Raw genomic sequence first — 244,236 nt, 5'->3', positions numbered from 1 at the left:
CCCACTTTGTTCAAAAGAACATACCCCTTTGAGGAACCTTCTTCCCCCTGTTGGGACAGAGGCCGGGAATGGATGTGGCAATTACTGAAGCGTCCTGGAGAACCTCTGTCCTTTAACGATATGGGGGCTTTGAGGGACACACTTGACAGAAAAGCTGACACCATTCTCTTGGCACTTGGGAGACATCGGCTGGTGCCTTGAAGCAGCAACATGCATGGCCAGATCATTGATGATTGGGCTGGAGAAGCTGGAATGCCAGCTGAAAGACAAGGTGGCAACAAAAGATGCCTTGTCCACCATTCCGCTGATGTAAGCCTTTTTGGCAGACTCTGAGATTGGCGGCAAGGTCTTTCTAATGCTGCCCGAAGTGTTGGCCAGGAGATAGTCAAAAAAAAAAAAAGGCAGATGCCGAAACGCACGTCGGGGTTCGGCACATCCCAGGGACGTTCATCCCATTCAGCAGGTAATACCAGGTGGCTTCTTTTTGACCTCTACTCCGATTTTTATTTTGTTTTTTTGGGCAATTTTTTTTTTTTGTTTGCTTGCCCGCTGGGTGCTTTATAGCTCACTGGTCACTATGACTATTATACTATATACCGGCCGGATTTAGCGCCAATAGATTGCACCAATATTTATTATCAGCATCTCTATTCGGTCTCCTTTTTGCCACCAATTAATTAAATTTGCACATGCACTTCATAATATTCATTTGGTAAATCTGCTTGCTATATATTCTATGGCTTATTGCCACAGGTATGCACATATGTTGTTATTACACTGGTTATATATTTAACTTATTTTTAGTGCTGCCATTTACATGTCCCTGGTGTTGTGCTTTTTATGGTATTTTTTTCCCACTGTTACACTATATTATATATATTTTAATAAATATTATAATTTATACTGCATTTTTGGACTTTGTTTCGTTTTTTTCTTCGTTTTTTCTATGTTTTCCCGATTTGTCCGATACACCTTCCATTGGTGCACATTGGTGGTTATATATATATATATATATTCTCTCCTCCCATGTACAATTGCTATGTGCACCGTGCCTTGAGAAATATTTATTTTGTTCATAATTGGTATAAAGACCTTGAGTATTCTAACTCGAGCCGAGCCAGATAAGAGACTCGAGGGTGTATCGTTATACAAGACTGAGGCATCTGTTAATATGTTTTTTATGCCAAAAAGACATGACCATATCTGTAGTTTCCATTTTTCCTGTATCCTCATGGGTTACGTTTTTCCTGCATTCTTATAGGTTAAGACCTGGGTGTGTGTTCTTATGCTGATTGGTTGAAGTATAATTTCTATGACTATGAAAAGTCATACACAATAAACGGGGGCCAGAGATCTGCTCGATCCCCCATACAGAGGCACGCGTCATAGTCTGGTCATTTTCAGTTGCCGGCAACGCCCTTTAGATTAATTTGGAAATCACTGAGTCAACCGTGAAGGATCAATTTAGATCCTCCCTCAACAGACTTACAGTCATGGCCAAAATTTTTGAGAATGACACCAAAATTCTATTTTCACATGATCTGCTGCCCTCTGGTTTTTATTAGTGTTTGTCTGATGTTTATATCACATACAGAAATATAATTGCAATCATATTATGAGCACCAATAGGTTATATTGACAGTTAGAATGAGTTAATGCAGCAAGTCAATATTTGCAGTGTTGACCCTTCTTCTTCAAGACCTCTGCAATTCTCCCTGGCATGCTCTCAATCAACTTCTGGACCAAATCCTGACTGATAGCAGTCCATTCTTGCATAATCAATGCTTGCATTTTGCCAGAATTTGTTGGTTTTTGTTTGTCCACCCGTCTCTTGATGATTGACCACAAGTTCTCAATGGGATTAAGATCTGGGGAGTTTCCAGGCCATGGACCCAAAATCTCTATGTTTTGTTCCATGAGCCATTTAGTTATCACCTTTGCTTTATGGCAAGGTGCTCCATCATGCTGGTGTTGAGGGAGTATCTAAAGTGATCCTTCACGGTTATCTCAGTGATTTCCAAATTAATCTACAGGGCGTTGCCGGCAACTGAAAATGACCAGACGGAGACGAATGTCTCTGTTTGGGAGGGATCAAGCAGATCTCTGGCCCCCGTTTATTGTGCATCAACTTCTATAATCATAGAAATTACACTTCAACCAATCAGCATAAGAACACGTTCACAGTTCTTAACCTATAAGAATGCAGGAACAGTCTGTACGTCAACGTCTCGTAGAACAATGCACCCTCAGTCTCATGTCCTGGCAGATTGCAACAATCAAGGTCTCATCAAGGTCTCATAACAGCTGTAAACTTTAGCTTAGTAACAAAATTTATATCAAAACAACAAAATGGAGTCGAAAAGCACAAAATGGAGAATCTTTCTTAATATGTTCCTTCACACTGGAAAAGGCATTGTTGGGCGCCAAACTGCTCTTGGACGGTTGGTAGAAGTTGCTCTTGGAGGACATTCTGGCACCATTCTTTATTCATGGCTGTGTTTTTAGGCCGATTCCCTTGGCTGAGAAGCAACCCCACACATGAATGGTTTCAGGATGCTTTACAGTTGGCATGAGACAAGACTGGTGGTAGCGCTCACCTCTTCTTCTCCGAATAAGCTGTTTTCCAGATGTCCCAAACAATCGAAAAGGGGATTCATCAGAGAAAATGACTTTGCCCCAGTCCTCAGCAGTCCACTCCCTGTACCTTTTGCAGAATATCAGTCGGTCCGTGATGTTTTTTCTGGAGAGAAGTGGCTTCTTTGCTGCCCTCCTTGAAACCAGGCCTGGCTCAAAGAGTCTCCGCAGTCTCACAGTGCGTGCAGAAGCACTCCCACCAGCCTGCTGCCATTCCTGAGCAAGCTCGGCACTGCTGGTAGTCCGATCCCGCAGCTGAAACAGTTTTAAGATACGGTCCTGGCGCTTGCTGGTCTTTCTTGGGCGCCCTGGAGCGTTTTTGACAACAATGGAAGCTCTCTCCTTGAAGTTCTTGATGATGCGATAGATTGTTGACTGAGGTGCAATCTTTGTAGCTGCGATACTCTTCCCTGTTAGGCCATTTTTGTGCAGTGCAATGATGGCTGCACGTGTTTCTTTAGAGATAACCATGGTTAACTGAAGAGAAACAATGATGCCAAGCACCAGCTTCCTTGTAAAGTGTCCAGTGATGTCATTCTTACTTAATCATGACTGATCGCCAGCCCTGTCCTCATCAACACCCACACCTGTGTTAATGGATCAATCACTAAAACCATGTTAGCTGCTCCTTTTAAGGCAGGACTGCAATGATGTTGAAATGTGTTTTGGGGGTTAAAGTTCATTTTCTGGGCAAATATTGACTTTGCAAGTACAGTAATTGGTGTTAAGCTGATCACTCTGACATTCAGGAGTATATGCAAATTGCCATTAGAAAAAATGAAGCAGTAGACTTTGGAAAAATTAATATTTGTCTCATTCTCAAAATTGTTGTCCATGACTGTAGTCCAGAAGGACGTCCTTGTAGAAGTCCCAGAGTCTGAAAGAGGGAGCGGTTATACTCGTCCCCACTCCCGATATCTGAACCAGATGGCTCCTTCAGGACTATTGTTAATTTAAGATCACACTGGTACTTGGGGTGGGGTGTTAATCCCAATCAATTGTATAGAGATTTTCAATGGAGAGGGGAGAGAGGATTGAGAAGCAGAAGTGGTGAATGAAAGATGAAAAAAATATTTTTTATATTTTTTTTCACCTTTCCGAACTTTTAAATTTTGCTAAGACGATATGTGATTTAATTTTTTTTTTAAATATTTTTGGAAAGGATTACAGGATTTACTGTGCAATTTTACAATTTATAATATGTCTTGTATGTTTATGTGTATATATATATATATATTATTATTATTATTTTTTTATATACCATTATACCGTTCTGATACACCAGGATTGGTTTAAGACCCACTTGGGGTGGGGTGTTGATCCAAATTAATTGAGGCACACCCCCGATATGTGTCAGGAGTCACCAGTCTATAAAGATAACTTTCTTTTACATTTTTTTTTAAGTACATATTATACCTGATGAAGGCCGTTGTCGGCTGAAACTTGGTGTTTTGTTCTTATCAAAGTGTCCTAATACATTTTTCTACTGAGCAAATCATCTCAACCTCTAAACTATCCTTGTCTTCCCGAAGCGCCAAGAAAGGATTATTTTTTTCACCATTCTCCTGACACCTGGAACTAAGTCTCCTCTCAGCTCCGAGTTCTCCCATCCCCGAGGCGGTGACATTCCTGTTCTTCGCAGATGTCGAGCCTCAGCCTGCTGCTGCTGTGAAAAAGGGAGAATCTGTAATAATAGGTTCCACAATTCACAGTAATTATAGATTATAATAAGTGTTTATAAATCACATGAATGTTATCACAAACAGAAATCAGTGAAATGCGTGACCCAGGGGCAAACTGACAGGTTCTGGGCACAATGTCAGGAAATAAAGTCCCTGAGTACAATATTAGGACATCTGATGACTGAGTAATGAATCCAGCAATCATTACATGAATAGATTATGGATCTCTCTGGTTCTGTCTCATTACAGCGACTGACAAGTAGCGACACTTGTGTCATGTGATGGAGAAATCAGAATCCGCCATCTGTGTACATTGTGGGGTCATCTCCACTGTGGATGATGGTGGTTCTTATACTATAGGGACCCCCATGTGCCTGAGATGATGGCAGTGGGGGCTGTTCATAAGTTCATGGTTCTTTGTCTTTTGGACTTTGTTCCCACATTGTGTATTTTCTCTGTGTCACAATCGCAGCGTCTCACAGTCCAGTAAAGTGAATGGAGTCATAGAAATCTTCTGTCCTCCGGGTTTATTCAGCATATTCTGACCCTTCACATCCGCAGCTCGTCACTTTCTCTTGTGGATACGCTGAGTTTTATGTGCAGATTTTTCCCATTGATTTGCATTAAATATGGAAAATTCACAGGAAAAAACACATTTAATCCGCACATGACTGTAGCAATAAAGTTTTGTCAAAGCCAAATACCAGGAGGCATCAAAAAGAAGCTTTATTTCAAGAAAAAGATAAAAACCAAAATATAAAAACCATGTAGTCAAAAACGCAATAAAAAAGCGTGCAAAGTTACCTTCTTTACATCATACGTGCAGAAATGTTTCAAAAAAATCTGCATCATTGAAAATTCAAGAAGAGTGTTTCTAGTTTTTTTTGGATAAAAAAAAATATAAGTTTATTACTACACAACAATACATACATTGAATTAAAATAATGCCTCAAAACCGAAAAGACAAATGATAACAGCAGAGATAGTTTAATACGGATCCAAGTGATAGCAGATGCGTGTCATAACACACTATGAACACCTCCTAGTTACTGATACTTGGTGATAGAGCATGCTGAGAAAATAACCCTATTAAATCTTCAAAGTGAAAGAACGGTCAAAATACCCTCTACCCAAAATAGCAATTTACATGTTTATACTCAGCTCCCTAATATCAGCCTACCAATATACAACAGTGCATCAAAGCCAAAAAAGGTTGATCTTTAATTAGTCACATTTATCCCCTCCACATGAAATCATCCATCCAATCCATTAGGAATATATTATTGGAATAAATAATGAAAACATCCATCAAAACAAAAATAACGTGCACCCTGATGTAAGTAAACCATGGTCACGGTGCTATAAGACAACAGCTAAATTAGCTTTGCACTTCCTCCTAAAAGGATTATAGCACCAATAATAATAATATGTGGTGAAAATCAATAACTACACCAGTATCGTATACGATCAAACACTGTGCAAACTTCCTGAGTAAGATATAAAGAACAGGGTATCATTTGCACGCAACAAAAACTGCTGCCTATATGAATGTAACCATGTAAATTCCCTATGGCTAAGAGACCTGTGCGGTCAGAGAACCTGCTCCCACCGCAACTGCATTGCATCCCCCAGGACCTCATACGGCCATATCAAGGGTGAAAATGTGAAACTCAAAGCAATGCGATGAAGGCCACAGCTAGATAGAATGCAGCCGGGTCACACGCAACTGGCTGAAAATCTGAATGCATACATATTACCTGGATAAGAGGTACATGTGGCACGCCGAACCCTGCCAACCCCGACGCGCGTTTCGCGACAGCTTCCTCTTGGGGGCGTGTCTATGGGGAGGCGTCATAGAGAATTTAACTACCCTTGATCCAATCAGATTGCAGAGAGGCGGAGTTTGCCGTCACTGTGTTACTAGGCAACACGCCGCACACTGTCGTTCACACTGATATACCGCCAAGTTATCTCCAAACTATTTGTAATCAAATGGCGATCACACGAATGACAAGCCATTTAACAATATGGACTCAGAGCGATATGTCCGTATCAATAGGAAAAACCTTGTGGAGTAGCCGATAAACAAACCTAACGAATAAACACATTTTCAATTACGTATAAGCATATAATACATATAAAGCCTAAGCTATCCTATGTAAAACAATATAGACACATAACCAAATTGAAAACTAATAATAACCTAATAGTGCACAGTTGTAATATATTATGCCTGTGCGAATGACAAAGAGTCATATGACTGTATGTGTCTTACATGAACACTCAGTCAGGATTGATAAAGTAATGAAAATAAATATAAATAAACTTATTTAAATTTAGTGCTTGCAGTGCAAAAGTCATCAATGACTATATAAATAGTGAAAAATGTATAGAACTATATGCAATTTCCTGCCAAATTAAGTACCAAAAGGAATGTGACAAGGAATGAAGAATTAATCCAAGCGCAAGGTGAGGAGCGACTGAAGCCTCCCCCTGCAGGTTGGGGCAAACAGTCCCAACCCCAACCTCCGCCTAGATAAAAGTGAAAGTGAAAGAAATAAGGAACAAAGAATAAAAAGTGACGTAAAACGTGATCCGACAAATATAGTGCACCATACCACGGACAACATTGTCCAAGTATAAGTATAGAAAAATTATGTGACAAAACATGAGTATTATAGCGGACAAAAAATACTAACAAATAACGACATAAGAATATGAAATCATACACAAAAAACCAACAAGGCTCCGCCGAGAGCTCACCTACAGGATGAGCACATTAAGTAAATGTCTACACATACAAAATAAGACATCTTTATAACAACTGTGGATTATAATCCTCCTGATACATTTATATGTCTATAAAGCACCTTACCTATCTTCTTTTATATAGGGTCAGATTAGTGGATAGTCGTCGTGGAGTGGGGGCGCCATTTGTGTTTTACTAGGGTGCCAACCCCCGCTGACAGGAAGGGAAAGTTCAGCTAGTCAAATAGGTCCATTGAGTCATTGCTGCTGACTCACCACCTCTTCCAGAGGGGCACTGTTTGTGTGATTCTTTTCTTTCCCCGTCCTAGCAGGGCCCATTAGGGGTAGCAGGGAGAGTCGACGAGGAGCAGGGGCGCCATTGCGCAGGACAAAAGGGTGCCAACCTCCGCTGGTAGGTAGGGCTGTTTAGTTTAGTGTAGGGATTGGCACCATCTTGGCCTTTCCTATAGTATGCTGCTATGTTGGTGATGGTGAAGTAGTGCACTTATATGGTTGTGTTTTTATTATATTATATCAATAAAGGTTAACTTTTAATTCTGGGTTTTTTTTTTCTGTGAGCTCTACAATATATCCCCAAGGTCATTTTTTTTTTTTTCTGTGAAATTTGTCCACTGCTAAGGACAGGCAACGAGCAGAGAGACTTGTTTGGGCTAAAGAACACAAGGAATGGACATTAGACCAGTGGAAATCTGTGCTTTAGTCTGATGAGTCCAAACTTGAGATCTTTGGTTCCAACCACCGTGTCTTTGTGCGAGGCAGAAAAGGTGAACGGATGGACTCTACATGCCTGGTTCCCACCGTGAAGCATGGAGGAGGAGGTGTGATGGTGTGGGGGGGCTGTGCTGGTGACACTGTTGGGGATTTATTCAGAATTGAAGGCATACTGAACCAGCATGGCTACCACAGCATCTTGCAGCGGCATGCTATTCCATCCGGTTTGCGTTTAGTTGGACCATCATTTATTTTTTAACAGGACAATGACCCCAAACACCTCCAGGCTGTGTAAGGGCTATTTGACCAAGAAGAAGAGTGATGGTGGGCTACACCAGATGACCTGGCCTCCACAGTCACCAGACCTGAACCCAATCGAGATGGTTTGGGGTGAGCTGGACCGCAGAGTGAAGGCAAAAGGGGCAACAAGTGCTAAGCATCTCTGGGAACTCCTTCAAGATTGTTGGAAGACCATTCCCGGTGACTACCTCTTGGAGCTCATGAAGAGAATGCCAAGAGTGTGCAAAGCAGTCATCAAAGCAAAAGGTGGCCACTTTGAAGAACCTAGAATATAAGACATATTTTCAGTTGTTTCACACTTTTTTGTTAAGTATATAATTCCACATGTGTTAATTCATAGTTTTGATGCCTTCAGTGTGAATGTACAATTTTCATAGTCATAAAAATACAGAAAAATCTTTAAATGAGAAGGTGTGTCCAAACTTTTGGTCTGTACTGTATGTCAGTGAGACACATATATATATATATATATATATATATATTAATATATCATACAGCGCTAGATAGCTTAAAAGCTGGTAATTCAATTACCGGCTTTTGCTTTCTCCTTCTCAAACCCGACATGATATGAGACCTGGTTACATACAGTAAACCATCTCATATCCCTTTTTTTTTTTTGCATATTCCACACTACTAATGTTAGTAGTGTGTATATGCAAAATTTGGGCGCTCTAGCTATTAAATTAAAGGGTTAAATCGCGGAAAAAATTGGCGTGGGCTCCCGCGCAATTTTCTCCGCCAAAGTGGTAAAGCCAGTGACTGAAGGCAGATATTAATAGCCTGGAGAGGGTCCATGGTTATTGCCCCCTCCCCAGCTAAAAACATCTGCCCCCAGCCACCCCAGAAAAGGCACATCTGGAAGATGCGCCTATTCTGGCACTTGGCCACTCTCTTCCCATTCCCGTGTAGCGGTGGGATATGGCGTAATGAAGGGTTAATGTCACCTTGCTATTGTAAGGTGACATTAAGCCAGATTAATAATGGAGAGACGTCAATTATGACACCTATCCATTATTAATCCAATAGTATGAAATGGTTAAAAAAAACACACACATTATTACAAAGTCTTTTAATGAAATAAATACACAGGTTGTTATAATATTTTATTATACTGGTAATCTACCTGAAGACTCTTGCTCTGTAAAAAAGGAAAAATAAAAAATCAACAATATGCTATACCTTCCGTCATTCTGTCACATCCCACGATGTAAATCCATCTGAAGGGGTTAACTAATTTTACAAGCAGAACCTGCTAATGCAGCTGTGCTCCTGCCTGTAAAACCCCGGGTAATGAATGAAATGTAGGTGAATGGGTTGGGATTAGTGTTAGGAGTGTGTTGGGGTTAGGGTTGGAGTTAGAATTGGGGGGTTTCTACTGTTTAGGTACATCAGGGGGTCTCCAAACGCGACAGCCAATTTTGCGCTCAAAAAGTCAAATGGTGCTCCCTTCCTTCTGAGCTCTGCCGTGCGCCCAAACAGTGGTTTACCCCCACATATGGGGCATCAGCGTACTCAGGACTAATTGGACAACAACTTTTGAAGTCCAGTTTCTCCTGTTACCCTTGCGAAAATAAAAAAAATTGGGAGCTAAAAAATCATTTTTGTGGGAAAATTTTTTTTTTATATTTACACTACTCTGCATTATAAACTTCTGTGAAGCACTTGGGAGTTCAAAGTACTCACCACACATCTTGATAAGTTCCTTTGGGGGTCTAGTTTCCAAAATGGGGTCACTTGTGGGGGGGTTCTACTGTTTAGGTACATCAGGGGCTCTGCAAACGCAAAATATCACCTGCAGACCACTCTATCAAAGTCTGCATTCCAAAACGGTGCTCCTTCCCTTCCGAGCTCTGCCATGCGCCCAAACAGAGGTCCCCCCACAAATGGGATATCAGGGTACTCAGGATAAATTGCACAATAAATTTTGTGGTCCAATTTCTCCTGTTACCCTTGTGAAAGTAAAAATTTTGGGGTGAAAAGATCATTTTTCTGGAAAAATATGATTTTTTATTGTCATGGCCCTATATTATAAACTTCTGTGAAGCAGTTGGGGGTTCATAGTGCTCACCACACATCTAGATAAGTTCTTTGGGGGGGGTCTAGTTTCCAAAATGGGGTCACTTGTGGGGGGTTCCTACTGTTTAGGTAGATCAAAAGCTCTGCAAATGCAACATGACGCCCGCAGACCATTCCATCAAAGTCTGCATTTTAAAACATCACTACTTCCCTTCCGAGCCCTCCCGTGTGCCCAAACAGTGGACCCCCAAACTGGACAACAAATTTGGGGGTCAAATTTCTCCGGTTACCCTTGAGAAACTAAAAAATTGCGGGAAAAAAAAAGGATTTTTTATTTTCATGGCTCTACGTTATACATTTCTGTGAAGCACTCGGGGGTTCAAAGTTCTCACCACACATCTAGATAAGTTCCTTAAGGGGTCTAGTTTCCAAAATGGTGTCACTTGTGGGGAGTTTCTACTGTTTATGCACATCAGGGGCTCTGCAAACGCGACATCGTGTCCGATCTCAATTCCAGTCTATTCTGCATTGAAAAAGTAAAACGGCACTCCTTCTCTTCTAAGCTCTGTCATGCGCCCAAACAGTGGTTTACCCTCACATATGGGGTATCGGCGTATTCAGGAGAAATTGCACAAAAAGTTTTGTGGTTCATTTTCTCTTTTTACACTTGTGAAAATAAAAACAATTGGTTCTGAATTAAAATGGTTAGCACAGCAGCCTTGCAGCGCTGGAGTCCTGGGTTCAAGCCCCACCAAGGACATCTGCAAAGAGTTTGTATGTTCTCTCCGTGTTTGCGTGGGTTTCCTCCGGGTTCTCCGGTTTCCTCCCACATTCCAAAGACATACTGATAGGGAATTTAGATTGTGAGCCCCAACGGGGACAGCGATGATAATGTGTGCAAACTGTAAAGCGCTGCGGAATATGTTAGCGCTATATAAAAATAATTATTTATTTATTTATTATTAAAATGTCTGCAAAAAAAAGTTAAATGTTCATTTTTTTCCTTCCCCATTGTTTCAGTTTCTGTGAAGCACGTAAAGGGTTAATAAACTTCTTGAATGTGGTTTTGAGAACCTTGAGGGGTGTAGTTTTTAGGGGTTGTTTCCACATGCGAGAAACACGTCCGTCTCTCGCATGTGGAAACGAAGTTCTGGCGCCGGCACTGCGGAGCAGAGTGTGCGGCCGCATAGGAACACATGCAGCCGCACGCTCCACTCTGGAGTGCCGGCGCCAGAACTTCGTTTCCACATGCGAGAGACGGACGTGTTTCTCACATGTGGAAACAACCCCTTAGAATGGTGTCAAGTTTGTGTATTTCCTGTCATGTACACCCCTCAAAGTGACTTTAAGGGTATGTGCACACGTCAGGATTTATTCCTGACATAATCCTGAGAATTCTGCCAGAAATCCGCATGCTTTTTTCGCGCGGATTTCTCGCGGAATTTGAGCATTTTTTTTTTTTCCCGGAATGTCCTTTTTGCTAGGAAATCTGCAAAAAATCCGCAAAAAGATAGAGCATGTCCATTTTTTTTGCGGAATGTGTTTTTTTTTTGCGGTAAAAAACGCTAACATCTGCACAAAAAATGCAGAATGCATTCTAAAAGATAGGATGCATAATGTTAGCGGTTTTTTACCAGATTTATAGCGTTTTTATAGCGAAATTCCGCAAAAAAAAACGCTAAAAATCCTGACGTGTGCACATACCCTAAATGTGAGGTGGTCGCTAAAAAAATGGTTTTGTGAATTTTGTTGTAAAAATGAGAAATCGCTGGTCAACTTTTAACCTTTATAACGTCCTAACGAAATAAAATTTTGTTTCCAAGATTGCGCTGATGTAAAGTAGACATGTGGGAAATGTTATTTATTAACTATATTGTGTGACATATCTCTATGATTTAAGGGCATAAAAATACAAAGTTTGAAAATTGCAAAATTTTAAAAATTTTCGCCATATTTCCGTTTTTTTCATAAATTATTGCCAATAATATCAAAGAAATGTTACCACTAACATGAAGTACAATATGTCACGAAAAAAACAATCTCAGAATCAGCGGGATCCGTTGAAGCGTTTCAGAGTTATAACCTCATAAAGTGACAGTGGTCAGAATTGTAAAAATTGGCCCGGTCATTAAGTACCAAATTGGCTCTGTCACTAAGGGGTTAAAGGATCAGTTTCAATTAACAACCTGGGAGACGATTCTGCCTTTTTGATGTATAAACCTTGGAATAGGTGATCAGTTATAGACCGGGGGGTCTCACACCGCGCACCCCCATCCATCAGCCGTTACCAGCTCCCGCGGAGTCCAGGTGTAAGCAGTGGACGGGGTAGAACCTCACAGCTCCACACACTGTAGTGGCCGCTCCCGGGTGCTGCAGATCAGCTCCAGTCATACTCGCCCACCACATCCCTGTAGATCTCATGACTTCTTTTTGTTTCGATGGTGACAGGTGACCGCTGCAGACAATTCCTGACAGAATCCGCAGCGATCAGACAGAGGCATTGACTTCATTGGGGTAAACAGAGCACAACACATCAATATTTGGCCTCAATTCTTTCTATCAGAGATCATCTTATCTGTCAGACACATCGTCAGTCTATTAGGAGGAACATGATGGGAAAAGTATAAAGTGAATAAATGTGATGTCACCATAAAGGTATTCAGGGTGGGGAGGACGTCTCCAGGCAGGTGATAATGAGGAGCTAGTTACATCTGGAGCCCCATTACAGGGATGATGCCTGAAGTTTGGCTCAGTACTTTAAAAACAAAACTACAAAACATCTGTGTTGAGCGCAGCAGTGGATCACATCGATTCCAGGAAGCAGAACCTGAGGTAGATCTGTTCCCGGCTGTGATCTGTCGTCTCTCAGTGAATCTTTGGGAAGACGACATGGCGATGGCTCTCAGGATCCTCGGGCTGACGGCCGTTTATTCCTCAGGTACCTCCATCTGTGCTCTCTATGTGCTGTGTGTACGGGGTCCTGTGTGGATCGTTTCCATCTGATCAGTAAATTACCGGCTGTGATAACGATCTACAGCATTAATAATTATCAGTGATCCGCTCTTTGGTTGGGGCAGATGATGCGGAATATCCAGCTTAACCCCTTCATGACCCGGCCTATTTTGACCTTAAAGACCTTGCCGTTTTTTGTAATTCTGACCAGTGTCCCTTTAAGAGGTAATAACTCAGGAACGCTTCAACGGATCCTAGCGGTTCTGAGATTGTTTTCTCGTGACATATTGGGCTTCATGTTAGTGGTAAATTTAGGTCGATCATTTTTGCGTTTATTTGTGAAAAAAATCAGAAATTTGGCTAAAATTTAGCAATTTTCAAATTTTGAATTTTTATTCTGTTAAACCAGAGAGATATGTGACACAAAATAGTTAATAAATAACATTTCCCACATGTTTACTTTACATCAGCACAATTTTGGAAACAAATTTTTTTTTTGCTAGGAAGTTATAAGGGTTAAAATTTGACCAGCGATTTCTCATTTTTACAACAAAATTTACAAAACCATTTTTTTAGGGACCACCTCACATTTGAAGTCAGATTGAGGGGTCTATATGGCTGAAAATACCCAAAAGTGACACCATTCTAAAAACTGCACCCCTCAAGGTGCACAAAACCACATTCAAGAAGTTTATTAACCCTTCAGGTACTTCACAGCAGCAGAAGCAACATGGAAGGAAAAAATGAACATTTAACTTTTTAGTCACAAAAATGAACTTTTAGCAACATTTTTTTATTTTCCCAATGGTAAAAGGAGAAACTGAACCACGAAAGTTGTTGTCCAATTTGTCCTGAGTACGCTGATACCTCATATGTGGGGGTAAACCACTGTTTGGGCGCACGGCAGGGCTTGGAAGGGAAGGAGCGCCATTTGATTTTTTGAATGGAAAAATTGGCTCCACTCTTTAGCGGACACCATGTCACGTTTGGAGAGCCCCCGTGTGCCTAAAAATTGGAGCTCCCCCACAAGTGACCCCATTTTGGAAACTAGACCCCCCAAGGAACTTGTCTATATGCATAGTGAGCACTTTAATTTCCCAGGTGCTTCACAAATTGATCTGTAAAAATTAAAAAGTACTTTTTTTTCACAAGGGGGTTTTTTCAAACAGGGGTGAACCACTGTTTGGGCACATGGCAGAGCTCAGAAGAGAAGGAGTTCCGTTTGACATTTTCAATGCAGAATAGGCTGGAATTGAGATCGGATGCCATGTCGCGTTTGGAGAGCCCCTGATGTGCCTAAACAGTAGAAAGCCCCCCACAAGTGACACCATTTTGGAAACTAGACACCTTAAGGAACTTATCTAGATGTGTGGTGAGCACTTTGAACCCCCAAGTGCTTCACAGAAATGTATAACGTAGAGCCATGAAAATAAAAAATCCTTTTTTTTCCCCACAATTTTTTATTTTCTCAATGGTAACAGGAGAAATTTGACCCCAAAATTTGTTGACCAGTTTGTCCTGAGTACACTGATACCTCATATGTGGGGGAAACCACTGTTTGGGCACATGACAGGGCTCGTAAGGGAAGGAGCACCATTTGATATTTTGAATGAAAAATTGGCTCCAATCTTTAGCGGACACCATGTCACGTTTGGAGAGCCCCTGTGTGCCTAAACATTGGAGCTCCCTCACAAGTGACCCCATTTTGGAAACTAGACCCCCATGGAACTTATCTAGATGCACAGTGAGCACTTTAAACCTCCAGGTGCTTCACAAATTGATCCGTAAAAATGAAAAAGTAAATTTTTTCACAAAAAAATTCTTTTAGCCTCAATTTTTTCATTTTCGCATGGACAACAGAATAAAATGAATCCTAAAATTTGTTGGGCAATTTCTCCTGAGTACATCGATACCTTATATGTGGGGGTAAACCACTGTTTGGGCGCACGGCGAGACTCGGAAAGGAAGGAGCGCCATTTGACTTTTTGAATGAAAAATTAGCTCTTTAGTGGACACCATGTTGCGTTTGGAGAGCACCTGTGTGCCTATACATTGGAGCTCCCCCACAAGTGACCCCATTTTGGAAACTAGACGTCCCAAGGAACTTATCTAGATGTGTGGTGAGCGCTTTGAACCCCCAAGTGCTTCACAGAAGTTTATTACGTAGAGCCGTGAAAATAAAAAAATTTTTTTTTCCTCAAAAATGATTTTTTAGTCTGCAATTTTTTATTTTCTCAAGGGTAACAGGAGAAATTGGACCCCAAAAGTTGTTGTCCAGTTTGTCCTGAGTACACTGGTACCCCATATGTGGGGGTAAACCACTGTTTGGGCACACGTCGGGGCTCAGAAGGGAAGAAGTGATGTTTTGAAATGCAGACTTTGATGGAATGGTCTGCGGGTGTCACGTTGCCTTTGCAGAGCCCCTGGTGTGCCTAAACAGTAGAAACCCACTACAAGTGACCCCATTTTGGAAACTAGACCCCCCCAAGGAACTTCACAAGATGTGTGGTGAGCACTTTGAACCCCCAAGTGCTTCACAGAAGTTTATAACGCAGAGCCGTGAAAATAAAAAATCTTTTTTTTTCTCAAAAATGATTTTTTAGTCCGCAATTTTTTATTTTCTCAAGGGTAACAGGAGAAATCGGACCCCAAAAGTTGTTGCACAGTTTGTCCTGAGTATGCTGGTGCACCATATGTGTGTGTAAACCACTATTTGGGCACATGTCTGGGCTCGGAAGGGAGGGAGCACCATTTGACTTTTTGAACGCAAGATTGGCTGGAATCAATGGTGGCGCCATGTCGCGTTTGGGACCCCTGATGTGCTGTAACAGTGGAAACCCCTCAATTCTAACTCAAACACTAACCCCCCCACACCTCTAACCCTAATCCCAACCCTAACCCTAACCATAACTCTAACCCCAACACTCCCCTAGCCCTAATCCCAATCCTAACCATAACCCTAACCATAACTCTAACCCCAACACTCCCCTAGCCCTAATCCCTATCCTAACCATAACCCTAACCACAAGCCTAACCCTAACCCCAACACACCGCTAACCCTAATCTTATCCCTAATTCCAACCCCAACCCTAACTCTAAGGCTATGTGCCCACATTGCGGATTTGTGTGTGGATTTTTCTGCACCGTTTTTGAAAAATCCGCAGGTAAAACGCACTGCATTTTACCTGCGGATTTACCGTGGATTTCCTGCGTTTTTTGTGCGGATTTCACCTGCAGTTTTACACCTGCGGATTCCTATTGAGGAACAGGTGTAAAACGCTGCGGAATCCGCACAAAGAATTGACATGCTGTGGAAAATACGACTCAGCGTTTCCACGTGGTATTTTCCGCACCATGGGCACAGCGGATTTGGTTTTCCATAGGCTTACATGGTACTGTGCACCGCATGGAAAACTGCTGCGAATCCGCAGCCAAATCCGCACCGTGTGCACATAGCCTAATTCCAATCCTAACCCTAATTCTAACTCTAATTCTAACCCTAATATTAATTCTAACCCTAAGCCCAACACTGGAATAAAGGACGGTTATAACCGCAGCTCGTGGTCAGTGCCACCATTCATTGTACCCTAAATACTATTCATATTGTTCAAAGAAAAAGAGATCACGGGTGGCACAGCTGGTCAACGGTACAGGATATCCACTAATATCGACTGCTAGTTAATCCGGCTCTGTGGAACACAGCTATCGCAATCCTGACTCGGGTGCTCCTCTCAATAAGAAAACAAATAGTCCCAGGGACCCGTAGAAGCGCAAGCACAGCGCGAAACGGCCGTCGTCCAAGTTCTCCCCTGCTCACACGAGCTGCGGCGCTGCAGGCTTTGGCCATGATTTTTATGTGAAGATTTATAATAAAAGTTTCGAATCCTGTGAAGACTGGTGAGTGCCCTCATTTCTTTCTTCTGGCATATAGACTATTCATATTGTTTCCTATGGTGAAGCGCCAACAAATATTGCTGCATTTGGATATTTGTTTCATACTCGAGGGCCATGTACACAGATGAGATATAGGACTGCGTACACAGATGAGATTATTATTATTTATATAGCACCATTAATTCCATGGTGCTGTACATGAGAAGTGGTTACATCAAAATACAAATATCACTTACAGTAAACTAACAATGACAGACTGATACAGAGGGGCGAGGACCCTGCCCTTGCGGGCTTACATTCTACAGGACTATGGGGAAGGAGACAGTAGGTCGGGGGTTGCAGCAGCTGCGATAGTGTTGAGGTGGCCGTGTGGTCATTACAGGCTGTAAGCTTTCGTAAAGAGATGAGTTTTCAGGTTTCTTTCGAAGGATCCAAATGTGGTTGATAGTCAGACGTGTTGAGGCACATAATTCCAGAGGATGGGGGATATTCGGGAGAAGTTTTGGAGGCGGTTGGGTGAGGAGAGAATAAGTGTGGAGGAGAGAAGGAGGTCTTGGGAGGACCGGAGATTACGTGAGGGAAGATATTGAGAGATTAGTATCGAAATATACGGAGGAGAAAGTTTGTGGACGGCTTTGTAGGTCAGTGTTAGTAATTTAAACTGGATACGCTGGGAAATTGGGAGCCAGTGAAGGGATTTGCAAAGAGGTGAAGCAGGAGTGTAGCGAGGAGAGAGATTAATTAGTCGGGCAGCAGAGTTAAGGACGGACTGGAGGGGTGCGAGAGTGTTAGAGGGTAGGCCACAGAGGAGGGTGCTGCAGTAGTCGAGGCGGGAGATGATTAGGGCATGCATGAGCATTTTGGTAGAGTGACGAATGAGGAAAGGCAGCCAGGGCTGTGGGGTACTCGGTACCGGGTCCGGCACTTAAAGGGGATGTCACGGTGGCTGCGACCCGATCCGTGGTCCTGAGCGCCTAATTAAAGGAAAAGTCTTTTAGGCGTTTTGGTAATAAAGTCTATTCGTGATGCCACCTTTGGTATTCGGTCAGTAGGGACCGACGCTGCTTAAAGGGGTCCTCTGGGGTGATGGTATGGCAGCTAGATGGTATAACTTCCCACAGGTGAAGTATGTCCCCAGGCCTCCCGGTGTGTAGGTGAAGATGGTGCAATAAGAAACGGAGGACACAATGTTGCAGTCTCTTTACCTGGCTTACTGAAGCTTCAGGCAACCGCAGTCCAGGACATCAGATCACAGGACAGGCAGGGTCCGGCCGGCTTGGAAGTGAATCCAGAGTCTCCTTACCAGGTGGAGATAAAAGCCTTCCTCCAAGCGCGGTGGTATTGTAGTCCCTCACTGCCTAAGGCTTCTAATAAGGTCCTCACAGCTTCTCTCTGTCCCCCATAAAGGTTAGGATACTACCCGTATGACAGGTGAACTGGGCCTTTTTACAGGGTCTCTATCATGACCCGGGCCCTATATTTATCACTTTGTCTCCTGGGTATCAAGGCGGACAGGTAATTTACAATCCAGCTGTCCTGCTGGTTTCAGCTATGCCACTTTAGAGTTCAGCACGGCCACGGTCTTCCGGCTACCGAAATGCGCTAGCCAGGGAGGCAGCCAATTCACTGCTCTGCTCCACTGGTGTCACTTCTCCTGTGCTTTCTCTCTTCTGCACTCTTTCTACCAGCTGTTTGTCCTTTCTGTTCTCTTCCTCCAGGAGCTGTAGTTCCTTGGACTACTAGGCCCCTTCAGACTTTCTGACACCCTGTCCGTCTGCTCTCTTCTGGTCTCCCTGGACCATCTGACTACTTTCCCTCCAAACCCAGAATATATCTAGGGGAGTTCACCCTGAATCCGGGTTCAAAGCTCCCCCTTCTGGCTTGGAATGTGAACGTGCTGTATGTAAGTGATTACCTGGTGAAAGATACCCTTCATCGCTTTCAAGCGTGACATCACTCTCCCCGTGGGGAAAGCAATGCCACTGTGACGACTAGGACCCTGGGGCGTCACACAAAGTGAGAGGAAAGTTCAGTGTGGACGTGGAAAGATATGGGGCGATAGCTGGACATAGCACTTGGGTCAAGTGATGGCTTTTTGAGGATAAGCGTGATTGTGGCATGTTTGAAAGCAGAGGGGAAGGTACCAGAAGTTAGTGATAGATTGGAAAGATGGGTTAGGGATGGGGCTAGTGTGGTGGTGAGGTTGGGGAGGAGGTGGGATGGGGTCAAGCGCACAAGTGGTGAGGTTTGATTTGGAGAGAAGATGAGCAAGCTCCCCTTCAGAGATTTTGGAGAGTGAAGTTATGGGGTTTGCGCATTGGTCTCTCATACAATGGGGTTGTGGTGTTTGACAACAAAGACTTGCCTTGTTTGGTCTATCTTACTTTTGAAGTGCATGGCAAAGGCAGCATGGTGGCTCAGTGGTTAGCACTGCAGCCTTGCAGCGCTGGAGTCCTGGGTTCTAATCCCACCTTGGACAACATCTGCAAGGAGTTTGTATGTTCTCCCCGTGTTTGCGTGGGTTTCCTCTGGGTTCTCTGATTTCCTCCCACATACCAAAGACATACTGATAGGGAATTTAGATTGTGAGCCCCATCGGGGACAGCAATGATAATGTGTGCAAACTGTAAAGCGCTGCGGAATATGTTAGCACTATATAAAAAATAAAGTTTATTTATTTATAAAGTCCTCGGCAATGATTAGGGAACTTGGAGGGGGCAGTGGTGGGCAGAGGAGGGAGTTAAAAGTGTTGAACCACCGTTTGGAGTTGTGGGATAAGGAAGATACGAGAGTTGTGAAGTAGACCTGTTTAGCAGAGGTGAGAGCTGATTTGAATGCGAGTGTTGCTTATTTGAGTGCAGTGAAATCATCTTACGAATGTATTTTCTTCCAACGCTGTTCTGCAATTCTGGATACTTGGCGAAGCTTTTTAGTGATGTTATTGTGCCAGGGTTGTCTATTGGTTCGTCGCACTCTGCTATGCGTGACAGGGGCGACCGAGTCAATAGCTGATGTAAGAGTGGCATTGTAGAAAGCAGTGTCTGTGTCGTAGAGTGAGGATATGGATGCCAGTGGTAGGATAGAGTCAGAGAGTGAGTGGGTGTGTAGGTGTGCGAGGTTCCTCCGTGGGTGTGCATGTTGCTGGGCATGGGTGACAGGTGAGGAGGACAGGGATGAGAAAGTGAGTAGATGGTGGTCAGATAGAGGGAGAGGGGAGATGGTGAAGTTAGAAACGGAGCAGAAACAGGTGAAGACCATGTCTAATATGTGTCCGTCTGTGTGGGTGGTTGAGGAGGACCACTGAGTAATTCCAATGGATGAAGTAAGGGACAGGAGTTTGGAGGCTGCTGACTGGTGGGTGTCAAGGGGGATGTTGAAGTCACCCATGATGATGGTGGGAATGTCAGCAGAGAGAAAGTGGAGAAGCCAGGTGGAGAATTGGTCAATAAAGGCAGTGGCCAGGCCCGGAGGTCGGTATATGACGGCCATTTGGAGGTTGTAGGGGGAATAGATACGGACAGAGTGGACTTCAAAAGAAGGGAGGATAAGGGAGGGTAGCAATGGGATTGGGTTAAAGGTACAGTTGGAAGAAAGGAGAAGGCACACTCCTCCACCCATGTTTGTTGCCAGGGCGAGGAGTGTGGGTGAAGTGGAGGCCACCGTAACATAGCGCAGCAGGGGAGGCTGAGTCAGAGGATATCATCCATGTTTCCATGATGCCCAGAAAGAAAAGATTACGAGCGGTAAAGAGGTCGTGAATCACGTGGAGTTTATTGCAGACAGAGTGGGCATTCTAGAGTGATCCAGAGATATGTCACCAGCAGTGAGGAGAAGCAGAGAGAGACAGAGCAGGTGTGAGGAGAGTGGGCGGCTTGTTTTGTGTTTTATTAGGAGAGATCTGAGGTTGAGGAGCAGGTCAGCAGAGGACAGGTGGGGAGGCAGGAGGGAAGGAGAGATTATTACTAGAGATGAGCGGTGTTCGAGTAAAATTGTTCGCCAATTTCAAATTCGAGTTTTTTGGGCGGTGCTCGAGTCGTTCGCCGAACTCAAACAATTTGCTTAAAATACGGCTGTTCGAGTTTCTGTTCGATAACTGTTCGTTCACCAAACGCCTAACTTGATTTTCACATCAAAACTGTTTATCAATGTTAATAGACTGTTTCAGTGTATAGTGGGCGGGGGGTTGGGGCGGGGGATAGATCTGTGCTGAAATGATGCCGATCTCCTTTTTTTTTTTTTCCCCGCATTTACAGTGGGGCGGTGCAGTCTCTCAGCCTATCAGCAGTGCACACACACACACAGTTGTCTGCATGTGATGCACACAAGCAAGGGCATGTGTCTTTGGCTGTGTATGTCACATGTCCTTGCCCTATAAGAACCAGCCATTTTCCCCATCGCCACCATTTCCTCACTGCTGCAGCTTAGTGTTAGACGGCACCGCTGCTGCTGTGGCATCTGTTGCTCAACCCATCTCTTCAACCTATCGCTATCTTCTGGTACCTTCCCCTCTGCCTTCAAACATGCCACCATCACACCCATCCTCAAAAAAACTAACCTTGACCCAACTGCTATGCCCAGCTACCGCCCCATATCACTGCTCCCGTTTGCTTCAAAACTCCTTGAGCAGCATGTCCATGGTTAACGTTCCTCCCACCTCTCATCTAACTCTCTCCTTGACAACCTCCAATCTGGCTTCCGCCCCCACCACTCCACCGAAACTGCCCTGACAAAAATTACTAATGACTTACTCACAGCCAAAGCTAACAGACAGTTCTCCATCCTCCTCCTTCTTGACCTGTCCTCTGCTTTCAACACAGTTGATCACTGCCTACTGTTACAGATTCTTTCTTCCCTTGGCATCAAAGGCCTTGCCCTGTCCTGGATTGCCTCATACCTTTTCAACCGCACATTTAGCGTTTCCCACCCCCACACCACCTCCTCATCCCGCCCTCTCTCTGTTGGAGTCCCTCAAGGCTCTGTCCTGGGGCCCCTACTTTTTTCCATCTATACCCTTGGCCTAGAACAGCTCATAAAGTCCCATGGCTTCCAGTACCACCTGTATGCGGACGACACTCAGATCTACCTCTCTGGCCCAGATGTCACCTCTCTGCTGTCCAGAATCCCGGAGTGTCTGTCAGCCATATCCTCCTTCTTCACCTCTCGCTTCCTAAAACTCAATGTAGACAAAACCGAACTCATCATCTTTCCCCCATCTCACGTATCCCCCCCTACCTGATCTATCTATTATGGTAAATGACATCACGCTCTCTCCCGCACATGAAATCCGCTGCCTCGGGGTAACTCTCGACTCTGCCCTGTTCGTCAAACCGCACGTCCAAACTCTTGCCACCTCCTGTCGCCTCCAACTCAAAAATATTGCCAGAATCCATCCCTTCCTCAGCCCACAATCTACTAAAACTCTTGTGCATGCCCTCATCATCTCCCGCCTCGACTACTGCAACACCTTCCTCTGTGGCCTCCCCGCTAACTCTCTTGCACCACTCCAGTCTGTCCTCAACTCTGCTGCCCGGCTAATCCACCTCTCTCCTCACTACTCCCCTGCTTCTCCCCTCTGCAAATCCCTCCACTGGCTCCCAATTCCCCAACGAATCCAGTTCAAACTACTAACACTGATCTACAAAACCATCCACAACCTGTCCCCTCCCTATATCTCTGAACTAATCTCCCAATATCTTCCCTCACGTAATCTCCAATCCCCCCAAGACCTCCTATGTTATGAAATGGTAATTCAGAACCACAATGGATGTTGAAGTTCAGAGCACAAATAGTGACCTGGCAATAACCCAAAAACATAGGACGAGCTCTGAGACGTGGGAACTCTGCTGACCGCAATCCCTATACTATCTTACCAGTCCACAACTAAAGGCAGCCGTGGATTGCGCCTAACGCTACCTATGCAACTCGGCACAGCCTGAGAAACTAGCTAGGCCTAAGAGGAAAACAAGCCTAACTTGCCTCAGAGAAATTCCCAAAAGGAAAAGGCAGCCCCCCACATATAATGACTGTGAGTGAGATGAAAAGACAAACGTAGAGATGAAACAGATTTAGCAAAGTGAGGCCCGACTTTCTGAATAGACCGAAGATAGGAAAGGTAACTTTGCGGTCAACACAAAACCCTACAAACAACCACACAGAGGGGGCAAAAAGACCCTCCGTACCGAACTAACGGCACGGAGGTACACCCTCTGCGTCCCAGAGCTTCCAGCAAGCAACAAAAACAAATAGAGCACGCTGGACAGAAAAAACAGCAAACAAAAAATAACACAAGCACAACTTAGCTTATGCAGAGCAGCAGGCCACAGGAACGATCCAGGAGGAAGCTAGACCCACACTAAAACATTGACTGAGGAAGGAGACTCAGAAGCCGCAGTACCACTTTCCTCCACCAACGGAAGCTCACCGAGAGAACCAGCCGAAGTACCACTTGTGGCCACAGGAGGGAGCTCTGCCACAGAATTCACAACAGTACCCCCCCCCCTTGAGGAGGGGTCACTGAACCCTCAACAGAGCTCCCAGGACGACCAGGATGAGCCACATGAAATGCACGAACCAGATCGGGAGCATGGACATCAGAAGCAAAAACCCAGGAATTATCTTCCTGAGCATAACCCTTCCACTTAACCAGATACTGGAGTTTCCGCCTTGAAACACGAGAATCCAAAATCTTCTCCACAATATACTCCAACTCCCCCTCCACCAAAACCGGGGCAGGAGGATCAACAGATGGAACCATAGGTGCCACGTATCTCCGCAACAACGACCTATGGAATACGTTATGTATGGAAAATGAATCTGGAAGGGTCAGACGAAAAGACACAGGATTAAGAACCTCAGAAATCCTATACGGACCAATAAAACGAGGTTTAAACTTAGAAGAGGAAACCTTCATAGGAATATGACGAGAAGACAACCAAACCAAGTCCCCAACCCGAAGTCGGGGACCCACACAGCGTCTGCGATTAGCGAAACGTTGAGCCTTCTCCTGGGACAAAGTCAGATTGTCCACTACATGAGTCCAAATCCGCTGCAACCTGTCCACCACAGTATCCACACCAGGACAGTCAGAAGACTCAACCTGTCCTGAAGAGAAACGAGGATGGAACCCAGAGTTGCTGAAGAACGGTGAAACCAAGGTAGCCGAGCTGGCCCGATTATTAAGGGCGAACTCAGCCAAAGGCAAAAAGGACACCCAGTCATCCTGATCAGCAGAAACAAAGCATCTCAGATATGTTTCCAAGGTCTGATTGGTTTGTTCGGTCTGGCCATTAGTCTGAGGATGGAAAGCCGAGGAAAAAGACAAATCAATGCCCATCCTACCACAAAAGGATCGCCAAAACCTCGAAACAAACTGGGAACCCCTATCAGAAACGATATTCTCTGGAATGCCATGTAAACGAACCACATGCTGGAAAAACAATGGCACCAAATCAGAGGAGGAAGGCAATTTAGGCAAGGGTACCAAATGGACCATCTAAGAGAAGCGATCACAGACCACCCAAATGACTGACATCTTTAGAGAAACGGGAAGATCTGAAATAAAATCCATAGAGATATGAGTCCAAGGCCTCTTCGGGACCGGCAAGGGCAAAAGCAACCCACTGGCATGAGAACAGCAGGGCTTAGCCCGAGCACAAATCCCACAGGATTGCACAAAAGTACGCACATCCCGCGACAGAGATGGCCACCAAAAGGATCTAGCCACTAACTCTCTGGTACCAAAGATTCCAGGATGACCAGCCAACACCGAACAATGAACCTCAGAGATAACTTTATTCGTCCACCTATCAGGGACAAACAGTTTCTCCGCTGGGTAACAATCAGGTTTATTAGCCTGAAATTTTTGCAGCACCCGCCGCAAATCAGGGGAGATGGCAGACACAATTACTCCCTCTTTGAGGATCCCCGCCGGCTCAGATACACCCGGAGAGTCGGGCACAAAACTCCTAGACAGGGCATCCGCCTTCACATTTTTAGAGCCCGGAAGGTATGAAATCACAAAGTCAAAACGGGCAAAAAACAACGACCAACGGGCTTGTCTAGGATTCAAGCGCTTGGCAGACTCGAGATAAGTCAAGTTCTTGTGATCAGTCAAGACCACCACGCGATGCTTAGCTCCTTCAAGCCAATGACGCCACTCCTCGAATGCCCACTTCATGGCCAGCAATTCACGATTGCCCACATCATAATTACGCTCAGCAGGCGAAAACTTCCTGGAAAAGAAGGCGCATGGTTTCATCACCGAGCAATCAGAACTTCTCTGCGACAAAACAGCCCCTGCTCCAATCTCAGAAGCATCAACCTTGACCTGGAACGGAAGCGAAACATCTGGTTGACACAACACAGGGGCAGAAGAAAAACGACGCTTCAACTCCTGAAAAGCTTCCACCGCAGCAGAAGACCAATTGACCAAATCAGCACCTTTCTTGGTCAAATCGGTGAATGGTTTAGCAATACTAGAAAAATTGCAGATGAAGCGACGATAAAAATTAGCAAAGCCCAGGAACTTTTGCAGACTTTTCATAGATGTCGGCTGAGTCCAATTATGGATAGCTTGGACCTTAACAGGATCCATCTCAATAGTAGAAGGGGAAAAGATGAACCCCAAAAATGAAACCTTCTGAACACCAAAGAGACACTTAGATCCCTTCACAAACAAAGAATTAGCACGCAGGACCTGAAACACCGTTCTGACCTGCTTCACATGAGACTCCCAATCATCCGATAAGATCAAAATGTCATCTAAGTACACAATCAGGAATTTATCCAGGTACTCTCGGAAGATGTCATGCATAAAGGACTGAAATACAGATGGAGCATTGGCAAGTCCGAATGGCATTACTAGATACTCAAAATTGCCCTCAGGCGTATTAAATGCAGTTTTCCACTCATCGCCTCGCTTAATACGCACAAGATTATACGCACCACGAAGATCTATCTTGGTGAACCAACTAGCCCCCTTAATCCGAGCAAATAAATCAGATAACAATGGGAAGGGGTACTGAAATTTAACCGTGATCTTATTAAGAAGGCGGTAATCTATACAAGGTCTCAGTGAACCATCCTTCTTGGCTACAAAAAAGAACCCTGCTCCCAATGGCGATGACGACGGGCGAATATGCCCCTTCTCCAAAGACTCCTTCACATAACTCCGCATAGCGGCGTGCTCAGGCACAGATAAATTAAACAGTCGACCTTTTGGGAATTTACCACCAGGAATCAAATTGATAGCACAATCACAATCCCTATGCGGAGGTAGGGCATCGGACTTGGGCTCATCAAATACATCCCGGTAATCAGACAAGAACTCAGGAACCTCAGAAGGGGTGGATGACGAAATAGTCAGAAATGGGACATCACCATGTACCCCCTGACAACCCCAGCTGGACACAGACATGGATTTCCAATCTAATACTGGATTATGGACTTGTAGCCATGGCAACCCCAACACGACCACATCATGCAGATTATGCAACACCAGAAAGCGAATAACCTCCTGATGTGCAGGAGCCATGCACATGGTCAGCTGGGCCCAGTACTGAGGCTTATTCTTGGCCAAAGGCGTAGCATCAATTCCTCTCAATGGAATAGGACACCGCAAAGGCTCCAAGAAAAACCCACAACGCCTAGCATACTCCAAGTCCATCAAATTCAGAGCAGCGCCTGAGTCCACAAATGTCATGACAGAATACGATGACAAAGAGCATATCAAGGTAACAGACAGAAGAAATTTAGACTGTACCATACCAATGGTGGCAGACCTAGCGAACCGCCTAGTGCGCTTAGGACAATCAGAGATAGCATGAGTGGAATCACCACAGTAGAAACACAGCCCATTCTGACGTCTGTGTTCTTGCCGTTCGACTCTAGTCAAAGTCCTATCGCACTGCATAGTCTCAGGTTTAAGCTCAGGTAATATCACCAAATGGTGCACAGATTTACGCTCGCGCAAGCGTCGACCGATCTGAATGGCCAAGGACATAGACTCATTCAGACCAGCAGGCATAGGAAATCCCACCATGACATCCTTAAGGGCCTCAGAGAGACCTTTTATGAAAATAGCTGCGAGCGCACCTTCATTCCACTGAGTGAGCACGGACCACTTTCTAAATTTCTGACAATATACCTCTATCTCATCCTGACCCTGACACAGAGCCAGCAAATTCTTCTCTGCCTGATCCATAGAATTAGGCTCATCGTACAGCAATCCGAGCGCCAGAAAAAATGCATCAATATTACTTAATGCAGGGTCCCCTGGCGCAAGGGAAAATGCCCAGTCCTGAGGATCGCCACGCAAAAATGAAATAACGATCCTAACTTGTTGAACTGGATCACCAGTTTCAAAGCGAGGTTTCAAAGCCAGAAATAGTTTGCAATTATTTTTGAAACTCAGAAATTTAGTTCTATCTCCAAAAAACAAATCAGAAATAGGAATTCTTGGTTCTAACATAGAATTCTGAGTCACAAAGTCCTGAATATTTTGTACTCTTGCAGTGAGCTGATCCACACATGAAAACAGAGCTTTAACGTCCATTGCTTCAGCTGTGTCCTGAACCACTCAAATGTCTAGGGGAAAAAAAAAGACTGAACACAGTGCAGAGAAAAAAAATTGGTCTCAGAACTTCTTTTTTCCCTCTATTGAGAATCATTAGTACTTTGGCTTCCAGTACTGTTATGAAATGGTAATTCAGAACCACAATGGATGTTGAAGTTCAGAGCACAAATAGTGACCTGGCAATAACCCAAAAACATAGGACGAGCTCTGAGACGTGGGAACTCTGCTGACCGCAATCCCTATACTATCTTACCAGTCCACAACTAAAGGCAGCCGTGGATTGCGCCTAACGCTACCTATGCAACTCGGCACAGCCTGAGAAACTAGCTAGGCCTAAGAGGAAAACAAGCCTAACTTGCCTCAGAGAAATTCCCAAAAGGAAAAGGCAGCCCCCCACATATAATGACTGTGAGTGAGATGAAAAGACAAACGTAGAGATGAAACAGATTTAGCAAAGTGAGGCCCGACTTTCTGAATAGACCGAAGATAGGAAAGGTAACTTTGCGGTCAACACAAAACCCTACAAACAACCACACAGAGGGGGCAAAAAGACCCTCCGTACCGAACTAACGGCACGGAGGTACACCCTCTGCGTCCCAGAGCTTCCAGCAAGCAACAAAAACAAATAGAGCACGCTGGACAGAAAAAACAGCAAACAAAAAATAACACAAGCACAACTTAGCTTATGCAGAGCAGCAGGCCACAGGAACGATCCAGGAGGAAGCTAGACCCACACTAGAACATTGACTGGAAGCCAGGATCAAAGCACCAGGTGGAGTTAAGTAGAGAACGCCTAACGACTTCCCCACATCACCTGAGGAAGGAGACTCAGAAGCCGCAGTACCACTTTCCTCCACCAACGGAAGCTCACCGAGAGAACCAGCTGAAGTACCACTTGTGGCCACAGGAGGGAGCTCTGCCACAGAATACACAACACTCCTACTCTCCTCCACACTTATTTGTTCCTCACACAACCGCCTCCAAGATTTCTCCCGAATATCCCCCATCCTCTGGAATTCCATGCCTCAACACGTCCGACTATCCACCACCCTCGGATCCTTCAGACGGAACCTGAAAACCCATCTCTTTAAGAAAGCCTACAGCCTGCAATAACCATTCTGCCGCCTCGCCATCGCCAGAGCCGCCGCCTCACCATCGCCAGAGCCGCCGCCTCACCATCGCCGCTGCCTCGCCCCTACCTTCTGCCTCTTCCCCACTATCCCATAGAATGTGAGTCCGCAAGGACAGGGTCCTCTCCCCTCTGTACCAGTCTGTCACTGTAAACATGTTTACTGTAAACGATATCTATAACTCTGTATGTAACCTGTTTCTCATGTACAGCACCATGGAATTAATGGTGCTATATAGATAAATAATAATAATTGAGCCTGCTGATCTTCAGGCTGGTCTTGAGTTGCATCTTTCTGGCACTACTAGCTGGGGAAAGTTCAAAACGGGCACGACAACGGCTTGGTTCACTCTTATCCAATTTGAAGGGACGTCGCCGAGTACGGTGCTGATCTTTTCCTCCACTTCTTCTACTGGCAGAGGAATGTCTTGATCTTCAATCCTTTCCTTTAGTTGGTCAGGGCATGGTTTTAGATGATCTCTCGACACTGACGCTGAGGTTTCTCCTCCATCTTTACTAAAAAGGCATACCTTGGTGTTATCAAAGTTTGAAGGCATGACGGTGTATGGTTCAGCATCCCACTGATTGTCTAGTTTGTGAATTCGTCTCTTCCTTTTGAGTACCTGTTCTCCAGGCGATAAAGGAACAGCAGGGGCGTGCTGATTATAATTTCTTTCCTGCCTCTGTCTTGTCTGGGACAAACTCTTCTCTACACATTCTTGCACTTGCGGTATTGCTGCTGCCGCTCTATATCCCAGTCTGCATCTGGTGAGGTCGTCTCAGGTGTTAGAACTCCCATGTCCAAGTCAATGGGTGACTTGCAAGGTTTCGCTCTCATCAGGTAGGCTGGAGTGCAGTTGGTGGAGTTTACCGGGATATGGTTGTATAGATCTACCAAATCTGGCAGCTTCTCTGGCCACTGGTTTTGCTCTTCCAGGGGCAAGGTCTTCAACAGGTCAATTACCACCTAGTTCATTTTTTCGCACATGCCATTTATCTGCGGATGGTAAGGTGTCGTCCTGATTTTTTTGCAGCCGTACAGGTTCCAGAACTCCTGGAACACTTCTGCCACAAAGGCTGGGCCTTGGTCGGTGAGCACTTGTTCAGGATAACCGTGCGGTCGACAAAAGTGTTCTTGAAACGCTTTGGCTGCTGTCTTCGCTGTTTGATCTTTGACAGATACGACTACCAGGAACCTTGAGTAATAGTCCACTATGGTCAGAGCGTAGGTGTAGCCAGTCCTACTCAGTCAACTTCATATGATCTAAAGCTACCAGTTCAGGCGGCTGCTTCGTGATGATTATCTGTAATGGGGCTTGCTGGCTATTACGGTCTTTCCTGCGCAGGTTGCATGGGCCACAATCCCGGCACCACTTCTCAATGGCTTTCCTCATGCCAACCCAGTAAAATCTCTCATGAAGTAGAACTTCCAACTTCTTCCACCCAAAGTGTCCTGCTCCATCGTGGTACGCCTCTAAGACCATTGGCACATCCCTCTTCGGGACTACCACCTGCCAGACCAGTTTGTGTGTGCGTGAGTTAATGATCCTTCGACACAGCTTACCCTCATAGATGAACAGCTTGCCCTTCTCCTTCCACAACTGTTGTGTTTCCTGTGGAGCATCTGGACCAGGGTGTGAGTCAGCTTGTGTCAGCAATTCCTTTACTAGGCGGACTGCCGTGTCGCTATCCTGCGTCTCTGCCCATCCATGGTGGGGCAATGGGATAAATGTGGTCTCTTGCACGACATAGCGCTTGTCCCTCACTCAATGGGAGCACTGGGCCGCTGTTATGATCAGGTGGCCTTGGAGCAGCATGAAAACCTTCTCTGGAGTAGGTGGAAACTTATACTGACCGCAAACCCTGATCCTATCACCGCAACTTGAAGTAGCCGTGGGGTGTACCTAACAAAACCTAGACACCTCGACACAGCCGGAGGACTAAATACCCCTAAAGATGGAAATAGGAAAACTATCTTGCCTCAGAGTAGACCCCCAAAGGATAGGCAGCCCCCCACAAATATTGACTGTGAGTTGGAGAGGAAAAGACACACGCAGGCAGAAAACAGGCTAGCAAAGGAGGCCACTTCTAGCTAAATAGAAAAGGACAGGACAGAGTTCTGTGCGGTCAGTAATAAAACCCTTCCAAAATATCCACAGCAGAAAATACAAAAACACCACCATCTAACTAAAGACGTGGAGAGTATAACCAACTCCAGAGAATCCAACCAGACTGAGAAAAACAGCTGACACAGTCTAAGCTGGACAAATAGAAACAAAAGATCAGCACTGAAAATAAGCACACAGCAAGTGTGCTTCAGAAAAAGAAACAGACACTTATCTTTGCTGAACTGGCAGCTAAGCAGGTGAGGCCAGGCAGAGATCCAATACTTCCAAAGAAACATTGACAACTGGCAAGGGCTAATGAATCCTGCACACTTAAATGTCCTAGTCAGAACAGCAATTAGCTGATACACCTGGCCAGTGCTGTGACTCAGAGACAGCTGCATTCCCACCTACAACCACTGAAGGGAACCCAAGAGCAGAATTCACAACAGTTCCCCCCCCTTGAGGAGGGGTCACCGAACCCTCACCAGGACCTCCAGGACGATCAGGATGAGCCAGATGAAAGGCACGGACCAAATCAGCAGCATGGACATCAGAGGCAAAAACCCAAGAATTATCCTCCTGGTCATAACCCTTCCATTTGACAAGGTACTGAAGCTTCCGCCTCGAAAAATGGGAATCCAAAATCTTCTCAACAACATATTCCAACTCCCCATCAACCAACACAGGGGCCGTAGGATCAATAGAGGGAACAACAGGCTTCACATATTTCCGCAACAAAGATCTATGGAAGACATTATGGATAGCAAAAGAGGCCGGAAGCTCCAGTCGAAAAGACACCGGATTAATAATCTCAGAAATCCTATAAGGACCAATAAACCGAGGCTTAAACTTAGGAGAAGAAACCTTCATAGGAACATGACGGGAAGACAACCAGACCAGATCCCCAACCCGAAGCCGGGAACCAACACACCGACGACGGTTAGCAAAGCGCTGAGCCTCTTCCTGAGACGACACCAAATTGTCCACCACATGAGCCCAAATCTGCTGCAACCTGTCAACCACAGAATCCACACCAGGACAGTCAGAAGGCTCAACCTGCCCAGAAGAAAAACGAGGATGAAAACCAAAATTACCAAAGAAAGGCGAAACCAAAGTAGCCGAACTAGCCCGATTATTAAGGGCAAACTCGGCCAATGGCAATAAAGCCACCCAATCATCCTGATCAGCAGACACAAAGCATCTCAAATAAGTCTCCAAAGTCTGATTAGTACGCTCGGTCTGGCAGTTTGTCTGAGGATGAAATGCAGAGGAAAAAGACAAATCAATGCCCAGCTTGGCACAAAAGGCCCGCCAAAACCTAGAAACAAACTGGGAACCTCTGTCGGACACAATATTTTCCGGAATACCATGCAAACGGACCACATGCTGAAAGAACAACGGAACCAAATCAGAAGAAGAAGGCAATTTAGGCAAAGGCACCAAATGAACCATCTTAGAGAATCGGTCACAAACAACCCAGATAACCGACATCCTCTGGGAAATAGGAAGATCGGAAATAAAATCCATAGAAATATGCGTCCAGGGCCTCTCAGGGACCGGCAATGGCAAAAGCAACCCACTAGCACGGGAGCAACAAGGCTTGGCCCGCGCACAAGTCCCACAGGACTGCACAAAAGAACGCACATCACACGACAATGAAGGCCACCAAAAGGACCTACCAACCAAATCTCTGGTACCAAAAATCCCAGGATGGCCAGCCAACACGGAACAGTGAACCTCAGAAATCACTCTACTAGTCCATCTGTCAGGAACAAACAGTTTCCCCACAGGACAGCGGTCAGGTTTGTCAGCCTGATATTCCTGAAGAACCCGTCGTAAATCGGGGGAAATGGCAGAAAGGACCACCCCCTCTTTCAGAATACCGACCGGCTCTAAGACCTCAGGAGAATCAGGCAAAAAACTCCTAGAGAGGGCATCAGCCTTAATATTCTTAGAACCCGGAAGGTACGAGACCATAAAATGAAAATGAGAAAAAAAACAAGGACCATCGAGCCTGTCTAGGATTCAACCGTTTGGCAGACTCGAGGTAAATCAGATTCTTATGATCGGTCAAGACCACAATACGGTGCTTAGCTCCCTCAAGCCAATGTCGCCACTCCTCAAACGCCCACTTCATAGCCAACAACTCCCGATTGCCGACATCATAATTGCGTTCAGCAAGCGAAAACTTACGGGAAAAGAAGGCACACGGTTTCATTAAGGAACCAACAGGATCCCTCTGAGAAAAAACGGCCCCTGCCCCAATCTCAGAAGCGTCCACCTCAACCTGAAACGGAAGAGAAACATCCGGTTGACGCAACACTGGAGCAGAAGTAAAACGACGTTTAAGTTCCTGAAAGGCAGAGACAGCCGCAGGGGACCAATTCGCCACATCAGCGCCCTTCTTCGTCAAATCAGTCAAGGGTTTAACCACGCTGGAAAAATTAGCAATGAAACGGCGATAAAAATTAGCAAAACCCAAAAATTTCTGAAGGCTCTTCACGGATGTGGGCTGAATCCAATCATGAATGGCCTGAACCTTAACCGGATCCATCTCTATAGACGAGGGAGAAAAAATAAAGCCCAAAAAGGAAACCTTCTGCACCCCAAAAAGACACTTAGACCCTTTCACAAACAAGGCATTGTCACGAAGGATCTGAAATACCATCCTGACCTGCTGCACATGAGACTCCCTCCCAATCATCGGAAAAAATCAAAATATCGTCCAAATATACAATCAAGAATTTATCAAGATAATCCCGGAAGATATCATGCATGAAGGACTGAAAAATAGATGGAGCATTAGTGAGCCCGAATGGCATCACAAGGTATTCAAAATGGCCTTCGGGCGTGTTAAACACAGTTTTCCATTAATCACCCTGTTTAATACGAACAAGATTATAAGCCCCCCGAAGGTCAATCTTAGTAAACCAACTAGCTCCCTTCATCCTAGCAAACAAATCGGAAAGCAAAGGTAAAGGATATTGAAACTTGACCATGATCTTATTCAAGTGGCGATAATCAATACAGGGTCTTAAGGAACCATCTTTTTTAGCAACAAAAAAAGAACCCCGCTCCCATCGGTGAAGAAGATGGCCGAATATGCCCTTTCTCCAAAGACTCCTTAATATAGCTCCGCATGGCGGCATGTTCAGGTACAGACAGGTTGAAAAGTCGACCCTTAGGAAACTTACAGCCTGGAATCAAGTCAATAGCACAATCGCAGCCCCTGTGCGGTGGAAGGAAACTGGACTTGGGCTCATCGAATACATCCTGAAAATCAGACAAAAACTCAGGAATTTCAGAAGAGGAAAAAGGGGCGATAGACATCAGAGGAACATCATTATGAACCCCCTGACAACCCCAACTAGTCACAGACATGGACTTCCAATCCAAAACAGGATTATGTACCTGTAACCAGGGAAAACCCAGCACGATAGCATCATGCAAATTATGCAACACCAGAAATCGACAATCTTCATGATGGGCTGGCGCCGTGCGCATGGTCACCTGTGTCCAAAACTGGGGCTTATTTTTAGCCAAGGGTGTAGCATCAATGCCCCTTAAAGGAATAGGGTTCTGCAAAGGCTGCAAGGGAAAACCACAACGCCTAGCAAAGTCAAAGTCCATTAAGTTCAAGGCAGCGCCTGAATCCACAAACGCCATGACAGAAAATGATGACAATGAACAGATCAAGGACACAGATAACAGAAATTTAGGTTGTACAGTACTGATGGTAGATGAACTGGCGATCCTCCTTGTCCGCTTAGGACAGACTGAAATGACATGGGAAGTGTCGCCACAATAATAACACAACCTATTGAGACATCTGAAACCTTGTCGTTCTGTTTTAGACAGAATCCTATCACACTGCATAGGCTCAGAACCGTTATAATAAATGAAATGTGGATTACATCCGCGCTGCTGCGACAAATAATAGATCCAGATATACTGTTAGGGTGTTCGGGTGGTTTATTCAACGCGTTTCGAAGCTCAAAGGCTTCTTCTTCAGGAAGTTTCCACACAAAGATATATCTTTGTGTGGAAACTTCCTGAAGAAGAAGCCTTTGAGCTTCGAAACGCGTTGAATAAACCACCCGAACACCCTAACAGTATATCTGGATCTATTATTTGTCGCAGCAGCGCGGATGTAATCCACATTTCATTTATTATAACGGTTCTGAGAGGTCGCAACGCCGACCTGTGGATCTGCAGCAGCTGACAACTACATGCTTGTACTGTGTACCACCAGGTGAGCAGTTCTCTCACAATTGATTAAGAACAATCCTGGGGATAAGACCCTATTTGCGCTTTTTTTGTCTCCTATCTTTCAAGACTACTGCATAGGCTCAGGAATTTGCTCTGAGGATAACGCCATAGCGCGCACAGTTCTGCGCTCCCGCAAGCGTCGGTCAATCTGAATGGCCCGAGACATAGAATCACTCAGATTGAAGGTTGTGGGAAACCCCACCATAACATCTTTAACGGATTTAGAAAGAAACTTTCTGAAAATTGCCGCCAAAGCATCATTATTCCATGTAGTCAACACAGACCATTTTCTGAATTTCTGACAATACAATTCAGCCGCCTCTTGCCCCTGAGACAGGGCCAACAAGGTCTTCTCAGCTTGATCCACCGAATTAGGTTCATCATACAGTAATCCTAATGCCTGAAAGAAGGAGTCTACATTAAGCAAAGCAGGATCCCCAGATTCCAGGGAAAATTCCCAATCCTGTGGATCACTACGCAGCAGGGAGATGATGATTTTAACTTGTTGAATGGAATCACCAGAGGATCGAAGTTTCAATGCAAAAAACAGTTTACAGTTGTTCTTAAAACTCAAAAATTTGGACCTGTCACCAAAAAACAAATCAGGAGTAGGAATCTTCGGTTCTAAAGCAGGAGTTTGAACAATATAATCAGAAATACCCTGTATCCTAGCAGCAAGCTGGTCTACACGAGAAGCTAATTCCTGAACATTCATGCTAGCACAAGGCTCTTCAGCCACCCAGAGATAAAGAGGGAGGAGAAGACAAAACAAACTGAAGAAAAAAAATGGCTCAAGACCTTTCCTCCATTCTTCTGAGATGCATTTAACTCATTGTTGGCCAGTTGTACTGTTATGATCAGGTGGCCTTGGAGCAGCATGAAAACCTTCTCTGGAGTAGGTGGTAACTTATACTGACCGCAAACCCTGATCCTATCACTGCAACTAGAAGTAGCCGTGGGGTGTACCTAACAAAACCTAGACACCTCGACACAGCCGGAGGACTAAATACCCCTAAAGATGGAAATAGGAAAACTATCTTGCCTGTTATGAAAGGCAATTCAGTGACACAATGTACATAGCGATCAGAGCACATACAGTGATCTGACAATAACCTAAAATAATAGAACGAGCTATGAGACGTGGGAACTCTGTAGACTGCAATACCTGATCCTCTCCAAACACAACTAAAGGCGGCCGTGGATTGCGCCTAACGCTACCTATGCAACTCGGCACAGCCTGAGAAACTAACTAGCCTGAAGATAGAAAAATCAGCCTTCCTTGCCTCAGAGAAATACCCCAAAGGAAAAGGCAGCCCCCCACATATAATGACTGTGAGTAAGATGAAAAGACAAAACGTAGGGATGAAATAGATCCAGCAAAGTGAGGCCCGATATTCTAGACAGAACGAGGATAGTAAAGATAACTTTGCAGTCTACATAAAACCCTAAAGAAAAACCACGCAAAGGGGGCAAAAAGACCCTCCGTGCCGAACTAACGGCACGGTGGTACACCCTTTGCGTCTCAGAGCTTCCAGCAAAACAAATAGACAAGCTGGACAGAAAAAATAGCAACAAATAGCAAAGAAGCACTTAGCTATACAGAGCAGCAGGCCACAGGAATGATCCAGAGAAGCACAGGTCCAACACTGGAACATTGACAGGAAGCCTAGATCAAAGCATCAGGTGGAGTTAAATAGAGAAGCAGCCAACAAGCTCACCAGAACACCTGAGGGAGGAAGCTCAGAAGCCGCAGTATCGCTTGTGACCACCGGAGTGAATTCTGCCACAGAATTCACAACAGTACCCCCCCCTTGAGGAGGGGTCACCGAACCCTCACCAGAGCCCCCAGGCCGACCAGGATGTGCCACATGAAAGGCACGAACAAGATCGGGGGCATGGACATCAGAGGCAAAAACCTAGGAATTATCTTCCTGAGCATAACCCTTCCATTTAACCAGATACTGGAGTTTTCGTCTAGAAAGACGAGAATCCAAAATCTTCTCCACAATATACTCCAATTCCCCCTCCACCAACACCGGGGCAGGAGGCTCAACAGATGGAACCATAGGTGCCACGTATCTCCGCAACAACGACCTATGGAATACATTATGTATGGAAAAAGAGTCTGGGAGGGTCAGACGAAAAGACACAGGATTAAGAACCTCAGAAATCCTATACGGACCAATAAAACGAGGCTTAAATTTAGGAGAGGAAACCTTCATAGGAATATGACGAGAAGATAACCAAACCAGATCCCCAACACGAAGTCGAGGACCCACACGGCGTCTGCGATTAGCGAAAAGTTGAGCCTTCTCCTGGGACAAGGTCAAATTGTCCACTACCTGAGTCCAAATCTGCTGCAACCTGTCCACCACAGTATCCACACCAGGACAGTCCGAAGACTCAACCTGTCCTGAAGAGAAACGAGGATGGAACCCAGAATTGCAGAAAAACGGAGAAACCAAGGTAGCCGAGCTGACCCGATTATTAAGGGCGAACTCAGCCAACGGTAAAAAGGACACCCAATCATCCTGATCAGCAGAAACAAAGCATCTCAGATATGTTTCCAAGGTCTGATTGGTTCGTTCGGTCTGGCCATTAGTCTGAGGATGGAAAGCCGAGGAAAAAGACAGGTCAATGCCCATCCTACCACAAAAGGCTCGCCAAAACCTCGAAACAAACTGGGAACTTCTGTCAGAAACAATATTCTCCGGAATGCCATGCAAACGAACCACATGCTGGAAGAACAAAGGCACCAAATCAGAGGAGGAAGGCAATTTAGCCAAGGGCACCAGATGGATCATCTTAGAAAAGCGATCACAGACCACCCAAATGACTGACATCTTTTGAGAAACGGGAAGGTCAGAAATAAAATCCATCGAGATATGTGTCCAAGGCCTCTTTGGGACCGGCAAGGGCAAAAGCAACCCACTGGCACGAGAACAGCAGGGCTTAGCCCTAGCACAAATCCCACAGGATTGCACAAAAGTACGCACATCCCGCGACAGAGATGGCCACCAAAAGGATCTAGCCACTAACTCTCTGGTACCAAAGATTCCAGGATGACCAGCCAACACCGAACAATGAAGTTCAGAGATAACTTTATTCGTCCACCTATCAGGGACGAACAGTTTCTCCGCTGGGCAACGATCAGGTTTATTAGCCTGAAATTTTTGCAGCACCCGCCGCAAATCAGGGGAGATGGCAGACATAATGACTCCTTCCTTGAGAATACCCGCCGGCTCAGATAACCCCGAAGAGTCGGGCACAAAACTCCTAGAGAGAGCATCCGCCTTCACATTTTTAGAGCCCGGAAGGTATGAAATCACAAAGTCAAAACGGGCAAAAAACAACGACCAACGGGCTTGTCTAGGATTCAAGCGCTTGGCAGACTCGAGATAAGTCAAGTTCTTATGATCAGTCAATACCACTACGCGATGCTTAGCTCCTTCAAGCCAATGACGCCACTCCTCGAATGCCCACTTCATGGCCAGCAACTCTCGGTTGCCCACATCATAATTACGCTCAGCAGGCGAAAACTTCCTGGAAAAGAAAGCGCATGGTTTCATCACTGAGCAACCAGAACCTCTCTGTGACAAAACCGCCCCTGCTCCAATCTCAGAAGCATCAACCTCGACCTGGAACGGAAGAGAAACATCTGGTTGACACAACACAGGGGCAGAACAAAAACTACGCTTCAACTCCTGAAAAGCTTCCACAGCAGCAGAAGACCAATTGACCAAATCAGCACCCTTCTTGGTCAAATCGGTCAATGGTTTGGCAATGCTAGAAAAATTACAGATGAAGCGACGATAAAAATTAGCAAAGCCCAGGAACTTTTGCAGACTTTTCAGAGATGTCGGCTGAGTCCAATCATGGATGGCTTGGACCTTAACCGGATCCATCTCGATAGTAGAAGGGGAAAAGATGAACCCCAAAAATGAAACTTTCTGCACACCAAAGAGACACTTTGATCCCTTCACAAATAAAGAATTAGCACGCAGGACCTGAAAAACCGTTCTGACCTGCTTCACATGAGACTCCCAATCATCCGAGAAGATCAAAATGTCATCCAAGTACACAATCAGGAATTTATCCAGGTACTCACGGAAGATGTCATGCATAAAGGATTGAAACACTGATGGAGCATTGGCAAGTCCGAACGGCATCACTAGATACTCAAAATGACCCTCGGGCGTATTAAATGCAGTTTTCCATTCATCTCCTTGCCTGATTCTCACCAGATTATACGCACCACGAAGATCTATCTTAGTGAACCAACTAGCCCCCTTAATCCGAGCAAACAAGTCAGATAACAATGGCAAGGGATACTGAAATTTAACAGTGATCTTGTTAAGAAGGTGGTAATCAATACATGGTCTCAGCGAACCATCCTTCTTGGCTACAAAGAAGAACCCTGCTCCCAGTGGTGATGACGATGGGCGAATATGTCCCTTCTCCAGGGATTCCTTCACATAACTGCGCATAGCGGTGTGTTCAGGCACAGATAAATTAAACAGTCGACCTTTTGGGAATTTACTACCAGGAATCAAATTGATAGCACAATCACAATCCCTATGCGGAGGTAGGGCATCGGACTTGGGCTCCTCAAATACATCCCGATAATCAGATAAGAACTCTGGGACCTCAGAAGGGGTGGATGACGAAATAGACAGAAATGGAACATCACCATGTACCCCCTGACAACCCCAGCTGGACACAGACATGGATTTCCAATCTAATACTGGATTATGGACTTGTAGCCATGGCAACCCCAACACGACCACATCATGCAGATTATGCAACACCAGAAAGCGAATAACCTCCTGATGTGCAGGAGCCATGCACATGGTCAGCTGGGTCCAGTACTGAGGCTTATTCTTGGCCAAAGGTGTAGCATCAATTCCTCTCAATGGAATAGGACACTGCAAGGGCTCCAAGAAAAACCCACAACGTTTAGCATAATCCAAGTCCATCAAATTCAGGGCAGCGCCTGAATCCACAAACGCCATGACAGAATATGACGACAAAGAGCATATCAAGGTAACGGACAGAAGGAATTTTGACTGTACCGTACCAATGGTGGCAGACCTAGCGAACCGCTTAGTGCGCTTAGGACAATCAAAGATAGCATGAGTGGAATCACCACAGTAGAAACACAGCCCACTCTGACGTCTGTGTTCCTGCCGTTCAACTCTGGTCATAGTCCTATCGCACTGCATAGGCTCAGGTTTAATCTCAGGTAATACCGCCAAATGGTGCACAGATTTACGCTCGCGCAAGCGTCGACCAATCTGAATGGCCAAAGACATAGACTCATTCAAACCAGCAGGCATAGGAAATCCCACCATGACATCCTTAAGAGCCTCAGAGAGACCCTTTCTGAACATAGCTGCCAGCGCAGATTCATTCCACTGAGTGAGTACTGACCACTTCCTAAATTTCTGACAATATACCTCTATCTCATCCCGACCCTGACAAAGAGCCAGCAAATTCTTTTCTGCCTGATCCACTGAATTAGGCTCATCGTACAGCAATCCGAGCGCCAGGAAAAACGCATTGATATTACTTAATGCAGGATCTCCTGGCGCAAGAGAAAATGCCCAGTCCTGAGGGTCGCCGCGCAAAAAAGAAATAATAATCAAAACCTGTTGAACTGGATCACCAGAGGAACGAGGTTTCAAGGCCAGAAATAGCTTACAATTATTTTTGAAACTCAGAAACTTAGTTCCAAAAAACAAATCAGGAATAGGAATTCTTGGTTCTAACATAGATTTCTGATCAATAGGGTCTTGAATCTTTTGTACTCTTGCCGAGAGCTGATCCACAAATGAAGACAGACTTCTAATGCCATGGTAACACCTGTGTCCTGAAGAACCCAAATGTCTAGGGGAAAAAAAAGACTGAACACAGAGCAGAGAAAAAAAAATGGTCTCAGAAGTTCTTTTTTCCCTCTATTGAGAATCATTAGTACTTTTGGCTTCCTGTACTGTTATGAAAGGCAATTCAGTGACACAATGTACATAGCGATCAGAGCACATACAGTGATCTGACAATAACCTAAAATAATAGAACGAGCTATGAGACGTGGGAACTCTGTAGACTGCAATACCTGATCCTCTCCAAACACAACTAAAGGCGGCCGTGGATTGCGCCTAACGCTACCTATGCAACTCGGCACAGCCTGAGAAACTAACTAGCCTGAAGATAGAAAAATCAGCCTTCCTTGCCTCAGAGAAATACCCCAAAGGAAAAGGCAGCCCCCCACATATAATGACTGTGAGTAAGATGAAAAGACAAAACGTAGGGATGAAATAGATCCAGCAAAGTGAGGCCCGATATTCTAGACAGAACGAGGATACTAAAGATAACTTTGCAGTCTACATAAAACCCTAAAGAAAAACCACGCAAAGGGGGCAAAAAGACCCTCCGTGCCGAACTAACGGCACGGCGTTACACCCTTTGCGTCTCAGAGCTTCCAGCAAAACAAATAGACAAGCTGGACAGAAAAAATAGCAACAAATAGCAAAGAAGCACTTAGCTATACAGAGCAACAGGCCACAGGAATGATCCAGAGAAGCACAGGTCCAACACTGGAACATTGACAGGAAGCCTAGATCAAAGCATCAGGTGGAGTTAAGTAGAGAAGCAGCCAACGAGCTCACCAGAACACCTGAGGGAGGAAGCTCAGAAGCCGCAGTACCGCTTGTGACCACCGGAGTGAATTCTGCCACAGAATTCACAACACTTGCCTCAGAGTAGACTCCCAAAGGATAGGCAGCCCCCCACAAATATTGACTGTGAGTTGGAGAGGAAAAGACACACGCAGGCAGAAAACAGGCTTAGCAAAGGAGGCCATTTCTAGCTAAATAGAAAAGGACAGGACAGAGTTCTGTGCGGTCAGTAATAAAACCCTTCCAAAATATCCACAGCAGAAAATACAAAAACACCACCATCTAACTAAAGACGTGGAGAGTATAACTGCAACTCCAGAGAATCCAACCAGACTGAGAAAAACAGCTGACACAGTCTAAGCTGGACAAATAGAAACAAAAGATCAGCACTGAAAATAAGCACACAGCAAGTGTGCTTCAGAAAAAGAAACAGACACTTATCTTTGCTGAACTGGCAGCTAAGCAGGTGAGGCCAGGCAGAGATCCAATACTTCCAAAGAAACATTGACAACTGGAAAGGGCTAATGAATCCTGCACACTTAAATATCCCAGTCAGAACAGCAATTAGCTGATACACCTGGCCAGTGCTGTGACTCAGAGACAACTGCATTCCCACCCACAACCACTGGAGGGAACCTGTTATGAACTGGTGGTTTAGGAGCAACATGGGACGAGCTCTGAAGGAGGTGGTATCTGTACTGACCGCAAACCCTGAACCTAGCAGCGCAACTAGAAATAGCCGTGGGGGGTGCCTGACACTCCCTAGACCCCTCGTCACAGCTTAAGATCTAACTTCCCCTAAAGACAGAAACAGGAAACCTATCTTGCCTCAGAGAAAATCCCCAAAGGAAAGATAGCCCCCCACAAATATTGACGGTGAGAGGAGGGGAAAATAACATATGCAGAAATGAAATCAGATTTTAGCATAGGAGGCCATACTAGCTAGATAGATAGGACAGGACAGGATACTGTGCGGTCAGTATTAAAAACTACAAAAAATCCACACAGTTTACAAAAATCTCCACACCTGACTAAAGGTGTGGAGGGTAAATCTGCTTCCCAGAGCTTCCAGCTAACAGAATTAATCCATACTGACAAGCTGGACAAAACATAGAATGCACAGAACAATTAAGTCCACAACATGTGGACTGAAATGAGCAAAGCAAGGACTTATCTTTGCTGAACTGGTCAGGATATCAGGGAAATCCAAGCAGAGATGTGAATCCAACCAGGAACCATTGACAAGTGGCACTGGCTGAAGGGAAGAGCCAGGCATAAAAGCCGAGCAGAAATACAATCAGTGGAAGCAGCTGCAGACTGCTAAATCCAAGGAGCAGCCATTCCACTTAAAACCACCGGGGGGAGCCCAAGAGCGGAATTCACAACATTCTCCTTCCGACTCCGACTGACTATCTCCTTCTCCCTCCAGTCAGTTTCTGTCTCTCCCTAGGTGTTACTTGGGCAAAGCCCAGTCTGCTTCTCCTAACTTCCTAACCAACCCCCAGTTTTACCCTATGTGAGGAGTTGCTTAATAGATAGAACCCTTAGCTCCCCCTGGTGGACCGGCATGTGAAGTGTGTGTGTGTGTGTGTGTGTGTGTGGCTGTGATACCTGGCAGGGTGAACTCCTTTGGTGCCATCAGACGTAACCGCTCCCCCTGGTGGAAGAACAACATTACTGCAACGACCAGGACTCTGGGGTGCTGCACATAGAGCTCTAGCCCAAAATTAAGACCTTTTGGGGCCAAACAATTTAGTGAAAAAATTCATTTAGATTCCGCTCTTGACATTGTATCTATAAGATTTCCCCCCTGGCATTCTGCTGGATTTTTTGAATTCCCATAAAACGAACACCTTTAATACATTTGTTGTGTTTCTCAGAGAAATTGCGTGAAAGGGGATGGCCCATATGCTCTTTCTTAATGTTTATAAGGTGCTCCTTGATGCGTATAGGCCGCCTCTTAGTGCGGCCCACGTACAGTTTTTTACATGGGCATTCAATTAAGTAAATAACCCTTGTAGTGTAGCAGGTATTGTTGCTTTTGACACTAAAAGTAATCGAAGCATCAGAGTCGGTAAAGGTAACTTGTTTTGTTTTGTTATGGATTGTGTTTCTGCAACAAAAACAAGTGCCGCATGGAATGAATCCAGGAGCAATATCCTTAGAAATACTGACCTTTGCCTTTTGGCTTCTAAGGGTTGAAGCCAACAAGTTGCCCAAGGACTGGGCCTTCCTGAATACAAATCTGGGGACAATGGGTAGGTGTTCACCTATAACCTTGTCTTTCCGCAAAATGGCCCAATGTTTCAAAATAATAGATTAGAACTTTTTATGGCCGGCATGAAATTGAGTAATAAATGACAATTGTCAAATTTGATCTTGAATGCTGTTGCTTGATGGATTACTGTCTGGTTTTATGCACCAGAGGCTCCCACGAGGCAGCTCCCACCTCTTGTTTGGCTTGTTCCAGTAGGGAAATTGGATATCCCTTTTCCAGGAATTGTTTAGTAAGGATCTGACCCTGAAGTATAATGAAACCCCCTTATAGGCAGATCCTGAAGTATAAGGCAGCAACCCCATAGGCAGACCCTGAAGTATAAGGCTGCACCCATATAGGCAGATCCTGAAGTATAAGGCTGCACCCCTATAGGCAGATCCTGAAGCATAAGGCAGCACCGCACCATAGGCAGATCCTGAAGTATAAGGCAGCACCCATATAGGCAGATCCTGAAGTATAAGGCAGCCGATATAGGCAGATCCTGAAGTATAAGGCAGCACCCCCCATAGGCAGACCCTGAAGTATAAGGCTGCACCCATATAGGCAGATCCTGAAGTATAAGGCAGCACCCCCCATAGGCAGACCCTGAAGTATAAGGCAGCACCCCTATAGGCAGATCCTGAAGTATAAGGCAGCACCCCCCATAGGCAGACCCTGAAGTATAAGGCAGCACCCCTATAGGCAGATCCTGAAGTATAAGGCAGCACCCCCCATAGGCAGACCCTGAAGTATAAGGCTGCACCCCTATAGGCAGATCCTGAAGCATAAGGCAGCACCGCACCATAGGCAGATCCTGAAGTATAAGGCAGCACCCATATAGGCAGATCCTGAAGTATAAGGCAGCCGATATAGGCAGATCCTGAAGTATAAGGCAGCACCCCCCATAGGCAGACCCTGAAGTATAAGGCAGCACCCCTATAGGCAGATCCTGAAGTATAAGGCAGCACCCCCCATAGGCAGACCCTGAAGTATAAGGCTGCACCCCTATAGGCAGATCCTGAAGCATAAGGCAGCACCCCACCATAGGCAGATCCTGAAGTATAAGGCAGCAGTCTCCCCGGCCCGTGGCCCTAGGCATGCAATAAAATAATGAGGGAAAGCTTATAGGGAATTTAACGTGATACCACCTGTGGTATTCGGCAATGGATGGCCGATTCTGCTTTAGGGGACCGCTGGGGCCGATGGTGACGCAGCTGGGATGGTTCTGCTCCCCACAGGTGGAGCGGAGCCCCAGGGCTACCAGTACTGTTCTAAGGGATCGTGGACATTGGGGTGCAGGACTGAGAGTGCGAGAAATGACTGGAGGACACAAGGGCTGTAGTTTTCTACATGGAGATCCAGGCAGCCTGGAAGCAATTTAGGTTCCACCTAGCCAGGTGGGTTCGGAGGTCTTCTTACTGCACTGTCCTGTTACGTCCTTACTGCTTTAAGCTCTGCTCAAGTCCCTCTCACTGTCTGACAGTTAAAATAAAACATTACCTGTATGGCAGGCCGCTAGAGCCTATTACAGGTGTCGTTCCTTCGTGGCGGCTCCGGGCTCTGCTGTGCTACTGGGTGTTAGATGGGGCCAGGAGACCTGCAGTCTCCTGCCCTCCGGGTTTAGCTGCGGGGACTTCAGTACCTGCGCAACCACGGACTCCGGTTTTTAGTGCTCAGCTCTAGGGTGAGCTTGGTTACAGCCAGGTTCTCCTTGACTTCTCTCCTCTTCTCTCACTCTCTCCCTCAGACTAACTAACTCCGCCTCCAGGCCAGAACTTTTAGGGTTTGTGCACACGTATTCTGGTCCACTGCGGATTTTTCCGCAGCGGATTTGATAAATCCGCAGTGCAAAACCGCTGCGGATATATGGCGGATTTATCGCGGTTTCTATTGTGGTTTCCGCTGCGGGTTTACACCTGCTGTTTTCTATTGGAGCAGGTGTAAAACCGCTGCGGAATCCGCAAAAACAATTGACATGCTGCGGATTGTAAACTGCTGCGTTTCCGCACATTTTTTTCCGCAGCATGTGCACTGCGGGTTTTGTTTCCCATAGGTTTACATTGTACTGTAAACTCATAGGAAACTGCTGCGGATCTGCAGCTGAGGAAACGCTGTGGATCCGCAGCAAAATCTGCAGTGTGTGCACATAGCCTAAGATGACTTAATTCTTTGGGTCAGTGTGATTACAGCGATACCGCATTTATATCAGGTTTTTATGTTTGACAGCTGTCACACACTAAAAGACGCTTTTTATTGCGAAAACTAGTGTTAGCATCACCATATTCTGAAAGCTATAATTTTTTTTTATTTTTGTGCTGATGACGCCGTATGGCAGCTTCATTTTTGCAGGACAAGATGACATTTTCAGTGGTACCATTTTTATTTACATTTGTCTTTTTTATTGCATTTTATTCCACTTTTCGTTAGGCAGTACAAGGATACAGAAATCATTTTTTGCCTCGTTTTTTATTTTTTTTTACGGTGTTCATATTTATTTATGGATCTCTCTCTCTCTCTCTCTCTCTCTCTCTCTCTCTATATATATATACAGTATATACAATTTTTTTTTTACTTAGTACCACTATGGAACTTTCACTTTCTGCAGTCTGATCACAGTTATAAAGCGTAGTAATGCAGGAGCATTGTTATCATTTGTAACCTGTCAGTGCTGCAGACACAAGTTAGTGCCCTGCACATTATCTAACTTCCTAGTATTTGGTGACCCGGATGTCGTCATGATGACGTGGAGGGCAATGATCAGGACCCCACAATTGCGTTGCGGGGTCTCCGATCCAAGGGCAGAGGGGTTTTCTTCCTTTTGCCTGCTCTCTAAATGCTGTGATCACACCACTCCTGGGATTCAGAGCCGGGTGTCAGCTGTCAGAATCAGCGGCCACCTGAGGCAATCGCTGGCATACATCCCCCGGTGTGCGGGAGATCGCCATCATGTACATTGTGGCCGCCATTTATCTCTTCTGCATCGCCCATTGTGGGCGCCATTTATCTCTTCTGTATCGCCCATTGTGGTCGCCATTTATCTCTTCTGCATCGCCCATTGTGGTCGCCATTTATCTCTTCTATATCGCCCATTGTGGCCGCCATTTATCTCTTCTGCATCGCCCATTGTGGCCGCCATTTATCTCTTCTGCATCGCCCATTGTGGCCGCCATTTATCTCTTCTGCATCGCCCATTGTGGCCGCCATTTATCTCTTCTGCATCGCCCATTGTGGCCGCCATTTATCTCTTCTGCATCGCCCATTGTGGCCGCCATTTATATCTTCTATATCGCCCATTGTGGCCGCCATTTATCTCTTCTGCATCGCCCATTGTGGCCGCCATTTATCTCTTCTGTATCGCCCATTGTGGCCGCCATTTATCTCTTCTGCATCGCCCATTGTGGCCGCCATTTATCTCTTCTGCATCGCCCATTGTGGCCGCCATTTATCTCTTCTGCATCGCCCATTGTGGCCGCCATTTATCTCTTCTATATCGCCCATTGTGGCCGCCATTTATCTCTTCTGCATCGCCCATTGTGGCCGCCATTTATCTCTTCTGCATCGCCCATTGTGGCCGCCATTTATCTCTTCTGCATCGCCCATTGTGGCCGCCATTTATCTCTTCTGCATCGCCCATTGTGGCCGCCATTTATCTCTTCTGCATCGCCCATTGTGGCCGCCATTTATATCTTCTATATCGCCCATTGTGGCCGCCATTTATCTCTTCTGCATCGCCCATTGTGGCCGCCATTTATCTCTTCTGCATCGCCCATTGTGGCCGCCATTTATCTCTTCTATATCGCCCATTGTGGCCGCCATTTATCTCTTCTGCATCGCCCATTGTGGCCGCCATTTATCTCTTCTGCATCGCCCATTGTGGCCGCCATTTATCTCTTCTGTATCGCCCATTGTGGCCGCCATTTATCTCTTCTGTATCGCCCATTGTGGCCGCCATTTATCTCTTCTGTATCGCCCATTGTGGCCGCCATTTATCTCTTCTGTATCGCCCATTGTGGTCGCCATTTATCTCTTCTGTATCACTTATTGTGGCCGCCATTTATCTCTTCTGTATCGTCCATTGTGGCCGCCATTTATCTCTTCTGTATCGTCCATTGTGGCCGCCATTTATCTCTTCTGTATCGCCCATTGTGGCCGCCATTTATCTCTTCTGCATCGCCCATTGTGGCCGCCATTTATCTCTTCTGTATCTATCGCCCATTGTGGCCGCCATTTATCTCTTCTGTATCTATCGCCCATTGTGGCCGCCATTTATCTCTTCTGTATCACCCATTGTGGCCGCCATTTATCTCTTCTGAGTTCCCTGTTGGTAACAGTGAGCACAGGTGAAAGAATTGGGGAAGGTGGAGGCAGATCGCTGATCTGTGCCAAGATGAAGGGAAATCGGCTACCAGCGTCTCTTCTCTACAGATAATTCTCACAAACCGATCATCCTCTTGTGTCTACACAGGTCTCGTTATCCTGGCCGCAGTACAACTCTCACCAGGAGAAGTCTATGTGCAGAGAGGATCAGACATCACTGACTGCAGCATGAAATGTCCACATGCAGATGGTGTCCTGGAGCTGTACAGAATATGCGGAAGACATGAGACCCAACTACTGGAGCTGTGGTGTGATAATAAGTGGCACTATAATCGCTACCAGCCCAGACTCCTCTATAACATGAGCACCGGGTGCTGGAGCCTGAGAAACGCCGGGAAGGACGACTCCTGTGTGTATAAGGTGGTGTATTATGGGGATAATGGAAGCTCACTGACCACGTTACCCGTCACTGTACTAGGTAAGAGCCGCTGAAGAGACCACAGAGCTCGCGCTCTACAGGGAACTTGTATATACAGTATTTGCTGTAGGTGGAGTCAGGAAGGAATTTGCTTCCAAAGATGGGGAAATTAGCATTTCCCTAATAAGTTTTTTGCTTTTCCTCTGGATAACTACAGTATGTTACAGATCTCAAGAGACTTATGTCTACTTTCTGTTAAAAATAGTTATTTCGTATATTTATTTATTCAGGACTCTTTACCAGATGTGATACTCTAAAGAAAATGTCATGATATTTCTCATAAAAAATGTAGTGGTTTATTGGATTGTCCACCAAAAAGCATCATTGCAGCAAAACATAAAATAGGTGAAATAGTTACTAAGAAATTGTCCATATCAAAGTTTGTTCCCCATCTTTCCTGAGATTCTGAATGGTAAATGGCATCTGTCTCTGTCATGGAGCATGGTAGAAGCTATCAAAAAGCACATGGCTAACTCACATACCAGCTGTGCATCTACTCTGAAGTCTGTGTACCATGTGTGAAGTCTGCAGAGCGAAGAAGAACCCCCCAAGTGACAGCCCCTCTCTCCTGTGAGTCGTGGATATATGTCTCATAGAGCACGTGTTCTCTCTATATAGTGTTAATTTTTACTCTGAGCTAAATATACAGAAATTACACATGTAATGTCAACCAAACCTTCCACGAGGCTCAGTACAGAATTGAGTGTAATAATAAGTCAATAATCAATAATTAATATTCAACACCTTCAACCTTAAAACCATGAAGAAATGAGCTGCATATTCCAGAGAGAGGACACACTAATGCTAAGTGGTTATATTACATCTCTGTCACACAAGTCCACGCCACTTATAATCCATGGCAATATACTGCTCATCTTATAAGTCGCTGATTGGCATTGTGCTGTTAATTAATCTGTTATCTGCAAGTGACTCTCCTAGTTTTACTCTCTCTAGTACAAAGTCCAAAAACCATAGATCCACAGATCCTCTCTATAGTCACATGTTCTGTATATACTATATATCCACAGCTCCTCTCTATAGTCACATGCTCTGTATATACTATATATCCACAGCTCCTCTCTATAGTCACACACTCTGTATATACTATATATCCACAGCTCCTCTCTATAGTCACATGCTCTGTATATACTATATATCCACAGCTCCTCTCTATAGTCACACACTCTGTATATACTATATATCCACAGCTCCTCTCTATAGTCACATGCTCTGTATATACTATATATCCACAGCTCCTCTCTAGTCACACGCTCTGTATATACTATATATCCAAAGCTCCTCTCTGTAGTCACACGCTCTGTATATACTATATATCCACAGCTCCTCTCTATAGTCACATGCTCTGTATATACTATATATATCCACAGCTCCTCTCTAGTCACACGCTCTGTATATACTATATATCCAAAGCTCCTCTCTGTAGTCACACGCTCTGTATATACTATATATCCACAGCTCCTCTCTATAGTCACATGCTCTGTATATACTATATATATCCACAGCTCCTCTCTAGTCACACGCTCTGTATATACTATATATCCAAAGCTCCTCTCTGTAGTCACACTCTGTATATGCTATATATCCACAGCTCCTCTCTGTAATCACATGCTCTGTATATACTATATATCCACAGCTCCTCTATAGTCACACACTTTGTATATACTATATATCCACAACTCCTCTCTATAGTCACACACTTTGTATATACTATATATCCACAGCTCCTCTCTATAGTCACACGCTCTGTATATACTATATATACATAGCTCTTCTCTATAGTCACATGCTCTGTATATACTATATATCCACAGCTCCTCTCTGTAGTCACACGCTTTGTATATACTATATATCCACAGCCCCTCTCTATAGTCACACACTCTGTATATACTAAATATACACAGCTCCTCTCTGTAGTTACACGCTCTATATATACTATATATCCACAGCTCCCCTCTGTAGTCACACGCTCTGTATATACTATATATCCACAGCTCCTGTGTAGTCACACGCTCTGTATATACTATATATCCACAACTCATCTCTATAGTCACACGCCCTGTATATACTATATATCCACAGCTCCTCTCTGTAGTCAAATGCTCTGTATATACTATATATTCACAGCTCCTCCCTGTATTCGCATGCTGTCAAGGTTCACACCGTGCTGCCAACAAGATGTCACGGATCCCAACAATATGTCAGGGATCCTGGGGAGGATATCTTTATCATCCCCACTACTCACACCAATTTGTCATGAACCGGGGTTGTTTGGTTGCCCCTGGTTCCTTCTGAAGGGGATTTATCTATATCCCTCTTCCCAGTTCTGGTTTGGAACTTGCAGGTCTGTGTCACCTCCCTTACCCTCAGGTCAGATGAGGTACTGCATCTAGGGTAATTAGTCACCAGAAAGGCTGCCTGCTATGTACTGGCTATTGGGCACACTGCAGCGAGGGCAATATAACTACTCCCACACAGGCGGGAACAATAATTATCATCGCCGCCGTTGCTACAAAGATTCCAAATCGCACAGAACAAAGTATGCAGCCACCAGCTCCGATTCCACCAAAGGTTAATGGGTCCGGAGTCAACCCAAATCAGTAGTGTAATTCACTTCAGAGGAAGGGACAGTTCGTCCATAGAGCAGAGAGAAACAGCTAGTGAATTATATATTTTACTCCATAAAAAGACAGGCATTGTTTACAAAGTATAAGGATATTATAAAGAAGACAAAATCATGTGTACATTGCAGATTACAAAAAAAATAGGATTAACATTGAAAAGAAAACACTTACAGGTCGTTTAGATAATTTCAGCTTGTTGCTGGACATGTGAAATGGAGAAGAAAGGGCTTCCATATATCCAGATGCATGAGCACAGCTTTGCCGAGCTGTTGTTAGCTTGCTTCCTGGACCAAAAACTAAAAACTAACTCCCAACTCAGTCGGGATTTCGAGGTCCGAAATGCGCGTCGGGATGGACGCGCTTGCCTGGATTCCGGTTTAGTCCCCATATCTCCGGTGACCTTTAAAAGGTAAAAACCTATCATTTATTGCTATAGTCCCTGTGGGGCATGGTCATCTAGCCGGTGATATACATATATATATATACATATATATATATGAGGGATGTTATTCTGGATTATCTCAATGAGAATAACTGTTTAACTCCATATCAGCATGGGTTTATGAGAAATCGCTCCTGTCAAACCAATCTAATCAGTTTTTATGAAGAGGTAAGCTATAGGCTGGACCACGGTGAGTCATTGGACGTGGTATATCTCGATTTTCCCAAAGCGTTTGATACCGTGCCGCACAAGAGGTTGGTACACAAAATGAGAATGCTTGGTCTGGGGGAAAATGTGTGTAAATGGGTTAGTAACTGGCTTAGTGATAGAAAGCAGAGGGTAGTTATAAATGGTATAGTCTCTAACTGGGTCGCTGTGACCAGTGGGGTACCGCAGGGGTCAGTATTGGGACCTGTTCTCTTCAACATATTCATTAATGATCTGGTAGAAGGTTTACACAGTAAAATATCGATATTTGCAGATGATACAAAACTATGTAAAGCAGTTAATACAAGAGAAGATAGTATTCTGCTACAGATGGATCTGGATAAGTTGGAAACTTGGGCTGAAAGGTGGCAGATGAGGTTTAACAATGATAAATGTAAGGTTATACACATGGGAAGAAGGAATCAATATCACCATTACACACTGAACGGGAAACCACTGGGTAAATCTGACAGGGAGAAGGACTTGGGGATCCTAGTTAATGATAAACTTACCTGGAGCAGCCAGTGCCAGGCAGCAGCTGCCAAGGCAAACAGGATCATGGGGTGCATTAAAAGAGGTCTGGATACACATGATGAGAGCATTATACTGCCTCTGTACAAATCCCTAGTTAGACCGCACATGGAGTACTGTGTCCAGTTTTGGGCACCGGTGCTCAGGAAGGATATAATGGAACTAGAGAGAGTACAAAGGAGGGCAACAAAATTAATAAAGGGGATGGGAGAACTACAATACCCAGATAGATTAGCGAAATTAGGATTATTTAGTCTAGAAAAGAGACGACTGAGGGGTGATCTAATAACCATGTATAAGTATATAAGGGGACAATACAAATATCTCGCTGAGGATCTGTTTATACCAAGGAAGGTGACGGGCACAAGGGGGCATTCTTTGCGTCTGGAGGAGAGAAGGTTTTTCCACCAACATAGAAGAGGATTCTTTACTGTTAGGGCAGTGAGAATCTGGAATTGCTTGCCTGAGGAGGTGGTGATGGCGAACTCAGTCGAGGGGTTCAAGAGAGGCCTGGATGTCTTCCTGGAGCAGAACAATATTGTATTATACAATTATTAGGTTCTGTAAAAGGACGTAGATCTGGGGATTTATTATGATGGAATATAGGCTGAACTGGATGGACAAATGTCTTTTTTCGGCCTTACTAACTATGTTACTATGTATGTTACTATACACATATATATACACTAGCTATTGAACCCGTTCTACGCCCGGGTGGCGAGCATTTATATTGGTATATGGTCTCCATCCTGGTATGTGCTGCTCCATCCTGCGTCCCCATCCTGTCGTGTGCTGCACCCATCCTGCGTCCCCATCCTGTCATGTGCTGCTCCCATCCAGCGCCCCCATCTTGTCATGTGCTGCTCCCATCCTGCGCCCCCGTTCTGTCATGTGCTGCTTCCCTCCTGCGCCCCCATTCTGTCATGTGCTGCTGCCATCCTGCGCCCCCATTATGTCATGTGCTGCTGCCATCCTGCGCCCCCGTTCTGTCATGTGCTGCTCCCATCCTGCGTCCCCGTTCTGTCATGTGCTGCCCTATTCTGTCATGTGCTGCTCCCATCCTGCGCCCCCGTTCTTTCATGTGCTGCTCCCATCCTGCGCCACCGTTCTTTAATTTGCTGCTCCCATCCATATGCCCCATACGCTGCTCCATAAAGGTTTATGGCCCCCATAAAATGCTCCATAGTATATGCCCCGTACACTGCTCCATAAAGGTTGATGGCCCCCTTAAGATACTCCATAGTATATGCCCCCGTACACTGCTCCATAAAGGTTATGACTCATACACTGCTCCATTATGGTTGATGGCCCCCTTAACATGCTCCATTTTATATGCCCCCGTACACTGCTCCATTATGGTTGATGGCCCCCTTAACATGCTCCATTTTATATGCCCCCGTACACTGCTCCATTATGGTTGATGGCCCCCTTAACATGCTCCATTTTATATGCCCCCGTACACTGCTCCATTATGGTTTATGGCCCCCTTAACATGCTCCATTGTATATGCCCCGTATGCTGCTGCAATATATATAAAAAAAAACAAAAAAACATACTCACCTATCGTCGCTGGGCGCCGAGTGCTGGGGGGCCTCAGCAGGCGGGGACACCGGCGCGCTGTGGGGGTCAGGTGCCGGTATCGCCACCAGCTCAGGCCCCCCAGCACTTATTATATTCACCTGTCCTCCGTTCCACCGCTGCGCACCGCCATCTTCCCGGTCCTCGGCCTGTGACTGTTCAGTCAGAGGGCAGCGCCGGCGCGCATTAAGCGCGTCATCGCGCCCTCTGAACTGAAGGTCACAGGCCGAGGACCGGGACACGGAGACGGAGCCGCACACAGCGCTGGAATGGGGACAGGTGAATATGGCTCATACTTACCCTCCTGGCTGTCCCTGCTTCTCTGTTGGAGATCGCGGTGTGCGTTCAGTGTTTACGCATACCGCGATCTCCTGGGAGCGTCACTCTGAGGCCCAGACTGCGTCGGCGCTTGCGCAGTCTATAAAGGCTTCGGACAGAGTGACGCTCCCAGCGTTATATTATAGATATATATATATATATATATATATATATATTGTAAGATTGCACTTACTTGCGGGTTTGGGAATACTCGCTTTGCAGCGACAAAACACACAGAAATATGTTTTCTCCTCAAAGCCTCAACTGGGTTTATTGCACCATAAACCCCAGTGGCAGAAAACACAGAACAACAATCTTCATATCACGGCAAATCAAAATAACAATGTTCGCAGCGTCACTCTGTTCCATCAGGACGGAGTACCACACGGGACCTGTTTCTGGCTCTGCAGATCCCTGTCCTCACCTCGTGCTGTTCAGGGATCGAGTCCTCCCAGGACCTCCTAACACCCAGGTTACTCGGGATCACACAGATGGCCTGTCCGGGTACTATTCAGGATGTCCATCCCAGGCTGGGACCGTCCAATACTCAGGCCAACAGTAGCAAAGTCCCACCACGTGCTCTTCAGGGCTAGCACACCCAACACAAGGTTTCTCTCAGGACCTTGCACCTGTACCATCCAGGTCTGCACACTCAGACCACACAGGACCCCTCTGCAGTGTCCAGCCAGGACACATAGAAGTCTGTCCATACTTGCAGACTCCCAAACACTCACCATGTGCTACACACACCTCCTTTACATAGGTGTAACCACACCCAGGTACCTGTCACATGGCTAGTCAGGTGAGCGTGACATCACCACAGGTCCTTCAACACAAAACCATCTTAGGTGTTCAAACACGCCTCTTTGGGTAGGTTTGTAGGTGACTGGACCCACCCATCTCTCCAATCACCTGGAAGCCTTCCCAATGTAAACAAATCCTTCAGCAGTAGATCTGCTTGAGGAAAACTACCGAGGCTTCCATCACAGGGCCACCTACCACTGCGATACATACCGTCCATCAATCACATGACCAGTCGCTGTTTCAACACAATTATGTCTCCAAGTGCATCCCGAAGTGCACATGCAGCGGCCCCTGGGTGCAACATTGGTCACTGCACCACTGTATATATATATATATATATATGGGATGTGATACCTACCAATGCATGAGCTGTAATTTTTGGTTCAAATATACCACGTGGTAAATGATTAAGGCTATGCGATTGTATGCATAATAGGGATAATTGTGGCTATGAGCAGTATACTGTATATGTGTTATTATTTGATTGTTATATCACCTAAGTAAACCGTGGGTCCAGGCGATGGCGTCGCTAATTATGTACTACACTGTGTGAACATGTTGTTCTATTTTCACCTTCTTCCCTAATTGGTGATATGTGTTTTAAACTTTGTGATTCAATAAAATTTATATAGATTTTTGATGAAATTTGACCTTCTGATCATCGTATTTTTCTTGTGTGATCTTGTAACATATTTGATGATAGGTCCGGTAATCCGGTGGACACATGGAATGGGTTTATGATAGTTAATAATTGGCACTATGTGTCTTAGTCATACTTGCTATATTTGGCATGCTCTGTATATACTATATATCCACAGCTCCCCTCTGTAGTCGCATGCTCTGTATATACTATATATCCTGTTGTGAATTCTGTGGCAGAGCTCCCTCCTGTGGCCACAAGTGGTACTTCGGCTGGTTCTCTCTGTGAGCTTCCGTTGGTGGAGGAAAGTGGTACTGCGGCTTCTGAGTCTCCTTCCTCAGGTGATGTGCGGAGGTCGTTAGACCTTCTCTATTTAACTCCGCCTAGTGCTGTGATCCTGGCCTCCTGTCAATGTTCTAGTGTGGGTCTAGCTTCCTCCTGGATCGTTCCTGTGGCCTGCTGCTCTGCATAAGCTAAGTTGTGCTTGTGTTATTTTTTGTTTGCTGTTTTTTCTGTCCAGCGTGCTCTATTTGTTTTTGTTGCTTGCTGGAAGCTCTGGGACGCAGAGGGTGTACCTCCGTGCCGTTAATTCGGTACGGAGGGTCTTTTTGCCCCCCTCTGTGTGGTTGTTTGTAGGGTTTTGTGTTGACCGCAAAGTTACCTTTCCTATCTTCGGTCTATTCAGAAAGTCGGGCCTCACTTTGCTAAATCTGTTTCATCTCTACGTTTGTCTTTTCATCTCACTCACAGTCATTATATGTGGGGGCTGCCTTTTCCTTTGGGGAATTTCTCTGAGGCAAGTTAGGCTTGTTTTCCTCTTAGGCCTAGCTAGTTTCTCAGGCTGTGCCGAGTTGCATAGGTAGCGTTAGGCGCAATCCACGGCTGCCTTTAGTTGTGGTAAGATAGTATAGGGATTGCGGTCAGCAGAGTTCCCACGTCTCAGAGCTCGTCCTATGTTTTTGGGTTATTGCCAGGTCACTATTTGTGCTCTGAACTTCAACATCCATTGTGGTTCTGAATTACCATTTCATAACAGTACTGGAGGCCCAAAGTACTAATGATTCTCAATAGAGGGAAAAAAGAAGTTCTGAGACCATTTTTTTTTCTCTGCACTGTGTTCAGTCTTTTTTTTCCCCTAGACATTTGGGTGGTTCAGGACACAGGTGAAGCAATGGACATTAAAGCTCTGTTTTCATGTGTGGATCAGCTCACTGCAAGAGTACAAAATATTCAGGACTTTGTGACTCAGAATTCTATGTTAGAACCAAGAATTCCTATTCCTGATTTGTTTTTTTGGAGATAGAACTAAATTTCTGAGTTTCAAAAATAATTGCAAACTATTTCTGGCTTTGAAACCTCGCTCTTCTGGTGATCCAGTTCAACAAGTTAGGATCGTTATTTCTTTTTTTGCGTGGCGATCCTCAGGACTGGGCATTTTCCCTTGCGCCAGGGGACCCTGCATTAAGTAATATTGATGCATTTTTTCTGGCGCTCGGATTGCTGTACGATGAGCCTAATTCTGTGGATCAGGCAGAGAAGAATTTGCTGGCTCTGTGTCAGGGTCAAGATGAAATAGAAGTATATTGTCAGAAATTTAGAAAGTGGTCCGTGCTCACTCAGTGGAATGAAGGTGCGCTCGCAGCTATTTTCATAAAAGGTCTCTCTGAGGCCCTTAAGGATGTCATGGTGGGATTTCCCATGCCTGCTGGTCTGAATGAGTCTATGTCCTTGGCCATTCAGATCGGTCGACGCTTGCGCGAGCGTAAATCTGTGCACCATTTGGCGGTATTACCTGAGCTTAAACCTGAGCCTATGCAGTGCGATAGGACTTTGACTAGAGTCGAACGGCAAGAACACAGACGTCAGAATGGGCTGTGTATCTACTGTGGTGATTCCACTCATGCTATCTCTGATTGTCCTAAGCGCACTAGGCGGTTCGCTAGGTCTGCCACCATTGGTATGGTACAGTCTAAATTTCTTCTGTCTGTTACCTTGATCTGCTCTTTGTCATCGTATTCTGTCATGGCATTTGTGGACTCAGGCGCTGCTCTTAATTTGATGGACTTGGAGTATGCTAGGCGTTGTGGGTTTTTCTTGGAGCCCTTGCAGTGTCCTATTCCATTGAGAGGAATTGATGCTACACCTTTGGCCAAGAATAAGCCTCAGTACTGGACCCAGCTGACCATGTGCATGGCTCCTGCACATCAGGAGGTTATTCGCTTTCTGGTGTTGCATAATCTGCATGATGTGGTCGTGTTGGGGTTGCCATGGCTACAAGTCCATAATCCAGTATTAGATTGGAAATCCATGTCTGTGTCCAGCTGGGGTTGTCAGGGGATACATGGTGATGTCCCATTTCTGACAATTTCTTCCTCCACCCCTTCTGAGGTTCCTGAGTTCTTGTCTGATTACCGGGATGTATTTGATGAGCCCAAGTCCGATGCCCTACCTCCGCATAGGGATTGTGATTGTGCTATCAATTTGATTCCTGGTAGTAAATTCCCAAAAGGTCGACTGTTTAATTTATCTGTGCCTGAGCACGCCGCTGTGCGGAGTTATGTGAAGGAGTCTTTGGAGAAGGGGCATATTCGCCCGTCGTCATCGCCATTGGGAGCAGGGTTCTTTTTTGTAGCCAAGAAGGATGGTTCACTGAGACCTTGTATAGATTACCGCCTTCTTAATAAGATCACGGTTAAATTTCAGTACCCCTTGCCATTGTTATCTGATTTATTTGCTCGGATTAAGGGGGCTAGTTGGTTCACCAAGATAGATCTTCGTGGTGCGTTTAATCTTGTGCGTATTAAGCGAGGCGATGAGTGGAAAACTGCATTTAATACGCCCGAGGGCCATTTTGAGTACCTAGTAATGCCATTCGGACTTGCCAATGCTCCATCTGTATTTCAGTCCTTTATGCATGACATCTTCCGAGAGTACCTGGATAAATTCCTGATTGTGTACTTAGATGACATTTTGATCTTCTCGGATGATTGGGAGTCTCATGTGAAGCAGGTCAGAACGATGTTTCAGGTCCTGCGTGCTAATTCTTTGTTTGTGAAGGGATCTAAGTGTCTCTTTGGTGTTCAGAAGGTTTCATTTTTGGGGTTCATCTTTTCCCCTTCTACTATCGAGATGGATCCTGTTAAGGTCCAAGCTATCCATAATTGGACTCAGCCGACATCTCTGAAAAGTCTGCAAAAGTTCCTGGGCTTTGCTAATTTTTATCGTCGCTTCATCTGTAATTTTTCTAGCATTGCCAAACCATTGACCGATTTGACCAAGAAAGGTGCTGATTTGGTCAATTGGTCTTCTGCTGCGGTGGAAGCTTTTCAGGAGTTGAAGCGTCGTTTTTCTTCTGCCCCTGTGTTGTGTCAGCCAGATGTTTCGCTTCCGTTCCAGGTCGAGGTTGATGCTTCTGAGATTGGAGCAGGGGCTGTTTTGTTGCAGAGAAGTTCTGATTGCTCGGTGATGAAACCATGCGCCTTCTTTTCCAGGAAGTTTTCGCCTGCTGAGCGTAATTATGATGTGGGCAATCGTGAATTGCTGGCCATGAAGTGGGCATTCGAGGAGTGGCGTCATTGGCTTGAAGGAGCTAAGCATCGCGTGGTGGTCTTGACTGATCACAAGAACTTGACTTATCTCGAGTCCGCCAAGCGGTTGAATCCTAGACAAGCTCGTTGGTCGTTATTTTTTGCCCGTTTTGACTTTGTGATTTCATACCTTCCGGGCTCTAAAAATGTGAAGGCGGATGCCCTGTCTAGGAGTTTTGTGCCCGACTCTCCGGGTGTATCTGAGCCGGCGGGGATCCTCAAAGAGGGAGTAATTGTGTCTGCCATCTCCCCTGATTTGCGGCGGGTGCTGCAAAAATTTCAGGCTAATAAACCTGATCGTTGCCCAGCGGAGAAACTGTTTGTCCCTGATAGGTGGACGAATAAAGTTATCTCTGAGGTTCATTGTTCGGTGTTGGCTGGTCATCCTGGAATCTTTGGTACCAGAGAGTTAGTGGCTAGATCCTTTTGGTGGCCATCTCTGTCGCGGGATGTGCGTACTTTTGTGCAATCCTGTGGGATTTGTGCTCGGGTTAAGCCCTGCTGTTCTCGTGCTAGTGGGTTGCTTTTGCCCTTGCCGGTCCCGAAGAGGCCTTGGACTCATATCTCTATGGATTTTATTTCAGATCTTCCCGTCTCTCTAAAGATGTCAGTCATTTGGGTGGTCTGTGATCGCTTCTCTAAGATGGTCCATTTGGTACCCTTGCCTAAATTGCCTTCCTCCTCTGATTTGGTGCCATTGTTTTTCCAGCATGTGGTTCGTTTACATGGCATTCCAGAGAATATCGTTTCTGACAGAGGTTCCCAGTTTGTTTCGAGGTTTTGGCGAGCCTTTTGTGGTAGGATGGGCATTGATTTGTCTTTTTCCTCGGCTTTCCATCCTCAGACTAATGGCCAGACCGAACGAACCAATCAGACCTTGGAGACATATCTGAGATGCTTTGCTTCTGCTGATCAGGATGACTGGGTGTCTTTTTTGCCTTTGGCTGAGTTCGCCCTTAATAATCGGGCCAGTTCGGCTACCTTGGTTTCGCCGTTCTTCTGCAACTCTGGGTTCCATCCTCGGTTCTCGTCTGGGCAGGTTGAGTCTTCGGACTGTCCTGGTGTGGATACTGTGGTGCACAGGTTGCAGCAGATTTGGACTCATGTAGTGGACAATTTGACCTTGTCCCAGGAGAAGGCTCAACGTTTCGCTAATCGCAGACGCTGTGTGGGTCCCCGACTTCATGTTGGGGATTTGGTTTGGTTGTCATCTCGTCATATTCCTATGAAGGTTTCCTCTCCTAAATTTAAGCCTCGTTTCATTGGTCCGTATAGGATTTCTGAGGTTCTTAATCCTGTGTCTTTACGTTTGACCCTTCCTGAATCTTTTTCCATCCATAACGTGTTCCATAGGTCATTGTTGCGGAGATACGTGGCACCTATGGTTCCATCGGTTGATCCTCCTGCCCCGGTTTTGGTGGAGGGGGAGTTGGAGTATATTGTGGAGAAGATTTTGGATTCTCGGGTTTCAAGGCGGAAACTCCAGTATCTGGTTAAGTGGAAGGGTTATGCTCAGGAAGATAATTCCTGGGTCTTTGCCTCTGATGTCCATGCTCCCGATCTGGTTCGTGCCTTTCATATGGCTCATCCTGGTCGTCCTGGGAGCTCTGGTGAGGGTTCGGTGACCCCTCCTCAAGGGGGGGGTACTGTTGTGAATTCTGTGGCAGAGCTCCCTCCTGTGGCCACAAGTGGTATTTCGGCTGGTTCTCTCTGTGAGCTTCCGTTGGTGGAAGGAAGTGGTACTGCGGCTTCTGAGTCTCCTTCCTCAGGTGATGTGGTGATGTCATTAGACGTTTCCTATTTAGCTCCACCTGGTGCTTTGATCCTGGCCTCTTGTCAATGTTCTAGTGTGGGTCTAGCTTCCTCCTGGATCGTTCCTGTGGCCTGCTGCTCTGCATAAGCTAAGTTGTGCTTGTGTTATTTTTTGTTTGCTGTTTTTTCTGTCCAGCGTGCTCTATTTGTTTTTGTTGCTTGCTGGAAGCTCTGGGACGCAGAGGGTGTACCCCCGTGCCGTTAGTTCGGTACGGAGGGTCTTTTTGCCCCCTCTGCGTGGTTGTTTGTAGGGTTTTGTGTTGACCGCAAAGTTACCTTTCCTATCTTCGGTCTATTCAGAAAGTCGGGCCTCACTTTGCTAAATCTGTTTCATCTCTACGTTTGTCTTTTCATCTCACTCACAGTCATTATATGTGGGGGGCTGCCTTTTCCTTTGGGGAATTTCTCTGAGGCAAGTTAGGCTTGTTTTCCTCTTAGGCCTAGCTAGTTTCTCAGGCTGTGCCGAGTTGCATAGGTAGCGTTAGGCGCAAACCACGGCTGCCTTTAGTTGTGGTAAGATAGTATAGGGATTGCGGTCAGCAGAGTTCCCACGTCTCAGAGCTCGTCCTATGTTTTTGGGTTATTGCCAGGTCACTATTTGTGCTCTGAACTTCAACATCCATTGTGGTTCTGAATTACCATTTCATACAGTTAGGGCCAGAAATATTTGGACAGTGACACAATTTTCGCGAGTTGGGCTCTGCATGCCACCACATTGGATTGGAAATGAAACCTCTACAACAGAATTCAAGTGCAGATTGTAATGTTTAATTTGAAGGGTTGAACAAAAATATCTGATAGAAAATGTAGGAACTGTACACATTTCTTTACAAACACTCCACATTTTAGGAGGTCAAAAGTAATTGGACAAATAAACATAACCCAAACAAAATATTTTTATTTTCAATATTTTGTTGCAAATCCTTTGGAGGCAATCACTGCCTTAAGTCTGGAACCCATGGACATCACCAAACGCTGGGTTTCCTCCTTCTTAATGCTTTGCCAGGCCTTTACAGCCGCAGCCTTCAGGTCTTGCTTGTTTGTGGGTCTTTCCGTCTTAAGTCTGGATTTGAGCAAGTGAAATGCATGCTCAATTGGGTTTAGATCTGGAGATTGACTTGGCCATTGCAGAATGTTCCACTTTTTGGCACTCATGAACTCCTGGGTAGCTTTGGCTGTATGCTTGGGGTCATTGTCCATCTGTACTATTAAGCGCCGTCCAATCAACTTTGCAGCATTTGGCTGAATCTGGGCTGAAAGTATATCCCGATACACTTCAGAATTCATCCGGCTACTCTTGTCTGCTCTTATGTCATCAATAAACACAAGTGACCCAGTGCCATTGCCCATGCCATCACGTTGCCTCCACCATGTTTTACAGAGGATGTGGTGTGCCTTGGATCATGTGCCGTTCCCTTTCTTCTCCAAACTTTTTTCTTCCCATCATTCTGGTACAGGTTGATCTTTGTCTCATCTGTCCATAGAATACTTTTCCAGAACTGAGCTGGCTTCTTGAGGTGTTTTTCTGTCTATTTTTGGTATTGGTGAATGGTTTGCATCTAGATGTGAACCCTTTGTATTTACTGTCATGGAGTCTTCTCTTTACTGTTGACTTAGAGACAGATACACCTACTTCACTGAGAGTGTTCTGGACTTCAGTTGATGTTGTGAACGGGTTCTTCTTCACCAAATTAAGTATGCGGCGATCATCCACCACTGTTGTCATCCGTGGACGCCCAGGCCTTTTTGAGTTCCCAAGCTCACCAGTCAATTCCTTTTTTTCTCAGAATGTACCCAACTGTTGATTTTGCTACTCCAAGCATGTCTGCTATCTCTCTGATGGATTTTTTCTTTTTTTTCAGCCTCAGGATGTTCTGCTTCACCTCAATTGAGAGTTCCTTTGACCGCATGTTGTCTGCTCACAGCAACAGCTTCCAAATGCAAAACCACACACCTGGAATCCACCCCTGACCTTTTAACTACTTCATTGATTACAGGTTAACGAGGGAGACGCCTTCAGAGTTAATTGCAGCCCTTAGAGTCCATTGTCCAGTTACTTTTGGTCCCTTGAAAAAGAGGACGCTATGCATTACAGAGCTATGATTCCTAAACCCTTTCTCCGATTTGGATGTGGAAACTATCATATTGCAGCTGGGAGTGTGCACTTTCAGCCCATATTATATATATAATTGTATTTCTGAACATGTTTTTGTAAACAGGTAAAATAACAAAACTTGTGTCACTGTCCAAATATTTCTGGCCCTAACTGTAACAATATCCACAGCTCCCCTCTGTAGTCACATGCTCTGTATATACTATATATCCACAGCTCCTCTCTGTAGTCACACGCTCTGTATATACTATATATCCACAGCCCCTCTGTAGTCACACGCTCTGCATATACTATATATCCACAGCTCCTCCAAAGTCACACTCTGTTTATACTATATATCTGAGTCGCCCACCAGGGCAATAGGGGTACTCGGTACCGGGTCCGGTCGCTCTTAAAGGGGATGTTATGGTGGCTGCGACCCGGTCCGTGGCCCTGAGACTCAATTAAAAGGGGAAAGGTCTTTAAAGGGATTTTGGTAATAAAGTCTATTCGTGACACCACCTGTGGTTCTCGGTCAGAGGGACCGATGCTGCTTAAAGTGGTCCTCTGGGGTGATGTGGTTGCAGCAAAATGGTGATGCTTCCCACAGGTGAAGCCGGGTCCCCAGGGCTCCCAAGGTGTATGGCCAGGATGGTGGGTTGCCGGTAATAACGGAAGACACAGGGTTGCAGTCTTTACCTGGTTTACTGATGGTAACAGGCCTCAGTCCAGGGTACCAGCAACAGGTACAGAAGGAGTACAGGCAGCCAGGAAACAAATGGTAATCTCCCTTGGCAGGTCAGGTTGGGAGCCTTCCTAGATGCACTCGATTTCTGGTACCTTGCTGGCCTTTCTCTCTCCTGTCCTGGGACAGAACCTGAACGGTGGGCAGCTTGAGCCGTTCTCTTGGGGTCTCTGACACGGTGACTCCAGGCTCTATCTGCTTTACCTCAGGTATGGTATGGGCAATTAACATACAGTCCTATGCCCTATGGGTCTACTGTATCTACTTGCAGATATCCACAATCTCGGGGATCCCGGTGCCCGGTTTCTTCGCTATGGCTCTGAGGGGCTCAATGACAGCCCTCCTCGGGCTCCTAATCTCTCCTGTCGCTTCCCTCTCACAGACTGTCTGTCTACTTCCTCCTCCAGACCAGGATGTAAAATCAGGGAAGTTCCCCTAAAACAGGGTTCTGAGCGCCCCCCCTCTGGCCTGGAGTTAGAATATGTTGTGTGTAAGATTTACCTGCCAAAGGGATCCCACTTGTCTCCAGGCATGGCACTACCCTCCCCGAGAGGAAGGCAGCACCACTGTGGTACCTGAATGAGTCACCCCAGCAGGGCAGTGGGGTACTGGGTAGCGGGTCCGGTCTCAAAGGGGGATGTCACAGTGGCTGAGACCCGGTCCGTGGCCCTGGAACTCAACAAAAGGGGAAAGGACTTTTAAGGGAAAATTGTCAATAAGTCTGTCGTGACGCCACCATTGGTGTTCGGTCAATAGTGGGACCGACGCTGCGTTAAAAGGGTCCCCTGTTTTTTTTTTGTTGCAGCACGGATGGTACACTTCCCACAGGTGAAACGTGGTCCCTAGGGGTCCTAAGATGTAAGGCGTTGACGGTATGTGCCGATGAATAAGTAGAGGACACAAGTTGTAAGTCTTTACCTGGTTTACTGTAGTTGGCTGGCCACAGTCCAGGGCATCAGGCATGGGTGATTATATGGCCCGGCCGGCTTGGAGGCAAGGGAGGGTTCCCTTTCCAGACGAGGTCCGTGAGCCTTTCCATCTAGCACCATTATATATGAAGTCCCTGCTGCCTGAAGCTTTCTACAGGATCCTCCGCTTTCCCCCTGTCCTGGGACAGGTAATAATAATAATAATAATTTTATTTATATAGCGCAAACATATTCCGCAGCGCTTCACAAATTATAGAGGGGACTTGTACTGACAATAGACATTGCAGCATAACAGAAATCACAGTTCAAAACAGATACCAAGAGGAATGAGGGCCCTGCTGCTCGCAAGCTTACAAACTATGAGGAAAAGGGGAGACACGAGAGGTGGATGGTAACAATTGCTTTAGTTATTCGGACCGGCCATAGTGTAAGGATCGGGTGTTCATGTAAAGCTGCATGAACCAGTTATCAGCCTAAGTATGTAGCAGTGCAGACACAGAGGGCTAATACTGCATAAAGTGAATGAGAACATGATGCAAGGAACCTGATTATGGGTTAAGTTTTTTTTTTTGAATGGGCCACACAGGGATAGTTAGGTTAATGCATTGAGGCGGTAGGCCAATCTGAACAGATACGTTTTTAGGGCACGCTTAAAACTGTGGGGATTGGGGATTAATCGTATTAACCTGGGTAGTGCATTCCAAAGAATCGGCGCAGCACGTGTAAAGTCTTGGAGACGGGAGTGGGAGGTTCTGATTTTTGAGGATGCTAACCTGAGGTCATTAGCGGAGCGGAGGGCACGGGTAGGGTGGTAGACTGAGACCAGAGAGGAGATGTAGGGTGGTGCTGAGCCATGGAGCGCTTTGTGGATGAGGGTAGTAGTTTTGTACTGGATTCTGGAGTGGATGGGTAGCCAGTGTAATGACTGGCACAGGGTAGAGGCATCGGTGTAACGGTTGGTGAGGAATATGATCCTGGCTGCAGAATTCAGGACAGATTGGAGCGGGGAGACTTTGGTAAGAGGGAGGCCGATTAGTAGAGAGCTACAATAGTCCAGACGAGAATGAATAAGTGAAACAGTGAGAGTTTTTGCAGAAAGGGGCGAATTCTAGAAATGTTTTTGAGATGCAGATAAGAAGAGCGAGCCAGTGATCGGATGTGGGGGGTGAATGAAAGCTCGGAATCAAGTATGACCCCAAGGCAGCGGGCATGCTGCTTTGGAATAATGGTGGAACCGCACACGGAGATGGCAATGTCAGGCAAAGGTAGGTTAATAGAGGGAGAAAACACGAGGAGTTCAGTTTTTGACAGGTTCAGTTTCAGATAGAGGGAGGACATGATGTTAGAGACAGCGGTAAGACAATCACTGGTGTTTTCTAAAAAGGTTGGCGTGATAACAGGAGAAGAAGTGTATAATTGGGTGTCGTCAGCATAGAGATGGTACTGGAAACCAAATCTACTGATTGTTTGTCCAATAGGGGCAGTATACAAAGAGAAGAGGAGGGGGCCTAGGACAGATCCTTGAGGAACCCCAACAGTAAGGGGAAGGTGAGAGGAGGAGGAACCAGCAAAACATACAGTAAAGGAGCGGTCAGAGAGATAGGAGGAGAACCAGGAGAGAACGGTGTCCTTGAGGCCGATGGAGCGGAGCATAGTGAGGAGGAGCTGATGATCCACAGTGTCGAATGCTGCGGAGAGATCCAAGAGAATTAGCATGGAGTAGTGACCATTAGACTTAGCTGTTAGTAGATCATTAGAGACTTTAGTGACGGCAGTTTCCGTAGAGTGTAAAGAGCGGAAACCAGATTGAAGAGGGTCGAGAACAGAGTTATCTGAGAGACAGCGGGTAAGACGGGAGTGGACCAGGCGCTCGAGGAGTTTAGAGATGAAGGGAAGATTAGAGACAGGTCTATAGTTAGCAGCACAGTTTTGGTCGAGGGATGGTTTTTAAAGTAATGGATGTATGATGGCGTGCTTAAATGAGAAAGGAAAAATACCGGAAGTGAGAGAAAGGTTGAATATTTTTGTTAGGTGAGAGGTGACAGCCGGGGAAAGGGACTGAAGGAGATGTGACGGAATGGGGTCACTGGTGCAAGTCGTTGGGCAAGAAGATGCAAGGAGCTGATTACTTCTTCTTCTGTAACTGTTTCAAAGTCAAAGAATGAACTAGATGCAGTGGGGAAGGGAGGACAGTGCATAGTATGAAGAGATTGGGAGATGATTTCCTGTCGAATGTGGTCAATTTTTTCTTTGAAGTAATTGGCAAGATCGTCAGCGCGGAGATCCGTGGTTGGGGCCTGCACTCTTGGGTTGAGTAGGGACTGGAAAGTGTCAAAGAGACGTTTAGGGTTATTGGACAGCGAGGTGATGAGGGTGTTGAAATAGGTTTGTTTGGAGAGGTGAAGGGCAGAGTTGTATGGTTTTAGCATGAATTTATAATGGATGAAATCTTCGGGTAGATTAGATTTTCTCCACAGACCTGCACGACAGGCAGCTTGAGCCGTCTTACAGGGACTCTATCATGCCCAGGGCTCCTCAGGTGCTGCTGTGTCTCAGGCATGGTGTGGGCCAATTACATACAGTTCCTGGCCTTCCAGTTCTGCTCTGTGTCTGAGAGTCCCACAAAAGCCTCGGGCTCCCGGTACCCGGTACTGCGCTTCGCCTCTGAGGGTGCCCGGTCTCCTCTGAGCCCTGTTCCTCTCCTTTGCTCCCTTCCTCTCCAACTCCTCCACATCCAACCCCTCGAGTTCACTATCATTTCTAGAGGCTGCAGCTCCCTCGTGGCTGCCAGGCCTCTCTGTCTGTCCCGAACGTCCTTTCACTTCAGTGTCTCTATCAGACTCTCCTAACTCCAACTAACTAACTCCTCCTCCAGACCAGGACATATGTCCATATTTGAGGGAAGCTCCCCTGAATCCGGGTCTTGAGCTCCCCCTCCTGGCCTGGATTCAGAATATGTTGCATGTGAGTGCCTTACCTGGTGAAGAGAACTCCATTGCCTCTGAGCATGATATTACCCTCCCCAAAGGGAACGCAACATCGCTGTAGCAACCAGTTACCTGGGGTGCTACATGAATTCCTGGGGTGCCACATATCTACAGCTCGGGGGCGTGGCCTAGCAGAGCATGTGAGCTGTCGCATGTAGGAGCTCTCCCGCTGCACATATCGTGTAAACGGTTATACGGAGGTGCCACCCAACGCCTGCTACAGTTGCCGGGATACCCGAGAGTCCAGTGAGCAGGGTGAACTGGGAGGTGCCGGTATCTGCAGTCTGGATGATGCGCAGGAGACAGAAAGAGCTGGGGACAGAAGGCAGTTCCCGGTCCCATGATGGCAACGAGCTAGTAGAGGAAGAGGCGGCAAAGGCAAGCGATGCATACAGGAGGTGGATGGAGGTGATCTCCAAGCTGGAGAAGTTTGCCAGTATGGAGGGATCGGAGAAGCTGCAGCAGGGAGTTGGAGGCGAAGGAGGCTGCGGGTGTGAGAGACCCTGGAGACCTGATGGAGAAGCAGCCCCAAGAACAGTGCAGTAAAATGACTTTGCAAGGCCCTACATGTGCTGATAAGGCTCCTGAGGAGAGAGGCATGTCACCCATAGCTGAAACCAAGCAATCCCCTATACTCAGTCGTCAAGTTATTAATGAGGGGGAAGCTGAAGTGAATGAGCTAACCCTCAGAGACATTTTTTCAAAAGTGATTTACTGTAAATCTGTGTTAGCTGCCCTGACATCGCAGGTTGAAGGATTAAAGGGCGAAATGGCTACTTTCCGTTCCTCCATGCACAAAGTAGAGGAGAGAGTGAAGGCAGTGGAGGAGCGTGTGGGGGGAGCGGAGGATCAAATTGCTGAACTGTTAAAAAGGGAGAAAAAAAATATACCCAAAGTATTGCAGAGTTGGAATTTAAGACAGATGATCTGGAAAATCGTTCCCGCAGGAATAATTTAAGAATCGTTGGGGTCCCTGAGAATGCAGAGGGAAATAACCCCATGGATTTTATTGAGTCATGGTTAAAAAATAAAGTGGGGTGAGAAAGCCTCACTAAATTGTTTGCGGTGGAGAGGGCGCACAGGGTACCATCTAGACCCAGCCCCCCGGATCTGCCCCGAGATCTATCCTGGCCAAAATCCTGAATTATCGTGACCGGGACATTCTACTCAGAAAGGCCAGACACATGAATGCCTTGGCTATTGATGGAAACCAGATTTCTATTTACCCTGACTACTATGCAGCAGTTCAGAAGCTCAGGATGAAATTTTGAGAGGTTAAAAGGAGACTGCGGGGTCTGAACCTGTCCTATTCAATGTTGTATCCGGCCAAATTAAGAGTGAGGGTATGTGCACACGTTCCGGATTTTTCGCGTGTTTTTTCGGCGGTTAAAAAAACGCTTAAAAAATGCATACATTAAGCATCCCATCATTTTGCATAATGCATTCCGTAATTTTTGTGCACATGTTGCGGATTATTCCGCAATAAAAACGCATCGCGGAAAAATACGCAGCATGTTCATTAATTTTGTGGGTTTTTTTGCGGATTTCCCACTATTTTATGCATTGGGAAGCGCCGGAAAAAAATGCGATCTCCGGTTTTATTCAGAAAATTTCTGCATAACATCCTGATGTGTGCACATACCCTGATGGCTCTGGGAGTGGTACACTTTTTTCAGAACCCAGAAGAGACAAAAAATTGGCTAGATCGAAACGCTAAAAAGATTGGAGCTGAGAAGGATCGTTGAAAACGTCTCCAGGTATTTGTGTGATAATTATTGCTTGCTAAATGTCATTGGAATTGTTAAAATCGGTTTAGTTCTGTGCTGATTATCCTATGTTACTGTGGAAGGGATTGATTCTAGATGTTTGCGTTCAGCGGCGCATCAGACATTTTGTTTGGATAATAGTGGGAGGGAGAGTTAGCTCTGGAGAGTAGATAGGTGTCCGGAGTTTCGGACCTTCATAACTGCTAGGCGGAAGGAAAGTGATCCCCCTTTCTCATATAGAGGGTGATTTAGGTATTTATATAAAGGGTTGTTGCAGGTCTTGTGGGAAGTGGGTAGGGTCAGTTAAGTTTAATAATAATCTTTATTTTTATATAGCGCAGCGCTTTACAGTTTTGCACACATTATCGTCGCTGTCCCCAATGGGGCTCACAATCTAAATTCCCTATCAGTTTGTCTTTGGAATGTGGGAGGAAACCAGAGAACCCGGAGGAAACCCACACAAACACGGAGAGAACATACAAACTCTTTGCAGGTTTTGTCCTTGGTGGGATTTGAACCCAGGACTCCAGCGCTGCAAGGCTGCTGTGCTAACCACTGCGCCACCGTGCTGCCCAGTGTTTGGTTGTAATAATGAGGATATGGGGGTGGTTGGTGGTAGGGGTATGGTTTTGGGGGGGAATGGAGACCAAAGACTGGGGGAAGCAAAGTTATGATGTTTCTGATCATGATGGGAAGAAGGATTAAAATTTTGAGTTGGAATGTCAGGGGTCTATCTAATGATACAAGGCATATGGCAAATTTGCAGTATATTATGAAACCGAGACCCTCGGTGACATGCCTTCAGGAAACACACTTGGTTAAAGAAAAAGTAGATGTGTTACAGCAATGGGTGAGGAGGGCGTATCATGCCACGTTCTCGGCCTACGCCAGAGGAGTGTCAATTCTGGTACACACAAGTGTACCCTTTGAGGAGGTAGAGTTGGTGATAGACAACGATGGTCAATATGTATTTGTAGTGTGTAAAATTTTCAATAGAATGTTGTGTATTGTGTCGGTGTATATTCCTCCACCATATTCTGGGAAAAAACTGCAAGAAATTTTTGATATATCAGGTAAGTGGGTAGGGGTCCCTTTGCTTGTAGTAGGAGATGCCAATAATATTATTAATGACCACTGGGATAAGGGAAGACATGCTTTGTTGAGGAAAGAAGGGAATGAGACAGCGTTCGGTAATTATTTGAATTAGGTAGCCTGGAAAGATCTATGGAGAGTGCAGAATGTATATATGTATTGTTTCTCATGTTACTCGGCAACATATGGCTCTCTTGACATTGGCATTGTCGATACCCAGGTAATGAGCACCCTCTCATGGGTCTCTGATAGGGTTGAGCGACCTTGACTTTTTTAGAGTCGAGTCGGGTTTTGCAAAACCCGACTATCTCAATAGTCGGGTCGAGTGAAATCGGCCGATTATGACGTAAAGTCGGGATCGACCGAAACACGAAACCCAATGCAAGTCAATGGGGCAGCATAGTCGGCAGTGAGTGGGGGCCAGGAAAACACCTAGAGTGCCCATTTTAATGCCAAAACCATGCATTCTTCTTAATGAAGCTTGTCAATCTTAATTTCCCTTATAATAATAGTTAAGGTAAGGTAAGTATTTAAACTTTGCAAGTGCTGTGATCCTGAGCAAGCAGGGGGGGCCCACTTGTTGGCATTGGCACTGGCACAGGGCCCCTCAAAGTACGGCGGTGTGTTTGCACGGCGGGGGCGCCTCCCACCGGCAGCGACACTTTTGCGTACTATGAGGGGCCCTGTGCCAGTGACGTCGCCAATGAGTATTCCTCCCCCCACCTGACGAAGGAACCTGCACTTTCATCTGCACCTTCCTCTTTGTCCCCGTGTAAGGTGGTATGGTATGCGGGGAAGAGGAACCTGACTTTCAGCAGGGTCACAATCTTGCTGTGTAGCGTGCACGGGGAATGTTGCGTTATGGGTCAATGTACCAGCAGACTCATCTATCACTGGCTGTTCAATGGGCAGGATGAGGAGGAAACACAGATATAGGCCCAAAGAATAAAGTGGTTTAAATGCAGTTCAAAATTGGTAAGAGGACTAACCAGGGGGCATTGCTTTGTTCAGTGGAGGACAACTGTAATGAGAGGCTGACACAGAGAGTAGGCCTAAATCAGTAATTAGTCTAAATGCAGTTCGAAATTGGCAACAGTAGTAAACAGGCGGCACAGCTTTGTTCAGTGGAGGAGAACAGCAAGGAGCGGCAGACACCAATAGTAGGCCCCAACCCAACTAGTAGGCCAAATGCAGTCTAACATTAACAACTACTTAACGAGAGCCTGAAAATGGAATTTCAGGACAGGAAACCAGGAGAACAGCAAGGAGCGGCATACACTGTTAGTAGGCCCCAACCCAACTAGTAGGCCAAATGCAGTTGTTCCATTTAACAACTATTTAACAAGAGCCTGAAGATAGAAGCTCAGGAAAGGCAACCCGGAGAACACCTTGGAGCGGCAGACACTGGTAGTAGGCCTCAACCCAAGTACTAGCCCCACTGCAGTTAGATTTAAAAAAACTACTAAACGAGAGCCTGAAGATCAAAGCTCAGAAAAGGCAACCCGGAGAACACCTTGGAGCGGCAGACACTGGTAGTAGGCCCCAACCCAAGTACTAGCCCCACTGCAGTTAGATTTTAAAAAACTACTAAACGAGAGCCTGAAGATCAAAGCTCAGAAAAGGCAACCCGGAGAACACCTTGGAGCGGCAGGCTTTAAACCCAAAATTTTGGTCAATGGAGTTTATAAAATGTTCCAGGGGTTCACAGGCAGCATTGGTGTGGTAAGCGGAGGACAATTTCTATTTGGGACTGCAGACAGACTTAGTAGGCTGTCCCCTGTGGACCATGCAACCACAACATTAACCCAGTGTGCCGTAATGGACATGTAACCTTTCGTGGACATGCCTACTGGTCCATGCATCTGTTGTCAGGTGCACCTTTCTACTATTAGATAGCCTGAGAGCATGGACAATGCGGATTTTTACATGATGGTGGAGGGCTGGGATGGCTTTTCTCGCAAAAGAAGTGACGACTGGGTAGCTCTTACCGTGGTACAGCGTAGTCCATCTGGGCTTTATAATTATGAATTAAAGAAAAAAAGTAGGCTGTATGTACTTTGAAATAGGTTCCAGAGGTACACGGGCGACAGTGGACTGGTCACTGGAGGACTAGTGGAAGGAGGGACCGCAGACAGGCGTAGTAGGCCTAACATTATAAAATTGGGCTGTAGGCACTTTAAAATAGGTTCCAGGGGTACACGGGCAGCAGTGGTCTGGTCAGTGGAGGAGTAGTAGAAAGAAGGGACCGCAGACAGGCTTCGAAGGCCTAACATAATAAAATTGGGCTGTAGGCACTTTATAATTGGTTCCAGAGGTACACGGGCAGCAGTAGACAGGTCAGTGGAGGCCTAGTGGAAGGAGGGACCGCAGACAGGCTTCGAAGGCCTAACATAAAAAAAATTGGGCTGTAGGCACTTTAAAATAGGTTCCAGGGGTACACGGGCAGCAGTGGTCTGGTCAGTGGAGGAGTAGTAGAAAGAAGGGACCGCAGACAGGCTTCGAAGGCCTAACATAAAAAAATTGGGCTGTAGGCACTTTTAAATAGGTTCCAGGGGTACACGGGCAGCAGTGGTCTGGTCAGTGGAGGAGTAGTAGAAAGAAGGGACCGCAGACAGGCTTTGAAGGCCTAACATAATAAAGTTGGGCTGTAGGCACTTTATAATTGCTTCCAGGGGTACACGGGCAGCAGTAGACAGGTCAGTGGAGGCCTAGTGGAAGGAGGGACCGCAGACAGGCTTCGAAGACCTAACATAAAAAAATTGGGCTGTAGGCACTTTCAAATAGGTTCCAGGGGTACACGGGCAGCAGTGGTCTGGTCAGTGGAGGAGTAGTAGAAAGAAGGGACCGCAAACAGGCTTCGAAGGCCTAACTTAAAAAAAATTGGGCTGTAGGCACTTTATAATTGGTTCCAGGGGTACACGGGCAGCATTGCTGTTGTCAGCGGAGGCCGATTGTAATGAGTGTCTGCCAGTTAGTAGTCCCAAACAATAAATACATGTTAATCTCTCGCATGACAACAAAACGAAACCACCAAAGGGTGCAATCATTCGGTACTGGCGTGGGCTCCTCTGCGGAGTTTCAGACCTAGTAATTTGGTGCAAAGTATTTACTTGAGTAAATATAGGACACTGCCCCGCACTATGTTAAGTACCATCATACATGTCAATACAATGGTATTGTCAGTGGCTGGAATTTAAGGATGTCAGCGCATAGACTAAACATTGGTGGAACTGTGAGAGATATCTGTGGAAGTGGTAGAGCAATGTTTGAGCTGGGGGTGGGGGAACTCTCTTGTGGCCGGCGGTACAGGCCCAGAGCCCCTCATGTTACAACAGTGTGTCTGATGTTGGGTGGGCACCACCACCGCCAGAGACACTTTATTGTACTATGAGGGACCCAGTGGCAGTGCCGTCGACCAAAAGCGGGCACACCCAACTCTTCAGACAAACAGCACTCTCACGGGTGCTGGCGCCAAGTGTCGATACCACGGCCCCGTGTGGGGAGTTTGGCCATTTAGGGAGGTGTAAACATGTCGTATGCTGGACAATCAGGTGCTGCAAATTACGAGATTGGAAAAGTCATTCAGAATAGTCCACAGGCAAGACCTTTTCATAGGAAAGCTAGGTGTCGGCCGGGCAAGGTGGGGCAAAAGATTTCGAAATCCAGTTGTGGTTCATTTTAATGAAGGTTACATCATCTACATTTTGGGTAGCCAGACGAGTCCTTTTTTCGGTTAATATTGAACCTGCAGCACTGAATACTCTTTCTGATAGGACACTAGCTGCCGGGCAAGCAAGCTCCTGCAATGCATATTCTGCCAATTCTGGCCAGGTGTCTAATTTTGATGCCCAGTAATCAAATGGGAATGACGGTTGAGGGAGAACGTCGATAAGGGATGAAAAATAGTTAGTAACCATACTGGACAAATGTTGTCTCCTGTCACTTTGAATTGATGCTGCAGTACCTGTCCTGTCTGCGGTCATAGCAAAATCACTCCACAACCTGGTCAGAAAACCCCTCTGTCCAACGCCACTTCTGATTTCTGCCCCTCTAACACCTCTGGTCTGCTGGTCCCTGCAGCTCGTGTGAGAACGATCACGGGCGCTGTGTGCTGGGAATGCCTGAAGCAAACGGTTAACAAGAGTTGATTGTTTGGTTGCTAATATTAGTTCCAAGTTCTCATGTGGCATTATATTTTGCAATTTGCCTTTATAGCGAGGATCAAGGAGGCAGGCCAACCAATAATCGTCTTCGTTCATCATTTTAGTAATGCGTGTGTCCCTTTTGAGAATACGTAAGGCATAATCCGCCATGTGGGCCAAAGTTCCAGTTGTCAAATCTGCGGTTGTGCTTGGTTGAGGGGCAGTTGCAGGCAAATCTACGTCACTTGTGTCCCTCAAAAAACCAGAACCCCGCCTTGCCACGCCACCAATTTCCAGTGGCCCCGGAAAAGCTTCCTCATTAAAAATATAATCATCCCCATCATCCTCCTCGTCCTCCTCCTCCTCTTCGCCCGCTACCTCGTCCTGTACACTGCCCTGACCAGACAATGGCTGACTGTCATCAAGGCTTTCCTCTTCTTCTGGTGCAGACGCCTGATCCTTTATGTGCGTCAAACTTTGCATCAGCAGACGCATTAGGGGGATGCTCATGCTTATTATGGCATTGTCTGCACTAACCAGCCGTGTGCATTCCTCAAAACACTGAAGGACTTGACACATGTCTTGTATCTTCGACCACTGCACACCTGACAACTCCATGTCTGCCATCCTACTGCCTGCCCGTGTATGTGTATCCTCCCACAAAAACATAACAGCCCGCCTCTGTTCGCACAGTCTCTGAAGCATGTGCAGTGTTGAGTTTCACCTTGTTGCAACGTCTATGATTAGGCGATGCTGGGGAAGGTTCAAAGACCGCTGATAGGTCGGCATACAGCTGGAGTGTACGGGCGACCGGCGGATATGCGAGCAAAGTCCGCGCACTTTGAGGAGCAGGTCGGATAACCCCGGATAACTTTTCAGGAAGCACTGCACCACCAGGTTTAAGGTGTGAGCCAGGCAAGGAATGTGTTTCAGTTGGGAAAGGGAGATGGCAGCCATGAAATTCCTTCCGTTATCACTCACTACCTTGCCTGCCTCAAGATCTACAGTGCCAAGCCATGACTGCGTTTCTTTCTGCAAGAACTCGGACAGAACTTCCGCGGTGTGTCTGTTGTCGCCCAAACACTTCATAGCCAATACAGCCTGCTGACGCTTGCCAGTAGCTGCCCCATAATGGGAGACCTGGTGTGCAACAGTGGCTGCTGCGGATGGAGTGGTTGTGCGACTGCGGTCTGTGGACGAGCTCTCGCTTCTGCAGGAGGACGAGGAGGAGGAGGAGGGGGTGCGAACGGCTACAGCCAACTGTTTCCTAAACCGTGGGCTAGGCAGAACTGTCCCAAAATTGCTGTCCCCTGTGGACCCTGCATCCACAACATTCACCCAGTGTGCCGTGATGGACACGTAACGTCCCTGGCCATGCCTACTGGTCCATGCATCTGTTGTCAGGTGCACCTTTGTGCTCACAGATTGCCTGAGTGCATGGACGATGCGCTCTTTAACATGCTGGTGGAGGGCTGGGATGGCTTTTCTGGAAAAGAAGTGTCGACTGGGTAGCTCGTAGCGTGGTACAGCGTAGTCCATCAGGGCTTTGAAAGCTTCGCTTTCAACTAACCGGTAGGGCATCATCTCTAACGAGATTAGTCTAGCTATGTGGGCGTTCAAACCCTGTGTACGCGGATGCGAGGTTAAGTACTTCCTTTTTCTAACCATAGTCTCATGTAGGGTGAGCTGGACTGGAGAGCTGGAGATCGTGGAACTAGCGGGGGTGCCGGTGGACATGGCAGACTGAGAGACGGTGGGAGATGGTATTGTTGCCGTTGGTGCCCTAGATGCAGTGTTCCCTACTACGAAACTGGTGATTCCCTGACCCTGACTGCTTTGGCCTGGCAAAGAAACCTGCACAGATACTGCAGGTGGTGCGGAAAATGGTGGCCCTACACTGCCGGAAGAGATGTTGCGTTGCTGACTAGCTTCATTGGCCGAGGGTGCTACAACCTTAAGGGACGTTTGGTAGTTAGTCCAGGCTTGCAAATGCATGGTGGTTAAATGTCTATGCATGCAACTTGTATTGAGACTTTTCAGATTCTGACCTCTGCTTAAGGTAGTTGAACATTTTTGACAGATGACTTTGCGCTGATCAATTGGATGTTGTTTAAAAAAATGCCAGACTGCACTCTTTCTAGCATCGGATACCTTTTCAGGCATTGCAGACTGAGCTTTAACCGGATAGCCACGCTGTCCTCCAACAGGTTTTGACTTTGCCACGCGTTTTGGGCCAGATACGGGCCCGGCAGATGGAACCTGTTGCGATGTTGATGCCTGCTGCGGCCCCTCCTCCTCCGCTTCAGAACTACTGCCGCCTGCACCCTGTTCCCCCAATGGCTGCCAATCGGGATCAAGAACTGGGTCATCTATAACCTCCTCTTCTAGCTCATGCGCAACTCCGTCTGTGTCACCGTGTAAGTCGGTGGTAGAGCGTTCGTGACAGGGCAACATAGTCTCATCAGGGTCTGATTCTGGATCAGTACCCTGCGAGGGCAATGTTGTGGTCTGAGTCAAAGGACCAGCATAGTAGTCTGGCTGTGGCTGTGCATCAGTGCACTCCATGTCAGATTCAACTTGTAATGGGCATGGCCTGTTAACTGCTTCACTTTCTAAGCCAGGGACGGTATGTGTAAAGAGCTCCATGGAGTAACCCGTTGTGTCGCCTGCTGCATCCTTCTCTGTTGTTGTTTTTGCTGAAGAGGACAAGGAAGCGACTTGTCCCTGACCGTGAACATCCACTAACGACGCGCTGCTTTTACATTTACCAGTTTCAAAAGAGGAGGCAAACGAGCTAGAGGCTGAGTCAGCAATGTAATCCAAAACTTGCTCTTGCTGCTCCGGCTTTAAAAGCGGTTTTCCTACTCCCAGAAAAGGGAGCGTTCGAGGCCTTGTGTAGCCAGACGACGAACGTGGCTCCACAGCTCCAGACTTAAGTGCAATATTTTTTTTCCCACGACCACCTGATGCTCCACTACCACTACCCTCATTACCAGCTGACAATGAACGCCCCCGGCCACGACCTCTTCCACCAGACTTCCTCATTGTTTTAAAAACGTAACCAAACTAACGGTATTTGTTGCTGTCAAACAACTTACAAGGTGAGCTATAACTTCAGTATGATTTAGATACCCCTTTACAGGTGGGTGAGACCGCAAGGAAAAGCAGGCACATTGTTACACACTCTGTTTTTGGTGGCACCAAATGAGAGAGATGCCACACACGCAGGACTGTCACTCAAGCACAAATGTCAATATTAATCTCCCACTGTTTGTTTTTATTTTTTCAGGGAGAATTTAGAAACCCCCCCAAAAAAATGATTTTTCAGGAAGAATTTAGAAAACAAATAAAAAAAAGTGATTTTTTCAGAGAGAATTTAGAAACCAAATAAAAAAAAAAAATAGGCTTTCTATGGCCCACTTTCTGAGAGAGAGAGAGATGGCACACCCAGGAGTCAGGACTGGCACACAAGCAGAAAGGCCAATATTAATCTTCCACTGTTTTTTTTTTTTTTCAGGGAGAATTTAGAAACCCAAAAAAAAAAAGATTTTTTAAGGAAGAATTTAGAAAACAAATAAAAAAAAGTGATTTTTTTCAGAGAGAATTTAGAAACCAAATAAAAAAACAAAAAACAAATAGGCTTTCTATGGCCCACTATCTGAGAGAGAGAGATGGCACGCTCAGGACTGGCACACAAGCCCAAAGGCCAATATTAATCTCCCACTGTTTTTTTTTTTTCAGGGAGAATTTATAAAACCAATAAAAAAAAATAAATAGGCTTTCTATGGCCCACTATATGAGAGAGAGATGGCACGCTCAGGACTGGCACACAAGCCCAAAGAGCAATATTAATCTCCCACTGTTTTTTTTTTTTCAGGGAGAATTTATAAAACCAATGAAAAAATAATAAATAGGCTTTCTATGGGCCACTATTTGAGAGAGAGATGGCACGCTCAGGACTGGCACACAAGCCCAAAGGGCAATATTAATCTCCCACTGTTTTTTTTTTTTTCAGGGAGAATTTATAAAACCAATAAAAAAAAAAAATAGGCTTTCTATGGCCCACTATTTGAGAGAGAGATGGCACGCTCAGGACTGGCACACAAGCCCAAAGGCCAATATTAATCTCCCACAGTTTTTTTTTTTTTTTCAGGGAGAATTTAGAAACCCCACAAAAAAAAAACAGAAAAAAAAATTAGGCTTTCTATGGCCCACTATGTGAGATGGCACACACAGGGATGGCACTCGAGCAGAAATGCCAATCTTAATCTCCCACAGCTTTTTTTTTTTTAGGGAGAATTAAAAAAAAAAAAACAAAACAAAAAAAAACACAGGGACTGTCCTACAATTACTATCTCCCTGCAGTAATCTCAGCCAGGTATGGCAGGCAGCAATAAGGAGTGGACTGATGCACAAATTAAATAAAAAGTGTGGACAAACAAACAAGATAGCTGTGCAGAAAGGAAGGAACAAGAGGATTTGTGCTTTGAAAAAAGCAGTTGGTTTGCACAGCGGCGTACACACAGCAATGCAGCTATCAGGGAGCCTTCTAGGGCAGCCCAATGAGCTACAGCGCTGAGGAAAACAAAATGTAGCCTCCACTGTCCCTGCAAACAAAGGTGGTGTTGGACAGTGGAAATCGCTACAGCACAAGCGGTTTGGTGGTTAATGGACCCTGCCTAACGCTATCCCTGCTTCTGACGAAGCGGCAGCAACCTCTCCCTACGCTCAGATCAGCAGCAGTAACATGGCGGTCGGCGGGAACGCCCCTTTATAGCCCCTGTGACGCCGCGGACAGCAAGCCAATCACTGCAATGCCCTTCTCTAAGATGGTGGGGACCAGGACCTATGTCATCACGCTGCCCACACTCTGCGTTCACCTTCATTGGCTGAGAAATGGCACTTTTCGCGTCATTGAAACGCGACTTTGGCGCGAAAGTCGCGTACCGCATGGCCGACCCCGCACAGGGGTCGGGTTTCATGAAACTTTTGAAAATGAACGATCCGTTTCGCTCAACCCTAGTCTCTGACCCTTTCCTCCAACCCAAAATAATGACATGACTCCCAAATTGGATATAATTGGCCACAGCGTCCTTTATTATAAACAAACAAAACACATAACAGTATAATAAGTTGGGAAGGGGTCCTTGAAGCTAAAAATCTGGTGTTAACCATAGGATAAACTAGTGGACAGAAAACCAACCATAGTTTACTCTCAGCCGTTACCCCACTGGCTCGAGAGCACGAAAATACCCCGGAGGGTTACCATTGTCCACTTCCAACTTAGGAATCTGGTCCACCGTTACCAAGATTCCCCCAAATCACCAGACCCGCAACCAAAACATATACCAACTGAAGAATCCATATCCAGATGGATCCCCCAGGCCAATTTAGCACCAACTCCAAGGAACCCCTCCCCCCGCCTACAGCCACTATGATCTAAAACATTGAATAAACCCGATTTAAGAACAACAACAGAAAAAGAGGGCGGGTGGGCGATTCTGCTCAACTGCTTCCTGAGCGGGAAGTGACAGGCTCCACCCCCACACCATCACTATAGCCTCATTTCTTCCAGTAATTCCCTCCCCCTTGCTGAATTAACCCCTGCTTCACCTATCCCTGGCTCCAAACCACCTGTCATGACGGCTTCCTCGTACGCCGCCCGTGGGAGGGGGTGGGGCGGCTCACTCCAGCCTGCTCTATCCCGTATTGATTTGGCCTTGGGTAATGAATGGATGGACAATTTGGTACAGGAGGTGGAATATAGTGTCAGACCATAGTCCATTAGTAGCAACATTACAAATCGAAGATCCCGGGAAAACTATAGGGTTGGGTTGGAAAATGAATTCCTTCTGGTTACAACTCCTAGACATGGAAAAGATTGGGGACGAGATAGGGGAATTCTTTAGAATTAATGAGGGTAGTGGAGCAGCACGTGGTTTGGGATACTATGAAGGCCTACTTAAGGGGGATTCTATTTAGGGACATATTTAGATATGTAGAATCATATGAAGGCTGCTCAGGAGGAGGTAAATAAACGACATTTGCAGAAGGTGGAGAGAGCGAGGGCTTTTCAGAAAGAAGCTTTTTATGCGGAGGGTGCAAAAGTTGGACATCTGCTCTCAGTGATCTCATCTGTGCAGCGAGACTCAGCACATGTATTTAAAATTTGAGAATGGAAGTATGGCTACTCAGGTGGAACAAATTTTGGAAGGTTTCAGGGGGTTCTATAGTAAGTTATATTTGTCACAGGTACAGCAGGTGGAAGGGGAGATGGATAGGTTTTTAGAAGAGGCAAAAAAACCTAAGTTGAGTACTGAGGATAGGGACTGGTTAGATAGGCCACGTTCAGCGGAGGAATTGAGGGGAGCTTTGGTGTCCATGGCGGGGGGAGGGCTTCAGGGGCTGACGGCATCCCAACTGAAGTTGACAAAAAACCTCAATGACGAGTAGCTGATTCAATTGCTAGGGGTTTTTAACCCCTTTACCCCCAAGGGTGGTTTGCACGTTAATGACCGGGCCAATTTTTACAATTCTGACCACTGTCCCTTTGTGAGGTTATAACTCTGGAACGCTTCAACGGATCCCAGTGATTCTGACATTGTTTTCTCGTGACATATTGTACTTCATGACAATGGTAAAAATTCTTTGATAGTACCTGCGTTTATTTGTGAAAAAAAACGGAAATTTGGCGAAAATTATGAAAATTTCGCAATTTTCTAACTTTGAATTTTTATGCAATTAAATCACAGAGATATGTCACACAAAATACTTAATAAGTAACATTTCCCACATGTCTACTTTACATCAGCACAATTTTGGAACCAAAATTTTTTTTTGTTAGGGAGTTATAAGGGTTAAAAGTTGACCAGCAGTTTCTCATTTCTACAACACCATTTTTTTTAGGGACCACATCTCATTTGAAGTCATTTTGAGGGGCCTATATGGTAGAAAATACCCAAGTGTGACACCATTCTAAAAACTGCACCCCTCAAGGTGCTCAAAACCATATTCAAGAAGTTTATTAACCCTTCTGGTGCTTCACAGGAATTTTTTGAATGTTTAAATAAAAATGAACATTTAACTTTTTTCACAAAAAATTTAATTCAGCTCCAATTTGTTTTATTTTACCAAGGGTAACAGGAGAAAATGGACCCAAAACATTGTTGTACAATTTGTCCTGAGTACGACAATACCCCACATGTGGGGGTAAACCACTGTTTGGGCGCATGGCAGAGCTCGGAAGCGAAGGAGCGCCATTTGACTTTTCAATGCAAAATTGACTGGAATTGAGATGGGGCGCCATGTTTCGTTTGGAGAGCCCCTGATGTGCCTAAACATTGAAACCCCCCACAAGTGACACCATTTTGGAAAGTAGACCCCCTAAGGAACTTATCTAGAGGTGTGGTGAGCACTTTGACCCACCAAGTGCTTCACAGAAGTTTATAATGTAGAACCGTAAAAATAAAAAATCATATTTTTTCACAAAAATTAACTTTCCGCCCCCAATTTTTTATTTTCCCAAGGGTAAGAGAAGAAATTGGACCCCAAAAGTTGTTGTACAATTTTTCCTGAGTACGCTGATACCCCATATGTGGGGGTAAACCACTGTTTGGGCGCATGGGAGAGCTCGGAAGGGAAGGAGCGCCGTTTGACTTTTCAATGCAAAATTGACAGGAATTGAGATGGGACGCCATGTTGCGTTTGGAGAGCCCCTGATGTGCCTAAACATTGAAACCCCCACAAGTGACACCATTTTGGAAAGTAGACCCCCTAAGGAACTTATCTAGAGGTGGGGTGAGCACTTTGACCCACCAAGTGCTTCACAGAAGTCTATAATGTAGAACCGTAAAAATAAAACAAAAATTTTTTCCCACAAAAATTATTTTTTAGCCCCCAGTTTTGTATTTTCCCGAGGGTAACAGGAGAAATTGGACCCCAAAATTTGTTGTCCAATTTGTCCTGAGTGTGCTGATACCCCATATGTGGGGGGAACCACTGTTTGGGCGCATGGGAGGGTTCGGAAGGGAAGGAGTGCCATTTGAATGCAGACTTAGATGGAATGGTCTGCAGGTGTCACATTGCGTTTGCAGAGCCCCTAATGTACCTAAACAGTAGAAACCCCCCACAAGTAACACCATTTTGGAAACTAGACCCCCTAAGGAACTCATCTAGATGTGTTGTGAGAGCTTTGAACCCCCAAGTGTTTCGCTACAGTTTATAACGCAGAGCCGTGAAAATAAAAAATCTTTTTTTTTCCCACAAAAATTATTTTTAGCCTTCAGTTTTATATTTTCCCAAGGGTAACAGGAGAAATTGGACCCCAAAAGTTGTTGTCCTATTTGTCCTGAGTACACTGATACCCCATATGTTGGGGTAAACCCCTGTTTGGGCACACGGGAGAGCTCGGAAGGGAAGAAGCACTGTTTTACTTTTTCAACGCAGAATTGGCTGGAATTGAGATCGGACGCCATGTCGCGTTTGGAGAGCCCCTGATGTGCCTAAACAGTGGAAACCCCCCAATTATAACTGAAACCCTAATTCAAACACACCCCTAACTGTTATGAAAGGTAATTCAGTACCACAATGGACATAGAGATCAGCGCACATACAGTGACCTGGCAATAACCCAAAAAACAAGAACGAGCACTGAGACGTGGGAACTCTGTTGACCGCAATCCCTAATCCTCTCCAACCACACCAAAGGCAGCCGTGGATTGCGCCTAACGCTCCCCATGCAACTCGGCACGGCCTGAGAAACTAGCTAGCCTGAAGATAGAAAATAAGCCCACCTTGCCTCAGAGAAATATCCCCAAAGGAAAAGGCAGCCCCCACATATAATGACTGTGAGTTAAGATGAAAAGACAAACGTAGAGATGAAATAGATTTAGCAAAGCGAGGCCCAAGTTTCTGAACAGAGCGAGGATAGGAAAGGTAACTTTGCGGTCAACACAAAACCCTACAAAAACCACGCAAAGGGGGCAAAAAGACCCTCCGTACCGAACTAACGGCACGGAGGTACACCCTCTGCGTCCCAGAGCTTCCAGCAAGCAGGAAAAAACAAATAGACAAGCTGGACTGAAAAAAACAGCAAACAAATAGCAAAGAATAACTTAGCTATGCAGAGCAGCAGGCCACAGGAACGATCCAGGAGGAGACAGGTCCAATACTAGAACATTGACTGGAGGCCAGGATCAAAGCACTAGGTGGAGTTAAATAGAGCAGCACCTAACGACTTCACCATATCACCTGAGGAAGGAAACTCAGAAGCCGCAGTACCACTTTCCTTCACCAATGGAAGCTCACAGAGAGACTCAGCCGAAGTACCACTTGTGACCACAAGAGGGAGCTCTGCCACAGAATTCACAACACCTAACCCTAATTCCAACGGTAACCCTAACCACACCTCTAACCCAGACACACCCCTAACCCTAATCCCAACCCTATTCCCAACCGCAAATGTAATCCAAACCCTAACCCTAACTTTAGCCCCAACCCTAACTGTAGCCTTAACCCTAGCTCTAACCCTAGCCCTAACTGTAGCCTTAACTGTTATGAAGGCAATCCAGTGACACAGTGTGCCAGCAATCAGAGCACATACAGTGATCAGACAATAACCCAAAAACAATAGAACGAGCTCTGAGACGTGGAATCTCTGTAGACTGCAACCTGAACCTATCCTATACACAACTAAAGGTGGCTGTGGATTGCGCCTGACACTACCTATGCAACTCGGCACAGCCTGAGGAGCTGACTAGCCTGAAGATAGAAAAACAAGCCTGACTTGCCTCAGAGAAATACCCCAAAGGAAAAGGCAGCCCCCCACATATAATGACTGTTAGCAAGATGAAAAGACAAACGTAGGGATGAAATAGATTCAGCAAAGTGAGGCCCGATATTCTAGATAGAGCGAGGATAGTAAAGAGAACTTTTCAGTCTACAAAAAACCCTAAAGCAAAAAACCACGCAAAGGGGGCAAAAAGACCCACCGTGCCGAACTAACGGCACGGCGGTACACCCTTTGCGTCTCAGAGCTTCCAGCAAAACGAATTGACAAGCTGGACAGAAAAAGAAGCACAAAAAGCAAAGAAGCACTTATCTAAGCAGAGCAGCAGGCCACAGGAAATATCCAGAAGCTCAGATGCAACACTGGAACATTGACAAGGAGCAATGAAGACAGAATCAGGCGGAGTTAAATAACAAAGCAGCCAAAGAGCTCACCAGAACACCTGACGGAGGAAGCTCAGAAGCTGCAGTACCACTTGTGACCACAGGAGTGAATTCAGCCACAGAATTCACAACAGTACCCCCCCCCCCTTGAGGAGGGGTCACCGAACCCTCACCAGAGCCCCCAGGCCGACCAGGATGAGCCACATGAAAGGCACGAACAAGATCTGGAGCATGGACATCAGAGGCAAAAACCCAGGAATTATCTTCCTGAGCATAACCCTTCCATTTAACCAGATACTGGAGTTTCCGTCTAGAAACACGAGAATCCAAAATTTTCTCCACAATATACTCCAATTCCCCCTCCACCAAAACCGGGGCAGGAGGCTCAACAGAAGGAACCATAGGTGCCACGTATCGCCGCAACAACGACCTATGGAATACATTATGTATGGAAAAGGAGTCTGGGAGGGTCAGACGAAAAGACACAGGATTGAGAATCTCAGAAATCCTATACGGACCAATAAAACAAGGTTTAAATTTAGGAGAGGAAACCTTCATAGGAATATGACAAGAAGATAACCAAACCAGATCCCCAACACGAAGTCGGGGACCCACACGGCGTCTGCGATTAGCGAAAAGTTGAGCCTTCTCCTGGGACAAGGTCAAATTGTCCACTACCTGAGTCCAGATCTGCTGCAACCTGTCCACCACAGAATCCACACCAGGAGAGTCCGAAGACTCAACCTGTCCTGAAGAGAAACGAGGATGGAACCCAGAATTGCAGAAAAATGGAGAGACCAAGGTAGCCGAGCTGGCCCGATTATTAAGGGCGAACTCAGCCAATGGCAAAAAGGACACCCAATCATCCTGGTCTGCAGAAACAAAACATCTCAGATATGTTTCCAAGGTCTGATTGGTTCGTTCGGTCTGGCCATTAGTCTGAGGATGGAAAGCCGAGGAAAAAGATAGGTCAATGCCCATCCTACCACAAAAGGCTCGCCAAAACCTTGAAACAAACTGGGAACCTCTGTCAGAAACAATATTCTCAGGAATGCCATGCAAACGAACCACATGCTGGAAGAACAAAGGCACCAAATCAGAGGAGGAAGGCAATTTAACCAAGGGCACCAGATGGACCATTTTAGAAAAGCGATCACAGACCACCCAAATGACTGACATCTTTTGAGAAACGGGAAGGTCAGAAATGAAATCCATCGAAATATGTGTCCAAGGCCTCTTTGGGACTGGCAAGGGCAAAAGCAACCCACTGGCACGAGAACAGCAGGGCTTAGCCCTAGCACAAATCCCACAGGACTGCACAAAAGTACGTACATCCCGTGACAGAGATGGCCACCAGAAGGATCTAGCCACTAACTCTCTGGTACCAAAGATTCCAGGATGACCAGCCAACACCGAACAATGAAGTTCAGAGATAACTTTACTAGTCCACCTATCAGGGACGAACAGTTTCTCCGCCGGACAACGATCAGGTTTATTCGCCTGAAATGTTTGCAACACTCGCCGCAAATCAGGGGAGATGGCAGACACAATGACTCCTTCCTTGAGGATACTCGCCGGCTCAGATGAACCCGGAGAGTCGGGCACAAAACTCCTAGACAGAGCATCCGCCTTCACATTTTTAGAGCCCGGAAGGTACGAAATCACAAAATCGAAGCGGGCAAAAAATAACGACCAATGGGCCTGTCTAGGATTCAAGCGCTTGGCAGACTCGAGATAAGTAAGGTTCTTATGATCAGTCAATACCACCACGCGATGCTTAGCTCCTTCAAGCCAATGACGCCATTCCTCGAATGCCCATTTCATGGCCAGCAACTCTCGGTTGCCCACATCATAATTACGCTCAGCAGCCGAAAACTTCCTGGAAAAGAAAGCACATGGTTTCAACACTGAGCAACCAGAACCTCTCTGTGACAAAACCGCCCCTGCTCCAATCTCAGAAGCATCAACCTCGACCTGGAACGGAAGAGAAACATCTGGTTGACACAACACAGGGGCAGAACAAAAACGATGCTTCAACTCCTGAAAAGTTTCCACAGCAGCAGAAGACCAATTAACCAAATCAGCACCCTTCTTGGTCAAATCGGTCAATGGTTTGGCAATGCTAGAAAAATTACAGATGAAGCGACGATAAAAATTAGCAAAGCCCAGGAATTTTTGCAGACTTTTCAGAGATGTCGGCTGAGTCCAATCCTGGATGGCTTGGACCTTAACCGGATCCATCTCGATAGTAGAAGGGGAAAAGATGAACCCCAAAAATGAAACTTTCTGCACACCGAAGAGACACTTTGATCCCTTCACAAACAAAGAATTAGCACGCAGGACCTGGAAAACCATTCTGACCTGCTTCACATGAGAGTCCCAATCATCTGAGAAGATCAAAATGTCATCCAAGTAAACAATCAGGAATTTATCCAGATACTCACGGAAGATGTCATGCATAAAAGACTGAAACACAGATGGAACATTGGCAAGTCCGAACGGCATCACTAGATACTCAAAATGACCCTCGGGCGTATTAAATGCAGTTTTCCATTCATCTCCTTGCCTGATTCTCACCAGATTATACGCACCACGAAGATCTATTTTAGTGAACCAACTAGCCCCCTTAATCCGAGCAAACAAGTCAGATAACAATGGCAAGGGATACTGAAGTTTAACAGTGATCTTATTAAGAAGGCGGTAATCAATACACGGTCTCAGCGAACCATCCTTCTTGGCTACAAAAAAGAACCCTTCTCCCAGTGGTGATGACGATGGACGAATATGTCCCTCCTCCAGGGATTCCTTCACATAACTGCGCATAGCGGCGTGTTCAGGCACGGATAAATTAAATAATCGACCTTTAGGGAATTTACTACCAGGAATCAAATTGATAGCACAATCACAATCCCTATGCGGAGGTAGGGCATCGGACTTGGGCTCTTCAAATACATCCTGATAATCAGACAAGAACTCTGGGACCTCAGAAGGAGTGGATGACGAAATCGACAAAAATGGAACATCACCATGTACCCCCTGACAACCCCAGCTGGATACCGACATAGAGTTCCAATCCAATACAGGATTATGGGTTTGCAGCCATGGGAACCCCAACACGACCACATCATGCAGATTATGTAGCACCAGAAAGCGAATAACTTCCTGATGTGCAGGAGCCATGCACATGGTCAGCTGGGTCCAGTACTGAGGTTTATTCTTGGCCAAAGGTGTAGCATCAATTCCTCTCAACGGAATAGGACACCGCAAAGGCTCCAAGAAAAACCCACAACGTTTAGCATAATCCAAATCCATCAGATTCAGGGCAGCGCCTGAATCCACAAACGCCATGACAGAATACGATGACAAAGAGCATATCAAGGTAATGGACAGAAGGAATTTGGATTGTACAGTACCAATGACGGCAGACCTATCGAACCGCTTAGTGCGCTTAGGACAATCAGAAATAGCATGAGTGGAATCACCACAGTAAAAACACAGACCATTCAGACGTCTGTGTTCTTGCCGTTCAACTCTGCTCATAGTCCTATCGCACTGCATAGGCTCAGGTTTAACCTCAGGCAGTACCGCCAAATGGTGCACAGATTTACGCTCGCGCAAGCGTCGACCGATCTGAATGGCCAAAGACATAGACTCATTCAAATCAGCAGGCATAGGAAAACCCACCATGACATCCTTAAGAGCCTCAGAGAGACCCTTTCTGAACAAAGCTGCCAGCGCAGATTCATTCCACAGAGTGAGTACTGACCACTTCCTAAATTTCTGACAATATACTTCTATATCATCCTGACCCTGGCACAAAGCCAGCAAATTTTTCTCAGCCTGATCCACTGAATTAGGCTCATCGTAAAGTAATCCGAGCGCCAGGAAAAACGCATTGACATTACTTAATGCAGGGTCTCCTGGCGCAAGAGAAAATGCCCAGTCCTGAGGGTCGCCGCTCAAAAAAGAAATAATAATCAAAACCTGTTGAATAGGATTACCAGAAGAATGAGGTTTCAAGGCCAGAAATAGCTTACAATTATTTTTGAAATTAAGAAACTTAGTTCTATCACCAAAAAACAAATCAGGAATAAGAATTCTTGGTTCTAACATAGATTTCTGATCAATAGTATCTTGAATCCTTTGTACATTTGTAACGAGATTATCCATTGAAGAGCACAGACCCTGAATATCCATGTCCACACCTGTGTCCTGAAACACCCAAATGTCTAGGGGAAAAAAAAAAAATTGAACACAGAGCTGAGAAAAAAAAAAAATGATGTCAGAACTTCTTTTTTCCCTCTATTGAGAATCATTAGGTTGGCTCATTGTACTGTTATGAAGGCAATCCAGTGACACAGTGTGCCAGCAATCAGAGCACATACAGTGATCAGACAATAACCCAAAAACAATAGAACGAGCTCTGAGACGTGGAATCTCTGTAGACTGCAACCTGAACCTATCCTAAACACAACTAAAGGTGGCTGTGGATTGCGCCTGACACTACCTATGCAACTCGGCACAGCCTGAGGAGCTGACTAGCCTGAAGATAGAAAAACAAGCCTGACTTGCCTCAGAGAAATACCCCAAAGGAAAAGGCAGCCCCCCACATATAATAACTGTTAGCAAGATGAAAAGACAAACGTAGGGATGAAATAGATTCAGCAAAGTGAGGCCCGATATTCTAGATAGAGCGAGGATAGCAAAGAGAACTTTGCAGTCTACAAAAAACCCTAAAGCAAAAAACCACGCAAAGGGGGCAAAAAGAACCACCGTGCCGAACTAACGGCACGGCGGTACACCCTTTGCGTCTCAGAGCTTCCAGCAAAACGAATTGACAAGCTGGACAGAAAAGGAAGCACAAAAAGCAAAGAAGCACTTATCTAAGCAGAGCTGCAGGCCACAGGAAAAATCCATAAGCTCAGATCCAACACTGGAACATTGACAAGGAGCAATGAAGACAGAATCAGGCGGAGTTAAATAACAAAGCAGCCAATGAGCTCACCAGAACACCTGAGGGAGGAAGCTCAGAAGCCGCAGTACCACTTGTGACCACAGGAGTGAATTCAGCCACAGAATTCACAACACTTAACCCTAGCTCTAACCCTAGCCCTAACCCTAGCCCTAACCCTAGCCCTAACCCTAGCCCTAGCCCTAATGGGAAAATGGAAATACATTTTTTAAATTTTTTTATTTTTCCCTAACTAAGGGGGTGATGAAGAGGGGTTTGATTTACTTTTATAGCGGGTTTTTTAGCGGATTTTTATGATTGGCAGCCGTCACACACTGAAAGACGCTTTTTATTGCAAAAAATATTTTTTGCGTTACCACATTTTGAGAGCTATAATTTTTCCATATTTTGGTTCACAGAGTCATGTGAGGTCTTGTTTTTTGCGTGACGAGTTGACTTTTTATTGGTAACATTTTCGGGCACGTTACATTTTTTGATCGCTTTTTATTCCGATTTTTGTGAGGCAGAATGACCAAAAACCAGCTATTCATGAATTTCTTTTGGGGGAGGCGTTTATACCGTTCCGCGTTTGGTAAAATTGATAAATCAGTTTTATTCTTCGGGTCAGTACGATTACAGCGACACCTCATTTATATCATTTTTTTATGTTTTGGCGCTTTTATACGACAAAAACTATTTTACAGAAAAAATAATTATTTTTGCATCGCTTTATTCTCAGGACTATAACTTTTTTTTTTTTTGCTGATGATGCTGTATGGCGGCTCGTTCTTTGCGGGACAAGATGACGCTTTCAGCAGTACGATGATTATTTATATCCGTCTTTTTGATCGCGTGTTATTCCACTTTTTGTTCGGCGGTATGATAATAAAGCGTTGTTTTTTGCCTCGTTTTTTTTTTTTTCTTACGGTGTTTACTGAAGGGGTTAACTAGTGGGCCAGTTTTATAGGTCGGGCCGTTACGGACGCAGTGATACTAAATATGTGTACTTTTATTGTTTTTTTTTTTTTTTATTTAGATAAAGAAATGTATTTAGGGGAATAATATTTTTTTTTCATTATTTAGGAATATATATATATTTTTTTTTTACACATTTTGAAAAAAATTTTGTTAACTTTTTTACATTGTCCCAGGGGGGGACATCACAGATCAGTGATCTGACAGTTTGCACAGCACTCTGTCAGATCACTGATCTGACATGCAGCACTGCAGGCTTCACAGTGCCTGCTCTGAGCAGGCTCTGTGAAGCCACCTCCCTCCCTGCAGGACCCGGATCCGCGGCCATCTTGGATCCGGGCCTGGAACAAGCAGGGAGGGAGGTAAGACCCTCGCAGCAACGCGATCACATCGCGTTGCTGCAGGGGGCTCAGGGAAGCCCGCAAGGAGCCCCCTCCCTGCGCGATGCTTCCCTGCACCGCCGGCACATCGCGATCATCTTTCATCGCGGTGTGCCAGGGGTTAATGTGCCGGGAGCGGTCCATGACCGCTCCTGGCACATAGTGCCGGATGTCAGCTGCGACAGGCAGCTGACACCCGGCCGCGATCGGCCGCGCTCCCCCCGTGAGCGCCGCCGATCGCGCTGGACGTACTTTCCCGTCCGTGGTCATGGGGGCCCACCCCACCTCGACGGGATAGTACGTCCGATGTCAGAAAGGGGTTAATGAGTCATTGGAGAGGGGAGTATTGCCTGCATCTATGAGGGGGGCCATTATTGTGGTTATCCCTAAAGTGTAAAAAGATCTGCGGTTGCCGGAGTCATACAGACCAGCCTAATCCCTGGATATATTTCTTGTCTGCGCAGTTCCAGCATCTCAGGGGATGGTGGAAAATGTCAGATAAGGGACAGGCTCCTAGTAGTCTGGAATACCTAATTAAAACTTGGCCTTTGAGTTAAGGTACCGTCACACTAAAGGTACTGTCACACTAGACGATATCGCTAGCGATCCGTGACGTTGCAGCGTCCTCGCTAGCGATATCGTCCAGTGTGACAGGCAGCAGCGATCAGGCCCCTGCTGTGCTGTCGCTGGTCGGGGAAGAAAGTCCAGAACTTTATTTGGTCGCTGGACTCCCCGCAGACATCCCTGAATCGGCGTGTGTGACACCGATTCAGCGATGTCTTCACTGGTAACCAGGGTAAACATCGGGTAACTAAGCGCAGGGCCGCGCTTAGTAACCCGATGTTTACCCTGGTTCCCAGCGTAAAAAAACAAACAGTACATACTTACATTCAGCTGTCTGTCCCTTGCCGTCTGGTTCCTGCACTGACTGCTGGCCGTAAAGTGAAAGCAGAGCACAGCCACAGCGGTGAGTCACCGCTGTGTGACTCACTGCTGTGCTGTGCTTTCACTTTCACTTTACGGCCAGCAGTCAGTGCAGGAACCAGACGGCAAGGGACAGACAGCTGAATGTAAGTATGTACTGTTTGTTTTTTTACGCTGGTAACCAGGGTAAACATCGGGTTACTAAGCGCGGCCCTGCGCTTAGTTATCCGATGTTTACCCTGGTTACCGGGGACCTCGGGATCGTTGGTCGCTGGAGAGCTGTCTGTGTGACAGCTCTCCAGCGACCAAACAGCGACGCTGCAGCGATCCGGATCGTTGTCGGTATCGCTGCAGCGTCGCTTAGTGTGACGGTGCCTTAAGCGACGCTGCAGCGATACCGACAATGATGTTGATCACTGCAGCGTCGCTGTTTGGTCGCTGGATAGCTGTCACACAGACCGATCTCCAGCGACCAACGATGCCAGGGTAAACATCGGGTTACTATGCGCAGGGCCGCGCTTAGTAACCCGATGTTTACCCTGGTTACCGTTATAAATGTAAAAAAAACAAACACTACATACTCACATTCCGGTGTCTGGTCATGTCCCTCGCCTTCAGCTTCCCTCACTGACTGGTGAGCGCCGGCCGTAAAGCACAGCGGTGACGTCACCGCTCTGCTTTCCGGCTGACCGACGCTCACAGCCAGTACAGGAGGAGAGCAGAGCACAGCGCTGGAGGACAGACAGTGGTAGGTAAGTATGTAGTGTTTGTTTTTTTTACTTTTACACTGGTAACCAGGGTAAACATCGGGTTACTAAGCGCGGCCCTGCGCTTAGTAACCCGATGTTTACCCTGGTTACCAGTGATGACATCGCTGGATCGGTGTCACACACGCCGATCCAGCGATGTCAGCAGGAGTCCAGCGACTAAATAAAGTTCTGGACTTTGTTCAGCGACCAACGATCTCCCAGCAGGGGCCTGATCGCTGCTGCCTGTCACACTGAACGATTTCCTTAACGATATCGTTGCTACGTCACAAAAAGCAACGATATCGTTAACAATATCGTTATGTGTGAAGGTACCTTTAAACCGAATTGAAGTGATATATGGGTGTGTCGTTCCTAAAGACCCATTGATATGTGTATTATTAGGGTATGTGGAGGAAATATTAGCTGATAATACAACTAAAATTGCAACATTATTGTTTATTGCGAGTAAACTGATTGCAAGATATTGGATTAGACAGGAGCCACCGTCCAGACGAGATTTCATCATACAAACGAATCATATAATCCAACTTGAGAAAAGTATCTACACTAAGGCCAGGTTCACATTGCGTTAATGCAGTCCATTCAACGCATAGCATTAATGGGCTGCGTTAACGCTATAGCATACACGTCATCGTGTTATGCTATACTGCTAGCGCAGATGATTCATCTGTGCTAGCGGTGACGGAGCCTCAGACGCTGCAGCCTGCGTCCGAGGCTCCATCACTGAAGGATGGCACATCAATAGTGCATGCCGATTATGGCATGCGTTGGCGATGCGCCCAATAATAGGGTTAATGGCAGGGTTATCGGACTGAATTAACGCAATGTGAAGCCAGCCTAAGAGAAATAGGCTGGGATTTTTCAATAAATTATGGCAGCATTGGCTGGATGGGAATAATTAATGTGTTATTAGTATATAATATTGGATTATATAACATATTTTAAATATGGACAAATGAACGTTTGCTCCTGATCTGGTCTCCGTGATTTGTTGTACACTTTATGTTTAATAAAAATGTATCTGATTAAAAAAATATATATCCACAGCTCCTCTCTGTAGTCACACTCTGTATATACTATATATCCACAGCTCCTCTCTGTAGTCACATGCTCTGTATATACTATATATCCCCAGCTCCTCTCTGTAGTCACACGCTCTGTATATACTATATATCTACAGCTCCTCTCTGTAGTTACACTCTGTATATACTATATATCCACAGCTCCTCTCTGTAGTCACACGCTCTGTATATACTATATATCTACAGCTCCTCTCTGTAGTTACACTCTGTATATACTATATATCCACAGCTTCCCTCTGTAGTCACACGCTCTGTATATACTATATATCCACAGCTCCTCTCTATAGTCACACTCTGTATATACTATATATCCACAGCCCCTCTCTGTAGTCACACGCTCTGTATATACTATATATCCACAGCTCCTCTCTGTAGTCACACGCTCTGTATATACTATATATCTACAGCTCCTCTCTGTAGTCACACGCTCTGTATATACTATATATCCACAGCTCCTCTCTGTAGTCACACGCTCTGTATATACTATATATCCACAGCTCCTCTCTGTAGTCACACGCTCTGTATATACTATGTATCCACAGCTCCTCTCTATAGTCACACTCTGTGTATATACTATATATCCACAGCTCCTCTCTGTAGTCACACGCTCTGTATATAATATATATCCACAGCTCCTCTCTGTAGTCACACGCTCTGTATATACTATATATCCACAGCTCCTCTCTGTAGTCACACATTCTGTATATACTATATATCCACAGCTCCTCTCTGTAGTCACACACTCTGTATATACTATATAGCCACAGCTCCTCTCTGTAGTCACACGCTCTGTATATACGGTACTATATATCCACAGCTCCTCTCTGTAGTCACACACTCTGTATATACTATGTATCCACAGCTCCTCTCTGTAGTCACACGCTCTGTATATACTATGTATCCACAGCTCCTCTCTATAGTCACACTCTGTGTATATACTATATATCCACAGCTCCTCTCTGTAGTCACACGCTCTGTATATAATATATATCCACAGCTCCTCTCTGTAGTCACACGCTCTGTATATAATATATATCCACAGCTCCCCTCTATAGTCGCACTGTCTGTATATACTATATATCCACAGCTCCTCTCTGTAGTCACACACTCTGTATATACTATATAGCCACAGCTCCTCTCTGTAGTCACACGCTCTGTATATACGGTACTATATATCCACAGCTCCTCTCTGTAGTCACACTCTGTATATACTATATATCCACAGCTCCTCTCTGTAGTCACACGCTCTGTATATGCTATATATCCACAGCTCCTCTCTCTAGTCACATGCTTTGTATATACTATATATCCACAGATCCTCTCTGTAGTCACACGCTTTGTATATACTATATATCCACAGCTCCTCTCTGTAGTCACACGCTCTGTATATACTGTATATCCACAGCTCTTCTCTGTAGTCACACTCTGTATATACTATATATCCACAGCTCCTCTCTGTAGTCATACACTCTGTATATACGATATATCCACAGGGCGCGTCCGAGGGTGAGTATATACCTAATAGGAATATAGGAATAGGAATATACTCACCCTCGGATGCGCCCTGCTTCTTTCCGGCAGCCTTCCTTCCTAAGAATCAGCGCTTGAAGGACCTTCGGTGATGTCGCGGCTTGTGATTGGTCGCGTGAGCGGTCACATGGGCGGTCGCGCGACCAATCACAAGCCGCGACGTCATCTAAGGTCATTCACGCGCTGATTCTAAGGAAGGAAAACTGCCGGTTAGTACCAGGGCGCGTCAGAGGGTGAGTATAGCAATATTTTTTATTTTAATTCTTTATTTTACACTTAAATATGGATTCCGATACCGATTTCCGATATTGCAAAAATATATGAACTCGGTATAGGAAGTCCGATACCAGATTCAGAAGATCGCCGACCTCATGGCCGACCCCACACAGGGGTCGGGTTTCATGAAACCCGACTTTTGCCCAAAGTCGGCGACTTCTGAAAATGGCCGACCCGTTTAGCTCAACCCTAGTAATCAAACACTCTGTATATACTATATATCCACAGATCCCCTCTGTAGTCGCACTGTCTGTATATATTATATATCCACAGCTCCTCTCTGTAGTCACATGCTCTGTATATACTGTATACCCACAGCTCCTCTGTAGTCACACGCTCTGTATATACTATATATCCACAGTTCCTCTCTGTAGTCACACGCTCTGTATATACTATAAATCCACATCTTCATTTTGTAGTCACACACTCTGTATATACTATATATCCACAGCTCCCCTCTGTAGTCTGTTGTGAATTCTGTGGCCAAGCTTCCTCCTGTGGTCGTGAGTGGTACTGCGGCTTCTGAGTTTCCTTCCTCAGGTGTTGAGGTTAAATCGTTAGGTGCTGCTCTATTTAACTCCACCTAGTGCTTTGCTCCTGGCCTCCAGTCAATGTTCTAGTATTGGTCTTGCTTCCTCCTGGATCGTTCCTGTGGCCTGTCTTCCTGCATAAGCTAAGTTTCGCTTATGTTATTTTTGTTTGCTATTTTTTCTGTCCAGCTTGCTATATTGGTTTTTCTTGCTTGCTGGAAGCTCTGGGACGCAGAGGGAGCACCTCCGTACCGTTAGTCGGTGCGGAGGGTCTTTTTGCCCCCTCTGCGTGGTTGTTTGTAGGGTTTTGTGTTGACCGCAAAGCAATCTTTCCTATCCTCGGTCTGTTCAGTAAGTCGGGCCTCACTTTGCTAAATCTATTTCATCTCTGCATTTGTATTTTCATCTCAACTCACAGTCATTATATGTGGGGGGCTGCCTTTTCCTTTGGGGTATTTCTCTGAGGCAAGGTAGGCTTATTTTTCTATCTTCAGGACTAGCTAGTTTCTCAGGCTGTGCTCGAGGCGCATAGGACTGGTCAGGAGCGCTCCACGGCTACCTCTATTGTGGTTGGATAGGATTAGGGATTGTGGTCAGCAGAGTTCCCACGTCTCAGAGCTCGTCCTATGTTTTTTGGTAATTGTCAGGTCACTTTGTGTGCTCTGAACTTCAAGGTCCATTGTGGTTCTGAATTATCTGTTCATAACAGTACTGGAGGCCTTAAGTACTAATGCTTCTCAATAGAGGGAAAAGAGAAGTTCTGAGACCATTTTTTTTTCTTTGCACTGTGTTCTGTCTTTCTTTTCCCCTTTACATCAGGGTGGTTCAGAACACAGGTGTGGACATGGACATTCAGGGTCTGTTCTCTTTGATGGATAATCTCGCTATAAATGTACAAAATATTCAAGATTTAGTGGTTCAGAATCCTATGTTAGAGCCTAAAATTCCTATTCCTGAGTTATTTTCTGGAGATAGAGCTAAGTTTTTGAATTTTAAAAATAATTGTAAACTATTTCTGGCTTTGAAACCCCGCTCCTCTGGTGACCCAGTTCAACAAGTTAGGATTATTATTTCTTTATTACGTGGCGACCCTCAAGACTGGGCATTTTCCCTTGCGCCAGGAGATCCTGCATTATGTAATATTGATGCGTTTTTCCTGGCGCTCGGATTGCTGTACGATGAACCTAATTCGGTGGATCAGGCAGAGAAAAATTTGCTGGCTCTGTGTCAGGGTCAGGATGAGATAGAGATTTATTGTCAGAAGTTTAGAAAGTGGTCCGTGCTCACTCAATGGAATGAATGTGCGCTGGCAACTATTTTCAGAAAGGGTCTCTCTGAAGCCCTTAAGGATGTCATGGTGGGATTTCCTATGCCTGCTGGTCTGAATGAGTCTATGTCTTTGGCCATTCAGATCGGTCGACGCTTGCGTGAGCGTAAATCTGTGCACCATTTGGTGTTATTATCTGAGCATAAACCTGAGCCTATGCAGTGCGATAGGACTTTGACCAGAGTTGAACGGCAAGAACACAGACGTCAGAATGGGCTGTGTTTCTACTGTGGTGATTCCACTCATGCTATCTCCGATTGTCCTAAGCGCACTAAGCGGTTCGCTAGGTCTGCCACCATTGGTACGGTGTTATGAAGGTAATCCAGTGACACAGTGTACCAGCAATCAGAGCACACACAGTGATCTGACACTAACCAAAAAACAATAGAACGAGCTCTGAGACGTGGAATCTCTGTAGACCGCAATACCTGAACCTATCCTAAACACAACTAAAGGCGGCTGTGGATTGCGCCTGACACTACCTATGCAACTCGGCACAGCCTGAGAAACTGACTAGCCTGAAGATAGAAAAACAAGCCTGGCTTGCCTCAGAGAAATACCCCAAAGGAATAGGCAGCCCCCCACATATAATGACGGTGAGTAAGATGAAAAGACAAAACGTAGGGATGAAATAGATTCAGCAAAGTGAGGCCCGATATTCTAGATAGAGCGAGGATAGCAAAGAGAACTTTGCAGTCTACGAAAAACCCTAAAGCAAAAACCACGCAAAGGGGGCAAAAAGACCCACCGTGCCGAACTAACGGCACGGCGGTACACCCTTTGCGTCTCAGAGCTTCCAGCAAAACAAAAAGACAAGCTGGACAGAAAATATAGCGACAAAAAGCAAAGAAGCACTTATCTAAGCAGAGCAGCAGGCCACAGGAAAGATCCAGAAGCTCAGATCCAACACTGGAACATTGACAAGGAGCAAGGAAGACAGAATCAGGTGGAGTTAAATAACAAAGCAGCCAACAAGCTCACCAGAACACCTGAGGGAGGAAGCTCAGAAGCTGCAGTACCACTTGTGACCACAGGAGTGAATTCAGCCACAGAATTCACAACAGTACGGTACAGTCGAAATTTCTTTTGTCCGTTACTTTGATCTGCTCTTTGTCTTCCTATTCTGTCATGGCATTTGTGGATTCAGGCGCTGCCCTGAATTTGATGGACTTGGAGTTTGCTAGGCGCTGTGGGTTTGTCTTGGAGCCCTTGCAGTGTCCTATCCCATTGAGAGGAATTGATGCTACTCCTTTGGCCAAGAATAAGCCTCAGTATTGGTGTTGCATAATCTGCATGATGTGGTCGTGTTGGGGTTGCCATGGCTACAAGTCCATAACCCAGTATTAGATTGGAAATCAATGTCTGTGTCCAGCTGGGGTTGTCAGGGGGTACATGGTGATGTTCCATTTCTGTCTATCTCGTCATCCACCCCTTCTGAGGTCCCAGAGTTCTTGTCTGATTACCGGGATGTATTCGATGAGCCCAAGTCCAATGCCCTACCTCCGCATAGGGATTGTGATTGTGCTATCGATTTGATTCCTTGTAGTAAGTTTCCTAAGGGTCGACTGTTTAATTTATCTGTACCTGAACACGTCGCTATGCGGAGTTACGTGAAGGAGGCTTTGGAGAAGGGTCATATTCGCCCGTCATCGTCGCCATTGGGAGCGGGGTTCTTTTTTGTGGCCAAGAAGGATGGTTCGCTGAGACCTTGTATTGATTACCGCCTTCTAAATAAAATTACGGTCAAATTTCAGTACCCCTTGCCGCTGCTGTCTGATTTGTTTGCTCGGATTAAGGGGGCTAGTTGGTTCACCAAGATAGATCTTCGTGGTGCATATAATCTTGTGCGTATTAAACGGGGCGATGAATGGAAAACAGCATTTAATACGCCCGAATGCCATTTTGAGTACCTGGTTATGCCATTTGGGCTTTCTAATGCTCCATCAGTGTTTCAGTCCTTTATGCATGACATCTTCCAAGAGTACCTGGATAAATTCCTGATTGTATACTTGGATGATATTTTGGTCTTCTCGGATGATTGGGAGTCTCATGTGAAGCAGGTCAGAATGGTGTTCCAGGTCCTGCGTGCTAATTCTTTGTTTGTGAAGGGGTCAAAGTGTCTCTTTGGTGTTCAGAAGGTTTCATTTTTGGGGTTCATTTTTTCTCCTTCTACTATCGAGATGGACCCTGTTAAAGTTCAGGCCATTTATGATTGGACTCAGCCAACATCTCTGAAGAGTCTGCAGAAGTTCCTGGGCTTTGCTAATTTTTATCGTCGCTTCATCTGTAATTTTTCTAGTATTGCTAAACCATTGACCGATTTGACCAAGAAGGGTGCTGATGTGGTCAATTGGTCTTCTGCTGCTGTGGAAGCTTTTCAGGAGTTGAAGCGTCGTTTTTCTTCTGCCCCTGTGTTGTGCCAACCAGATGTTTCGCTTCCGTTCCAGGTCGAGGTTGATGCTTCTGAAATTGGAGCAGGGGCTGTTTTGTCGCAGAGAAGTTCTGATTGCTCGGTGATGAAACCGTGCTCCTTCTTTTCCAGGAAATTTTCGCCTGCTGAGCGAAATTATGATGTTGGCAATCGAGAGTTGCTGGCCATGAAGTGGGCATTCGAGGAGTGGCGTCATTGGCTTGAAGGAGCTAAGCATCGCGTGGTGGTCTTGACTGATCACAAGAACTTGACTTATCTCGAGTCTGCCAAACGGTTGAATCCTAGACAGGCTCGTTGGTCGCTGTTTTTCTCCATTTTTGACTTTGTGGTTTCGTACCTTCCGGGCTCTAAAAATGTGAAGGCGGATGCCCTGTCTAGGAGTTTTGTGCCCGATTCTCCGGGTTTGTCTGAGCCGGCGGGTATTCTCAAAGAGGGGGTAATTTTGTCTGCCATCTCCCCAGATTTTCGGTGGGTGCTGCAAAAATTTCAGGCTAATAGACCTGACCGTTGCCCAGCAGAGAAACTGTTTGTCCCTGATAGGTGGACGAATAAAGTTATCTCTGAGGTTCATTGTTCGGTGTTGGCTGGTCATCCTGGAATCTTTGGTACCAGAGATTTGGTGGCGAGATCCTTTTGGTGGCCGTCTCTGTCGCGGGATGTGCGTTCTTTTGTGCAGTCCTGTGGGATTTGTGCTCGGGCTAAGCCCTGCTGTTCTCGTGCCAGTGGGTTGCTTTTGCCCTTGCCGGTCCCGAAGAGGCCTTGGACACATACTGTAAAGAATGTCGGTCATTTGGGTGGTTTGTGATCGCTTCTCTAAGATGGTCCATTTGGTGCTCTTGTCTAAATTGCCTTCCTCCTCTGATTTGGTGCCATTGTTTTTCCAGCATGTGGTTCGTTTACATGGCATTCCAGAGAACATCGTTTCTGACAGAGGTTCCCAGTTTGTTTTGAGTTTTTGGCGAGCCTTTTGTGCTAGGATGGGCATTGATTTGTCTTTTTCCTCGGCTTTCCATCCTCAGACAAATGGCCAGACTGAACGAACCAATCAGACCTTGGAAACATATCTGAGATGTTTTGTTTCTGCTGATCAGGATGATTGGGTGTCCTTTTTGCCTTTGGCTGAGTTCGCCCTTAATAATCGGGCCAGCTCGGCTACTTTGGTTTCGCCGTTTTTCTGCAATTCTGGGTTCCACCCTTGTTTCTCTTCAGGGCAGGTTGAGTCTTCGGACTGTCCTGGTGTGGATACTGTGGTGGATAGGTTGCAGCAGATTTGGACTCATGTAGTGGACAATTTGACTTTGTCCCAGGAGAAGGCTCAACGTTTCGCTAACCGCAGGAGCTGTGTGGGTCCCCGACTTCGTGTTGGGGATTTGGTTTGGTTGTCATCTCGTTATATTCCTATGAAGGTTTCCTCTCCTAAGTTTAAGCCTCGTTTCATTGGTCCATATAGGATTTCTGAGGTTCTTAATCCTGTGTCTTTTCGTTTGACTCTTCCAGCTTCTTTTTCCATCCATAACGTGTTCCATAGGTCATTGTTGCGGAGATACGTGGCACCTGTGGTTCCATCTATTGATCCTCCTGCTCCGGTTTTGGCTGAAGGGGAGTTGGAGTATATAGTGGAGAAGATTTTGGATTCTCGTGTTTCAAGACGGAAACTCCAGTATCTGGTTAAGTGGAAAGGTTATGGTCAGGAAGATAATTCCTGGGTTTTTGCCTCTGATGTCCATGCTGTCGATCTGGTTCGTGCCTTTCATGTGGCTCATCCTGGTCGGCCTGAGGGCTCTGGTGAGGGTTCGGTGACCCCTCCTCAAGGGGGGGGGTACTGTTGTGAATTCTGTGGCCAAGCTCCCTCCTGTGGTCGTGAGTGGTACTGCGGCTTCTGAGTTTCCTTCCTCAGGTGTTGAGGTTAAGTCGTTAGGTGCTGCTCTATTTAACTCCACCTAGTGCTTTGATCCTGGCCTCCAGTCAATGTTCTAGTATTGGTCTTGCTTCCTCCTGGATCGTTCCTGTGGCCTGTCTGCTCTGCATAAGCTAAGTTTCGCTTGTGTTATTTTTGTTTGCTATTTTTTCTGTTTAGCTTGCTATATTGTTTTTTCTTGCTTGCTGGAAGCTCTGGGACGCAGAGGGAGCACCTCTGTACCGTTAGTCGGTGCGGAGGGTCTTTTTGCCCCCTCTGCGTGGTTGTTTGTAGGGTTTTGTGTTGACCGCAAAGCAGTCTTTCCTATCCTCGGTCTGTTCAGTAAGTCGGGCCTCACTTTGCTAAATCTATTTCATCTCTGCGTTTGTATTTTCATCTCAACTCAGTCATTATATGTGGGGGGGCTGCCTTTTCCTTTGGGGTATTTCTCTGAGGCAAGGTAGGCTTATTTTTCTATCTTCAGGGCTAGCTAGTTTCTCAGGCTGTGCTCGAGGCGCATAGGACTGGTCAGGAGCGCTCCACGGCTACCTCTAGTGTGGTTGGATAGGATTAGGGATTGTGGTCAGCAGAGTTCCCACGTCTCAGAGCTCGTCCTATGTTTTTTGGTAATTGTCAGGTCACTTTGTGTGTTCTGAACTTCAAGGTCCATTGTGGTTCTGAATTACCTGTTCATAACAGTAGTCGCACTGTCTGTACATATTATATATCCACAGCTCCCCTCTATAGTCCCGCTGTCTGTATATATTATATATCCACAGCTCCTCTCTGTAGTCACACTCTGTATATACTAAATATCCACAGCTCCTCTGTAGTCACACGCTCTGTATATACTATAAATCCACATCTTCATTTTGTAGTCACACACTCTGTATATACTATATATCCACAGCTCCCCTCTGTAGTCGCACTGTCTGTACATATTATATATCCACAGCTCCCCTCTATAGTCCCGCTATCTGTATATATTATATATCCACAGCTCCTCTCTGTAGTCACACTCTGTATATACTATATATCCACAGCTCCTCTGTAGTCAAACACTCTGTATATAATATATATCCACACCTCTTCTCTATAGTCACACGCTCTGTATATACTATATATCCCCAGCTCCCCATTGTAATCACATGCTCTATATATACTATATAGCTACATCTCCCCTCTGTAGCACACACTCTGCATATACTATATATCCACAGCTCCCCTCTGTAGTCACACGCTCTGTATATACTATATATCCACAGCTCCCCTCTGTAGTCACACGCTCTGTATATACTATATATCCACAGCTCCTCTCTGTAGTCACACACTCTGCATATACTATATCCACAGCTCCCCTCTGTAGTCGCACTGTCTGCATATATTACATATCTACAGCTCCCCTCTGCAGTCACACTGTCTGTATATACTATAAACCAACAGCTCATCTGTGTAGTCACACACTTTGTATGTACTCTATATCCACAGCTCTTCTGTAGTCACAATCTGTGTGTATACAATATATACACACAGCTCCTCTCAGTAGTCACACACTCTGTATATACTATAGATCAGTGGTCCCCAACTCCAGGCCTCGAGGGCCGCCAACAGTGCAGGTTTTCAGGATTTCCTTAGTATTGCACAGGGGTTGGAATCATCACTTGTGCAGATGATCACATTACCACCGATGCAATACTAAAGAAATCCTGAAAACCTGCACTGTTGGCGGCCCTCGAGGCCTGGAGTTGGGGACCACTGCTATAGATCCACAGCTCCTCTCTGTAGTCACACGCTCTGTATATACTATATATCCACAGCTCCCCTCTGTAGTCACACACACTGTATATACTATATATTCACAGCTCCTCTCTGTAGTCACACGCTCTGTATATACTATATATCCACAGCTCCTCTCTGTACTCACACGCTCTGTATATACTACATATCCACAGCTCCCCTCTGTAGTCACATGCTCTGTATATACTATATATCCACAGCTCCCCTCTGTACTCACACGCTCTGTATATACTATATATACACAGCTCCTCTCTGTAGTTACACACTCTGCATATGCTGTATATCCACAACTCCCCTCTGTAGTGACATGCTCTGTATATACTATATATACACACAGCTCCTCTCTGTAATCTCATTATGCTGACTGTGCTACAACTCTCATCAGGAGGAGTCTACGTGCGAAGAGGATCAGACATCACTGACTGCAGCATGAAATGTCCGCATGCTGACGGCGTCCTGGAACTGTACAGAATATGTGGAGGACACGAGACTCAACTACTGGAGCTGTGGTGTGATAATAAGTGGCACTATAATCGCTACCAGCCCAGACTCCTCTATAACAATAGCACCGGGTGCTGGAGCCTGAGAGATGCCAGGAAGAACGACTCCTGTGTGTATAAGGTGGTGTATTATGGAGATAATGGAAGATCCCTGACAACGTTACCCATCACTGTACTAGGTAAGAGCCGCTGATGAGACCACAGAGCTCGCGCTCTACAGGGAACTAGTTTAATTGCTGTAGGTGGAGTCGGAAGGAATTTGCTTCCAAACATTAGCATTTGCCTAAAAAGGTTTTTGTTTTCCTCTGGATAAATATGTTACAGATTTCAAGAGATTTAGGTCTACCTTCAACTTTAAAACTATATAGCAATGAGCTGCAAATTCCACATGAGGACACATGAATGCTAATTGGTCATATTATGTTTGTCACTTATCCATGACAATGTCCTTTTCATCTTAGAAGCTGCTGATTGACATTGTGCTGTTAATTAATCTGTGATCTGCAAGTTTAACCTGATACTTCTCTACAAGTTACATAGTTACATAGTTATTAAGGTTGAAGGAAGACTATAAGTCCATCTAGTTCAACCCATAGCCTAACCTAACATGCCCTAACATGTTGATCCAGAGGAAGTGACTCTACTAGTTTTACTGTCCTTAGAACAATGTCCAAAAACTATATATCCACAGCTCCTCTCTAGTCACACGCTCTGTATATACTATATATCCACAGTTCCTCTCTGTGGTCACACGCTCTGTATATACTATATATCCACAGCTCCTCTCTGTAGTCACACGCTCTGAATATACTATATATCCACAGCTCCTCTCTGTAGTCGCACTGTCTGTATATACTATATATCCACAGCTCCTCTATGTAGTCACACGCTCTGTATATACTATATATCCACAGCTCCTCTCTCTAGTCACACTCTTTTTATACTATATATCCACAGCTCCTCTCTGTAGTCACACTCTCTGTATATACTATATATCCACAGATCCTCTCTCTAGTCACACTCTCTGTTTATACTATATATCCATAGCTCCTCTCTGTAGTCACACGCTCTGTATATACTATGTATCCACAGCTCCTCTCTGTAGTCACATGCTCTATATATACTATATATCCACAGCTCTTCTCTGTAGTCACACGCTCTGTATATACTATATATCCACAGCTCCTCTCTGTAGTCACATGCTCTATATATACTATATATCCACAGCTCCTCTCTGTAGTCACATGCTCTATATATACTATATATCCACAGCTCCTCTCTGTTGTCACACGCTCTGTATATACTATATATCCACAGCTCCTCTCTGTAGTCACATGCTCTATATATACTATATATCCACAGCTCCTCTCTGTTGTCACATGCTCTGTATATACTATATAGCCACAGCTCCTCTCTGTAGTCACACTGTCTGTATATACTATATATCCACAGGTCCTCTCTGTAGTCACATGCTCTGTATATAATATATATCCACAGCTCCTCTCTGTAGTCACACTGTCTGTATATACTATATATCCACAGCTCCTCTCTGTAGTCACATGCTCTGTATATAATATATATCCACAGCTCCTCTCTGTAGTCACACTGTCTGTATATACTATATATCCACAGCTCCTCTCTGTAGTCACATGCTCTGTATATAATATATATCCACAGTTCCTCTCTGTAGTCACACTCTCTGTTTATACTATATATCCACAGCTCCTCTCTGTAGTCTGTAGTCACACGCTCTGTATATACTATATATCCACAGCTCCTCTCTGTAGTCACATGCTCTATATATACTATATATCCACAGCTCCTCTCTGTTGTCACATGCTCTGTATATACTATATAGCCACAGCTCCTCTCTGTAGTCACACTGTCTGTATATACTATATATCCACAGGTCCTCTCTGTAGTCACATGCTCTGTATATAATATATATCCACAGCTCCTCTCTGTAGTCACACTGTCTGTATATACTATATATCCACAGCTCCTCTCTGTAGTCACATGCTCTGTATATAATATATATCCACAGCTCCTCTCTGTAGTCACACTGTCTGTATATACTATATATCCACAGCTCCTCTCTGTAGTCACATGCTCTGTATATAATATATATCCACAGTTCCTCTCTGTAGTCACACTCTCTGTTTATACTATATATCCACAGCTCCTCTCTGTAGTCTGTAGTCACACGCTCTGTATATACTATATATCCACAGCTCCTCTCTGTAGTCACATGCTCTATATATACTATATATCCACAGCTCCTCTCTGCTCTGTATATACTATATTTCCACAGCTCCTCTCTCTAGTTACACGCTCTGTATATACTATATATACACACAGCTCCTCTCTGTAGTCACACGCTCTGTATATACTATCTTTCCATAGCTCCTCTGTTGTCACACGCTCTGTATATACTATATATCCACAGCTCCTCTCTCTAGTTACACGCTCTGTATATACTATATATACACACAGCTGCTCTCTGTAGTCACACGCTCTGTATATACTATCTTTCCACAACTCCTCTGTTGTCACACGCTCTGTATATACTATATATCCACAGCTCCTCTTAGTAGTCACACACTCTGTATATACTATATATCCACAGCTCCTCTCTGTAGTCACACTCTCTGTATATACTATACATCCACAGCTCCTCTCTGTAATCACACGCTCTGTATATACTATATATCCACAGCTCCCCTCTGTAGTCACACGCTCTGTATATGTAATGGTGGTACAGAGGACAGTTCTGCCCTGTTTGTCCGGCGCCTTCTCCTAGGTCTTCCTAAATGTTGGTACATTTTCGGATGTTCTATTTTGTGTATGTCAATATGTTGAGAAAGGAAAGCATTGTGTGTGTGTAATGTATATATATATATATATATATATATATATATATATATATATATATACAGGCTTGGAATGGCCAACAGGGTAACAGGGGAATCCCCGGTGGGCCCCTGTAACAACTCTTCTGGCATCACGTCATGGCCTCACATCTCTCACACTATCTTACCCACTGCTCCAGGCCATGATGTGCTTTCTCTTTAATGCCAGCTCCATGTTCTGTGTCTCTGCTCTCTGCATGCTTCATGGCTATGTGTATGGGGGGCCGGCGCCTGAACTCTCTGGTTCTTATAGGAATCAGGTGCATCTGTCTAATCAGTTCCTGACCAATTACCAAGAGGCCTCCTGTATATAGTGCAGCTCCACCCTGTGGTCTGGGCCTGTGCAATGTGTTAGCTCAGTTCGTGTTTAGCTGCTGAGTTTGCCTGGCCTTGCTCTGAGTTACTCCCTCTCTGGAGGCTTCTCTGTGTTCTTGCCTTGATCTTTGTCCGCCCTCCAGGAGGCAGAATATCCTGGTCCCTGTGTCTTTGTCCTTGTGTCTTGTTCCATTGTCTTGTCTGTACTTTGTCCTATCTCGGTCTCCTTGTCTGTGGCTTCCTTCCCTGCTGTGTCTTTCCTTGTGTTCTCAGTCTGCTTCTGCTCCGCACTCTTGCGGCTCTGCCTGCTCTGTATCTTTGTGGCTTGATCTCTACTTCGCACTCCTGCGGTTCTGCTCCGTTCTACTCTGCTCCGCTCCCGTTGCTGCAGTAATCTCTTGCTGCAACTCCTCTCCACATTCCTTGTGGCTCCGCTCTGCTCAGCTTTTGTTGCTACGCTATCTCTTGCTGCTCTTCCGCTCCTATCTGCAGTCTTGCACTTCTCTTCCTGTGTGAACAGGTCCCAACCTGTTCCTTCATGCTCCTTTCTTTCTGGCTTGTTTCCGTACCTGCATCTCCTGTGTGAACAGGTCCCTATCTGTTCCTCCATATTTCATATCTGTTCCTGCACCTCCTGTGTGAACAGGTCCCTACCTGTTCCTCCATATTTCATATCTGTTCCTGCACCTCCTGTGTGAACAGGTCCCTACCTGTTCCTCCATATTTCATATCTGTTCCTGCACCTCCTGTGTGAACAGGTCCCTACCTGTTCCTTCATATACCACATCAACCAATCCTGTGTTTCCTGCCGTGCCTCTGCCAGCCCTGTGTTCTCTGCCAGCCCTGTCTCAGCCGTGCCAGCCTACTCGTCTGAATCTCATCCGTGCTCTTCTGCCAGTCCTGCCTAATGCCCGCACCAATCCTGGTGTTCCTGTCTCCCAAGTGGGATCAACAGCCACAGCCAGACACCACCCTGGAGTAGCACCTGGCAGCTGCCTGCTGCACAAGCCTGTCCTCACCATCAGAGGCTCCAGTGAAAACCCAGGCAGCTGTCATAGTCACGCCCCTTCCAGGGTAGTCTGGTTTGTGGCACAGTGGGGCCACAAACCCCCCGAGCTCACGCCCACCAGTCAGGGCGTGAGCGTGACAGCCCCTGTGTAGATCTGGGCCCCCAACCCCACTGTATTATTATTATTATTATTATTTATTTATATAGCACCATCGATTCCATGGTGCTGTACATGAGGCAGTACTTGGCATAATTCACTTGATTCACTGTGTATAGAAAAAAGCAGCATCTCATCATTCATTAACCACGCTACCCAGTTTATTACTATATAGAGATATAGGTAAATTTGTGAGCGAAGGGAATATAACATTTCCATGCAGGTGAAAAATGCCCCCCCCAAGTCAATGTTACTGGTGAGCCCTTGTCACCCCAGTCCGACACTGTATGTGTATATATATATATATACACATAGTAGCGTAGCGCTTATTGTATGTTTTGGGAGACACTCGCTTGGCAACGGGATAAATGCACACAGGCACGATTTTCCTACAAAAACAGTCCATTTGGTTTATTTACACACCACCATAAACCTCAGCCTCAGGAACTTGGTAGTATGCAACAGCCTGAACACAGTTCGTTACACATTCGGCTATATAGTGGAACCACAGTCCCTCACTGACTCCGGTCAGCATAACACGGATTACAGTCCGTTATCTGTTGGAGTCCATCACACAGGTTCCCAGATGCCTCTTATCCTCAGAGGTATCCCATAGAGTAAACACAGTCTCTCTCTCTCTCTCTCTCTCTGACCCCGGTCAGTATAACACAGATCCCTGTCTGTTATCTGTTGGTGTCGGCCACACAGGTTCCTCTTATCCTCAGAGGTATCCCACAGATGTCTCTCACTTTCTGACCCTGGTCAGCATCACTCACGGTTATCAGACCGTCCACTCCGGAGGTATCTCACAGGCCTCCTTGCTCTGGCTCAGACTAGCCAGCACTCGCTCCCCTGTGCCAAATAACACACCTCCATTACATAGCCCTAACCACTCCCAAGTACCTATCACATGGCTAGTCAGGTGACCGTGACATCACCACAGGTCATCAAACACACAAACACATACAGGCTTCATCTTGGGTATTCAGACACACCTCTTTGGGTGGGTTAATAGGTGACTGGACCCAACCATCTCTCCAAGTCACCTGGAAGCCTTCCTAATGTAAAACAGATCCCCCAGAAGTAGATCTGCTGAGCAAAACATACCCAGGCTTCCATCACAGGGCCACCCACCTCTGCGATACATACCGCCCATCAATCACATGACAATTCGCCAAGCCACATATTCCCCCCCTCTGCCAAAAGCCGTGGGGCTTGGCCCTTTCTGTTACCTGACCAGAGATCCTCCTCGGTCGTCTCTGCCAGTCAAACCATCTGCCAAAGTTGGGCCCTGCTACTGAAGCCTTTTGTAGATACCCATCCTCTGCCACATCCTTTAATTGAGATGACCCCTTGTCAGACCACCCGCATCCCCGGCAGTCAATCCGGCATCGCAATTCCTTTGCACCCATACCATCTGTTTGGTCTGACTCTTTTTTAACATGTCTACTACAGGGTCTCCTGCCTAGGTCTCTCAGACCTGAGCAAACTGAGGCATCACTACTTCTACCTCTTCCATCAGGCCACCTTCTTTCATTATTCTGCTGGCCAATTCTCCTACGGTCTTTATTGCCTGGTGAGCAGTCCTTCCATTCATCTCTATGTCCTCTGTTAGCTTCAGCTTGAGGACTTCCAGTATTAAGCGAACCTCTTTGCCTCTCTATCCCGCTAGATGAGGGTGGCGGCAATCTTTTTTCCATTTCCTGCAGCTCTATATTGATCTGCTCCCTCTCACATCTTAGCTGCCCAACTTCTTTTAGGCATGCCTCGAGATACCCCTAGATCATCTGGATATTCCCAAGCAGGGCCGTATTTAGAGTTTCTGCTGCCCTAGGCACTTTTAGTGCTGCCTCCCCCTTTGGTGAGTATGACACTATCGGCAGTGACTTTGGCAAAAATCGCTGATGTGAAAGTCGCCTTTTGCAGCAGATCGGGCAGTTTTTCCGCATCTGCCGCGTAATGGATCACTTAGGGCAACACTGCGTTCGGCCTCATTCATTCCCTATGGGACTTACAGACATGTGCGGCTCTTGCGGTTTTGCCGCCATCCGGCAAATGCGGTACTTGCAGCAATGAGAAAAAACACTACTAGCAGTGTTTTATGTATCATCGTAAGTGCAAAACCGCAATTGCCGCACATGTTCGCAAGTAGCCATCATTACCTGTCCCTGCACCTTGCTAGCTCATCCCTATCCAACCCTCCCTGACCTAAAACTACACTATAAAGCTTCAGAAAAGCAATTTATTAACTGCCATATTCCTATGATAATGAGGGCTCTAGGCTACGGCGTAGACTGGGACGGGCAGTCTCCGGGTCTCCATCCTCGCTGTGCACACCCTCAGTCCCTGCCTCACTGCCTGTGCACAGACCTCCCTCCACCGCACCCGGTAATCACCGCTCGCAGTAGCATACCGGCAGAGGTGTATCTAGGGTTTCTGGCACCCGGGGAAAGAATTCATTTTGGTGCCCCCCCTCCGCCAAGGACATATGTGATTTGCACACTCAGTCATGTGCCCACGAGCTCCTCTCCCTAATGCTCTCAATGTTCAGTGAAAAACTAAGAGAAGCAGAAGAGAAGCTCGATGTCACAGGACCATAAGAGTATGTGTCCACGTTCAGGATTGCATCAGGATTTGGTCAGGATTTTTCATCAGTATTTGTAGCCAAAACCAGGAGTGGAACAATTAGAGGAAAACTATAATAGAACCATATGCTCCACTTCTGTATTTATCACCCACTCCTGGTTTTGGCTACAAATACTGATGTAAAATACTGACCAAATCCTGATGCAATCCTGAACGTGGACACATACCCTAAGTCTGAAAAATCGCATATGAGTGACGTGTCCATGTGACGACTACTGGAACTTGCAGAGCTGAATCCTGACATCGCAGCTTCTGAATTCTCACAACGCATGCACTGCACTTTTAGGATTCTCCCTTGCCGGTGGACGGTCATGTCAGCACAAGTATGTGATTTGTAGACTTCTGACCACATTCTGACTAGATGTGCCCGGCCTCGCTCAGTTCATTTTCATTGACGGAGGTCACGCATGTCTAGTCAGCACGTGATCGCATTAATGTAAATCCCCAGCATGAGAGAATCCTGACAGCGTGCAGTGTGCACTGTGAGAATTCAGAAGTCTGCAGTCACAAAGAATGACTGCAGGCTCATCACAAGCCTGGACATCCCCTTTAAAAGGGACTCTGTCACCTGAATTTGGAGGGAACAATTTTCAGCCATAGGGGTGGGGTTTTCGGGTGTTTGATTCACCCTTTCCTTACCCGCTGGCTGCATGCTGGCTGCAATATTGGATTGAAGCTCATTCTCTGTCCTCCGTAGTACATACTGTACCTGCACAATCTGCAATCTTGCCTTGCGCAGGCGTGTACTATGGAGGACAGAGAATGAGCTTCAATCCAATATTGCAGCCAGCATGCAGCCAGCGGGTAAGGAAAGGGTGAATCAAACACCCGAAAACCCCACCCCTATGGCTGAAAATTGTTCCCTCCAAATTCAGGTGACAGTGTCCCTTTAAATCTCCTAACATATATAAAAACATGAGAGTTAGCATCACAAATAACATTTACATCCAGGTACCTGATAGATGACGTCGCCTCTGGAGCCGTTCTCCTTTTCTTCATCTTGTCCAGATCCCATGATGAGTTTTCTCATCCACAGCCGTCTCTGCAGACTTCCATCTTCGCCGCTCTTTTGCAGAAAGTCTCCACATGACGCCCTTAAAGATACAAGTGTCATTATAATGCTCCCAAATAAAAAATTGCCCCTCACTATATTGTCTGCACAAAGTATGACCCCCACACTGTCCCTCTTATGGTACATGCTCTTCACACTGTCCTCTCCTTTCTATACCAGTCCCCTCTTCACACTGTCCTCTCACACTGTGTCCCCCTTATAGGGCCCAGTATTTATACTCCATATTTATACTCCATCCTCCCACACTGCGTTCATGCCTCCCCCATCCTCCCACCCTGCGTTCATGGCTCCCCCATCCTTCTCCCCTGCAAGCATGGCTCCCCCATCCTCCCACTCTGCGTTCATGGCTCCCCATCCTTCTCCCCTGCGTTCATGGCTCCCCCATCCTTCTCCCCTGCGTTCATGGCTCCCCCATCCTCCCACTCTGCGTTCATGGCTCCCCCATCCTCCCACTCTGCGTTCATGGCTCCCCCATCCTCCCACTCTGCGTTCATGGCTCCCCATCCTTCTCCCCTGCGTTCATGGCTCCCCATCCTTCTCCCCTGTATGCACGGCTCCCCATCCTTCTCCCCTGTATGCACGGCTCCCCATCCTTCTCCCCTGTGTGCACGGCTCCCCATCCTTCTCCCCTGTGTGCACGGCTCCCCATCCTTCTCCCCTGTGTACATGGCTCCCCATCCTTCTCCCCTGTGTGCACGGCTCCCCATCCTTCTCCCCTGTGTGCACGGCTCCCCATCCTTCTCCCCTGTATGCACGGCTCCCCATCCTTCTCCCCTGTGTACATGGCTCCCCATCCTTCTCCCCTGTGTGCACGGCTCCCCATCCTTCTCCCCTGTGTGCACGGCTCCCCATCCTTCTCCCCTGTGTGCACGGCTCCCCATCCTTCTCCCCTGTGTGCACGGCTCCCCATCCTTCTCCCCTGTGTACATGGCTCCCCATCCTTCTCCCCTGTGTGCACGGCTCCCCATCCTTCTCCCCTGTATGCACGACTCCCCATCCTTCTCCCCTGTATGCACGGCTCCCCATCCTTCTCCCCTGTGTGCACGGCTCCCCATCCTTCTCCCCTGTATGCACGACTCCCCATCCTTCTCCCCTGTATGCACGGCTCCCCATCCTTCTCCCCTGTATGCACGGCTCCCCATCCTTCTCCCCTGTATGCACGGCTCCCCATCCTTCTCCCCTGTGTACATGGCTCCCCATCCTTCTCCCCTGTGTACATGGCTCCCCATCCTTCTCCCCTGTGTGCACGGCTCCCCATCCTTCTCCCCTGTGTGCACGGCTCCCCATCCTTCTCCCCTGTGTGCACGGCTCCCCATCCTTCTCCCCTGTGTGCACGGCTCCCCATCCTTCTCCCCTGTGTACATGGCTCCCCATCCTTCTCCCCTGTGTGCACGGCTCCCCATCCTTCTCCCCTGTATGCACGACTCCCCATCCTTCTCCCCTGTATGCACGGCTCCCCATCCTTCTCCCCTGTATGCACGGCTCACCATCCTTCTCCCCTGTGTGCACGGCTCCCCATCCTTCTCCCCTGTATGCACGACTCCCCATCCTTCTCCCCTGTGTGCACGGCTCCCCATCCTTCTCCCCTGTATGCACGGCTCCCCATCTTTCTCCCCTGTATGCACGGCTCCCCATCCTTCTCCCCTGTATGCACGACTCCCCATCCTTCTCCCCTGTATGCACGGCTCCCCATCCTTCTCCCCTGTATGCATGGCTCCCCATCCTCCTCCCCTGTGTGCACGGCACCCCACTTTTTTCCCTGTCATACTTACCTCTCACCGGCGCGCAGCACAGAACTTCCTGGCATCTCAGCGTCTTCCTTCCTGTCTTCAGCGGTCACATGGTAGCGCTAATTAAGGGTGATGAATATGCGCATATTCATCACCCTTAATGATCGGTACCATGTGACCGCTGAAGACAGGACGGCGCTGAGACGCAGTTGCAGCCACCGCTGGAGGAAGGTGAGTATTACGTCTTCAGGGAGGGAGGGAAGGGGGCGGGAAGGAGGGAGGAGGGGGGGGCGGGAAGGGGGGAGGGAGGAGGGGGGGCGGAAACTTGACCCCGGAGTTTTATAAAATAAAAAAAAATAAAAAAAGGAAAAAACCTAGCTCAAGGGCGCCCCCCCGCATCCCGCCGCCCTAGGCACGTGCCCTCAAGTGCCTAGTGGCAAATACGGCCCTGTTCCCAAGGCTCTCCATGGATCCGACAAAGAGGAATGGAACCATCCCATCTTCACCCACAACCTGGGCTTCGTCATCAGCCGGAATCCTCACTCTCATCACACCGGACCTATTCACCATCTCCTGCTTCACTTTCCTCACCAGACCTCTGGGCACTTGAACGATGTCTTCTACAATGTCCAACCGACTTTGAGCTTTCCTCTCACGCTCCAGACGTCAAGCGGCTTCGTTATTTCTCAGCAGGATCATATTCGTGCGGAGGCATTGTAGGTGTATGTCCCACAGGATAGCCACCCGCTTCACTGTGACTTCCTTAGTCGACAGTAGGACCAACTGCTGCGTCTCTGGGGTCCAGTACACACTACATGCTATTGCCTTTCTAGGCTTGCCTTTCTAGGCATGCTATTGCCTGCTAGGCTTCATGCACTTACTCACTGGCACATGCCTCTCGCATGTCTTCAGGTACCTCTATTATACACTTGAAACCGGAAGTCTCACCTTCTTGAACATACTGTTGGACAGGGGCTGACTGGCAAATTTTAGCCTGGGGGGCAAGCACAAGCAGTGGCCCATGAGTAGCGGCCCATCCTTAAAGGGGTTGTCGGATCTTAAGCTACATGTCTACAGTCACTATGTGTGAATCCTCATATCGTGCGCACTGTGCGCTATGAGGATTCTCTGGTGCCGGCAACAGGTGGTCTGGTGACCGCAAGCATGCGAATATAAATATAAATATATATATATATATATATTTTGACACACACAGTCCCACTGTATAGTGACAGGCACAGCCCCACTGTATCATGACACACACACAGCCCCACTGTATAGTGACACACACACACAGCCCCACTCTATAATGAGGAGTGGTACTGTGCAGTGTATAGATACAGAATAAGGCCACATTCACACGGTCAGTATTTGATCAGTATTTGGTCAGTATTTTACATCAGTATTTGTAGCCAAAACCAGGAGTGGGTGATTAATACAGAAGTGGTGCAGATGTTTCTATTATACTTTTCCTCTGGATTTTTCCACTCCCGGTTTTGGCTTACAAATACTTATGAAAATACTGAACAAATACTGACCATGTGAACGTGGGCTTAATACCGGTGCTCATTAGGGTGGAATCACACTAGCATATGGCATCGGATGTGATATGCCAATGATACTCGGCTCTTGCTCTGCAGAGTGTCCGTGCTCCAATGCTCTCGCAGCACAGGTGTGGAGGAGACGGAGAAATTAATTTCTCCATCTCCTCAATGGTCTGACTCGCCGTGTATCAGACTGCAACATCTGCTGAGAAAAAAAAAACACGACTGCACACGGACAGCAAGTGAGAAGAAGATTGTACCACTTTTGTGGAAGAAAATGGAATCGATTTTTTTTTTTATACTCTTTATTAGTCAATGTGGCAACATTTCACTTCCATATCAGAGAAATGTTCAGTTATGGATCCGAAACGTTGCCACATGGGCCAATAAAGAGTCCGCTACTTTTCTCACAATTAATCGGAGTGATAGATAGACAGATACACACATACATAAGAATAGATACTGAGAATTACACCATTTATGCAGGACATTAGAAGTATACACAGCTCCACAATATACCGTATATACTTGAGTATAAGTCGACCCAAGTATATGACGAGGCACCTAGTTTTGCCACAAAAAACTGTGAAAACGTATTGAGTCGAGTATAAGCCGGGTATGCATTGTCCCCACATCCCGTCCTTGTATGCATGGCTCCCCTGTCCCTGTATGCATGGCTCCTCATCCCCATCCTTGTCTGCATGGCTCCTTATCCCCGTCCTTGTATGCATGGCTCCTTATCCCTGTCCTTGTATGCATGGCTCCTTATCCCTGTTCATGTATGCATGGTTCCTTAAAAAAAATAAAAAAAACACATCCTACTTACCTTCCTTGCATGGCCTCACAGCATCTCGTTCCGGTGCCAGCAGCTCCTGTGGCCGGGCGATCACATGTCCCCCGTTCATTAAGGTAACGAATATTTACCCACACCTATGGGAGTGGAGAGGGGTGAATACTCATTACCTTAATGAGCGGAAGACACGTGATCGGTCGTCCTGAAAAGCCGCTAGCGCCGGAAGGAGATGCAGCGAGGGTGCGCAGGGAAGGTAAGTAGGATGTGTGCTGGAAGCCGGCGGCTGTGGCTGTCAAGGCTATAAGAGAAATGAATATTCACTGCCAGTGCAGTGAATATTCATTTCTCTTTAGCAGCGGCACAGGCTTTAGCCACAGCCGCCGGCTCCTGCCTCTGTCACCCGCTGCTCCTTCTCCGTCTTTCTGGGACAATGATTTGTGTATACGCCAAGGGGGTGTTTTCAGCACAAAAAAAATATGCTGAAAAACTTGGCTTATACACGAGTATATATGGTATACTACAATATATTATATACACAGCGGCATATTATATACCGTGTTAAGGAATATAGAGCGGTGCATATATTATATAGTGTAGAGATGTGGCAGCAATGTACAGTTAGGGCCAGAAATATTTGGACAGTGACACAAGTTTTGTTATTTTAGCTGTTTACAAAAACATGTTCAGAAATACAATTATATATATAATATGGGCTGAAAGTGCACACTCCCAGCTGCAATATGATAGTTTCCACATCCAAATCGGAGAAAGGGTTTAGGAATCGTAGCTCTGTAATGCATAGCGTCCTCTTTTTCAAGGGACCAAAAGTAATTGGACAATGGACTCTAAGGGCTGCAATTAACTCTGAAGGCGTCTCCCTCATTAACCTGTAATCAATGAAGTAGTTAAAAGGTCAGGGGTGGATTCCAGGTGTGTGGTTTTGCATTTGGAAGCTGTTGCTGTGAGCAGACAACATGCGGTCAAAGGAACTCTCAATTGAGGTGAAGCAGAACATCCTGAGGCTGAAAAAAAAGAAAAAATCCATCAGAGAGATAGCAGACATGCTTGGAGTAGCAAAATCAACAGTTGGGTACATTCTGAGAAAAAAGGAATTGACTGGTGAGCTTGGGAACTCAAAAAGGCCTGGGCGTCCACGGATGACAACAGTGGTGGATGATCGCCGCATACTTAATTTGGTGAAGAAGAACCCGTTCACAACATCAACTGAAGTCCAGAACACTCTCAGTGAAGTAGGTGTATCTGTCTCTAAGTCAACAGTAAAGAGAAGACTCCATGACAGTAAATACAAAGGGTTCACATCTAGATGCAAACCATTCATCAATACCAAAAATAGACAGAAAAACACCTCAAGAAGCCAGCTCAGTTCTGGAAAAGTATTCTATGGACAGATGAGACAAAGATCAACCTGTACCAGAATGATGGGAAGAAAACAGTTTGGAGAAGAAAGGGAACGGCACATGATCCAAGGCACACCACATCCTCTGTAAAACATGGTGGAGGCAACGTGATGGCATGGGCATGCATGGCTTTCAATGGCACTGGGTCACTTGTGTTTATTGATGACATAAGAGCAGACAAGAGTAGCCGGATGAATTCTGAAGTGTACCGGGATATACTTTCAGCCCAGATTCAGCCAAATGCTGCAAAGTTGATTGGACGGCGCTTCATAGTACAGATGGACAATGACCCCAAGCATACAGCCAAAGCTACCCAGGAGTTCATGAGTGCCAAAAAGTGGAACATTCTGCAATGGCCAAGTCAATCTCCAGATCTAAACCCAATTGAGCATGCATTTCACTTGCTCAAATCCAGACTTAAGACGGAAAGACCCACAAACAAGCAAGACCTGAAGGCTGCGGCTGTAAAGGCCTGGCAAAGCATTAAGAAGGAGGAAACCCAGCGTTTGGTGATGTCCATGGGTTCCAGACTTAAGGCAGTGATTGCCTCCAAAGGATTTGCAACAAAATATTGAAAATAAAAATATTTTGTTTGGGTTATGTTTATTTGTCCAATTACTTTTGACCTCCTAAAATGTGGAGTGTTTGTAAAGAAATGTGTACAATTCCTACATTTTCTATCAGATATTTTTGTTCAACCCTTCAAATTAAACGTTACAATCTGCACTTGAATTCTGTTGTAGAGGTTTCATTTCAAATCCAATGTGGTGGCATGCAGAGCCCAACTCGCGAAAATTGTGTCACTGTCCAAATATTTCTGGCCCTAACTGTATATATAGTGTGAATTCCACAATATATACATAGCGCCATACTATATAAACATCTCTACACTATATAAACATCTCTACAATATACGGTAATTAAGACTGCTGAACATATATCACATTGAAACTACTGTATATACACTGACTGCGGGGAGTATGGAGAGGGCGCCGGGGACACTGACTGCAGGGAGTATGGAGCGGGCGCCAGGCACACTGACTGTGGGGAGTATGGAGTGGGCACCTGGGACACTGACTGCAGGGAGTATAGAGCGGACGCCAGACACACTGACTGCGGAGAGTATGGAGCAGGGAGTATGGAGCGGGCGCCGGGTACACTGACTGCAGGGAGTATGGAGAGGGCGTCGGGCTCACTGACTGCGGGGAGTATGGAGCGGGCGCCAGGGACACTGACTGCGGGGAGTATGGAGCGGAGCGCCGGGGACACTGACTGCGGGGAGTATGGAGCGGAGCGCCGGGGACACTGACTGCGGGGAGTATGGAGAGGGCGCCGGGGACACTGACTGCAGGGAGTATGGAGCGGGCGCCAGGCACACTGACTGCAGGGAGTATGGAGTGGGCACCTGGGAAACTGACTGCAGGGAGTATAGAGCGGACGCCAGACACACTGACTGCGGGGAGTATGGAGCGGGCGCCGGGCACACTGACTGAGTGGAGTATGGAGCGGGCGCCGGGGACACTGACTGCGGGGAGTATGGAGCGGAGCGCCGGGGACACTGACTGCGGGGAGTATGGAGCGGAGCGCCGGGGACACTGACTGCGGGGAGTATGGAGCGGAGCGCCGGGGACACTGACTGCGGGGAGTATGGAGAGGGCGCCGGGGACACTGACTGCAGGGAGTATGGAGCGGGCGCCAGGCACACTGACTGTGGGGAGTATGGAGTGGGCACCTGGGACACTGACTGCAGGGAGTATAGAGCGGACGCCAGACACACTGACTGCGGGGAGTATGGAGCGGGCGCCGGGCACACTGACTGAGTGGAGTATGGAGCGGGCGCCGGGGACACTGACTGCGGGGAGTATGGAGCGGAGCGCCGGGGACACTGACTGCGGGGAGTATGGAGCGGAGCGCCGGGGACACTGACTGCGGGGAGTATGGAGAGGGCGCCGGGGACACTGACTGCAGGGAGTATGGAGCGGGCGCCAGGCACACTGACTGTGGGGAGTATGGAGTGGGCACCTGGGACACTGACTGCAGGGAGTATAGAGCGGACGCCAGACACACTGACTGCGGGGAGTATGGAGCAGGGAGTATGGAGCGGGCGCCGGGTACACTGACTGCAGGGAGTATGGAGAGGGCGTCGGGCTCACTGACTGCGGGGAGTATGGAGCGGGCGCCGGGTACACTGACTGCAGGAAGTATGGAGAGGGCGTCGGGCTCACTGACTGCGGGGAGTATGGAGCGGAGTGCCGGGGACACTGACTGCGGGGAGTATGGAGAGGGCACCGGGGACACTGACTGCAGGGAGTATGAAGCGGGCGCCAGGCACACTGACTGTGGGGAGTATGGAGTGGGCACCTGGGACACTGACTGCAGGGAGTATAGAGCGGACGCCAGACACACTGACTGCGGGGAGTATGGAGCAGGGAGTATGGAGCGGGCGCCGGGTACACTGACTGCAGGGAGTATGGAGAGGGCGTCGGGCTCACTGACTGCGGGGAGTATGGAGCGGGCGCCGGGGACACTGACTGCGGGGAGTATGGAGCGGAGCGCCGGGGACACTGACTGCGGGGAGTATGGAGAGGGCGCCGGGGACACTGACTGCAGGGAGTATGGAGCGGGCGCCAGGCACACTGACTGTGGGGAGTATGGAGTGGGCACCTGGGACACTGACTGCAGGGAGTATAGAGCGGACGCCAGACACACTGACTGCGGGGAGTATGGAGCAGGGAGTATGGAGCGGGCGCCGGGTACACTGACTGCAGGGAGTATGGAGAGGGCGTCGGGCTCACTGACTGCGGGGAGTATGGAGCGGGCGCCGGGTACACTGACTGCAGGAAGTATGGAGAGGGCGTCGGGCTCACTGACTGCGGGGAGTATGGAGCGGGCGCCGGGCTCACTGGCTGCGGGGAGTATGGAGCGGGCAGTGGGCACTGTGACTGCAGGGGAGTAGGGGAGGGACTAATCGGACTGTGCCCGTCGCTGATTGGTCGCGGCAGCCATGACAGGCAGCTGGCGAGACCAATCAGCGACGTGGGATTTCCGTTACGGAAGTTGAGGACAGAAAGACGGAAGTACCCCTTAGGCAATTATATATATAGATTAGACACAGATAGATAGTGCGACTATACACAGCAGTGTCACCTATATAACGTATATACATTAGTCTGTACATTATACAGGTGATACTGCAAATGTTGGATACACGTTATATAGGCGATACTGCTACTGCTGTATATAATGATAGTATCACCTATATATCATATATACAGCAGTCTATATTCATTATATAGGCAATACTGCTACTGATGTGTATATACGTTATATATAGGTGTTACTGCTGTGTATATATGTACATGTGTGTGTATATACATACACACACACCAGTATCACCTACATAACGACATATATACACAGAAGTATCACCTATATACACATCAGTAGCAGTATTTCCTATATAATGTATACATTAAAAAAATCATCTTGGGACTCACCCAGGTCCCTGAGATTGGGGGGGGGAGGTCGGGAGGATGAAGGGCTGAGGTGGGACGGGTCCTGTCCAGCGTGACAGCGTCGGTGGTGAAGAGGATTCCAGGCATTGGTGAGCACTGCAGTCTTCTCTGACGCTGGTACAGGCCGGCCAGCGTCAGACACAGTCAGGCTATGCGCGCCGGCTTTTTCAAATATCACCATGTGCGCACATGGTCTCCTGCTTGCCCGCTCTGGCATGGGCATGCAGGCGGCAGCAGACGAGCACGTGCAGGAACGAGGACCGCGGCCGTGCTCGCACACTACAGCGGGCCCCCGCGCGCGCGCATGGTCTCCTGCTTGCCTGCTCTTTCATGGGAAACAAAGGAGCACGCGCAGGAACGAGGACCGCTGCCGTGCTCGCACACTAGTGCGGGCCGCCGCGGCACTTGTCAGAGCAGGCAACGCGCGCACACAGGGCCGGCTGGAGGGATGCGGCGCGCTATGTATTAAAATCGCTGGTACAGGCCGGCCAGCGTCAGACACAGTCAGGCTATGCGCGCCGGCTTTTTCAAATATCACCATGTGCGCACATGGTCTCCTGCTTGCCCGCTCTGGCATGGGCACGCAGGCGGCAGCAGACGAGCACGTGCAGGAACGAGGACCGCGGCCGTGCTCGCACACTACAGCGGGCCGCCGCGCGCGCGCATGGTCTCCTGCTTGCCTGCTCTTTCATGGGAAGCAAAGGAGCACGCGCAGGAACGAGGACCGCTGCCGTGCTCGCACACTAGTGCGGGCCGCCGCGGCACTTGTCAGAGCAGGCAACGCGCGCACACAGGGCCGGCTGGAGGGATGCGGCGCGCTATGTATTAAAATCGCTGCTGCTCCTCCAGCGGCCCTGTGTACCTGCTCACCCGGCCCAGTCCGCCCCTGCTGTTGGACCTCCTCGTCTTTAGCGTCAGCGCAGTTTTCCAAGACCTCAATGTCTCTTGTATGGCCATCTACGTGGCACTTCCCCTGCTTGATTTCTTCCTCCGTGGAGGACCCTTCTTTGGTCAGCCTCTCCAGCTCACTCTCCTTCATTGCGATCAGATCAGGAGAGTGCAATAGTTCGATTTCCCGGTCATCTGTGGATTTCTGGAGCTGGGGCTTAGTCCTTTAACTTGAGCTCGCAGAGAACTTTATCTTGCTCCTCTGCCAGGCAGCAACGCTCATCCTCTCTCCGGAGAAGCTCCTGCTGATGCTTCTCTTGGGCCTCTCTGAGCACCTCCAGATCTTTCAATATGGCCTTGTTCATGGAATGACAGGCTGACAGGTGACCTCTGAGCTCAGAGACTTCCTTCTCCAGCTCATCCATTCTGTGCTCAATCACTTGTCTCAGGATCCTTTCTCTCTCGACATGCTCTTTCACTGTCTCTTTAAGCAGGTCTATCTCATGGTCCTGTTCTCTTTTGGCCAGCACATGTCGCACCATCAGTTCTTTAATTAGATTTTCAGATGGACTCTCTTGCCCACCCACACTCTGCCTTTTCAGAGTTCCGCCTGTTCCTGCATCCGCAGGTTCAACTGTCTCTCGGTAACTTCAGAGAACTACATCTCTTCAGCATCAGGAACTCTGGAGCCTTCATTATACTGAGCCATTTCACCCTTTCTGCATTGCAGATGTGAGTCTGCTACAGGTCTGTTTTAATTCCTGCCCTACCTCTATGCAGGGATTTGTCAGAGAAAAAGTGACCTCCTTATCAAGGACAGTAACCTGATCTGTACCTGCCCCTGCCCCTTCCTCATAATCTCTCTTCTCAAAGGGTATAGCCTGTCCTGCCTTTCCACAGCCCCCACAACGAAGTGAAGACCTGTCATTTTTTCTCAGCTCCCCCTTACTGCACTCTCTTTCCCTTGCATTCGAGTCACAGTCTGAATAGGATTCACCCCCTCTCACCTGGTCATCCTGGAACAGCAAGTACCCACTTAAACAGGTGTCGTACCCCTTTCCTGGAGCTACTCCATTTCCCACGGTCACTCATTTGGTCACCCCAGCTAAGTCCCTGAGTTGGTCAGACCCACACTTTCTTCTGGTCACCCCGAACTCTGGACTATCGCCTTTAGGTGGCGCTACCTTCTCCTCCTTATACATCCTCTTAACAAGAATCCCCACAGCCTGCTACTGTAGTGGGGCTTCCATACGACTGCTCTGTCGCTCCTCAGAGCAACCCCACACTTCATCAACTTCCTATAGATCTTCAAAGAACACAAAGTCCCGGCCCCTCTCAAAGGGGTACAATAAGTTTCCGTGTTATACCGCCATCTTGGTGTATTGCCCCCACGTAATGGCAATGGGATACTCAGTACCGGGTCCTTCAGTTCCCTCAGCGTGGATGTCACGGTGGCCCAACCCGGACCGTGGCCCTAAGAGGGGCACCCAATAAAAGGCAGAGTTCGTAGATAATGGTAGTGTTCGTGACGCCACCTGTGGTATTCGGTCAGGGTGACCGACGCTGCTTAGGGGTCCGCTGGGGTGATGGAATGGCAGCTAGATGGTATACCTTCCCACAGGTGAAGTATATCCCCAGGGCTTCCCAGATGTGTAGATGATAATGGTGGATGATATAAGGCACGGCGAATAATGAGGACACAATGGGTGCAGTCTCTTTACCTTTACTGAAGGTTTCAGCATCCACAGTCCAGAGCGCCAGATGACAGGGTAGGCAGAGTCCGGCCGGTCTGATGGCAATTCCAGAGTCCCCTTATCCAGGTGGAAATCAGTAGCCTTCCCCTTGCGCACAGTAACGTAGTAGGTCCTTACTTGCATTAGCTACCATAAGGTCCTCACTCTTGTTACTTCTCTCTCTCTGTCCCCCAGATGGATAGGACATAACCCGTATGACGGTGGTGGCCTGAGGCTATTTTATAGGGACCCTAGAGACGCCCCTCCTCCGCGTTGCCACCTTGTCTGCTTAGGTGTTTAGGTCGGACAGCCAACTTGGAATCGACTGCCCTGCCGGTCTCTGAAGTAAAGCGTAGAGTCTATTACTCCCTCGGTGTTCCGGCCACCAGATCTGGGCTCAGATGGAGGCAGCCTGCTTCTAGCTGGTCTCCCGCTGTTGTTTCACTCCTGTTGCTATGACTTCTGTGCTCACTCACTACGGCACACTTCCTTTCCTGTCTGTCCTTAGGAGACTGCCGCATGGGTTGCAGGCGCAGCTCCGTGTCCTTCCTACTGAGCCGCTGATGTTCCTTCTTGTTCCTATGTCTGCCTGACAGGAATTCCCTGGGCCAAGCCCAGGCTGCTTCTCTCCCTCTCCTCCTGGCTCCAACTCCGACTGACTATCTCCTTCTCCCTCCAGTCAGCTTCTCCCTCACTTCCTAACCAACCCCCAGTTTTACCCAAATGTGGGGAGTGGCCTAATAGATAGAACCTTTTGCTCACCCTGGTGGCCGGCGTGTGAAGTGTGTGTGTGTGGCTGTGATACCTGGCAGGGTGAACTCCTTTGGTGCCATCAGACGTAACATCGCTCCCCCTGGTGGAAGAACGACATTACTGCAACGACCAGGACTCTGGGGCGCTGCACTGGCACTCGACACTTTTGGACATATCAGTCATCACTCTGTCCACAGTATAGTCCACAGGGACCCCATGGATGCAGCGAACCTTGACCTTTCTCTCGGTTAGACAGAGAACGAGAGGAGTTACCATCAGAGTCACCTGACTCTGAGTCCAGCCATCCAGAGACTCTTTCACGGTGTAACATCACGGTACACCTCTGCGGCCTGTTGTCAAATGGGAAGTCTATGCCACACTCGGAATTAGTAAAACACAAACACCGCTGTTATGATCTGGTGGTTTAGGAACAACATGAGACAAGCTCTGAAGGAGGTGGTATCTGTACTGACCGCAAACCCTGAATCTAGCAGCGCAACTAAAAATAGCCGTGGGGGGTACCTGACGCTCCCTAGACCCCTCGGCACAGCCTAAGATCTAACTTCCCCTAAAGATGGAAACAGGAAACCTATCTTGCCTCAGAGAAAATCCCCAAAGGAAAGTTAGCCCCCCACAAATATTGACGGTGAGAGGAGGGGAAAATAACATACGCAGAAATGAAATCAGATTTTAGCATAGGAGGCCAGTCTAGCTTGATAGATAGGACAGGAAAGGATACTGTGCAGTCAGTATAAAAACTACAAAACAATCCACACAGTTTACAAAAATCTCCACACCTGACTAAAGGTGTGGAGGATAAATCTGCTTCCCAGAGCTTAGCTAACAGAAATAATCCATACTGACAAGCTGGACAAATATAGAATGCACAGAACAATACGTCCACAACATGTGGACTGAAATGAGCAAAGCCAGAACTTATCTTTGCTGAACTGGTCAGGAAACCAGGAGAATCCAAGCAGAGATGTGAATCCAGCCAGGAAACATTGACAAGTGGCACTGGCTGAACGAAAGAGCCAGGCATAAATAGCCGAGCAGAAAGACAATTAGTGGAAGCAGCTGCAGACTGCTAAATCCAAGGAGCAGCCATTCCACTTAAAACCACCAGAGGGAGCCCAAGAGCAGAACTCACAAAAGTGCCACTTACAACCACCGGAGGGAGCCCAAGAGTGGAATTCACAACAGTACCCCCCTCTTGAGGAGGGGTCACCGAACCCTCACCAGAGCCCCCAGGCCGATCAGGACGAGCCAAGTGAAAAGCACGAACCAAATCGGCAGCATGGACATCGGAGGCAGCAACCCAAGAATTATCCTCCTGGCCATAACCCTTCCACTTGACAAGATACTGAAGCCTCCGCCTCGAAAAACGAGAATCCAAAATTTTCTCAACCTCATACTCCAACTCTCCCTCAACCAACACCGGGGCAGGAGGATCAAACGAGGGAACAACGGGCACCACATATCTCCGCAACAAAGATCTGTGGAAAACATTATGAATGGCAAAAGAGGCTGGAAGAGCCAAACGAAAAGATACCGGATTGATAATTTCAGAAATCTTATAAGGACCAATAAACTGAGGCTTAAACTTAGGGGAAGAAACCTTCATAGGAACATGACGAGAAGACAACCAAACCAAATCCTCCACCCGAAGCCGGGGACCAACACACCGATGGCAGTTAGCAAAACGTTGAGCCTTTTCCTGAGACAACGTCAAATTGTCCACCACATGAGTCCAAATCTGCTGCAGCCTGTCAACTACAGAATCCACACCAGGACAATCAGAAGGCTCAACCTGCCCCGGAGAAAAACGAGGATGAAAACCAAAATTACAAAAGAAAGGTGAGACCAAAGTAGCCGAACTAGCCCTATTATTAAGGGCAAACTCGGCCAACGGCAAGAAAGCCACCCAATCATCCTGATCAGCAGACACAAAGCATCTCAAATAAGTTTCCAAGGTCTGATTAGTTCGCTCAGTTTGACCATTAGTCTGAGGATGAAACGCCGAAAAAAAAGACAAATCAATGCCCATCCTAGCACAAAAGGCCCGCCAAAACCTAGAAACAAACTGAGAACCTCTGTCAGACACAATATTCTCCGGAATGCCATGCAAACGAACCACATGCTGAAAAAACAATGGAACCAAATCTGAGGAGGAAGGCAGCTTGGGCAAAGGTACCAGATGGACCATTTTAGAGAACCGGTCACAAACCACCCAGATAACAGACATCTTCTGGGAAACAGGAAGATCCGAGATAAAATCCATGGAAATATGCGTCCAGGGCCTCTCAGGGACCGGCAGAGGCAAAAGCAACCCACTAGCGCGGGAACAGCAAGGCTTGGCCCGGGCGCAAGTCCCACAGGACTGCACAAAAGTACGCACATCCCGCGACAAGGAAGGCCACCAAAAGGACCTAGCAACCAAATCTCTGATACCAAAAATCCCACGATGACCGGCCAACACTGAACAATGAACCTCAGAAATTACCTTACTTGTCCATCTATCAGGAACAAACAGCTTCCCTACCGGACAGTGGTCGGGTTTATCAGCCTGAAATTCCTGAAGCACCCGCCGCAAATCAGGGGAGATGGCAGAAAGAATCACCCCTTCCTTAAGAATGCCAACCGGCTCAAGGACTCCAGGAGAGTCAGGCAAAAAACTCCTAGAGAGGGCATCAGCCTTAACATTCTTAGATCCCGGAAGATACGAGACCACAAAATCAAAACGGGAGAAAAACAGGGACCATCGAGCCTGTCTAGGGTTCAGCCGCTTGGCCGACTCGAGGTAAATCAGATTCTTATGATCAGTCAAGACCACAATGCGGTGCTTGGCTCCCTCAAGCCAATGTCGCCACTCCTCAAATGCCTATTTCATAGCCAACAACTCACGATTGCCGACGTCATAATTGCGCTCCGCAGGCGAAAACTTTCTGGAAAAAAAAGCACACGGTTTCATCAAAGAACCATCAGAATTTCTCTGAGACAAAACGGCCCCTGCCCCAATCTCAGAAGCGTCAAACTCAACCTGAAAAGGAAGAGAAACATCCGGCTGACGCAACACAGGGGCAGAAGTAAATCGGCGTTTAAGCTCCTGAAAGGCCCCAACAGCCGCAGAGGACCAATTCGTCACATCAGCGCCTTTCTTCGTCAAATCAGTAAGGGGCTTAACCACACTGGAAAAGTTGGCAATGAAACGGCGATAGAAATTAGCAAAGCCCAAAAATTTCTGAAGGCTCTTCACAGATGTGGGTTGAATCCAGTCATGAATGGCTTTGACCTTAACAGGATCCATTTCTATAGACGAGGGGGAAAAAATAAAACCCAAAAAAGAGACCTTCTGAACTCCGAATAGGCACTTAGACCCCTTCACAAACAAAGCATTATCACGAAGGATCTGGAATACCATCCTGACCTGCTTCACATGAGACTCCCAATCATCGGAAAAAATCAAAATATCATCCAAATATACAACCATGAATTTATCAAGATAATTGCGGAAAATATCATGCATGAAGGATTGGAACACAGATGGAGCATTAGAGAGCCCGAATGGCATCACAAGGTATTCAAAATGGCCTTCGGGCGTATTAAATGCAGTTTTCCATTCGTCACCCTGTTTAATACGGAGAAGATTATATGCCCCTCGAAAGTCAATCTTAATAAACCAACTAGCCCCCTCAATCCGAGCAAACAAATCAGAAAGCAAAGGCAAGGGGTATTGGAATTTGACCGTGATCTTATTAAGAAGACGATAATCTATACGGGGTCTCAAGGAGCCATCCTTCTTAGCAACAAAAAAGAAACCCGCTCCCAATGGTGACGAAGACGGTCGAATATGCCCCTTCTCCAAAGACTCCTTAACATAACTCCGCATGGCGGCATGTTCTGGCACAGACAGATTGAAAAGTCGGCCCTTAGGGAACTTGCAGCCAGGAATCAAGTTAATAGCACAATCACAGTCCCTGTGCGGTGGAAGGGAACTGGACTTGGGCTCATCAAATTGTGAGGCAGTGACCGGTGTGATATGCGAGGGTCGCTATGTGTCCCCCAGGATGAGCTTAGAAGCATATTAGATCCGCTGGAGTGCCCTGTGCTCACAGCAGGTTGCCTGTGAGACACAGGGAAGAATAAAAGTAAGTGTGAACTGGGTCAAGTTATTTGTCCCAGAATTTATTCAGGAAAACCTGGTATGGGCTTTTATTTTGAAACGGACTGCAGGATGGTAGTGGGGCCGGTCCGTTTCCTCCAGCCCAGATCTTATAGTGGCCCATGGCCATAGAATCTGGAGGATAGAAAAAAAAACCCCAGCAAGAGAGTTTGGGTGTGTCAGTCTGGTCTGGGAGTGAGACCTAGCAGGAGGCTTGTGCAGAGCTCCTTCCGTGTGGAGAAACACGGGCCAGGCAGAGCCTGAAAAGCCAGACACCCCAGCGTACACGGGGGTGTAATACGCTCACGGCAGCGGATTATGGACTGTTGTTATTTTTTTTCTCGGCTGCATACCAAAGGACTTGTTTGCTTTCTTTTCCGGTTTGTGAGTATGCTGTGTAATAAACAAGACTTTGTTTGAACTTTATATGGGTCACTGCCTATTCACTGCACAGCAAGGACATCGCTACATCACATTTGGTTGGAGAATGCGGAGCAGTGTGAATTAAGGCATACCCCAACGCCATTTGCATGTCTGTTATTAAGCCTGCTACATTGCAACTCAGGCCTACAGACAAAATGGAGGAGATCCTGAGGCAGCTGGTCCTCACACAGCAACAACAGCAACAAACTAATAATCTGTTGCTGCAGCAAATTACAGCCCTGCGAGAGGCACCTCCAGCACCGACCCCGGAACGTCGCGATGCCCGTGACAAGGTCCGCTCTGCTTTGAGGAAATTGAGTCCGGAAGATGACGTGGAAGCTTTCCTCACCGTCTATGAGCACACGACAGAACGGGAGAATCTGCCAGCAGCACAGTGGGCTGAAGTTGTGGCTCCGTTCTTGAGGGGTGATGCGCTAAAGGCCTACTTTGACCTCAGTCGGGAGGATGCCCAGGACTATTCCAAGTTAAAAGGTGAGATCCTTGCCCGACTGGGGGTTAATACTTATGTGAGAGCTCAACGGGTGTTTTCTTGGACTTTTGTGGAAGCCCAGCCTGCGCGGTCTCAGATTTTTGACTTATTGCAGCTTGTGAAACGGTGGCTCCAACCTGAGACTTTATCCACAAGTCAGATAGTGGAGAGGGTGGTGGTCGACCGACTGGTGAGGGCTCTGCCAGCGGCCATTCAGCGTTGTGTGGGTCAAGGGGACCCGGGTACCCTAGACCAGGTTGTAGGCCTGATAGAGCGATATAAGGCCACCCAGGACTTTATACGGGACACTGCTCCACTTCGGCTGTCACGTAAGGCTCCGCCAGCTCAGGAGTCCGAGAAAAGTCCACGGCCCTCCACTGGGACAAGACCGGACCGAGACCGTGCTGAGGGGTTGTCTCGGAAAGAGAGTGACCACAGACCTGTGTCCCCTAATCTGGCTCCAAGGTTACCTCGTGCCACAGTCGTTACGTGTTGGCGGTGCCAAGAACCTGGACATGTGGTTGCTAATTGTCCCCTAACAACAGAACCCATGGACTGCGGGTATACCCGCTGCGTGTCTATGTATGCCCAGCCAGTCTGCATTGCCACTACAGACCCTGCCGGTACCAAACCTCAGCTGTGCAGAGTGCTCGTTAATGGGTACCAGACGGATGCTCTCTTGGACTCGGGGAGCTTGGTGACCCTGGTACACGGGTTCTTGGTTGCTGGGGACAGTCCTATTGGACGGAAAGTGGGGGTAGTGTGCATACATGGGGACCTCCGAGAGTACCCGACTGCGGAGGTCACGTTCTCCACCCCATGTGGAGAGATAAAACATGTGGTGGGAGTGCTAAAAACTCTTCCGTATGGGACTGTGATGGGTAGAGACTTACCGTTGTTCTGGTCCCTCTGGGAGACCAGAGTTAACCCTCTCAGGGTAAAAAGCATTCCGGGTGCAGAACCCGAAGATCCCGAGTCAGGGATACCTGCCGTAGGGGTCGCCACGATAGGGACAGTGTGTAATCCCGATAGGTTTCCCCTAGAGGTATTGGCAGGGGAAGTGGAAGAGAATACACCAATTCATGAGCTGGAGGTGTCACCTGGTAAGTTTGGGACTGCCCAGCTCCAGGATCCCACTCTGACCCGGGCAAGGGAAAGAGTAATCGAGGTAAATGGGGTGGCACAACAACCTGGTGCAGAAAAGGAGTTTCTCCGGATGGCGGTCATCCAGGAGTTACTGTACAGGGTTGATAAAATCCGGGATGAGGTGGTAGAACAACTGGTAGTGCCCCAACCCTATCGTCGGGCGGTGCTCAACATGGCTCACACTCACATGTTGGGGGGGCACTTGGGGGCCAAAAAGACGTTAGAGCGCATATTACAGAGGTTCTTTTGGCCTGGTGTCTACGCTGAGGTTACAAAGTACTGTGACACATGTCCTGAGTGTCAACTAACCTCACCCACCATGAACTACCGGAGTCCGTTAGTACCTCTGCCCATCATAGAAGTACCCTTTGAGCAGATAGCGATGGATCTGGTGGGACCAATAGTAAAATCCGCCCGGGGCCATCAGCACATATTAGTAGTCGTAGACTACGCCACCCGGTATCCAGAGGCGATACCGCTTCGGCACACTTCGGCTAAACTAATAGCCCGTGAACTGTTTGCCATGTTTTGTCGTCTTGGGCTTCCCAAGGAGATCCTTACAGATCAGGGAACCCCTTTTATGTCTAAAGTGACTAGGGAGCTATGTAAATTGCTCCAAATTAAACAGTTGCGTACGTCAGTGTACCATCCACAAACCGATGGGTTGGTCGAGAGGTTTAATAAGACCCTCAAGGCCATGCTCAAAAAGGTGGTCGCCAAGGATGGGAAGGATTGGGATATGTTATTGCCATATTTAATGTTCGCCATACGTGAGGTACCGCAGGCGTCCACGGGGTTCTCCCCATTTGAGCTATTGTATGGCAGGCACCCGAGGGGGCTGCTGGATGTAGCCAAAGAGACGTGGAAACAGGAGCCCACTCCACATAAGAGTGTTATCGAGTATGTGGCAAGTATGCAGGATCGGATTGCAGTCGTGCAACCCATCGTAAAGGAGCATCTGTTGGATGCCCAGGCCGCTCAGAGCCGTACCTATAATAAAAGGGCCACGGTCAGGTCCTTTAAAGAAGGAGACCGGGTGTTGGTACTAGTGTCCACCCCAGAGAGTAAACTCATGGCCAAGTGGCAAAGGCCGTATGAGATACGGGGAAAGGTGGGGGAAGTGAATTACAAAGTGTACCAACCCGGGAAAAGAAAACCCGAGCAGTTGTACCATGTAAACCTGCTAAAGGCCTGGAAGGACCGAGAATGTTTGGTCACAGATGCAACTACGGTCATACAATCGGAGGTCCCTCTGGCCCTGGCCAAGGACACAGCCAGGTGTGAGGTAAAGGTCAATGATGCCCTCACAAAACAGCAGCGGTGGGAGGCTCGAGCTTTGGTACAGCAGAATATGGATGTATTCTCAGAGCTGCCGGGGCGAACCTCAGTGATTCAGCATGACATTGTCACTGAGCCCCGGGTAAAGGTGCGGATGAAACCGTACCGAGTGCCAGAAGCCCGAAGGCAAGCCATCGCGGCCGATGTAAAGCAAATGCTTCAGTTGGGAGTCATTGAGGAGTCCCGAAGTGAGTGGGCTAGCCCCATTGTACTAATACCAAAACCTGATGGGTCATTACGCTTCTGTAATGACTTTAGGAAGTTAAATGAAGTATCAAAATTTGACCTGTATCCCATGCCACGGGTGGACGAGCTAATTGAGAGACTGGGGAAGGCCCAGTACTTCACCACACTGGATCTCACGAAAGGTTACTGGCAGGTTCCCTTAACAGAGTCAGCGAAGGAAAAGACCGCTTTTATAACCCCAGAGGGTCTCTTTCAATACGTTGTCTTACCTTTTGGGTTACATGGAGCTCCGGCCACATTTCAGAGGCTGATGGGCATTGTGTTAGCGCCACATAGAGACTATGCGTTAGCCTATTTGGATGACATAGTCATCTTTAGTACCGACTGGGATACCCATCTGTCCCAAGTACAAGCAGTGCTAGAGTCTCTTAGAGCCGCAGGGTTAACAGCAAACCCAAAGAAATGTGCGATAGGTCTCACGGAAGCCCGGTACTTTGGATACGTGATCGGCCGGGGGGTTATCAAACCTCAAGTGAACAAAATTGAGGCCATTCAAAACTGGCCAAAGCCCTTCAGTTCCAAACAAGTGAGGGCATTCCTTGGCATCATTGGGTATTACCGTCGGTTTATACCCAATTTTGCTGGTAAATCGGCTTCCCTAACGGACTTGTTAAAAGGGAAGAAAACGGTGATGGTCAAGTGGAATCCTCAAGCAGAGGAAGCGTTCCAGTCTCTGAAGTCGGCATTGTGTGGACAGCCGGTCCTCATCAGCCCCGACTTCAAGAAAACCTTTATTGTGCAAACCGATGCCTCAGAGGTAGGTTTAGGAGCGGTGCTGTCGCAAGAGGTGAACGGGGATGAGCATCCAGTCACCTATTTAAGCAGGAAACTGACCCTGGCAGAGAAAAATTATAGCGTAGTGGAGAAGGAGTTCTTGGCGATCAAATGGGCCTTGGAGTCCCTACGCTACTATTTGCTCGGGCGTCAGTTTCGGTTGGTAACAGACCATTCTCCCCTTGTCTGGATGAGAAATGCAAAGGAAAGGAATGCCCGAGTCACCAGATGGTTCTTGTCCCTACAAAATTTCAGCTTCTCTGTGGAACATCGGGCTGGGAAATGCAGATGCCCTGTCACGGGCACCATGTATGCTGACAAATGTTCAACCCCACAAGTCTGAACAGGGGGGGGGGGGGGGGGTATGTGAGGCAGTGACCGGTGTCATATGCGAGGGTCGCTATGTGTCCCCCAGGATGTGCTTAGAAGCATATTAGATCCGCTGGAGTGCAGCAGGTTGCCTGTGAGACACAGGGAAGAATAAAAGTAAGTGTGAACTGGGTCAAGTTATTTGTCCCAGAATTTATTCAGGAAAACCTGGTATGGGCTTTTATTTTGAAACGGACTGCAGGATGGTAGTGGGGCCGGTCCGTTTCCTCCAGCCCAGATCTTATAGTGGCCCATGGCCATAGAATCTGGAGGATAGAAAAAAAACCCCAGCAAGAGAGTTTGGGTGTGTCAGTCTGGTCTGGGATTCAGACCTAGCAGGAGGCTTGTGCAGAGCTCCTTCCGTGTGAAGAAACACGGGCCAGGCAGAGCCTGAAAAGCCAGACACCCCAGCGTACACGGGGGTGTAATACGCTCACGGCAGCGGATTATGGACTGTTGTTATTTTTTTTCTCGGCTGCATACCAAAGGACTTGTTTGCTTTCTTTTCCAGTTTGTGAGTATGCTGTGTAATAAACAAGACTTGTTTGAACTTTATATGAGTCACTGCCTATTCACTGCACAGCAAGGACATCGCTACATCACAAAATACATCCTGGAAATCCGATAAAAACTCAGGGACCCCAGAAGAGGGGGAAGAGGAAATTGACATCAAAGGAACGTCACTATGTACCCCTTGACAACCCCAACTAGTCACAGACATAGTTTTCCAATCCAGCAGCGGATTATGTTCCTGTAACCATGGAAAACCCAGTACAACAACATCATGCAGGTTATGCAACACCAGAAAACGGCAATCTTCCTGATGTGCTGGAGCCATGTACATAGTCATCTGCGTCCAGTACTGAGGTTTATCCTTGGCCAATGGTGTAGCATCAATACCCCTCAAAGGAATAGGGTTCTGCAAAGGCTGCAAGGAAAAACCACAGCGCCTGGCGAATTCTAAGTCCATTAAGTTCAGGGCAGCACCTGAATCCACAAATGCCATGACAGAAAAGGACGACAATGAGCAAGTCAGGGTCACAGATAAGAGAAATTTAGGCTGTATAGTACTAATGGTAACAGACCTAGCGACTCTCTTAGTACGCTTAGGGCAATCAGAGATAACATGAGCAGAATCACCACAGTAAAAACAAAGCCTATTCTGACGTCTGAATTCCTGCCATTCTGTTCTAGTCAAAATCCTATCACATTGCATAGGCTCAGGACTCTGCTCAGAGGACACTGCCATATGGTGCACAGCTTTGCGCTCGTGCAGACGCCGATCAATCTGAATGGCTAGAGACATAGATTCGCTCAAACCGGCAGGCGTAGAGAAGCCCACCATATCATCTTTAAGGGCTTCAGAAAGATCTTTTCTGAAAATTGCAGCCAGAGCCTCTTCATTCCATTTAGTGAGCACAGACCATTTTCTAAATTTCTGGCAGTATAATTCTGCCGCATCCTGACCTTGACACAAGGCCAACAGGGTTTTTTCTGCATGATCCACAGAATTAGGTTCGTCATACAATAATCCGAGCACTTGAAAAAATGCGTCTACATTCAATAATGTCGGATCCCCTGTTTCAAGAGAAAAAGCCCAGTCTTGAGGGTCACCCCGCAGCAAGGATATGATGATTTTTACCTGCTGAATGGGATCACCAGAAGAACGGGGTTTCAAAGCAAAAAACAATTTGCAGTTATTTTTAGAGTTCAAAAACTTGGATCTGTCCCCAAAAAACAAATCAGGAGTGGGAATTCTAGGCTCTAATGCTGGAGTCTGGACAACATAATCTTGGATACTCTGTACTCTTGCAGCAAGTTGATCCACACGAGAAAACAAACCCTGAACATCCATGCCAGAGCATAAATCCTGAACCACCCAGAAATCAAGAGGGGAAAAAAAAGAGACAAAACAGAGCACAGAAAAAAAAAATGGTTCAGAACTTTCTTTTCCTTCTTTTGAGATGCGTTTAATTCATTTTTGGCCACTTGTACTGTTATGATCTGGTGGTTTAGGAACAACATGAGACAAGCTCTGAAGGAGGTGGTATCTGTACTGACCGCAAACCCTGAACCTAGCAGCGCAACTAAAAATAGCCGTGGGGGGTACCTGACGCTCCCTAGACCCCTCGGCACAGCCTAACTTCCCCTAAAGATGGAAACAGGAAACCTATCTTGCCTCAGAGAAAATCCCCAAAGGAAAGTTAGCCCCCCACAAATATTGACGGTGAGAGGAGGGGAAAATAACATACGCAGAAATGAAATCAGATTTTAGCATAGGAGGCCAGTCTAGCTTGATAGATAGGACAGGAAAGGATACTGTGCGGTCAGTATAAAAACTACAAAACAATCCACACAGAGTTTACAAAAATCTCCACACCTGACTAAAGGTGTGGAGGGTAAATCTGCTTCCCAGATCTTAGCTAACAGAAATAATCCATACTGACAAGCTGGACAAATATAGAATGCACAGAACAATAAGTCCACAACATGTGGACTGAAATGAGCAAAGCCAGAACTTATCTTTGCTGAACTGGTCAGAAAACCAGGAGAATCCAAGCAGAGATGTGAATCCAGCCAGGAAACATTGACAAGTGTCACTGGCTGAACGAAAGAGCCAGGCAAAAATAGCCGAGCAGAAACACAATTAGTGGAAGCAGCTGCAGACTGCTAAATCCAAGGAGCAGCCATTCCACTTAAAACCACCGGAGGGAGCCCAAGAGCAAAACTCACAAAAGTGCCACTTACAACCACCGGACGGAGCCCAAGAGCGGAATTCACAACACACCGCTGTTCACCAGGCATGTCCACTGAGGTGCCACCCATTTTGAAAGCTCTGCCCCTTTTTAGGCCACCACCCCTGTTTGGGTCACTGCCCCCTTTCTAGACTCCACCCCTTTTGGGGCCACCATCCCTCCTTCAAGTGCACGCCGTGGATCTCCCATGTCCCTCTACAGGCCCCTCACCGCCTGTGCACAGCAGTCTATCTGCCCCAACAGTACCACAGTACCAACAGCAAAACTTCGTAACCCCACCGGGGTTACCGCCAGATGCTCTCAGTCTTCGTGAACCCACCGATCCACCGCAAGCTGTCTTGAAAGAAAAAAATCTTTGTGACCCCGCCGAGCCACAGCAATCACCTCACACGTTTCCTGGACGTTTGCCTGCATTCTCCACCAATTGTAACATAGCGCTTAATGTCTTGGGAGACACTCGCTTGGCAACGGGATAAATACACACAGGCACGATTTTCCTACAAAAACAGTCCATTTGGTTTATTTACACACCACCATAAACCTCAGCCTCAGGAACTTGGTAGTATGCAACAGCCTGAACACAGTCCGTTACACATTTGGCTATATAGTGGAACCACAGTCCCTCACTGACCCCGGTCAGCATAACACGGATTGCAGTCCGTTATCTGTTGGCGTCCATCACACAGGTTCCCAGATGCCTCTTATCCTCAGAGGTATCCCATAGAGTAAACACAGTCTCTCTCTATCTCTCTCTCTCTCTCTCTGACCCCGGTCAGTATAACACAGATCCCTGTCTGTTATCTGTTGGTGTCGGCCACACAGGTTCCTCTTATCCTCAGAGGTATCCCACAGATGTCTCTCACTTTCTGACCCTGGTCAGCATCACTCACGGTTATCAGACCGTCCACTCCGGAGGTATCTCACAGGCCTCCTTGCTCTGGCTTAGACTAGCCAGCACTCGCTCCCCTGTGCCAAATAACACACCTCCATTACATAGCCCTAACCACTTCCAGGTACCTATCACATGGCTAGTCAGGTGACCGTGACATCACCACAGGTCCTCAAACACATAATCACATACAGGCTTCATCTTGGGTATTCAGACACACCTCTTTGGGTGGGTTTGTAAGTGACTGGACCCAACCATCTCTCCAAGTCACCTGGAAGCCTTCCCAATGTAAAAGAAATCCCTCAGCAGTAGATCTGCTGAGCAAAACACGGCCAGGCTTCCATCACAGGGCCACCCACCTCTGCGATGCATACCGCCCATCAATCACATGACCAGTAGCCATGCCAATATATATATTATTCTTATTATTATTTTTATTATTATTATTTATTATTATAGCGCCATTTATTCCATGGCACTTTACATGTGAGGAGGAATATACATAATAAAAACAGGTACAATAATCTTGAACAATACAAGTCATAACTGGTACAGGAGGAGTGAGGACCCTGCCCGCGAGGGATCACAATCTACAAGGGATGGGTGAGGATACAGGAGGAGAGAGGACCCTGCCCGCGAGGGCTCACAATCTACAAGGGATGGGTGAGGGTACAGGAGGAGAGAGGACCCTGCCCGCGAGGGCTCACAATCTACAAGGGATGGGTGAGGATACAATAGGTCAGGATAGAGCTGGACATGCAGCGGTTTGGTCGATCGGTGGTTACTGCAGGTTGTAGGCTTGTCGGAAGAGGTAGGTCTTCAGGTTCTTTTTGAAGGTTTCGATAGTAGGCGAGAGTCTGATATGTTGTGGTAGAGGGTTCCAAAGTAGGGGTGATACGCGAGAGAAATCTTGTATGCGATTGTGGGAAGAGGAGATAAGAGGGGAGTAGAGAAGGAGATCTTGTGGGGATCGGAGGTTGCGTGCAGGAAAGTACCGGGAGACGAGGTCACAGATGTATGGAGGAGACAGGTTGTGGATGGCTTTGTATGTCATGGTTAGGCTTTTGTACTGAAGTCTCTGGGTAATGGGGAGCCAGTGAAGGAATTGGCAGAGGGGAGAGGCCGGGGAATAGTGGGGGGACAGATGGATTAGTCGGGAAACTGAGTTTAGAACAGATTGGAGGGGTGCGAGAGTGTTCAAGTGGAGGCCACAGAGCAGGAGGTTACAGTAGTCGAGGCGGGAGATGATAAGGGCATGGACTAGGGTTTTTGCACATTCTTGGTATAGGAATGTATGGATCCGTGAAATATTTTTGAGTTGAAGGTGGCAGGAAGTGGAAAGGACTTGGATATGCGGTTTGTGGGACTGGGGAGAGTGGGCAACCGTTTACTGTAATGAAAAGGTTTCGTTGGGGGGGTCACGTGAGATGGGGGAAAGATGATGAATTCTGTTTTGTCCATGTTAAGTTTTAGAAATCTAGTGGAGAAGAAAGATGAAATGGCGGATAGACATTGAGGGATTCTGATTAGTAGGGTGGTGATATCTGGTCCAGAGATGTAGATCTGTGTGTCATCAGCATAGAGATGATACTGAAAACCATGAGATTCTATGAGCTGTCCCAGGCCAAAAGTGTAAATGGAGAAGAGCAGGGGACCTAGAACTGAACCTTGCGGGACTCCGACAGATAGGAGGCGAGGTGAGGAGGTGGTGTGTGAATGGGAGACGCTGAATGTTCGGTCAGTTAGGTATGATGAGATCCAGGATAGGGCAAAGTCTGTGATGCCAAGGGATGAGAGGGTCTGTAGTAATAGGGAATGGTCCACTGTGTCAAAGGCAGAGGACAGGTCCAGGAGGAGGAGGAGGAGGATAGAGTAGTGTTGCTTGTTCTTGGTGGATAATAGGTCATTGGCGACCTTAGTTAGGGCAGTTTCAGTGGAGTGGTGTGACGGAAGCCTTATTGTAAGCGGTCGAAAAGGGAGCAGGAAGATAGATCGGAGGACAGTTCAAGATGGACGTGTTGTTCCAGTCGTTTTGAGGCATAGGGTAGAAGTGATATAGGGCGATAGCTAGATACAGAGGATGAGTCAAGAGAGGGCTTTTTGCGGATAGGTGTGATTGAGGCATGTTTAAAACTTGAGGGGGAAAACACCAGTTGTTAGTGATAGGATGAAGAGATGGGTTAGAGTTGGGATGAAGACTGTGGTGAGGTTTGGGATGAAGTGGAAAGGGATCGGGTCAAGTGCACAGGTGGTGAGATGCGATCCTGAGAGTAGAGTGGAGAGTCGATCTTCTGTAATAGTGGAGAAGTTGGTTTTGGTGGTGGAGGGCTGGGTAGTTGGGAGGAAGGGGTCTGGGGGTTGTCGCCTAAAACTGTCTCTGATGTTCTCAATCTTCTGCTTGAAAAATGAGGCAAAGTCTTCAGCTGAGATGAGTGGTGAGGGACGAGGTGCTGGGGGATGGAGGAGAGAGTTGAAGGTGTTGAATAACTGTTTAGGGTTGTGAGACAGGAAGGATATGAGAGATGAGAAGTAGGTTTGTTTAGCTGTGGCGAGTGTCGTCTTGAAAGTAGTGAGGGACTATTTGAATGCTATAAAGTGCTCGTTGGAGTGGGATCTTTTCCATTTCCGCTCTGCAACCCTGGAAGCTCGCCTCAGTTCTTTGGTCAGGCTGGTGTGCCAGGGCTGTCTGTTGATTTTGCGAGCTTTGGTGTGTGTGAGAGGGGCAAGAGATTCCAAAGCTGCAGCTATTGTGGTGTTATATAGAGCGGCAGCATCATCCGCATTGTGTAGGGAACTTATGTCTGTGAGAGGGAGGAGGGATTCAGAGAATGAATGTAGATCAAGGTGTTTAAGATTTCTGTGAGGGTGTGCAAGTTTGTGGGATGGGGATTGTAGACAAGGAGTGGAGAGGGAAGGGAATGTGAGTAGATTGTGGTCAGAAAGAGGAAGAGGTGAGTTAGAGAGGTTAGATAGGAAGCAGAGGCGGGTGAAGATGAGGTCCAATGTGTGACCATCTTCATCTTTGTGAATGGCTGCAGAAGACCATTGAGTGAGGCTGAAGGAGGAAGTGAGAGATAGAAGTTTAGTGGCAGCTGAGAGAGAAGTGTCAATGGGGATGTTGAAGTCGCCCATGATGATAGTGGGGATGTCCGCAGAAAGGAAATGAAGTAGCCAGGTGGTGAAGTGGTCAAAGAAGATGGTGGCTGGCCCTGGTGGGCGGTAAATGACAGCCAGATGGAGGTTGGAGGGGGCATAGATACGCACAGAGTGCACCTCAAAGGAAGGGAGGGTAACAGAGGGTGGCAGTGGGATTGGGGTGAAGGAGCAGTTCTCTTACAGGAGAAAACCAACTCCTCCACCATGCTTGCTGCTGGGGCGGGGTGTGTGAGAAAGGTGGAAGCCAACATACGAAAGTGCAGCAGGACAGGCTGTGTCAGAAAGGGTGAGCCAGGTTTCGGTGATGGCGAGGAAGGAAATTTTGGTAGTAACAAAAAGATCATGGATGTAGGAAAGCTTGTTGCAGACAGAGCGAGCGTTACACAGAGCTCCTGTTAGTGGGATTGGGGAAGTGGGGGCTGGGTGAATGGGTATAAGATTAGAGAGGTTACGGAAATTTGTGAGAGCGTGTATGGGAGGTAGAACTGACTGGAGATGTGGTGAGGAGGACCAGGATTTGGAGAGATATCACCAGCAGTGAGAAGGAGCAGAGAAAGTGTTAGCAGGTGGGAGCAGGAGAGGGCATGAGGGGGCTGTCTGTGCTTGGAGACAGAGGATTGTATGCTAAGGAACTGTTTTGAGGAGGAGGTGAGATGGATGGGGAGGATTGAAGAGGAGATGAACAGTTCTTTACTAGGAGTAGGGATTAGGGGAGTTTGCAGAAAGTGAAGAATTATAGGGGTGAAAGTCAAAACAAACAGAAACATTGTTTACAGTGACTGTGTCCAGTTACCTTCAGTTTCTTTCTGGTTCAATTCTGGTTTTAATTCTAAATTTATCTTCACACTTCTAGGACACACTTATAGGAATCATACAGCAGACTGAAGTCTATGCAGACTTGTGCTATGCAATACATGTACAACTAAGTGCGTTCAGGTGTGAAGCAGAGAAGAGTGGTCTCTGCTCATCTTGGTCAGAGAATTAAGGGTGGACCAGATGCATAGAATCAAGCCAGAGTAAACAAGGTCATAAATAACACTGGGGTAAGCTGGGGTTAGCTGAAAGGCATACCATGAGCATGCTAGGAGCAGAGGAAAGTCTGTGTGGAAAGTTGGGTGATGTACTATGCGCACTTCATAGACAGACAAGGCAGGAGAGCAGGCTGGAGAGCTGGGTGCATGAACATACCATGAGAATGCTAGGAGCAGAGGAAAGTCTGTGTGTATATACACCGTGTTCCAAATTATTATGCAAATTACATTTTCCTCTGATTTTCATAAATGGTCGGTGCAAATGACAGTCAGTCTAATAAGTCATCACCCGTTAGAGCATACATCGAATTTTATTGAAGAAACCTCCCAATGATAACAGTATAATCTCCAAAATGAATAAAAACTCAAAATGCACTGTTCCAAATTATTAGGCACAGTAGAATTTCTAAACATTTGATATGTTTTAAAGAACTGAAAATGCTCATTTGTGGAATTTGCAGCATTAGGAGGTCACATTCACTGAACAAAAAAGCTATTTAACTCCAAAACCTCCTAACAGGCCAAGTTACATGTAACATAGGAGCCTTCTTTGATGTCACCTTCACAATTCTTGCATCCATTGAACTTGTGAGTTTTTGGAGAGTTTCTGCTTGTATTTCTTTGCATGAAGTCAGAATAGCCTCCCAGAGCTGCTGTTTTGATGTGAACTGCCTCCCACCCTCATAGTGCTTGATGATACTCCAAAGGTTCTCTGTAGGGTTGAGGTCAGGAGAGGATGGTGGCCACACAGGGCTGTCACTAGGAATTTCGGGGCCCCATACTGGCAAAATTTTCGGGGCCCCCTTGAGACTCCACCCAGGCTCCACCCCAGCCCTGCCTCCATCCCTTGAAGTGTCCACAGTCAATAGATTTTTAAAGCCGCCACCACAACAAGGTCGGGCCCTACCCTACTCTAACCTATTAAACATTTGTTAAAGTATCCAATACAATTTAGGTATATTTTTATTTATTTTTCAATTTTTAAAATGACCAATACCACAAATACCACTGCACCATGACCAGACCACATATTACCACCATAGGATCACCAATAATACCACATACAGGGGAGAAATACCACCGCACCATGACCAGACCACATATTACCACCATATGATCACCAATAATACCACATACATAGGACAAATACCACCGCACCATGACCAGACCACATATTACCACCACATAGTGACCAAATAATAGCACATATAAGGAACAAATACCACCACACCATGGCCGGACAACATATTACCACCACATAGTGACTGAATACTACAATACTGATCAGTAATAAAAAAAAAAACAACGCAATACTAATATCACCATAAGTGAAAGTATTCACAGGAGATCTGTACTTAGTATGCAGTGTCTGTGTACAGGTAATGCAATGATCACCGATGACATTATACACTGGTGCTCTGTATATAGTGTATAATGTAAAGGTAATTCAGTGATCACTGGTGACATTGTCCACAGGACCACTGTATATAGAATACAGTGTCTATCATCAGTGTACAGGTAACACACTGACATCTCTAGGTGAAGTCCTTCATCTTTGCTTTTAATCTTCATCCAGCACAGACCGTTGTCACTTAATCCAGCCAGGGCTCTTCTCTGCAGGAAATAACAGTTATCTAGAGCACCGCTTGCAGAACACATTTTTTTTCTCAAATTTTAAACTACAAAAGATGAAGAAAAAAAGCGACAGTAACAGGACCACACCACCCCCATTTAAAACACTATTAGCCCCTATGGTAACAATATTCCCCATCCAGGCCCCCGTGTGTCTCATTCCTGGCTCCAGCCATACGTTCTCCTATCCTGCCCCCATGTGATGTCACATCTTGCCCCATATGATCTCCCCATCCTGCCCCATGATCCTGCCCCATCTGTCCCATGATCATGCCCCATCTGTCTCCATCCTGCCCCATATTCCTTCTTGATCTGTCTCCATTCTGCCCCTCGTCTCCATTCTGCCCCCTTGTCTGCATTCTGCCCCCGTATCTTCATTCTGCCCCTGTGTCTCCAATCCTGCCCCCGTCCTTGTGTCTCCATCCTGAAACATTGTGCCTTGCCGCTTTCAATAAAAATAATAAAAAAAAAAAAAACCTTTCTCCTTTCCTGGCAGTGCTCCTGCGGCGAAGAGAAGATCCCTCCCGGCGTTTCAGCGCGCACTCGCCGGCGATGCACCCTGATGTCAGCTGCCAGCCTCCGATTGGCCAACCATTGCCGTGTGGGCCCGCATGGGCCCGCAAGGCAAACTGAACCTGCGTCTCGGACGCAGGTTCAGTTACCGAGATGCCTCCTGCTGCTGGTGCCCGGGGCCGGGCCCGATGAGCAGAAGAGACGGGGCCCGATGCGGGCCCCCTCTGCCACTGGGCCCCATACGCCAGTCAGGGCAGTAATGCCCTGATGGAGGCCCTTCCTCCACCTTCTTGAGAAGGACTTACACCGGTTCTATAGAACCATTAGACTCAAAACCCATTTTGGCACAATGTCAGGAGCCGCTGCCGGACCGGGAACTTCAACTACTACTGATACTGGAACAGAATTGTCTATTTCTTCCTTGGGTTTACGTAACACCAGCACCTTTTCACCCCCTCATTCTTATCATGCTGCCGAAACTTTCATTTCCTTTGTTGATCATGATATCAAATCTCTTACACACCAACAAAAATTGTTTTTTTTCCCACACATACTAACCTAACTCTTGATGAAAAACAAGCACTTACATCCTTGCGAGCCAACAAAAACGTTATAATAAAACCAGCTGACAAAGGTGGTGCTACCGTTGTTATGGACCGGTCCCAATACCACAGCGAAGTACTTCGACAATTATCGGATACACATACCTATAAGGTCATTCCCAGGGACCCTACTCCCAAGATCACTCGATTAATTCAGGACCTTCTCACCTCATATCTGGACAGTAAAACCATCGATACCAAAACAGCATCCTTTCTCAGGAACCCTCACCCAATAACTCCTGTTTTTTATACTTTACCCAAAATCCATAAATCCCTCAAAAACCCCCTGGGAGGCCCATTGTGACCTTTACCGACAGGGCAGCACAGTGGCGCAGTGGATAGCACAGCAGCCTTGCAGCGCTGGAGTCCTGGGTTCTAATCCCACCCAGGACAACATCTGCAAAGAGTTTGTATGTTCTCTCCGTGCTTGCGTGGGTTTCCTCCGGGCACTCCGGTTAGCTCCCACATTCTAAAGACATATTGATAGGGATTCAATATGATGATAATGTGTGCAAAACTGTAAAGCGCTGCGGAATACGTTAGCGCTATATAAAAATAAAGATTATTTGTACGATGCAAACTTTAAAAAGGCGTTGCAAAAAGCAGAGCTGGACTTAGAGAAGTGGCATAAACTTCAACTGTCTTGGTTTGGTAGAGTTAATGTAATTAAAATGGACTTATTGCCTCGCCTTTTATATTATTTCCAGACAATCCCGTTATATCTTCCCGCGTCCTTCTTCTCGCGACTCAAGAAAGCGGTCATCCGATTGGTCTGGTCTCATGCTAGATCAAAAATATCACATTTTGTATTAAGCAGGTCCAAGAAGAGGGGGGGAATTGGCCTTCCAGACTTCCTAGTATATAGTCGTGCCTCATTAGGTACTTGCATTTTAGACTTATACCACAGCAGTAACAACAAGAAATGGGTGGGCCTGGAGGGTGATCTCGTTGGCGGGGATCCTCAGACGACACTATGGAACACGGGAGGGGGGGGGTTGAGGTCGAACCTTCCATTCATGACTAGGAACATGCTTCTACTTGTACGACAGAGTGGCAGAAATACTATAACCTCTACAGCCCCGGGTCCACTAACCCCAATTTACGACAATCCTCACTTCCCCGCAGGTCTCCGTAGGGAAAATTTCCTGAGTAAAAACAGAGCTTCAAGACCCATTATATTTGACTTCATAAATCAGACAGGAATTAAGTCCCTACACGAAATATACCAGGGGGGGGAACCTCCTAAGGACTCTTGGTTCTTTTACGAACAGCTAAAGAGCTTCATAGGCACATCATTTAAACTTAATAAGTCCATGGGGGTGTTAACCCCTTTCGAGAAAATTTGTCTCGCTGAGGAGCCCCCGTCTCGTAAGGTATCCCTCCTATATAATCTTTTCCAGGAGAGCCAGACCCCAACACATGACTTCCCAACGTTTTTCTCAAGATGGGAGAGTGACTTGGGGATTTCATTGTCCCAGGAGGAAAGAGATAAGATTTTTCTGTTCACCTTTAGGACTTCGCTGTCGGCTGTGTCACAGGAGAGGAGTTACAAGGTTCTGTCGAGGTGGTATAGATGCCCCTGCCAGGTTCATGCTATGTTCCCGGTGATCCCGGATATTTGTTGGAGATGCACATCAGAAAAAGGGACTTATGTCCATATCTGGTGGGAATGTCCACCCATAAAGAAATTCTGGATGTTAGTTTTCGATCTCCATAACAAATTATCCTTTCGCAAAATACAACCCACAGTGAAACTAGCCCTCTTGTCTCTGTGTGACATGTCGATATCTGGTTTTAAGAGGAGTCTTCTCAGACATTTTCTCACGGCTGCCAGGAATTTGATTCCTAGATACTGGAAGCAGGATCGTTACCCCTCAGGCTCCGATTTTGTTGCGGAGCTTAACAACATTTACAGAATGGAACAATTGATAAGTGAATCCATGGGGGATTCGACAAAATTTTTTAACACTTGGGCTTCATGGATTGTATTCAGGGAGACCCCAGAGTTGGACGTATGGTTGTCCAGGTCCTAATTCATATCTGGAGCCGATATGGGAGCGTTCGCGTAATGGTTGCTGCCCCTGTCCTCTGGCCTGCTGTCGTGGCTTAAAGCCAATATTGGTGACTCAATGATCTTCTCTTCACTACATGGGGCCTGGGGTCAGCCCGGGAGGAGTGCCGCATTCCTCATACCTAGTGTACCCTCTTAACTTCGCCTGCTTTCCTTTCCACCCCCTCCCCCCCCCACTCCTTTCCTCCACATCCCCCCCCCTTTTTTTCTTTTTTTTTTTTCTCTTTCTTTCTTTTTCTTTTCTTTCTTTCCTTCTCTTTCCGTTTCTTTAATTCTTTTTACTTCTGCTTCTTATATCTAACGATATTCTATACTAATATAAATGATTAATAATAGCTAGTAATGATTGATTGCCTTTGATGCTGTTTATATGTTTCAACTATGAAAAATATCATTGTTAACTTGAAAGTGTTATCGTTGGCAGTGGCCAACTACATTTAATATTTGCTGAGACTTTCTCTTTTTGTATGATCTACGGGTTGTACCCCGTTGAGTTTAACAATTGTCTCAGCACTGTACCATTGTTTGTATTGTTTATTTGCTTCAATAAACCTGATTTATACAAAAAAATAAAGATTATTATTATTATTACCGACTCTATTCTGTCACCCCTCTCCATTTTCCTTGAAAAGGTTTTGACACCATTAACTAAAGACACAAGGTCTTTCCTATTAGATACAAGCCAATTTCTGGGAACTATCAAACAAATCCTGCGAGTACCTACACATAGCTTGCTAGCTACATTAGACGTGAATAGCTTATACACGTCCATGTCTCATGAAAGAGGCATTCTTGCAACAAAGGACCTTTTGGAAAAATCTGATTTGTCCCCTAATTCTATAAATTTTTGTCTCGATCTTCTAAGGGTAGTACTATATCAGAATTTCTTTCTCTACGAGGACACCTATTACGTCCAACCACGTGGGACCGCGATGGGCTCGAACGTAACCCTGGCCTACGCAAATGCATACATGAATTACTTCAAGGAGCAACATGTCTATAACAATGAGCTCTTTCTGCAATGTGTCACTAATTACCATCGTCATATAGATGACATCATCCTGATCTGGACAGGTACACCAGATTTACTAGAAGCCTTCTATGTACATCTTAATTCAATCTTCCAGGAGTTACAGTATACCATCCTGTTGTGAGTTCTGTTATCGAACTCCCTCCTGTGGTCATGAATGGTACTTCGGCGAATTCTGTCTATGGACTCCCTCTGGTGGCTGTGAGTGGAGCTGCTGCTTCTGAGGTTCCTTCCACAGGTGACTTAGTTTATTCTTTGGCTGGCTGCTCTATTTAACTCCACTCAGATCGTTACTCCATGCCAGCTGTCAATGTTCTTGTACTGGTTCAGTTCGCTCCTGGATCTTTCTGGTGACCTGTCTACTCCAGCAGAAGCTAAGTCCCTGCTAGTTAATTATTTGTTCATTGTTTTCTTGTCCAGCTTGCAATTATGATTTTGCCTTGCTAGCTGGTAGCTCTGGGATGCAGAGTGGCACCTCCGCACCGTGAGTCGGTGCAGAGGTCTTTTTGCACACTCTGCGTGGTTTTTTGTAGTTTTTTGTGCTGACCGCAAAGATACCTTTCCTATCCTCAGTCTGTTTAGTAAGTCTGGCCTCCCTTTGCTGAAACCTATTTCATTTCTGTTTTTGTGACTTTCATCTTACTCACAGTCAATATATGTGCGGGGCTGCCTTTTCCTTTGGGGAATTTCTCTGAGGCGTCTAGGCAGAGTTAGGTACGCTCCACGGCTATTTCTAGTGTGTCTGATAGGTTTAGGGGTTGCGGTCAGCAGAGTTCCCACTTCCCAGAGCTTGTCCTGTGTTAGTTTAACTATCAGGTCGTTCTGGGTGCTCCTAACCACCAGGTCCATAACAGTACAGCTGGCCAAAAGTGTTAATGCATCTTAATAGAGGGATAAGAGAAGTTCTGAGACCACTTTTTTTTCTCTGCAGTGTGTTTTGTCTTTCTTTTCCCCTTAACCTCTGGGTGGTTCAGGACACAGGTGTAGATATGGACATTCAAGGTCTGTCCTCTTGTATGGATCATCTCACTGCAAGGGTACAAAACATTCAAGATTTTGTGGTTCAGAATCCGATGTCAGAGCCTAGAATTCCAATTCCTGATTTGTTTTCTGGGGATAGATCTAAGTTCCTGAATTTCAAAAATAATTGTAAACTGTTTCTTGCTTTGAAACCCCGCTCCACTGGTGACCCCGTTCAACAAGTAAAAATCATTATTTCTTTGTTACGTGGTGACCCTCAAGACTGGGCATTTTCCCTTGCGCCAGGAGATCCGGCATTGCGTAATGTAGATGCGTTTTTTCTGGTGATTGGATTGCTTTATGATGAACCAAATTCAGTGGATCAGGCAGAGAAAATCTTGCTGGCTTTGTGTCAGGGTCAGGATGAAGCGGAGGTATATTGTCAGAAGTTTAGAAAGTGGTCTGTGCTTACTCAGTGGAATGAGTGTGCCCTGGCGGCAATTTTCAGAAAGGGTCTTTCTGAAGCCCTTAAGGATGTCATGGTGGGATTTCCCTTGCCTGCTGGTCTGAATGAGTCTATGTCCTTGGCCATTCAGATCGATCGGTGCTTGCGTGAGCGCAAAGCTGTGCACCATTTGGCGGTATTCTCTGAGCATAGGCCTGAGCCTATGCAATGTGATAGGACTTTGACCAGAGCTGAACGGCAGGAACACAGACGTCGGAATGGGCTATGTTTTTACTGTGGTGATTCCACTCATGCTATCTCCGATTGTCCTAAGCGCACTAAGCGGTTCGCTAGGTCTGCCACCATTGGTACGGTACAGTCTAAATTTCTTTTGTCCGTTACTCTGATTTGCTCTTTGTCATCCTATTCTGTTATGGCATTTGTGGATTCAGGCGCTGCCCTGAATTTGATGGACTTGGAGTTTGCTAGGCGCTGTGGTTTTTTCTTAGAGCCCTTGCAGTATCCTATTCCATTGAGAGGAATTGATGCTATGCCTTTGGCCAAGAATAAGCCTCAGTACTGGACCCATTTGACCATGTGCATGGCTCCTGCACATCAGGAGGATATTCGCTTTTTGGTGTTGCATAATCTGCATGATGTGGTCGTTTTGGGGTTGCCATGGCTACAGGTCCATAATCCAGTATTGGATTGGAAATCTATGTCTGTGTCCAGCTGGGGTTGTCAGGGGGTACATGGTGATGTTCCATTGCTGTCAATTTCGCCTTCCACTCATTCTGAAGTCCCTGAGTTTTTGTCGGATTACCGGGATGTATTTGATGAGCCCAAATCCAGTGCCCTACCTCCTCATAGGGATTGCGATTGTGCAATTAATTTGATTCCTTGTAGTAAGTTTCCTAAGGGCCGACTGTTCAATTTATCTATGCCAGAGCACGCCGCTATGCGGAGTTATATAAAGGAATCCTTGGAGAAAGGTCATATTCGCTCGTCGTCATCACTGTTGGGAGCAGGGTTCTTTTTTGTGGCCAAGAAGGATGGCTCTTTGAGACCTTGTATTGATTACCGCCTTCTTAATAAGATCACAGTCAAATTTCAGTACCCTTTGCCGCTGCTGTCTGATTTGTTTGCTCAAATTAAGGGGGCTAGTTGGTTCACCAAGATAGATCTTCGAGGGGCGTATAATCTTGTGCGTATTAAACAGGGCGATGAATGGAAAACAGCATTTAATACGCCCGAGGGCCATTTTGAGTACCTGGTTATGCCATTCGGGCTTTCTAATGCTCCATCAGTATTTCAGTCCTTTATGCATGACATCTTCCGAGAGTACCTGGATAGATTCCTGATTGTATATTTGGATGATATTTTGGTCTTTTCGGATGATTGGGAGTCTCATGTAAAGCAGGTCAGAATGGTGTTCCAGGCCCTTCGTGCGAATTCCTTGTTTGTGAAGGGGTCAAAGTGTCTCTTTGGAGTTCAGAAGGTTTCATTTTTGGGTTTCATTTTTTCCCCTTCTACTATTGAGATGGACCCTGTTAAAGTTCAGGCCATTTATGATTGGACTCAGCCGACATTTGTGAAGAGCCTGCAGAAGTTCCTGGGATTTGCTAATTTTTATCGTCGCTTCATCGCTAATTTTTCTAGTGTTGCTAAACCGTTGACTGTGTTGACCAAGAAAGGTGCTGATGTGGTCAATTGGTCTTCTGCAGCTGTAGATGCTTTTCAGGAGTTGAAGCGTTGTTTTTCTTCTGCCCCTGTGTTGTGCCAGCCAGATGTTTCGCTCCCGTTTCAGGTCGAGGTTGATGCTTCTGAGATTGGAGCAGGGGCCGTTTTGTCGCAAATAAGTTCTGATGGCTCGGTGATGAAACCATGTGCCTTCTTTTCTAGAAAGTTCTCGCCTGCTGAGCGCAATTATGATGTTGGCAATCGAGAGTTGTTAGCCATAAAGTGGGCATTCGAGGAGTGGCGACATTGGCTTGAAGGAGCCAAGCATCGCGTGGTGGTCTTGACGGATCACAAGAATTTGACTTATCTCGAGTCTGCCAAACGGTTGAATCCTAGACAGGCTCGATGGTCGCTATTTTTCTCCCGTTTTGATTTTGTGGTTTCGTACCTTCCGGGCTCTAAGAATGTGAAGGCTGATGCCCTGTCAAGGAGTTTTGTGCCTGACTCTCCGGGTGTTCCTGAGCAGGCGGGTATTCTCAAAGAGGGGGTAACTTTGTCTGCCATCTCCCCTGATTTGCGGCGGGTGCTGCAGAAGTTTCAGGCTGATAGACCTGACCGTTGTCCAGCGGAGAAACTGTTTGTCCCTGATAGATGGACTAGTAGAGTTATCTCTGAGGTTCATTGTTCTGTGTTGGCTGGTCATCCTGGAATCTTTGGTACCAGAGATTTGGTGGCTAGATCCTTTTGGTGGCCTTCTTTGTCACGGGATGTGCGTTCTTTTGTGCAGTCCTGTGGGACTTGTGCTCGGGCTAAGCCCTGCTGTTCTCGTGCCAGTGGGTTGCTTTTGCCCTTGCTGGTCCCGAAGAGGCCCTGGACGCATATTTCTATGGATTTTATTTCAGATCTCCCTATCTCTCAAAGGATGTCGGTCATTTGGGTGGTTTGTGATCGCTTCTCTAAGATGGTCCATTTGGTACCCTTGTCTAAATTGCCTTCCTCCTCTGATTTGTTGCCATTGTTTTTCCAGCATGTGGTTCGTTTGCATGGCATTCCGGAGAACATCGTCTCGGACAGAGGTTCCCAGTTTGTTTCGAGGTTTTGGCGGTCCTTTTATGCTAGGATGGGCATTGATTTGTCTTTTTCTTCGGCTTTCCATCCTCAGACAAATGGCCAAACCGAACGAACTAATCAGACTTTGGAAACATATCTGTGATGTTTTGTTTCTGCTGATCAGGATGATTGGGTGTCCTTTTTGCCTTTGGCTGAGTTCACCCTTAATAATCGGGCCAGCTCGGCTACTTTGGTTTCGCCTTTTTTTCTGTAATTCTGGTTTCCATCCTCGTTTCTCTTCAGGGCAGGTTGAGCCTTCGGACTGTCCTGGTGTGGATACTGTGGTGGACAGGTTGCGGCAGATTTGGACTCATGTGGTGGACAATTTGACATTGTCCCAGGAGAAGGCTCAACGTTTCGCTAACCGCCGGCGCTGTGTTGGTCCCCGACTTCGTGTTGGGGATTTGGTTTGGTTGTCATCTCGTTATGTTCCTATGAAGCTTTCCTCTCCTAAGTTTAAGCCTCGTTTCATTGGTCCGTATAAGATTTCTGAAGTTCTCAATCCTGTGTCATTTCGTTTGGCCCTTCCAGCTTCTTTTGTCATCCATAATGTGTTCCATAGGTCGTTATTGCGGAGATACGTGGCGCCTATGGTTCCCTCCGTTGATCCTCCTGCCCCGGTGTTGGTCGAGGGGGAGTTGGAGTATGTGGTGGAGAAGATTTTGGATTCTCGTATTTCGAGACGGAAACTCCAGTACCTGGTCAAGTGGAAGGGTTATGGTCAGGAAGATAATTCCTGGGTTTTTGCCTCTGATGTTCATGCTGCCGATCTAGTTCGTGCCTTTCATTTGGCTCGTCCTGGTCGGCCTGGGGGCTCTGGTGAGGGTTCGGTGACCCCTCCTCAAGGGGGGGTACTGTTGTGAATTCTGTTATCGAACTCCCTCCTGTGGTCATGAATGGTACTTCGGCGAGTTCTGTCCATGGACTCTCTCTGGTGGCTGTGAGTGGAGCTGCTGCTTCTGAGGTTCCTTCCACAGGTGACTTAGTTTATTCTTTGGCTGGCTGCTCTATTTAACTCCACTCAGATCGTTACTCCATGCCAGCTGTCAATGTTCTTGTACTGGTTCAGTTCGCTCCTGGATCTTTCTGGTGACCTGTCTACTCCAGCAGAAGCTAAGTCCCTGCTAGTTAATTATTTGTTCATTGTTTTCTTGTCCAGCTTGCTATTATGATTTTGCCTTGCTAGCTGGTAGCTCTGGGATGCAGAGTGGCACCTCCGCACCGTGAGTCGGTGCGGAGGTCTTTTTGCACACTCTGCGTGGTTTTTTGTAGTTTTTTGTGCTGACCGCAAAGATACCTTTCCTATCCTCAGTCTGTTTAGTAAGTCTGGCATCCCTTTGCTGAAACCTATTTCATTTCTGTTTTTGTGACTTTCATCTTACTCACAGTCATTATATGTGGGGGGCTGCCTTTTCCTTTGGGGAATTTCTCTGAGGCAAGGTAGGCTTTATTTTCTATCTTTAGGGCTAGTTAGTTCTTAGGCTGTGAAGAGTCGTCTAGGCAGAGTTAGGTACACTCTGTTATGTTTGCTAATGACAGGTGTTATGAAAGCAATCCAGAGACACAGTGTGCTTAGCGATCAGAGCGCACACAGTGATCTGACAAATACCCAAAAACACAAGAACGAGCTCTGAGACGTGGAAACTCTGTAGACTGCACCCTGATCCTATCCTAAACACAACTAAAAGCGGCTGTGGATTGCGCCTAACAACTACCTAAGCAACTCGGCACAGCCTAAGAAACTAGCTAGCCTGAAGATAGAAAAATAGGCCTGACTTGCCCCAGAGAAATTCCCCAAAGGAAAAGGCAGCCCCCCACATATAATGACTGTGAGTAAGATGAAAAGACAAAACGTAGGAATGAAATAGATTCAGCAAAGTGGGGCCCGATATTCTAGGACAGAGCGAGGACAGTAAATCGAACTTTGCAGTCTACAAAAAACCCTAAAGCAAAAACCACGCAAAGGGGGCAAAAAAGACCCACCGTGCCGAACTAACGGCACGGCGGTACACCCTTTGCGTCTCAGAGCTTCCAGCAAAACAAAAGACAAGCTGGACAGAAAAAAAACAACAAAATAGCAAAAAGCACTTAGCTATACAGAGCAGCAGGTCACAGGAACAATCAGGAGAAGCTCAGATCCAACACTGAAACATTGACAAGGAGCAAGGATAGCAGCATCAGGCGGAGTTAAGTAATGAAGCAGTTAACGAGCTCACCAGAACACCTGAGGGAGGAAGCTCAGAAGCTGCAGTACCACTTGTGACCACAGGAGTGAATTCAGCCACAGAATTCACAACAGTACCCCCCCCTTGAGGAGGGGTCACCGAACCCTCACCAGAGCCCCCAGGTCGACCAGGATGAGCCGCATGAAAGGCACGAACAAGATCGGAAGCATGAACATCAGAGGCAAAAACCCAGGAATTATCTTCCTGAGCATAACCCTTCCATTTAACCAGATACTGGAGTTTCCGTCTAGAAATACGAGAATCCAAAATTTTCTCCACAATATACTCCAATTTCCCCTCCACCAAAACCGGGGCAGGAGGCTCAACAGATGGAACCATAGGTGCCACGTATCTCCGCAACAACGACCTATGGAATACATTATGTATGGAAAAGGAGTCTGGGAGGGTCAAACGAAAAGACACAGGATTGAGAACCTCAGAAATCCTATATGGACCAATAAAACGAGGTTTAAATTTAGGAGAGGAAACCTTCATAGGAATATGACGAGAAGATAACCAAACCAGATCCCCAACACGAAGTCGGGGACCCACACGGCGTCTGCGATTAGCGAAAAGTTGAGCTTTCTCCTGGGACAAGGTCAAATTGTCCACTACCTGAGTCCAGATCTGCTGCAACCTATCCACCACAGAATCCACACCAGGACAGTCCGAAGACTCAACCTGTCCTGAAGAGAAACGAGGATGGAACCCAGAATTGCAAAAAAATGGAGAAACCAAGGTAGCCGAGCTGGCCCGATTATTAAGGGCGAACTCAGCCAACGGCAAAAAGGACACCCAATCATCCTGGTCTGCAGAAACAAAACATCTCAGATATATTTCCAAGGTCTGATTGGTTCGTTCGGTCTGGCCATTAGTCTGAGGATGGAAAGCCGAGGAAAAGGATAGGTCAATGCCCATCCTACCACAAAAGGCTCGCCAAAACCTTGAAACAAACTGGGAACCTCTGTCAGAAACAATATTCTCAGGAATGCCATGCAACCGAACCACATGCTGAAAGAACAAAGGTACCAAATCAGAGGAGGAAGGCAATTTAGCCAAGGGCACCAGATGGACCATTTTAGAAAAGCGATCACAGACCACCCAAATGACTGACATCTTTTGAGAAACGGGAAGGTCAGAAATGAAATCCATCGAAATATGTGTCCAAGGCCTCTTTGGGACCGGCAAGGGCAAAAGCAACCCACTGGCACGAGAACAGCAGGGCTTAGCCCTAGCACAAATCCCACAGGACTGCACAAAAGTACGTACATCCCGTGACAGAGATGGCCACCAGAAGGATCTAGCCACTAACTCTCTGGTACCAAAGATTCCAGGATGACCAGCCAACACCGAACAATGAAGTTCAGAGATAACTTTACTAGTCCACCTATCAGGGACGAACAGTTTCTCCGCTGGACAACGATCAGGTTTATTCGCCTGAAATTTTTGCAGCACCCGCCGCAAATCAGGGGAGATGGCAGACACAATGACTCCTTCCTTGAGGATACCCGCTGGCTCAGATAAACCCGGAGAGTCGGGCATAAAACTCCTAGACAGAGCATCCGCCTTCACATTTTTAGAGCCCGGAAGGTACGAAATCACAAAGTCGAAGCGGGCAAAAAATAACGACCAACGGGCCTGTCTAGGATTCAAGCGCTTGGCAGACTCGGGATAAGTCAAGTTCTTATGATCAGTCAATACCACCACGCGATGCTTAGCTCCTTCAAGCCAATGACGCCACTCCTCGAATGCCCACTTCATGGCCAGCAACTCTCGATTGCCCACATCATAATTACGCTCAGCGGGCGAAAACTTCCTGGAAAAGAAAGCACATGGTTTCATCACTGAGCAATCAGAACCTCTCTGTGACAAAACCGCCCCTGCTCCAATCTCAGAAGCATCAACCTCGACCTGGAACGGAAGAGAAACATCTGGCTGACACAACACAGGGGCAGAACAAAAACGACGCTTCAACTCCTGAAAAGCTTCCACAGCAGCAGAAGACCAATTAACCAAATCAGCACCTTTCTTGGTCAAATCGGTCAATGGTTTGGCAATGCTAGAAAAATTACAGATGAAGCGACGATAAAAATTAGCAAAGCCCAGGAACTTTTGCAGACTTCTCAGAGATGTCGGCTGAATCCAATCCTGGATGGCTTGGACCTTAACTGGATCCATCTCGATAGTAGAAGGGGTAAAGATGAACCCCAAAAATGAAACTTTCTGCACACTGAAGAGACACTTTGATCCCTTCACAAACAAAGAATTAGCACGCAGGACCTGAAAAACCATTCTGACCTGCTTCACATGAGACTCCCAATCATCTGAGAAGATCAAAATGTCATCCAAGTAAACAATCAGGAATTTATCCAGATACTCACGGAAGATGTCATGCATAAAAGACTGAAACACAGATGGAGCATTGGCAAGTCCGAACGGCATCACTAGATACTCAAAATGACCCTCGGGCGTATTGAATGCAGTTTTCCATTCATCTCCTTGCCTGATTCTCACCAGATTATACGCACCACGAAGATCTATCTTAGTGAACCAACTAGCCTCCTTAATCCGAGCAAACAAGTCAGATAACAATGGCAAGGGATACTGAAATTTAACAGTGATCTTATTAAGAAGGCGGTAATCAATACACGGTCTCAGCGAACCATCCTTCTTGGCTACAAAGAAGAACCCTGCTCCCAGTGGTGATGATGATGGGCGAATATGTCCCCCGGACAATCCCAGCTGGATACCGACATGGAATTCCAATCCAGTACTGGATTATGGGTTTGTAGCCATGGCAACCCCAACACGACCACATCATGCAGATTATGCAACACCAGAAAGCGAATAACTTCCTGATGTGCAGGAGCCATGCACATGGTCAGCTGGGCCCAGTACTGAGGTTTATTCTTGGCCAAAGGTGTAGCATCAATTCCTCTCAATGGAATAGGACACCGCAAAGGCTCCAAGAAAAACCCACAACGTTTAGCATAATCCAAATCCATCAGATTCAGGGCAGCGCCCGAATCCACAAACGCCATGACAGAAAACGACGACAAAGAGCATATCAAGGTAATGGACAGAAGGAATTTGGACTGTACAGTACCAATGACGGCAGACCTAGCGGACCGCTTGGTGCGCTTAGGACAATCAGAAATAGCATGAGTGGAATCACCACAGTAGAAACACAGACCATTCAGACGTCTGTATTCCTGCCGTTCAACTCTAGTCATAGTCCTATCGCACTGCATAGGCTCAGGTTTAACCTCAGGCAATACCGCCAAATGGTGCACAGATTTACGCTCGCGCAAGCGTCGACCGATCTGAATGGCCAAAGACAAAGACTCATTCAAATCAGCAGGCATAGGAAATCCCACCATGACATCCTTAAGAGCCTCAGAGAGACCCTTTCTGAACAAAGCTGCCAGCGCAGATTCATTCCACTGAGTGAGTACTGACCATTTCCTAAATTTCTGACAATATACTTCTATATCATCCTGACCCTGGCTCAAAGCCAGCAAATTTTTCTCAGCCTGATCCACTGAATTAGGCTCATCGTACAGCAATCCGAGCGCCAGGAAAAACGCATCGACACTACTCAATGCAGGGTCTCCTGGCGCAAGAGAAAATGCCCAGTCTTGAGGGTCGCCGCGCAAAAAAGAAATAATAATCAAAACCTGTTGAATAGGATTACCAGAAGAATGAGGTTTCAAGGCCAGAAATAGCTTACAATTATTTTTGAAACTTAGAAACTTAGTTCTATCTCCAAAAAACAAATCAGGAATAGGAATTCTTGGTTCTAACATAGATTTCTGATCAATAGTATCTTGAATTTTTTGTACATTTATAACGAGATTATCCATTGAAGAGCACAGACCCTGAATATCCATGTCCACACCTGTGTCCAGAATCACCCAAATGTCTAGGGGAAAAAAAAATGTGAACACAGAGCAGGAAAAAAAAAAAAAAATGATGTCAGAACTTTTTCTTTCCCTCTATTGAGAATCATTAGTTGGGCTCCTTGTACTGTTATGTTTGCTAATGACAGGTGTTATGAAAGCAATCCAGAGACACAGTGTGCTTAGCGATCAGAGCGCACACAGTGATCTGACAAATACCCAAAAACACAAGAACGAGCTCTGAGACGTGGAAACTCTGTAGACTGCACCCTGATCCTATCCTAAACACAACTAAAAGCGGCTGTGGATTGCGCCTAACAACTACCTAGGCAACTCGGCACAGCCTAAGAAACTAGCTAGCCTGAAGATAGAAAAATAGGCCTGACTTGCCCCAGAGAAATTCCCCAAAGGAAAAGGCAGCCCCCCACATATAATGACTGTGAGTAAGATGAAAAGACAAAACGTAGGAATGAAATAGATTCAGCAAAGTGGGGCCCGATATTCTAGGACAGAGCGAGGACAGTAAAGCGAACTTTGCAGTCTACAAAAAACCCTAAAGCAAAAACCACGCAAAGGGGGCAAAAAAGACCCACCGTGCCGAACTAACGGCACGGCGGTACACCCTTTGCGTCTCAGAGCTTCCAGCAAAACAAAAGACAAGCTGGACAGAAAAAAAAACAACAAAATAGCAAAAAGCACTTAGCTATACAGAGCAGCAGGTCACAGGAACAATCAGGAGAAGCTCAGATCCAACACTGAAACATTGACAAGGAGCAAGGATAGCAGCATCAGGCGGAGTTAAGTAATGAAGCAGTTAACGAGCTCACCAGAACACCTGAGGGAGGAAGCTCAGAAGCTGCAGTACCACTTGTGACCACAGGAGTGAATTCAGCCACAGAATTCACAACAACGCTCCACGGCTATTTCTAGTGTGTGTGATAGGATTAGGGGTTGCGGTCAGCAGAGTTCCCACTTCCCAGAGCTTGTCCTGTGTTAGTTTAACTATCAGGTCGTTCTGGGTGCTCCTAACCACCAGGTCCATAACACCATCCACTCCAGTGAGACGCAGATTGCCTTCTTAGATACTCTGGTTTTAAAAGATTGCAATGGATTTCTAACCACAGACCTTTACACTAAATCCACCGAATGTAATAGTCTATTGCTGTATTCGAGCTGCCATCCTAAATCCACCAAAGACAGATTATCCTACTCCCAATTCAAGAGGGTTCCCCGGATAGTATCTGATCCTGAGTCACGCCACGCCAGACTCAATCTTATGTCACAAAAATTCTGTGATAGGGAATATCCCCCTACACTCTTAAAGCAAGAGTTGACACGTTCCTCTAATCCCGTGTCCAACATGATTCCCAAACAACCACAGGAGAGGATTCCATTTGTTCATACACACCACCCCTTTATGCCTAAGGTCCATTAAGTAATCAGAAAACATTGGCTACTTTTGGGCAGGGCCTACCCCAACGTGCCCTCCTTCCAGACACCGGTGTTGTGAATTCCGCTCTTGGGCTCCCTCCGGTGGTTGTAAGTGGCACTTTTGTGAGTTCTGCTCTTGGACTCCCTCTTGTGATTTCTAGTGGTATGGCTGCTCCTTGGAGTTAGCTGTCATCAGCTGCCTTCACTTATCATCTCTTCTGCTCCGCTATTTAAGTCTGGCTCTTTCTTCTGTCTGTGCCACTTGTCAATGTCTCCTGGCTGGATTCACATATCTGCTTGGATTTTCCTGGTTTCCTGACCAGTTCGGCTAAGATAAGTTCTGGCTTTGCTCTTTTCAGTCCACATGTTGTGGACTTATTGTTCTGTGCATTCTATATTTGTCCAGCTTGTCATTATGGATTTTTTCTGTTAGCTGGAAGCTCTGGGAAGCAGATTTACCCTCCACACCTTTAGTCAGGTGTGGAGATTTTGTAAACTCTGTGTGGATTGTTTTGTAGTGTTTATACTGACCGCACAGTATCCTTTCCTGTCCTATCTATCAAGCTAGACTGGCCTCCTATGCTAAAATCTGATTTCATCTTACATCTGGTTACAGGAACATAATCCGGTGCTGGATTGGAAAACTATGTCGGTGACTAGTTGGGGTTGTCGAGGAGTACATAGTGACGTTCCTTTGATGTCAATTTCCTCTTCCCCCTCTTCTGAGGTCCCTGAGTTTTTGTCGGATTTCCATGATTTATTTGATAAGCCCAAGTCCAATTCCCTTCCTCCACATAGGGACTGTGATTAACTTGATTCCTGGTTGTAAGTTCCCTAAGGGCCGACTTTTCAATCTGTCTGTGCCAGAGCATGCCGCCATGCGGAGCTATGTTAAGGAATCTTTGGAGAAAGGGCATATTCGGCCCTCTTCGTCACCATTGGGAGCGGGTTTCTTTTTTGTTGGTAAGAAGGATGGCTCCTTGAGACCCTGTATTGATTATCGTCTTCTTAATAAGATCACGGTCAAATTCCAATACCCCTTGCCTTTGCTTACTGATTTGTTTGCTCAAATTAAGGGGGCTAGTTGGTTTACTAAGATTGACCTCTGAGGGGCATATAATCTTGTTCGTATTAAACAGGGTGACGAATGGAAAACTGCATTTAATACGCCCGAAGGCCATTTTGAATACCTTGTGATGCCATTTGGGCTCTCTAATGCTCCATCTGTGTTCCAGTCTTTCATGCATGATATTTTCCGCAATTATCTTGATAAATTCATGGTCGTATATTTGGATGATATTTTGATTTTTTCCAATGATTGGGAGTCTCATGTGAAGCAGGTCAGGATGGTGTTCCAGATCCTTTGTGATAATGCTTTATTTGTGAAGGGGTCTAAGTGCCTATTCGGAGTTCAGAAGGTCTCTTTTTTGGTTTGTTTTTTTCTCCCTCGTCTATAGAAATGGATCCTGTTAAGGTCCAAGCTATTCATGACTGGATCCAACCCACATCTGTGAAGGGTCTTCAAAAATTATTGGGTTTTGCTAATTTCTATCGCCGTTTCATTGCCAACTTTTCCAGTGTGGTTAAGCCCCTTACTGATTTGACGAAGAAAGGCGCTGATGTGCCAAATTGGTCCTCTGAGGCTGTTGAGGCCTTTCAGGAGCTTAAATGCCGATTTACTTCTGCCCCTGTGTTGCGTCAACTGGATGTTTCTCTTCCTTTTCAGGTTGAGGTCGACGCTTCTGAGATTGGGGCAGGGGACGTTTTGTCTCAGAGGGAGTCTGATGGTTCTTTGATGAAACCGTGTGCCTTTTTTTCCAGAAAGTTTTCGCCTGCGGAACGCAATTATGATGTCGGCAATCGGGAGTTGTTGGCTATGAAGTGGGCGTTTGAGGAGTGGCGACATTGGCTTGAGGGAGCTAAACACCGTGTTGTGGTCCTGACCGATCATAAGAATCTGATTTACCTCGAGTCGGCCAAGCGGCTGAATCCTAGACAGGCTCGATGGTCCCTGTTTTTCTCCCGTTTTGATTTTGTGGTCTCGTATCTTCCGGGATCTAAGAATGTTAAGGCTGATGCCCTCTCTAGGAGTTTTTCGCCTGATTCTCCTGGAGTCCTGGAGCCGGTTGGCATTCTTAAGGAGGGGGTGATTCTTACTGCTATCTCCCCTGATTTGCGCCGGGTGCTTCAGGAATTTCAGGCTGATAGGCCTGACCGCTGTCCAGTGGGGAAGCTGTTTGTTCCTGATAGATGGACAAGTAAGGTAATTTCTGAGGTTCATTGTTCAGTGTTGGCTGGTCATCCTGGGATTTTTGGTACCAGAGATTTAGTGGCTAGGTCATTTTGGTGGCCTTCCTTGTCTCGCGATGTGCGTGCTTTTGTGCAGTCCTGTGGGACTTGCGCCCGGGCCAAGCCTTGCTGTTCCCGCGCTAGTGGGTTGCTTTTGCCTTTGCCGGTCCCTGAGAGGCCCTGGATGCATATTTCCATGGATTTTATTTCGGATCTTCCTGTTTCCCAGAAGATGTCTGTTATCTGGGTTGTTTGTGACCGGTTCTCTAAAATGGTCCATTTGGTACCTTTGCCTAAGTTGCCTTCCTCCTCAGATCTGGTTCCATTGTTTTTTCAGCATGTGGTTCGTTTGCATGGCATTCCGGAGAATATTGTGTCTGACAGAGGTTCCCAGTTTGTTTCTAGGTTTTGGCGGGCCTTTTGTGCATTGATTTGTCTTTTTCTTCGGCGTTTCATCCTCAGACTAATGGCGAAACTGAGCGAACTAATCAGACCTTGGAGACCTATTTGAGATGCTTTGTGTCTGCTGATCAGGATGATTGGGTGTCTTTCTTGCCGTTGGCCGAGTTTGCCCTTAATAATAGGGCTAGTTCGGCTACTTTGGTTTCACCTTTCTTTTGTAATTTTGGTTTTCATCCTCGTTTTTCTTCTGGGCAGGTTGAGCCTTCTGATTGTCCTGGTGTTGATTCTGTGGTGGACAGGCTGCAGCAGATTTGGACTCATGTGGTGGACAATTTGACGTTGTCTCAGGAAAGGGCTCAATGTTTTGCTAACCGCCGTCGGCGTGTTGGTCCCCGGCTTCGTGTGGGGGATTTGGTTTGGTTGTCTTCTCGTCATGTTCCTATGAAGGTTTCTTCTCCTAAGTTTAAGCCTCGGTTTATTGGTCCTTATAAAATTTCTGAAATTATTAATCCGGTGTCTTTTCGTTTGGCTCTTCCAGCCTCTTTTGCTATTCATAATGTTTTCCATAGATCTTTGTTGCGGAGATATGTGGTGCCCGTTGTTCCCTCGGTTGACCCTCCTGCCCCGGTGTTGGTTGAGGGAGAGTTGGAATATGAGGTTGAGAAAATTTTGGATTCTCGTTTTTCGAGGCGGAGGCTTCAGTATCTTGTCAAGTGGGAGGGTTATGGCCAGGAGGATAATTCTTGGGTTGTTGCCTCCGATGTCCATGCAACCGATTTGGTTTGTGCTTTTCACTTGGCTCGTCCTGATCGGCCTGGGGACTCTGGTGAGGGTTCGGTGACCCCTCCTCAAGGGGGGGTACTGTTGTGAATTCTGCTCTTGGGCTCCCTCCGGTGGTTGTAAGTGGCACTTTTGTGAGTTCTGCTCTTGGGCTCCCTCTTGTGGTTTCTAGTGGTATGGCTGCTCCTTGGAGTTAGCTGTCATCCGCTGCCTTCACTTATCGTCTCTTCTGCTCCGCTATTTAAGTCTGGCTCTTTCTTCTGTATGTGCCACTTGTCAATGTCTCCTGGCTGGATTCACATCTCTGCTTGGATTTCCCTGGTTTCCTGACCAGTTCTGCTAAGATAAGTTCTGGCTTTGCTCTTTTCAGTCCACATGTTGTGGACTTATTGTTCTGTGCATTCTATATTTGTCCAGCTTGTCATTATGGATTTTTTCTGTTAGCTGGAAGCTCTGGGAAGCAGATTTACCCTCCACACCTTTAGTCAGGTGTGGAGATTTTGTAAACTCTGTGTGGATTGTTTTGTAGTTTTTATACTGGCCGCACAGTATCCTTTCCTGTTCCTCCTATGCTAAAATCTGATTTCATCTCTGCATATGTTATTTTCCCCTCCTCTCACCGTCAATATTTGTGGGGGGCTATCTTTCCTTTGGGGATTTTCTCTGAGGCAAGATAGGTTTCCTGTTTCCATCTTTAGGGGAAGTTAGATCTTAGGCTGTGCCGAGGGGTCTAGGGAGCGTCAGGCACCCCCCACGGCTATTTCTAGTTGCGCTGCTAGGTTCAGGGTCTGCGGTCAGTACAGATACCACCTCCTTCAGAGCTTGTCTCATGTTGTTCCTAAACCACCAGATCATAACACACCGGCACTGATGAGCAATATGAAGCCTCCAAACATAAAGGACCACGTAGTCAAAGCTGACATGGGCACTGCCCGTTTGGAATATACCCAGAAATTGCTCAGTACACGGCTACACGCCGCCATGGCACCTTTCCGTGCCTGAATTGTGCCACGTGCTCTAACATCATCAGATCCAACAACGTCACACACCCTAGGACTGGTAAGTCCTTTCCCATTCGTGGCTCCTACACGTGTGAGTCCAACTTTGTCATCTATGTAATCAAATGCCCTTGCGGCCTTCTCTATGTTGGTGAGACCATACAACACGTGAGAGATTGCATTGCCAGCCACAAGTCCACAATAAGGTGTGAAAAAACATGGCTGCCCCTTCCTGATCACTTCATTACAGCTAGACACTCCGTGGCGCAACTTAAGTTCCAGGTCACTGAACACGTACCTCACCCTAGGCGTGGGGGTAATCACATCAATGACCATTTAAAGGGACTCTGTCACCTGAATTTGGCGGGACTGGTTTTGGGTCATATGGGCGGAGTTTTCGGGTGTTTGATTCACCCTTTCCTTACCCGCTGGCTGCAATATTGGATTGAAGTTCATTCTCTGTCCTCCATAGTACACGCCTGCGCAAGGCAATCTTGCCTTGTGCAGCCATGTACTATGGAGGACAGAGAATGAACTTCAATCCAATATTGCAGCCAGCATGCAGCCAGCATGCAGCCAGCGGGTAAGGAAAGGGTGAATCAAACACCCGAAAACTCCGCCCATATGACCCAAAACCAGTCCCGCCAAATTCAGGTGACAGGTTCCCTTTAACTGATTATCTTTTCTTCTCTTCCCTACCACAGACTTGATCAATATACTGGTGAGTCTCATATGTATTCCTTAGCTACAGTTTACCCTTAGTTCTCCTCCCCCTGAGATTTTGTTTTAAAACTTAGCCTACATATTTACCTACCCATTGTGTTTACATTTTCTACATTAGATACATTGGTGGGGGTGCTCATCCTAGACGGCCTTCCATCTCAGCGCCATAACATATGGGATCTTTTAGAACTGTTATGTTTACTACGCTCACACGGAGATGATTCCTCATCTCTTAGCAACGTATCTCTCCTCCCATCATGTCCGCGCATGCGCTACAGTCTCCACTGTGTGCGCGGTGGGACTTCCGGTGCTGGATGACGCACTTCTGCTACTGCGGGTCCCGGCGAGCTCTTATACCTGGGCAAAAATGCCCACAGCAGCGTGGTACATTCAGCTTGGCGCGGGAGCGCCGCTCATACAGCTACTTCTCCAGGTAATCTCCTGCTCCGTTCAGCACAGGCTCACTTACCTCCACTTACACTGCCACCAATGACTAATCATTCGCATTAATTTTAGACCCCCACATTTGACAGGACAGTCAACTATGTACCTTTTCCCTAACACGCAGTATAATAGGTACTCTACACACAGTGTCTAGGTGCCCTTTCTCACTTGACCTGCACCCCTGTTAACGCTGTCTATTCTCTACAGAATACTCATATTCCACTCCTCCATCATTTTTTAAATTTTTTTTTTCAGTTTATTCTATTGGTGCATATTGTTTGCTACGGACATGACATTCTATTTTCATCCAATCTGGGCCTAACGTCATTTGTTTTATTAATATGACTTTTTCTACTGCTTATTTTATTTTTGTACGATATTTGTACCATTTGTATTGTTTACATGTGTTTTCGTTTTTTCCAGCGACCGTATGATAAATAGGGTTGAGCGAAACGGGTCGGCAATTTCCAGAAGTCGCCGACTTTTGTCAAAGTCGGATTTCATGAAACCCGACCCGACCCCTGTGTGGGGTCAGCCATGAAGTTGGCGATCTTCTGAATCTGGAATCGGAATTCCGATACCGATTCCCGATATGTTTAAGATATCGGGAATTGGTATCGGAATTCAGATTTAAGTGTAAAATAAAGAATAAAAATAAAAAATATCGCTATACTCACCCTTGGACGCGCCCTGGTACTAACCGGGAACCTTCCTTCCTTCGAATCAGCGCTTCCAGGACCTGCGGTGACGTCGCGGCTTGTGATTGGTCGCGCGACCGCCCATGTGACCGCTCGCGCGACCAATCAGAAGCCGTGACGTCACCGCGACGTCACCGAAGGTCCTGGAAGCGCTGATTCGAAGGAAGGAAGGCTGCCGGAAAGAAGCAGGGCGCGTCCGAGGGTGAGTATATTCCTATTAGGTATATACTCACCCTCGGACTTTTGAAAAAGTCGGGTTTCGTGAAACCCGACCCGATCCTATAAAAGTAAAAGTCGCTCAACACTAATGATAAAGACTCGGGACGAGTCGAAACGTCAGTTTAACTTCCGGTTGCCTTCTGCACTATTGAATATTATGTTTATTGTATCATAAATAAATTCCACTATTACTGCAATATATATTCTCAGAGTGTGCGGTGTATTCTACTTATCTTTATCCGCCTCCTTGCTGATGTCGCAGCCTTGTTGGAACATGGTGGCCATCCACCAACCATCCACTACTCCATCCAGCTGGACCATCCAGGGGTGCTCGACACTCCTCAGTAAGCAAGACTGTTTGGAAATTAGTCTTCCTGTATGTCTGGGCCCAATGCAACCATTTCTGCTTGTGAACACTGTTTAGGGGTGGCTGGATGCTAGGTTTATGCACCACAGCAAGCCTTTGAAGGATCCTACACCTTGAGGTTAGAGGGACTCCAGAGGCACCAGCAGCTTCAAATAACTGTTTGCTGCTTGGTAATGGTATTTTGGCAGCTGCTCTCTTAATCCAATAAATTTCTCTGGCAGAAACCTTCCTCATTATGCCTTTATCTGCATGAACTCTGTCTGTGCTCTATTTCAGTCACAAATCTCTTCACAGTATGATGATCACTCTTAAGTTTTTTTTAAATATCTAATGTTTTCATACCTTGACCAAGGCATTGCACTATTTAACGCTTTTCAGCAGCAGAGAGATCCTTTTTATTTCCCATATTGCTTGAAACCTGTGGCCTGCTTAATAATGTGGAACATCATTTTTAAGTAGTTTTCCTTTAATCACCTGGAAAACTAATTATCACATTTCTTTAAGATTGATTTCAGTAATCCATTGAGCCCTGAGACACAATAAAATCCACAAGTTTATTTGAAAAACAAAACAATTAAATCTTTGACACTTAAATTCAATTTGCATAATAATTTGGAACACACTGTATGTATATATAATGATGCAGTGACCCCTGTTACAGGTAGGGGGCGCTGCATGTTCTCCCCAGAATACGCACAGAGACGTATTGAGGCTGCATGGCAGTCGCACACATAAATATGATGGTGAGACAATGTCCGGCATGATTGTAAATGGCCGGTATGTATCGCAGAGGGAGTCTGCGCTGTACGCCGATAATGTTGTTCTGGGACCTGTAGTCCCACAAGTATTTGTGTTTCTATAATTGTAAAGGGTGGCCTGTGTGTTGGACGGTCCCAAGTGGGGACGGACGTCCTGAACAGCACACTGCGTAGGCCTGGGTGTTGGTTGTTGATGTCCAGAGTGGGGATCGGATCCCTGAAGAGCACCTGGTGAGGCCATGATCCTGAGTGGCCTCTGTGTTGGGAGGTCCTGTGTGTGAACCAGATCCCTGAAGAGCACGAGGTGAGGGCACGGATCTGCAGAGCCGGTGACGGCTACTGTGTTGGGAAAGCTACTGTCCTTCAGTAGGTCTGGAACAAACTGATGTGTGCCTGCCAGGCAATTTGATGATCCCTGTAAGGCTGCTTCCCATGAGAGAGGACTGACAAGGACTGATGAGGAGTCAGCGGGTGGAGCAGGAGCTCCTGTAAGGTACCTCCACAGACTGTTGGTGCTTATTGTGTTCCATGAACTAATGAACTGTGCGGCATGTGGTCACCCATGGAAACTGGATGGAGTAAGGTCCAGCATGTTTAGTGTCTGCAAAATGAAGCCGTAAATGAAGTAATGTAATGAACTGTTCGTGGTTGCGGTTTATGATACCTGAATAAACCAGATAGACTGTTTTGTGTTAAAAATCATGCCCCTGTGCATTTATCCCATTGGCAAGCAAGTGTTCCCCCAAACCCGATAGTGATTGCGGTATCACATATGACATAGACTGCGGGCAACGGTCCAGAAAGCACATATGGAGGTGATTGCTGTAACTCGGCAGGGTTACGAAGTTTGCTGTGGATCGGCGGGTCCACGAAGATTACAAGCTTCTGGCAGTAACTCAGCGGGGTTACGAAGGTTTGCTGTGGATCGGAGGGTCCACGAAGTCTGCAGTATGGAGCCGTGCACAGCAATTGTAGAGCCTTGCAGAGCAGGAGCTGCAGTTGCAGCAAGAGGTTCTGCAGCAGCAAGAGCTGAGGTGGCAGCAGCATCGGCTTGTAATCGGCAGTCGGAGGTGCCGGCGGTTTGTGGCTGCAGCAGGAGCTGTGGCAGTGCCAGCAGTAGCTGGTGAGGTGTTGTGAGAGGACATCAGAGGTCCAGAGGGGGCAACCTCTTAAAGGGCCAGTACAAGCCCGAGAGACATAAGCGTACTGTGTGAACTCAGGCCTAAAAACACTGTGGGGGAGTCCACGTGTCAGTATTTCGGGTTTTCCAAGTCACCTTGTGAATAATTTTGCCCTTTGTTAAGATGGAGTTTGCTGTTTTTGTCTGCCCTACTTCCTGTTCGTTTGTTTAAAACCCGGGTCAGGTGTCAGCCTCTTTGCTGGAGTATTCGGCTTCCGTTTATCCTTCAGCTCAGCTGCTTGTTCTACTGTGCTTCTACCCGTGGCTCTGGACATTCTCTGCCTACAGTATGTAAGTTACACTCTCAGTCTGTTGGGTTTGGACTTAACCTTTGGTTCACTCCTCCTGGTAAGAACTCTGTTTTGGAACTGTGCTTTTAGAACTTTGTTGCTGGACAGTGTTTTGCTGCTTAATCCTTCATTTACTCCCCCCAGTGGGAGCTACTGGAAATTACACCAGTATAATACTTTAATGTGAACTTGTTCCTGGACTTACCCGTGTTCATGCCACACCTGGGATTAACCTGAGGACTTGTTCTGGACTTCCCTGTGTTTACTACATACCTGGATTTGACGCTTTCTGCACCAACAGTGTTTTGGATCTGCACCACGTCACCCGTCACACTCACCTTGCCGAGGACTCTGCTCTAAGAACTCTTCTGATTTTCTGCATATGGTTAAGGGACTTGTTTTATTGAGGGTTATCAGTATATTGTTTTGAGTGTTATTGCTGTTGTACAAATACACTATTTGCACTAAAGAAACCCGTCTCTGTCTGTTCATTGCCCCACGCTACCAGAATCCTAGAGTTCCTACAATAGTATTACACCACGGGGTGAAACCCAGGAAAGGGGTAGTGTCCCTAAAAGTGGGTGGTGACCCAAACAGGGATGGTTGCCCCAAAGGGGGAGGGGGAAGTCCCTAAAGGGGCTGTAACCCTAACAGGGATAGTTGTCCAAAAAGGGGTGGAGTCCCAAAAGGGGGCAGTAACCTGAACAGGGATATCTGCCCAAAAGGGGGTGGAGTCCTAGGCAATGGCAGTTTCCCAAAAGGAGGCAGAACCTCAAAATTAAAAGGGTGGTGCAGACGAGCTGTCGCCAGGGGCAATTGTGCTATGCAGGTCCATGCTATTGTCACGATTGGATTGGCGAGTAAACTGGGACCAGGGGCACCTTTCCTGGCCCTAGCTCAAGGGGGTGCCCTAACTCGCCCTGTTCCCTGGGATACCTCAGATGGCGAGGATGCCGTGGCCTCCGCCCTTGCCCTGTCTCCTAACTGCAGCCCTGCGTCTGTCCCCCTCCCCACCGGGGAAGAGAGGTGCTACCGTGTACCACAGTACAACAACCTGACAAACAGGGGAACGAAGACAAGGGTAAAAGTAAACTCCACTCACACAAAATATGCTCTCACAAATAACAGAGGTATTCACCAGGGTGTGAAGGATGGGAGAAGTAAATAAGGCAGGCAAGGATGAGGAATTTCCAAGCATACAAACAAATTCCTCCAGCTCTCCAAACACCAGCTCCTCACTACTCCAGGTCTATCAAGCAAGTGCTATCTCAGACAAAAATCTGACCAGAAGGCCTAGCTTTAATAGGAGAGAGGAGTGGCTAACCGAGCACAGCTGAAAGCAGGGAATTCCACATGGCCTATTAACCCCTGTCCTGCTGAAAGAAAACAAACACCTTTAATACACTGGAGAAGTGCTTCTCAGCGGCAAAGCAGGAGCCATCAGACGCCGTGGTCTTCTGGTACTGCCCCTTCTAGTTGGATGGGGAATGGGTGATAGGACTGATAGACCCAGGGAGTAAAGCGTCTTTGCTGAGGACCCCTCCTAGGATGGGGACAAGAGTGAATGACATAGGTGGGGACGTTAAACGACCTTTGACACCCTGCCTCTACATTGACGCAGCTGAGGTGTCCACGTATCATGAAGTAGGAATGGTCCCGGACTTACTGTATGCTATGGTAATAGGTCGGGACTTGTAAGCACTGTGGGACTGGTGGATAAAGGGTAATGTGTCTGTGGAATTAATGTGTGTGGGTGATAATAATGTGGAGAATGCGCCCCCTAGAGTTGACAGTCCTAAGTTAGGTATGACCAAGGAAAATGGTGGACGGGCCCAACTTAGTGACACGACTGTGACAGTAACACCTCCCAAAACTGACAGGTCGGACATACGGGTGACCACAGGAAAGGATGCGTCCGCCCAACTTACTGACCTGACGTCACCTGAAGGGTACCACAATGTGATTGAAAATTATGTGGTAGAAAAAAAAAGCGCAGCTAACACCCAGATAGAGAGTGACTAGGGGGTTCACCATACTGTGGGGTGTGACACAGACTCCAGGGGGGACTGTGACTCTGAGGAAGTAAGGGAGTACAGTAAAGAAGAGCCCCACAAGAAGGGGAAGTCCTCCCGGCGCCGGAGATGTAAATGGAGCGCCCCCAGACGCATGGCCGCGGGTTACTCGGTACCGGTCCGAAGGCACATCCAGAGTTCCCTTTGCAGGTGGAAATCAGTGCCTACCACTAGCGCCTGTGTGTTGTAGTGCTTCCCTGCTGAGCATTCGGGATAGTCCTCACAACTTCTGTTCTCATTCTTTCTAGATCTTGTTCGTTCTTTCTATTCTCCGTCCCCCAAGTGTGTTATGGCTAGGACGCACCCATTTGACGGGAAGGCTTGGAGCTTTTCAGGGACCCTAGAGACGCCCCTCTCCACGGTTGCCCCCTATGTCTGCTTAGGTGATGTAGGGTAGACAGCTAACCTATAATTAACTGTCCTGCGGTATTTGAAGTAAGGCATAGAGTCAGTTACTTCCTCGGTGTTCCGGTCACCGGCTACGCGCCTCAGTAGGATGTTGTCATTCTCACGGCACGACTCCTACTGGTTCTCCTTTGTGCTTGATCTTGTTTCTCACTGTCCACAATATCCTTCGCTTCGTATCCTTTCTTTAGATGCCGCCGCAAGGTAGTGCAGGCGCGGCTCCGTAACGATCTGTTCTTGTCGCTAAGTCTCTGCCAGGTTCCCACTCCTGACAGGGACCCCTCTGAATCTTCCCCGCAACACCCCCTGCCAGCTTCTGTTCTAACTTCCTATCCAACCCCTAGTTTTACCAGTGTGAGGAGTGGCCTAATAAATAAAACCTTTTGCTCCCCCTAGTGGCCGGAGTGTGAAGTGTAATGTGTGCTTGTGATACCTGGTCAGGTGAACTCCTTTAGTGCCATCAGACGTACCATCACTCCCCTTAGTGGCAGAGCGACACTACTGCAACTACCAGGTCTCTGGGGTGCTGCATAAAGGCGCAAAGAAGTTGAACCAGTTGCACCCTGTGAAGAAATGAATAAAAGAGAAACAGTATCTTGTGCTTTTGTTCAGGATTATTATTATTATTATTATTATTATACATTTTTATAGCGCCATTTATTCCATGGCGCTTTACATGTGAAAACGGGGCAAATATAGACAAATACATTAAACATGAGCAGATAACAAGGCACACGAGTACATAAGGAGGGAGGACCCTGCCCGCGAGGGCTCACAGTCTGCAGGGGGTGGGTGAGGATACACTAGGAGAGGGAAGAGCTGGCTGTACGGCTGTTCAGTAGGTTGAGGATCACTGCAGGCTGTAGGCTTGTCGGAAGAGATGAGTCTTCAGGTTCTTTTTGAAGGTTTCTATGGATGTGGATTCTCTTCCAGACTGTAGAAGGAAGATGGATACATTCATGTTGCCCCATAGCAACCGCTAGGGTAGAGTACAATGTTGTGATGTCCAAAGCACTGACACAGTGGAACGACAGTACACCACAAGGTGAATGCTCGAACGGTCCGGATGCTGAGAAGCTGTCGTTCTCTGAAGTCCCAGAGAATCAAGACGTAGATGAAGATGATACGGCTGAGTCCCAGGTGAAGACCGTGGGTGCAGAAGTAGAGGAAGCCACCAAAGAAGTGGGGCCTGAAGCAGATACCTCCTCAAGTGATGAAAGCTCAACCAATCCAGAGGATGGAGGAAGCGAGCTAAGGAGGGTCAAGGGAACAGTAGAAACCCAACTGAAGCAAGAGAAGCTTCGGAGACAGGCTGCTGAGTACTGAGTGAGTGCCTTGGAGAAAGAGGTGTCTGAGCTCAGAGGTCGCCTGGCAGAAAGCCAGTCAATGAATACAGCAGCCATGAGAAAGATGGAGCAGCAGGTGTCTATCCTGGCCAAACATGTGGGAGTAGGTGACATTCAGAGAAAGATGGCTCTGAGGACTGACCAAGATGGATGTCTATTGACAACAGAAGAGAAGGAGACTTCTCTGTTTAAATGCTTGATAGACGTACATGAAGACATGAGAGAGGCATGTGCCAGGGAGTCTATGCATCAAGAGTTCAAGAAGGCTGTGGAGGCGTGTAAGGTGAACTGGACCCTGGAAACTAGTCAGTTAGTGATACTGTTCACAACTGAAGTCACAGCGAAGAGAGTAGCTACCCTGAGTGACATGCACTTGAGATATGTGCGTACATATATGTGAGGAATGAAGATGCTGCTAGGTGGCTGGAGCATGCGAGGAAAGCTTGGAGTCTTCTGTAATACAGGTGCCTATTCCTATGGTAGAAAGAGTTAATGGAAGGAATGGTCAAGCCATGCAAGAGATGGTGGTTCCAACCATGGATGGACTCTACGTGCCTGGTTCCCACCGTGAAGCATGGAGGAGGAGGTGTGATGGTGTGGGGGGCTTTGCTGGTGACACTGTTGGGGATTTATTCGAAATTGAAGGCATACTGAACCAGCATGGCTACCACAGCATCTTGCAGTGGCATGCTGTTCCATCCGGTTTGCGTTTAGTTGGACCATCACTTATTTTTCAACAGGACAATGACCCCAAACACACCTCCAGGCTGTGTAAGGGCTATTTGACCAAGAAGGAGAGTGATGGGGTGCTACGCCAGATGACCTGGCCTCCACAATCACCAGACCTGAACCCAATTGAGATGGATTGGGGTGAGCTAGACCGCAGAGTGAAGGCAAAAGGGCCAACAAGTGCTAAGTATCTCTGGAAACTCCTTCAAGACTGTTGGAAGACCATTTCCAGTGACTACCACTTGAAGCTAATCAAGAGAATGCCAAGAGTGTGCAAAGCAGTAATCAAAGCAAAAGGTGGCTACTTTGAAGAACCTAGAATATGACATATTTTCAGTTGTTTCACACTTTTTTTGTTAAGAATAGAATTCCACGTGTTAATTCATAGTTTTGATGCCTTCAGTGTGAATGTACAATTTTCTTAGTCATGAAAATACAGAAAAATCTTTGAATGAGAAGGTGTGTCCAAACTTTTGGTCTGTACTGTACGTGTTGTGAATTCTGTGGCAGAGCTCCCTCCTGTGGTCACAAGTGGTACTTCGGCTGATTCTCTCTATGAGCTTCCGTTGGTGGAGGAGAGTGGTACTGCGGCTTCTGAGTTTCCTTCCTCAGGTGATGTGGTGAAGTCGTTAGGTACTGCTCTATTTAACTCCACCTAGTGCTTTGATCCTGGCCTCCAGTCAATATTCTAGTATTGGACTTGCTTCCTCCTGGATCGTTCCTGTGGCCTGCTGCTCTGCATAGCTAAGTTCCGCTTTTGTTATTTTTGTTTGCTGTTTTTTTCTGTCCAGCTTGCTTGTTTGGTTTTTCTTGCTTGCTGGAAGCTCTGGGACGCAGAGGGTGTACCTCCGTGCCGTTAGTCGGTACGGAGAGTCTTTTTGCCCCCTTTGCGTGGTTATTTGTAGGGTTTTGTGTTGACCGCAAAGTTACCTTTCCTATCCTCGCTCTGTTCAGAAAGTCGGGCCTCACTTTGCTAAATCTATTTCATCTCTACGTTTGTCTTTTCATCTTTACTCACAGTCATTATATGTGGGGGCTGCCTTTTCCTTTGGGGTATTTCTCTGAGGCAAGGTAGGCTTATTTTCTATCTTCACGCTAGCTAGTTTCTCAGGCTGTGCCGAGTTGCATAGGGAGCGTTAGGCGCAATCCACGGCTGCCTCTAGTGTGGTTGGAGAGGATTAGGGATTGCGGTCAGCAGAGTTCCCACGTCTCAGAGCTCGTTCTATGTTTTTGGGTTATTGTCAGGTCACTGTATGTGCTCTGACTTCTATGTCCATTGTGGTACTGAATTACCTAATCATAACAGTACTGGAGGCCCAAAGTACTAATGATTCTCAATAGAGGGAAAAAAGAAGTTCTGAGACCATTTTTTTTTCTCTGCACTGTGTTTTGCCTTTTTTTTCCCCTAGACATTTGGGTGGTTCAGGACACAGGTGTAGCGATGGACATTAAAGGTCTGTCTTCATGTGTGGATCAGCTCACGGCAAGAGTACAAAATATTCAAGACTTTGTGGTTCAGAATTCTATGTTAGAACCAAGAATTCCTATTCCTGATTTGTTTTTTTGGAGATAGAACTAAATTTCTGAGTTTCAAAAATAATTGTAAACTATTTCTGGCTTTGAAACCTCGCTCCTCTGGTGACCCAGTTCAACAAGTTAGGATCATTATTTCTTTTTTACGTGGCGACCCTCAGGACTGGGCATTTTCTCTTGCACCAGGAGATCCTGCATTAAGTAATATTGATGCGTTTTTCCTGGCGCTCGGATTGCTGTACGATGAACCTAATTCAGTGGATTAGGCAGAGAAAAATTTGCTGGCTCTGTGTCAGGGTCAGGATGAAATAGAAGTATATTGTCAGAAATTTAGAAAGTGGTCCGTACTCACTCAATGGAATGAAGGTGCGCTCACAGCTATTTTCAGAAAGGGTCTTTCTGAAGCCCTTAAGGATGTCATGGTGGGATTTCCTATGCCTGCTGGTCTGAATGAGTCTATGTCTTTGGCCATTCAGATCGGTCGACGCTTGCGTGAGCGTAAATCTGTGCACCATTTGGCGGTATTATCTGAGCATAAACCTGAGCCTATGCAGTGCGATAGGACTTTGACCAGAGTTGAGCGGCAAGAACACAGACGTCAGAATGGGCTGTGTTTCTACTGTGGTGATTCCACTCATGCTATCTCTGATTGTCCTAAGCGCACTAAGCGGTTCGCTAGGTCTGCCACCATTGGTACGGTACAGTCAAAATTTCTTTTGTCCGTTACCTTGATCTGCTCTTTGTCATCTTATTCTGTCATGGCATTTGTGGATTCAGGCGCTGCCCAGAATTTGATGGACTTGGAGTATGCTAGGCGTTGTGGGTTTTTCTTGGAGCCCTTGCAGTGTCCTATTCCATTGAGAGGAATTGATGCTACGCCTTTGGCCAAGAATAAGCCTCAGTACTGGACCCAGCTGACCATGTGCATGGCTCCTGCACATCAGGAGGTTATTCGCTTTCTGGTGTTGCATAATCTGCATGATGTGGTCGTGTTGGGGTTGCCATGGCTACAAGTCCATAATCCAGTATTAGATTGGAAATCCATGTCTGTGTCCAGCTGGGGTTGTCAGGGGGTACATGGTGATGTCCCATTTTTGTCTATTTTGTCATCCACCCCTTCTGAGGTCCCAGAGTTCTTGTCTGATTACCGGGATGTATTTGATGAGCCCAAGTCCGATACCCTACCTCCGCATAGGGATTGTGATTGTGCTATCGATTTTATTCCTGGTAGTAAATTCCCAAAAGGTCGACTTTTTAATTTATCTGTGCCTGAGCACGCCACTATGCGGAGTTACGTGAAGGAGTCCTTGGAGAAGGGGCATATTTGCCTGTCATCGTCGCCATTAGGAGCGGGGTTCTTTTTTGTGGCCAAGAAGGATGGTTCGCTGAGACCTTGTATAGATTACCGCCTTCTAATTAAGATCACGGTTAAATTTCAGTACCCCTTGCTGCTGTTATCTGATTTGTTTGCTCGGATTAAGGGGGCTAGTTGGTTCACCAAGATAGATCTTCGTGGTGCGTATAATCTAGTGCGTATTAAGCGAGGCGATGAATGGAAAACTGCATTTAATACGCCCGAGGGCCATTTTGAGTACCTAGTAATGCCATTCGGACTTGCCAATGCTCCATCAGTGTTTCAGACCTTTATGCATGACATCTTCCGAGAGTACCTGGATAAATTCCTGATTGTGTACTTGGATGATATTTTGGTCTTCTCGGATGATTGGGAGTCGCATGTGAAGCAGGTCAGAACGGTGTTTCAGGTCCTGCGTGCTAATTCTTTGTTTATGAAGGGATCAAAGTGTCTCTTTGGTGTTCAGAAGGTTTCATTTTTGGGGTTCATTTTTTCCCCTTCTACTATCGAGATGGACCCTGTTAAGGTCTAAGCCATCCATGATTGGACTCAGCCGACATATCTGAAAAGTCTGCAAAAGTTCCTGGGCTTTGCTAATTTTTATCGTCGCTTCATCTGCAATTTTTCTACTATTGCTAAACCATTGACCGATTTGACCAAGAAGGGTGCTGATGTGGTCAATTGGTCTTCTGCTGCTGTGGAAGCTTTTCAAGAGTTGAAGCGTCGTTTTTCTTCTGCCCCTGTGTTGTGTCAACCAGATGTTTCGCTTCCGTTCCAGATCGAGGTTGATGCTTCTGAGATTGGAGCGGGGGCTGTTTTGTCGCAGAGAAGTTCTGATTGCTCGGTGATGAAACCATGCGCCTTCTTTTCCAGGAAGTTTTCGCCTGCTGAGCGAAATTATGATGTTGGCGATCGAGAGTTGCTGGCCATGAAGTGGGCATTCGAGGAGTGGCGTCATTGGCTTGAAGGAGCTAAGCATGGCGTGGTGGTCTTGACTGATCATAAGAACTTGACTTATCTCGAGTCTGCCAAGCGGTTGAATCCTAGACAGGCTCGTTGGTCGCTGTTTTTTGCCCGTTTTGACTTTGAGGTTTCGTACCTTCTGGGCTCTAAAAATGTGAAGGCGGATGCTCTGTCTAGGAGTTTTGTGCCCGACTCTCCGGGTGTATCTGAGCCGGCGGGTATTCTCAAAGAGGGAGTAATTGTGTCTGCCATCTCCCCTGATTTGCGGCGGGTGCTGCAAAAATTTCAGGCTAATAAACCTGATCGTTGCCCAGCGGAGAAACTGTTTGTCCCTGATAGGTGGACGAATAAAGTTATCTCTGAGGTTCATTGTTCGGTGTTGGCTGGTCATCCTGGAATCTTTGGTACCAGAGAGTTAGTGGCTATATCCTTTTGGTGGCCATCTCTGTCGCGGGATGTGCGTTCTTTTGTGCAGTCCTGTGGGATTTGTGCTCGGGCTAAGCCCTGCTGTTCTCGTGCCAGTGGGTTGCTTTTGCCCTTGCCAGTCCCGAAGAGGCCTTGGACACATATCTCTATGGATTTTATTTCAGATCTTCCCGTCTCTCAAAAAATGTCAGTCATTTGGGTGGTTTGTGATTGCTTCTCTAAGATGGTCCATTTGGTACCCTTGTCTAAATTACCTTCCTCCTCTGATTTGGTGCCATTGTTCTTCCAGCATGTGGTTCGTTTACATGGCATTCCAGAGAATATCGTTTCTGACAGAGGTTCCCAGTTTGTTTCGAGGTTTTGGCGAGCCTTTTGTGCAAGGATGGGCATTGACTTGTCTTTTTCCTCGGCTTTCCATCCTCAGACTAATGGCCAGACCGAACGAACCAATCAGACCTTGGAAACATATCTGAGATGCTTTGTTTCTGCTGATCAGGATGACTGGGTGTCCTTTTTGCCTTTGGCTGAGTTCGCCCTTAATAATCGGGCCAGCTCGGCTACCTTGGTTTCGCCGTTTTTCTGCAACTATGGGTTCCATCCTCGTTTCTCTTCAGGGCAGGTTGAGTCTTTGGACTGTCCTGGTGTGGATACTGTGGTGGACAGGTTGCAACAGATTTGGACTCATGTAGTGGACAATTTGACCTTGTCCCAGGAGAAGACTCAACGTTTCGCTAATCGCAGACGCTGTGTGGGTCCCCGACTTCGTGTTGGGGATTTGGTTTGGTTGTCTTCTCGTCAGAGGCGTAGCTAGGGGTTTGATCCAGGGGGGGCGAAGCTTCTGAGTGGGCCCCTAACCAGGTAACCTTGATTACAACTGGGTGACGCCCCCTAATAGTGTAGGAGAACCTCAGCAGATGACCGCGCTGTTACTGAAGATAATCTCTATATAACGACCAACAAGGATATTACCGCCATATGGTCAGTGGTAGATACCAGCCCTACAGAACATATAACAAATCACAGCACAATTACATATAATGTCTAACCGCTGACGTTCTTTATGATGGAATCGTCACTTTTCCCGTCTTTTCCATCTGGCCCAGACCGACATGACGACTTCTTTCAGCTACAACTTGTCTGCAGAGAAAACAACAAAGACACATTTCACTTCTCACATTCCAGCCACATCAGCATCTATTCCCAACCTGCACAAACCCCTAATCCTGCTGATACCCCAATACTGAGCCGCTGCTGCCGTATGTGTCCCTATTACTGCCCCTGATACCCCATTACTGAGCCGCTGCTGCCGTATGTGTCCCTATTACTGCACCTGATACCCCAATACTGAGCCACTGCTGCCGTATGTGTCCCTATTACTGCACCTGATACCCCATTACTGAGCCGCTGCTGCCATATGTGTCCCTATTACTGCACCTGATACCCCAATACTGAGCCACTGCTGCCGTATGTGTCCCTATTACTGCACCTGATACCCCAATACTGAGCCACTGCTGCCGTATGTGTCCCTATTACTGCACCTGATACCCCAATACTGAGCCGCTGCTGCCGTATGTGTCCCTATTACTGCCCCTGATACCCCATTACTGAGCCACTGCTGCCGTATGTGTCCCTATTACTGCACCTGATACCCCAATACTGAGCCGCTGCTGCTGTATGTGACAGAGCCCACATTTTGCCCCCTAGAAAGTAATAATGCCATCTGTGTGCCCCTTTGATAGTCACAGTAACCTGAGTTCCCCTATTTCAATAAGTGCCCACTTTACACTTAATAATGTCCCGAGTCTCCCCCCCGTACAGCTCCCCTGTACACAGTATAATGCCCCCTAACTGTATAGTACCACCCACACAGTATACTGACCCCTTAGTAGCCTTCAAACTGTTTGATGGCTCCAACACTGTAATCCCCATACTGTATAATGGCCCCATAGATAAACGCCATATAGTATAATGTGCCAGATAGTCCTCAATATAGCACAAGGCAGCACCCCTATAGGCAGACCCTGTAGTATAAGGCAGCACCACCCCATAGGCAGATCCTGTAGAATAAGGCAGCACACCCCCCTAATAGGCAGATCCTGTAAATAAGGCAGCACACACCCCCGCCCCCCAATAGACAGATCCTGTAAATAAGGCAGCACCCCCCCCCCCAATAGGCAGATCAGATCTTATAAATAAAGCAGCACCCCCCCCCCCCAATAGGCAGATCATGTAAATAAGGTAGCACCCCCCCCAATAGGCAGATCATGTAAATAATGCAGCACCCCCCCCAATAGGCAGATCATGTAAATAATGCAGCACCCCCCCCCCAATAGGCAGATCATGTAAATAATGCAGCACCCCCCCCCCCAATAGGCAGATCATGTAAATAATGCAGCACCCCCCCAATAGGCAGATCATGTAAATAATGCAGCACCCCCCCAATAGGCAGATCATGTAAATAATGCAGAACCCCCCCCCCTCCCATTAGGCAGATCATGTAAATAATGCAGCACCCCCCCCCCCCCCCAATAGGCAGATCATGTAAATAATGCAGCACCCCCCCAATAGGCAGATCATGTAAATAATGCAGCACCCCCCCAATAGGCAGATCATGTGCAGCACCCCCCCCCCCAATAGGCAGATCATGTAAATAATGCAGCACCCCCCCTCCCAATAGGCAGATCATGTAAATAATGCAGCACCCCCCCCCAATAGGCAGATCGTATAAATAAACTAAACAAATACTCACCTCTCTTCCTCCCTGTTCCAGCGGCGCTCCCTGCTCCCGCTCATCTACACTGACTGCGGGCGCCGGACAGTGACGTCATCGCGCCCGCTGTCAGTGTGGGGGATGATGGGAGAAGGAGCGCAGCGCAGCGCTCCTTCCCTCATCACTGCGGTGAGCTGTATCGGCTAGATGCCGGTACAGCTCACCTTGCGATAACGGGCGGGGGGGGGGCCCACTGCTGGCACCGGCCCCCCCCCCCGCCTGCAGTGCTCAGGGGCCCTATAGCGGCAGAGCAGGGAGATCGATTCTCCCTGCCCTGTCGCAGAATGTAACTGCATCGGCGCGCTGCGCCCGCCGATGCAGTTACAGTAGCGTAGCTCCGGGTGGGCCCCCTCAGAGCACGGGGCCCGGGGCGATGGCCCCCTCTGCCCCCCCGGTAGCTACGCTACTGCTTCTCGTCATATTCCTATGAAGGTTTCCTCTCCTAAGTTTAAACCTCGTTTCATTGGTCCGTATAGGATTTCTGAGGTTCTTAATCCTGTGTCTTTTCGTTTGACCCTTCCTGATTCTTTTTCCATCCATAACGTATATTGTGGAGAAGATTTTGGATTCTCGTGTTTCAAGACGGAAACTCCAGTATCTGGTTAAGTGGAAGGGTTATGCTCAGGAAGATAATTCCTGGGTCTTTGCCTCTGATGTCCATGCTCCCGATCTTGTTCGTGCCTTTCATATGGCTCATCCTGGTCGTCCTGGGGGCTCTGGTGAGGGTTCGGTGACCCCTCCTCAAGGGGGGGGGGGTACTGTTGTGAATTCTGTGGCAGAGCTCCCTCCTGTGGTCACAAGTGGTACTTCGGCTGATTCTCTCTATGAGCTTCCGTTGGTGGAGGAGAGTGGTACTGCGGCTTCTGAGTTTCCTTCCTCAGGTGATGTGGTGAAGTCGTTAGGTGCTGCTCTATTTAACTCCACCTAGTGCTTTGATCCTGGCCTCCAGTCAATGTTCTAGTATTGGACTTGCTTCCTCCTGGATCGTTCCTGTGGCCTGCTGCTCTGCATAGCTAAGTTCCGCTTTTGTTATTTTTGTTTGCCGTTTTTTTCTGTCCAGCTTGCTTGTTTGGTTTTTCTTGTTTGCTGGAAGCTCTGGGACGCAGAGGGTGTACCTCCGTGCCGTTAGTCGGTACGGAGGGTCTTTTTGCCCCCTTTGCGTGGTTATATGTAGGGTTTTGTGTTGACCGCAAAGTTACCTTTCCTATCCTCGCTCTGTTCAGAAAGTCGGGCCTCACTTTGCTAAATCTATTTCATCTCTACGTTTGTCTTTTCATCTTTACTCACAGTCATTATATGTGGGGGCTGCCTTTTCCTTTGGGGTATTTCTCTGAGGCAAGGTAGGCTTATTTTCTATCTTCAGGCTAGCTAGTTTCTCAGGCTGTGCCGAGTTGCATAGGGAGCGTTAGGCGCAATCCACGGCTGCCTCTAGTGTGGTTGGAGAGGATTAGGGATTGCGGTCAGCAGAGTTCCCACGTCTCAGAGCTCATTCTATGTTTTTGGGTTATTGTCAGGTCACTGTATGTGCTCTGACTTCTATGTCCATTGTGGTACTGAATTACCTAATCTTAACATGTACGTGAGACACCAAACCATGCTGATAGTTGCCTTAGGCTGGTTTCACACTTGCGTTTAAAAACGCAGCGTTTTAAACGCAAATGCATTTGGTGCAAAAACACGTTTAAACGCGTTTAAACGCTGCGTTTTTTTGGTGCATGCGTTTTTGCATGTTTTAATGCAAATGCGGCGTTTTGACGCGTTTAAACACGTTTTTTCCTGCGTTTGCGTTTTTGAAACGCATGATGAGAAGTGTGTGACAGCTGCCAATCATCAAAATCAACTAGAAAACCCACTATAAACATAAATACCTAGGGTTAGGGTTAGGATCCCTAGTAACCCTAGGGATCCTAACCCTAACACAAACCCTTCCCCTAACCCTAGGGATCCTAACCCTAACACAAACCCTAACCCTAACACTAGGGATCCTAACCCTAACACACAAACTCTAACCCTAACCCAAACTCTAACCCAAACTCTAACACAAACTCTAACCCAAACTCTAACCCAAACTCTAACCCAAACTCTAACCCAAACCCTAAGACAAACCCTAAGACAAACCCTAAGACAAACCCTAAGACAAACCCTAAGACAAACCCTAAGACAAACCCTAACCCAAACCCTAAGACAAACCCTAAGACAAACCCTAAGACAAACCCTAAGACAAACCCTAACCCTAACCCAAACTCTAACCCTACCCCTAACCCTAGGGATCCTAACCCTAACACAAACCCTAACCCTAACACTAGGGATCCTAACCCTAACACACAAACTCTAACCCTAACCCAAACTCTAACACAAACTCTAACACAAACTCTAACACAAACTCTAACACAAACTCTAACACAAACTCTAACACAAACTCTAACACAAACCCTAACACAAACCCTAACACAAACCCAAACTGTAACCCTAACCCTAACCCTAGGGATCCTAACCCTAACCCTAGGGATCCTAACCCTAACCCTTGGGGTTAGGATCCCTTAGCGTTAGGGTTAGGGTTAGAGTTTGAGTTAGGGTTGGGGTTTGTGTTAGAGATTGTGTTAGAGTTTGGGTTAGAGTTTGTGTTACAGTTCGTGTTAGAGTTTGTGTTACAGTTTTGGTTAGAGTTTGGGTTAGGGTTAGAGTTTGTGTTTTAGGGTTAGAGTTTCTGTTAGGTGTTATGGTCTGGTGATTAAGGAGCGACATGCGACTAGCTCTGAGCAGGTGGTAACTATACTGACCGCAGTCCCTAAGCTCAACACAACACTAGAAGTAGCCGTGGGATGCTCCTAACTCTCCCTAGGCATCTCGTCACAGCCTAAGAGCTAACTACCCCTAAAGATAGAAGCAGGAAAACTATCTTGCCTCAGAGAAAATCCTCAAAGGATAGATTAGCCCCCCATAAATAATGACTATGAGAGGAGAAGGAAATGACATACGTAGTATGAAACAAGATTTAGCACAGGAGGCCACTTCTAGCTAGATAGAAATAGTACAGGACAGAACGCTGTGCGGTCAGTAATAAAAACTAGAAAAAGTCCACCGCAGAGAAATGCAAAAATCTCCACACCTGACTAAAGGTGTGGAGGGCAAACTCTGCTGCCCAGAGCTTCCAGCTTAGCTGAATAGAGCCATACTGATAAGCTGGACAAATGAGCAAAAACATAGAAAGTGCTGAACAACAAAGTCCACAACAAGTGAACTGCAAAAGGACAAGCAAGGACTTAGCTTTGCTGAACTGGTCAGAGTGTCAGGAAAGTCCTAAGAGCAATGACTCCAGGCTGGAACAATTGACAACTGGCATTGAATGAGGGATAAGGCCAGACTAATATAGCCGAGCCAGAAAGACGATCAGTGAAAACAGCTGCTGAAGCTAAATCCAAGAAGCAGCCATACCACTCAAAACCACAGGAGGGAGCCCAAGAGCAGAACTCACAAAAATGCTACTTACAACCACCGGAGGGAACCCAAGAGTGGAATTCACAACAGTTAGGGTTAGGGTTTGGGTTAGGGTTTGTGTTAGAGTTTGTGTTACAGTTTGTGTTACAGTTTGTGTTACAGTTTGTGTTAGAGTTTGTGTTAGAGTTTGGGTTAGAGTTTGGGTTAGAGTTTGTGTTAGGGTTAGGGTTGGGGGGGTGGCTTATAAGTGTGTATTCTTGTGTTTTTCTATAAAAACGCATGCAAACGCATAAAAACACATGCGTTTACATAGACATCAATACTTTTTTTTTTTGCCACAAAAAAACGCCGCTAAAATTACTACATGTTGCATTTCTGCAACAAAACGCATGCAGAGAAAAAACGCATGCGTCGTCAAAACGCGTCAAAACGCATGCAAAAATGCATGCATTTTTAATGTTAAGTATAGGGGAAAAAACGCATGTGTTTTTTTGCGTTTTTTAGCGCAAAAACGCAAAAAAAAAAACGCAAATGTGAAACCAGCCTTAGACCTCCAAGGGAAACCCATCAGGGTGTGGTGTGTTACACACACATACTGTAAATAGGTCTGCATCCAGGGCTTCACACTGAGCCTCAGCCAACTCAGATATGTTTAAATCAGCAAAGTGTGGATGGATGTCGGCCTGGGGACATTTTTTAGTAAAGGGTCTCCTAATAAATATAGCAGCGGTTTCTAAGAAATTCCACATTTGTAACAATCGTGCCCTTCACTGTTTGGTGTTGTAACGCAACATTGCACTTTGTCAATAATTGTCTCAGCTGACTGTCAAAATCAAAATAAAATAAATAAATAAAGAACAATGTGTTTCATGTGAATATAAATGTTGGAGACCCAACAAACCAAATGGCTCAGTGTGCCTCGGTGGTAGAAGAGATGTCCCGCTGCTCGGTGGCTGCAGCTGTTTCTATGTTTTAACCTTTTTAGCTTTAATGTAGTAAATGGTCCTGAACAGACTCCCACTCAGATAAACTCGAATGTATCACAAAGCAGGTAAGCGTCTGCCTGATGGTCTTGTGTCACCATAAAGCAATAGAATTGGTCTGATCTTCTATCAGTGATGGCCAAAAGGGCGTAAACTCCAAGGAGGCCGCACACCGCTCTGTGTTAAGAGAGTACGACTGTTATGGTCCAATAAACCCCAGTATCTAAAATGATGAATCTTAACTCTTGCATAAAATCCCAGATGCACCCTATTTGTCTTTTTTTTGTTTTTATTAAAAGAGCAAAAAGTTGCCTTATCGTTCAAAATGTTGCACGTTGGACTTTATCTGTTCAAAAATAACATAGCACGATTTTCTACTACACTAGGGTAGTCACAAATTATGTATTGGATTATAACTTCTGGTTCCCCAAAGTCATGTCCACATGAAAAAAAATAACCTTACTTTGTTTCGTTTCTTATCTGCTAGTGACCGACCTTCTCCTTATACTTCCAGATCCAGTTCTCATCTCCAACATCACCAGTAACAGCAGCCGGCCGGGTGAGGACATCGCTGTGAGCGTCCAGTTCTCTGGAGAGGGGACGGCTGTGACCTGGGAGGTGGACGGGGGGCTTCTCCCTGACCGATATCGACTGATAGATGATAATAGGACGGTGATTTTCCCAAGACCCCAGAGAGACGATGCCGAGAGGAGATTCTGTGTCCGGATCACAAACCCAGTCAGTGAGGAGATCCGGGAATACCAGCTGGAGATAACAGGTAAGAGGGTATTACTGGGGTGTTATATGTACCCCACACCTTCTATACCCCCATGTGCTGGAGATTACAGGTAAGAGGGTATTACAGGGGTATTATACAGTGGGGCAAAAAAGTATTTAGTCAGTCAGCAATAGTGCAAGTTCCACCACTTAAAAAGATGAGAGGCGTCTGTAATTTACATCATAGGTAGACCTCAACTATGGGAGACAAACTGAGAAAAAAAAATCCAGAAAATCACATTGTCTGTTTTTTTTAACATTTTATTTGCATATTATGGTGGAAAATAAGTATTTGGTCAGAAACAAAATTTCATCTCAATACTTTGTAATATATCCTTTGTTGGCAATGACAGAGGTCATAGTAACATAGTAACATAGTTAGTAAGGCCGAAAAAAGACATTTGTCCATCCAGTTCAGCCTATATTCCATCATAATAAATACCCAGATCTACGTCCTTCTACAGAACCTAATAATTGTATGATACAATATTGTTCTGCTCCAGGAAGACATCCAGGCCTCTCTTGAACCCCTCGACTGAGTTCGCCATCACCACCTCCTCAGGCAAGCAATTCCAGATTCTCACTGCCCTAACAGTAAAGAATCCTCTTCTATGTTGGTGGAAAAACCTTCTCTCCTCCAGACGCAAAGAATGCCCCCTTGTGCCCGTCACCTTCCTTGGTATAAACAGATCCTCAGCGAGATATTTGTATTGTCCCCTTATATACTTATACATGGTTATTAGATCGCCCCTCAGTCGTCTTTTTTCTAGACTAAATAATCCTAATTTCGCTAATCTATCTGGGTATTGTAGTTCTCCCATCCCCTTTATTAATTTTGTTGCCCTCCTTTGTACTCTCTCTAGTTCCATTATATCCTTCCTGAGCACCGGTGCCCAAAACTGGACACAGTACTCCATGTGCGGTCTAACTAGGGATTTGTACAGAGGCAGTATAATGCTCTCATCATGTGTATCCAGACCTCTTTTAATGCACCCCATGATCCTGTTTGCCTTGGCAGCTGCTGCCTGGCACTGGCTGCTCCAGGTAAGTTTATCATTAACTAGGATCCCCAAGTCCTTCTCCCTGTCAGATTTACCCAGTGGTTTCCCGTTCAGTGTGTAATGGTGATATTGATTCCCTCTTCCCATGTGTATAACCTTACATTTATCATTGTTAAACCTCATCTGCCACCGTTCAGCCCAAGTTTCCAACTTATCCAGATCCATCTGTAGCAGAATACTATCTTCTCTTGTATTAACTGCTTAACATAGTTTTGTATCATCTGCAAATATCGATATTTTACTGTGTAAACCTTCTACCAGATCATTAATGAATATGTTGAAGAGAACAGGTCCCAATACTGACCCCTGCGGTACCCCACTGGTCACAGCGACCCAGTTAGAGACTATACCATTTATAACCACCCTCTGCTTTCTATCACTAAGCCAGTTACTAACCCATTTACACACATTTTCCCCCAGACCAAGCATTCTCATTTTGTGTACCAACCTCTTGTGCGGCACGGTATCAAACGCTTTGGAAAAATCGAGATATACCACGTCCAATGACTCACCGTGGTCCAGTCTATAGCTTACCTCTTCATAAAAACTGATTAGATTGGTTTGACAGGAGCGATTTCTCATAAACCCATGCTGATATGGAGTTAAACAGTTATTCTCATTGAGATAATCCAGAATAACATCCCTCAGAAACCCTTCAAATATTTTACCAACAATAGAGGTTAGACTTACTGGCCTATAATTTCCAGGTTCACTTTTAGAGCCCTTTTTGAATATTGGCACCACATTTGCTATGCGCCAGTCCTGCGGAACAGACCCTGTCGCTATAGAGTCACTAAAAATAAGAAATAATGGTTTATCTATTACATTACTTAGTTCTCTTAGTACTCGTGGGTGTATGCCATCCGGACCCGGAGATTTATCTATTTTAATCTTATTTAGCCGGTTTCGCACCTCTTCTTGGGTTAGATTGGTGACCCTTAATATAGGTCAAACGTTTTCTGTAAGTCTTCACAAGGTTGGCGCACACTGTTGTTGGTATGTTGGCCCATTCCTCCATGCAGATCTCCTCTAGAGCAGTGATGTTTTTGGCTTTTCGCTTGGCAACACGGACTTTCAACTCCCTCCAAAGGTTTTCTATAGGGTTGAGATCTGGAGACTGGCTAGGCCACTCCAGGACCTTGAAATGCTTCTTACGAAGCCACTCTTTCGTTGCCCTGGCGGTGTGCTTTGGATCATTGTCATGTTGAAAGACCCAGCCACGTTTCATCTTCAATGCCCTTGCTGATGGAAGGAGGTTTGCACTCAAAATCTCACGATACATGGCCCCATTCATTCTTTCATGTACCCGGATCAGTCGTCCTGGCCCCTTGTCAGAGAAACAGCCCCAAAGCATGATGTTTCCACCACCATGCTTTACAGTAGGTATGGTGTTTGATGGATGCAACTCAGTATTCTTTTTCCTCCAAACACGACAAGTTGTGTTTCTACCAAACAGTTCCAGTTTGGTTTCATCGGACCATAGGACATTCTCCCAAAACTCCTCTGGATCATCCAAATGCTCTCTAGCAAACTTCAGACGGGCCCGGACATGTACTGGCTTAAGCAGTGGGACACGTCTGGCACTGCAGGATCTGAGTCCATGGTGGCGTAGTGTGTTACTTATGGTAGGCCTTGTTACATTGGTCCCAGCTCTCTGCAGTTCATTCACTAGGTCCCCCCGCGGGGTTCTGGGATTTTTGCTCACCGTTCTTGTGATAATAATAATAATAATAATAATTTTTATTTATATAGCGCCAACATATTCCGCAGCGCTTTACAAATTATAGAGGGGACTTGTACATACAATAGACATTACAGCATAACAGAAATACAGTTCAAAACAGATACCAAGAGGAGTGAGGGCCCTGCTCGTAAGCTTACAAACTATGAGGAAAAGGGGAGACACGAGAGGTGGATGGTAACAATTGCTATAGTTATTCGGACCAGCCATAGTGTAAGGCTTGGGTGTTCATGTAAAGCTGCATGAACCAGTTAATTAATTTTTTTTTTTTTTTTTTTAATATAGGCCACACAGGGATCGTTAGGTTAATGCATTGATCATTCTGACCCCACGGGGTGGGATTTTGCGTGGAGCCCCAGATCGAGGGAGATTATCAGTGGTCTTGTATGTCTTCCATTTTCTAATTATTGCTCCCACTGTTGATTTCTTCACTCCAAGCTGGTTGGCTATTGCAGATTCAGTCTTCCCAGCCTGGTGCAGGGCTACAATTTTGTTTCTGGTGTCCTTTGACAGCTCTTTGGTCTTCACCATAGTGGAGTTTGGAGTCAGACTGTTTGAGGGTGTGCACAGGTGTCTTTTTATACTGATAACAAGTTTAAACAGGTGCCATTACTACAGGTAATGAGTGGAGGACAGAGGAGACTCTTAAAGAAGAAGTTACAGGTCTGTGAGAGCCAGAAATCTTGATTGTTTGTTTCTGACCAAATACTTATTTTCCACCATAATATGCAAATAAAATGATTAAAAAAAGCAGACAATGTGATTTTCTGGATTTTTTTTTTCTCAGTTTGTCTCCCATAGTTGAGGTCTACCTATGATGTAAATTACAGACGCCTCTCATCTTTTTAAGTGGTGGAACTTGCACTATTGCTGACTGACTAAATACTTTTTTTGCCCCACTGTATGTACACCATACCTTCTATACCCCATGTACTGGTGCGGTGCCCCAGGGTCTTGGTCGTCACAGTGGCATTGCTTTCTTCACGGGAAGAGTGATGTTACGTTTTGAAGCGATGAAGGATATCTCTTTAGCAGGTAGTCACAATGCACACAACATGTTCAAACTCCAGGCCACAAGGGGGAGCTTTTGATCATATTTCATAGGTGACTCCCCTATATATATTGTGGTTTGGAGGGAAAGTGTGGTCAGTTAGTTCCTGGCAGGAGTCAGTCCTGTCACAGGACAGGGGAGAAGGAGTCTACAGGACTGGATGAGCCGTGCAGCCACGAGAAAGTGCTGCAGCTTCTGGATAGAGATTACACGGAAAGTAGGATATTGTTCAGTGAGCGTGAAGGAGAGCGAAGAAAAGGAGAGTGATATCAGGGGAGACCAGCTACGAGCAGGTTGCCTCCGTCTGAGGTGCAGTTAACCGGACCACCGAGGTTGTAAGGGACTCTACGACTTACTGCAGAGACCGGCAGGACAGCTGAACTGCAGGTTACCTGTCTGCCTGAATACAACAAACCAGCCCTATGGCAGACACTGGGTAACCTGAAGCTTGTGTGTGAGCAGGGTATGGCTTTAAACTGCAGGTGACCAATCCTGCAAAGCCACCTGTTGTCCCTCCCTTCTCAGTCAGGAATTTCTTTGTCTCCAGGGTCTGAAAACGTAAAGATCTCTGACCTCAATGAATATCATTAACCAGCCCTTTAGGGATGTTACGAGTCTGGAGTATATAAGTCTTTACACTCAACCCAGCCTGCAGTCCGCAGAGTTTTGAGGAGCTGTACTATGCACTGGGACATCTGGGCTGTGCCGGCCAGCATGGTTTTGCCTGATATGAACTGAGAACATTTGAGTTTTACCTTTTCTCATTTTAATCCCTTTATTTTATAATTACTTTTGTAGCATAGCGCCTACTACGTGTCTTGGGGGACACTCGCTTGGCACGGGATTAACGCACTCAGGCACGGATTTCTTATAAAACACAGTCTCTACGTTTTTTTTACATCAGCATAAACCACATCCTCAGAACTTGGTAACAGCTTGAACACCGTCTGTAACATAGTAACATAGTAACATAGTTAGTAAGGCCGAAAAAAGACATTTGTCCATCCAGTTCAGCCTATATTCCATCATAATAAATCCGCAGACCTACGTCCTTCTACAGAACCTAATAATTGTATGATACAATATTGTTCTGCTCCAGGAAGACATCCAGGCCTCTCTTGAACCCCTCGACTGAGTTCGCCATCACCACCTCCTCAGGCAAGCAATTCCAGATTCTCACCGCCCTAACAGTAAAGAATCCTCTTCTATGTTGGTGGAAAAACCTTCTCTCTTCCAGACGCAAAGAATGCCCCCTTGTGCCCGTCACCTTCCTTGGTATAAACAGATCCTCAGCGAGATATTTGTATTGTCCCCTTATATACTTATACATGGTTATTAGATCGCTCTTTTAATGCACCCCATGATCCTGTTTGCCTTGGCAGCTGCTGCCTGGCACTGGCTGCTCCAGGTAAGTTTATCATTAACTAGGATCCCCAAGTCCTTCTCCCTGTCAGATTTACCCAGTGGTTTCCCGTTCAGTGTGTAATGGTGATATTGATTCCTTCTTCCCATGTGTATAACCTTACATTTATCATTGTTAAACCTCATCTGCCACCTTTCAGACCAAGTTTCCAACTTATCCAGATCCATCTGTAGCAGAATACTATCTTCTCTTGTATTAACTGCTTTACATAGTTTTGTATCATCTGCAAATATCGATATTTTACTGTGTAAACCTTCTACCAGATCATTAATGAATATGTTGAAGAGAACAGGTCCCAATACTGACCCCTGCGGTACCCCACTGGTCACAGCGACCCAGTTAGAGACTATACCATTTATAACCACCCTCTGCTTTCTATCACTAAGCCAGTTACTAACCCATTTACACACATTTTCCCCCAGACCAAGCATTCTCATTTTGTGTACCAACCTCTTGTGCGGCACGGTATCAAACGCTTTGGAAAAATCGAGATATACCACGTCCAATGACTCACGGTGGTCCAGTCTATAGCTTACCTCTTCATAAAAACTGATTAGATTGGTTTGACAGGAGCGATTTCTCATAAACCCATGCTGATATGGAGTTAAACAGTTATTCTCATTGAGATAATCCAGAATAACATCCCTCAGAAACCCTTCAAATATTTTACCAACAATAGAGGTTAGACTTACTGGCCTATAATTTCCAGGTTCACTTTTAGAGCCCTTTTTGAATATTGGCACCACATTTGCTATGCGCCAGTCCTGCGGAACAGACCCTGTAGCTATAGAGTCCCTAAAAATAAGAAATAATGGTTTATCTATTACATTACTTAGTTCTCTTAGTACTCGTGGGTGTATGCCATCCGGACCCGGAGATTTATCTATTTTAATCTTATTTAGCCGGTTTCGCACCTCTTCTTGGGTTAGATTGGTGACCCTTAATATGTCTGTACATGTTGAACTTCACCACAGTCCGTCATTAACCCCGGATAGCATAACACACGGATCCCTGTCCGTTACCTGTGGGCAACCTTCACAGGTTCCTGGACACCTCTTGACCTCAGAGGTGCCCCATACACAATGTCTCTCTTCTAACCCCGGTTAGCATAGCACGGATCCCTTTCCGTTACCTGTTGGTGCCGCACAGGTTTCTCGGATACCTTTCCTCCACAGAGGTATCCTTCAGACGTTTCTCACTCTGACCCTGGTCAGTTCAACACAGATCTCCATCCGTTCCACACATTGGCGTGTGCTAGGTCCAGAGCCCTGCCATGGGCTCTTCAGGAATCCTATACTCTAGGACTTCCAACACAGGCTTCCAGGACCTTCCAGCATAGACCATTCAGGTCCACACTCCAAGACCAAAACATGAACATGTGACCCACACCCTGGTCACCTTATATTCCCTTAACCACTCCCCTGGATGGGAGAGTGTGGATGTGTGGCTAGTTTGTCCCGTCCATCTCACACAACTAGCCTAGTAAGTCTCGCTTACAACTACACCATACATAAACACACTTTTGAGGGACTACAGGTCCCAGAACAACAATATTGCATCAGACTTACCACGCAGACTCCCTCTGCGACACATATCGGCCATTCACAACACTGCCGGACTTTGCCTCATCAGAATTATGCCTCCAAGTGCATCTTGCAGCGCACACACAGCACCCCCTGGCTGTACCATTGGTCACTACACCACATACCTCCCCCCTTTGTTCAACCCTATCAGGGTGGACACATGACACAAACCCGGGGTTCCGATACCGGGAACCCACGTCACCTTTAACTGGCCTCCCCCGCCCCCAGCAGTCAGTTTGTCGGCCTTGGTCTTCAGCCCTTGTGTCACCATCTGTCTTTGTCACCAGACCCTTTTTTGTCAACTCATTGTCCACATGTACCCCTTCATGTGACCTTTCTTTCCAAAGTCGGCTTCCCCGATTGACACGGTCATAAGTCTGACTTACAGTTGAGCCGACCTTCTGGTCTGAGTCTGACCCTTCGCTACTACGTCTGCTACCGGGTCTCCCACCTTGGTCACTCAGCCCTGAGCTAACAGAGGAGTCACTTCTTTGGACTCTTCTATTCTTTAGGGAATCTTTTCGTATCTCCCTACCCTGGGTTGGAAAACGTCGCCATCTTATATTCTGCAGCTGCCTATTAATTTTCAGACGGTCTAGTCTGTAGGTATTTTCCTGTCCTCCACTTACTGCCAACTTTGATTCCCCATTGACTTGCATTGGGTTTCGTATTTCGGCCGACCCCGACTTTTCGCAATAATCGGCCGATTTCACCGGACCCGACTTTTGAGAAAGTCGGGTTTCGCGAAACCCGACTCGATCCTAAAAAAGTAAAAGTCGCTCAACTCTAATCGCCAGGAAGTACTGGTACGTTCAATTTCAGGAAGGGGTTAAGCATAATTGGTGTCACTATATCTGTAAAAGTCCAGCCTTCAAAGTGTATATTTTTTTAACATATGCTGAACCTCCCCCAAAAACCTTCAAATGCCAGATTTTTTTTTCCAGAGCTTTTTCACCCAAAAAATTCATTTTTTTACTGAATAAAAAAATAAGAAATCAATCTAAGTTTACCTCTCACCTAGCCAGATCTCTTACTTTGCACTGATGAGGGTCAATACCCTTAAACACGTCATCAGCAAATTGAGATTCTGATTTGGCTTTTATCCTAGGTCTTATTACAAGGCTCGTTAACCCCTTCCCGACCTTTGACGCACCGTATGTGTCATGAAATCCTGTGCCATTCCGACCTGTGACGCAGCATATGCGTCATGGCCGGATTGGGCTCCTGCAGACCGGGTGAAAGGGTTAACTGTAATTTCACCGCAGGGACAGGAGGAGTTGTACTTTAGCCCAGGGGGGGTGGCTTCACCGCCCCCCCCCCCCCCCGTGGCTACGATCTCACACGAATCCGCAACGTTAGAGTTAGGGTTAGGGTTGGAATTAGGGTTGTGATTACGGTTGTGATTAGGGTTATGGCTACAGTTGGGATTAGGGTTAGGGGTGTGGGGGGGTTAGTGTTGGAGGTAGAATTGAGGGGTTTCCACTGTTTAGGCACATCAGGGGTCTCCAAACGCAACATGGCGCCACCATTGATTCCAGCCAATCTTGTATTCAAAAAGTCAAATGGTGCTCCCTCACTTCCGAGCCCCGACATGTGACCAAACAGTGGTTTACCCCCACACATGGGGTATCACCGTACTCAGAAGAAACTGGACAACAACTATTGGGGTCCAATTTCTCCTGTAACCCTTGGGAAAATTAAAAAATTCTGGGCTAAAAAATTATTTTTGAGGAAAGAAAACGTATTTATTATTTTCACTGCTCGGCGTTCTAAACTTCTGTGAAGCACTTGGGGGTTCAAAGTGCTCACCACACATCTAGATAAGTTCCTTTGGGGGTCTAGTTTCCAAAATGGGGTCACTTGTGAGGGGTTTCTACTGTTTAGGCACATCAGGGGCTCTGCAGACGCAACGTGACGCCCGCAGAGCATTCCAGTAAAGTCTGCATTTCAAAACATCACTACTTCCCTTCCAAACCCCGACGTGTGCCCAAACAGTGGTCTCCCCCCACATATGGGCTATCAGCGTACTCAGGAGAAACTTTTTTTTTTTATTTTCATGGTTCTGCGTTATAAACTTCTGTGAAGCACTTGGGGGTTCAAAGTGCTCACCACACATCTAGATTAGTTCCTTTGGGGGTCTAGTTTCCAAAATGGGTTCATTTGTGGGGGATCTGCAATGTTTAGGCACACAGGGGCTCTCCAAACGTGACATGGTGTCCGCTAATGATTGGAGCTAATTTTCCATTTAAAAAGCCAAATGGCGTGCCTTCCCTTCCGAGCCCTGCCATGCGCCAAAACAGTGGTTTACCCCCATATATGGGGTATCAGCGAACTCAGGACAAACTGGACAACAACATTTTGGGTCCAATTTCTCCTATTATCCTTGGAAAAATAGGAAATTCCAGGCTAAAAAATAATTTTTGAGTTAAGAAAAATTATTTTTTATTTTCATGGCTCTGCGTTATAAACTTCTGTGAAGCACCTGGGGGTTTAAAGTGCTCACTAGGCATCTAGATAAGTTCCTTGGGGGGTCCAGTTTCCAAAATGGGGTCACTTGTGGGGGAGCTCCAATGTTTAGGCACACAGGGGCTCTCCAAATGCGACATGGTGTCCGCTAACGATGGAGATAATATTTTATTCAAAAAGTCAAATGGCGCTCCTTCCCTTCCGAACCTTACCACGTGCCCAAACAGTGGTTTACTCCCACATGTGAGGTATCGGTGTACTCAGGAGAAATTGCCCAACAAATTTTATGATCCATTTTATCCTGTTACCCATGTGAAAATGAAAAAATTTAAGCTAAAAGAATTTTTTTGTGAAAAAAAAGTACTTTTTCATTTTTACGGATTAATTTGTGAAGCACCTGAGGGTTTAAAGTGCTCACTATGCATCTAGATAAGTTCCTTGGGGCATCTAGTTTCCAAAATGGGGTCACTTGTGGGGGAGCTCCAATTTTTAGGCACACGGGGGCTCTCCAAACACGACATGGTGTCCGCTAAAGAGTGCAGCCAATTTTTCATTCAAAAAGTCAAATGGCGCTCCTTCCCTTCCAAGCCCTGTCGTGCGCCCAAACAGTGGTTTACCCCCACATATGAGGTATCAGCGTACTCAGGACAAATTGGACAACAACTTTCGTGGTTCAGTTTCTCCTTTTACCATTGGGAAAATAAAAAAATTGTTGCTAAAAGATCATTTTTGTGACTAAAAAGTTAAATGTTCATTTTTTCCTTCCATGTTGCTTCTGCTGCTGTGAAGCACCTGAAGGGTTAATAAACTTCTTGAATGTGGTTTTGGGCACCTTGAGGGGTGCAGTTTTTAGAATGGTGTCACTTTTGGGTATTTTCAGCCATATAGACCCCTCAAACTGACTTCAAATGTGAGGTGGTCCCTAAAAAAAAAATGGTTTTGTAAATTTTGTTGTAAAAATGAGAAATCGCTGGTCAAATTTTAACCCTTAGGCCGGCGTCACACTTGCGAGTTTTACGGACGTAAGAGCACAGAAACTACGTCCGTAAAACCCGCATAACATACGGCACAATGATTCTCTATGCCCCTGCTCCTATCTGCCGTATTTTACTGATCAGTATTATACGGCTTTCTACGGCCGTACAAAATCGCAGCATGCTGCGTTTGTCACCGTATTGCGCAAATAAAACGTCAATGAAAGTCTAGGGAAGCCCCAAAAATACGGATTACACACGGACCAGCAGTGTGACTTGCGAGGAATACGCAGCGCTGTTAGAGAGAAAAGCTGTCAATTCAATTACCGGCTTTTGCTATCTCCTTCCTAAACCCGACATGATATGAGACCTGGTTTACATACAGTAAACCATCTCATATCCCGCAGAGGGCGCCTCACCGCACATGAAGGTAAATATAGGTCATTGACCTACTTTACCTTCATTCTCCGGGGTTTTGCAGCCATGAGCAGCTGCATTAGCGGAGCTCGTGGCTGCAAAATATTTTAACCCCTTCAGATGGATTTACATCGTTGGACGTTACAGATCTTCGGAAGGTATGTATATTGTTTGTTTATTATTTTTTTTTAGTTACAGATCGAGGGTCTTCAGTGAGTGGATTGAGCGTAGAATAAATTATTACAACAACCTTTGTGATTTTTTCATTAAAATAATTTTTAATAATGTTTGTGTTTTTTTTTAACCCTTTACTAGTATTGGATTAATAATGCATAGGTGTCATAATTGACCCCTCTCCATTATTAATCTGGCTTAATGTCACCTTACAATAGCAAGGTGGCATTAACCCTTCATTACCCCATATCCCACCGCTACACGGGAATGGGAAGAGAGTGGCCAAGTGCCAGAATAGGCGCATCTTCCAGATGTGCGTTTTCTGGGGTGGCTGGGGGCAGATGTTTTTAGCCAGGGGGGGCCAATAACCATGGACCCTCTCCAGGCTATTAATATCTGCCCTCAGTCACTGGCTTTACTACTCTAGCTGAGAAAATTGTGCGGGAGCCCACGCCAATTTTTTCCGCCATTTAACCCTTTAATAGCTAGAACGGCCAAATTTTGCACATACACACTACTAACATTAGTAGTGTGGAATATGCAAAAAAATGGTGATATGAGCTGGTTTACTGTATGTAATCATGTCTCATATCATGTCGGGTTTAGGAAGGAGAAAGCAAAAGCCGGTAATTGAATTACCGGCTTTCTGCTATATCGCGCTGTATGAAATATTAATATATATACATATATGTGTCTACTGACATATATATATATATATATATATATATATATATATATATATAGACAGTATATATGTTTTTGTTTTGTTTATTACACATGGATCCCTTGTATAGCCGTATGTCGGTTTTGCAAGCCTGCGATAAAAACACGCAGTACGGATGCCATACGGATTACTTACGGAGGATGCCATGCGCAAAAAACGCAGAAACACCCTGCCTACGGAGGAGCTACGGACCACTATTTTGGGGACTTTTCAGCGTATTACGGCCGTAATATACGGACCGTGTTTTCATACGCTGTGTGTGACGCCAGCCTTATAACTTCCTAGCAAAAAAAAATTTTGTTTCCAAAATTGTGCTGATGTAAAGTAGACATGTGGGAAATGTTATTTATTAACTATTTTGTGTCACATAACTCTCTGGTTTAACAGAATAAAAATTCAAAATGTGAAAATTGCGAAATTTTCAAAATTTTCACCAAATTTCCGTTTTTATCACAAATAAACGCAGAATTTATTGACCTAAATTTACCACTAACATGAAGCCCAATATGTCACGAAAAAACAGTCTCAGAACCGCTAGGATCCATTGAAGCGTTCCTGAGTTATTACGTCATAAAGGGACACTGGTCAGAATTGCAAAAAACGGCCAGGTCTTTAAGGTCAAAATAGGCTGGGTCATGAAGGGGTTAAAGGCTTGATAATGATTTGTAGAATCGCTGCTTCCAACAGGTGGCGCTAGAGTTCTAGTTCTCTTCCTCTCTGAAGAGGCAATTTGCATATTCAATTTCCCAGAGGACATTGCATGGTGAAATAGCCTCCTCACCTTGGCATGCCAGTGTCGGTACGTCACTCTCCACAAGGAGAAACCTTCCCTTTTAGACCTCTATCCATGTTTTGTATCGTTGTAATTGTACGGAGCTGTTTCCACGTCCTTTTTACTGCACAATGGACTCCGTCAAAAACAAAATCCAATAAACAATGGTGAAATTGCAGTATTTTTTTCACACGTTCATTGCACTTGGATTTTCCCCCCAGTTCCAGTGCTCTTTATGGAAGAATGAATGACTCAGAACTACAACTGATCCCGCAATTTCTAAGGCCTCGCACAATGTTGGGATGGAAAAATCCGGTGGTCAAGAAGGGGTTAATTGCTGTGCAAGTGTAGCCCCTTCTGTGGACCCCCAACCATTACTGGAATTAGTTCTCACACTTCCTTATGTCTCCTGGAAAGTTTTATTAGTGTAATGTGTTGTTTCCTATTCTCTGATGTTATAACTGGGGGGCGTCTTGTGGTCCTGGATATCTGGTGGTTGCAGTAGATTCTGCTTTTCCTCGTGTCTCCGGCCGCCCTGATTTGTCTTCTTTCTCCCATCAGCAGATTTTCCTGTTGTTCCTGTGGTTGTTGCTGTGGTTGTTGGTGTTGTTGTTTCTGTGCTTCTGTTATTACTCATCGCTTTTGCTGTGATCTTTTTGGTAAGTCGGTGTTGGGCGATTTCATGGATAAATACAAGATAGAAATCTGTGGAGGAGACTTAGGATCTACTAGATCTGTGATCTCTTATGTTTCTAGTATCTGAGGAAGAAGAGAACGGAGTCCAGGACTGAGGATCTCGAGATGAACGGTCAAGGAAATTAATGTCTCGCCCCGTCACCCACCCCCGGAGCCAGTCCTGCAGGTGCCGTTATGTTCATGATTATTTTACAGTTTATCTGATGCTACATTCCCACTACCATCACCACTAACATTCACACACATAGCGGTGGTTGTCACATGACTGATCACGTGAACGGTGGCATGCCGGCTCCAGGAGTCACCGGCAGAACTAGTAATGAGGCTTTCACCATGTACATTGACTAACTCCTGGGCCTGTCCAATGCCGGCAGACACTACAATCTGGTGGACACATGTTCTGCTCCTTTCACCTCAGACTCCTGAAGATGCAACATGGTGAAACATGTTGGGGAAGCTGATGCCATTTGTTATATAAATATACAGTACAGACCAAAAGTTTGGACACACCTTCTCATTTAAAGATTTTTCTGTATTTTCATGACTATGAAAATTGTACATTCACACTGAAGGCATCAAAACTGGTGCTTCAAACTGGTGAGCTGAATTTTTCCCCTTCCCTTTTTTCCTTTGCAAACACAGTTTTGATCTTTTTTCGTGCTCCCAATATTGAATTCAAATAACATTATTTGCAGGAATGGAACTTAATTCTATAAGTACATCTGACTTGGATAGAAATAGACGTGATAGATTTGCTTCTATCTTTAACTATACTGGTGGTGATGCTAAGGTCGGAGTCACACTACAGCAAGATACGGCCGAGTCTCGCAGGTTAAAACCAACCTCTGGCACCGGCACTCCGGAGCGGAGCGTGCGGCTCCATGTATTGCTATGCGACCGCACGCTCCACTCCGGAGTCCCGGTGCCAGAGGTTGGTTTTAACCTGTGAGACTCGGCCGTATCTCGCTGTAGTGTGACTCCGGCCTAACACTGCAAATATGGGAGCTACACAAAAGGCATCCCTAGAAGATTTATTCAGGAAACTGGAAAATTGCAAAGGCAAAGAAACGAGATTGTGGTGGGACATGACTTCTTTAAAATCCTACCTGTCTAAAAATCTTATCCCTAGAGGTCTCAGGATTAACAAGAGACCCGCATTTAATTACTCTGAAAACTTTGTTCAAGAGTGGGATCAAACTTTGTCAAGTTGTTAAAAAAAATTAATGGAGATTATTATTAAACATGAGGAACAAGAAATTGCTCCTATTAAAGAGGACATTACAGAGCTTCAAACTGCTCTTAATAAATACTGTGCTTCCGAACATTTTAGCTCCTTCAATCAAAGAATGGAGACAAATTTATTAAATTTGGAGGAAAAGTTAGCAGATATTAAACGTACTAAGCTGCTAAGAGATTAAAAAAAAAGACTTTGAACTTAATCAGGTTTACACCTGGAAAAACTTTCATCTATGGAAAAGAAATAACAGACGCTTCCAATCTCACTACTCCAATTATTATGAAGGAAGGGGAGTCAGCTTTACTACATCACAAGAATCCGCTGCTCCTCAAGTTCCAATTTGAACCATTCAGAGGATTTTTCTGATGCCTCCTTTGGCCACAGTTCACACAAGGGGTCTTATCGAGACAGATTGAACACGGTTACTCCCTCTACGTCAAAAAACGACACAGGAGAGCGGGGAGGAAACATAAACGTAAGGTCTTATCCCCTCCAGAACAAGAGACGTTATTAGCATGCTAAGTAAGGATTTGGGTTTCTGCCCTGTCAAGAGATTCAATATTTTCAAAACTTTACTTGATGTGAATATATTTGCAAGAAACCTAACCCTTAAATGTCATTTTGATCAGCCCTCTGATTTGCATCATTCTGCTGACAATGAACTAAACTCTATGGATGATTCAGTTTTTCGTTTTGGGACATTTTTTTTTCAGGATCTTTTGAATGATAACAGGCTGCGAGATCTGCAATCGCATTCAGTGATTAGAGACTGTTCACTTAATAACAGCTTTCATATGTCTAACCCATTTTTTATCCTATACAATGTAGACCTGTTGTTTTGGATCTCTTTCAGGAACTTATTTAAAAAGACTTAATAGAATTGGATAGAGAATTAAATAATGTTTCAGATAATCTTACTGTACAGGAAAGAAATGCCCTGAGAGACCTGAAGACCAACACGGGCCTCATTATTAGGCCGGCGTCACACTAGCGAGTTTTACGGACGTATGAGCGCATAAACTACGTCCGTAAAACACGCATTACTGTTATGTCTGCTAATGAAAGGTGTAATGAAGGCAATCCAGAGACACAGTGTGCCTAGCGATCCGAGCGCACACAGTGATCTGACAAATACCCAAAAACAAAAGAACAAGCTCTGAGACGTGGAAACTCTGTAGACTGCACACCTGATCCTATCCTAAACACAACTAAAAGCGGCTGTGGATTGCGCCTAGCAACTACCTATGCAACTCGGCACAGCCTAAGAAACTAGCTAGCCTGAAGATAGAAAAATAGGCCTGACTTGCCCCCAGAGAAATACCCCAAAGGAAAAGGCAGCCCCCCACATATAATGACTGTGAGTAAGATGAAAAGACAAAACGTAGGGATGAAATAGATTCAGCAAAGTGGGGCCCGATAATCTTAGACAGAGCGAGGATAGTAAAGCGAACTTTGCAGTCTACAAAAAACCCTAAAGCAAAAACCACGCAAAGGGGGCAAAAAAGACCCACCGTGCCGAACTAACGGCACGGCGGTACACCCTTTGCTTCTCAGAGCTACCAGCAAAACAAAAGACAAGCTGGACAGAAAAAAAGCAACAAAATAGCAAAAAAGCACTTAGCTATACAGAGCAGCAGGTCACAGGAACAATCAGGAGAAGCTCAGATCCAACACTGGAACATTGACAAGGAGCAGGGATAGCAGCATCAGGTGGAGTTAAGTAACGAAGCAGCTAATGAGCTCACCAGAACACCTGAGGAAGGAAGCTCAGAAGCTGCAGTACCACTTGTGACCACAGGAGTGAATTCAGCCACAGGATTCTCTATGCCCCTGCTCCTATTGTCAAGGTAAAAATATATTTATCTTTATACACTTTTGTACTTTTATATACTCTTATGCTGTGAAACAATAAGTTTTTCCCTTTGCTTGCCAAATGCAAAGTTAACTGTATTTAAGATGGCTGCTAGTATTCACCTTTGCCCCACTTTCAGGATGAAGGAACAAGTTGCACATTCCAGAAGGACAAGTAACATTTTTCTGGAATTCGAAACTTAACAAGATGTGGACAAAGGAAGATTCATCAGAAGATGCCAGAGCCAATCAGAAGGACTGAATACTAGATACATTGCTTAACCCCCGCCTATCCCCGCCCTCTGCACACCTTCCCCCAATGGATCATGTAATATTGTGTTTTAGGAAATAAAGTTCAGTTGTTGCTGTGACGTTACACACGAGCGTGCAATGTGTTTGAACCAGCATTGTGTCTGACTCATTCTTATCCGGTACCAACATGCTCCTAATCTGATTTGGAATGACTGGTGGATGAAGGGTATTGTCGTGACGACCCCGACAATTTGGCGCAACCAACGTGGGGCATGGCCCGCGATCCGAGACCCCCTGGACCCATGCCTGGACGTCCGTGGACGACACCCGTAGTGGCTGACCTCGAGGATTGATCACCCTCCAAACACGGTAAGTGGAGATCACATACTATGTATGTGTCACACTTGCTAGTGTTTCAGCCGTTATTGGTTAGTCTGTGGTCTCCTTGGGTCTGGGGAGTGACCGGTCGAGTGGTGAGACCGAGCGCGATCCCGTGCCACGCTTCGAACCAGCAACTGAGAGACGTCGCACTCTGCACGTCCTCGTGTACACCACACCTCCTCCACCGGTCATTGTACTCCATTCAACCACTCTACCCGTGACTGTTGCCTAGTAGTGATAGAGTGAAAGATTGAGGAAGTTTGTGGATTGGGGGCGGCTGAGAGAAGGGATAGGAGACGCAGCCTCTGTGATATTGTACCAACTAGGTAATTAAGACGTCCCGAGAGGGGACCACCTGTTTTTCTGTGGAGGGCTCTCACTAGGAGACCGCCTCCCGACTGGTTAGAATATCGTGACAGGGTAGACTGTTAATCATGGGTGTTCAGGGGTTAGGGACAGGATATCGAGCGCGAGGCTCTTTATTCATAACACGTCGAGCGCGAGGCTCCGTGTTGTTTTTTTGAAGGGAAACCTGTGTTGTTACCGCTGTCAGTGATCCTGGGCTGCAGCAGGGCATAGTATTCTGTGAGTCATGTTGCGTCTCTTATGGCAGAAGAAGTCCGTGCCCCACGAATTAGATGAGGATGCTGTGGAAGTCAAGACAATAGTAGAGTCACGGGAGGGCAAGAAGGCAGTCAAGAATGTTGAAAGATGAAGGACTGTTAGAACAAGTGCAAGCTCATCTGCGAGTTGCGCGAGGATAAAGAATGAGGGATGGAAAGAGGTTGATGGAGAGGGAGGATGAGAGGATGCAGAGCCCGTGTTTGGCTATAAAATATCTCAATCATTGGTTTTTCTAAGGTGTTTTGGTATATGAATTGTGTGAAGGTTTTGTAGAAATTAATTGAGTCTGAGAATTGCTGTATTCCGTTACTGTGGTTTTCCAAAACACCCCATGGAAGGGGGGAGTCAAATAGCTATGTTGTTGTTTTTCTTCTTTTGTGTTGAGGAATGCTGTAAATTCTTGTCTGTGTCCGATGGGAGGGGTGAACCCCTGCGCGAATTGTTTTTTGACTTCTCCTCTTTGTGAAGCGGGCCAGAGAAAGGGGGGGCCAAAGTTTTCAGAAGAACTTAACCCAGTCTGTATCAGCAGCTGCAGCGATCATCACTCGCTCTCTAGTCCCCCTCCTGTTGTGAATTCTGTGGCTGAATTCACTCCTGTGGTCACAAGTGGTACTGCAGCTTCTGAGCTTCCTTCCTCAGGTGTTCTGGTGAGCTCGTTAACTGCTTTGTTACTTAACTCCGCCTGATGCTGCTATCCCTGCTCCTTGTCAATGTTCCAGTGTTGGATCTGAGCTTCTCCTGTTTGTTCCTGTGACCTGCTGCTCTGTATAGCTAAGTGCTTTTTTGCTATTTTGTTGTTTTTTTCTGTCCAGCTTGTCTTTTGTTTTGCTGGTAGCTCTGAGAAGCAAAGGGTGTACCGCCGTGCCGTTAGTTCGGCACGGTGGGTCTTTTTTGCCCCCTTTGCGTGGTTTTAGCTTTAGGGTTTTTTGTAGACTGCAAAGTTCGCTTTACTATCCTCGCTCTGTCTAAGATTATCGGGCCCCACTTTGCTGAATCTATTTCATCCCTACGTTTTGTCTTTTCATCTTACTCACAGTCATTATAAGTGGGGGGCTGCCTTTTCCTTTGGGGTATTTCTCTGGGGGCAAGTCAGGCCTATTTTTCTATCTTCAGGCTAGCTAGTTTCTTAGGCTGTGCCGAGTTGCATAGGTAGTTGCTAGGCGCAATCCACAGCCGCTATTAGTTGTGTTTAGGATAGGATCAGGTGTGCAGTCTACAGAGTTTCCACGTCTCAGAGCTCGTTCTTTTGTTTTTTGGTATTTGTCAGATCACTGTGTGCGCTCGGATCGCTAGGCACACTGTGTCTCTGGATTGCCTTCATTACACCTTTCATTAGCAGACATAACAGTACAAGGAGCCCATCTAATGATTCTCAATAGAGGGAAAGAAAAAGTTCTGACACCATTTTTTTTTTTTCTCTGCTCTGTGTTCACTTTTTTTTTTTCCCCTAGACATTTGGGTGATTCTGGACACAGGTGTGGACATGGATATTCAGAGTCTGTGCTCTTCAATGGATAATCTCGTTATAAATGTACAAAAGATTCAAGATACTATTGATCAGAAATCTATGTTAGAACCAAGAATTCCTATTCCTGATTTGTTTTTTGGAGATAGAACTAAGTTTCTAAGTTTCAAAAATAATTGTAAGCTATTTCTGGCCTTGAAACCTCATTCTTCTGGTAATCCTATTCAACAGGTTTTGATTATTATTTCTTTTTTGCGCGGCGACCCTCAAGACTGGGCATTTTCTCTTGCGCCAGGAGACCCTGCATTGAGTAGTGTCGATGCGTTTTTCCTGGCGCTCGGATTACTGTACGATGAGCCTAATTCAGTGGATCAGGCTGAGAAAAATTTGCTGGCTTTGTGCCAGGGTCAGGATGATATAGAAGTATATTGTCAGAAATTTAGGAAATGGTCAGTACTCACTCAGTGGAATGAATCTGCGCTGGCAGCTTTGTTCAGAAAGGGTCTCTCTGAGGCTCTTAAGGATGTCATGGTGGGATTTCCTATGCCTGCTGGTTTGAATGAGTCTTTGTCTTTGGCCATTCAGATCGGTCGACGCTTGCGCGAGCGTAAATCTGTGCACCATTTGGCGGTATTGCCTGAGGTTAAACCTGAGCCTATGCAGTGCAATAGGACTATGACCAGAGTTGAACGGCAAGAATACAGACGTCTGAATGGGCTGTGTTTCTACTGTGGTGATTCCACTCATGCTATTTCTGATTGTCCTAAGCGCACTAAGCGGTCCGCTAGGTCTGCCGTCATTGGTACTGTACAGTCCAAATTCCTTCTGTCCATTACCCTGATATGCTATTTGTCGTCGTTTTCTGTCATGGCGTTTGTGGATTCAGGCGCTGCCCTGAATCTGATGGATTTGGATTATGCTAAACGTTGTGGGTTTTTCTTGGAGCCTTTGCGGTGTCCTATTCCATTGAGAGGAATTGATGCTACACCTTTGGCCAAGAATAAACCTCAGTACTGGGCCCAGCTGACCATGTGCATGGCTCCTGCACATCAGGAAGTTATTCGCTTTCTGGTGTTGCATAATCTGCATGATGTGGTCGTGTTGGGGTTGCCATGGCTACAAACCCATAATCCAGTATTGGATTGGAATTCCATGTCGGTGTCCAGCTAGGGTTGTCAGGGGGTACATGGTGATGTTCCATTTTTGTCGATTTCGTCATCCACCCCTTCTGAGGTCCCAGAGTTCTTGTCTGATTATCAGGATGTATTTGAAGAGCCCAAGTCCGATGCCCTACCTCCGCATAGGGATTGTGATTGTGCTATCAATTTGATTCCTGGTAGTAAATTCCCTAAAGGTCGATTATTTAATTTATCCGTGCCCGAACACGCCGCTATGCGCAGTTATGTGAAGGAATCCCTGGAGAAGGGACATATTCGCCCATCATCATCACCACTGGGAGCAGGGTTCTTCTTTGTAGCCAAGAAGGATGGTTCGCTGAGACCGTGTATTGATTACCGCCTTCTTAATAAGATCACTGTTAAATTTCAGTATCCCTTGCCATTGTTATCTGACTTGTTTGCTCGGATTAAGGGGGCTAGTTGGTTCACTAAGATAGATCTTCGTGGTGCGTATAATCTGGTGAGAATCAGGCAAGGAGATGAATGGAAAACTGCATTCAATACGCCCGAGGGTCATTTTGAGTATCTAGTGATGCCGTTCGGACTTGCCAATGCTCCATCTGTGTTTCAGTCTTTTATGCATGACATCTTTCGTGAGTATCTGGATAAATTCCTGATTGTTTACTTGGATGACATTTTGATCTTCTCAGATGATTGGGAGTCTCATGTGAAGCAGGTCAGAATGGTTTTTCAGGTCCTGCGTGCTAATTCTTTGTTTGTGAAGGGATCAAAGTGTCTCTTCGGTGTGCAGAAAGTTTCATTTTTGGGGTTCATCTTTACCCCTTCTACTATCGAGATGGATCCAGTTAAGGTCCAAGCCATCCAGGATTGGATTCAGCCGACATCTCTGAAAAGTCTGCAAAAGTTCCTGGGCTTTGCTAATTTTTATCGTCGCTTCATCTGTAATTTTTCTAGCATTGCCTAACCATTGACCGATTTGACCAAGAAGGGTGCTGATTTGGTTAATTGGTCTTCTGCTGCTGTGGAAGCTTTTCAGGAGTTGAAGCGTCGTTTTTGTTCTGCCCCTGTGTTGTGTCAGCCAGATGTTTCTCTTCCGTTCCAGGTCGAGGTTGATGCTTCTGAGATTGGAGCAGGGGCGGTTTTGTCACAGAGAGGTTCTGATTGCTCAGTGATGAAACCATGTGCTTTCTTTTCCAGGAAGTTTTCGCCCGCTGAGCGTAATTATGATGTGGGCAACCGAGAGTTGCTGGCCATGAAGTGGGCATTCGAGGAGTGGCGTCATTGGCTTGAAGGAGCTAAGCATCGCGTGGTGGTATTGACTGATCATAAGAACTTGACTTATCTCGAGTCTGCCAAGCGCTTGAATCCTAGACAGGCCCGTTGGTCGTTATTTTTTGCCCGCTTCGACTTTGTGATTTCGTACCTTCCGGGCTCTAAAAATGTGAAGGCGGATGCTCTGTCTAGGAGTTTTGTGCCCGACTCTCCGGGTTTATCTGAGCCAGCGGGTATCCTCAAGGAAGGAGTCATTGTGTCTGCCATCTCCCCTGATTTGCGGCGGGTGCTGCAAAAATTTCAGGCGAATAAACCTGATCGTTGTCCAGCGGAGAAACTGTTCGTCCCTGATAGGTGGACTAATAAACTTATCTCTGAACTTCATTGTTCGGTGTTGGCTGGTCATCCTGGAATCTTTGGTACCAGAGAGTTAGTGGCTAGATCCTTCTGGTGGCCATCTCTGTCACGGGATGTACGTACTTTTGTGCAGTCCTGTGGGATTTGTGCTAGGGCTAAGCCCTGCTGTTCTCGTGCCAGTGGGTTGCTTTTGCCCTTGCCGGTCCCAAAGAGGCCTTGGACACATATTTCGATGGATTTCATTTCTGACCTTCCCGTTTCTCAAAAGATGTCAGTCATTTGGGTGGTCTGTGATCGCTTTTCTAAAATGGTCCATCTGGTGCCCTTGGCTAAATTGCCTTCCTCCTCTGATTTGGTGCCTTTGTTCTTTCAGCATGTGGTTCGGTTGCATGGCATTCCTGAGAATATTGTTTCTGACAGAGGTTCCCAGTTTGTTTCAAGGTTTTGGCGAGCCTTTTGTGGTAGGATGGGCATTGACCTATCCTTTTCCTCGGCTTTCCATCCTCAGACTAATGGCCAGACCGAACGAACCAATCAGACCTTGGAAACATATCTGAGATGTTTTATTTCTGCTGACCAGGATGATTGGGTGTCCTTTTTGCCGTTGGCTGAGTTCGCCCTTAATAATCGGGCCAGCTCGGCTACCTTGGTTTCTCCATTTTTTTGCAATTCTGGGTTCCATCCTCGTTTCTCTTCAGGACAGGTTGAGTCTTCGGACTGTCCTGGTGTGGATTCTGTGGTGGACAGGTTGCAGCAGATCTGGACTCAGGTAGTGGACAATTTGACCTTGTCCCAGGAAAAGGCTCAACTTTTCGCTAATCGCAGACGCCGTGTGGGTCCCCGACTTCGTGTTGGGGATCTGGTTTGGTTATCTTCTCGTCATATTCCTATGAAGGTTTCCTCTCCTAAATTTAAACCTCGTTTTATTGGTCCGTATAGGATTTCTGAGGTTCTCAATCCTGTGTCTTTTCGTTTGACCCTCCCAGACTCCTTTTCCATACATAATGTATTCCATAGGTCGTTGTTGCGGAGATACGTGGCACCTATGGTTCCATCTGTTGAGCCTCCTGCCCCGGTTTTGGTGGAGGGGGAATTGGAGTATATTGTGGAGAAGATTTTGGATTCTCGTGTTTCTAGACGGAAACTCCAGTATCTGGTTAAATGGAAGGGTTATGCTCAGGAAGATAATTCCTGGGTTTTTGCCTCTGATGTTCATGCTCCCGATCTTGTTCGTGCCTTTCATGCGGCTCATCCTGGTCGGCCTGGGGGCTCTGGTGAGGGTTCGGTGACCCCTCCTCAAGGGGGGGGTACTGTTGTGAATTCTGTGGCTGAATTCACTCCTGTGGTCACAAGTGGTACTGCAGCTTCTGAGCTTCCTTCCTCAGGTGTTCTGGTGAGCTCGTTAACTGCTTCGTTACTTAACTCCGCCTGATGCTGCTATCCCTGCTCCTTGTCAATGTTCCAGTGTTGGATCTGAGCTTCTCCTGTTTGTTCCTGTGACCTGCTGCTCTGTATAGCTAAGTGCTTTTTTGCTATTTTGTTGCTTTTTTTCTGTCCAGCTTGTCTTTTGTTTTGCTGGTAGCTCTGAGAAGCAAAGGGTGTACCGCCGTGCCGTTAGTTCGGCACGGTGGGTCTTTTTTGCCCCCTTTGCGTGGTTTTAGCTTTAGGGTTTTTTGTAGACTGCAAAGTTTGCTTTACTATCCTCGCTCTGTCTAAGATTATCGGGCCCCACTTTGCTGAATCTATTTCATCCCTACGTTTTGTCTTTTCATCTTACTCACAGTCATTATATGTGGGGGGCTGCCTTTTCCTTTGGGGTATTTCTCTGGGGGCAAGTCAGGCCTATTTTTCTATCTTCAGGCTAGCTAGTTTCTTAGGCTGTGCCGAGTTGCATAGGTAGTTGCTAGGCGCAATCCACAGCCGCTATTAGTTGTGTTTAGGATAGGATCAGGTGTGCAGTCTACAGAGTTTCCACGTCTCAGAGCTCGTTCTTTTGTTTTTTGGTATTTGTCAGATCACTGTGTGCGCTCGGATCGCTAGGCACACTGTGTCTCTGGATTGCCTTCATTACACCTTTCATTAGCAGACATAACACCCTCCCCTCGCAGCTTCAAGGACACAACTCGCAGCTCGCTTCCTTATCAGTGGCCCAAGAAGCAGAAGACTTCAGCTCCAGCTCCCCCTCCCTTACACAAATCTAGTCTCATATTCCAATATTCATTTTAACCCTGTGTCTGGAGATCTCTCTCGCCATGTTGGTTTTCAGACCAAGACAGGACAGATGGACTTGTAAATATTGCGGTCAGACAAACCCAGACTGGAGAAATACTTGTATAATCTGTGCTACAACCTAAGTGAATTACACTGATTCCTGTCCAGATAAGATCACATGTAGTGATATAAAAAGCTGACACAGGATTGTGGGTAGTGGGGACATTTGCTTTGGGAGTAAGCTGACAGTAATCCTTTTGGGAAGGAGCTGTAGACCAGCATGTCATGTCACCCCCAACCGGTCATCTAGTCACTCCCACCACCAGAGAACCAACCACATCAGGTAGTGTAAGACAGATACAGGAGTATTATCCCTGGAAGCCCTCTGACTAGCTAGCTACGCTAAAATAATTGGCTGACCCTGAGAACAAACCTTTCCCAATATACAGACAAAGAGAATATGATGGATGTATAAGTGCACCTGAGCAGACCTAGAGAGTTGGTGAGCCAAGATGATGGTCAGATGGTATTTATGTTATATAACCCCTATGTAGATGAGTATAATGAGATGTGTATCTCACATGTCCTTTCCCAATCAGTTAAAAAAAAAAAAAAAAATAGGGGGGATAGTGTGTCTAACCCTGGCAGTTAGAATATTCCTATGTTATGCTGCTTCAGTATGTGGGTAATTTTTTTTTTTTTTTGTTGTGTGCACAGACAGAGCAGGAAGCCATTGTTGCCACTGTTAGTTTTCACAAGTATCTGGCAGATCTGAACTGTCGGGTTTCGGCCTAGAAACTTCGTTTCTGCCTTGGTCAAGTGATATTTTTGGGTCACTGTCTCCTTCAGGGTGCCAGACACCTCACAGAAGAAAGAAAAATAGCCGTCAGCTACAAAGGATGAGACTGAGCTCCAGCGTTTTCTTGGACTATGTACTTATTGTTGTCAGTGAATACCGGACGCATCCCGCATAATGCAGCCTCTCTACAAGGCCCTTGAAAGACTGTTCAAGATATGGTGATGATTTTGGCAGATTCCACACCGGATACGCTGTTACTACAGAAGACACTGTAGTGCACGCAGCTGCAGTCTCTCCCTCATTGTCAGCACAAGAAGCAGAACGTCAGGCTCTGTCTACTGCATGTACTTTGGCCAAGGACAGGCGGGCTAATATACACGGACTCACAGTATGCATTTGGTATTGCTCATGATTTCGGAGCCCTATGGACCAATCGAGGGTTTGTTACTACCGCCGGGACTCAGTGAAGAATGTTGAAGCTGTTAAAGCCCTCATGGACTCAATCAAATTACCTACCCAGGTGGCCATTATCAAAGTTAAGGAGCACGGTACCATGGAACAGACCACAGACTGGTGGTAACGCCTGTGCGGATATGCAAGCAAAAGCCGCTGCTCTTCTGCCTGTTGAACAGACCATACCAGCTATGGTGACCACACGCTCTCAGCGTAAACAGTTACAAGAAACACTGACTCTACAGGAACCTGATGATCTATGACAGACTGAGGTCTTCTGTCGGACCCCGCGAGACTGCTTAATGACGATGCAGAGAATGTCTCCAAAGGAAGAAGTGAGGCAATGGAAAACTGATGGAGCACGTATGGACATGGTCGCTGGAAAAAGGACCAACTTGTGTGTCTCCCTAAGCAGATGTACCCTGCTATTGCCACGTGGGAGCATGGGCCCACACATCGAGGTATCTGTCAGACCTGCAATTCCGGTCAACTTCAACGTGTACCCCCGAAGCACCTTGCTAATCCCGACTATCCTTTCCAAAGGCTCCAGGTGGACCTCATCACGTTGCCGAAGTCTGGAAGGTATGAATATTGTCTGGTGGTTGTCGACATGTTCTCCAGTTGGCCAGAAGTATTCCCCGTTACCAACGTGACTGCAAAGATCACAGCAAAGAAACTGGTGATGGAAGTTATATGCAGATATAGTGTTCCAGAAGTTGTTGAAAGTGACCAAGGCCCGGACTTTTCTTCTCATGTGTATCAGGAGGTCCTGACAATGCTTGGATCCACTGTAGCCCTCCATACTCTCCACAATTCAGTGGGAAAGTTAAGAGGCTGAACGGCACACTGAAGGGACAATTGACCAAAATGATGCTGGAGACTACGGCTCCAGGGCCAGGGCTCTTACACGTTCGTACTACCCCTAAGGCAAATTATGGCCTGTCCCCATATGAGATATTGTTTTGTGCTAGGTTCTCAGTTGTAAATTTTCAGTCTCAGTAGTTGTCAGAAGAAATTGACTGTGCTGTTCAATATGTTATTCAGTTTAGTAAAAATGTTGCTAACACTCATGTTTTAGTTTCTTTTTCCCTTCCAGATTCAGCAGAAACCGATATTGGTCACAATTTGAAGCCTGGTGGTTTTATGGTCGTGAAAAGCTATGTCAGTAAAACGTGAAGGAAAGAGCACCTGAATCCACGCTTCAGACTGCAAATGAGACCGAACCGGCGCTTACAGTGATGATCGAAGGAAAATGTTGTTGTTGTTGTTTTTGGTCCTGGGGCCAGGGGTCATCCTCGCCCCTACCTCCCCGGCCCCTATTGTAAATAAGAATTCCGGTGCCACTATTCTCTGGGTAAACCTAACGGCCCCGGTAAATATCTGGTGATTTGATTTCTGCGATGTAGTCAAGTGCCCCGAGACTCAGCGGGTGGTAGAGGGAATTATCCAGTATTGTATATGTGTTACCAGAGATAACAATTGTGCTGGGAAGATATTTTCATAATGTGTTTAATAGTGGATACTATGGGAATTTAGGCCATATACAGCTCCAGGTGCAAAATATAGTTAACGAAGTAATCCCCATTCCAGGTCTCAGTTGGCAAGAAGTTTTCTCCATAGAAACACAAACAGCCCCAAGGACAAATTTATGGTTAGAATGGGTAAGATACAATGTAAGAGTTCAGAATATCTCTGTAGGATGTGTTGCTTGTGCTGCAGCAAATACACATTTATACACACATGCATTGTTTTTTCCTGATGACAATACCACTGCCTGTGTTATGAATCTGTTGAAGGGTCTAAAGCAGAGGCGTAGCTAGGGGTTCAGCTCAGGGGGGGCGAAAAATCTGAGTGGGCCCCTAACCAGTAGCCCTGATTGCAACTGAGGTGGCGCACTCTATTCGTGGTTATAGGAGAACCTCAGCAGATTACAGTGCTGTAACTGAAAAGATCTCTATACAAAAAACAATACTGATATTACCGCCATATGTTGACGTGATAATGGTAGATACCAGTGCTGCAGAATATACAAGAGTTTACAATACAGTTACAGACAATAACTTACAGGTGATGTTCTTTTTGATTATCATTCACTTTTACACCTTACTCAGACCAATATGATGACTTCTCCAGCCAGGACTCCTCTGCAGAGATAACAACAAAGACAAATTTGACCTCTTTCACATTTCCAGCCCAGTACCCATCTATCTCCGACCTGCACAAACTACTCAACCCAATACTGAGCCACTGCTGTTGCATGTGTCCCTACTATTGCTCCTGCTGTGTGATACAAAAGCAATGCTGCTCATATTGCCTCACATAATAATGCCATCATTGGGACATTTACAAAGTAGAATGTCTCTTTTGTGCCCTCACAGTAGCCCCCACTGTATATAGGTCCCCATACTGTATGATGGCCCCCACAGTAGCCTTTAAACTGTACTGTATAATGGCCTCCGCATTAGATCCCATGGTGTATAATGACCCTTACATTTCCTCCCATACTGTATAATGACCCCTGCATTAGCTCATCCGCTGTATAATGACCCCCGAATTAGCTCTAACACTGTATAATGGCCCCCGCTGTAGCTCCCATGCCTTTGATTCTGGTCTCTGTCGGTCCCTATTTGTGGGCTACAACTTGCACAGTCCTGATGTATATGACAAAGGGCTAAATAGAAGAAAACAGAAACTGCCAGTGGGTGTGTATAGAGGCCAGCGTATGTGAATAGCTCCATTAATGTACCCAGGTAACCCTAAAAGAAATACTATTGTCTGGACAAGACCCCAAAGAGGGGACCGGAAAGAAAGAGGGAATCAGAAGAGAGAAAGGTAAAATATTACTCATGTAAAGAAGAAAGTGCACCCCCTGGTAGGTCTTCTCTTTTATTCCGTTTTCTGCCTTTGGGGGGTCTTGATGTCCAGACTGAGTATACGTTCAGGGGTCTATATGTGATCATCTATACGCACCTACTGTCTTTGTATTTTCTTCTATTTGGCTCTTTATCATATATTCATCCTTAACTTTGTGGGGATTATTTTTTTTTTATAAAAACTTATATAATTGGGTTTTCATGCTTGCCACCCTGGATTTACAATATGAGATGATAGGACCCTCACCCCGGCTACAGGACCAAGTCACAGGGGGTGTGTGTATAGATAGATAGATAGATACGGTAGATAGATACATAGATAGATAGATACATAGATAGATAGATAGATAGATAGATATGGTAGATAGATAGATAGATATGGTAGATAGATAATAGATAGATAATAGATAGATAGATAATAGATAGATAATAGATAGATAGATAATAGATAGATAATAGATAGATAAATAGATAGATAGATAGATAATAGATAGATAGATAATAGATAGATAGATAATAGATAGATAGATATGAGATAGATAGATAATAGATAGATATGAGATAGATAGATAATAGATAGATAGATAATAGATAGATAGATAGATATGAGATAGATAGATAATAGATAGATAGATAGATAGATAATAGATAGATAGATAGATAATAGATAGATAGATAATGGATAGATAGATAATAGATAGATAGATAATAGATAGATAATAGATAGATAGATAATAGATAGATATGAGATAGATAATAGATAGATAGATAGATAATAGATAGATATGAGCTAGATAGATAATAGATAGATAGATAGATAATAGATAGATATGAGATAGATAGATAATAGATAGATAGATAATAGATAGATAATAGATAGATAGATAGATAGATAATAGATAGATAGATAATGGATAGATAGATAATAGATAGATAGATAATAGATAGATATGAGATAGATAGATAGATAGATAGATAATAGGTAGATATGAGATAGATAATAGATAGATAGATAGATAATAGATAGATATGAGATAGATAGATAATAGATAGATAGACAGATAGATAGATAATAGATAGATAGATAATAGATAGATAATAGATAGATAGATAGATAATAGATAGATAGATGATAGATAGATAGATGATAGATAATAGATAGATAGATAATAGATAGATATGAGATAGATAGATAATAGATAGATAGATAATAGATAGATAGATAATAGATAGATAATAGATAGATAGATAGATAGATAATAGATAGATAGATAATGGATAGATAGATAATAGATAGATAGATAATAGATAGATATGAGATAGATAGATAGATAGATAATAGGTAGATATGAGATAGATAATAGATAGATAGATAGATAATAGATAGATATGAGATAGATAGATAATAGATAGATAGACAGATAGATAGATAATAGATAGATAGATAATAGATAGATAATAGATAGATAGATAGATAATAGATAGATAGATAATAGATAGATATGAGATAGATAGATAATAGATAGATAGATAATAGATAGATAGATAATAGATAGATAATTTGATAATAGATAGATAGATAGATAATAGATAGATAGATAGATAGATAGATAGATGATAGATAGATAGATAGACAGTGAGACTTTAAAGTACCACTAGCAAACAGTGTGTAATATACAGCTGCTACACCCAAACATTCCAGGCATTTATCGATCTTCAATGTAGCAGCAAAAAAAAATGAAAAAACAGTTTTGGTTCTTCTGGATAATGGTTCTCAGTAGAACCAACATGTGGCTGAGCCCCAATGGGCTACTAAAACACTATTTTTTTAATTTTGTCAATGGTGCCCTGCCTCAGCTACAAGACCACTACAAGAAAATAAACAATCCAGGACTTGTAAGGAGGGGAGCAGCGTCCTGCCCCCTCCTCACTGCACAGACACAACCCCCCTGCACGCAGCAACCCGAGCTCTAAATACTCACAGCACCACCTTCTCTTGTCTTGCTCCTCTCCGGCAGGAAGAAGCAGCAGCCAGTGCTCTGAGCTCTGGTGCAGTCACACAGGGTGCAATGGGGGCGTGTGCTATACAACAGACAGCGGTAGTGCAGGGAGATTATGTCTCCCCACACTACAGTGGAGAGAATTACATCGGAGTGCTGCATTAGCCGGCATAGTTAACAGCTGCAGTAACTCTGAGTGGGCCCCCTCAGAGCAAGGGGCCCGGGGCGACCGCACCCTCTGCCCCCCTGGTAGCTACGCTACTGGTCTAAAGCCCACTGATTGCTCAGACTATGTCCCACTAATTCATGAAGCACCTAAACTAAAGGTCCCAGGGGGGATAACTGTGTTAGCTGATAATTATACCTGCTATAATTCCCACGACAGTACAGGCACACCAGTAGGGGTCTTCGAGACAGGTTTCTGTAAAGAGAACAGTTCCCTAGATACTGATTTGCTAGCTAATCATACACAGTATATGTGCGACATTTATTGGTTATGTGGAGATGGTAAGCTCCGTCCTAGGTTGCCTAATGCCTGGACAGGTCAATGCACCCTTGTTAAACTAGCTATGCAGTTCAAGATTTTACCTTGGGATCCAGAGACACCTGATGAATATACCCGAAGGAGGAGAAGTCTCGATCAGCTCCACATGAGTTATGAAGAAAATCCATTGGTATATGTCGATGGCATTGGAGTGCCAAGGGGGGTGCCTGACCAATTTAAGGCCCAGAACCAGATCTATGCTAGCTTTGCTTCTTTAATCCACAAGTGCAGATTAATAAAAATGTTGATTGGATCAATTATATATATTACAGTGAACAAAGGTTTGTCAATTTTACCTGTGATGCCTTCCAGGGTATAGTTGAGGAATTGAGCCCTTACACTAGAATGACCCTCCAAAACCGACCAGCCCTTGATATGATCTTAGCTGAGAAAGGAGGAGTCTGTGGGATGGTGGGAGAGGAATGTTGTACCTATATCCCTCAGAACTCTGGGGTAAATGGAAAGACCATGATAGCCCTTAGAAAGGTAAATGGGTTAGCAGCAGAATTAAAGACTAATGCTGGAGTAGACACATCTTTCTTTTCCGGCTGGTTGGGTGGGCTCAAAGGATTCCTTCAACAAGCTTGTCTAATACTGATTGCTCTCCTTGTAGTTGGATCGATAATTCTCTGTTGTGTTTTTCCCCTGTATAAAAAGGTTATCACTGAGGCAACTCCGACTGGCACCTTCCTCAACCAAGAAGTAGACTCACTAGAGTGCGATGGCACTGATCCGGGGGAAATCCCTAAGTATGTTCCCCTCAAGAAGATAGACAAAACCCTTTACTCTCAGATGATGCAAAGAGATTTAGTTTAGGGACAGCGGGAGAACTCCATGTGAAGCTAGTGAAGGGTTCAGCTGCCTGGAGGCCTCTCACAAGGGGAGAGCTTCTGAGGTGTCTGGATGAAGAAATCCACCTCCCCTTTCCCCATCACATGGACAGTCTCAAAGGAACTTTCTTTTTAGGGAAAAACTTAGTGTTTAGGGGGGATTGTCAAGGTAAAAATATATTTATCTTTATACACTTTTGTACTTTTATATATTCTTATGCTGTGAAACAATAAGTTTTTCCCTTTGCTTGCCAAATGCAAAGTTAACTGTATTTAAGATGGCTGCTAGTATTCACCTTTGCCCCACTTTCAGGATGAAGGAACAAGTTGCACATTCCAGAAGGACAAGTAACATTTTTCTGGAATTCGAAACTTAACAAGATGTGGACAAAGGAAGATTCATCAGAAGATGCCAGAGCCAATCAGAAGGACTGAATACTAGATACATTGCTTAACCCCCGCCTATCCCCGCCCTCTGCACACCTTCCCCCAATGGATCATGTAATATTGTGTTTTAGGAAATAAAGTTCAGTTGTTGCTGTGACGTTACACACGAGCGTGCAATGAGTTTGAACCAGCATTGTGTCTGACTCATTCTTATCCGGTACCAACATGCTCCTAATCTGATTTGGAATGACTAGTGGATGAAGGGTATTGTCGTGACGACCCCGACACTATCTGCCGTATTTTACTAATCCGTATTATACGGCTTTCTACGGCAGTAGAAAATCGCAGCATGCTGCGTTTGTCACCGTATTGCGCAAAAAAACGCCAATGAAAGTCTATGGAAGCCAGAAAAATACGGATTACACACGGACCAGCAGTGTGACTTGCGAGAAATACGCAGCGGTGTTAGAGAGAAAAGCCAGAAATTCAGTGCGGTGTACAGTAAAATCACACTGACAGCTTACAGTAGAATAGGTAGAATAAATGTCTACATATAGAATAGGTATATATATATATATATATATATATATATATATATATATATATATGTCAGTGAGACACATATATGTATATATATTATTACTTCATACAGCGCGAGATAGCAGAAAGCCGGTAATTCAATTACCGGCTTTTGCTTTCTCCTTCCTAAACCCGACATGATATGAGACCTGGTTTACATACAGCAAACCATCTCATATCCCCATTTTTTTGCATATTCCACATTACTAATGTTAGTAGTGTGTATATGCAAAATTTGGACGTTCTAGCTATTAAATTAAAGGGTTAAATGGTGGAAACAAATTGGCGTGGGCTCCCGCACAATTTTCTCCGCCAGAGTAGTAAAGCCAGTGACTGAGGGCAGATATTAATAGACTGGAGAGGGTCCATGGTTATTGCCCCCCCCCCCCCCCCTGGCTAAAAACATCTGCCCCCAGCCACCCCAGAAAAGGCACATCTGGAAGATGCACCTATTCTGGCACTTGGCCACTCTCTTCCCATTCCCGTGTAGTGGTGGGATATGGGGTAATGAAGGGTTAATGCCACCTTGCTATTGTAAGGTGACATTAAGCCAAATTAATAATGGAGAGGCGTCAATTATGACACTTATCTATTATTAATGCAATAGTATGAAAGAGTTAAAAAATACACAAACACATTATTTAAAAGTATTTTAACGAAATAAAAACAAAGGTTGTTGTAATATTTTATTCTACGCTCGATCCTTCTGAAGACCCTCGATCTGTAACAAAGAAAAAATAATAAACCAACAATATACATACCTTCTGAAGATCTGTAAGGTCCCACGATGTAGATCCATCTGAAGGGGTTAAAATATTTTACAGCCAGGAGCTCTGCTAATGTAGCGCTGCGCATGTCTGCAAAACCCCGGAGAATGTAGGTAAAGTAGGTCAATGACCTATATTTACCTTCATTTGCGGTGAGGCGCCCTCTGCTGGCTGTTCCTAGATCGTGGGAAATTTCCTAGAAAGCTCCCAGGCTTGAGTTCATATGAGGACAAACAGCAGAGGGCGCATCACCGCAAATGAAGGTAAATATAGGTCATTGTCTCACTGACATATATATATATATAGATATATATATATATCTATTCTATGTGTACACATTTATTCTACCTATTCTACTGTAAGCTGTCAGTGTGATTTTACTGTACACTGCACTGAATTACCGGCTTTTCTCGCTAACACCGCTGCGTATTCCTCGCAAGTCACACTGCTGGTCTGTGTGTAATCCGTATTTTTCTGGCTTCCATAGACTTTCATTGGCGTATTTTTTGCGCAATACGGTGACAAACGCAGCATGCTGCGATTTTCTACGGCCGTAGAAAGCCGTATAATGCGGATCAGTAAAATACGGCAGATAGGAGCAGGGGCATAGAGAAGCATTGTACCGTTTGCAATCCGTATTTTCAGCACCTCTCTTACGTCCGTAAAACACGGTAGTGTGAGGCCGGCCTTCGTGTTATGGGCATTGAAAAGGTCTTTAAACTGAGTTGAGGAAGGGATTTCAGACGTAAGGTCTTGATCCTTCAGGATTTTTAAACTGCAGACTAGAACCTCGTTGGGTCTGAATAAACGGCAATATTTGATTTTACAATACAATTAAAATAATGTGTGTTTTTTTTCTTTCTCTTGTTCTCCTCTGCATAAACTTCAGTGGTAATACATATATCTCCATTGTTAATTTGATCTGGATCTTTCTATACAATGTCTTAATGCTATTACTTCGTTTTTCTATGAATCATTGTATGTCAATTGTATGTGTACCAATGTTGGGACTTTTAACTAGTGCACCAGTTTTTTTTTTGTTTTTTTTGTTGCTTTTGCTTGATTCTAATTGCTGCTGATGTGTGTTTAATTTTTTCTATATATGTTTTGTTGCTCTGACCACATACCATACCATAATTAAGACCTAAACAGGTCGAAACGCGTTGCTCGTATCATGTACCCTATCATTTGCTGTACCACTATGAAACAAGGATTTTAATAGATTTGTCTAAATAAATTGAACTTTTATCCAAGTTTCACGCTGGAGATTTACTTCTTCCTTTTTTTTCTGCTGAAACTATGAATTGACACATGTGGAATTATATAGTTAACAAAAAAGTGTGAACCAACTGAAATTATGTCTTATACTCTAGGTTCTTCAAAGTAGCCACCTTTTGCTTTGATGACTGCTTTGCACACTCTTGGCATTCTCTTGATGAGCTTCAAGAGGTAGTCACCGGGAATGGTCTTCCAACAATCTTGAAGGAGTTCCCAGAGATGCTTAGCTCTTGTTGGCCCTTTTGCCTTCACTCTGCGTCCACCTCACCCCAAACCATCTCGATTGGGTTCAGGTCTGGTGACTGTGGAGGCCAGGTCATCTGGCGTAGCCCCCATCACTCTCCTTCTTGGTCAAACAGCCCTTACACAGCCTGGAGGTGTTTGGGGTCATTGTCCTGTTGAAAAATAAATGATGGTCCAACTAAACGCAAACCGGATGGAATAGCATGCCGCTGCAAGATGCTGTGGTAGCCATGCTGGTTCAGTATGCCTTCAATTTTGAATAAATCCCCAACAGTGTCACCAGTAAAGCCCCCCCACACCATCACACCTCCTCCTCCATGCTTCACGGTGGGAACCAGGCATGTAGAGTCCATCCGTTCACCTTTTCTGCATCGCACAAAGACACGGTGGTTGGAACCAAAGATCTCAAATTTGGACTCATCAGACCAAAGCACAGATTTCCACTGGTCTAATGTCCATTCCTTGTGTTCTTTAGCCCAAACAAGTCTCTTCTGCTTGTTGCCTGTCTTCAGCAGTGGTTTCCTGGCAGCTATTTTACCATGAAGGCCTGCTGCACAAAGTCTCCTCTTAACAGTTGTTGTAGACATGTGTCTGCTGCTAGAACTGTGTGGCATTGACCTGGTCTCTAATCTGAGCTGCTGTTAACCTGCGATTTCTGAGGCTGGTGACTCGGATAAACTTATCCTCAGAAGCAGAGGTGACTCTTGGTCTTCCTGGGGCGGTCCTCATGTGAGCCAGTTTCTGTGTAGCGCTTGATGGTTTTTGCCACTGCACTTGGGGACACTTTCAACGTTTTCCCAATTTTTCGGACTGACTGACCTTCATTTCTTAAAGTAATGATGGCCACTCGTTTTTCTTTACTTAGCTGATTTTTTTTCTTGCCATAATACAAATTCTAACAGTCTGTTCTGTAGGACTATCAGCTGTGTATCCACCAGACTTCTGCTCAACACAACTGATGGTCCCAACCCCATTTATAAGGCAAGAAATCCCACTTATTAAACCTGACAGGGCACACCTGTGAAGTGAAAACCATTCCCGGTGACTACCTCTTGAAGCTCATCAAGAGAATGCCAAGAGTGTGCAATGTAGTCATCAAAGCAAAAGGTGGCTACTTTGAAGAACCTAGAATATAAGACATAATTTCAGTTGTTTCACACTTTTTTGTTCAGTATATAATTCCATATGTGTTAATTCATAGTTTTGATGCCTTCAGTGTGAATGTACAATTTTCATAGTCATGAAAATACAGAAAAATCTTTAAATGGGGTGTGTCAAAACTTTTGGCTGTACTGTGTATGTATATATGTGTGTGTGTATGTATGTAAGTATTTATGTATGTGTATATATATATATGGCCACATCTGGTCGGGGGTTGTTTTCTTGGGTCAGACAGCAGGTACCTGAGACGTCTCGATGGAGGACAACTCTTTATATCTACCTGCAAAATATTAGAAAGTGTTACAATCCTACAGATCGGTCCTCCATATTGTATCGTAGTCGGGGGTCAGCGGCCGGATGTTCGTCCTCGCCTGGATCTTCTGTTACTGGCTGCCGGATGTACACAGTGTGAGGAGTGAGAACAGCGCCATACACTAGGTAGTGGCCATTGTCAGTACTGCAGCTCTGCTCCTATGGAAGTAAATGTGATCTGAGCTGCAGAACATCTGACTTCTACCAGAGCTGCTAACAGGTGCCAGACCCCCATCTATCTGACATTAAGGACTTTTCCCTAAGGATAAGTGTTGAATAAGAAATTAGCGCATACCCCCTTATACCAACCTTTCTTATCTTGAGTCACATTTATCTCTGTGAGATGATCGCAGCCACATCCTGCCTCCCACAGTAGTGACTATCAGAATGCACCATTACCTCTGATGATGGTCACAGAAAGGACACGGAGGCCATGTGTCCCCCTCCCTTATAGGCAGTATGTTACCTCCAGGCGTTCCCACTTTACCCCTATTGAATGTTCCTGTATCAGGCACTCTCTCCATACAATGGTCTCCAGCTTCAGGCTTCCTGTGATTAGTATCATCCGATCTCCAGCTTACAATACTTATTTCTCTCTGCCAGTATCTGCACACCCAGATCTGCTATTCTGTGCAGAGCGACTCACAAACATCACCATCTGGAGACCATCGCTTCATAGTACGCTGCCAGCGTGATGCACCAGATCTAGTAGACAGTCACAAGCCACACGTCTAGGGCCCACAAGCTGCAGGTTGGAGACCCCCGCATTATAGTGATGGAAACCATAGACCTGCCATCCTACATCCGAGTGCGGCAGAACGATGAACACTCATCACTAATACAAGCTCCGCACAGCCGGATCGCGGCTCTCAGGACGACGTTCTGGGGCTTCTTTTTATTCAGAATATAATAAAGGTGACACATTGTATGTGATTGATAAAGGGAGACATTTTATTTAGGTCTTTTCCTCAGTAACGGGAACCCGTCACCATGAAATGTCATCCAGTCTGCAGGAGGAGCAGATAGTGATGGTAACGGCCGCAGGACCGAAAATCCCAGGCATTCTCCATGACATGTGGACATAACTATACTTTTTTCTAATACATTCATATACACTGCTCAATAAAATAAACGGAACACTTAAACAACAGAATATAACTCCAAGTAAATCAAACTCCTGTGAAATCAAACTGTCCACTTAGGAAGCAACACTGATTGATGATCAATTTCACATGCTGTTGTGCAAATGGAATAGACAACAGATGGAAATTATAATAATAATATTTATATTGCGCTAACATATTACACAGCGCTTTACAGACATTATCATCAAATTATTGGCAATTATCAAGACACTCAATAAAGGAGTGGTTCTGCAGGTGGGGACCACAGACCACATCTCAGTACCAATGTTTTCTGGCTTATTTTTTGGTCACTTATGAATGTTGGTTGTGCTTTCACACTCCTGGTAGCATGAGACGGACTCTACAACCCACACAAGTGGCTCAGGTAGTGCAGCTCATCCAGGATGGCACATCAATGTGAGCTGTGGCAAGAAGGTTTGCTGTGTCTGTCAGCGTAGTGTCCAGAGGCTGGAGGCGCTACCAGGAGACAGGCCAGTACACCAGGAGACATGGAAGGGGCCGTAGGAGGGCAACAACCCAGCAGCAGGACCGCTACCTCAGAGCCCTGCAAAATGACCTCCAGCAGGCCACAAATGTGCATGTGTCTGCACAAACGGTTAGAAACCGACTCTATGAGGATGGTCTGAGTGCCCGACGTCCACAGATGGGGGTTTTGCTCACAGCCCAACACCGTGCAGGACACTTGGCATTTCCCACTGAACACCAGGATTGGCAAATTTGCCACTGGCGCCCTGTGCTCTTCATAGATGAAAGCAGGTTCACACTGAGCACATGTGACAGATGTGACAGAGTCTGGAGACGCCGTGGAGAGCGATCTGCTGCCTGCAACATCCTTCAGCATGACCGGTTTGGCAGTGGGTCAGTAATGGTGTGGGGTGGCATTTCTTTGGAGGGCCGCACAGCCCTCCATGTGCTCACCAGAGGAAGCCTGTAAACCAAGAAAAAAGGTATTACTGTACACAAATGCACACCATCCAATAAGTAAATACAAAAATAAACAAATATAAACATAGACTGATTTTATTCACAGATCAAAACACACAACATAGACCATAAAAACATAGTTAAAAACATGAAAACAACATCAAGAACACACAGGAAACACATATAGTAACTCAGTACAGTCAGGTAACCCAAAGGAAACCAATGGCTCATGGGGTGTAGCGCAAAAATATAATGCCAAAAGGACAGTGCAAAAAGTAGCTCGTATGGCTGCAGCTACAACAGAGCAGGCAGACAATAACAAGCGCACAAAAATGTCCTAGGCAGTTAGACCAAACAGCAACAAGCCAAAACGGCAAAACGGGTTACCTATACATAATAGTACAACTGAGACACACCATATAAGCAGGAGAAACCTCCCATATAAATACCACCTGGTGACGTGATGCCCCACGCGTATCGCCCGGCGGACCAGGCTTCGTCAGGGGAGATGCGTGCTGATCTGTGTATCAGCCTTAAATAATAAATGCCAAATAGCAAATGAGGTTCTGGTGTGCACATGCAGGCACCGCAAAACCGGAAGTCAGAACCGACCAGGAGAAGGTGCTGATACCTGATAACCAACGCAGACATGCGCAAAAGGACCGGAGGACAGGAGACACAAACGGACCAATACCTGAATGTAGGAGGTCCGTAGAGTCCTAATAATACAGCGCAATCATACGCCGAAGGAAGGAGTGGAAATAAGCATACTGCGCAAGCGCCGGCAAGGGCCAATAGAGCCAAAGTCCGGACGCATGCGCAGCGAGCAGTCCACCTAATGATACAGCGCAATCCTGCGCCGAGGAGAAGATTGGAGGTCAGCGCACTGCGCAAGCGCCGACAAGGACCAATGAAACCAAGGTCCGGATGCGCAGTGGCCAGACCACCAGACATCGAGAAAAAACACAATTACCAGCCAGTAATGTCGTGCTAGAAGTAAAGCACAAAAAATAGGAAACTGCGTCGGTATACCAAGGGGCAGACACACTTATAAGTAGAGCATAGTTCAAATGATTCCACGTATGAGGATACAAGGCACGAACCCCATGGAAATCCATGGGAACCATGCAGAATATTCCAGGCCATAAAAGTGGCACCCATAAGTAAAAGCACCACAGCAACACAGACACATATGGCGCTTAATGCAAAGAAAATAAAGTGGAATAATGGAACTATGTCGGGCTTAGATGAATCAGCCCAAGATATAGAAAGATGGTATATTGTATCATAACAGACCCAAATAACACGCACACATGAGACAATCAAATACAGCCAGACATCCCCCGGGGGCATACACGCACGCATACAAATTCGAAGCCTCACACAAAAAATTAGATGAAATTATTGAGGCGATCCCCGTAATACCCAGATATAACTTTATTTAACAAAAATAATAATACAACAAATGATACGAAGTTAAACACTGAATATTTAATAGAGATATATATTAATACAAAAATATGTATAGTATATCCAACATGTTGAATCATTAAAAAATAATAAATGGTAGGGGAGAGAAAGACCATTAAGGTCAAGTATGCGCAGTGCTGAAAACCAGCACCCCCCATGAGCCAAAATCCATATATTATGTTGTTACACCTGACGGTAATACCCCTAAATCCAGTGTGATACTGGGGGGGGGGGGGGGGGGGGGAGGGGAAAACATTATGGCCAAGTATGCGCAGTGCTGACAACCAGCACTCCCCATGAGCCAATAACCATATTTAAATCTTTTATGTTATTAAATCCGACAATAGTACCCCTTGGACAGGTATAGTATATAAGCATAAGAGACACACTTAAATACAGAAACCGAAACAGGACCAAAAAGAGCCCAGAATAAACATGGTAGAGATTTAAGTAACGTCCATAGAGGTGATTGGGCACAAAAAACGAGCCCAGCTGAACAGAACACACTAGAACCTACAGAGTCCATGGTCCAAACAGGAAGACGATAGTAAGTACACCAAGTATGTGGTGAGAGATGGAAAAAAGGCAGTTTCCAAAGGGGGCCAAAACCTTCACATCCAGGCCTGTCGACTGTAGACCAACACATGAGAGAATATTCATCCAAGGAATCCCGTAAATAACAGCTCTTCATTTAGACCTACGGGAGTAATGGAACCAAGATTAAAAATCCATCTCGCCTCCATACGCAGAAGTAGTTGTCCATAAGCGCCACCCCTATTGGTAGTACGTACTCTATCCAATCCAATGATCTTAGTACCCAAAGTCCGGCCATCATGATGTACCAAAAAATGAGATGCTACCGGGGTGAGTACTTTGCCCTTCAAGGAGTCACTGTGTGCCAGATTGATGGTAGAGAAGTGTTTTTGTATTCTACGCCGTAACTCCTGAGAAGTCTGGCCAACGTAGACTCGCTGGCAAGGGCAGATGAGGGCGTAGACAACACAGGTCGTTTTACAATTAATATAGGTACACAACCTATGTCTGCTCTGGTTGGTAGGGTTCACAAAATGGCCTCTAGTAGGACACATATAAGGACAGATGTTACAACTACCACATGCGAATGACCCACGGAGATCAATGCCCCGATTAAGCCTGATAGTTTGCCTTTTATAGTGGCTATTTGTCAGGAGGTCTCTGAAATTAGGGGCTCTTCTAGCTGAAAATTGTGGTCGGTCACCCACCACCCTTGAAGTAGACAGGTCAGTGATAAGGATGCCCCAATGCCTCTGCAAAATAGTTCTGATCTGTGACCAATTGTTGTTATAACTGGTAACAAATCTTGGCTTACTGTCCCGTACCTTGTGCTGAGGCACCAACAACGACTCCTGAGTATGCACATTAGCCCGCTGGAAGGCTGCAGAGATGCTTCTCCGTGGGTAGTGTCTTTGACGAAACCGATTGGTCAAATTGAGAGCTTCTTGGCGAAAATCCTCATCCGAGGTACAATTTCTCCGAGTTCTCAGGAACTGCCCAACAGGAACACCATTCCTGGTGTGTGTAGGATGAAAGCTCCTATAATCCAGGAGACTGTTGGTAGCCGTCGGTTTCTGAAATAATTTGGTATATAGAGAGCCATCCCTGACCATCACCTGCAGGTCCAAAAAGGTCACTACGGTAGAGGAAAAGGAATACGTCAACACAATATTATGGGAATTTCTGTTGAGAGAAGTGATAAAATTGTGACACTCATCAATACTGCCCGTCCAAATGAAAAAAAATATCGTCGATATATCGACTCCAATGGCAAACGTGCCGCTTAAACTCCTCCAGGGGGTACACCATGGTGGCCTCCCACCAACCTAGAAAAAGATTGGCGATGGCCGGAGCACAGCGCGCCCCCATGGCCACTCCTGAGACTTGAAGGTAGTAAGACCTATCGAACAGGAAGAAATTGTGCCTCATGATGAACTCAATCAAGTCAACTATTAGGGAATCGTGCATTCGATCCGAATGCCCCAACTGATCAAGGAAGTATAGAGTGGCAGTGATTCCGTCGTCGTGATTAATATTAGAATAGAGCGACTCAACGTCGCAAGTAACCAATAAAAAATTGGAAGGTAGAGAAACTGCAAGACAGATACGGATGAAGTGTGATGTATCCAAGACAAATGATGGTAAATTTCTAGTTAGGGGTTGCAAGAAGTGGTCCACGTACATGCAAGCTTTTTCACAGAGACCCCCAATCCCAGCCACAATAGGGCGGCCAGGAGGTCTCTGTGAATCTTTGTGAATCTTGGGTAGCATGTAGAATGTAGCTGTGATGGGGACCTCTACCCACATGAACTCAAACTCCTGATGGCTGATGATGCCAAGATCCCTTGCCCTCTCCAGAAGATGTCTAAACTTCCCTGCAAAAACGGCCGTAGGGTTTGATGGTAGTTTCCTATAGAATCGAACATTCCCGAGTTGACGGTGTGCCTCTTCTAAATAAAGGGAGTGTGGCCAAAGGACCACATTGCCCCCCTTATCCGCTTCTTTGATAAGAGGTAGCCTGACTGCCATTAGGTACCGAAATGAGATCCTCAGACCCCTTGTGAGACCATATTCTGGTGCGGTTGGCCCCCCCCGGGTTCCTCCTAATGCAGGACAATGCCAGACCTCATGTGGCTGGAGTGTGTCAGCAGTTCCTGCAAGATGATGGCATTGAAGCTATGGACTGGCCCGCCCGTTCCCCAGACCTGAATCTGATTGAACACATCTGGGACATCATGTCTCGCTCCATCCACCAACGTCACGTTGCACCACAGACTGTCCAGGAGTTGGCGGACGCTTAAGTCCAGGTCTGGGAGGAGATCTCTCAGGAGACCATCCGCCGCCTCATCAGGAGCATGCCCAGGCGTTGTAGGGAGGTCATACAGGCACGTGGAGGCCACACACAATACTGAGCATCATTTTGGCTTGTTTTAAGGACATTACATTACACTTTAATTTTGTGTGTGACTCCAAACCCAGGCCTCCATTGGTTAATAAATTTGATTTCCATTGATGATTTTTGTGTGATTTTGTTGTCAGCACATTTAACTTTGTACAGAACAAAGTATTCAATGAGAATATTTCATTCATTCAGATCTAGGATGTGTTATTTGAGTGTTCCCTTTATTTTTTTGAGCAGTGTATATTCTCTCCCTTATATTGAGGAATAATACCTTCTGACAGCACTTGGTGGAGACATTGTATCATTTACCGTAACTCCTTTTTCAGACAGTATTTGAGAATGTATAATACAGGAAAGATAGATATCTGGGTACCGTGTTCGCCAGTAGATAGAAAATATTTAGAATTGAGAGTCCTCAGCGGTTGGTACCTTTCAATGGCGAACTGAGAAGATGGTAACAAATTGCAGCTTTCGAGACTACACAGGTCTCTTCATCAGGCAAAGACTAAAACAAATTCTGAAGAATCACATATTTATACACAACATAGTATAGAAATAATGCCATAGATAAGACAGGTGACGTGAAGCAGAATTACCATTATTGTGAGAGTGATAAACAATTGTGTCCATAAATATTGGAATAGTTCATAGACACACTCTCACATAATGGTAATTCTGCTTCACGTCACCTGTCTTATCTATGGCATTTTTCTGTGCTGTGTTGTCTGTAAATATGTGATTCTCCAGAATTTCTTTTAGTCTTTGCCTGATGAAGAGACCTGTGTAGTCTCGAAAGCTGCGATTTGTTTCCATCTTTTCAGTTCGCCATTAAAAGGTATCAACCACTGAGGACTCTCAATTCTAAAGAATGTATGATACACATTTTCTCCATATGGATCCACATAACTGTGTTGTAAACTGTTGAACATTTCTTGTGAAATGCGTTTTATTTGTTTTTATATAGTCTTTTTTTGCTGTGTAATTTTTTCAGTAAAGATATACCGAGTTAATATACGTTTTACATGGGAGTATTTCTGTGGGCTGCACATTTTCATTGTGACAGGTCCCGTTTAAAAGGAATCTTGTCAGCAGGAATTTATGTAATCTGAAAGCAGCGTGATGTAAGGGCAGAGACCCCGATAATAGAACTGTGTCACTTAATGAGCTGCTTCCTGTAGTTTTGATAAAATCCCTGTTTTATCTGCTGTAAATATAGGAGTGCTCAGAATGCAGAGCTCTGTATAACCTCGCCCTCAACAATGATTGGCAGCTTTCTCTGTATAACCTCGCCCTCAACAATGATTGGCAGCTTTCTGCCTATACACAGTGTACACAGAAAACTGGCAATCACTTCTGTGGGTTATACAGAGAAAGCTGCCAATCACTGGTGGGGACGGGGTTATACAGAACACATGAATGTGGAGGACTACATAGCCATGTCTAGTGATAATCTGCTGATAACACAACAGCAAGCAGCCCAATAATTGACACATTGCTGGAAGCAGGGTCTCTGCCTCTACATCAGGCTGCTCTCAAATTACAGGGCAAAAAGCTGCTGACATATTCCCTTTTGAAGAACGGGTCGTCTGTATATTGTGACATCACTGTGATGATGGATCTGATTGTTTCCTTCTAGATCAGTGGTTCTCAACCTTTCTAATGCCGTGACCCCGTAATACAGTTCCTCATGTTGCGGTGACCCCCAACCCAAAAAATAATTTTGGTGGCTACTTTAAAACTGTAATTTTATTAGTTATGATTCGGAATGTAAATATCTGATATGCATTATGTATTGTATTCTCATTGCTACAAATCAAACATAATAAATAATCACAAAAACAATTACCGTATATACTCGAGGAGGCTGCGGCACCACTATACCAAGACCAATAATATCACATACAGGAAGAAACACCACCACACCATGACCAGACCACATAGGGACCAAATAATACTATATACAAGGGACAAATACCGCCTCACCATGACCAGATCACATATTACCACCACTTGGTGACCAAATAGCACATACAAGGGACAAATACCACAACACCATTTCCAGACCACATATTATCACCACATAGTGACTGAATACTACAATACTGATCAGTAATAAAAAAAACAACACAATACTATCACTATAAGTGCCAGTATTCACAGGAGATCTGTAATTAGTATGCAGTGTCTGTGTACAGGTAATACAGAGATCACTGGTGACATTATACACAGGACCTCTATATTGTATACAGTGTATAGTGTCAGTGTATAGGTAACACTGACTCACCAGTGACGTCTCTAGGTGAAGTCCTTCATCTTTCATCCAGCACAGACCGCCATCATTTCTTCTAGCCAGGACTCGTTTCTGCAGGAAATAACACAGTTATCTCGAGCTCCGCTTGTAGAATACATTAATTAATTTTTAACAACTTCTACATTACACCACATGAAGAGAAAAAGGTGATATAGTGTCACTCTGCACAGTAACAGGACCGCCCCCCATTTAAAACAGTATACTCAAAAAATAAAATAAATACATCACTGCAGTAATAATATCCCTTAATTAGCCCCTATGGTAATAATATTCCCCACCCTGGCCCCGTTTATCTCATTCCTGGCTCCAGCCATATGTTCTCGCATCCTGCCCTCATGAGTATCCATTCTACCCCATATGATCTCCCCATCCTGCCCCATCTGTCTCCATCGTATCCATCCTGCCCCATGTCTTTCATTCTGCCCCGTGTCTCCAATCATGCCCCGTATCTACATTCTGCCCATGCCTCAAGTCCTACCCCCAGTGTGTCCAGCAATCTGCCCCAGTGTGTCCAGCAATCTGCCCCAGTGTGTCCAGTATATTACCCCCAGTGTGTCCAGCATATTACCCCCAGGTTGTCCAGCAATCTGCCCCAGTGTGTCCAGCATATTACCCCCAGTGTGTCCAGCAATCTGCCCCAGTATGTCCAGCATTGCCCCAGTGTGTCCAGAAATCTGCCCCAGGGTCTCCAGCATTGCCCCAGTGTGTCCAGCATTGCCCCAGTGTGTCCAGCATTGTCCCAGTGTGTCCAGCATTGCCGCCAGTGTGTCCAGCAATCTGCCCCAGTGTCCAGCATTGCCCCAGCGTATCCAGCAAATTGCCCCAGTGTCCAGCATTGCCCCAGTGTCCAGAAATCTGTCCCAGGGTCTCCAGCATTGCCCAGTGTGTCCAGAAATCTGCTCCAGGGTCTCCAGCATTGCCCAGTGTGTCCAGCACTCTGCCCCCAGTGTGCCCAGCAATCTGCCCCAGGGTCTCCAGCATTGCCCAGTGTGTCCAGCACTCTGCCCCCAGTGTGCCCAGCAATCTGCCCCATGGTCTCCTGTATTGCCCCAGTCTGTCCAGCATTGCCCCAGTGTGTCCAGCATTGCTGCTAGTGTGTCCAGCAATCTGCCCCAGTGTCCAGCATTGCCCCAGCGTGTCCAGCAATCTGCCCCAGTGTCCAGCATTGCCCCAGCGTGTCCAGCAATCTGCCCCAGTGTCCAGCATTGCCCCAGTGTCCAGAAATCTGCCCCAGTGTCCAGCATTGCCCAGTGTGTCCAGAAATCTGCCCCAGTCTGTCCAGAAATCTGCCCCAGTCTGCCCAGAAATCTGCCCCAGGGTCTCCAGCATTGCCCCCAGACAGACATAAAGAAAAAAAAAAAAAGTAAAATCCTCACCTCTCCCGTTCCCAGTGCAGGTCCGGTGCAGTCAGCGTCTCTCCGGCTCTGCGACGATCAGGACAGAGAGGCAGAGTGCGCAGTGATGACGTCATCGCACCCTCTGCCCTGAGACGTCGCAGAGTCAGAGGGCGCTGAAGATGCTGGCTGCAGCTACCGCGCAGCCGCAGGAACCAGGAGAGGTGAGTATTAGCGCTGGCACCAGGGGAAGGGGGCGGGCGCCCGAAGACTTAAAGGGCCCACGGTTTTTTTTTTTCTCCTTCTCCTCCTTTCCCGCCCCCCCCCCCCCCGCACCCTCCGCACCCCCCTTCCTACGCCACTGGGAAGGTGGATGGGGAGGTGAGAGAGGTGGCGACCCCTGTGTTTTGGTCGTTCGACCCCCCTCGGGGTCGCGACCCCCAGGTTGAGAACCGCTGTTCTAGATTATCTTGATGAAATCACAGAACTGCTGGATAAGAATACAGATCCTAGGAGGACGGATGATGACCAGGATCCTAGGAGGACAGATGAGGATCAGAGATACATAAATGTCTATGGGATCTGGACAATAAAAAGCATTTAGAGAAGGAAGATGTGTCCTAGAGAATATTTAACACAAGTTGTTAGAAGAGAATAATAATAATAATCTTTATTTATATAACGCCAACATATTCCGCAGCGCTTTACAGTTTAACAGTATCAAACACAACAGTCATAAGTAACAACATTAACAATACAATAATTAAAGCGAAATAAGCCGCCCCTGCTGGTGAGAGCTTACAATCTACAATCAGGTGGGGGAGATACAAAGCCCAGGTGTGTATTTACAATGATGTATTTACAATGAGGGTCCGGCCATCTTCAGGGGTTGGGGAATAGATGGGGATAGTGAATGGGCTACACACACACAAACATAAAATGACTTATTAGGGAACATGATAGGCCGCTCTGAACAAATGTGTTTTGAGCGAGCGCCTAAAACTATGCAAATTATGGATGGTCCTAATATCTTTGGGTAGAGCATTCCAGAGGATTGGTGCAGCACGGGAGAAGTCTTGGAGTCGGGAGTGGGAGGTTCGGATTAGTGCAGAGGTTAATCGAAAGTCATTTGCAGAGCGCAGCGGTCGGTTAGGCCGATAGACAGAAATGAGGGAGGAAATGTAAGGGGGGCCGCACTGTGGAGAGCTTTGTGGGTGAGAACAAGTACTTTGAATTGTATCCTGTAATGAATGGGCAGAGAAAATATTGTGTGAGAATAATCACTGCGTTACTTGTATCTATAGACCGTCAGTCTGTCACACTTACCGTGTATCTATAGACCGTCAGTCCGTCACACTTACCATGTATCTATAGACATATCCATCAGTCTGGCACACTTATGGTGTATCTATAGTCTGTCAGTCCGGCACACGTACCGTGTATCTGTAAGGTACCGGAGGGCGGTAGCCATGGACAAACTGCTCCTTCATCACGCCCTGGGACTTTTTGTCCCAATCCCAATGTGAAGCTGAGTGTGGGTTGTGTGACAATCACTTGTAGGTCTCAGGTCTCTGGTGTCTTCCAGTCTCCACCTCCAGGAGCCGCTGCACATAAATCAGGGGACTGCCAGTACGTTTCAGCACACAGAAGTTTACTGGACAGTTCCAGTTCATCAGATTGTAACACGCAGTATTGGGTCGGCACAATTCTCATGTCTTGTTTCCTTAATACAGTACAATTTCAGCATTGCTATTCATTCCTCCTGGACAATCCCTACGTTTACTGATTTTTAATCAGCCTCAGGGATTTCCTGTCCAGTTCTGCACGAGGTTTGTTACCTTCCCTGAGAGCTGCCACCAGGAATTTCAGGGCCCTATACTGGCAACATTTTTGGTCCCCCTTGAGACTCCGCTCAGGCTCTACCCCAGATCCTCCTCCAGGCCTCAAACCTTCCACAGACCCAACTCCACTTCTTCACCATGTCCTCACCAATCATACATTAACAGTTCTCATCAAACACCTGATCACATACATTTGTCCTGCATGACAATGTGACATTATACACAGGAGCGCTGTATATAGTGTACAGATAATACAGGAATCACCAGTGACATTATACACAGGAGCTCTGAATATTGTGTCAGTTTAAAGGTAATACAGGGATCACCAGTGACATTATACACAGGACCTCTGTTGTGAATTCTGTGGCGGAGCTCCCTCCTGTGGTCACAAGTGGTACTTCGGCTGATTCTCTCTGGGAGCTTCCGTTTGTGGAGGAAAGTGGTACTGCGGCTTCTGAGTTTCCTCCCTCAGGTGATGTGGTGAGGTCGTTAGGTGCTTCTCTACTTAACTCCACCTAATGCTTTGATCCATGCTTCCTGTCAATGTTCCAGTGTTGGACTTGTTTCTCCCTGGATCATTCCTGTGGCCTGCTGATCTGCATAGCTAAGTTTCTCTTTGCTATTTGTTTGCTATTTTTTCTGTCCAGCTTGTCTATTTGTTTGCTGGAAGCTCTGGGACGCAAAGGGTGTACCTCCGTGCCGTTAGTTCGGTACGGAGGGTCTTTTTGCCCCCTTTGCGTGGTTTTCTTTAGGGTTTTGTGTGGACCGCAAAGTTATCTTTCCTATCCTCGCTCTGTTAAGAAAGTCGGGCCTCACTTTGCTGAATCTATTTCATCTCTACGTTTGTCTTTTCATCTTAACTCACAGTCATTATATGTGGGGGGCTGCCTTTTCCTTTGGGGTATTTCTCTGAGGCAAGGTAGGCTTATTTTTCTATCTTCAGGCTAGTTAGTTTCTCAGGCTGTGTCGAGTTGCATAGGCAGAGTTAGGCGCAATCCACGGCTGCCTCTAGTGTTGTTTGGAGAGGATTTGGGATTGCGGTCTGCAGAGTTCCCACGTCTCAGAGCTCGTTCTATTATTTTGGGTTATTGTCAGATCACTGTATGTGCTCTGATCGCTATGTCCATTGTGATACTGAATTGCATATCAAAACAGTACGGGAAGCCTAAAGTACTAATGATTCTCAATAGAGGGAAAAAAGAAGTTGTGAGACCATTTTTTTTCCTTTGCACTGTGTTTTGTATTTTTTTTCCCCTAGACATTTGGGTGGTTCAGGACACAGGTGTAGCAATGGACATTAAAGATCTGTCTTCATGTGTGGATCAGCTCACGGCAAGAGTTCAAAATATTCAAGATTTTGTGGTTCAGAATTCTTTGTTAGAACCGAGAATTCCTATTCCAGATTTGTTTTTTGGAGATAGAACTAAATTTCTGAGTTTCAAAAATAATTGTAAACTGTTTCTGGCTTTGAAACCTCGCTCCTCTGGTGACCCAGTTCAACAGGTTAGGATCGTCATTTCTTTTTTGCGTGGCGACCCTCAGGACTGGGCATTTTCTCTTGCGTCAGGAGATCCTGCATTAAGTAATATCGATGCGTTTTTCCTGGCGCTTGGATTGCTGTACGATGAGCCTAATTCAGTAGATCAGGCAGAAAAAAATTTGCTGGCTCTTTGTCAGGCTCAGGATGAGATAGAGGTATATTGCCAGAAATTTAGAAAATGGTCCGTGCTCACTCAATGGAATGAATCTGCGCTTGCAGCCATTTTCAGAAAGGGTCTCTCTGAAGCCATTAAGGATGTCATGGTGGGATTTCCTATGCCCGCTGGTTTGAATGAGTCTATGTCTTTGGCCATTCAGATCGGTCGACGCTTGCGTGAGCGTAAATCTGTGCACCATTTGGCAGTATTACCTGAGATTAAACCTGAGCCTATGCAGTGCGATAGGACTATGACCAGAGTTGAACGGCAAGAACACAGACGTCTGAATGGGCTGTGGTGATTCCACTCATGCTATCTCTGATTGTCCTAAGCGCACTAAGCGGTTCGCTAGGTCTGCCACCATTGGTACTGTACAGTCAAAATTTCTTCTGTCCGTTACCCTGATCTGCTCTTTGTCATCGTATTCTGTCATGGCGTTTGTGGATTCAGGCGCTGCCCTGAATTTGATGGACTTGGAATATGCTAAGCGTTGTGGGTTTTTCTTGGAGCCCTTGCAGTGTCCTATTCCATTGAGAGGAATTGATGCTACGCCTTTGGCCAAGAATAAGCCTCAATACTGGACCCAGCTGACCATGTCCATGGCTCCTGCACATCAGGAGGTTATTCGCTTTCTGGTGTTGCATAATCTGCATGATGTGGTCGTGTTGGGGTTGCCATGGCTACAAGCCCATAATCCAGTATTGGATTGGAATTCCATGTTGGTGTCCAGCTGGGGTTGTCAGGGGGTACATGATGATGTTCCATTTCTGTCAATTTCGTCATCCACCCCTTCTGAGGTTCCAGAGTTCTTGTCTGATTACCGGGATGTATTTGATGAGCCCAAGTCCGATGCCCTACCTCCGCATAGGGATTGTGATTGTGCTATCAATTTGGTTCCTGGTAGTAAATTCCCAAAAGGTCGACTGTTTAATTTATCCGTGCCTGAGCACACCGCTATGCGCAGTTATATGAAGGAATCCCTGGAGAAGGGGCATATTCGCCCGTCATCGTCGCCATTAGGAGCAGGGTTCTTTTTTGTAGCCAAGAAGGATGGTTCGCTGAGACCTTGTATAGATTACCGCCTTCTTAATAAGATCACTGTTAAATTTCAGTACCCCTTGCCATTGTTATCTGATTTGTTTGCTCGGATTAAGGGGGCTAGTTGGTTCACTAAGATAGATCTTCGTGGTGCGTATAATCTGGTGAGAATCAGGCGAGGCGATGAATGGAAAACTGCATTTAATACGGCCGAGGTTCATTTTGAGTATCTAGTGATGCCGTTCGGACTTGCAAATGCTCCATCAGTGTTTCAGTCCTTTATGCATGACATCTTCCGAGAGTACCTGGATAAATTCCTGATTGTGTACTTGGTGTTGTGAATTCTGTGGCTGAATTCACTCCTGTGGTCACAAGTGGTACTGCAGCTTCTGAGCTTCCTCCCTCAGGTGTTCTGGTGAGCTCGTTGGCTGCTTTGTTATTTAACTCCACCTGATTCTGTCTTCCTTGCTCCTTGTCAATGTTCCAGTGTTGGTTCTGAGCTTCTGGATCTTTCCTGTGGCCTGCTGCTCTGCTTAGATAAGTGCTTCTTTGCTTTTGTTGCTATTTTTTCTGTCCAGCTTGTCTATTCGTTTTGCTGGAAGCTCTGAGACGCAAAGGGTGTACCGCCGTGCCGTTAGTTCGGCACGGTGGGTCTTTTTGCCCCCTTTGCGTGGTTTTTTGCTTTAGGGTTTTTTGTAGACTGCAAAGTTCTCTTTGCTATCCTCGCTCTATCTAGAATATCGGGCCTCACTTTGCTGAATCTATTTCATCCCTACGTTTTGTCTTTTCATCTTACTCACAATCATTATATGTGGGGGGCTGCCTTTTCCTTTGGGGTATTTCTCTGAGGCAAGCCAGGCTTGTTTTTCTATCTTCAGGCTAGTCAGTTTCTCAGGCTGTGCCGAGTTGCATAGGTAGTGTCAGGCGCAATCCACAGCTGCCTTTAGTTGTGTTTAGGATAGGTTCAGGTATTGCGGTCTACAGAGATTCCACGTCTCAGAGCTCGTTCTATTATTTTTGGGTTATTGTCAGATCACTGTATGTGCTCTGATCGCTGGTACACTGTGTCACTGGATGGCACTCATAACAACTTGGATGACATTTTGATCTTCTCGGATGATTGGGAGTCTCATGTGAAGCAGGTCAGAACGGTTTTTCAGGTCCTGCGTGCTAATTCTTTGTTTGTGAAGGGATCAAAGTGTCTCTTTGGTGTGCAGAAGGTTTCATTTTTGGGGTTCATCTTTTCCCCTTCTACTATCGAGATGGATCCGGTTAAGGTCCAGGCCATCCATGATTAGACTCAGCCGACATCTCTGAAAAGTCTGCAAAAGTTCCTGGGCTTTGCTAATTTTTATCGTCGCTTCATCTGCAATTTTTCTAGTATTGCCAAACCATTGACCGATTTGACCAAGAAGGGTGCTGATTTGGTCAATTGGTCTTCTGCTGCTGTGGAAGCTTTTCAAGAGTTGAAGCGTCGTTTTTCTTCTGCCCCTGTGTTGTGTCAACCAGATGTTTCTCTTCCGTTCCAGGTCGAGGTTGATGCTTCTGAGATTGGAGCAGGGGCTGTTTTGTCGCAGAGAGGTTCTGGTTGCTCAGTGATGAAACCATGCGCTTTCTTTTCCAGGAAGTTTTCGCCTGCTGAGCGGAATTATGATGTGGGCAACCGAGAGTTGCTAGCCATGAAGTGGGCATTCGAGGAGTGGCGTCATTGGCTTGAAGGAGCTAAGCATCGCGTGGTGGTATTGACTGATCATAAGAACTTGACTTATCTCGAGTCTGCTAAGCGTTTGAATCCTAGACAGGCTTGTTGGTCGCTGTTTTTCGCCCGTTTTGACTTTGTGATTTCGTACCTTCCGGGCTCTAAAAATGTGAAGGCGGATGCTCTGTCTAGGAGTTTTGTGCCCGACTCTCCGGGTTTATCTGAGCCGGCGGGTATCCTCAAGGAAGGAGTAATTGTGTCTGCCATCTCTCCTGATTTGCGGCGGGTGCTGCAAAAATTTCAGGCTAATAAACCTGATCGTTGCCCAGCGGAGAAACTGTTTGTCCCTGATAGGTGGACGAATAAAGTTATCTCTGAGGTTCATTGTTCGGTGTTGGCTGGTCATCCTGGAATCTTTGGTACCAGAGAGTTAGTGGCTAGATCCTTTTGGTGGCCATCTCTGTCGCGGGATGTGCGTACTTTTGTGCAGTCCTGTGGGATTTGTGCTCGGGCTAAGCCCTGCTGTTCTCGTGCCAGTGGGTTGCTTTTGCCCTTGCCGGTGCCGAAGAGGCCTTGGACACATATCTCTATGGATTTTATTTCAGATCTTCCCGTTTCTCAAAAGATGTCAGTCATTTGGGTGGTCTGTGATCGCTTTTCTAAGATGGTCCATCTGGTACCCTTGTCTAAATTACCTTCCTCCTCTGATTTGGTGCCATTGTTCTGCCAGCATGTGGTTCGTTTGCATGGCATTCCAGAGAATATTGTTTCTGACAGAGGTTCCCAGTTTGTTTCGAGGTTTTGGCGAGCCTTTTGTGGTAGGATGGGCATTGACTTGTCTTTTTCCTCGGCTTTCCATCCTCAGACTAATGGCCAGACCGAACGAACCAATCAGACCTTGGAAACTTATCTGAGATGCTTTGTTTCTGCCGATCAGGATGACTGGGTTTCCTTTTTGCCTTTGGCTGAGTTCGCCCTTAATAATCGGGCCAGCTCGGCTACCTTGGTTTCGCCATTTTTCTGCAATTCTGGGTTCCATCCTCGTTTCTCTTCAGGACAGGTTGAGTCTTCTGACTGTCCTGGTGTGGATACTGTGGTGGACAGGTTGCAGCAGATTTGGACTCATGTAGTGGACAATTTGACCTTGTCCCAGGAGAAGGCTCAACGTTTCGCTAATCGCAGACGCCGTATGGGTCCCCGACTTCGTGTTGGGGATCTGGTTTGGTTATCTTCTCGTCATATTCCTATGAAGGTTTCCTCTCCTAAGTTTAAACCTCGTTTCATTGGTCCGTATAGGATTTCTGAGGTTCTTAATCCTGTGTCTTTTCGTCTGACCCTCCCAGATTCTTTTTCCATACATAACGTATTCCATAGGGCATTGTTGCGGAGATACGTGGCACCTATGGTTCCATCTGTTGACCCTCCTGCCCCGGTTTTGGTGGAGGGGGAATTGGAGTATATTGTGGAGAAGATTTTGGATTCTCGTGTTTCTAGACGGAAACTCCAGTATCTGGTTAAATGGAAGGGTTATGCTCAGGAAGATAATTCCTGGGTTTTTGCCTCTGATGTCCATGCTCCCGATCTTGTTCGTGCCTTTCATGTGGCTCATCCTGGTCGGCCTGGGGGCTCTGGTGAGGGTTCGGTGACCCCTCCTCAAGGGGGGGGTACTGTTGTGAATTCTGTGGCGGAGCTCCCTCCTGTGGTCACAAGTGGTACTTCGGCTGATTCTCTCTGGGAGCTTCCGTTTGTGGAGGAGAGTGGTACTGCGGCTTCTGAGTTTCCTCCCTCAGGTGATCTGGTGAGGTCGTTAGGTGCTTCTCTACTTAACTCCACCTAATGCTTTGATCCATGCTTCCTGTCAATGTTCCAGTGTTGGACTTGTTTCTCCCTGGATCATTCCTGTGGCCTGCTGATCTGCATAGCTAAGTTTCTCTTTGCTATTTGTTTGCTATTTTTTCTGTCCAGCTTGTCTATTTGTTTGCTGGAAGCTCTGGGACGCAAAGGGTGTACCTACGTGCCGTTAGTTCGGTACGGAGGGTCTTTTTGCCCCCTTTGCGTGGTTTTCTTTAGGGTTTTGTGTGGACCGCAAAGTTATCTTTCCTATCCTCGCTCTGTTAAGAAAGTCGGGCCTCACTTTGCTGAATCTATTTCATATCTACGTTTGTCTTTTCATCTTAACTCACAGTCATTATATGTGGGGGGCTGCCTTTTCCTTTGGGGTATTTCTCTGAGGCAAGGTAGGCTTATTTTTCTATCTTCAGGCTAGTTAGTTTCTCAGGCTGTGTCGAGTTGCATAGGCAGAGTTAGGCGCAATCCACGGCTGCCTCTAGTGTTGTTTGGAGAGGATTAGGGATTGCGGTCTGCAGAGTTCCCACGTCTCAGAGCTCGTTCTATTATTTTGGGTTATTGTCAGATCACTGTATGTGCTCTGATCGCTATGTCCATTGTGATACTGAATTGCCTATCATAACAGACCTCTGTATATAGTGTACAGGTAATACAGGGATCACCAGTGACATTATACACAGGACCTCTGTATATAGTGTACAGGTAATACAGGGATCACCAGTGACATTATACACAGGACCTCTGTATATAGTGTACAGGTAATACAGGGATCACCAGTGACATTATACACAGGACCTCTGTATATAGTGTACAGTTAATACAGGAATCACCAGTGACATTGTCACGCTCGTGCCCAGACTGGTTGGTGCGGGGGAGTGGCCCCACTGGACCACACACCAGACTACCCTGGAAGGGGCGTAACTAAGTAGCTTCCTTGGTGTTCGCTGGAGCCTCTGATGGTGAGGTCAGACTTGTGCAATAGGAAGCTACCAGGTACCACTCCAGGGTGGTGTCTGGCTGTGACTGCTGATCCTACCGGGGGGAACGGAACATAGGCTGGCACACTGGCAGACAGACGGGTACGACAGAGACACTGGCAGACAGGCGATCACGGCTGGCTCTCTGGCAGGCAGGTATGGCTGATGCTCTGCCAGGACAGGCAGACAAGGCTGGTATACTGGAAGGACCGGTATGCAGGCAGGTATGAGAAAACAGGTAAGAACCTGTTCAGACAGGAGGGTAAATGAGAACAGGAAGAGAAAGACCGCAAGGAGCGGAGCAAAGCAGAAATGCAGGAGGCGGAGAAAAAGCCAGGAGGCGGAGTAAAGAACAGAAACGCAGGAGGTGGAGCCAAGAGCCGGAGCCAAGTACAGAAACGCAGGAGGTGGAGCCAAGAGCAGGAGGCAGAGCCAAGAGCAGAGACGTAGAAGCTTAGCCAGGTAGAACTGCAAGGAGCAAAGCCAGGTAGAACGAAAGCTGAGCGGAGCTGCAGAGCGCAAGCTGAGCGGAGCCACAGAGCAGAAGGCAGAGCAAGGCCACAAAGTGCGGAGCAAAGTCACAGAGTGCAGAGCTGAGAGCAGAGCAAAGTCACAGAGTGCAGAGCCGAGAGCAGAGCAAAGTCACAGAGTGCAGAGCCGAGAGCAGAGCAAAGTCACAGAGTGCAGAGCAAAAGCAAGACAGTGAAGAGCAGAAAGCAGAGCAAAGCAAGACACAGAGTGCAGAGCCGATAGCAGAGCAAGACACAGAGTACGCACAGCAGGGAAAGAAAACCAAGGCAGGGATATAAACGGACACAAGAACAGGACTAGGTTAAGACAGAGTCAGGAACAGGACAAGGCACAGAGACACGGACACAGGCCAGGGTACGAATTCCCACTGGGTGGCTACACAAGAATGAAGGCAAGGGTACAATGCCCCACTGGGTGGCAAACACAGGACACAGACCGGGGTACAACGCCCCACTAGGTGGCGGACATAGGACACAGACCAGGGTACAACACCCCACTGGGTGGCGGACACAGGAGTAACAGAGAAAGTGCCTGGAACCTCAGCAGGTAAGAACTGACTGAGGGAGTAAGTTGCACAGGCCCCACCCAATGGGTGGGGAAGTCTTAAATACAGGAGGCTCATGGCAATTGGCTGGGGACACCTTAGCAAGGTGCACTGCACACAGTCTCCATAAGAAACAGGAATTGCCGGCACTACCCCCTATGCACACACACAGAGCATGCACAGAGCAAGCAGCAGACATGAGGCACACAGCATGGAGCTGGCAGCAAAGAGAACTCAGAGCATGGACCGGAGAAGTGAGTGAGTTTTTGTGTGTAATGCAGGTAGGGGATGGGAGGCCATGCAGTGATGCCAGCAGGATTGTTACAGAGATTATACACAGGAGCTCTGTATATAGTGTATAGGTAATACAGGGATCAGCAGTGACATTATACACACGTGGTCAAAATTGTTGGTACCCCTCGTTTAATGACACAAAAACCCACAATGGTCACAGAAATAACTTAAATCTGTCATAATAAATTAAAAATCTATGACAATGATCAAATGAAAGTCAGATATTGCTTTTCAACCATTCTCACACAGAATTAAAAAAAAAAATAAAACTCATGAAATAGGCCTGGACAGAAATGATGGTTCCCCTGAAAATAATGTGACAAACGGAACATGTTAAATCGCGGTGTGTCCACTAACGAGCATCACAGGTGTCTACAATCCAGGAATCAGTGAGTGGCCTGAATACAGGGCTACAGATACTCATTGTGCTGTTTGGTGACACGGTGTGTATCACACTCATCATGGACCAGATGAAGCGAAGGAAAGAGTTGTCTCAGAAGATTACAAAGAAAATTATAGACAAACATGTTAAAGGTAAAAGTTATAAGACATCTCCAAGCAGCTTGTTCCTGTGACTACAGCTGCACATATTATTCAGAAATGTAAGAACCATCCACACAGTAGCCGACCTCCCTGGATGTGGCCGCAGGATCAACATTGATGACAAATCAAAGAGACGATAATATGAATGGTAACAATAGAGCCCAGAAAAACTTCTAAAAAGATTAAAGGTGAACTTCAAGCTCAAGGAACATCAGTGTCAGATCGCACCATCCGTCATTGTCTGAGCCAAAGTGGACTTCATGGAGACAACCAAGGAGGACACCATTGTTGAGAAGAAATCATAAAAAAGCCAGACTGGAATTTGCCAAACTACATGTTGACAAGCCACAAAGCTTCTGGGAGAATGTCCTATGGACAGATGAGACAAAAATGGAACTTTTTGGCAAGGCACATCAGCTCTATGTTCACAGACGGAAAAATGAAGCATATCAAGAAAAGAACACTGTCCCTACGGTGAAACATGGAGGAGGCTCTGTAATGTTCTGGGGCTGTTTTGCTACATCTGGCCCAGGTTGTCTAGAATCTGTGCAGGGTTCAATGAAATCTCAAGATTATCAAGGGATTCTAGAGAGAAATGTGCTGCACAGTGTCAGAAAGCTTGGTCACAGTCACAGGTCATGGGTCCTGCAACAGGATAATGACCCAAAACACACAGCTAAAACACCCAAGCATGGCTAAGAGGAAAACATTGGACTATTTTGAAGTGGCCTTCTAGGAGCCCTGACCTAAATCCTATTGAGCATCTTTGGAAAGAGCTGAAACATGCCGTCTGGAAAAGGCAACCTTCAAACACCAGACAACTGGAGCAGTTTGCTCTGAGTAGTGGGCCAGAATACCTGTTGAGAGGTGCCGAAGTCTCATTGACAGTTAGGCCGGCGTCACACAGCGTATGAAAATACGGTCCGTATATTACGGCCGTAATACGCTGAAAAGTCCCCAAAATAGTGGTCCGTAGCTCCTCCGTAGGCAGGGTGTGTCAGCGTTTTTTGCGCATGGCATCCTCCGTATGTAATCCGTATGGCATCCGTACTGCGTGGTTTTATCGCAAGGCTTGCAAAACCGACATACGGCTATACAAGGGATCCATGTGTAAAAAAAAAAAAAACATATATACTGTCTATATATATAGTAGTAGAAAAGGAACAGCACCACGCTTATACTTATCTTCAGGTGCAGGGCCTCAGGCAACCAGTCCAACGATTGCACCAGATTCACAGAGATTCAAAAAAGAGGCAGCACTCCATTATTAAAGTGAGAAAATGTGGAAGGTTTTAATCAACCCACATAGCCGGGCGACGTTTCAGCTCCATCTGAGCCTTTTTCAAGCAGTGAGTGAACATACCTAGTGTCCATTTATATGTGTCTCAACAAGTGTTAAATTGAATCCAATTGCATTTACAGTTAATCAGTATTTACATATTTACATGTACATTTTTTCATATTTGCATCCAGTGCCTAAACATAGTAAAGTGACCTGTGCCTCTGTGCATTAAAAACCGATTCTTCAGTCCACCCCTGATTCATCTGCTCTATTACTTATAGTCATTGTTACAGTTAGTATCCCAC

The 244,236-nt window shown here is 46.1% G+C and overlaps 1 protein-coding gene across 5 annotated transcripts; it reads left to right on the top strand.

The window, feature by feature from the left end:
• The first annotated feature begins 12,840 nt into the window (after positions 1–12,840).
• Positions 12,841–223,103, top strand: LOC138672487 (uncharacterized). 5 transcript variants are annotated; one of them, XM_069760507.1, is made up of 7 exons: positions 12,841–13,050; positions 48,434–48,763; positions 104,503–104,796; positions 185,159–185,422; positions 198,372–198,466; positions 198,564–198,669; positions 211,641–213,016. In XM_069760507.1, exons 1-6 carry the CDS (start codon positions 12,843–12,845, stop codon positions 198,627–198,629), a joined length of 1,257 nt encoding a protein of 418 aa, XP_069616608.1. In that variant the 5' UTR covers positions 12,841–12,842; the 3' UTR covers positions 198,630–198,669; positions 211,641–213,016. The 5 variants fall into 5 exon arrangements, with proteins under 5 accessions (XP_069616608.1, XP_069616606.1, XP_069616607.1 ...); XM_069760505.1 differs by having other exon boundaries at positions 198,369–198,466; XM_069760506.1 differs by lacking the exon at positions 211,641–213,016 and adding an exon at positions 201,732–202,198 and having other exon boundaries at positions 198,369–198,466.
• Positions 223,104–244,236: the final 21,133 nt, after the last annotated feature.

This window comes from Ranitomeya imitator, chromosome 3, assembly GCF_032444005.1.
Source record: "Ranitomeya imitator isolate aRanImi1 chromosome 3, aRanImi1.pri, whole genome shotgun sequence".
Classification (NCBI taxonomy): Eukaryota; Metazoa; Chordata; class Amphibia; order Anura; family Dendrobatidae; genus Ranitomeya; species Ranitomeya imitator.
This window is presented reverse-complemented; position numbering and strand designations above follow the sequence as displayed.

What these genes read in the sequence shown, in the direction of transcription:
- LOC138672487 (XM_069760505.1), top strand. Translation starts at nt 12,843, where the DNA reads ATGATGCCTGAAGTTTGGCTCAGTACTTTAAAAACAAAACTACAAAAC. An exon ending in GTTACCCGTCACTGTACTAG is followed by an intron (nt 48,764 to 104,502) that starts GTAAGAGCCGCT and finishes AACTCTCATCAG; the next exon opens with GAGGAGTCTACGTGCGAAGA. An exon ending in GTTACCCATCACTGTACTAG is followed by an intron (nt 104,797 to 185,158) that starts GTAAGAGCCGCT and finishes TTATACTTCCAG; the next exon opens with ATCCAGTTCTCATCTCCAAC.